This window comes from Phoenix dactylifera, chromosome 11, assembly GCF_051530095.1.
Source record: "Phoenix dactylifera cultivar Ajwa chromosome 11, Ajwa_hap1_PhDact_Kaust_v1.1, whole genome shotgun sequence".
Classification (NCBI taxonomy): domain Eukaryota; kingdom Viridiplantae; phylum Streptophyta; class Magnoliopsida; order Arecales; family Arecaceae; genus Phoenix; species Phoenix dactylifera.
Genome location: NC_143200.1, coordinates 28,378,056 through 28,662,395, shown reverse-complemented (window position 1 = coordinate 28,662,395; position 284,340 = coordinate 28,378,056). Strand labels below are relative to the sequence as shown.

General features: G+C 38.5%; 21 protein-coding genes, 1 long non-coding RNA gene and 1 other non-coding gene across 44 annotated transcripts; 11 read left to right on the top strand and 12 right to left on the bottom strand.

Annotated features, from left to right (window-relative positions):
- The first annotated feature begins 2,247 nt into the window (after nucleotides 1-2,247).
- Nucleotides 2,248-12,652, top strand: LOC103710468 (putative E3 ubiquitin-protein ligase XBOS32). Of its 4 annotated transcripts, none has more exons than XM_008796182.5 (11): nucleotides 2,248-2,524; nucleotides 2,832-3,030; nucleotides 3,182-3,241; nucleotides 3,466-3,537; nucleotides 3,637-3,812; nucleotides 3,911-4,071; nucleotides 6,064-6,122; nucleotides 6,199-6,245; nucleotides 7,761-7,901; nucleotides 11,063-11,154; nucleotides 11,836-12,652. In XM_008796182.5, exons 1-11 carry the CDS (start codon nucleotides 2,490-2,492, stop codon nucleotides 12,330-12,332), a joined length of 1,539 nt encoding a protein of 512 aa, XP_008794404.2. In that variant the 5' UTR covers nucleotides 2,248-2,489; the 3' UTR covers nucleotides 12,333-12,652. The 4 variants fall into 4 exon arrangements, with proteins under 4 accessions (XP_008794404.2, XP_008794403.2, XP_088563831.1 ...); XM_008796181.5 differs by having other exon boundaries at nucleotides 2,275-2,524; nucleotides 6,061-6,122; XM_088707705.1 differs by having other exon boundaries at nucleotides 2,275-2,524; nucleotides 2,759-3,030.
- Nucleotides 12,653-20,229: 7,577 nt separating this feature from the next.
- On the top strand, nucleotides 20,230-22,870 carry LOC103710466 (uncharacterized). The gene is made up of 2 exons (XR_604635.6): nucleotides 20,230-20,614; nucleotides 22,540-22,870. It is a non-coding gene; the product is annotated as an uncharacterized LOC103710466 (long non-coding RNA).
- A 3,609-nt stretch (nucleotides 22,871-26,479) lies between these two features.
- LOC103710465 (uncharacterized) lies at nucleotides 26,480-34,242 on the bottom strand. 4 transcript variants are annotated; one of them, XM_039127891.3, is made up of 10 exons: nucleotides 34,011-34,141; nucleotides 30,192-30,259; nucleotides 29,859-30,026; nucleotides 28,240-28,455; nucleotides 27,887-28,131; nucleotides 27,604-27,807; nucleotides 27,409-27,501; nucleotides 27,211-27,312; nucleotides 26,770-27,120; nucleotides 26,480-26,662 (listed from the first exon to the last, which is right to left on the bottom strand). In XM_039127891.3, exons 3-10 carry the CDS (start codon nucleotides 29,977-29,979, stop codon nucleotides 26,606-26,608), a joined length of 1,389 nt encoding a protein of 462 aa, XP_038983819.3. In that variant the 5' UTR covers nucleotides 29,980-30,026; nucleotides 30,192-30,259; nucleotides 34,011-34,141; the 3' UTR covers nucleotides 26,480-26,605. The 4 variants fall into 4 exon arrangements, with proteins under 4 accessions (XP_038983819.3, XP_026661747.4, XP_008794402.4 ...); XM_026805946.4 differs by lacking the exon at nucleotides 30,192-30,259 and having other exon boundaries at nucleotides 34,011-34,242; XM_008796180.6 differs by lacking the exons at nucleotides 29,859-30,026; nucleotides 30,192-30,259 and having other exon boundaries at nucleotides 34,011-34,239.
- A 4,595-nt stretch (nucleotides 34,243-38,837) lies between these two features.
- LOC103710464 (very-long-chain aldehyde decarbonylase GL1-1-like) lies at nucleotides 38,838-45,580 on the bottom strand. Its single transcript, XM_008796178.5, has 11 exons — nucleotides 45,074-45,580; nucleotides 44,740-44,960; nucleotides 44,410-44,642; nucleotides 44,042-44,261; nucleotides 43,094-43,215; nucleotides 41,674-41,930; nucleotides 41,459-41,566; nucleotides 39,864-40,070; nucleotides 39,610-39,720; nucleotides 39,334-39,507; nucleotides 38,838-39,158 (listed from the first exon to the last, which is right to left on the bottom strand). The coding sequence occupies exons 1-11, from the start codon at nucleotides 45,122-45,124 to the stop codon at nucleotides 39,003-39,005; spliced, it is 1,860 nt and encodes a 619-aa protein (XP_008794400.4). The 5' UTR covers nucleotides 45,125-45,580; the 3' UTR covers nucleotides 38,838-39,002.
- A 4,422-nt stretch (nucleotides 45,581-50,002) lies between these two features.
- On the bottom strand, nucleotides 50,003-56,229 carry LOC103710463 (cytochrome c oxidase subunit 6b-3-like). 2 transcript variants are annotated; one of them, XM_008796177.6, is made up of 4 exons: nucleotides 56,071-56,228; nucleotides 54,563-54,651; nucleotides 54,341-54,422; nucleotides 50,003-50,236 (listed from the first exon to the last, which is right to left on the bottom strand). In XM_008796177.6, the coding sequence occupies exons 1-4, from the start codon at nucleotides 56,077-56,079 to the stop codon at nucleotides 50,183-50,185; spliced, it is 234 nt and encodes a 77-aa protein (XP_008794399.1). In that variant the 5' UTR covers nucleotides 56,080-56,228; the 3' UTR covers nucleotides 50,003-50,182. The 2 variants fall into 2 exon arrangements, with proteins under 2 accessions (XP_008794399.1, XP_088563827.1); XM_088707701.2 differs by lacking the exon at nucleotides 50,003-50,236 and adding an exon at nucleotides 50,874-51,214 and having other exon boundaries at nucleotides 56,071-56,229.
- Nucleotides 56,230-70,698: 14,469 nt separating this feature from the next.
- GAE1 (UDP-D-glucuronate 4-epimerase 1) lies at nucleotides 70,699-72,656 on the bottom strand. Its single transcript, XM_008796176.5, has 2 exons — nucleotides 72,392-72,656; nucleotides 70,699-72,302 (listed from the first exon to the last, which is right to left on the bottom strand). The coding sequence occupies exon 2, from the start codon at nucleotides 72,204-72,206 to the stop codon at nucleotides 70,908-70,910; it is 1,299 nt and encodes a 432-aa protein (XP_008794398.1). The 5' UTR covers nucleotides 72,207-72,302; nucleotides 72,392-72,656; the 3' UTR covers nucleotides 70,699-70,907.
- A 5,586-nt stretch (nucleotides 72,657-78,242) lies between these two features.
- On the top strand, nucleotides 78,243-110,106 carry GEX2 (gamete expressed 2). Of its 5 annotated transcripts, none has more exons than XM_089926279.1 (17): nucleotides 78,243-78,488; nucleotides 81,089-81,632; nucleotides 82,247-82,585; nucleotides 85,173-85,499; nucleotides 86,837-87,043; nucleotides 87,142-87,233; nucleotides 87,305-87,446; nucleotides 88,916-89,224; nucleotides 93,788-93,912; nucleotides 96,261-96,478; nucleotides 97,442-97,669; nucleotides 99,649-99,884; nucleotides 100,685-100,923; nucleotides 104,955-105,111; nucleotides 105,299-105,459; nucleotides 105,792-105,883; nucleotides 109,890-110,106. In XM_089926279.1, the coding sequence occupies exons 2-17, from the start codon at nucleotides 81,608-81,610 to the stop codon at nucleotides 110,005-110,007; spliced, it is 3,015 nt and encodes a 1,004-aa protein (XP_089782405.1). In that variant the 5' UTR covers nucleotides 78,243-78,488; nucleotides 81,089-81,607; the 3' UTR covers nucleotides 110,008-110,106. The 5 variants fall into 5 exon arrangements, 4 of the variants coding, with proteins under 4 accessions (XP_089782405.1, XP_026661746.4, XP_038983820.3 ...); XR_015971548.2 differs by lacking the exon at nucleotides 109,890-110,106 and adding an exon at nucleotides 106,438-106,538 and having other exon boundaries at nucleotides 78,249-78,488; nucleotides 81,089-81,433; nucleotides 105,792-106,338; XM_026805945.4 differs by having other exon boundaries at nucleotides 78,249-78,488; nucleotides 81,089-81,433.
- A 1,085-nt stretch (nucleotides 110,107-111,191) lies between these two features.
- Nucleotides 111,192-116,775, bottom strand: LOC103710461 (uncharacterized). Its single transcript, XM_008796175.4, has 2 exons — nucleotides 116,455-116,775; nucleotides 111,192-111,491 (listed from the first exon to the last, which is right to left on the bottom strand). The coding sequence occupies exons 1-2, from the start codon at nucleotides 116,614-116,616 to the stop codon at nucleotides 111,327-111,329; spliced, it is 327 nt and encodes a 108-aa protein (XP_008794397.1). The 5' UTR covers nucleotides 116,617-116,775; the 3' UTR covers nucleotides 111,192-111,326.
- A 4,860-nt stretch (nucleotides 116,776-121,635) lies between these two features.
- Nucleotides 121,636-139,036, top strand: LOC103710483 (uncharacterized). Of its 2 annotated transcripts, none has more exons than XR_003386331.4 (20): nucleotides 121,636-122,123; nucleotides 123,617-123,871; nucleotides 125,548-125,672; nucleotides 125,755-125,799; nucleotides 125,906-125,987; nucleotides 126,273-126,341; nucleotides 126,423-126,593; nucleotides 126,680-126,745; nucleotides 128,310-128,378; nucleotides 128,456-128,599; nucleotides 128,679-128,749; nucleotides 129,043-129,279; nucleotides 130,208-130,325; nucleotides 130,445-130,542; nucleotides 130,627-130,668; nucleotides 131,305-131,424; nucleotides 131,499-131,624; nucleotides 138,141-138,202; nucleotides 138,289-138,340; nucleotides 138,430-139,036. XR_003386331.4 is itself a non-coding variant. In XM_008796199.6 (20 exons), the coding sequence occupies exons 1-19, from the start codon at nucleotides 121,962-121,964 to the stop codon at nucleotides 138,338-138,340; spliced, it is 2,106 nt and encodes a 701-aa protein (XP_008794421.4). In that variant the 5' UTR covers nucleotides 121,636-121,961; the 3' UTR covers nucleotides 138,430-139,036. The 2 variants fall into 2 exon arrangements, 1 of the variants encoding a protein (XP_008794421.4); XM_008796199.6 differs by having other exon boundaries at nucleotides 130,208-130,317.
- Nucleotides 139,037-140,148: 1,112 nt separating this feature from the next.
- On the bottom strand, nucleotides 140,149-152,308 carry ATG18B (autophagy 18 B-like protein). 3 transcript variants are annotated; one of them, XM_008796167.6, is made up of 11 exons: nucleotides 152,208-152,308; nucleotides 151,741-151,814; nucleotides 149,195-149,268; nucleotides 148,978-149,087; nucleotides 146,967-147,058; nucleotides 143,854-143,966; nucleotides 142,526-142,645; nucleotides 142,237-142,382; nucleotides 142,005-142,115; nucleotides 141,863-141,922; nucleotides 140,149-140,725 (listed from the first exon to the last, which is right to left on the bottom strand). In XM_008796167.6, exons 1-11 carry the CDS (start codon nucleotides 152,282-152,284, stop codon nucleotides 140,590-140,592), a joined length of 1,113 nt encoding a protein of 370 aa, XP_008794389.4. In that variant the 5' UTR covers nucleotides 152,285-152,308; the 3' UTR covers nucleotides 140,149-140,589. The 3 variants fall into 3 exon arrangements, with proteins under 3 accessions (XP_008794389.4, XP_026661744.1, XP_088563824.1); XM_026805943.4 differs by lacking the exons at nucleotides 151,741-151,814; nucleotides 152,208-152,308 and adding an exon at nucleotides 150,968-151,072; XM_088707698.2 differs by lacking the exons at nucleotides 151,741-151,814; nucleotides 152,208-152,308 and adding an exon at nucleotides 149,599-149,628.
- A 7,253-nt stretch (nucleotides 152,309-159,561) lies between these two features.
- TRNAD-GUC (transfer RNA aspartic acid (anticodon GUC)) lies at nucleotides 159,562-159,633 on the top strand. The gene has a single exon. It is a non-coding gene; the product is annotated as a tRNA-Asp (tRNA).
- Nucleotides 159,634-166,926: 7,293 nt separating this feature from the next.
- Nucleotides 166,927-170,347, top strand: LOC103710458 (S-adenosylmethionine decarboxylase proenzyme-like). The gene is made up of 3 exons (XM_008796166.6): nucleotides 166,927-167,217; nucleotides 168,409-168,563; nucleotides 168,652-170,347. Exon 3 carries the CDS (start codon nucleotides 168,858-168,860, stop codon nucleotides 170,046-170,048), a length of 1,191 nt encoding a protein of 396 aa, XP_008794388.4. The 5' UTR covers nucleotides 166,927-167,217; nucleotides 168,409-168,563; nucleotides 168,652-168,857; the 3' UTR covers nucleotides 170,049-170,347.
- A 4,076-nt stretch (nucleotides 170,348-174,423) lies between these two features.
- Nucleotides 174,424-177,127, bottom strand: LOC148700748 (uncharacterized). The gene is made up of 2 exons (XM_088707697.2): nucleotides 176,974-177,127; nucleotides 174,424-175,589 (listed from the first exon to the last, which is right to left on the bottom strand). The coding sequence occupies exon 2, from the start codon at nucleotides 175,565-175,567 to the stop codon at nucleotides 175,220-175,222; it is 348 nt and encodes a 115-aa protein (XP_088563823.2). The 5' UTR covers nucleotides 175,568-175,589; nucleotides 176,974-177,127; the 3' UTR covers nucleotides 174,424-175,219.
- Nucleotides 177,128-189,010: 11,883 nt separating this feature from the next.
- Nucleotides 189,011-208,179, top strand: LOC103710457 (ubiquitin receptor RAD23b-like). Of its 3 annotated transcripts, none has more exons than XM_008796164.6 (13): nucleotides 189,011-189,399; nucleotides 194,671-194,832; nucleotides 197,563-197,604; nucleotides 197,702-197,766; nucleotides 197,934-197,978; nucleotides 202,418-202,592; nucleotides 202,684-202,839; nucleotides 202,919-202,984; nucleotides 204,382-204,429; nucleotides 204,513-204,622; nucleotides 205,449-205,527; nucleotides 205,611-205,726; nucleotides 207,776-208,179. In XM_008796164.6, the coding sequence occupies exons 1-12, from the start codon at nucleotides 189,334-189,336 to the stop codon at nucleotides 205,722-205,724; spliced, it is 1,128 nt and encodes a 375-aa protein (XP_008794386.4). In that variant the 5' UTR covers nucleotides 189,011-189,333; the 3' UTR covers nucleotides 205,725-205,726; nucleotides 207,776-208,179. The 3 variants fall into 3 exon arrangements, with proteins under 3 accessions (XP_008794386.4, XP_088563822.2, XP_008794387.4); XM_088707696.2 differs by having other exon boundaries at nucleotides 189,155-190,884; XM_008796165.4 differs by having other exon boundaries at nucleotides 189,183-189,399; nucleotides 207,781-207,918.
- Nucleotides 208,180-209,523: 1,344 nt separating this feature from the next.
- LOC103710456 (histone-lysine N-methyltransferase ASHR3-like) lies at nucleotides 209,524-229,624 on the bottom strand. 3 transcript variants are annotated; one of them, XM_088707694.2, is made up of 11 exons: nucleotides 228,917-229,624; nucleotides 227,368-227,514; nucleotides 222,355-222,519; nucleotides 221,019-221,045; nucleotides 220,428-220,545; nucleotides 220,152-220,251; nucleotides 219,236-219,329; nucleotides 214,554-214,632; nucleotides 212,910-213,081; nucleotides 212,681-212,761; nucleotides 209,524-209,919 (listed from the first exon to the last, which is right to left on the bottom strand). In XM_088707694.2, the coding sequence occupies exons 1-11, from the start codon at nucleotides 229,268-229,270 to the stop codon at nucleotides 209,769-209,771; spliced, it is 1,488 nt and encodes a 495-aa protein (XP_088563820.2). In that variant the 5' UTR covers nucleotides 229,271-229,624; the 3' UTR covers nucleotides 209,524-209,768. The 3 variants fall into 3 exon arrangements, with proteins under 3 accessions (XP_088563820.2, XP_088563821.2, XP_089782404.1); XM_088707695.2 differs by lacking the exon at nucleotides 221,019-221,045 and having other exon boundaries at nucleotides 228,917-229,602; XM_089926278.1 differs by lacking the exon at nucleotides 227,368-227,514 and having other exon boundaries at nucleotides 228,917-229,416.
- A 972-nt stretch (nucleotides 229,625-230,596) lies between these two features.
- On the bottom strand, nucleotides 230,597-237,328 carry LOC103710454 (uncharacterized). The gene is made up of 6 exons (XM_008796158.6): nucleotides 236,865-237,328; nucleotides 236,539-236,778; nucleotides 233,962-234,073; nucleotides 233,665-233,839; nucleotides 231,234-231,474; nucleotides 230,597-231,127 (listed from the first exon to the last, which is right to left on the bottom strand). The coding sequence occupies exons 1-6, from the start codon at nucleotides 237,046-237,048 to the stop codon at nucleotides 230,832-230,834; spliced, it is 1,248 nt and encodes a 415-aa protein (XP_008794380.4). The 5' UTR covers nucleotides 237,049-237,328; the 3' UTR covers nucleotides 230,597-230,831.
- Nucleotides 237,329-238,381: 1,053 nt separating this feature from the next.
- On the bottom strand, nucleotides 238,382-241,496 carry LOC103710455 (spindle/kinetochore-associated protein). The gene is made up of 5 exons (XM_008796161.3): nucleotides 241,330-241,496; nucleotides 240,984-241,079; nucleotides 239,918-240,043; nucleotides 238,653-238,692; nucleotides 238,382-238,579 (listed from the first exon to the last, which is right to left on the bottom strand). The coding sequence occupies exons 1-5, from the start codon at nucleotides 241,450-241,452 to the stop codon at nucleotides 238,512-238,514; spliced, it is 453 nt and encodes a 150-aa protein (XP_008794383.1). The 5' UTR covers nucleotides 241,453-241,496; the 3' UTR covers nucleotides 238,382-238,511.
- Nucleotides 241,497-244,256: 2,760 nt separating this feature from the next.
- LOC103710482 (putative steroid-binding protein 3) lies at nucleotides 244,257-244,864 on the top strand. The gene has a single exon (XM_008796198.5). It carries the CDS (start codon nucleotides 244,342-244,344, stop codon nucleotides 244,642-244,644), a length of 303 nt encoding a protein of 100 aa, XP_008794420.2. The 5' UTR covers nucleotides 244,257-244,341; the 3' UTR covers nucleotides 244,645-244,864.
- A 7,030-nt stretch (nucleotides 244,865-251,894) lies between these two features.
- On the top strand, nucleotides 251,895-256,088 carry LOC103710453 (putative folate-biopterin transporter 2). Its single transcript, XM_008796157.6, has 5 exons — nucleotides 251,895-252,782; nucleotides 254,292-254,551; nucleotides 254,743-254,838; nucleotides 254,929-255,099; nucleotides 255,186-256,088. The coding sequence occupies exons 1-5, from the start codon at nucleotides 252,371-252,373 to the stop codon at nucleotides 255,780-255,782; spliced, it is 1,536 nt and encodes a 511-aa protein (XP_008794379.4). The 5' UTR covers nucleotides 251,895-252,370; the 3' UTR covers nucleotides 255,783-256,088.
- A 2,543-nt stretch (nucleotides 256,089-258,631) lies between these two features.
- LOC113462949 (uncharacterized) lies at nucleotides 258,632-260,910 on the top strand. The gene is made up of 5 exons (XM_089926275.1): nucleotides 258,632-258,878; nucleotides 259,272-259,502; nucleotides 259,954-260,127; nucleotides 260,217-260,313; nucleotides 260,624-260,910. The coding sequence occupies exons 1-5, from the start codon at nucleotides 258,732-258,734 to the stop codon at nucleotides 260,653-260,655; spliced, it is 681 nt and encodes a 226-aa protein (XP_089782401.1). The 5' UTR covers nucleotides 258,632-258,731; the 3' UTR covers nucleotides 260,656-260,910.
- A 591-nt stretch (nucleotides 260,911-261,501) lies between these two features.
- LOC103710451 (protein HEADING DATE REPRESSOR 1-like) lies at nucleotides 261,502-265,392 on the bottom strand. Of its 2 annotated transcripts, XM_089926277.1 has the most exons (5): nucleotides 265,196-265,392; nucleotides 265,010-265,124; nucleotides 263,219-263,574; nucleotides 262,867-263,110; nucleotides 261,502-262,160 (listed from the first exon to the last, which is right to left on the bottom strand). In XM_089926277.1, the coding sequence occupies exons 2-4, from the start codon at nucleotides 265,068-265,070 to the stop codon at nucleotides 262,898-262,900; spliced, it is 630 nt and encodes a 209-aa protein (XP_089782403.1). In that variant the 5' UTR covers nucleotides 265,071-265,124; nucleotides 265,196-265,392; the 3' UTR covers nucleotides 261,502-262,160; nucleotides 262,867-262,897. The 2 variants fall into 2 exon arrangements, with proteins under 2 accessions (XP_089782403.1, XP_089782402.1); XM_089926276.1 differs by lacking the exon at nucleotides 261,502-262,160 and having other exon boundaries at nucleotides 262,695-263,110.
- A 335-nt stretch (nucleotides 265,393-265,727) lies between these two features.
- Nucleotides 265,728-273,839, bottom strand: LOC103710450 (enhancer of rudimentary homolog). 3 transcript variants are annotated; one of them, XR_015971547.1, is made up of 6 exons: nucleotides 273,646-273,820; nucleotides 271,641-271,734; nucleotides 269,140-269,260; nucleotides 268,741-269,048; nucleotides 267,140-267,311; nucleotides 266,555-266,884 (listed from the first exon to the last, which is right to left on the bottom strand). XR_015971547.1 is itself a non-coding variant. In XM_026805941.3 (4 exons), the coding sequence occupies exons 1-4, from the start codon at nucleotides 273,646-273,648 to the stop codon at nucleotides 268,955-268,957; spliced, it is 312 nt and encodes a 103-aa protein (XP_026661742.2). In that variant the 5' UTR covers nucleotides 273,649-273,839; the 3' UTR covers nucleotides 268,651-268,954. The 3 variants fall into 3 exon arrangements, 1 of the variants encoding a protein (XP_026661742.2); XR_015971546.2 differs by having other exon boundaries at nucleotides 265,728-267,311; XM_026805941.3 differs by lacking the exons at nucleotides 266,555-266,884; nucleotides 267,140-267,311 and having other exon boundaries at nucleotides 268,651-269,048; nucleotides 273,646-273,839.
- Nucleotides 273,840-277,063: 3,224 nt separating this feature from the next.
- Nucleotides 277,064-281,625, top strand: LOC103710481 (uncharacterized). Its single transcript, XM_039128433.3, has 2 exons — nucleotides 277,064-280,657; nucleotides 280,934-281,625. Exons 1-2 carry the CDS (start codon nucleotides 277,288-277,290, stop codon nucleotides 281,371-281,373), a joined length of 3,810 nt encoding a protein of 1,269 aa, XP_038984361.3. The 5' UTR covers nucleotides 277,064-277,287; the 3' UTR covers nucleotides 281,374-281,625.
- Nucleotides 281,626-284,340: the final 2,715 nt, after the last annotated feature.

The window sequence follows — 284,340 nt, the reverse complement described above, 5'->3', positions numbered from 1 at the left end:
AAATGGGTGCCGGGCTGCCGGCACAGTTCCGGCAGCCGGCACATTCTGCCCAAAAAATAAATCCCCCGTTCCCCACTCCCCAGACGGCCAGACCCAGACTGCCAGACACCCAGGGGCGGAGCCGCGGAAACAAAGGGGAAAACGGAAAACAGGGGCGGAGCCGCAGAAACAGGGGCGGAGCCGCGGAACGGAAACAGGGGCGGAGCTGGACTGCTGGAGAAGCCAGAAGGAGAAGGAGAACTCACCTGAAATAGGGGCGGAGCCGCGGAACGGAAACAGGGGCGGAGCTGGACTGCGGAGCCGCGGAGGGCCGAGAACGAGAAGGAGACCTGGAGAAGAGACGCCGGCGTCAAGTCTCAAGAACCGATTTATCGAGATTCGAGGAACGGGAAGCCGGGAAGGAAGAGGAAGAACTGTTGAGTGACTTGAGGATTAGGGATTTAAGAACTCAAGGATGAAGAAGAAGACGCCGTCCACTTTAGTTATTTGGGATTTAAGAAGCAAGAAGACGGTGGCGTGCCAGGCGGATGGTTGGATGGAGAAGATGGGCTACCTAGTTGGCTACGCTAGGGCTTGGGCTAGTTGGCTACGCTAGGGCTTGTTGCCGTTGGCCTGGATGCCGGTTGCGGAGGACCGTTGGTCGCTGGCTCGCTGCCCGCTGGTCGCTGCCCGCTGATCGCTGGAGCCTGGAGGAGGAGCTCGCTGGGCGGAGGCCGGAGGCGGAGGCCTTCCTTTGGTCCGAGGCCCTAGGCGACCGCCTCGATCGCCTAGGGCTCGGGCCGGCACTGTCAATAGATACATCTCACATATTGTTGTCACAAACGGAAAAAGATGGGTTACCAAGTTCGAAAATAAAAAGCAAACATCTAAATATAAGTGGGAACTTATGTAAACCACCAGAAAATTTGCCAAGAAGCTAGTACAGAGGATTACCGAGAGCTTCTCTATTATCTTTTAATATAGTAGAAAAAAAAACTTGTACCAGTTTGTTGCTTGTACGGCAAATTCTCTGCAGCTTCTTCCTAGGATGAGTTTATTTTAGAAAAAAAAAATTAATGCATCATTGTTTATGATATTATTTTTTTTTTTTTTGGCTGAAGCAGATATTTCATACAGTACGTGTACAAATATATCCAATAAAATCAGAAATTTCTTTCTTATTTATCTCTCGTAAGGACAACGAACTGTCCAAGTTGTAGATATTTGATGAATTTTTTTCTTTTTTTTGATAGGATGGATGAATCATACAAATTTTATCTGAATAGATTCCCAGAAGTTAGAAAGGTGGCATGGTTGCATGGTTGCATGGTTAGCCCATAATATTTTGTCCAGTAATCAATAAATTCTACTGTAAGAATATGTTCTTCTTAGGATGAGTTAATTTAGAAAAAAAAAATTAATGCATCATTGTTTATGATATTATTATTTTTTTTTTTTGGCTGAAGCAGATATTTCATACAGTACGTGTACAAATATATCCAATAAAATCAGAAATTTCTTTCTTATTTATCTCTCGTAAGGACAACGAACTGTCCAAGTTGTAGATATTTGATGAATTTTTTTCTTTTTTTTGATAGGATGGATGAATCATACAAATTTTATCTGAATAGATTCCCAGAAGTTAGAAAGGTGGCATGGTTGCATGGTTGCATGGTTAGCCCATAATATTTTGTCCAGTAATCAATAAATTCTACTGTAAGAATATGTTCTCCCTGTTTCAACCTAGACTCTAATCCAAGCTTTATCACCTTCTATGTTTAGGGATATCTTAAAAAATTTCTAGTTCTCCGTGTTCTACTCCACTTGTGAAGGCTCGTGGCAGTTAAGACCTACACTCGAACAACCCTACAGCTAAAAGAAACGCAACCAAATTTTTCTTAAGGGTTAATGGCATGCGACCCTGTCCATGAATCAAAAGAACACACGGAATCAAATCAAAGACAGGAGCAAAAGCTTCGAACAGACCTCTTTTTTAATGCAAATGAATCACCCGTATCCATCTTGGATAAAATAAAAGAAGAAAACGCAAAAAAGAAGAAAACAAAGTAACGAAGAAACCCAACATCGGACACTTTAGACTGGTTGGTTGGTTGGTTCGGCGTGCCCTTTTTGCAAGCCTCTTCTGGCTTCTGTCCTTCAGTAAATAAATAAATTAACTAAATTATTCGTCCCTATTCAACCCTTTTTCTATTACCTTCTTTATCCCTCCCTGTTATTCTTATTCTCTATTCTATTCTTCTCGTTCTTATTCCAGTCTCTTCTATGTTATTTGTTGTTCTTCTTTTCTGATAAATGAATTGGGTTAAGATCGTCCCTTTCTCTTCTTGCAAGCGGGATTCCTCTTCTTCTTTTCTTTGTGTTCTTTTTGGTGGATTCTCTTGTCGTAAATTCGGAATGAGACGTGCGGCTAGGGCTGAAATTTGATACGGGCGCCGGCCGAAACGACAAAAGATGGCGACTTGGGAGATGGGGATTGGCGAGGTCGGTGGATGATGACAGATTTCGATGGGCTCTCGTTTGCCAGGTGAAAAATGGTTTTTTTTTTTCTTCCATTCTCGTGAAACAAAAAGGGATTCTTTTTTTTGATCTTTTTCGGGTTAGGTTTTTGATTCGTCTTGGGTTCCATCGAGATTGGTCTGGGTAATTGTCTTTTCGCTCGAAGGTTTCAAGGTAGATGTGTCTGAAGGGGATAGAGGAAATTTTGATAATCTTCTCTCATCTATTCTTCTCATATTATTTGGGTTTTGGGGGGAAGAAGGGTGTTTCGTGCAAAAAAACAAAAAGCAGGGATTTTCCCCCAAATTTCTTGGATTTTGGTCTTGTGTTTGAAGGTTAATGGGATTCTTGAGCATCATGGGCAATTCCTTTGGGTGCTCGGCATCCGGGGAGCGGCTGGTCTCGGCAGCAAGAGACGGCGACCTTCAAGAAGCCAAGGCTCTCTTGGAATACAATCCCCGGCTTGCCAGGTACTCCACCTTCGGTGTCCGGAATTCGCCACTCCATTACTCTGCAGCACAGGGCCACCATGAGGTAATCAGTTCATCAGTTAGTGTTCGGTTTGATATCTTGATCCCAATTTATTAGTCACTTTATGGTTGTTATTGAATTTGGAATCTTGATCCCGATTTATAGGTCAGTTTATGGTTGTTATTGAAGATTTATTTATGGTTTGTACATTCAGATTGTCTCTCTGTTGCTCGAATCTGGTGTTGATATTAATCTCCAGAATGTCCGAGGACAGGTGAACCTGAATACCCAGTCCCTATTTATGCTTAATTAGTGTTTTTATTACTTAATTGAGAATTTTGTTATGTTGCTATTCTTTTGCTGTAAGATCTTCCAGAATTATCGAATTCTCTCTTTATTTTTACCCTTCGATTGATTGTCTTGTGAAATTTTAGTAGGAAATTTGCTTTCACATGATTTATATGTTCTAAAATTAAACACTTCTATTATGGTTTCCAGACTGCTTTAATGCTAGCTAGTCAATATGGTCACTGGGAGGTTGTTCAGACTCTCCTGCTTTTTAATGCCAATGTGAGTTGTTTTCATCCCCTCTCAATTTGCTTGTGATCTTGTATACGTGGTGTTGTTTCTTGCTGTTGTTCTCAGACAATTTGTGGAATTGGGCTATAGATTCACAGAACGGATTATCTCAATGGTGGAACAGCTCTTCACTTTGCAGCTCTAAGTGGTCACACTCGATGCATTCGTCTTCTTCTTGCTGATTATGTGCCAAGCATATCTGACTTTTGGAATATGATGAGGAGGAAACCAACCCTAAAAGTTCCCATTGCAAATTTTGATGAGAGGTCATGACATTATTTTTAGTCCTCATTCATGTTTTCTATTTTTTCATATGACTGTAACATAAAATTTTCTTCTTCTTCTTGTTCTTCTGTTTTTCCAGTTCTCTGTGTAAGATAGTTAACAGAAAGGCAGATGGAGGCATTACAGCTCTTCATATGGCTGCACTAAATGGGCACGCAGAGAGTGTGCGGTTACTATTAGACTTGGGAGCTTCTGTTTCTGAGGTCACAGTGGGAGATGGGACGACAATTGAATTGATAGGTTTTCTTTTCTCATATTTCTCATTTCTATTCTTGTTTGCCTTTGTCCATGAACACATGTTTCATCACTTTGTTGTTCTGGGACTGAGGTTTCAAGGTTCTCTTTTCCCAGTCGACTTGGGGTGATGAACTATATATATGTGAATGACCTGTTTGCTGTCTTATACAAGCCTAAAATAACTTTCCAGGAGCCATATATATACAGTCTTGCTTCATGTTTACTTATTTATTATCCTTCAAAGAACTTATATGTCTACTGACATGCACTTCTCTAATTTTATTTTATTTTGTTTTATTTTATTTTATTTTTGGTTGGTGACTGCTTGCATATAGTTAAAAGTTAACTCCTTGATTTTCCATGTTAGATATCTAATCTTTGCATAGAAAGTTAGTTTATCCTTCCCCTTTTCATTTTCTTCAGTGTTGAATTGTGTAGGCCAAAATTTTCACACTAGACTGGTTTTATTTGAGAGTTCGATGATCTGTGTACTCTACCGTTGATTCATTTATTAAGTTGTCCAATTATAATCAAAGGGTTCGCTGATGTGGTGGTGGAATGATGAGTGGTACTTGTGAGTTTTTTCTTTTCTTTTTTCTCAATACAAAAACAAACTTAGAGGTTTCTTTTCAGTTTTTAGGATTTTCATAAGTTCTCATATATTAGAATGTTTCTAGAGCTTTGGTGAGTATTGTGTTTGCTTTTCTAATCATATTCTCTTTTCTTCAGTGGCACATGATAATGGGCCTCAACACTTTGTGTTTTTACTTACTTGGTTTGATGAGTATATTGATAAAGTTAAAGGAGCAGGAAATAATATATGTTAGTTGGAAGAGAGTTTTAATAAATATGTATAACAAGCAAACTGGCTGATAGCCCAGTGGTGGTATCCGTGCTCCAAACTGTAGGAGGTTTTTGGTTTGAATCCTGGTATGCTGTCAAGTATCTAAGTTAGGTGTTTCTAGTCAGTTGTGCTCCCACCATTATTTTCCGGAAAAAAGTAATGCATATAAGAAGAGGAAGCAGTAAAACTTGGATGATATTGTATACCGCCATCGGTTTTTATTGTCAAATGTTTTAACATACTAAAATCAGAAGATTAGTATCATCTTAGTGATATGATGAGAGAACTATTTGCTCATGAGCTTTTCTCATGTTTATAGACAGAGTTTTGCAGCTGTTGTTGCTTTTAAAAAGGAAAAAAAATTAAAACACGTGTTTATATGCATGATTTGTGAGCATTAAGACTTTTTGTTGTTCTAGATAATTGTCCTTTATCCCATGACATGAGGACTATGGGTGATAAAAGTCTTTCATGTTTTTAGTTGGACATAATTGTTACCAAAAATGGACCACAAATGAAAAATTAGGCAAAATTTGAAACTATGGTTCCTTTAAAATGGCCATCAGGCATGGCTACACCTTACTACTCCTCTATCAGAGTTTTCTCCTAGGACTGCATGCTCTGCAATTTTTCTCGCACCCTGCCTCTGCTTGCAAATGCTTCCACCCTTTCTTTTAAGTAGCTTTTACTAGTTCACTGTTTTATGAAAATGAATCCTAATGCAATCTGAATTTTGAAAAGTTCTATATTTCCCATATTTTGATTTTTCAAATCATGCAACTTTGATATAAAATAAAAAAAAGAGTATTGCCTATATTCTGGAGTACTTATGCTCATTTTGTGAGGATGCTTTTTAGGTGGTTTTGCATCTAATTTTTTAATTATTCTGATTCTGCACTTCCATGCTCTGCTCCACTTTAAGAGTCTTTAATTGGAAAGAGAAGGTTTGATTCATCGTTGCTATGATCGATTTGAATTTTTTTTATTGGTACATACATGACATGTTCTTCCCTTTTGCATTTTCCTTAAAAATTTAAGCATTTCGCATACTACAGTTAATTGTTGCATTATATTAGTTTTAGCATCCTGATGGTTGTTTTCATAGTGACACCCAGTTCTTATAAGAAAGTTGTCCTGTTCCCATTTAGCAGGTGCAGGAAGCACACCCCTTCACTATGCTGCTTGTGGTGGAAATGCTGCTTGTTGTCAGGTAAGTTAGTTTGATTTCCTTCTGTTTGCTGCCTCTGGAAAGCTGCGATACTTATTCGGTCCATGTGGATCTGCAGGTTCTTATTGCCAGAGGTGCCAGCTTAACTGCTGAAAATGCTAACAGGTATGTCTCTGACATATTAAACTAGTTATTTGTCATATGACTTGTTTCGATCCATATATAAATAATGCTCAAGAACACTGTGTGATGTGAGTTAGTTTGGTTTAGTGAAGTATTACTTGCTCACAGTCTCTCAAATAGACCTTTAGTGACATAGAAAAGCATTCACAATGAAGGTTTTTTTTATAGGATTTTTTGCATGAATATCCTTCAAAAAATTCAAATTTGCGTGAATTCCCCCTTAAATTTATATTTATTTCTGTACCCTTATAAAACACTATTTTTACACAAATGCCCCTAATATAACGGTTCTTCTATAATAAAAACCATATTTATTTTAATTAAAAATAAAATAAAGTATTGAAATTATTTTTTATCCTCCATCGCGATCGTCTTATAAATGTTTTTTTTTGCACATCTACCCATTAACAGTATTTTAGTCATTTTAATTTGAAACTGTTAATTTTTTAACGGCGTTAGATAGCATGGGTACATATGCAAAAACAAGGATAAAAAAAGGATAGAATAACAAAACAAGTGTTTTACGAGGGTATACATTCAAATATCAATTTTGGGAGGGTATTCATGCTAAATTTGATATTTAGGAGGGTATTCATGCGAAAAATCCTTTTTATAAAATAATATGAAGTTATAAACAAGGGTTCAAATTATTCAATTTTTACATATGGAGTCACTTGAAGGAAGATCAATGTTGCTAGGACTCCTAGAGCTATTCGTGGAAATATCTAGAAAGAAGTTGCATTGAGATTGGAAGCCAACTACCCAAACTATAAAGTTCCAAGGTTTTACTAGGTTCTGGGAAAAAATGTTTGTGAATGATAGCATGGATATTTGTGCCAATGCAGGAGAATCAGATGTTCCATTTGGGATCTCTTAATGCTCTGGTGCCTTGTGATGTCAAATTATTGAAGAATTTATATATTCCAAGAGAAAATGTCAAAAATTGGAACAACATATTTTGAGGATATATTCCAAAATGTCCACTTAGAATAGGCAGTGAACCTTTTTCATGGCATGATGTTAAAAATGGGCACATATCCATAAGCTTTCAATGCATACAAGTGTTACTGCAAGATTAGCCTTCTATCTGAGAAAAAGGTGTTCAAAATAGAAGTGACCCTCAATGGTAGCTGCACAGAAACTGTTATAACATGGTTGGAAGCAGAAGCTTATAATCCTACAAGAAATAAAACATGAAATCTTTGGCAATTCTTTCTTTATAATGTTTACTAAGTTTTCAGAAGTGGATTCAAAGAATGCCTTTGAGAGGCAATAAATGATGATGTCTTGTGCTAGTCTGAATCCTACATGGAAGGAGAGTTTGTCCTTGAATCCTGCGGACTATTTGTTATATAGCTGAGGATTCGTTGAGTATATCAATGATTCACTTGTTCTCAGTATGTTAACCCCAAGTGGCTTTTTTAGGTGCTTTATTCCTATATACTAATGGTCTCAATTGTCTGCTTAATCTCATATTTTTGCACATTGTTGTCACAGTTGGACTCCTTTGATGGTAGCTCGGTCATGGCATCGAAATTGGCTTGAGGGTATTCTAAGTAAACAAGTGGAAAGCCAAATACATATTCTTCCTTCACCATATCTCTGTCTTCCACTTATGAGCATCATGAGAATAGCCAGGTTAGTTAATTGTGCATGCTTTTGTTGTTTTTGATTCTCTTAACTGGATTAGAGCCAACATTGTTTTACTAACTTGGTATTTTTCTTAATTTGTGGTTAAGTCTATTTCATAGTTACTTCTTCATATGTTATGCTCATGGCTGCTACCCTGCATGAGATATTCACCACTGATAGTATACTTGCTTCTTGTCCTCTTACATTTGAAATATTCACCATTGGATAAGCATTGTTTATCTATTCATCTCTTCCTTATATCTTTGCTCTTTATTCCGTGGTGTATTTATGATTTATTTCTGTGATGCATATGCAATATTATAGTTGTTAATGATGATGTTTCATCTTCTTTAGTATGGGAACATCATCTAATAATTTAATATCCTTCTATCTAATCTGATGCTTTTGTACGTACACACGTATAAAATTTACATACATATGTACCATATATACATGTGCACATACATATAGACACGCACATGGTGGAGTGTGGCATATGTAATCACTTGTTTTTCTTTTTCATGAAATGGAAAAACAAAAGAGAGGATGAGATGCATTTGAATAAATAATAATAAGCACCAGAGGAAGGGCTTGAACCTTCAACCTTATGATTAACAGACACACTCTCTAACCAAGGTACTCTGCGTGCGTGTTCTTAAAAACACAGAAATTGGGATGGGAAAATGCAAATGAAGGGACAAATGGATGGTCAAACATGCTTCACGAACAAGCACATCAGGAGAGTTGGCGTTATATACTAAATTATACACACACACACACACACACATACATCTTTGCATGCATGCATGCAAGTATGTGGTGCTGAATAGTTGTAGCTCTTGGAATTTCAAGCGTGAAAATAACTTCAAACCTGCAATTTTTCCACTAGTTAAACAAAGCTCAAATTTGCTTCTTAGATGGGGCATCTTCCTTTCCAAATGTTGAATATCATTCTCACGATCTTCCGTGCAGTCTGCCTTAATACAGAAACGGGGATTGGATATGGAAGTTCTTCAATTGCCTTTGCATCTTGTTTGTCTGCAATTAGAAATAGATACTAACCCTCATATATGCAGGTGATGATTACTGTCACATGTTTATCTGCTGTGCTTCAAGCAACAAATGTATTTCATGCATTAGTGTCCCCGCATATTTGAGTTAGTTGTTGCTTTAGTATAAGCTATTTGTTCTTTGGTCAGTAATGAAGAATCACTTCTAAGATTTTAGAACAGGCACTGCTGTTTCCATGTGGTATGTCAAGGGTGTTGGTCACAATAAAAGGAAAAAATTCCTGAGCTTTGAAGATTTTGTTCCTTCCCCTTAAAGATCCCTTGTTATATCTACACTCTGCTAAGTAGGTTCTCATAAATGGAATATTTCTTAGACCATGAAGGAGTAGATTTACCCTGGTTTCTGATAAGACCGAGGGTTTGCAGGTTTCTTTTTGAAAGTCTTGCATTGGTCCCCATTGCTGTTATAGGTATAGGACCTAATTAAGAAGCTCGCCTAATTTCACCTTCTACAGTATGTTACACTAGAGAAAGTGAATAGCCTCAGATGACATCAAGCAGAGAAGTACTTGATTTTGACCCATCTCCCCGTAGAATATTGCTCTCTTCATTTACCTAAAGAGCTTTCCTCTCACCATATGAGTTACACAACCTCCATAATATGTCAGCCGCAAGACTCTTGATCAACTGATGCTAGTGAGCTGGTTCATGAAATGAGGCTCACCATCATCTAATCAAGCTTCAAATGAAGCATAATGGGCATATGAATGGTCCTAGAGAATATTGAAAGAACAAAATATTTTGCATTGTACTGTATATTAGTTTAGACAAGGTATACATGGATTTTGAGTATTGATTTTAATCTAGATGGACTAGGCACATAGCTGGTAGTCAATTGAGCTAAAGTCCTTTTTTAAACTTTTTTTTGCCTATGTCCTCCTTAAACTATGTTCTAAGCTGGTCACTGAGGAAATCAGAGATGTGTCTAGGATCAAACTCTAGAACTATGGACAAACAGGACAAACAGTTATGTGAAAAATAGCATAACAGAGAGAACATACATGTTGAGGTGGATGAATTTCTTAAAATCAAGCTAGTATGATGGAATAAATGAAGTACGGCCATGATAGCGGACAGTTGAAAAGTTGTCATCTTGGCATGCAAAGCAAAGAGTTTTTCTCACAATAAAACTATGATCTTAAGTAAAACTGTATGTCAGCAAATGAGATTTCTAGCACTCTATTTGACCATTTTAGCAGCTCTTCATTTCGTTAGTGTACTTGCATGTATCTTACCAAATGAGATTTCTAGCACTCTAATGGACCGATTAAAGTGGCTGTTCATTTTGTAACCGCACTTGTGTGTATCTTTTTTTTTATTTTTATTTTTTTGTGGGGTGGGGTGGGGAGGGGGGGGGGGACTAGTGTGATGCTTAGGTTGTTGAATTTAATTATGTTTCTTAGTGTTGTCCAGTAAAAATACAGGATGATGCATTAGCTAATGGGTAAGCTAAGCTTTGCCGCAATGTCTCAGTAATTGCAGAAGGCTTGGTAAGGGCTGCAATGTCATGTAATAACAAGAGCCAGAAAAGAAGCATGAGATGCATATAATCTACTAAAGAGGTAAATGGCTAATTATATGTACATAAGGTGGCGATGTCACTAAATAGTAAGTACAATAACAAACACAAGTTAAAACATACATAGTATGCATTATATCTTAAGCGATGGCGTATATGTCCAATGATTGTAGTTCATTGCCATTGCTTTATTCATGTACTTAATAATATTAATATACCACTGGAGTGCACCTTTCTTGACCCCTGTCGCAATACGTTTGAAGTACTATAACATAGGTCTTGTCCTATAGATGTATGATTTTCAAGTCTGATGTGACTATATTGAATGATACATACTTTTCATTTGTAGCCCTCTCAATTGCTTTTGTCCTGGTACTGATTATTATTTTCTCCTCCTCTTTTTAATGGCCGATAGCATGGAAGAATGAGATTAATTTATTTTTGCTTGCTTAGTTCTGATGGAAGAAACCTCATCTGAGTGCGTTTGTAGGGGTTTTGCCTTAGTTTTAAACAAGTGGACATTGTTGTTTACAGAAAACCTTTTTTGAGGGGTTGGTTACTTGTTTTATATATTGCAGAGAATGTGGATGGAGAAATAAAAACCAATCACCTGCATGCATTGATCCATGTGTTGTTTGCTTGGAAAGGAAATGCACGGTGGCTGCAGAAGGTACATAGTTTTGAAACCTTCAACTGTATCTTGCTTATTTAAATCTACAGGAACTGAAAACAAACCCTTCATTTATGAGCGCTTATGGAATTCAGGGTTTAGCCTTTCTTCTTTTTACCCATAAAAGCAAACTTTCTTCTTCTATTACTTTTTTTTTTCAGACATCACTTAAACTTCTTTAGTTTGTTTTATATACCAGTTCTATAGGTTAAAGATGCAAACTATCTGCATGTTGAGTTATGGATGCCTTGCCAGCTCATGATTTTAGATTCTAACAACTTCCCATGGTAAAAAAAAAAATTATGCTTGTTGCTCAATTTTATATCATAACCTTTCACCATTAAACTGGAAAGTCATTCGGAAAGTAGTAGTCTCTTTTCCAGATAACTTCTACGGATTCTTTGTACCCTGGAAACATGGATAGTTGCTTGTTAGTAATCAAGACATGATCCATCAAAATGTTTGACAATGTTTTGTAGCCTACTCTCGACCTGCTGTTATCCCTCGGAACTAGTGCGGGGGTCCTTAGTTTAAAGGCAATTGTGGACTCTGGATGGACTGCCATGAAATCTAAAAGGCTATCTGGTTTATGGGAAATCTACCTTCTTGGTTGCATGTTCAAGCATGCAACAGGGAGCAAGATCTTCAATTTTATAATCACGAGCATCGTTCATGTTGCAGGTTGCGATCATGAGTTCTGCACTAGGTGTGCTCTGTACCTGTGCTCCACCTATAGCACTTCAACCATTGTGGCAGGCCCACCTGGCTCTGTACCATGCCCTCTTTGCCGGCACGCAATTGTCTCATTTTTCAAACTCTCTGGCACGAGCCCAGTCAGAGAGTTGCCTAGGACGAGCCTATCCTTATCTCTGTGCACTACTTGCCCAGCTGTGGGCTCTGATTTAACCGCTTTGATGAGTACTCAGTCATGCAAGCCTGATTTCCACTGCACTCAGATCCCTCCTCTGGGTTCATCTTCTTTTCGGTCTCTCAGCTGCCAGAGGTTCCCATCAATGAAGCTGAATTCGACTCTTTGCATGGGAGCTCCAGAAACAAGCCCGTGCCTTGTAAGGTGCTCGAGATCAGGATCACTACGGCGGTCAGCTTCACAAGGGGAGAGCAACAGAAGATCATGGCTCTTTGCCCTTAACCAAATTGTTACTACTGGAAGCGGTTAGAATTCTCTGTGTACTTTGTTTGGGTTCCAATTCATCCCTATTCTTTGTTTATATCGTTCTCTTTTTATCCTTTTTTTTTTGTGCGCTTGCCTTCCAAATCCTTTTTATGAAAGTGCCAATTGACGTGCTGTTGATATTAGTGACGTATCCCATTGTTGTAAATAGAGGATTATGTGCTCTTGTTCTGTTGTATATGTGGGATCATCAAGCAGGCTATTGTTTTCATTTCTTCTTCTTCCTTTTTTTTTTTTCCGGGTTCTTTCAATTTGTAAGTGAAGAAGGATATTGGTGATGCTTTTCTAATGCACGTATTTTTTATCCTTTTTTTTCTTCTGCGTGCCTGCCTTCCAAATCCTTTTTATGAAAGTGCCAATTGACGTGCTGTTGATATTAGTGACTTATCCCGCTGTTGTAAATAGAGGATTATGTGCTCTTGTTCTGTTGTATATGTGGGATCATCAAGTAGGCTATTGTTTTCATTTCTTCTTTTTTTTTTCGGTTCTTTCATTTTGTAAGTGAAGAAGGATATTGGCGATGCTTTTCTGATGCAAGTACTGAAGGTGAGAAGGTGTTTGTTTGATACGTTGCTGTTTGTAATTGGAACCGCCATTTAGGTTTTGTACTAGTGTCAAAATATCGCAATGAAATCTTATAATCATTAGCATTACTGATAGGAAACAGAATGACCTGTCATTCTCTCTCTGACACACAACGCACGCATACACAATTCGTTTCAGACTAATGAGTATAAAGTTAAACTGAGCACATTGTTTTTAACTAATGCAAGACAAGTTCTCAAATGAACACTAGCTGGAAAATGTTAAGGTTGATATTCATAGACTTGGGTTAGAAACTCACAGCATGTGATATAAAAGAATTCTAGTTTTAACCATTAATTTCAGTTGAGATCCAGTTCATATCAGATGCATGGACTGAAATCCACGGTCGCAGTCATTGCATCCCACTGGTAGCTTGTGCTGATGAGGTAGTTTAGAAACACATTGGTATTTGTGAGGAAAGTGGAGAATTGGTTAAGATGAAATGGTTATAGGCAATAGCCATTTGAAGCGAACATGGTAAGCGTGTTTGAATTTTGTTTAGATGTAAGGAAGGCAAAGGGTGATGCAAATAGGACATTTATGGAAGATATGGGTCACAGAGAACATGGGGAAAAAGCTTGCATACTTGTCACTAGAATTAGAGGTGCAAATGAACCAAGCAGAATAGTAGATTGCTTAAGCTTGGCTTGTTATTTGTTACATAAAAAGGATAATTGAGCTTAAGCCTAGCATGCTCTTCTATCATACCAACAGAACTTGAATGAGATTTTAATCTAGCCAATCCATGCTCCTATTCAGTTTTTTCCAGGCTTAAGGTGCTTGTGCTCGGCTATCTGTGAGGTGAGCTTCAAAATACGTTCAAGCTTGACTCTTTTCCTAGCTGAATCATGCGCGAAAAAGTTCGTCGTCAAACCGAATCAAAGCTTTTTATGAGTAGCTCCGTTTGTTTTCAGGCTACTTTCAACAGAAACCGAGCAATATGGAAAGATCTATGGAATAGGTCCTAAGATAATTGGGACAAATTTGTAGATGTTCACAGATTATTTCGTTTACTTTTTTCCGAGTGATGTTACATAGGCTATTTCGTTTGAGGCAGCGCATCGTGCAATTAACAAGGGTTGATGTTATAAAACATCAACAATATCATGCCATGTGGCACCTAGCTCTGATAGGAAGCTGTTTGGTAACAGCGGTGGTTTTTTTTTTTTGGCCCACCAAACTTTAGTTTAGATGGAATTATGTCTACCTAGTCAGCATCGATCAGTGTCGACTCGGACTTTGGTACAACGAAGCTAATCAAATTGAACTCAGCCCGACCAAATTGAACTAAAACCAAGCATGCCATTCCAACTCGTTCCAGTAAGGCCCAATTTGATTCAACTCAGTTCAACTTCCTTTCTAAATTATATTTAAACTCATATGGAGTTATGGGAAATGCAGTTCGGCTTCAATAACATCCATCAGAACGCACTATAGTTTGATAGACCCTACCAATTCCGCATACACAACCAAGTTTATCTATGTAAATGAAATTGCTGAACTTTGGCTACAGTTTAGCTGAATCAGAGTTGGTGACAAAAGGGATTGATGCTGATGTAAGAATTGACCATCTCAAAAAAAAAAGGTTCGAAAGCCTAATCTGCTGCCTTGTTCTCGCTCCGACGATGTTTTTTATAAGGCCACAATTGTCAACCAATGAAATGGTTTTGATCCTGGACTTTGGCATGCCCACCTCTTTCCATTTGAGGTGTAACTTCTGTAGGAGTCCGTCAAAGAGTTGAAATAATGGCTGTCGGAAGGTCCGGCTGACCAGCGACCAGTTAATTGCAAGCACTGTTTCGGCCACAGTCAAATTAAGACCGTAGTCAAGCTGATCACGTACGTCATGTGGGTGGCAACAGTACAGATGTTATGCTGCAACCAGAGGTTTCGAAACTTGGGAATGGTTGGGACTTGGTGTCAAGCCATGCTGCTGCATGTTCCAAAGCTCCTACAACCCGATCATAGCCAGTGCAATTCTTGTACCATGTCCCCTTCAAGTGAGAGAAGTTTTGATCAACCATGCATGGCTCTTACAACCTGATCACAGCCGGTGCAATCCTTGTACCATGTCCCCTTCAAGTGAGAGAAGTTTTGATCAACCATGCATAGGTCTGAACGTAAGATGGAAGGACTTTTGGGAGTCCGTTTAGCATCACCCATGCAAATTATGCTAAAGCAGAGAGTTGCCAGCAACGGATGACACCGAGATAAATAGCCTCAGAATAGGGACCCTACTCATGACTTAAATAAGAATGCTTTCGGAACTCAACTGTGCTACATAATGAAGCGATGTGAATGGTGGAAGATAGTTGAGTGACTTTTCTGAGTTACCATAGCGTTGCTCCTCGCTCGAGTTCGTTCGCCTGTACAACAGCAGTCGAGAAGAGTCGGGTTCCTATGGGATCCTTTCATGGGCATCCATAGCTTTGCTCGTTGCTGAGGCTAACCGCACCATTGAGACTCGGGAGGATCCCTGCATTTGCGACCAGAAGAGCAACGTGGGACTCAGTAGTTTGATGGCAATTGTTAGATGCATGGAAGTGATCCTGCTCTCAGTAACCCCACAACACTCAGTTTTTTGTCTAGAGAGGGAGTACCGCAAGCGTACGTGAAAACTTGTTTCAAATTTATCCAGTTGTTTCAAATTAACCCCTCCATTGCAGATACACACATAAGAATTAATAGCAACAGCTCAATTCATTTACGAATGCAGCGATGATCATACGTTGAGTACGTAATCCTTGCAGCTACTGCTAAGCAAGACTTACAAAGTAAAAGAAAAAAAAAAGAAGAAAGAAAACAGATGCTAAATTGAAAACAAAACAAAGCATCAAAGTACATCACTTAGGAGTGAAACTTTATAGCAAAATCTTACTTAGACATTAAGCTTGAAACAATCCAATTACATAAGCAATTATGTTTCTATCACGATCAAACTAAGCTCAGGAGGGATAGACAAGAAAAGAAAAGATGGGAGGATTGACAAGAGTATAGATGATCATCATTGATCAAAACGGAGTAGAGAGCGGCCATGATTATCATCTATTTCTAAGAAAGTCTTGCAAGGTCAAGAAAAAACCTCACAAAAAAATATAATAGAAAAATATTTGAAAGAGAAAGAAAAGAGAGAAAAAAAAAAGAAGAAAGCTCAGCAAGGATAGCACCAACTATAGGTAACACTGCTGGTGGCGTAATCCTTCCACCTCTTCTTGTAACATCTAGAACCAGAAATCAGAGAGAAAGAAGCTCTCCATCTCAAGCAGTGCGAAGGAGTAGAATAAGGAGCAAACGGAAGAAACGCGCAAGAAGATGGAGCAAAAGGCATGATAGGTTTGGCTTGTGGGTCTCTCAGAGACAATGGGTATGGAAGCAGGTGGCAGTGTTGCATGTTGGAGGGCTAAAATGGCCTTATATAGAAAAAAGATACTGTTTGAGGTCAATGTTGACGAGATAGAAAGTGGTGCCCTGACAATTCCCGATCGCTTGTGTGTTTCTCGCACTGCTATCAGCTTAAAAACCAACCAAACCCAAGGCCAAGAGGGGCAAACATGATAACAATTGGTGAGGAATGGTGACTGTGGCTGGCCTTTTGAAGGGCTGGTGGAGTACCAGACAGAGTACAGTCTTGTGCAGCTGTGGTTTGTGTTACTTCCACATCACAAAATATCACATCTCTTATCTCCCATCTCACGCAACGGAGGAGATGGGAAGATCTCATGTATGAAAACCGAGTATAACCAGAGTAGGGAAAAAGAAATATAAAAAGGTTGGCTCTCTTTATGTCGACTTATACTTCTTTGGAAGCAGGAGCAACTGTTAATAAATAGGTTATGATGAAGGGCTTTTAAGTCTCAGAAAGCCACCACCCACTCCTCTGCATCCGCATGTTCTTTCACGAACTCTCTTGACGCTTCGTAGGGTATGACCTGTCTCCAAATGACAAGTGCTCGCTAGTCTGCTTCTACTTCAGATGAACAGTCTTGTATAATATCCATCCTTAGGGTGGTTTCGAGAGGGCAGGGGCTGCGGGTCTCTCAACACCATTCTGATTTCCGCACTACAGCGGTGGGCTCATGCAACGATCGGCCTGGACATTTTGATGTAACCCACCTTACAATAGCTACCTGAAATTTAGTTAATTAACCAGAGTAGTCTTAAATTTTGGAGTTACCCGAGGTAGGTGCAGTACAGGAGGAGCACTGGAACCAGTCCCAAAGACTCTGTGGTCAACGCCCGTGTGAAGACTGGAGGCCCTTTTTCTTCTTTTTTTTTTTCTTCTTTTTTTTGGTACAATTAAAACTGGAAGCTTTAGTCGATCCCCTCAATGCTGTGAAAGAATGAATCAAATTCTAAGACCCATGGAATAGCAATGAAAGATATACGGAATATAAGGCTGATCGATGCAGAGATTTTTCTTTTCTTTTTCTACGGTTTTTAGAATTATATACAATTTTTATTTTTAAATAATTTGGACAAAAGAGCTGTCTTACGACCAGACAAAAAGAGTTCTACGTATGCCCTAAAGCTTACTCCCTATAGATGATATATTTTAAAAGATATAAACCATCAGGTATCCACCAGACAAAAGTGTGCACCAATTCATATTGATAGAATTTTCAAATGCATCAACGATTAAAGAAATCACAGGCATCCATCAGGTACTTCTCCTGTAGCTAGTTTCTAGTCCACCCACCAGCTTAATTATCCCAGTACACAGACGAAAAAAGAAAAGGCCGAAGCATAATTGAAGAGGCAACATCGACAATAACAAATAGAATTAATTAATCAAAAACCACCGAGTATCTGTTTGAAGATATAATTATCAAAACCACCAAGCATTTGCCCGTATGGATAATAAGGCGAGGGTTCAGTTTACGTTGGAGACAACTTTCCGCGTATGAAATGGCCCCAAGAAGGCAAAAGATAAAGATTAATCTCTTCTCATCTTAAGAATAAATTAAAGAACTATAATTATTGAAAAATATTTAGAATTGCCTCAAAAAAAATGGATGGAATTATTTTATTTATAAACTCATGAACATTTTTTCAAGAAAAATTAGCTAATTAGCTGCAAACGAGATGTCCCCAAGGAACTTGAAAATTCTAGCGGTCTGAGGATTGGGTGGTGGTAACCCAAACTCGAGCTGCCCATAGTTCCAGAGAAACTTACGTAAGCAGCCCCCCCGCCGTGCATGTGCATGCATGCACACGTCCACACGCACGTACAAGCGCACAGGCACGCCCCGCACAACAGCCGAAGGCAAAGACCGCAGCGTGGTGTTCAAAGAGCCGACGTCCCCAGTGTCGGGCACCAAACCTCTCGAGTCTCGACCACCATATCTTTTACTTGGTTCTTAGCCTTAAAAGTTAAAAACCACGCCAAGGCTCTCTCCTGCGAGCCACTGCCCTGTTACAGGATTCTGGGGTTCATTTCCTCCCTTTTCCATTTTTAAATTTCTGTGCCCTAGGCTTCTCAGCTTAGCCCTAGGTTTCTGTAGGGTGTAATTATTCGAGTGCACAGAGAATCCCTGCAAAACATCACGACACCTCATCATCACTATTTTTCTCAGAAGTGACAACACATGAGCGGGCTTGCAAACGTTTTTTTTTTTTTTGCCCCCCTATTTCTTGAAGGAGCATTGTTTGCTTTTAATACCAGACTTATTCTACTGTCACTGCAAGCTCCAACCACCAACCCAAGAGATGGCTTCATTTGTACATGAAATGGGGGTGGGGAGAATTAATGGCGTTTTGACCCCTCACCATGTTAGGGACCTCCCTTTCCTTGGTCGTGGTGGTGTGTGCTCCTGGCCTGCAGCCTTTTACTTGTGGGGTGGGGTTTCCCGTATTCAATTCATACAGAATTGCGGATGGGATCTGTGCTAAGTTGTTAGCTTTTTTTTTATTATCTTACGTCGTAGGGTGGGCTTGGAATACTGGGAGGCGAATTGGTAGAGGTGCCGGCCGAGTGGTAGCTTGTAACGGCACTCAACACACAGAAAAGATTGTTTGTCGACATGTGAAATATCTTGTGCGTCGAATATCTAATACGAGGGCATGCCGTTAGCCCTTGGGTTTGGAGTCGCATTTGAAAGATGTGATTTGCCTTAAGATACTGTTGGGTAATAGAATGTACTGGTACTATTGTAGATGGCGCGCCCCATTCATTAATTCAAACTTTTCCGTTTTAGTTGATGTGTCTCTGACAGTAGTTTTCCCTTTCATTCGTATGCACAGTTTTCCTTTTTAAGAAAATATAGCAAGAACAGTCTCATTACTCAGGAGTGAGGTAATTGAGGTCCAACCTTGAATGAACTGCCATTCTGGAATTAATCCTTTGCTGACTGAAATATTTATATCTACTTCTTTATTTAATTGACTATTTTGTGTTTGACTCCTGATCTATTTGTAAGCGTGCACAAAACATAGGTCTTACTGTTTACAAAACACCAGCCTAAGAGTGTAAAAAGGAATAATAATAAGGTGCCAACCATGTACTACCTGGTTGAACATATTTGTCATGTAAAATTAATATTTATTTACAAGAAAAAAAAGTTTTTGCTGCTTTGCCTAATAGCCAAGCCAGTAAATTTCATTTTTACCTAAGAGTGTCGGCATCAGTAAAATTTACAGAGGACAGGCATAAGCGAACATGAATGGGCATTATGTTCCGCACTATTTCAAAACATGGCTTGTTTGATAACATGGCAACATATGGATGACACTATGCCTGATAAATCAAAAGGTTCACCTTCTTCTCTTTTATTTGTTTTATTCTTTTAGGGAAGCAAAGGAACAATTATATATAAATTTTTATCTCGAGTTTTTATTTGTATACCACCATTTCCTAGTTTAGATCTCATCCATCAATCGAATCATCACCTAATTTTTTTTTAGATAGAAAGATCCATTTGGCACTATAACCACAGTCGAGATGTTTAAAGATATAAGGTGATGATGAACTAATTATAGAATTTTTGCTTGCTAAGCGAAAAGCGTAACTAGTAGAGCAAGTCTCACTTGAGCTATATGCTAGATTTTGAGCATTCGTCTCTCTAGAGGGATCACATTTAAAGCCCTTACAGTGGTTTCAAGTGGCTCGGTCAAGTCCAACTCCACCTCGTAGACTTGAATCAAGTCCGGGTCAAAGTCCAGATTCCTTTTGGTTCAGTATGATAGGACTTGGTATCCTTTTGGGACCCGACGCTATCCATACCTTTGCGCGTGAACTTCGGGTACGGGCCCGATCCAAATTGGATACGTCACGCGGTGTGAACCTTGGGGTCCGCGACACACGTACCATAACACGGCAATACGTAGATCTCGTGTAACAAATCCACAGCAACAACGGACGGTCCTGATCGACCTAATTTCCTGAATCCCCTCGCCTTTCCTTCTGGTAATCACACCCCGGTGAGCATACCGCGTTCCCCAAGCGAGAAGAATCCAGGAGGTGGCGCCGCCGCCAAGCCTTGATCCCTCGGCGGGGCCGCGAGTGCTTCAAAACCCCAGCGTTTTGCGTCCAGGGGAGAGCTATGGCCTATCCGTCTTCGCTTCTTGGAAACGCCGGCATAGACTCCGGCCCACCTCGTCTGGTCTCTGCGAGAGAGAAGCCGTGACCTTGGATTTGGGATCCCAGCCATGGCGAAATCCTTTCTCTCTACGAGCTGCGGCATTGAGGTGAGCAACGTTGAGATCGAAAAATTCCTTCTTTCTCCTTGCCAGTGTCTCCGATTCTTTAAATTTTAGGTTTTTCTTATGCCCTTCGTTCGATTTTGTATTACGTCTGAAATTTTCTGACAACAGTATTGGAGGCCATCATTTAAAGATGGGACCTTGATTCAAGTCGTTACGGCAGCATAAGCTTTCAAGAACTTTAAAAACTTTTAATTTCTCGTTCTTGCTGGATCACGAATTGATAGAGCTGATGAAACTATCGGATATATTTCTTGGCTAATTGGTGTTTCTAAATCACATGACAAAGTATATATAAAGGAGAGGGAGAGATCTATTTGTACTTCTTTTTGTTATAAAACTCGTTGGAAGCATCCACAGAATCGTAAAAGAAATGTGAAGGATGGGCTTTCGAGAGGTAAGTGCTAAATTAATTAGAAAGAACTAATCCGAGATGATGATCTTGACTTAAGATGGCACGCAACCTTACGAGATTAACTCTTATCTCCCAAGATAATTCTAATTCGTTTTGGGCCCAACTGGCTTTAAGTAATACAAACTGAGTCACTCGATACTTGAAATATGCTTCCATAAGATGCCTTGGCCTGTGAATTAGAACTGATTTTCAAAAAATATGCTCATTAGATTATCTGTCATTTTGGCGCAGTGAGGTTTGCCATGCTCCATAGCTTACTGTATCATCCTTCTCTAGGTTAAAAAAAAAAGGCCTTCTTTTTGTATTCGTCATTGAAATAATCACCATAAGAACGAACGAAACTGCTTCTTGCAGTGCATGTTTTTATCTGATTGATCCATGTTCCCTCTCTATATGTATGTTGTCAACTGATTTCATACTTGTCTCTGGTCATATGACTTAGAAAGATCATTTTGCTTCTATGAATACCTAAAAGTATGAGGGTGTGCTGCTACCTACCCATTTGATTTTTGTATGGATGATTCAGTGGCATCTGTCGGCAAGAACGAAATACAGATGTCTGAGTACATGCATGGTGGTTGTAAAGAAATATTACAAGTTTAATTGTTTTCTTTCTTTTGATTTGTTTGGATCTTTGAATAATTACAGGAAGGAAAAGTTGAAAATTTTTATGCATGGTAGTTGGAAAACAGTTGCAGGAATATGAAGATTTTAAGATGATTGTATGTCTTTATAGTGAACCAATTAAGAATGGCCTTTTCATGCAGATGTTTGTGAATCCTATTTATTCGACGCATCTGTTAGGATAGAAGCCTAATTAATTACATAAAGATTAGTTGTGTGGCTTCACACTGTGCTGCCTGCAGCTAGTTTAGTCTGTATTCTGAAAATATTCGTTCAAGAGCTTTTTTCCATAGTCATATTGGTTAAAAAGCACCAAATTAGCTTGTGACCTTTAGGGCTTATTTGGTTGCCATATTTTACTAAAAACTGCTTCATAAAACATCCAAAATAACTAGGTTGTATGAAATTGCATGTTTGGCTTGCTTTCCATAGAATCTGTCCAGGAAAAAACAGACAGAACATAAAACCTTAAAAATGAGGTTTTAAATGCATGAAGTTTCCCCTTATTTTCTAGTCAACCTTCTTCTACAACAAATCAGGTTTTACGATCATCTGTTTTTATTATGATTTGTTGAGGACAAAATTGCTCCTTAATGTCAGTTATATGTACCTTGTATTGCATAGATGGTATTGAGGGTATTTGAGCAGTATACGGATTCACACAAACTGCTTCAGATTATAGTTTTAGTACTCTACCTCTCAAATCTGTTGAATAGCCAGTTAATTTATTGTGCATGGGGTAGTGCTTGTAGCATATAACTTGTGTTAAATTTAGGAAATTTGTTATTGGATCTTGATTTTTTGAACGAACAAAATAATGTTCATGTTACTTGCGATCGACATTTACTTGTATGCATAAGTTCTTTTCCAGGTGAATCCAACTGTTTGCTCTTTTGAAATCAGAGAAAGAAGCAGCACAAATTATATTACACAACAAGATCGACTGCTTTCATTATACAACATGAAGATTGAAGAACTTGCTTTGCAAGCCGAATATCTAGAATGGCTTAAGCAATATTGTATATCTACCCCATGCATTGTAAGTTAACATTGCTTGTTTGTTACAATCATTTATTGTTAATATTCTGGTGCGACATGTTGTTTTTATATCCTGGATATATATTGTATATCTACCCCATGCATTTGTATCCCTATGTTTACAATTCTAATCAATATCAATATATGTGCTTAACCTGCTTTTATGAAGAAAGTATTGGGGAACCAAGTATATTCACATGTCTCAGACTCATTATTTAATCTAACTTAGGAGTAATCAAGGATCATGGGCATTCATTTTTAACTTTAATCATACTTAGGCTCATTCCTCTAGCATTTAGCCATCTGATACATTGCTCAGGCAGAACTGTGCAGTTATATAAGCTGATCCATTGAAGGTTATTTGTCTCTTCTTGTAAGATGAACAATATGCTATGTTTGTACAATGTAAAAATAGGTAGAACTTGGAGACCAAAAATCTTTGATCCTTTCCGAAAGTCATCATTTTGCTCGGGAGAAAAATGGAAGTCAAACTCAGACATATGAGGTAGAATACATCGATCCAATTAGGCTACCGCTTCATTCACTTCTGTCCAACCAATGTATGTGGACATGAAAATAATTCGTAAAAGAAAATTTATTGATAAATATCTGCTGTATGGATAGCAGTGAAAACCACCGAGTACTATGAAATCAAAATGGTTATCGAAGAAAATAGTTGTGGCTGTCCTGGTAAACGAAAATGGATGAAGATCGAAAGGAGTACATTAGAGATGAGTAATAGGTTGCTTAAAAATGATGCTGATAGAGAATAAAACGAGGGACAATTGTTTGAGATGGTTTAAATGTCTGCAATGTAGGCTATAAATGGTGACAAACTCAAAATAAGCAGGAAGGCTCATTGCATGTGCTGAAACAAAATGTAGGGAATCCAAAATTTTCAAGGAAAAAAAGTCTAAAAAATGAATTTGAAATAAATAAAAGAAAAAATGCACGTTAGACTTAATTTAATAGAAATCAGAAGGTGGTGCCCTGTGAGTTCCTCCTCGAATCTTATTATAAATACGCATCAAATTCCCATTCTCTATTTGCTGTATGATGAACGTAAAAAAGAGAAGGGTAGAAGCTGCACAAACCATTCCCAACCTCTCTGTTTTGAGGGCCAATGGGATGCATAATCCTTGCCAAGATCGAGAGGCGCAAGGTAAGAGGGGAATTTGGGCCTGAAGGCATGAAGAAAACGGGCTGTGCTCGGCCTAGACCTGGTTGATTCAGAACACATTTTACCCAATAACTAAGGATGGTCCCTCTACTCTACTGTTCATACTTGATGGGGTACTAATTGGCGAGAGTCCAAAACCAGCTTTGTTCTGCTGTGCAATACCACGGAAGGTTGGAAAAGCCGCTGGTTTGCAGGAGGCGTCCCTGCGAGCATTCTAGCGAACACCTGGGGAATGAAGTGGTTGTGCCGTACGTGCGCAATTCCGTGTGCATGGAGGATAACTCGGGCCTGTCGGCCAGCTTGTGCTTGGACCACCATAATATGCCTGTTACTAAGGAAGGCTTATCACTTATCACATATCTCTCTCTCTCTCTCTCTCTCTTCTTCTTCTTCTTCTCTTTTTCTTTTTTTCTTTTCTTTTCTTTTCTTTTTTGGTCTTTGGTCAAAACGGCTTTTTCATTTCATAAAACTCTAATATAAGTACAATTTGCCTGATCAAGTGAAAGTAAATAGGGCAATAGGTGTGGAATACATGCTAAGCTTGTCCAAATAACCTCCCCAAAATGCCGAGCAACATAAGAGGCGACGTGTCTGTTGCACTGTTCGCCTCCCAATACACATGAGCTATTGACACGAGGCCAACTCCCTAACCAATCTGCGGGTGTCCCATATCAATCGGTAGTCATCCCCGTACTTGTCCGCTCTCCAAATCCAGTTAATCATCATGGAGGAGTCGCCATTTAGGAATAGTCTGTCGGCCCTCAACATCCGTTTCGCATATAGAATATCCTCCCCGGTTGCCCGTAGTTCCGCTCCCACTACCGTGAGACCTGGTGTGCTCCGACCTCTCTCTCTTCAAGATACCACATATAGATCCAAGATAAAGGAAATAGATGTTTGAAAACTGCCTCTTCTGCATCATCATTAATAAATACTTAGGACATTTCGAAAGAATATATATATATATATATATATATATATATATAAGCAAAAATTTTAACAAACTATCGTATAGAAACTAGAAGTTGGAACCTCTCCGGTTAATTTGGACATGGATCGGAGAAGTCCAATCTCCCATTCATGTATTATTATTAATGAGAATGGCCCTGCATGATAACACGGGTCATGCCGCCCAAGTAACATAAGGAGCCTATCAAATCACTGCCATCACACAATACATGGACGATCGTGATTTATATTGGGACTCTTCAGCTTATGTCTGCACTAGAGAGAACCTCAATTCCAAAATTTTTTGAAGCATTCGCATGAAAGCACTGCAGAAAATAAAGTCTGTGGCGACGAAATTTAATTAACACTCAGCAAAATCATGAGACCTTATAACGACTATAAGAAATTATATTTTATATTAATAATTTTAAAAACTTTCTTAAAAGAGCTATAATATTACAATAGTTATTTATGGATGTTGCTAAATTTTTTTCATATTATGATAGTACCCTGTAATGGTACAGAAGGCGTTATTTGCTACTATCTATTTAGAGAAAACTTTTCAGATATAAAAGAAAATTTTCTTAATAAACACTCTTTTGAGATCATCTTTGCTGGAATATGTAGATAAATGTTTTACATTTATGTACGAAACAATTTTTTTTATTTTTTTATAAGTCCTCTTCAGAGGAGGCCAACACATTCTCGGCTTAGTCCGAGGAAAATAGGAGCTGTGTACGGTTGAACCCAAAGAACAGGAGCACCAATAACAAGAGGATTGTGCACCTCCTTGCGCAGCTTAAAATATAGGAGGCCGCACGTCGCATTACATTCCACACGTGTTTACTTGACCATGCACCCCCTCTTGCCCAAGTCCAAGCATTTCTATTGTCTCAGTACATGGAACATAACGCCATGGGACACAACTTTGTCACGCAGAGTTTCGTTTGACCGATCCCATGACTCGTATGTAGCATGAGCAAATTACTGCAAGCCATGAGGTTGGTGCATGCCATTTATGACGGGTTCTTGATATGAAGTCGCAACACTGTAGTGCCACATGCACTACAGAAAAAGTTTTTTTTTCTGGCATTTTTTATATTTTTTTTACCGACGCTTATTAGCCGATAAATATTCGGCCGACGCTATCAAAAGGGTCGCAAAAGCATCAGTGATACCCGAGTGAAAATTTTTTTTTTCCGATGATTTCGCCGATGCAAAAAAACGTCGGCATAAACTATCACTTTGGCATGTTGGATTACTGTAGAGATTTTTTCCGACGCTTTAGGCATAAACTATCACTTGGGCGTGTCGAACTACTATAGAGGTTTTTTCCAACACTTTAAGCATAAACTATCACTTAGGCGTGTCGGACTATTGTGGAGGTTTTTTCTAACGCTTTAACGTGTCGGACTACTATGGAGGTTTTTTCCGACGCTTTTAAAGCGTCGGAAATAGCGTCCACCATAGGGTTTTAACCAGCGTCGACGAAAGCATGCCAGCCCCGTGCCACGGCAGTTTTTTAACACGCTTTAAAGCGTCAGGAGTTAATTTTTTTTTAAAAAAAATATGAGAAATACAAATGCATATCATAAATCACATTATAACAATATAAACCTGCATTACATTTACATTGACACAAACATTGAGATCATTCGAAACATTAATATTGTCATATATGATTAAATTTACATAATAAGTTTTTACAATATACTTCGAAAAATATAAAAAAGATTCATATTAAACTTCTTAAAAAACAGTCTAAAAAGTATCAAGGACCGGATTCAGCACCATCATCATTTCTACGAGCAGTTGAAGTATCATGAATCTAGCAAAAAAAAACAAAAGCTATAAAAGTTAGGAATACAAAAATTATTAACTAATGCAAAATAAGTGATAATTATATAAAATCATCAAATATATATAATTATTTACCTGAGGAGGGAGAAATCGCTGTAACATAGATGAAATATGCTCAAGCTGAGACTGCAAAGTTTGTTGGTTCTGCTTCAGTTCTGCCAACTCTACCTGATGGCTATTCTTCATATCTTCAATAGTTGCCCGAAGACTACTAACTTCTGCATTGCTACTACCTTCTCCAGCATTTCTTGTATACATGCCCACTGCAGATAATTGAGTGGGGGTAACTCCAACGCCATAACCCCTCACTCGACCATAACGCTCTGGGCCCAATAATTCAGCGAGCACCTGAGCTTCGACATGACTGGTCGCATCGGATGATGATGACTTCCCGACGCGCTCTGAAATAAGAGTTGTTGCCCTGTCCTATATCTCTCAAAAGAAAAAAATTATATTAATATATGGCAATAATAGAACTAATAAAAATATCGTTGCAGAAGTCAGATGAATACATACAACTATATCTCTTGACTCCTTCCGAACAAAGCTGCCATCTCGGTGGGTGTGAGTTATCTTATAAAACTCCACCTTGCCAGGCTTCCTTCCATTATCACTCATCTACAACAAAAAGTATATTGGTAAGCTATATATCATAAAACATGCTATATGATAGAACAGTTTCCGATAGTTTCAAAGAGTTTCCAAAAAACTTACGAATTCAGCTTTACGCCTCGCATAACTCATCGAGCCTGAAGTATGAGGAACAGTCTGAGATGCTCGTGCAGCTCTACCAATGTTGGAATATGTCTTCCCAAAAAAAGAGTAAACAATATAATATATTTAATGTATAAATTTGTAGTTAATATTTTTAGTAAATTTAATCTAAGGTATTGAAAAAATATACACAACCTGAGCTTTCTCGGAAAACCAGTAGTGGACAAGCTCCCTCCACTGATTAGGGATTACATCAGGAGGACAAACACGGCCAACCTCCTCTTCTGTCATACCATCGTGCTTCCAGTCCACCTTTAACTTCGCCCTATATTCTTTCCACTTGCGGTTAACAGACTTCAACACCCAATCATGGCTCTCTTTAGGGAGCAAAAACTTGTCCTACACCAAAATAAAGAATGCTATAACAATATTAAATCAAAAAATAAAATTGTGATAGTAAGCAAATTCAATTCTTTACCTCAATAACTCTAAGAAGCTCAACCTTATACGAAGGAAGCATTTCATTCCATTTCGTATAGTTGAGCGGACACAACTGACCCTTCCGCGCAACCGATCCTAGAAAAGTCGATAAGATGCTTGCAGCCCTCTTGATGGGTTGCCCCAGTTCATTGCATTGGACGACGATCTTCTCATCCTCACGTAGGCTCCACACGTCCCGTGCTCGAGTAGGTCCTCGTGTCTTCCTCACTCTCCCCAGTCCATCTATAAAAATAAAATAAAATATTTATTAATTAAAACATTAAAGGCAAATAATTTAAAATAATTAGATTGTAAAAAAAAAATTAATATATAAAATGTAAATCAAATTACCCTGGATGTGCATGTCATCGGTGTCTGGACAATCAGCAGGTGGCACGTGCTCAGACTGGGACTTGTGCTGAGTATGAGACTCGTGCTGAGTATGGGACTCGTGCTGTTGGAGCTCGTCGGGCTGCTGGGATTGCAAGGAATGGTCAGAAGAAGATTCCACTTGAGAGTGTTGAAACTCAATATCTTTAAATCGTTTTCCTCGCGGCATGTTGTTACCTATGAACAAAAAAGAATCAACATTAGTTAAATAAAGTTTAACTAATATTCCTTTAAGCGCATAAGAAACCTTCAACAATAAACTTTAATGCTCAATACCAACATCAAAAAGATAATATGATACACCCATATTAATAATAAATATGGACATTCGAGTTTAGAAAAATCACCTCTCAATAGGATATATCCATCGATAGTAAACCGATCCACCAAGTTTAGCTTTCGCAACCAAGTGAATGAATAGATGAATCATAATAGTAAAAAATCCAGGAGAAAAGATCTTCTCTATATAGCATAGTATAAATGCAACATTAGACTCCAATTGTTCAAGCTCCTTAGGATCAAGAACTTTGGAACATAATGCTTTAAAAAAGAATGATAATTGAGACACAATTGCAATAACATGTTTCTGAGATGACGATCTTAAAGCCAATGGAAAGATATCTTGTATCAAAATGTGACTATCGTGACTTTTAAGATTTGAAAGTTTTCGCTATTTAAGATTAACACAACTTGAAATATTCGATGCATACCCATCAGGAACCTTCATATTTTTTAGAATCGTTAGAAAAATATCTTTCTCTTGAATAGACATTGTGTAACATGCAGGAGATATAAAATATTTATCATTGGCAAGTTCTTTCAGATGAAGCTCTCGTCTTATGCCCATATCTTTCCAATCAAGACGTGTTTTTAAGTTGTCTTTGGTCTTTTCTTCAAGATTTAACAATGTTCAAGTTATCACAAACATTCTTTTCTATATGCATAACATCAAGATTATGTTAAAGAAGATTATACTCCCAATAAGGTAAATAAAAAAATACTATGTTTTTTCCATAACTGTTTCTGTGTAGATACCGAGTTTGTGCCATCATCATTTTTCTGTTCATAAACGTTGTCATCATTCTCGAAGTTATCAGCATCCTCAAAAACATGTTATTAACCCCGACTTTATTGAGCTGCCAACATCCCCCCTTCCCCTCTTCTTTGAACAGTTGGAGATCTTACCGGGTATATAGTTAGTGTCATGCATTTGTTTAAGAACTTCAGTTCCAGTTAGTAGAATAGGGGCAGATCGCAACTTTATAGTACCATCAAACATATTATTCTGAAATCGAAATGGATGGTTTGCTTCTAACCATCGACGATGACCCATATAACAGAACTTTCCTCCATGTTTTAACCAATATGAATAGGTTGAATCTCCACAAAAAGGGTATGCAATGCGCCCCTTAGTGCTCCAACAAGATAAATTACCATATGTAGAAAAATCATTGATTGTTTAGATAAGAGCTGCACGCAATTTGAATGTTCGGCCAGTGAAAGCATCAAATGCATCAATACCCTCCCATAATTTTTTCAATTCATCTATTAAAGGTGGCAAAAAACATCTAAATCATTACCTGGGCCCTTATCATCTGCAATAACCATTGACAGAATGAGTGAAGATTGTTTCATACACATCCATGGTGGCAAATTATATGGAACCAAAACAACTGGCCAAGTGCTGTATATAGAACTCATCGTTCGAAATGGATTAAATCCATCAGTAGCCAAACCCAGCCTTAACCCTGCAAACATCATAAGCAAATTCGTAATGTCTATCATCAAATGCTTTCCATGCTAAACTATCCGCTGGGTGTCTTAACATTCTATCCCTTATACAGCCTTCATCATGCCATCTCATCAAAGAAGCCGCATACATTCTTTTTAATCTAGATATGAGAGAAAAATACCTCAAAACTTTAGTCGGATTTTTTTTTAGCATGTGCAGCATCCACTTCATTCGACAAATTACACTCGTCTTCATTTTGTTTTTCCCATCGCGAAGATCCACATGTTCAGCACGAATCTTCATTAATATTTTCAACACGATATAAAATACAAGACAATTGTGTATTTTTTCAAATCCAAGATTCAAGTTTTTTACTAATTTTTTGGCTTCATAAGAAGATGATGGCAAAATAACACCTTCTGTAAATGCATCCTTTAATAATCGAAGAAGCATAGTAAAAGACTTGTTAGACCATCCATTCAAATATTTCAAATGGAATAAATGAACCAAAAAAAATTTCGTAAAATTCTTACAACCCGGATATAGTTCTTGATCACAATCTTTCAGCAAGTTATGATATCGAGTTGTGTTATCTTTAGAGTCTATAGGTTCCTCAACATGTATAGATTCAGTAACGGTATGCTCATAACCTATTGCAGCTGCTTCTTGCTCTCCACTGAAATTTGTTAAATTTCTAATATTATATTCAAGAGCATCTCTGAGTAAGCCCCTTATATCATCTTCTCCAACAAAATTTCTGCCCGTGTTACTAGATCCAATATTAGTAGTGTGTTCTATAATTAAGAGTTGGTTACATGAAGACGACAACTTAGACTTTCCATAAAATATCCATTCTTTATAACCCTTTAGAAAAACATTCCATACCAAATGTTCTTCAACAGTTTTTTGACTGAAAGCAAAATAATTTACATATTTTTGACATGGACAAAAAAAAATCTTTCCATTCATATCAAATTTCTCAAAAGCAAATTTAACGAAATTCTAAACTTCATTCAAATATTCAGCACTAGATCTCAATTTATTTATCCAACTTTTGTCCATTCTATTAAAATACTAATTGAACTGCAACTAATATAAAAAAATAAACAAAATTAAGATATGAATCACCAATAATAATTTAATTATTATTGGTGATCTTTTTTCTACCATAAAGTATATTTTACAAGCTGTTTTCCCTGCAACTCATCTATCATTCTTCGGTCTTTAAGATTTCGTTATTAACCAAAGAAGATTAGCTTACTCAAACTAAGATTTCCTTTTCATTGTTTTACATACTTCCAACTCATCTGCCTCTGATATCATTTATCAATTCACATGCTTTTGAATAAGACTTCATTCTTACATTATTTTGCCGGTTTTAAACATATTTCAACTTCTTGGACCTTTCTATTTCACTACCATTTTCTCTATGCACACCTTCAAATATAGAACATCGAAACATCTCTCCAACAACCAACTATATTTAGCACATATATGGACCATTGATATATCAAACATATTCAAAAATAGACCATCGATATATCAAGCATGCAATCACTTTCAGGTCCCAGTAAGGAACATTTAGCAGTTTCTATAGTTTGCATCCACCATAGGCATAATTAGCAAGCCTTGTTCTAACTTTTTAGGCTGGGCATTATTCTCTCTATAGAATAATAGATGCAAGCTCGTGCCTAGATTGGCACCAAGGCAGTACTTGGCCACCTAAGTCTCTGCATCAATTATTGAATAAACTGACATTATTCTGGCTTGTGAAAACTGACTCATCTGGTATGGTTTAAACCATGAAATCTTGATCTTTTATGTAAGAAAGACAATATAAACGAAGAAAAGCAAATGAGAGAAAGAGAGAAACGGAGAGTAAACTAAACAAACTGAATATCATTGATCAGACATAAACTAGGTCAAAAAGACTGGTAGGTGCGGCAGCAAAACATCCATTTCGAGTATTCTATTAATAATGTCACTTGATACTAGATATTTTAATACTCAAAAAATTTATAATCAATTTCTATTTGGGGTTTTAGCACTCAGATGTCTCATCCGTGTCAAGGGTTATTGATACAAGATCAAAAAATTTAAAATTTGCCTTAATTAAAGACTGAGATCACGTTGGTGCTATTAAAATAGCTTAGATCTCTTTTGAATTATCTCTTTCTCAGGTGGAGGGGGATGGGGTCGGCCAGTTGGCGCCGTAGAAGAGGGAGGAGGATAGGAGGATGCAGACGGTCGCTCGGCGCCTGAGAGAAGGGAGGAGTAGAGGAGCTTGGCGTCGAACGTTGCTCGGCGCCGGAGAGGACAAGGGTCGATCGCTCGTCGTCGGAGAAGAGGGAGGAGGAGAGGAGCTAGGACTTGATCGGGATGCAGAATGAGGAGGAGGGGGTGGCCGCTGATTTTGTTGTGAATTTGACTTTTGACAACGCTTATAAGCGTGGTCGTAGGCCAGTCAAAACGACGACGCTTATTAGCGTTATCTATTGGCGTCGGCAAATTTTGGCGCTAAACCAAAAATTACCGATGCTTGTAAAAAGCATAGGCAAAAAGCGTCGGTAAAGTCGACTTTTTCTATAGTGTACCCATCATCCTATAATTTTAAGAATACATAATAACTGCCGCAGAGAATCATATCAATGGCATTGCATTGAAACCCGTGAACTGAAACTCCTTTGTGACTCAAAAATTAAGAAACAAATCTAAAACACCAAGTTGCATGGCTGCTTTGCCATTGACTGAAAACCAATAAAGAGATGAAAAAAGAGAAAATGCAAAATAAAACATAGAAAAGCAAGCAAAACTTAAAGCAGAGAATAAATACAAATCAAGAAAAACAAAATAGGATCTAAAATTAAGACAAGAATGCAATATTCTTAAACAGAAAATAAAATATAAGCAAAATATTAAAAATATGAAACAGGAAATTAAAGCAATATCAGAAAAGAAATACAAGTAAATAAAAAAAATACAAACAGAAAGAAAAAATAAAATAGCAAAATAAGCCAGAAACCTAAAATACTAAAATAAAAAAGTAAAAATTCAGAAAGCTAAGACAATGTGAAGTAAACTAATACAGATGTTCCTACATAAACATTAGATATTGACATTAGGCAAGTCTAGTAGATTCATAGAGCAGATTGATGGCATAAATTGAGCTAGTATTGCCAGTCCAATTAAAATTTATGATTAATTGGAATGAGAGTTACATGGTGCAAGGCTTTTACAGACCACAATGCACAAGGAATAGAGAGGATATTCGACTGCCAACTGCTAAAGAAGGTACTGGAGTAGCAAAATATTATACAGACCACAAGAAGCCCTAGAAAACCTAAGCATCCGGTAAATCATACAAGCATGAACAGGACAATTGAAATCAGCTTTTCGTTTTCTCAGGTCAGATTAGTAGAACATTAGTTATGCTCTTGTATCTCATGTTTAAAGCTCCATAAGAGCTCACTGTGGTCCAATTAAAAATCTCCCTAATACTAAACAAGCTAATCAGGGGAAACCCAATAACAACAATTTCATCATTCCGCGATCCTTCACATGCTGACTTCATTTCCAAAACTTAAACAACTAAAGGGGAAAAGAAGAAAGAAAAACGATCAATTTCTTATTGTCTAGAGCTATGTCTCGACAATTCTGAAGAAACCTATTCAATGCAAGAACTCCAAGAAATCAAAAAAAAGGGGCCTGACCTTTTATATCTCATACTAGTTTCACATTTGACGCACCATAAGCTCTCTGGTCGTCATCCAACAACAAATCCCCCCAGCATCAGCTAATCAGGCAAAACAAGACAACCAAAAAAAAATTCTACATTTGCGACATCCATCAGATGCTGAAAATTTCTCTTATTGATCTCATTCGCATCCAATAATGTAAAGATTCAAGAAAACAAAAGAACCGAACATTGGAAACTGTACTCGGGGGAAACCTCAGGAAAACGGTGTCGAGATCATAAAGAAATCAAGAAAAGAGATCCGACCTGCGGTAGGAGGAAAGGCGATGGCAGTGGAAGGAGGAGAAGCCAGCGGCATGGAGGCATCGGAGACGAGGTAATCCGCCGCCGACTTCGCGAATCCTCTGATCCTCCTCCTCCGCTTTGTCGGCTTCCTTCGAACTCCCGGCCCTCGCTCCTCTTCCATCCGGCTCGAGCTCCGAAACCCTAGACGGCCCTTCTTGGGGTCCTTGGAGAGGAAGCGTGGAGTCCTGCGGGAGATTTATGGCATCTATTTTTTTTAAATATATTAAATATTTATTATATTTTTAATAAAAAAATTATTTATAGATCTGATGGCTTAAACATATATTTTTAAAAAATAACTTTTTTTATATCCTTTATAAATTTTGTTTCATAAAATATAAAAAATTTATTTTCATAAAATATAATTTTTTTAAAAAAATCTAACTAAATTAAAAAATTGTTTTTTATGGATTTTTTTTTTAATTTTCCCGTCAACCAAACGATTCCATGCTAGCTGTCGAGGCGGTGGAGCCTTAGAGGCCTTCTCCACCTGTGGGCTTACGGCCTACTCGCAAACTGGGCTGAAATGTAAGCACCCTCTTGCAGTTGTACATCTAAATCATTACACCATTTCAATTTTAGGACTCTTATGATCAAGGCCGGCCCAATTCTTAGGCGACCGCCTTAATCGCTAAAAGCTCCGGCCCAAAAAACGCCCACTGTAGAAAATTCCTCAAAGATATAATGGAAAGAAAAAAATGTCTTCTATAAGTTCGCCTTAGGCCGGCCCACTGCAGAAAAGGCCTCAAACATTAAACGGCCTTAAACCCTCAAATACATTGGGCCGTTCCTGCTTATGATGAGTGCCTCTCGTTTCAATACATGGAGAAAATTTCTGCTAAGAAAATCTCAGTTCGTCATTACATTCTAGAACTACAACACATTAAGCAACACTAAAGAAGGTATTAGCTTTTTTTTTTTTTTTTCCTTTTTTTTTAATACGCTCTCAGCTTAAACCATGCCCACAAGTACTCTTCTTTTTTTTTGGTTAAATGGCAAGTACTTATTTGAAGAATGCATTTGGATTAAAGATTATTTTCAGTAAAAGCTCAATTATATGTCTCAACATGGAGGATGAGGAAACAAATAGCATGGCCACCACAATGAATTATAAAAGAAATACCTAGCTTTCATTTATCTTAATCTTCTACTAAGCAACAGGAAAATTCCCAAGCAGCTATAGATGCCTCTTCTTGAAAAATTTGCCTCGAGACTTGCATCATGAAATGGGAGTCTTCTCTCTATCGGTGGCAAAATTATTTTGATCATGTGGTCCTAACTACTCTTCCATCCTATTATATATTTGTTTTCAGGCTTCCAACCTGGGGTTGCAAGAGAATTGATCCAACGAGGCAAGCATTTCTTTGGAAAGGGAAAGAAACTATCGGAGGCTTCCATTGCCTAGTTACTCTCTACAAGAAGAAGAAGGAAGGTGGATTGGGACTTCAAAGCATCAAAAATATAAATCTCTCCTACCTGCAAAGTAGACTTAGAAATTGACTAAAGGTTCTGATGCTCCATGGTGGAAGCAGATTAACAGCTTTTACTAATCCAGAAGGAAACTTGGAATAAGAGTCTTCTTGCAAGCTTTCATCAATTTGGAATGATATCCCCGAGGAGCTAGGTGCATTTTAAAATTGCACATTCTTTAAATTGGGAGATGGTAAAAGGATCCATTTTGGGAAGATTTTTGGATTGAATCGGTTCTTTTAGCTTCCATGTTCAAGGAGTTATATAAAAGAGTAACATAGGGAAATTCGACAATAGCATCTTAATGGAATTGGCGACAATTAAAGTGGAACATAAAAGTATGGGATCCCCTCACTCTTAACTGATTGATCTCCTATTGCCTGTAAGACCTCCTAGGAATGCAGATGAGCCGGTTTGGAAGCTCACTAAGATCAGAGTTTTTACAGCGAAATTCTATTACAAATTCATCAACAATGGAGGCATGCTATGTCCATTCTACAATCTTATTTGTAAACCCGGTGCATCGGAAAAGGCTAAAATCTTAATGCGGCTAGTTCTAAAATACAAGCTACACAAGAGAAATATTAGCAAGGAAGGGCTAGGTAGTAAGAATAGGATGCCCATTGTGTGGTGTTCCGCATGAACAGAGAATACAATCCATTTATTCCTCAAGTGTTCCTTCACAAAAAAAATATTTGGTGCTCTCTCAAACTCTTTCTGAAATTTAGAGGGTGTCCAACTAGTCTTCAATCACTTTGGTCATCACGGAGAAAGACGTAAGTGCAGCCAACAATCAGAAGAGCTTGAGATCAGTAAAATTTTGAGGTCATTTAGCTTCTTTTTCGAGCATTTGTTCCTCTTCTCTCTCGACAATGTAACTCATCTCTACCTCATCGCTGTTGTAAATATAATTAATTTTCAATAAAAGTCGGGTGGCTCCATTTTGCCTCCTTTTATATTAAAAAAAAAAAAAGCTTGAGATTAGTAGATGATTTTACTTTCTCAACAGGTTTAGCAAGAAAAAAATGCCCATATCTTCCTTTGAAAAAAAAAAAAAAAATCTATTCTTGCGGTTCAGACCTTTAAGTTTTGTGAAAACATATATCCAATCAAGTGGTTGGATGGCCACAAAAACCTTTTATCCACCCTCATGTCTCCAATGTTAGCATTTTAAAGACCATTACCATCTTGTTCTTCTCTTTTGCTGATCTCTATATTTTTTCTCTGCACGGACTTTTTTTATTAATAAATTTTAGAGGAAGCGTTTTTCACTTTTTTTTTTTTTTTTTTGTTGAAAGCGGGTTATCATACACAACGTATATGAATACACCCAATAAGGTCAAAATACACTAGCTCACGGAGTGCCAATGGCATCTCCGCCTCCCCCACCCAAAGGGTGTACCCTGAATGATGAACCGCAAAGGCAGCCACCCAATCAGCTGCCCCATTGGCTTCTCTGAATATATGTTTGGCCTCGACGGCCACCCCAACCCCACACATCATCCCAATGTCCCGAATCAAGGGGTGGTCTGTGCCCACACCCCTCAGTCCCTCCTGGATCCACCTGATGACTGTGGCCAAGTCGCTCTCCAGGACAATCGAGCCAGCCCGCAGTACCTGCCTCGCATATCGAAGACCCGCCCAAGCAGCTCGTAGCTCTGCCTCGAGGACCGAAATGCCGAACAACTGACAACCACCTGCTGCCACTACTCTGGAGTGCGGGCCCCGTATCACAAAACCCGCACCACCCCGCGCATCTCTATCCTGTACAGATCCGTCGAAGTTGATCTTGAGAAAATTCGAGGGTGGGAGCTCCCAAGCGTTTTTCACACTTCTCCATTACATCTCGAGAGAGAGAAAGATTGCAGTGCTTGGATGTGGGTATTAATTAAGCGGGTGGATATCATGCATCATTCTCAAAACCAAGTAGACAACGCACGTATTCTAACCCCAACTACTTCGAGGCTGACATCTGTCGACTTTAGTAGAGAAGGACTCGTCTGGGTATTCTCCTGCAACAAATGCGATGGTGAGCTCCAGCCGTTTCCCAACCATCTCTCCTTGGCCTCTAACCACCTTCTCGTATCTTTCTCTAGCCTACAAAGAGCAATGTTGCAAGGCACCATCCTTCTTCAACCCTCCCCTCGCCCCAGCCCATCAGAACAAAAGTTGCCGTATTACGATAAAATTCTTCCTACAAAATGAAGTTTGTCCATTCCGTGACTAAACAAAATAGTAGAAGACAGGATGATATACAGTATATGGCCAAATAATATACAAAATTATCATCTAGTATCTTAATACACATCTTTAAATAAATCAATATATAATTTTAAGAATATAGTGTCTACCAGTACACACTGTATTGCTATGTAATGCACACCTAGCAAAATAATCATCCAACATCCGAATACATACTTCTGGATAAATTGATACACAGTTTTAGAATATAGTATTCACCAAGAAAACAATATATAGCTTTCCGATACATATTATAAGCTTCTTTGATACACACCCAGCAGAGCTCAATACACACTTTTAGATGAATTAATATGCAGTTTATAAAACATGGTATTCATCAATACATATTTTATTGTCAGATGATACATATTTAGCAAAATAGTCATACAGCCTCCCAGTACATATCTCCAAATAAATTAATATACAATTTTTAAAATACGATATTTACTAATACACATTATATAGTCAAATGATACACACCAATAAAATAGTCATCAAGCATCCCAATACGTACTTCTATATAAATTGATACATGATTTTCAGAAAATAGTATTCAGCGACACATAGTACATGACTAGGTGATACACATTCATCGGTTTCTGATATACACTATAAGCTTATTTGATCCTACAAAAGAGAGAGATATGGAGAAGGAGAAAGAGACTCAGAGAGGAGAAGGAATGCCTCATGGAGGAGAGAGATAACTTGACGAGGAAGAAGATGGATGGAGACAGATGGCTTCTCTTTACGTACAATTTTATTATTTTTTTTGTTTATTTTTTTTTAAAATTATGAAATTAAGAGATTTTGTTAGTAGTAGGGCTCCAATCCCGATATAACTTTTAGCCCTGTCTCTTTTTAAAGTTGCAGAATTGACAGCCTTTGTTAGTAGTAGGGCTCCGATCCCGATATGACTTTCAGACCGTCTTTTTAAGGCTCTTTTTAAGATGGGGATCTTACCCCATGCAAGCACGAGAATATTTTTGTTCCATCCCATCCCAACATGATTGGGACACATACCAAGGTGTTGGTAAATCTTTTTATTAATTAGAGTATAAAAATAAGAGTCCTCACTTATGCTCAAATAAATCGCAATATGGCGCGAGCCACAATACTATTGGATTTCTTCAACACAAATCCCCATCCATGCGTGTCCATTACATATACAGGTAGGAGAGCTTAAAGAAAACAATGGCGAGATAAATGCAGGTGGGTGCGTTGGTTGGTTCGAATGGTTCTCCATCAAACGGGCGTCAGTCCGTGCTTCAGCGCGGCTCTCCACACGACATCAATTCGGTCGACGTCAATCGCACCAACCTCGTGATGAGTCCATCCTTCCAAGAGATGCACCACCCCTCCCGCATGACAGGCATGAACCACACCTCGTTCCAGTGTGTACTGTTCCATTGAATCCACATTTGCATCATCATGTATCAGAAATTCGAATCGATCCATGGATCCAAATAGTGCGAAAAATTCGTTCCTTATCCCAAGACACATTGGTTGAAGAATCTTCCAACCATTTGAACGAACTCAAGGAAGAGAGGTTTTGAATTGGTGATGAGAAAACTACCTCACACGATCCTAGTGCTTGCACATCCTGGGGAAGCCTCATGGCAGCCAGTTTTCCGTAGGTGCAGTCCCTCCTGAAGCCAATAATAGGAGGAACCACAAATTGGTGGAAGTGGGTTCCCGGCGGTGCCCACCGCTGCTCGCGAGGTGATGACCACTTACCGACGATCCATGTCTGTGGGAACCCAAAGCAATGAATCATATAATCAGGTTGTGGAATTAATCAAGCCACCAAGATTAGCAGGAGCCATAGAAATATCCAATCAACTAATTATACCTTACAATTCTGTGCTGCTTGGTATTTCGTGACTTGAACAAGATAGTGTTGGCATTCTGGTGGGGCTTCCTTCTGAATTTTCTGAAATCTTTCTGCTGATAGAGTTAGCATCTGTAAGACCAGCAAATTTTGATACGTGTCAATAAGCACATGACCCTCACTAAGAAAAAGCTTGGTTTGGAACCAATAGAGTCATTGCGAGCTCTTTTATAATCAGGAGATGGAGGGTTCTACCATGGGTACGTATAGCTTACCAAGACTCGGATTTTTTTCCGACTCAGGTATAATGCGATTGCCCGTCCTAGCTTGGATGTGGCACCCGTCAAGAAGACTTCCTCTACGTCCTTGGGAATCTCGTTGAGGATGACGGCCGCTGTTAAGGTGTTGCCATGGACAATTCGCACTTTAAGATCTGGGTGTTTGCTCACGAACAGCGTTCCACCACCATTGAGAGCTTCGTTCTGAAAAAGAATTGCTTAATTTGTTAATGATCATTATACATGGTTCATGCATGCTTGGATGAATTAATGACCAGAATACTTCACAGTTCACAGAGTTCAGCAATCTCTTTGGTGAGTCTGGCTATTTCAGAGTTTACAGCATCTAGTTCTTGTATTCGAATCTAGCTTATTTTCAAGTATGAGTAGTAGATAGAGTGGACCTAACCATGAAACAAATCTTACGAGTATTGAGCTTTATAAGTGTTTTTTCTTTTTCTTTTTTTGTGGGTCATTTGACATGTGGTGGAGAGGATGGGATGGGAACAGTGATGCAGACCCTCTCTTACAAGATGGGATTGTGGCATAGCCACCCCATTTTTATTATTAAAAAGAAAAAGAAAAAAAAGATATTGTAAACTCGAGCACACTCACTATGATGCATGGAAATCATTTTTTGATTTGATGGAAATCATCTTTTTCAGGTCACAAAAGGTTACAGTAATAGCTTGTATTTGTTTTAGTCTTGGTAACTCATGAGAGAGATTGGTTATGAGTGATGGACAGTTTTCTAAGACTGTCAAACAACCAGAATATCCAGCTCTGAACATGCAGCGAAGTAATGAACTGAAGTAATCAACGTAGGTGCATGGTTTATTCATTGTCTGTCCAAACTAAGATGGAATTAGAATCCCAGATGCCAAAGTTGTGGGTATGTCTCCCATGCAAGTACCATAAAGTACACGGAGCACAAGCTTTGGAGGAAATCCAACCACCCCACGAATCACGCTAAGTATATTAGTTTTCAGCTGCATTCTATATGGAATGTATTGCGTGGTACATGATAAATGCCACTAAAATGAGCAGCACTCCAAATTTGTTCGACATCCCAACATTGATACATCCTAATTCCATTGGTCTTCGCCAATTTCTCCTGAAACCGTAGGACAAGGATTGAATGTAAAGCTACAACTATATATCTAGTTCAAAAATAAAGTGCAAGATATAGATGAGAGATAAAAGGCAAAAGAAAATAGTGAGATTGCATAAATTGAATATCCTGCAATTCTAACTCCTTTTGTTCTCATTTAATTTCTAATGAAATTAAAGCCAGACCAGTCACAGGCAATAAATTCGAAATCAGTAGCTCATATATCAAAAAGGCATGCAGCATTTGGGATTTGGCAGAAAATTTGAATGCATGCATCAAAGCCCCATGTGGTGCCTTCCTCTGGGCTCCCACCCACACGTCTTCATGTGGACTTACGAACCTTTCAACCCCACCACCTATCCCAGTATTTATGAATCTCCAGAGGCACTTGTGCTCTCTCTCTCTCTCTCTCTCTCTCTCTCTCTCTCTCTCTCTCTCTCTCTCTAACATAGGAAACACAGGTAAGAAAAGGGAAGCTCACCTTATTCAATGCTGCAAGGCTGAGGACCTTCACGCCCATTTTATCAGCCCTTAGAATGGCCAGCTCAATCTGTTCATTGATGCCATCTTTAGCGAAGGGTAGGAAGTACTGCAAAAGAACATACCCATGCAATCCCAATTTAGCCTTAGCACTCAAAAATTTGGTGGAGAATTCGTAGCAGCAACAATGCTGCATGAGCTCGGATTGGTGCAAACCTGGAACCCGTACCGCGGGACTGCCCACATTTGATGCAAGCGACCCCGAAGCTTGTAGAAAGAGATCAAGAAAGTCTTGGACCAAGCCCACATCATGAGCATCACCATGAATGCACCTGGCCACAGCACCAACAAGTAGGGCTTCGTGGAGAGTGGCATCGACCCAAAGGTGCGAAAAACAAATGGTACATGCATGGAGGAGAACACATCCACTACATGGGCGAGGAAGACGAAGTCGGGAACTTCATCATTCTTACCTGCATCAATGGCATAATACATTAGACTGGACTTATCGACCTAACACACCTTTCTTTATGGCTCATAGTTATGATTCTATCGAGTGTTGCATCTCGTTCTATGCAAATTATTAGTGCATTTCATGAGCACTTCTGTTATCAGGCCGCATAAGCTCATGGCATAAAGGAGCTTCGAATTTGAAATGCTAAATGATTTAAGAGATTAAAGATGAGGTTGCCATTAGTTTGCAGTTAAATTGTCATCTAAATGCCATGCGACTTTGATGCCTTCTCTGTTACCAACTCCCAACAGTATCATGAATTCTGTCATGGTAATGACCAACTCATATTGATCAACATGGAACCATCAATCATAGGTAGTGTTTTAGAAAGAAAGACCAATTCCAGCTATCAATTTAATGGCCTTCATCTCCCAACCGTCCAGAAAGATATGGTCCAATTAATTGTGTACAAGGATTCTTATCTGGGCAATAATGGCTAGGCCTTGAGCTATCAGATCAATGAGGTTCTCTTTGCCATCCTATATATCCATGGGTCCATGCACCTTACCCTTCCTCACAGCCCATTCTGGGTTCAATACGTTTCACATCAGCCAACACTTGGAAAATGGGGTAGCAGGACTTCATTTTCATGTCGAACTCATGACATGGGTCACCAAGGAAGACATTAGATATCTACAGTACATATATGCATGAATAATTGCATGTACCAAATAACTGATTGTTGGCATTGGCTGAGAAAAATGAACAAAGATCCGGATGAGATATAAAGTTGAGGACAAAGATTACCAATTGTTGGCATTGTGTGAGAAAAATGGACAAAGATTTGGATGACATATTTCGGCTGTTCTTTTTTTTTTTCTTTTTTTATAACCATCTAACAATTTATTTATTTATTTATTTTAAATAGGAACAACTATTTCAATTTGAGTTTTTTTTTATGGAGCTAAAAACCATTTCTATTTAGATGTCTGAGATGCATCTATGCAGAAGACTTTTCAACCTAGACTTATGCTCTATAATTTGTTTTATTTGGATGGTAAAGGCCAGAAAGATCTTATAAATGAAGATAATCGGTTCATCTCGAAGCTTTGAAAATTTCCATTTATGATCTCCATCAAATTTATCTTTGTTATAGCATAATGAACAGAAATTAACGCATACCTAAGCTTATCTCCTTGTGCAACTCCCATGACTTGTCATTAATCGAACCTCCCAAGACATCAAAGAAAGGCATAAAAAGGCAAAAATTGGAGTTCTTCTCAGTATGATGGAGGCTATGGTACCTGCATGAACACCCTGTTAACGACATTTTCCTTGAGAAGAGGTAAAATTCATCGGAAATCAACTATAAGAACACCAGCTATGATATTATTATGTTATGCAATGAAATATGTAGCTAATAAAGTGTTTTGAGGTCCGAGCATTGTAATCTGGTTTAGGTCGAGTACGACTGTAGACGATAAATAGACCACTACGTATCGCATCAGATATACTTAAATTGCAGTAGGTGACTTGATAAGAATATATTAAGATCATGGAGCAACTAATTGTTGTAAACTACCTCGATCAAGGATCAAAAATCTAAAGATACCTACGTTAGGGTCCAAGGATTAACATGCTAAGAGTATCACAAAACTTCACTTTTCCGCTCTGACGGTGCTCAAAACTCAAAAGATATTGGGCGAACTCTCTTGGTGATTTTACCAAGGCCCTGGATCGAGTCCAGCCTCCTTAAAAGTTAAAGGATTTATGACAGCTACAGGAGGAATATCTCACGGCCCAAAACCGCCCACAGGTCTCGTCCGCATCAAAATAAATACAGCACCGACTGTGATCTAAGAGGAGAAGGTTTTGAGCTAACTTTTTGGCGTGATGGCTTAAAAGAGAGAGAGAGAGAGAGAGAGGCTGGCCCCTTCAAGTTCTCAAATCTCCCAAACTTGGAATCCCCCGACAAAAGCATGACCAGTGGAATACCAAAGGAGTAAACCTCCATCATATTTGCCCATGGAATTGAAGGACTCTGGAGACAGAGCCGAGTGGATGCTCATCAAAGTAATCAAGACATTGCATGAAAGAATACAGGTGAATGGATAGGCTATGATAACTTACGTTGGGGTGTAGATGAGGTATCTAAGGAAAGGGAGAGCCTGAAAGAGCCCATGGGGGAGCACCTCCACATTGCTGTGCCCCATGCACCTCAAGAAATCAAAGAGCAAGACATAGCCATAGACCAAGCCAGCAGAGCCAGTTCCCAAGAAGCAGGCGCCGAGGAGGGGCGCACCCATCACCACGCACAAGAAGAGGTGCTCCAGAGGCGTGGCAAATCCAGCTGCACCGCATGGGAAAGCCATCAGAGCAGACAAAAGCATGCAGCTCGGCACCATTTAATCCCATTTGGATGAGCAAAAGAGAGAGAGAAGAGCGTTGGGAAGAGGGGAAGAAAAAGTTAGGCCTCTTTACTAATAAAGTGTCTGTACCTGTGAAGGACTGGGGCACGGGAATGGAGTGGTGGAGGGAGTGGTAGCGGGCGAAGAGGTAGCCTCTGTGGAACGCCCTGTGCACCCAATAGAACAGGGGTTCTGAGACCCCCACATGGAGGAGCAAAGCTACGAGCGCCCCCCTTGGATCCCACCGAGGCAGATTTCTGATGGAAGAAAAGCTGTGACAAGCCAAGGCTCCAATGAAGGATTGAAGGATTAGGAAGTTGTCCCTGAAAGCAGACAGATCACAAGAGAACATGTCGCATGGCAATCAGCAAGCAGGAGTAAAACTTTATCGAGGATGGAGATCCATAGAAGAATATATACCAATCCCATTCCTTGTCGATCTGTTTGAAGTCGACTCCATCGCCCAGAACTCGGCGCCTTCGGGTGAGGAAGAGCATGTTACCGAAGGAGCACCACAGCTGGTGGACTTGCCCTCTGAGGACGCAGAGGATTAGTACGTGGAGGCACCATCGATCTGGTTGCCCTTGCTCCCATGCACTTGAGTAGATGACCTTGGCTATTAGAGGCCCATATAGGAGATACTGCGAGAATATTTAAGCCATAAGGCATAACCAGAAGTAAGAAAGAAGAAAGCTAAACGTAAGATTAAAAAATTGGATAGAATGGAGGAGTGGGATGGGATGGGAGTCCATGCCTTGTACACACCCAAGCTGTTCCAAGGCCAGGAAGACAGTAGAGCAACCATTTCTGTTCTTGGAAGACAAGGGAGAGGAGTTATGGTCTCTATGGGCTCTTCCCAGCTTCTCCTTACCCCTATTTATAAATTTATCCAAGGAGAGGGATCTCAGTGAAAGGAAAGCAGAACGAATAAATGAAACGCCTGACAGTGATGATGCATGAGGAATTAAAGACGACTTCTGCACGAGAGAGAGAGAGAGAGAATTAATGAAGGTGGTAAGTATTGCGACTTGGAGGATCTCCCCAACGCTAACTTCCACTTTATGTGTGCTCCTGCTCCTGCGCCTTAATCTTTGCCGGCTTCACCGCCCTTCGCCACCGTCGTAGTTGTTTTTTTTTTTTTTATAGCTGAACAGCCGCTGTTGTAGTTAGACCTCGAAATATTGCAGTTACAGGCTTACAGCAGTCTTGTTTTTTTTTTCCTGAATTATCTTTGAGCTCATCGGCTATAGAACGAGGGGGTGGGGCCTTTAATTTGGAGCTTTTCTTGTTATATAATAAAAATAGGGTTACTGTCGATCGTTCAACAAAAATAATTCAAAAATTGTTTGTATTAAATTTTATTCATATAATATATATATATATATATATATATATATATATATATATATAATGAGAAAAAAAATCTGAAATATGGTTTATTAATAAGTGAGGAGATCCTTAATTAGATTGTTGAGATGCGGATAAAAAATATAAAAATATATCTAACTTTGAGAATTCTGAATCCGAATTTTTCCCTACAAACACAAAGATGTTTTAGTGGCATGCATATCCACCGGAGCATGAACATATTCATGTTTGTTTCTTGTTTTAACATTTCTTGGAGTTTTAACAGGGTAACATTACTAGTTCATTCCGAGTCTCCATCTTTTACAGCTAGATTGATCTTTAGACGGGCCATGTTGTAGCTGAGTCAAGTTCTTAAACAAAAAATTGTATCAACAAAAATATGTGTCATGCATGATCATGCAATAGAAATCATCGATGGCTATTATTCATGTTTGTAAATGCGCTCCTACTTTTACTCACCGTGCTTCTCCTGTCTCTCTTCTGGGCAGCCGATTGGGTGGCTGCCTACACGGCCCATCACTCAAGATACACCTTCTGATTAGGAGAAAAGGAGCTGCCACAGGTACTCCGCGAGCTAGTATTTTTTGATTTTATTGGATGTATTCCTATGCGCACTGTATGAAGAATCCGCCACAGCGGAAAGAAAAAAAAAAAAGGTATGAGAAGCCACATTGCAACATGCATAAGGATTCAAAAACCATAAATTAAGTATCAAAATAAATTAGGTCTTAATGTTAAAATATTTACTGTAGAAAGGCAAAATAAGAAAAAACTAATTTTATTTCTCTCTTTCATCGTATTCAGTACACCTCAGAAATTATATATATTTGTGTATAGGCTCTGTGCAGGAAAAAAAAAAAAAAAAAGGTGAATTGGGCTCAATCCAGCGAAGTTGGAAATATCATACCAAGCGCGCTGCTTCCAGAAGCATGATCAGGAAATAAAAATGTTCTCTGGTTGGTCGTTGGCAGTACATACGTGGAGTAATGTTAGACAGGAAGCCATGATCGAGACCATAAAAAATTCCATTATTTTGAAGGCGTGGACGGTGGGAGATGGAGACAGCCTCGCCAATCCGAGCAGAATACTCCCCGTCGGAATTCGGCACAGGGTGCATTGGTTGGGCCGGCCCAAGTCCACATCGTAGCAGTCCACAATTGACGCGTTCCTCGCCTGCCATTGTGCCAGTCACCGGCCTCTGCCTCCTGCCTCCTGCCTTCTGCCTTAAAGTCTGGAGACTCGATTCTTGGTTAGAATCTATTCAAAGTTTTTGAATAGCATGGAAAGGGAGGGAGGCAAAAAAAAACAAGCAGTGATGGCTGGTGAGATTTTGTAGGCGGACGCTCTTTATCTATCAGTCTATCCATCAATCTCTATCTATCCAACAAGCTTCAATTCAGTTAGTTGGCAAAAAAAAATTTTATTCATAAAATATGTGGGAAAACTTTCTTTACAAAATCCATCTTCTCATTCTTAAATAGACCGTGAGCGTGAGCTGAACCTCAGTACCGATCTATTTAAAATTCGATATTTTCTGCACCTAGATTCAGCTAATGACCATCTCTAAATCAAATGGTTTCTAATATGTAAAAGGTATTATGAGTACTTCCCGAGCACCTAATCTCCTAACATATCAATAATTAGGTGAAGTTTGGTAAATTAACAAAGCTAGGGCCACATATGAATCGAGGGCGGCCCGATTAGTGGCAAAGTTCTGAGTTTAATCTTCGTTAGTGTGCTTCTGAAAATCTGAAATTAGATGACTATAACATTGAGAGGTCTCCCTCCACTTCTATCATTAAAAAAAAAAAAAAAAATACGGAAAAGTAATTGGGCTGCACGGAAAAGTAAAATGTCGGTAGGTACATGTGGTTTTCATGTGGAAGCAGACATAAGGACTCACATACCATCCTGCTGCATTTATGGCCCAGTGAGCGCTAAATTGGGCTTTTTAATTCCATGTACATGAAAAGCCGAATAAGGAAAAATATATTTTAAGAAAGACAACATTGTTGGGGGTCTAATTCCATAAGCTGTTCAATTGGTTGGCATCCTCTCTGATAGTGAAATGTCTAGGATTCAATCCTAGATGATGATTTTTTTATAATATATATACATTTTTAATAAAATAAATATAACTTTTTTTATGCTAAAATTAGCTCCTACTCTAGGCATATTTATTCAGTGAATAAAAGTTACACCAGAAGGACCAAAATCCTTCGGTGAGCCAGATCCATGCATGTACGTATTAGTTGGACCCTTTGTGTGTCCTGTGCTGTTTTTATTACATGAGAGGATAACTAAAGGCTAATTAGGTGTCTTTGATTTTGATTGCTGTCTTCTTCTTAGAAAGAGAAACTCGTCAGGGGGTTGCATGAGAATAATTATCCTTTAGCATCAATAGAGAGAAAAAAAAAGAGTCAAAGTAGCTCAACTCTCGCAACTCGGTCCGATCAAGTTAGATCAATCCAAGTCCAAATTTGCCAACTCTTTACCAAAGGATAGGTTCTAGAATTGAAAAGGTTTATTATTGCACTCGCATGTCTGGCCTAGTTTTGTTAAGATCCTATCCGAAAACTCAAGCATTTAGTTAGATGAGCCGTAGAGTATATAAGCCCATTCTGAACCTATCCAATGTGGAATTATTACTCCTATAACTCTTTCTCTCACGTGTAGAGCTTGTGGGACAGAATCCAAAATGAGAGATAACGTGTGAACTAATAAATGGAAGCGTGCAAGTTTAGATAGGTAAGATGCTGATCTTACATGAAAGTCCGGAATTCTAGTTGGGATTCAAGGCCGCCCAATTAATATCATTCATTTGACGGGATTCTCTGACAAATCCTTCGGGTCATAACGTTGGAAGAAATGTTTGAACTCCCAACTGGCTGAGTAAATAATGTTGAAGCTCACGCACATGGTTCCGAGGAGGAGGAGGGAAGCAGTCTCAAATAATGCGAGTGGTTAAACGGACCATGCACCGATAATGAAGCGTAGGCTTCCTTTCAGTCGGTTGAAATGGGTGGGGAGTTTGCGGTGGACATCAAACCCCCGAATTTCTTCGTGATAGTTGCATTTTTTTTATTGGACTGTAGAGGTGTCATTGAAAGCTGACGGAAATTCTTAACCGAAAAGCTGGCAGAAACCAATGCATCCTCGAACAAAAGCAAAATCCGACCATTATTTGTATTGCAAAAAGGTCTAGAAAGTTGGACAGATCTGGTTGGGTGCCGGATGGCCAGGGCCAACTGAGATGTTGTTCAGCTTTCTTTTTTTTCCTTTTGCTTGAAAGGAATGGATACCTAACTTGAACTTCATAATGCCATACCCAAGTCCTAGCAAAACTATGTATCACGCATGGATAAGTATTCATCTTTCTTTGCGTGAATTTGCTGTTAGATCATCCACCTCGGAGATCTCAACGTCTTTCGAACTCCATCATCCATCCGTCTGTTGCAGATTTGCCTATCATGCATTTGTCACAGTTGAATCAGGCCCATAATTTCTACATCCAAATCTATGATGTTGGTGAAGCACGTCCGAATTTAGGTTAAAAAAATAATGGAGATTTACTTTTTCCTATCTATACTTTAATTGCAGGCTTGTTACATTTAAACCACCACATCCAGTAGCCGTTACTCAATGGATGACACAAAAAATATAGCTCATGGTCGAGTGTGAAAGTCCAACGTCCGTATCACATGGATAAAGCTAGCCGACAGCCTCAGCTAATCCTTTCCTTTCGTTAGGTCCCATACTTCTCATTTCTAGATCACCACTGAATTATAGGCCAATGAGCACACTCTCTGCCACTGAGGTGATAGCTTAGTGGTACCATGATCTTACTTCCAACCAAGTGGTTCCGAGTTCGAAACACACGGACGTCGATTAAATTGCGAAGACCGGATGCTTCCTGCTTGAACACAAAGTCTGGAAAAGCGTGTTGATCTGCTGGTAGCCTCGGTGGTGCCAAGTATGACGTACTCACATGGAGGGTTTGTACCGGAGCCTGGAAGGGTAACCGAGCTGGGCCCACGAGTGGGGAGGATATGAGTAAAACCAGCCGGGATGTCCAACACACGGCCATTTCTGTCCGCATCAAACATTCTCCTGGCAAAATGGAGGCCCAATGAAGACTGCTACGCGGAGGTGGGCTTGTCCCTTCCTCTCTCCTTCCTCTTTTGCTTTAGCAAAAAAAAAAAAAAAATGGCGCATCCAAGCTGATGGTGATAAAAGGGTCAAGATACGACTTGCAAATTGGCACCTGTGAACATAGCTGATTTGCAGGCTATTGGGTTGGTGTACGAGGAAACTATTTGCAGACAACCTTATATCAATCTTATTCGAGCAGAATGTTCAAAGCATCGCAAATAAAAGCTGTCATGCAATCAGTGACAAGAATTCTGTAGCAGAAAAGCAAACCACAGGTCTGGACCAGCACTAGGAATCTAGGAAAACAGTGCTCAAGAGCAGAACAGTTCTATGAATTGGTCATTTAGAGGGGACCCGGAAAAGTGCCATTCTCCCTTTGTTCATTCCACCTCTCAACCTGGATCAGTGAAGCAAACAAAAAAGGGGTTAGTCGAAAGGGATAAGAGTCAAATCAAACATTATATTTAGGGATAAATAAAATGTGAAAAAGGCTGCAACTCGGATAAAAAAGGTTGACATCACCGCTAACAACTGAGAATTACGAAGAAAGGTTGGTTCCAAAAAGTATTAAGAAAGAGTTAAGTATGCAGAAAGAAGGATCAATTGCTGGCAGCAAAAGTTCCATCGACAATAAATGGCCTCTGCATTGTAATACAAGAGTGAAACCTGAGCAAAGGTAAGCTTCCTCCGACTCACCTTCCGGCCTCTGGTGTTGAACCTGTTTTAAATTTAAACACGATTTTTTCTTACATAACTTGCAAGGAACTTTGCTTCCTAGGTCTTGATGGTGGCTACTTAAAAGGCATAACGTCGTGAAGATTCTCCACGATCACATTGGCAACTCGGCTGGAACTCTGATGCATCAACTGAAGACACAAACTGACCACTAAAGACCACCAGATCAAAGCTCAAAACAGCCATCACGGACCGCTCTATTGCGGTACCACGCAGGCATCCACAGCCAAGGTTTTAAGTACCGGTTTGGTAAGCATACTAGCATCCAACAACTGACAAAATGCATCCGACAATGCAAGAGAAAAATAAGCAACATTTTGTGGCATTAACCTCACTTCTATTCAAGCATGTGAATTGTAAGATGCCAAGTTGCCAATCATATTGAGCTTCAACTTGTTCATAATCTCTTGAACAACAAGATTCTCCCAAATTATCAACATTAATCAAAATAATGTGCATATTCCAATGTAAGATGCTATGTCCATAAATATAGGAAAGACATTGATCGCTCTCTTCAACTGATATGGTGTCCACGGAGTTCATGCATCTAATAAGCAAGGCCTCTCCATGATGATTCCGTATTATATTATCCTTCAACATTTAAGGCCACGATCAAACTTAAATCCAGCACCTTCAATTCCTGACAGAATATATGATGATCATATTATTGAGAAACTGAGAGATGTGAGTATGGTGCAAATGCTCAAAGCCTAATCCTGATGGCATCCTCAGCATCAGACCAGCTTTAATATCCAACATTCATTTGGACCTTTATCAAGTTTGAGCAGTAGGCATAGTAACAATTTTTATAGATCAAGCAAGCTTCTTGTGGTTGACAATCCATTGGTTGAAGTATACAGTCACAAATTTGACCAGCAAATGTGGATGCTACCTCTCACATAACCAGTTGTTTTCTTCATATGCTTCTCTACCTCCAAAGGAAGCTTATGTAAAATTACAAGTAACTGGAATGCAATTGGCCAAAAGTAAACTCACACTCATAACATTCAAATATAACAAGCTACTATTTTTGCTCCTCTAGATCTTGTGCTCCACACTGCGTCAAGAGATTAAACTCTTCCATGTAGTCCTTAAATCTAATTTCTTGCTGGAGATTATACATTTGGAGAAGAGAAAAAAGAGAAGGTAATTGTCAGGTAGGAACAAAATTCACAAAATGCCCATCTTCTCCAGTCAAGATAAAATTTAAATTTTCTGATCCTCTCCCTATGTGTCTTTAGTTGCTCCCAGGTCCCAGCAAATCAAGCATGTTTGTCCTTATTTTGGAGCTCTTGAATCTGCGATGAACTGAGATGTTGACAGCTAGTTGTCATCAGATCTCTTTCACATAAATGGTATTAGATTCAATTTCCTCTTAACTGACCAATTCTCATCGAGCTTTCAATGCGAAAAAATGGACATAAAAGGCATAAAACATGGTCAGAAATAATGTGAAAGATATAATGTCCTTCAGCTCCTACATGTATCAGACATTTCTGCTCAATAGTTAGATTTGCCTTCTTGACTTTCTTATCCTAGATGTTAGAACATGAAATCATGTTGAAGGAACTTCATCACCTGATTGACATCTAAAACAAGAACTATGATAACTTTTCCAAGCCATAAAATATCTATGAAATAATGCAGATCTCATCCATATTTGACATGATCTCTCTTTCCTATAAAGGATAGACAAGCAAGATATTGTGATCTTACCTGGCCCACATCTAAAACAAAATCCAATTTCGCATGTAAAATCAATATAGGCCCGACCTTATCTCAACATAACAAGCATGGTCCAACATAATATTATGATTTAACAGAATTTCCTCCAAGCGCAGCTTATGAAGCTAAGCAACTATTTTTCAGCTTAAAACATGACAAAACAACCAAGGCTTGTCCAACACCAAGAGAATGCCAAACTGGACATCATGCCATGGACTGATCCAATAACCAAAATGACTCCAGATTAGACTGAAACTTTTACTAAGAATATGCTAATGCAAGAAAACTTATCAAAAATACATGATTAAGATGTATATTCAACATAAGATGCGAAAACAGAAAAAGAGAATGACCCAAAAGGAATGCAACAAGACCAAATGGAAAGTGAGAAAACCAGTTGTTTACTAAAGTATGTTAAAAATACAGTAAAACCTCATCTTTTTAATCAGTATTCGATAATGAAGAAATGACAAAAGACTAGCATGAATTGCCCATGTATACAATCGATAATGCCCATAAACAAGTTAACGGGAAATTCAAAACCAAGCACAGAAAGAAATTGGTCGAGACTGAAACTCGAAATTTTCGATTTCGCCTTCAGAGTTTCAACAAAATTCAAGTTATGTTTCCACTTATCTATTATTTAGTCAGGAAATACAACCATCAATCTCTCATCACAATCTTGTCTCCTAACCCATGCTAGCAAGGTTCTTTTTCATATTCTCAGCTATTATATATACACCGACGAGGTCTCCCCCTCCAGGTCACTTATTTCCCTCCAGAGTTTTCTACATAAATGCAGCAATCCAATACCCGCCCACTTACCAACATATGCTCCTACCCAACTCTTCAAAAAGAAAAGAGCTCACCAAAAAAAATCTTTGTTTACTCTTTCTAATGAAACACATTTATAATGCACCAACAGTGATAAGGTGGCATATCCTCAAGTTACATCAACTCATACGCTCTTTCCCCTATAACTCTCATGCATATCACAATGTTCACTTATCCACTGCCATGCAAGTGCTAGTTCTAATACTCTTTCCTGGGATTTTCCCGATGCATTGTGGTTCAATTCCAACACTACAAGTTTGCAAACCCCTTCTTTGGCATAATTTCAGCTGGCAATGATCGTCAAGTAATACTACTCTCTGCTCCCAAATATGCTTGCATTGTCTCTCCTTGATGTGCAATCCACTTTCTATTTTTCATCACTAAGCATTGTATTCACATCAATTTGCTATTAAGTTTTGATCATCTGACAAAAAATTGATATCCATGATGCAAAATGTAGTCTAACATAACCATCAAAATTCAACTCAACAAACATGAAACACGTGTAATTCATTTTAATCCAACCGGAAGAGATGAAGCTAAAGAAGCTTAATCCAGCTGATGGAGGAGAAGCTAAAGGAGCTTTAGACAGTATTCAATTGCTGAGAAAATAAATAAAACATATATATGAACAAAAGAAAAGGAAATAAAAGAAAATCAAGAACTTTCTTAAGTTTGATTGGGATAAGAAAATTGCAGCGGAAGTTGTAGGCAAAAAAGTTACTATATAATTGATAATATAATATTCTTAAGCTAGTCTACATTCCTATCCGTTATTTTCCCTTTAAAATAACTAGTTTGGGAGGAGAAAAATTCTAGGCTTATTAACGAAAATGTTAGGCCATTACTTTCTATGTATTCTCCAAAAATTCTATGTTTTCCTAGACAATGTTATAGACTGTTCTTCTTCTTTCTTCTCTTTTACTTTCTAAGCAAAAAAGAAATAGGGCCCTAGATGTCATATTAACCAAACAAGGGAATGGCTCCCAAGTTTAAATTCCATATTAAGTTGTATCAAAATTTCTCAAACTATAAGGAATTGAACTTAGAACAATAGAACAAACCCAGTATAACAGGATAAAGTTCAAGGGAAGCTCTCCTAAAACATGGAAATAATGGTTCTTTGAGACAGATAATAAATGTTAAGATATAAGCAAAAACTAGACTGGAAGATAAATGTGCTAAAACAAGAGGCATAAACACTTACCCATTCCACTGGGCATAGAGATCTATAGTATCTGGCAAATTTTTGACACTCAGCAGCATCTTCACCTTTAGCATTCAAACACCTGCATTTGCAGTTATATGTCTAGCTAATTACATTCACCATTTCAAATAGGCATTGTCAATAGCAGATACACTAGACAGGTTGTAACTAGTCAGCACGTTAATAATATATTAAACAGACAGAGATATAAAACAAACATACTTGTGATATTCAATGTAGCGAGTGAAACAGTGCCTCGTCTGATTTGTTGTGGGAAAGCGAAAATCAGCTGGTGCAGTTTTCAACTCAATCTAATAGACAAGCACACAGCAAAATAAAGATTAGCATAAAACATTCTCCACAGGCATTCTTATACCTAAGAGAAGAAAAAGGTGCAGATAAAAGCTTTCAAGAAACCAAAAAGTAAACTACTACTTAAGCGCATAAAATCAAATGAGAACTCAATGCAACAGAACTTTAGAACGACAAATTAGGCATGAGTTTTGTGACCATTCAAGATACTCAATAAGCATCTAAGGAAGAGAAACATTCAACTCAGAGCATATAACCAATAACTATAGTTATGCAATTCTGAGATTATATTCACAACTCTTGGGTTTTGCTGATCAACTTCATAAAAATATATGCAAATGGGGTTCAATCCTCTTTATGACCACTAGAACCATTGCGACTCATTGAATTAGACGGAACAGATTGGGTATTCGTAGATACTAGATTGTAATGTACTTATATAATCTAAATTCTTTAGTGTGCCGGTAGGGCCCATGCCACAACCCCCTTAGATATTCAATCAATAGAAAGACGTGTTAAATTAACTTTACAAATGTAAAAGACTTAGTTTATCGATAATTGCAAACACAGAATGATTGTTCATATATAACTGCCGAATAATTACTCATATTTCACATCAGTAGTCACTGCCCTATACATGCTGCATTACCCTAACATCAAGACTATGTTAAGGATATCATTATAGCATTTGATTTTAATCGTAAACCTACTCGTACCTCCAGCTCAAAATAGTTACTGAAACCATTTAAAACAAAAAGGTTAGTGAGTTCCATGATATTCAACCACCACATACTACACTCCCTCCTACCCAAGAACTCATTATGTCTCTGTCACTCAGATGATCTTCCAATGATCACGAAGCACAGTGCATAATGCCGCGGATATAGCATAGCATTTTTTTTCACCGGGAGGCAACAAGTGAAATTTATTACCAAAGCTTTCTGAAAAATCCAAAGGGGCTTTCTTTTATCGAGCAGGAAAAAGAAAAGGAAAAAAGAAAACACACGGAAAGAAGAGGAAAACAAATGAAGCTTCAAAAGCATGAAAATTATGTACTTAACCCATCAAGAAACCTCGTTATCACAATTATTTAGTTAAGACAAAGAAGAAAGCCACGCGGACTGAAATTATAAAACAAGATCAAGAAACCCTTGGTCCATGGGTTACCCCATATTTTATAGTAGAAAAAAAATCAAGAAATCCTAATATACGAGGTGCAAAGACTTTGTTTTAATATGAGATCGGAGAAAATTCTTGATATTATACCCTAACATATCAAATCTAAAGAAAGATTAACAGATTCGTAGACGATCTAATATATAAATAGAGGAGAAAAGAGACAAAGATCGGGAAAACTAGGGTCAAATCGAGCGATCGTGAGCCCAATTAATCAAGAGAAGGAGAAGGGGGGAAGTTACCTCCGCCATCAGGAGTTTCTTGGTCGCAAGAAATGCAGCTCTGGAATGCGCGTCGCCACGGGAGTGCGGTAACGAACGAGGTTGGACGCCCCTCTTGAAACAATTTGTGGTTGTTTTCGACCGTTGGATCAGAAGCCGATGGATCTCATCTTAGACTGCGAGTCGCGGGTCAAGATGAGGTGCAAGTTGGGCCAGGCCGTTGCTGCTTGGGCGCCTGCTAGTATGGCCCACCAAAATTCCCCCCTTCTCTCTCTCTCTCTCTCTCTCTCTCTCTCTCTCTCTCTCTCTCTCTTATTTTTTATTTTTTGATAAAAAATTCCCCGATCTAACATGGTCATTAACCCATTAGTGGCAAACACAAAGAAAATTTTCTCTTTTCTCTTTAATTGCAATCCACATTTTTTAATTAAAGCTCTATTAAACATTACAAGGGCTGTCATATGGGGATCTAAATCTAGGATGGAAAGAATATGTACACCAGAAACTAGATAAATATGCATAAGATGATTAGAGATTAATTTACAACAGCAATTAGATTGAAAGAATATCTACACAAGAAACTAGATAAATATGCATAAGATGATTAGCGATTCACTTACAACAACAATTATATTTACATATATGCTTGTAAATTACATGGTTCTTAATTATTATGATCTATTTTATTCGAGTGCGTGATTCGAGTTTGTTGATGCCAAAATCTTACCCGACAATGGTGGAGGCTTAGGGAGAGACTCTCTCGTGCTTAAGTTAGGTAGAACTTTTGAGGAATAATAGAAAAGAGAAAAGAGGAGCCGTGCAGAATAATTTGATATGCATACTTAGTGATTTGGGCCTCTTTTATAGTAGAGTCGTCCTTGTCCCACCTTAGAAGGACTCTTTAGAGTTTGAATTCTTGTTTCGGTCAACTCTTCGATCTACGAAAGATCAGCTCTTTAACTTGCAAGAGATCAACTCTTCGACGTATGGGAGGTTAACTTGTCGATCTACGGAAGATCAGTTTTTCAAGACTGTGGCCATCGATAAGGAGCTGAACAAACTCCAGAAGGTCGATTTCGTTTGTAAAGTCAATTAACTTAATTGACTAGCCAACATTGTCTGATGAAGAAGGCCAACAAAAAATAGAGGGTATACATCGACTATATCAACCTCAACAAGATTTGTTCCAAAGATAGCTTTCTGTTGCAAAGGATTAACCAGCTTGTGGATGCAACTTCGGAACATTGGATGCTGAGTTTCGTGAATGAGTTTTTGAGCTACAATCAAATTCAAATAGCCTCCAAAGACGAAGAAAATAATTCATTCATTACTCACAAGGATTTCTATTGCTACAAGATCATACCTAGCAATCTATCAACGACTGGTCGACAAACACAACATACTATAATTATCACTCGTTCATGCTTTTTCTTCACCTATATCACCGTTAGTTTAGTCTCCCGTTTCCGGCGTTCGTGACGATCAGGGCCATCCATCAACATGACGGTTGCCGAGCAAGCGACGGGAGCAGCGCAGCAAGAAACAAAACCGGAGGTGATCCCGCCTTCTATCCACATCGATAGACACGTGTACGACCAATATTTTCCCCCTCCCAAAATATAATCCGTTACCAACCCCGCCATGCGATCCGCTCCCAATGCTCTCGCGCGCATCCGAATAGATCTTGATTCTTGACTCTTTCTTAAGCCAAACAAGATCCGATCAAGATATTGGCTGAACAAATCCCCTCGATCCAACTTTTCACTCCCCCCGTTCTCTCGTCTCGCCGCACTCACTCCCTCGCTGCTGCTGCTGCGACTCTTGTTTCCTCTAACGAAGCTTTCACTCCTAAATGGCCTCCGAGGCTCCTGCACTCAAAGAAGCTTTCCCCTCACCCCTGACTCCTCCTCCCCGTTGTCCCCCCTCCGACAGGATGGAGAAAATCCTCGGCCCCCTCGCCATCAACGCTTACTTCCTCTCCCTCCCGGTCCTCGGCTACGGCATCTGGCTCCTCGCCACCCGGGAGTACGAGTGCGAGAATCTCCTGCGGATGCCGGCGATGCTGTTCCTCTTCGCCATCAGCAACGTTGTGGTGTACTACGGGCGACGGGTCCTGATGCCCGGGCACTCCATTCTCAGCATCGCACTTGTGGCGATGCTCACAGTGGGGCTGTCGCTGGTGGCCACGTACAAGATGCATGGAGTCCCGGGGAATGCCGGCGTCGCCAATGTGGCTACGGGAGAGGAATTCATAGAAACGGTCGGACAGTGCATTCAAAACTGTGACCTCGACGAACAAATTCATCCTCTGGCCGCCTCTTTCATTCATTCTTAATCTCCTTGGTATCTTCAGGAAAAGGCTGCAGGATTGGATCTAACACACATGCAATCTTCAGTGCAGTAGGAGAAACATCATTTTGCCCTTCCAACGAGTGAAGTTGGTTCCATCAAATTGATCCAATTTGACAAAGTCTTGATTCATGACCTTGAAAGTAGTACTCGACTCGGTAGCCATCAGAAATATCACCTTAAAAATTATTGGGAAAGAGTGGTTGAAATGGAGAAAATAGTAGAACAATTCACGGCTTTGAGGCACGTAAATTGCTATCTTTAAGATGATATTTGCCCCCACTGAATGATGTTTGCTAATAGGTTCGTGGCAAATCACCCCCATGATACAACAAAGCCATATGGAACTCTGCAGGTAGCAATTCTAAAAAAATTTCTCAAAAAATCTCTAGAAAATTGTTTAGATATTGTTTAGAAGCTGAAAAGAAGAATAAAGATTTTAAGATGGAAGGGAAGGGAGAAGATTATTACTATTTCTTATCACGAGACTCTATATTTGTTAGGTCTGAATAGGTGTAAAGAGACCTTTCCATGGTTACGTGATTTTTTCAATCCGTATAGATGTGCCTCTTCAATTCATAAATACATGACTCTTCAGTTTAAACTGAAGTATAATACCAATGGTTGTCCCATAATAGTGAACCAGTGCCAAGAACCTTGCCAAAATTGCAAAACTTTAATTTAAAATTAAAGTCTATTCCTGTAGAGACACCATGGCAAGAAGTTGCTTCGAAAAATAATTGTAAACATCTGTTGGCCAATTCCATCTCTCTTTTTATTCCTGAGAAGAGAAAGTACACATATACATGTTGTTCCTTTCTCTCCTTTTTCTTCCTTCCTCTTTTATTTCATTAAATATTACAATCTATGCAACATCCTCCAGTCTGACCCTCTCTTAATCTTGCCCGTCCTGCACTCCGTAACCTTAATCCTGCTCTCTTGCTTGTCCTGCCCTGCGCACCATAACCTGGATTTCAGAAGAAATAATGACCATTTTCTTACATAACTGACATTACAAATCTTCTCAGCATGGTTACCCCATTCAATTCTAACAATGCTAAGGATCAGAATTCTCGGAGATGGTGCAGTTCAGCAAAGTTCACAGGGAACTTTTGGAAGTCATTTTTCACCATTGAAGGTGAAGGTTTACTGTTAGCTGGCTTGTTTTCTTTAACAAAGTCATCTTCGCCAACCAGAGATCATGCAACCTACTCTCCCCTAAATGAAAACTACGTCCAAGTAACAAAAACAACAAATTACCGTTCCACTCGGTACAGCGCGCACCAGGGCCGAAGGGCGACGACGACGACGACATGGAACGCCTCAGGCCAATGGCAAAACGAATTGCTCCACTAAGGAACAAATACGATCCTGTCCACGCGATTTGCGGGGTCCGCCAACCCAAGATTTTCCGCAATCATCTCTCACCTTCCCCTCACTTCAAATGCAATGCTTCAACCCCCTTTTGGAGCCTGTAAGTAGCTAGCTGTCATCTCGATCACCAACTTCACTTCACAGCAGCTACTCTTGAGTGTTATTTTGTACGTTAGATTGTGGTCAGAGGAAAAGATGGTTAAGAGTGTCTTGACTCTGAACTCTCAAACTTTAAATAAAAGGATAAAATCAACGATTTGGGCATTAGAGTCAAAAAGTTCATTAAACAAAGTCTTGCATCCATGGTTCGGCATGAAAGAGGTGCGCTTACCAGATGGAAGAGGTGGTATGAAAGAAGGGTCCTTTCTTTTGGGTAGTTTGCTCTCACACGTTTACTCAAAAGAAAAAGAAAAAAAAAGAAAACATGTCGACAATGCACACAGCAAGGAAAGTTCAAGCATAGGCCAAGAAATATGCAATAGAAGAAAATAATGAAAATAAATTATTTTCTTTGAAGAATATTGTAGGATTAGTAAAATGATTTCCGGCAAGATGCTAAGCACAACTAGAGTCTCTTTGAAGATTGTAGGATTGGTAAAATGATTTCCGGCAAGAAGCTAAGCACAACTAGAGTCGAGAGCAGGCTTAATTGTGACCAAGAATCAAGTAGATCATATGACAAGGCTTCAAAAGAGGTCCTTTGAAGTATCTTAACAGTTGGCTTAGCAAGGGTACCTGAGTTTCCGAGAAACGCAGCTCTATGGCTACGAAACCGACATGCAAGGAAACTCGAATAAATTGTAAGATGGGATTGTGTAAGTGAAACTTAGAATTTTTTTTTAAAAAAAAAATTCATTGTACCTTAAAGATGTTTTCATGATAAATCCACACAAGGAGATAAAATTTTAGGACATAGCTGACATCCAACAATTAATAGATTCGTCCATGCAACAAAGGGGTCCATATTGAACAATATATGCTTCAAGTTAGCTCTATATATACATCATCTACATTGCATTCTAGACAAATTTTTCATGTTGTACATTCAAGCAACATCTTTTTCCTTGACATCGTGCCTTGCATGGTTGACAAGCTGGTGCTTTAATAGCAGGATGAATGTTAAGTAACCTTCTTGGCTCACCTCATTGCTCATTTCTCATTGTTCAATTGTATATATATGATTATAATTGGTATAGAAGATGAGTGCAATTTACGTCCATCATGAAGTAGGAACTGGCATTCCACTTCAAGCTTTACTGAAATATGCATCAAAAGATTTAAGATCTGCCGAGCTCTTGGCAACCTCCCTGGGTTGCGACGCTCCCATGGGCAAGTCGTATTCCACCAACTCTAGATAGCAATGGGTTCGGATCGATCTTTTTTCGCGATATCAACCATTGGATCACAAATCACAAAGCAGTATGATATTTCCATCAGCCTGTTTGCACAGATCTCGAAACGGTCATTGTGCGATCCAACGGTGAATAATTCTTTCGGCCTCCGCCAAAGATACAGCCTGAACCCGATAGCGCGCGATGCCCTCCCCGGGGCCCACGTGCGGAGCAGTCAAAAACCAGGGTCCCGACCACCATCCGCAGGAAGCCCATCTCAACCCGCGACCGCCGCCTTCCCACCCCTCACACTATCCACGTGGCACGGTCCTATTCGATACAAGAGCTAGTGAAGGTGTAGATATCCTATTCGCGACGGGATAATAGCTATATTAATTCCTCCAGCTCCTCTTCGTCGGAATACTTTGAACTACTACCACACACTGTATGTATACTTGAACAATTGGTCAACTTATGTGACCATCGAGAAACTTTTCTCATCTATATATACTTGGAAGTGCGAAAGAGAGACTGCACAATTACAAGCATAATTAAGTATGGGTTGCTTGAAAGCTCTCGTCCTTGCTGTTCTTGTTATCTCTTCCTTTGCTTTGGTTGCAGAGAGCAGGGTCTCCAGGATGGACCTCGACCTGGGCCTGGGTCTTGGACTTGGCGTTGGCATCGGAGCTGGTGTTGGTGCAGGAGGCTCTGGTTCCGGCTCCGGCTCTGGTTCCGGCTCCGGCTCCGGCTCCGGCTCTGGATCCGGCTCCGGCTCTGGATCCGGCTCTGGTTCTTCTGCAGGCTCCGGCGCCAGTTCTTCTGCAGGCTCCGGCGCCAGTTCTTCTGCAGGCTCCGGCGCCGGTTCGGGTTCCAACTCGGGATCTGGTGAAGGCTATGGCGAGGGTCACGGGTATGGTTCTGGTAGTGGAAATGGCAACTAAGGTTGTAAAATTACGTACTTGAGCTATACCAACTTAATGCTATCATATATATATATATATATATATATATATATACAAAGGAGGAGGTGAACGAGAATGCTTGTGTTTTGATCTATAATTTTCCCCTCCAGCTACTTTTCTGTAGTATTACCAAGACCCAGAAGAAATATATCATAAATGCATCTCTTATGAATATTTTGCATTCTATAAACAGAGAGAGAGAGAGGTTATTTGCTGCTCTGCTGCTGTTTCTCGCTGGTTCTAATTGCTTGAGATGCTCGCCCATGTTCATTTGTAACTTTAGGTGTGTTTGAATCCTCGGAAGGTCCCAATCTATTGTTCCTCGCTATAATAATATGGGACTTTTAGAACAGTGCATCAATCTTGGCACCCAAGACCTAATCATACCTGATACCCCTTCGATTAATCTTAAATGACACAAGTGGATAAGCTCGGGGTTGGCTTGTAGTCAAGCTTGGGCACTGCTTCATTATTATTACTAAATTTTCTAATGCCCCCTGTGGTAGTCAACCTCAATATGAAGCAGAAGAATGGATAATTTTGTGCGCAAGTCCATCGTGAGTGAACAATGCATTTTGTATTGCAACTAAGACGTCTTTTACTAATTAATTAAAAATTGCTTAATGTTAATGATGGTTAAAATTAATGCATCTCACAGCACCATATGTTGTAATTTTATAATCCAGCCCCAAAAACATGTCACCAAGTGAGTAACTTTTATGATGGTCGTCTCCTGGTAAAAGATGACCGACCATTGCAACTTTCAAAGGTTAACTATATGCAGAACGGCGTGCTATCCGTCCGAGTTCCATAACAAACATCAAACATAAAAAGAAATATTTATTGAGAAGGAAATAATAGCAAAAAAAAATTAGAAGAGAAAATAAATTTATTTTAAAAAAATAAAAACCAAAACAATATGTTCGGCTCCCTCTCACAAATATGCTCGCTAAAGATGCTTCGCTTACAAAAGAATTCTCTTCTAATTTCTTCGTTATACTCTCCCCCTATTTACGTAACCATATTTTTTCTCCCACTAAAAGATAAAAATATTACTTCATATATTAAGGCTCAACCTAACTAAAGGCTCAACCTAACTAAGCAGTATATTACTTCATATATTAAGCTTAAGGCTCAACCTAACTAAAGTGGATTACCACTAAAAGACAAACTATTCTAACTAGTATTGGAGTAGGAAACAATATTAAACTAGGAATACAATTCTAGCACGAGTAAGATAAGCAATGGACTTCCAATACTTCCCCGCTTGGATTTGTTAATATTGTAAAATGTCACAGCAGCTATTGCCATTGTTACAGCAATAACAACAGCTGTAATAATCTATCATGCTAATTAAAGAATAAAGCTCCTTTATGAGCTCGAATAATAACTCCTTTGTTAGCTCTTACTCTTCGATGCATGTCTTGGATTTAGCAATATCTTTCAATATTTCTCCTTAGCATTGACTCCACAATCACTATGTTGAGATTTTGAACATCCAGCTTATCCTAACGAATACCAAGTTACTGGTTGTAATCGTTTCTCGCCATAGTTTTAACTTTTACCTACACAAAAAAAATCAAAAACAAAACTTGGCCATATCCACATGTCTCTAGTTGAGCAACTTCATGTATCTACATACAACTGACTCCTATGAAATTAGCTCTTCATGCATAGAATCTTCTAACAACTTAAACTTTGGAGTAGCTTCAAAATTCTCTGATCAAATACCAAGGCCCAACATGTCATCCATATCAAGTATATTCTCTTGTTGCTTATTTTCTGAAACTACTTCAAAACTAAACAGCTCTTTATCCTCATTATTGACTATAGTTCCACAAGAAATATCCATATCTTGGAGAGCTTCGATAGATGACTCTTCTGCATTATTGGATTCTTCAATGCGGATCTCTATGGATGGATCAATTGTTGCATCCTTTCACTATTCTTGAACAATTTCAAAATCTATTTATTTTTAAATCAGGACCTCTTCTAAACGCGATACAACATCTACTTGATCAAGCTCCTCCTGCTCTAGATTCTCTTCTAGACTTGATTGATCCTTGAACTAATCAACTTCATTATACTCTGGAATTTCTTTTATACTCAATCCAGTCTCTAACTGTTCATGCTCCCCCCGCTTCATATATTCATCTTTAAAATATTTTTGTCATTCTTCTAGATTTTCTCAGACCAAAATCTACTCTCCAGACAACTTTTGTTTGTGATGTCTCACTTTGTTAAAACTTGAGTTGATGTCCGCAAGAATATCCTATACATTCTTCGGTTCCTTGACATCATGATAATTTTTTCTATATATGAACTGAAACTTGAACCCATCTTCTTAGATTTCAAATTTCTTTTTTTTTCACAACCTCATTATTGAGAGTATCTGTTGGCATCATGTCTAACTTATTCAAGATATTCCACAAATTTTGTCCTATCAAATAAGACTTAATAATAGATTTCCAAAATGAACAAGTGTCATTCAACTTATGGAAAGAAGAAGTAATAATAAAAGCAGCCATATTGATATTGGTGATGTCATGCATGTTGAACCGGTTGAGAGAGATAGAAGTAGCATCAACAATGATGATTCACCTCTTAAATCACCAAAATAAAAGTCTACATGCTTATACTACCGCACATCGAATAACTACAAGCTCTTCAACCTCGCGAGCTAGGAATACAGGAACCACCAACAATCAAGTCAACACTCCGAAAACTATGCTCCGAATGAATCTAACTAAAGCTGCAAACCACTATCTATCCTTCAACTTCGCTCTGATACTATGTAAAACGACATGATGGAGTAGATCGACTATGCCAACCCAAAATCTAGAAAAACACCAAACACAAAAACTAATATTTGTAGAGAATTGCCAAAACATCAAAATCACACTCTAATTAAAAAAACAAACTTAAATATATTAAACCTAAGGCTCAACCTAATTAAAGTAGCGAGCACTACAAAGACAAACTATTCCAATCAATATTGGAATAGGGAACAAAAATAAACTAGAAATATAATTCTAGTATAAGTAGGCAAATAATGAACTTGGAACAAAAATAAACTAGAAATATAATTCTAGTATAAGTAGGCAAATAATGAACTTTCAACATTATAGATTCAGTAATTCTAGTACTAGTTCCCTTTCTGCGTATCCCCAAGCCACAAGCTATTGTATCTTCTTTCTCATAATAAATGGAGCCTCTCCTTACTAACAAGTAGCCGAGAGCCGTCTCTAGAAAGTACCCCGAGGGTGCACCGGGGTGGTGGACTCGGCATCGGATTTGGGCCTGGCTTTGTCCTTGGTCTCGATTTGGCTCAACCTCTGGATCTCGGTGGGCTCAGGCCCTGGCTCTCGAGTGGCTTCATATGCGGGCCCAGAAGTTGGCCCGCATGCAGGTTCTGGACCAGGCCGAAGCCATTGCTTTGGGCTCGGGATCTTGCTCAGGCTCCGTACATGGTGAGGATGATGGTTCGGGCTATGGCTCAGGAAGAGGTCCCGGTGTCCGGATGTGGTGAGCCACACCCAAATATATACCAATTTTGGAAGTGCATGCATGAGATTATAAACTATACCTAGTGGGAATTTGAAAATTAACCCAGACCCAAATATATACCAATATTATTTCCTGCCAGCTTCTTTTTTTTGTTAATAAATTCAGTAATTATCAAGTAGGACATGAATGTTTTTATGTGCCATGATACGACATTAAATATGGAACAATTTAGAGCGCAATGCATTGCAACCATAATCTTCTCCTCGATGTCAAACATGCGAACGAGAAGGAAATTCAACTTCCAAAAGAAATAAAACTTTTGTCAGGCCTACATTTGAAGAAAGATTACTGCCCAACACAGAAAAGTTGCTATTGAGATTTGAGAGAGACTCCTAGGATTCTCACCATCTATCATGATATTCACTGTTCTGATTTGGTGGCAGCACCTTAGTTGCTTAATTTGGCAATTATGAATGCTTTTAGGCTTTAGCTGCCAATATTATATATATGGCTTGCATACATTTATTGCTGCATGCCCCAGGAAGAGAGTGGTACAGATACATGGAACTTAGTGTAGGAAATAGGAATAGAGAAGATTGTAGCTTTGGTCTATCAATACACTTATAGCAATGAATGCTATATATATATATAGCAATGGCATGGTATGTCATCTGCCTCAGTAGGGCTAAGGATCCGAGCCTTGTGATTAATAAAGTGGAATTTCAATTTACACTTTAAAAATATATAAACAAAACAAAATTTAACAAATACAAAAATAAAATATATTAATTGAACCAATGTGGTAAATAAAGGATGGATATATATAAATCAAAATATACTTTATCGATCACGATTTATTAGATTTTGGTCATTAAATCATACTAAAATATAGTATTATGTTGTTAAAATTGTCCATTTTGACACATGCTTGATAAATTTGAGTTTTTAGATATTCTTGGTATAGTAGATTATGTTCAACAATTTAGTTCTTGAATTTCTGATGTTGGATCACTAACTCCTTTTTCAAGGAGTTAATGTGTAGACCTAGTAAGAACGATTGAGATTTTGTTTCAAAAATGAATGGCACATCTGAATCAACTAATAGCAAGAATATTGGATATGGGTGTCTCGGTTTTGAAATTTATGGTAAGCCTTTTTCTTTATAAATGTTTTCGCCCTTAAATTATATTGACATGTTAAGCAATTATGTTAGTGAAATGTTGAAGGGAAGGGTTATCATAGCAAAGTGAAGTGCACAGTCAAGGCGCCCTTAATAAAAAGAACATTTGGGTCTAGTTCTTTGAACCGGAAACGATATCTAATTTGTAAATTTCCTCCACTTAATAAATTTGTAGCCATCCATCATATACTCTTCCCTCTTGAAAGTTGAAACAATCAAACACCTTGGACATGCTAAAGATTAGTTGGAAAGTTGCCAATCTCTCTTTTCAAACCGATCAGAACCAATTTGACAATGATATACGTGAAAACTTTTCAAAATCAACGGCATAAATTTGATTAGCCCAACCCATGACCTTCATAGTTTAATTGGCACTAAACAAGTCCTCTCTCTCTCTCCAATGTGTCCACATATAATAGCTGTTGTGATTCAAATTTGGCTCGAGGGTGACCATGCCAGTGGAGTCGAAAGAGCCATCGGTGGTTGGAAGGAGAAGATGGGAGCCACCCCCTGCGCGATGGCCGCGGACTTGCACAAAGTCTCACCGGTGTTTTTGGTGAGGGCCCTCCGACGATCAAATTAGAGTGGCGTAAATTTGGTCCAGCCAAAAATCCCTTAGAGGTTACGTGACTGGGCTATTTATAGTCCCGGTGGAGAGGCCCAGGTGGCAGAGGCACTATCCTTCCTTATCATGAGGGGGCGTGGCTCTGAGTCGAATGGTGCGCAGCTAAGGCTGGTTGGTAGCGTGTAGTACTGTTCGTTCTTGAGAAAGGTAAGTGTTGACAATCACAGCAGGGTATGGCCGAAGTAGTCTTGATGCCGTCCTTTGACTGTCGAGGGCTAGCTATCGAAGCATGGCACGGTGGTGTTATAATGTACGACCACGTAGAAGGGCGTACGTGCGTACATGGGTGCGGTTGTTGGCGAGGCCGAGCCCGTTGAGAGGTTGCATCATGCGTTTGACGAGATCGGTTTAACGGGTGCTGGGGGTAGCTCGGTTTTCCGAGTTCCGAGGTGTGCTCGGTGGAGCTCCCCGAGCTCGAGGATTGGGGCGTACTATTGAAGCAGGCACCTTGAGCTTGGTCGGAACAGATCGGCAAACATTGGAGGCACCCCGAACTCGGTCGGAGAAGTCGGCGAATATCTGAAGCCGAGCTAGTTCCGGGCCAGACTGAGGATTCGACCGAACTGTGTTGGCATTTATTGGGTTTCAACTGGGCAGTCTTTTGTTGTAGACTGGACGGTCCATTTCACCTCCCATCAATAGCAATCAACCATGTCTTCCTTTTTCTCTTCATATTCTTATGAAGTTCATGATATGCAATGAATCAACTAAATATTATTAAAATTTCTCTTGAGGTGGATTTCATGTGCTTTGCCGGTTGGTACGCTCTCTATTATTAGGAGGGCAGCACCCCTTCCCTCTGCTCTCTTCCATTGGACGTCAGTGCGCCGGAGTTTTGCTTTGCACTCCACGAAATCCTGATGTCGCCCACGTGGCACGACGTCGGCCCTTCGTTTCCTCGATCATCCCCGCCGACAGCCGTATGCCATTATGGTACGAGAGAGATGCTTTTTTTTGGATGGCAGCTGGGGCCCGAGAGAATATTAGTCAGGATTCTTTTGACCCACATCTGTCCATACGTTAGACCTTTCCTTTTCATTACCTGAACAAATTTGATCAATTCATGACCCATTCGACCTGATCGGCCTGACCCACCGTCGTCATGACCCAATGAGGCCATGACAGGGCCTCTAAATCCAGACCATAACTTTATGATTTGACTCAGGTAAAGCTTCGATCCGTTCCAATGCCCTGATCGATTGAAACCGTAACCATTTCGGTTTCACTGGGGTTAAAGATTTGATCCACTCTTGGCCAATTTATAATCTGTATCAAAATAAGACCAAACCGACCTCGACGAGAAAATGTAAAGGGCTGTCGAAGGGCTAACTATAAACGAATAAAATTGTTCATTTTTCAGTTAGGGGAAAGTGATGGATGGTAAAAAGTTACGGTAAGAAATGGGTACTAGAAATGAAGATGAAAGAAGAAATGGCTTTATTTCACTATCTTCTATGAAATAATATTATTTAAATTATTTTTTATTATTTAATAAAATAATGTTAGTCACTTTTTCTTGCTAGTATTTAGATAATTATGGCTGAATTTTATTTTTCTTTTTTTAACAACAAAATTAAGAAAATATATTCAAAAAAGAGGCAGAGGAGAAGGCAGCAGAGAAAAAGACATTTGGGAGGATGTAACTCGGCCTTAATGAAGCCGAAGAACCATTTGCATGGGGGCAATTTGAGAAGATGTGAAATAAGGGCAAAGGAGCAGGATAACGAGTGGGCAATAAACTTTGAGGTAAGAGTGGCGATGGAGGATAAAATAGAAATAAAAATGAAAAAAAAACAGACTTTATTTCACTATCTTCTATAAAATAATATTATTTAGTATATTTTTTTATTATTTAATAAAATAATTTTAGTCACTTTTTTTTGCTAGTATTTGGATAATTAAGGCTAAATTTTACTTGTCTCTTTTTTTTACAAAAAAATAAATAAAACATATTTAACGAATGAGGCAGAGGTGAAGGCGATAGAGAAAAAAAATACTTGAGGATGTGCTCAATCTTAATGAAGCCGATGACCATTTGCATAGAGATGATTTGAGAAGATGTGAACAACGACAAAGGAGCAGGATAACGAGCGGGCAATAAAAGTTGCGGTAGGTGCTGAATACAGAAAGGCTAACAATAGTGGAAGGTGGAACACAAAAAGTGGGAAGGTCGAAGATAAGGATGCGCGACAACAAAGAAGGTGGCAAATTGGCAATGGAGGAGTAGTTACCTGAGGAGGTAGGATGGAATGTTGTTGGGACGTAGGAAGGAGTTGAGAATGAAGCCGAATAAATATTGAGATGTGGGAGTGGAAGGGAAGGAGGAGTTGGCATGCAGCTAAACCGGAAAAGTTTTTACTTCTACCTTTTGCATAAATATAAATATGATAACTATTTTTTTTTTTTTTTGCATAGGACTCTATATTTCTGATTCGGAAAAAAAAATATCAGAACAATCAAGCCCTACATGGATAACTTTCTCTTCATGGCCTTTTAGTCGGTAACCAAACGTAGCATCAAAATTCTCTTGGCTTTGAGCACTGAGCGAGCGACAACGAAGATAATATCGCAATAGTACGGGCTCCTTTGATAGCTGTATGGATAAACCGTTGGATCACGATCAGGTGGCACGTCACATGGGTCCATTTCACACACTTCTCCCGTATCGTCATGTAACCAGCCTCCCAAACGAATCCACATCATATCGTCCACAATGTCGGGCCCACCCACATCGACCCGTCCAAAATGGGACAGGTTGTGGGCCCCATCCAAATAATGGCAACACGTAATCGACCCTTTTTACAGCTGGATATAATATCCGACGCGCTGCATCCTTCAATCGATGCGCCGTATCCTGGAAGCAAGCGGGAAGTAGAACGAGGGCCAGTACACGATCCCAGAAGAGGCGCGGCCCATCACCAGCCGTCAATCATGGTGCTCCCAATCCCAGCCGTCCCCACGTTAATTATTCCAGGTCCAGCTGGCGCCCATTGTATGTCATGCCCCAGACTTAATATATTATATCCCCTCCAGCTATAGCCAGAAGCAAGGCCACACAAAAAAGCAAAGAACAAAGGTAAGCTTCAGAAATAGGAAAAATTACGGGAGATGCCACTCTCAGCGAGCCGCTCTCACCGAACCACGCCTCCGCAGGCGATTCGAATCTCGAGCGCCAGCTGTCCGGGATCTCTAAATAAACTTAACGCCGTCAGGGAATGCGAAAGCAGTCTCCGGAGTCCGGATGCAGCGCACAGCGGTGATTCCAAATAAAAGAAAACAAAACTAAAAAACGAAACAGGAAAACAGACCAATAGTAATAGATTAAAAAATAAAGAAAAGTTCGTTAATTAAACACCAAACAGAAATTCGGATACTTTCTTTACAAGTCCAAGGCAGAGCTTTTTTTTTTCTCTCTTCCCTCTCTTCTCCTCCGAGAAAAGAATTTTAAGTATTTTTTTTCCCAAAACTTAAGAAAAAATCCTACGAAAAGAAAAAACCATTTAAAAAAAACCAAAAAATGGGGATTTTTTTTACAAGTTCTTACTTCCCCGGGGACTGTAGCCATAGTAACGGAGGTACCACTTGACGAACTTCTTGAGGCCTGTCTCGAGATTGGTGGTCGGCTTGTAGCGGAGCTCCGCTCGAGCCAAGCTGATGTTGGCGTGGGTGAACGGGACATCGCCGTTGCCCGGCATCTCCACCACATTCCGCTTCGCCTTCACCTTGAGGTGGCGCTCGAGGATCGAGACCAGCGTCGGCACAGTCACCGGCGAGGTGTTCCCCAAGTTGTAGATCCGGTACTGCGCCGGCCTTCGCTTCTTCCCGCCGCTGCCCGTGCTCTTCTCCGCCGTGTCCAGCGACCCCAAGCACCCTTTGACGATGTCATCGATGTAGGTGAAATCCCGAGCGAGATCGACGCGATTCTTGCCCCGGTAGATCGTGATCGGCTTCCCTTGAAGAATATTTCTCGTGAAGGAGAAGTAGGCCATGTCAGGGCGGCCCCACGGCCCGTAGACGGTGAAGAAGCGGAGGCCGGTGATGGAGAGGCCGTAGATGTGGTTGTAGGTGTGGGTGATCTCCTCGCCGGCCTTCTTCGTGGCGGCGTAGAGGGAGGCGGGGCGGTCGGTGCGGTCCGACTCCGAAAAGGGAACCTTCTCGTTGAGACCGTACACCGACGAGGAGGAGGCCCACACGATCGCCGGCTGGGGGTCCGCCGCCTTGCAAGCCTCCAGAAGGGTCACCAGGCCAGCAATGTTGCTGTGGACGTAGGACGCCGGGTTCTCGATCGCGTACCGCACCCCGGCCTGGGCCGCCAGATGCATCACATGGGTGAAGGGAACCACGTCGAAGAGCTTGGCGAGGAGGCGGCCGTCGTTAACGTCGCCCTCGACGACGAAGATGCCCTGCGAATCCAAAAGGGACTTCCTGGCCTTCTTCAACGAAGGATCATAGTAGGAATTGAAGTTGTCGAGGCCGACGACGCCGTCACCGCGCTTGTGGAGAGCGATGGAGACGTGGGAACCAACGAAGCCAGCGGCGCCGGTGACGAGGACGGAGATCCCCTGCGGCCTCCGGACCTCGGCGGATACCCTGATCTGCTTCTCCCAGTGGAGGCCGCCCCACGACGCCGAGAGATACTTGGACGAAGTGTCGACGAAGCTCTGGAAGCTCAGGTACGACGCCGTCAGGGCGATCAGGAAGAGCGCCCAAAGGAACATGGTGCTCGTCGACGCGAAGCACCGATTGAACTGCCGATTAATCGCGTGTGCCCGCTCGATCTTCACCTTCCCCGGCGTCGACGGGAACAACTCGTCCTCGAGAATCCTCATCTTCTTCTCCGTCGCCGTCTTCGTTCGTCTTCTTCGTTCCTATTCCTCCTATTCTTCTTCCCTTCTCTCTCCCCCCCTCCTTCCTCTCTCTAAATCCTGAGAATATAATAATAATAATAATAATAATAATAATAAAATCAAAGCAGCGGCGGAATAGTACAGGAATAGATGGATAGGTCGATTACTTGTACTGGATGCGTGGATCGGACTGGGAGGAGGAGAAAGGGGGGAATAGAGGAGAGGAGGCAGGGCAGAGCGGATTTTTTTTCAATTTTTTGAGAGAATTCCGCGCCTGCTAAGGAAAGGAGCGCGGAGAGGGGGAAATATAAATAGGGAGAAGCGGGCGAAGAAGGGACAGGGAAACGCGTGAATTCGCACAATGGACGGGCAGACGGCCAAATTAGATCGAACAAAATCCCTATTTCCTAAAATTTTAGGATTTGGTAATCCACTTTTTAGTTTTTTTAGTTTCTTAGTGTTAGTAAAGGGCGCCCCTTTTCTTTTTCCTAATTGTTCCCAAGGCGAGGATGCTGGACCCCGTTAAAATATTCACTATTGCATCGAATAAGATGTTGCCACGTCGATAGAGTGAATGCTGGGAAAGGAATGGTGGAGAACAGAGGTGAGGGGATAAACGGGAGAAGACTGCGGCGGTCGCGGTTTTAGATGCCGTTTCCGGTGAACGGTGGGAGGTGCTTCGGCTAATGGTCTCTCTCTCTCTCTCTCTCCCCCATGCCGTTGCCAGCTACACGTGGGCCCCGGGGAGGGTGTCGCTATTTGAAGGTGGTGGAATACGACGTACCCGTGAGATCATCGCAAAACCGAGGTCGGTGGTAGGAGCTAACTAGAGCCAGGGGGGACACTGTAGTGGTTGGGATGGATAGGCTATCCTCCGGATAAGGATGGCTGAGCCTTGGATACTTGCACTCCTTGATTGCGTAGCACCTTTCAAGTTGATGGATATATATCCACCGTTGATTGCGCAGTAGGTGTGATCAATTGTTCATGCTCCAAGGATACCATGTCCCTAATTATTTATCATCATGTGCTCTCTTGCAGAGGAGGCTACTTTAGTCTTGTACTTCAGTCCCCACCTTGCACAACATATTAGGAATTTTTTGTCCCGTCAGATGTTCATCAATGTAACGGCTTGTATAGTATGTACGCAATTTTAGCTCTTTATCATATATGTAAAATGATAATATTTGGATATGTCAGCTGATTGTGCGATGATATACTGATGAGATTTTTTGGAATATCAGTCCCTCATTTAGGAAATAATGTTTTTCTGATCAAGCATCGTAATTTTTTTCCTTAAAACTATCAGCCGTGACCACTAAATATCTAGTGACCCTTCCAAATTCTTCTACAGCCTTATACGCCAAGTAACATAAACTGGTATGTCGAATTATATATTTGCCATCTATGATACTAGATTTTATGACAAAATTCCCACTTCTAGACCGCATACCATCGTCATTATACTGCATAACATATTCATTCAAACCTCCCTTGCACTTTGGCTTCCTAGTTCCTAGCCGGAGTTACTGTTTCTCCAAAACTCTCGTTCCCTTGCTAAGCCAACTGTCAAAATACTTCAAAGGACAGCTTTTGAAGCCTTGTCTCTACTTTGATTCCTGGTCACAAGCCTGCTCACGAGCCTCCTAGAAGTGCTTAGCCTATTAGTGGAATTAGTTTATTGAACACAGCGTGCAGTTTGGAGCATTCGATGTACAGAAATTTGCTAATCCAACGATCTTCAAACAAATCAATTATTTTCATCATTTTCTTCTACTGCAAATTTCTTGCCATATGCTTGAGCTTTAGTCGCAGTTCTTTGCCCACATGTTTTACCATATCTTCTCAAAGAATATCACTTTCATGGTTTGTTTATCTTACGCTGATTGGCCTTCAAGTTGCCAACATTAATCAAACATGCTTTGCTAAATGGAAGATCTAAGATTTTGTACGGCATAGAACTGTACAACTCCTGAATAGCCACAATCGTGCATCTCGTGCGTGCTATATTCAGCATCGATCATGATTGTTCGAATTTTGGAAATGAGTAATAGATTCCGTCTCCTAAATGGATAACATGACGGCTATCCTAGGCTATAAATCCTCTGCGGTATAGAACCCTAGGTATCATAGATCATGGGATCCAACATAATGGGCATCCCCACATGATCCGATCTGATAAGTGCAAATCTTTGTTTAATGGACTTTTTGACTAGAATGCTGGAAATCCTTTAATGAATCCTTCCCGTTAGAGATTGGGAGTTTGAGGTATTTTCATTGGCTCTTCTCAAAACCCTAGCATGATGCCCTTGCGTCCTAATCTGTTCTCTTCCCATTTGTGGTAATTTTATATTGATAAGTGGGCCCTCCTAAAGCCCTGATTATGAACAGAAGCACATGACTTAAGTGACTGCTTGTTGTTAGTTCAAATTATTTAATGCATTAATGAAGATCGTCTCCGCGGGCGGTGCTGGTCACATGCTCATTCTAGACTTTGTACGACGAAACCAGTGGGATTTAAATTCTAGGGAAGGCAACCGGGCATAATGACGATTAAAAATAAAGCTTTAAGACTATGATGGTTTCCCCTCCCCTTCCTTAGCTTATAAAAAACATGGTTGGGCTTCTCTTATTTACAGAGTAAAAAAGAAAGGTTAAAAAAAAAAATTGTCCACTTAAAACTTTCGATATTGTTGTACTTTTTTTTCCTTTCTTCTTCCTTCTTCCGCTTCCTCTCAATTAACATCAATGTAAATCCTTGTAAATTTTTGTAATTTTCATGTCTTTAGTATTATTTTTTTTTTTTAGGGGGGTGGGGCTCCTTGCTTCCTCCATTACTCTTCAAAGAAAGATGATAAGCATGCGTGCTTATTGTTGTGGACCATGTGGCATAATATTTGTTCATGCAGTAGACTCGTAAACCATAGCCCATAATTAATACATCTTGTATTAAAAAGTTTAAGTCATAGTTTTTTAACCTTGAATAATGTTTAAATATAGACCAGAAAATTGCAATAGTTTTGGGAGAGGTCAATGGTGCCTTTTAAACTCCATTGCATGCTGTTTAGGAGAAAGATGGCCCTTGCCCTATAAACTCGGAAAACTAAAAAGCCAAAGCAATCTTCTTGACTTTTTGAAGGATACCTTAACCTTGGAGGAACCAAATCTAACTTGCAAGGAAAAGCATTTTTGCATTCCTAGCAGATGGGGGATGCTTGTTCGAGAGATCGCAGTCTCAGTGATCAATCACGACGTGCTTTTTATGAGAGTTTAGCAAGAAATAGATAATTATCCTTCGGAAATCTACAATATAAGAGCAGCAAAATTTTCTAACAATTAACATGAATAATGTTACAATCCAGAATCTCACCCAAAAATATTTTTTTTAGTTCCTTAGTCCTGTATAAGTATCCAAATTTTTTTCGACAAATAACAAATGTGAGATTATACATCCGTCTGTACGAGTCCTCACAAATAAAGAGAATGACCAATGTCTCCAAGTCTCTAGTGAAAAGAATTATTTAATTTTCACTGAGGAAATGTATCTAAAGGTCTTGGCATGCAATATTTTGCCTTTGCTGATCATTTCTTCGATCTTAAATTGGAACACCTTTACACACAGGACTCACCTAATGTAGCTCCACATATGACTTATTTTCTCATTGCAATCCTCAAGTTACATAATCATAAATTAGTGTTTGTGGAGTATAAATGGTCCTAATCTTGATGTGCACAAGGATTTGACACATTCCTCCTAAAATCAATCTTTAAGTGCATGGACCCACCTAGAATGTCCAAAAATTAGAACTTAACTCTGATCCTTTTGCTATGCTGATTTTTCCCGGATACACTTTGGCTACTTTTTATTACAGAAGCAACTTCCCTCACAATTTCAAATAGGCTAGCTTTTTGTCCATCCGGGCCAATGGATGCAGGTGGGGAGTGTTGAACTTTCCACCTAACTTGTTCTTCTCGGTTCCTGATGGCGCAATTGGATGCTTCCAACGAACACTACCTGGTAATGAAGGTTTTCTTTGAAGCCATGTGGTAGCAATCGATTCTAACGTTTAAAACTTGGGCTGATAAACACACGGGAAAGTTGAAGTTTTGGTCACGGGTTAACTTGGAATGCAAGCGAAAGCATCTTGGTCCTGTGACCAGTCTAATGGACGCTCACTCAAGAATTTCAGCAATTTGGTACCACCACCTTTCTAAAGATGAGATGCCACACGTCAGTGCCGGAGAGGCCTATATCAAAGTTGGAATGTTCTTGAATGGAGATGGCGAGGCCCCCAAAAGCCACCAGCTTATCACGACCAGCCAATTCCGACTGAATTCACATCAATTTGGTCAATTTTGAATATTATTATTCAATTCTATTTCAATGGTGATACGTCTTGGAACCAGCCGATTACAATCAAAGCCTTCCACAAAGCCTTTACCCTATCTTTCTTGGGTTGCCAACACTTTGGCTACGATCGCAGGCGGTTTTCCAAATTACGCCTACGAGATGCACATGATATGATATATGTGCGAAAAGACCGTGCGTAATCCTTGGAGCGTATGGTGGTTTATTAAAGACGACCTATATGTATAGCTCAATCTTTCAATGATGGGCACCGGCTCTCCCCTATACAATCCAATTTTCGAGAATCCTCTAAGTGCTCTCGAGTTCTCATATGCCTCCGTGCTCTTTCTACCATTCTCATAACCTCTAATGTTCTCTAAGAGTCTTTCTAACTTAGACATCAAAGGATCTCCATCAAGAAGAATTATTCGTCTTTGATGTTTTAGACCTGATGTTGGAGCGAAGGCCCATGTATGATCTCAGCTTTCTAGCGCTATCTCGAGCACTCCTTAACTTTCTGCCAATCTTTATACCTTGAACGATTGATTGCCGAGCCCTCTAGCAATTTCACCGGCTCGACACTTTGGTCATATTGATTCTCAATAGCAACAAATAAAAAAATATTCTTAAGTTAGGACATTTAATCAATAGTCCACCTCAAAGTTTAAATTTGTGATCTTAATTTACATGACTAGGAAATTGCAAGAGTAGGATACGAGGAAAGTAGTATTTTTTTATTGATAAATAGATAGAAGTTAATTTTTGATATTATCATTAATATTTTATTCGATGAGGTATCATCATCAATATAAAATAAAAATTTGGAGAGATTTTTCTTTAAAAAAAAATGTTTCGGCTAAATGATGAAAACCAGCTTTATGAATTAAGCTATGGAGGAATTTTCCTTTTTTTTTATTTGAGAATTAAATTATCAAGGAATTGGAAGGAGAAGAAAATGCAAAAGCATAACTTTAAAAGGAACAACCTAACTATCAAGTAAGGTTTTGCTAGGCTTGGCTTGGCTTAAATTGTACGCTTGCAAAAATAGTGGAAGCTTGGGCTAAAGCTTGATGGGACCCTTTCAAAAGGAACAACCTAAGCTTTAACATTTATAGGAAAGGCCAATTTGAGCAACACTCTCATATATAATGAGCCATCATGACCGTGAGATTTTTCTAATGAATGCATCACTGGCGGATCCTTTCAACGAGTGTTCGACTAAGTTTTAGTCCGCACAGGTGTACAGCATCATCCATCGATAGTCAGAAAAACCAATCACATCCGTTCGATTAATAGACCCTTTAATGATGATGCCAGGTGGCAGGATTATTTAGTATGTCCAATCCAATGGTCACCTACAAGGAGTAAGGACAGGGTTGTGTCCTTCGCAGGAAAGAATGATGTACCTTTGCTCGCGCATCCACCGTTGGATTGCGCTATGGTTACTTCGAGTTCTGTGCAGGCAGATGACCCAAGAATCGGAATGCTTTGAGAACTGTCCGGAGCGCCATCCGACGGTCCACATCGCTAAAGAAGATCAATCATTCCTTCGCGCGAAAGAGACAACCCGAACGCCACCTACAAGGGGTATTTGCAGTAAATAGCTCCAAAATGCGAGGACGGATTGCTCTAACTGTCTATGCGACGTGGATTTAGTGGACGACCAAGGGACCGTTATACCGAGACGTCCACTGTACCCTCTTTCCCTCCGTTTTCCCTCCTTCGAGTTCCCTCCCTCTCTTCAAACTTCTTCCCGATGCTTCTCCAAGAATCTCGAATCCTGAATCCTTTCGTTTTCTTCCCCGATTTCGACGATATGAGCCGCTGGATAAAGATCTCCTCCTCGATTTTATGTCTGTTTATATGGATTTTATCTTCAGATTCTTCGCTGGCTGAAGAGTCCTCGTCTCCAACAGGTACGAATTGGGCTTTCTTTTACCTTCTTGGGTTTAGATATGTTTTCTGGCATTGTTAACTTTTTTTTTTAATAAAAATCTTTGTGAACTGTGTTGGTAGTATATGTTCTTTTCATTACTTTCTTTGTCACAGAATAATTTATGATTTTTTCTTGGTTTTAGGGTTCCGAGATGTTCTTGTTTCGACCCTAGTTTTTCTTTTCTTTCTTTTTTGGTTAAGCTGAGATGTTTTCTGGCCTTGATAACTTCTTTTTTTCCATCAATCTTGGTTAACTGTTTCGTTAGTATATGTTCTTTCTAATATTTTTTGCCGCAGAACAATTTCATGGTATTTTCTTGGTTTTAGGGTTTTGAGCGGTTCTTGTTTCAACCTTAGTTTTTCTTTTCTTTCGTTTCTTTTTTTCTCGGTTAACTGTTTTGATCCTAGATTCTGTCTTCTAACTGATATGTTTATCTTTTTTCTTCCCTTTTGGCATGGAATAAACTTATGATACTTAGGGTTCTGAGGATTTCTTGTTTTGACCTAGTTATTGTCTTCTATTTTATGTGTTATCTTTGTGAGGTGTAATGGACGCGAGATGCTCGCGTGAGAAAGGTCACGTATGAGGGAAGCGTTCTTTATAACTTTTATTGTTTAAAAAGTTAGGAGCAGAGGATCTCTTCCTTGGTTCTTCTTAAAAGATAATGAAAATCTTCTCGGTAGACCAGTGGCGAAGATATAATCCAAATAGAGAAGTGCAGGTAAAGTGCTGACATCACTGCTGCTTCTGCCCTAGTCTGGAAGGGAAAAAGTCACTGATGATCTGGTAACATTCAGCTTAGGTGATATGCATTGGAAAGAAGATGATGAAGCTAAAAATTTTTAAGCTGAGATTTGAACTAATGCTTCTTGCTTTCTGGCAAATTAGTGGATGGATGATGGTTATATAGACAGGTATTTCTGCTACAGCTTTTGATGAATCTTCTAGGAGGTACTAGTGGAACGAGTGTCAGGAGAGAGACATGCATGTTCGTTAAACAGAGTCTTAAGGCCTGAAAGTTTTGTTATGGTCAGGATTCTTCATAATTTCATATCAAGACATGCCGGTGAGACATCAGCAGCATCGCCTATCACATCATCCATACAGTTTCGGTGATGCCACATGACTACTAAATGATGCTATACCGTAAGAGCACTTGGTGACTTAGATAATATGTAGAAAGAACTCCAGCTGTTTAGATTATGAACTTCGATTCATTTGGTTTTGCCTTTGCTATTTGGCTTTCTTCACAATTTTATCTTTTAGGTCCTACAGATGAATGTATATACTTCATTCCACCTTAATAGTTTAGTGTTAGCACGACTAGTGGATTAAGATGGATTAGAGGTTTACTTGTTATGCTAAAAACCACCATGAAAAGACATCAAAAGGTACATGACAAGAGCTGAATGACACAGCAACCCATGTGCATGTGTGCTTAGAAGTATGCTTAGAAGACCCCTTTACTGTAGTCCACTTTGTTTTCGAGTGACTAGTAGACTTGTTCAGAACTCTCCCATAAGAATTTGAATCTTCCAACCAAATTTGTGTCACAAGTCAAATCAAACCAGAGTCTTTTGTATATGAATCATAAGTCAAGTAAAACATGGGTAATTATTTGTATTTAAAAAACACAGAATGGCAGTACATCTGTACCCTGATCAAACCAACTTGAGAATTCAAATTTTAAAGTAACGACGAGGAGTTTTTATATCTTTGAGATACAAAGGTACAAACTCATACAATCAATAAATACACAATACAATAAAATATGGATAAAGGAAGCAACTTGTGCTCATCTCAGAATCAAATTTGAGCTTGTCTGGCTGCACGCATATTTGTTCAAGACCAGATGATAGATTTACAAGTGAGTAATAGATCCATGTCACATACTGATTTTCCACCCCAGTGCTAGCTAAACAATTGCACATACTTTCATTGATGTGAGTTAACACCAAACCACCAGCAATCACCTGTACCCTCTGTACCTTACTGCAGCATGCTATGAAGCCAAAGTTCCTCCTCTGTACCCTGTCATCTGACAGGGTATTCACTTGTGTTGACTTGTAACATCCGTATCCTATACCATGGTACATGCTGATAATTGATCGTTTCCCCTGGTACTTTCTTTGTAACTTCATGCAGATATACATGATCCAACATCATGCATGCTTAAATCCTTGGATAAAAATGAGGAAACACTATTTGAGATAGTTTGACAGTGTGTGGCATAGTAGTGAAGAGGGGGTCTTGGTTGCAAGCTGAAAGATGAGAAAAAAACAAAGGATACATCTAAATGGTGAAGTAAGATTCATAAATTCTGCCCTCTAATAGATGGGATAGGGATTTTTCTTTACATATATCTTGCTTTACCATTCATTTTATATCAATAAATGTACTCCTCTTTCCATTTGAAGATTAATGCAGTTTTACCTATCATGTCTGTAAGATTTAACTTTCGAAATTAAAACACTCAATGATTTCAAATATGTTGGTGGTTTAGAAATCAATAGATTTAATAAGTTCTTCTCTTCTATTCAGTTTCTACAATCCTTTTTTATGACATAAATGCTCTTTCAGGAGCTGGAGGTAAACCACCCTTACCAAGCTTTGCCTTTGGTTGGCTCGATGATAAGAATACATTTCAAGCAGGCGAGATAGCAACTATTAAGATTAAACTTTTGGACTACTCTTTCGGTGATAAAAGTTCTAATTTTAGCAGCTATCCTATGAATTTTTCCTTATCGGTAAGTGGGAAGAAGGGAAATAGTTCATATGTGTCTGGTGTATTTTCATATCTTGAGGGGGATCCTACTTTTTGGAATATTTCCTTTATTCCCATTTGGATAGGGGAGTTTACTGCACTTATCACTGAAGATTATCTTGGCATCAGTGATTCAACTCTTCATTTCTCTGTTACAGCTGGTATGATCTAAACTTTTATCTAAGACTTTTTAAAATTTTATTTTATGGGAAACAGATTTACTATAGAAGTTTCATGCAAATACATGTGAATCATTTCATATTTCCTCATGTTAATAGATAAGTTGGCAGGAGAAGTAGATGGAAGGGGGATATGGTTGAAGGGGTGGATGATAAATGGTGGCAAAGAAGCACTATGAAAGTAATCTTTAATACAATAAATCTTTAATACATAAGTACAATTTGGTTGATTAACACGTGTACTTATAATCTGATGGTTTACATAGTCTTTTATTATTTGAATGTTAAACTAGTGTAAATTAGTCTTGTTTTATGATATATTGATCAGCTCATTACATGGGAAGTTAGTAAAGTTGTACTTCAAGTTATTCTTTTTTGAGAGAATGCATTAAGTTACTTAAAACAGATGGATATGGCTTATTGGCTCTTTTTATGATTCTGTGTCCACTAATAGGTAAACAATAGTACCAGGTAATTGCTGCTAAACTAGGAGGGCCATGTATAGAACAGAGTGAGAGGGCAAATGATTAGAGTTACATATAAATGGTCAAGTTTGTTGTTTAATGTTTTATTTTGTTTTTTATTCTTTGATATGAAAATACATGCACTATTAATACATTTCTTTATGTTAGATGATGAGATTCTTCTTTATTTCATAGCAGAAAGTAAAAATTATCTATTTAAGCTATCATATTTGTTCGCATTTACCTAAAAAATTATCTATTTAAGCTATCATATTTGTTCGCATTTACCTAGTTTGATGTTTTAATCACCACATACTATTTGAATTTGAAGGGCATACATATCCATCTGCATGCGTGGCTTCTTGGGGGAATCTTTCGAATGAGTTTGTTGCTGGCACAAAAGCTTATTTGTTTGTACTCCAGAAAGATGCATTTGGCAATAGTATTTCTTCAGGAAATGATGGGCCAAACAAGGATTACTTTATGTTGTCTGCGTCTTATGAAAATGGGTCTACTGTAAATGTGCTTGATGTCAGAGATAATGGTTGGGATGATGCGGGTTATGTTGGTTTAGAATTTGTTCCTACAATTACTGGAAGTTTTTTATTACATGTATACGCTGATAATAGGACTTTAAGTGGTTCTCCTCTACCATTCATGGTAAAACCAGGTTAGTTGCCTTGTCTTATAAATGTTACATGCACACTATTTCGTATTGCATGTTTTTCTGCTAAATATGAATCTGTTAGATGTATTCAATAGTGTTTGGGTGTATATATACCATGCAGAAGCAGTACTTTGATGGTGAAACAACTTTTCTTTGTGCTACTACATGTATGTTGCAGGTTGTATGGACCATGAATGAACAGGCCACTGGAAATTTCTATGCTGATTATTTACAGTTTTACATTTTTACATGGTCAACGTGTTCTTTTTCCTGAACCTATGATGCCCTCTGAGCACGGGGTAGCAATAAAAATATGGAATATTTATATGCTCTTGAATTCAGATATTGTGATCATCATTTTTTTTCTTAATTTTTTATGGGGAGACTGCATCTCCTTGGCTTTTTCTAACAAAATGTTTTCTATTCTTGAGGTTCAATATGATGTGAGTCTCCGATGTTTCTGTTGTACGAAAAGATATCCCCTCTGTTTCATGTGTATAATGTATGAGCCTCCTATTACTGTCATTAGAGCAGATAATTCAAGATAATAAGACAACTTTTAGGAGGTTCATTTGGTACCTCCTTTCTTATTCACTTTACATTTCACATGTATGTTCTGCTTGATTTTCTAGTTCCTGCTATGAGCTGTTGTAGATATAATTTCATTACTAGCTTCATGTTATTGTTTTATTATAGTGGTTATTCAAGGCATCACTTGTTGTGGTTTTATATAATTTCAGATATAGATGTATATTTGTCACTTATGAATTGCTCTAATAATAATAATGATAATGTGACTTGTGCTGCCATGAGACTCATGACAGCATACCTACTAGGGTGTTGATGTTGGTGAAAACACGATAGTCATGTTACCTTGATCCTTTTACATGGCTTAGAATCTAAAGCCTTTAAGTCCCACTAGGGTCATATGACTCTTCTGTAACCTTGATTATTTTTGCCCCCTCTAACCTACTAATTAACTAAAGCATATATAGGCAATAGACAACACATTAAAGACAATGATGACACAGCCATGAGATAGTTCCCTTGACCTAGGGTTTGTTTTTAGTTTTGATGGATCAATTATGGTCACAAGTCATGATTTTGCCTTTATTTTTGGCACAATCAACTATCGATGCTTCATGGCATTAATATGATTTATTAAAGCCAAGTGAGATAATCTTTGATTACATGCAAATATCACATATATGTGTCTAAATGTTGCATCTATGTATATATGTATGCATGTATATACACACACATTCGTGCTTCATATTTGACTTTTTTTTGAGCTTAGAGAATTCAAACCTTTTGTTGAAAGTGATGTTCTCATTTGTTCTTTTTTTTTTTTCTGTGATCAAAAGGAAAAAGCCCCACAAGATTACAAAGCCCTGACACGACAATAGGCACTGGCATTGGCAGGAACTAAACACATGATCCCATGTGGATTCGAGGAAGTTCAGATCATCATGCCCTAATAGTTCATTCTAAAGCTGGCAAACCAACCAGCAAGGCTGTTTGCCTTCCTGAAAGTGTCGGAGGCATGGTAGTTATTATATAGCATAGAACTTTATTGTCCTTCACTATGAGATTAGAAAGACAAATTTTGGAGTCAAGAATAAGTAGAAGTGGCAAAATATCTTTCTGCTCACTTAGAATTGACCAGAGTCTCAGTTGCTATAGGTACAAAACATTACAGAAATATGGTTTATGTATATCTAGCATTCAAGCTGCAAAATCAACCAGAGTCTTAGCTGCAATATGCACAAGGCTTTACGGAAATATGATGCATGAACATTTAGCATGCAAGCTGTAAAACAAGATAAGTAACATCTGATATGGTCTAAGAAGCATTGATAACCAATGACTGATACTTGGGTTATTTTCGGGTACAAACATAATTATAACAACATGCAAAGGAAGGAAAACCTATAAGGCAACTTGTTACACATATAAGTGAAAAAAAAGGTACTGTAGAACAGCACCTAGAAGACATGTGCTTACAATCAAGGTTAAAAAATAGGTTTTACTTTCAGTTTCGCTAGCCAAATTGACTTTTGCTCCAACAGTTTTGGTTTGAGTTTCCAAGTCAAGAAAAATTTAGAACTTTATGTATTCTATTAAGATAATTTTTAGTGGTTTTAACTTGCATACAATTGAAACTGGAGCTGATATGCCATTTTGAATTGATAATGTGTTATTTCATAGCAAATTCAACCCAAAAAGAAGAAGGTAAGATAACAATGAGACTTATATAATAAGTTGATCTCAGCCTGAACTAGTTATTTTCAGATAAACAACTGAAATTGCAATGAACATGGGTAGTTTTAACTACTGACAAACCATACTATAAGCAAGATTTGAAGCATGAGACCGAAGATAATATATATTGATCATCAGTTCTGAAGTAGACTAGCTTTAGCCAAAACTTGCTAAAAATGTTTTGTTTCCTTTAATTCATACTCTTATGGAGGTTATATTAGCTTTTTTGATATATGGAGACATTTTCTATTGTTTATTTCAACTTCTTCTAGTTTTTTATAAATCTCTTCAAATATATCCTTGGTGCTCTATGGTTACCTTGTTACAGGACCCCTGGATATTGCCAAAAGTGTGGGCAAATGGAAATATGGAACAAATTACTTGCAAATTTTTTCCAAGCTAGAAATCTTTATACATCAGCAAGATTTGTTTGGAAACCTTGTTCCTGGTTTCTTTCCATTTGATGCTCGGGTGGTTCAAAAGGCTACCAATTTGTCAATCCCAGTGGCAGATTTGTTCTTTCAAGAGGTGGCACAGGGAATTCAATTGCTTTCTTTCATTGTTTCGGAACCTGGGGAATTTGTGCTCACCATTTTCGATTCCAAGCTAAATACAAGCATCTCTAATATGACTTACGACTTTACTGTCTTCATAGGTATGGCTAGTTTGAATTCTTGCAGAAGTTTTTGCTTATTTGCCTTTACATATTCCCTTAACTTTATGGTCATTAGATATTTCTTAACAATGGAAACTAAGGTTTATATTGCTGAGTGATCTCATAAGCATGCCTAATTTTAAATTTATACCTCTCAATGTTCATTGGTTGAGTCTGACACTTGCAAGCAGCTTGCTTAAAACATAAAACTGATGTATTGCTTGCTATCTTAGTATTGTCCTAATGAATAACTATACTTAACTGAGAATTTTCTATGTCATGAAACATTCTGTGAACTGTGAAGCTTAAAAATATCAGTTTTTTTAAGCCACTATCTATTTTTCCTTTTATGTTGAGCACAGCATATTTTACTACAACATATCTCACTAAATTCTTTAGTAATAATGAAACTACTACAAACTGTATTTCTTGTAAGAAGTATGATATAAGCATCTAACATGCTTGCTTGGTACCGATTATTTTTTTCGTGAATTTTGTATTGAATGAAGTCTCCTTCTGATTGAGACCTCTGATAATAAGGTAGTTATCCTTTAAAGTAGTAGTTTTGTCAATTAGCAATGGATCCTAAGCAGTCTCAAGTCTCAACTATAACTCATCTTTTCTAAAGGATGTATTGAATGATGATTTGTTGTCATATGCTTTTTCTGTGCTGTCTAGGTGCCTGCTCGGTGCTCTAAAGTCGAAAGTTCTATTGCAACTTTTGAAGTAAAATAAGTTATAACATTTAAAAAGTGCTCGTGCAAGTAGAGGTCAAAAAAGTGCTTTTATGAGAAGCTAGAAAAACTAACTTCTAGCTTCTTTTATGGAGATTGTTTTTTGTCTTTTTTATAAAGATTGTTTTTTGTCTTTCAACTATGACAAATTCATCTTTTACAATATGTGATCACCAAACACTAAAAATACTAAAAGGTAGTTTTTTTACTTTTAGTATTTTTAAGAACTTAGTTGAATGTACTTTGAGAATGATATTTTAAAAGCAGAAACAAAAGAAAACACAAGAGAATGATCTTCTTTCTCCTCCCCCTCCATGACCTCGGGTCTATACTGTTCCCCCGGTGAAGTCATTATTTGCAAAACCTGCTATCATGTTTCATGTAGGATAGTTGTCAAATGTTTGTTGTCTACTTCCGTTTTCAGTTGATTTAGTTGATTATATTCCACCTTTTTGCTTAGCTTAATTATCTTGTTTTGTAGCATTTAAAGAGGCATTCCAGCTTGAATTTTTGTATCTTCTATTCCTGCAACAGCTTTTCATCTTAATACTCAGGAGTTCTTTTTTTTTTTTTTTAATTTCTTTCTTTTTTTTTGGTGGTCAGGTTACTGCCATAGATCACATGGTTTTGCTAATGGATCTGGTTTAGCTGGCTCTCGTGCTGGTATACTGGCCGATTTCACAGTTTATTTGGAGGATATGTATCATAATCCATCTCCAATTGAGGCAGAAAAACTTCATGTACAAATCTTAAGTAAAAACGGAACTTTCAATGTGCGCCCAGTTATATTGCCTTTGAGGAATACCAGCGGTAAGAATAATTAAGTAAAATATTAAAATATTCATTTACACTGTCCTTTTAAATGGTTTATACAATTGTTGATATGCATTAAAATCTACGTGTAACAGAGCATGGCCCTGTTGCTGGACAAACTTTCTTTGTCAGTAGACCAGCGGGATCTCATCCTGCATTACCAGCAAATGAGGATTGGACTGTAAAGGTTTGGTACTTCTGTAATTCAGTTAAAATGAATATGAATGACACTGAAACTTGTTTGCCTTTTTTACTTAGATTATCGGGAAACCAACAACTCGAGCTAGTGAGTTTAATGTTTCCTATACTCCCAAAGTTTCTGGAGAGTACGAGATATGGGTGTTCTGTGGAAACATCCCATTGAACAATGGGCATCCTTATTTGATGAAGGTATCGCCAGGTAATTTTAGTTAATTATCCATGTTTTAACTTCAATTCTGCTTGTTTGCTACATACATGTAGTAAATCTAGTTCTCTTGATCTTGAGAATAGAATGCTTCAGCATTATGAATTCGCTCAAGTACCATTTATATTTGGCTACTAGTAACTCCAAGGTCAGCAAGCCTGAAACCGGCACCTGTGCCGGTAGGCCGATGGTACGGTACCATGCCGTGTCATTCCGGTGTGTACCGAGAAAGGAGAACTGCAAGGAAGGGGGAGGGAGAAGGAGAGGGAGGAAAAGAGAGAAGGAGAGGGAGGAAAAGAGAGGGCGGGAGGGAGAGGGAGGGAGGGAGAGAGACTGGAGAGGGAGAGGGAAGGAGGGAGAGAGCGGGAGCCGGGAGAGGGCAATGGAGAGGGGGAGAGGCGAAGGGAAGGGGAGAGAGAGAAAGAAAGAGAGGAAAAGAGGGAGAGGGAGGGAGGGAGGGAGAGGGAGAGGGAGAGGGAGGGAGGGAGCGAGTGGGAGAGGACAACAGAGAAAAGGAGAGGCAGAGGGAGGGGGGAGAGCAAAAGCCCTCTCTTATCCACAGCTTCGCAACGAGGGCGAAGCTCCTGTTTCAAAAGAAACTGGGGCTTCGGCCCCTTTTTTTTGAAATTTTAAATGAAGACGGTGGTCGCTGCAGACTTTACTTAAATAATTTCAGAAAATAACAAATAAAGTCGGCAATTGCTGCCCACTTTGCTTAAGAAATTTCAAAAAATAAAAAATAAAAATGAGATTGAGCCTCAGTTTCGAAACAAAATAGGGGTTTCGCCCCTATTCCGAAGCCGCAGAGGAATGAGGGCTTCGAAAGCCCTCTCTCCCCCCTCTCTCTGCCTCCTCGCTCTCCGCTGCCCTCTCCCCCCCTCTCTCTCTTCCTCTCTTTCATTCTTTTTCATCCTCCCTCAGCCTCTCTCTCTTCGCCGCCCTCTGCCACTCTCTCTCTCTCTCTCCTTCTCCCTCTTCGCTAAATAATCTATTTGATTAATAAATCAATGGCTTAACTAGAGGATATAAGTTCTAAGCTTTTCATAATTGATTTGTTTATTTCTCTTCTTCTAGTAAACTAAAGGAAAGTGAAATATTAATTTCTTTTATGCTTGCAACTTTGTTTGGAGCATTCTTGCAATTTTCAGTTATTTCTTGAAGTTTAACATTCGTGTGCTTTCCAGTTATTCTTTTAAATTTTATACTGATAATTCACATGACTTTGATTAATTTAATTATCTTTTTTAATACTAAGCCAAGATGAGAAATCATACTATATCTTTTTATAAATTAAAGATTCTAAAAAGAATCAGAACTCTGGAGTTCTAAAATGTAAGTCCTCTACCTTGAGATCCCCTTCTCATTCCCAATTCTCCTTCTAGCAACCACCTCTCACTTTCCTCCTCGCGTAGGCCCTTTGCCTCTACTGCATTACTTGACAAATCACTTTAACAATTTTTCAGGTTTGGTTGATACATCATTATCAAGTGTCTCAAGATTTACACCTACTGTAAAAAGCCTTGTGAAAAATGAAGTCTTGGTGCAGCTTGTGGATGCATTTTCAAATCCTATTTTATCACAACAAACAAAATTGGCCTTTCAGATAGATTCTGTAAATAATTCAAGCTTCAGGAGATGGGCCTTCATAGACAATGAAGATGGATCATATATTGGTTACTACCTAGCAAGTGATCTTGGTGCTTATAACATATGTATCTCATTTGAAGATAAGAATTTGCCTCCTTGTCCTTTTCAGATCCATGTGCATGAAAGTAAGTCTCAAAAGCAATATTTATATTATTTTATGCGTTATACAACACTTTTTTTTTTGTTCCCGGGGGGGCGGGGGGGGGGGGGGGGGGGGTGGAGGGGGAGAAAAGTTGTCATTCCATTTTTTATGAATACAAGAAGGCCATGGTGAACTATTACTTTTAACTATTTTTTTGTTAGGAGATCTTCATATTTGAAAATGCATGATGCAACTTGTTAATGTGTCCATACATTTTAATAGTTTTCACTTGCATATTATTCTCAAATATGAAATTTTGAGCCCATCCGGTATGTAAATATAGTGTAGAATTAGTTGCATGCAGTTTCTATATGAAAACCTTAAAACTAATGGAAAATCTTGCATATTGCATGGTAAACACTATGATGGGTTTTCATAGATGCTTTCATGAAATGCTTAACAGACTAGATTTTAATGAAGTGAGAGAGCTTGTATATTTAGTGATATATAAAGTAATCTATTTGTATATGTGAGAAAATTTAAACTAATATCTATCTTGATAGCACTCTGATATTCAAAATGAAAATAGGGGCACGAATGTGAAAGTCTTGTAAAACAAAGTTGTCAAGCCAACTAGGGAAAGCTGCCCTATAAATCTACGACAAATAACTTATCTAGAAGTATATATCACAAAGTTCGACCTAAGTTTCATAATACCGATGTGCACCACCCTGTACCAGGCTTACCATATTGTATTGGTACAAAGCCGATACTTTGGTATGTGGGCATACTGAGTGTCGGTATGCCGAGCCAACCTCTATGTACCGACTATACCAACAAGTATTGGTATAGGGTCTAGTACTGAGAATGCATGCCTTGGTTTGACCAATTAATCTTAAATATTTATTCGCATAACTTTATCTGTTAATTGTAGATGAATAAATGTAAGGATATTTTAGAAAGATATTACATTTTACAGGAATCTTTCTCTCTATTTTTGAAAGAGAACTAGGAAGCATCACCTAGTTTCCAAGTCTTGCACAATTCACCAGCAACCATATAAGTAGGTTTTGGTCACTGTACATGACTTTGGTATTACCCCAATAAAATGGTCTTGTTGCATGTAACTTTAACTACTCCAGGATCCCATGAAAGAGACATGTGCAACCTATTAATGACAACTCCCACTACCTAGAAACCAGCTCCAAAAAGACTACTGTTTTCGATTCTAGTGCCACTAATGTTGACCATCTACAGATCTTAGCACAGCTTTATTGTTTTTGCTTATAGAAGGTTTCATATGCCAAGCTTATGCCACTTTGTTGGCTGGCATGTACCATTTAGGGACAGTAATCGACACCCGACTTGGATAACAATCATTTTTAAAAGCATAATTAAAAATATTTAATCGTGTTTCAAAATTTTTTACTTTGGCACAGCATGGCATATGCTATGTCGGTCGATGGTTGCTAATACTTCAAATGTGAAACCTTTCTCTCCTGTCTAACTCTTATTCACATGCATGAAAGCTTATTTGAACTTTAAAATGGTGCTAACCTCTTTGATAAGAAGTGGAATTTTATTCTTGAAGTTTTTTCCAGCTATTACTGCATGATGTTGGGTTTCAACTTGGTTGAACCTCAATTTGCATTACCACTCCTTTATATCAACTGGATATGTTGCTTTGTCTTCTTTCCTTCAATGGTGACCTCTTCTGAGATAGTCCTGCATTATAACCTACTTGATGCATTTTTTTCATCTTTATTTTGGAGCACATTGCAGCCCTAAGGGCCTTGCACTTGGAGATTGACAACTATTCCTCCATGGGACTCTGAGTTGAATAAATTTCCAAGAAATATGTAAAATGCAATAGTAGAAAATCAGCAGTATAATTTGCCTGGGAGAAACTATAGAGCTTTGATAAGAATGAAGAAAGGGAGCATATGATGTTGTGATAAGGCTGCTGAGATGTATAGGAGATTTATGCAAGAACTAGGTGAGTAGCAAAAATTATGTCACTTAACATATGGGTGAACAATCTCTTATTTCTTTTAGCAATTGAAATTGTCACCAAGGAAAATGTAAAAGTCAATAATGATACAGAAACATATGTCATCACCAGCCTAAATAGCACAAAGCACAAAGATTTACCTAGGAGGAAAAGTGAGGGGTTAGTGATTGTGCCATGAAGGTATTGAAATGTGCAACAGAGAGTTACGTACTGAATTAACCAAGGAATACAAGTGAATTTGCTTATATGAAAAACAACAGACACCATTTTGTGATGAGATGATCTTCTAAACAAAGCCACTCACCATTGAATGAGAGATGGTGAATGAAGTCTTTAAAAAGCTCTACTGAAGATTAGCAGTGTGAGTACTAAAGATATGCACCTTGCCGAACTTGCTGAAGGCACAGAGTTAGCTACCCTTGGACGTAATAGCAACTGAGGACTTCCTATGTGGAGACAAGGCTAAAAATCCTTCATCTAAATCTGGCATTGGAGAAAGTACTTTTCAAATTTTGTTTTCTTTATGTAATCTTTTGAAAATACTTCTTCAGAAGAAAAGAAACAGCAAACAGGCTTGCGTGATAGGTTATGATCTTTCGCATGTATAACATGGTCATATGGTGTATTAGAGATATCTCTGATTTAATAGTATTTCACATTTCCTGTTGACAATGTATGTGAATTTTACATGTCCATTTAATGTGTAATCTATTTAGAACGGCGCTAGAGATAAATTGTAATTTCTGATCTTTCAGCTAGCAGTAAACTAGTGCATAGTTGATTTGTAAAAGCAGAAGAATAATTAACAAATCAAAAGCACGCCTCTTGGATGTGTCTCTGTTAGAAGGGCATATTTGAGATTTTCTAAGGTCGAACAATTACGGAGGTTGCTTCTATCAAGGTCATGATCGGCGAGTTTTAGGATCTTCTATTTGATATCGGGCATTCGTTTTCTTTTTTGTCAGAGTAGGGGTGGGGTAGGGGGGGTATGGAGAGGAAAGCCTCCTTTCTGACATCTATAATTCAAACAGCCACTTCTGGCATTAGTCTTAGCATAGTACAGTAAGTTCATCGGAAATTGCTGAAACCAATATATCCTTCAACTGATACATTCCCAGATTTGCCATCCATCAAGCAATCTGGTTTCCCTCCTGACATGTACAAGTCCTTGAAAGTTAGGGCTAACAGTCTTCAAATGCTTCAAACCAACAAGCAATAGTGTGCAGTAGAGGTGGAACCATTGATCCAATCAATGATCCATATCCTGTGGGATGGGGCCATCCCTATTTTTCTATGGGAGACGCTGCTGTCCCACCCTATCCCGACACTTGGGAAGGGGATGTCTTGGGATGCGCCAACTAGGATGCTGAGATGATGGTGGGACAGTCCTGTCCCGACCCTTGGGATGGTGCTCTATACTGACATTCCATGACGTCCTACTAGGACTAGAATGCTTGGATCCAATGAACAACATTTGCTGAGTCCTCCTTCCAGACACACTTTGATTATGTGCATTTCATTAATTGAGAAATGCATCATCTATGACTAGGCCAAAAAAATACACATGAATTTGTTGTTTTGGAAATGTCTGAAAAGCATAGGTTCTTCTGTTATGCCTCTTAAATTGACAAAAGTGAACTTTTTATTAATATTTTGAAATGAGAGATTTTTTGGTTCACGAAGAAGATTTCCTTGCTGTTGATCTGAGCAAAATTTATCGTACCAAACTGTTTGAATGGATAGGTGATTCTTGTTGTCAAATTTTTTTGAAGGTTCATGTAGACAGTCTTAGCTTGAATGGAAATGTAAGCTTTGGCAGGGTCTGTACTGAAGTGACAAATGTTCTCAATCTAATTAAATCGATTCAAGTATTTAATTGATTGCTCCAAAAAAGTCTCTTAATCAATCAAATGAAAACCTATTATTGTTTTCTGTCTACGGAGTTATCTATATATTCCTTTTTTTTTCTTATAATAATATGATAGTTCTTATTTGATTGCGGATGTTTTGATGTCTAGCATTTAAATGATCTCTTCATATTTTTGTGGCAAAAATTTGCCAAACTGAGTATCTGTTTTCTTGGCATTTTCTTTTGTTTGGTTACTAGGCATCGATAGCTTAACCTGTGCTTCTGAGATGTATGTGTAGGTATTATGTATTTATATTTTTTAAAAAGCAATCTCTGAATAAGATTTGTATGGGTATTTTCCCTAAAAGGCTGGAAAGCTTATTTGCCAGCTTACTAAGTGCAAAATTGCCAGCATTATGAATTAGATTATGGAATGGAGATAAGATAGCATGTAATTCAATAACTATGTTTATCATTTAAGATTATTAGAAATTATATTTGAACTTTCCATTGAGGATTTGCAACTTTCCTCGATATATTTAATCAGTAAACTGCTTTTTGGAAGCTGGAATTTTTGTTTATTATTTTTTATTATGAAAACCCTCATGGAGATTTTTTTTTCCCATTGTAGTTTTCTATATTCACAAGTTATATTTAAGAGAATTTGAGAGTATGCTATATTTAACTGACCTGCTTTTGGTAAGTTTTTCTTTCTTGATTGCTGATTGCAACAATATTTCTTGTAGGAGAGTATTTTTCTGAGGTCTGCAATGATAGCATTTCTGTTTGGGAGGACGAGTCAGTTGCTTTTGATGTCCTATTGAATGATTATGTCGCTGGAGGCATAGCTAGTATTATTGAATCATCAACAGTGAGACTTTTAATCAATACCTTCTATTCAATGCTATCAGTTAAAGTAATGTTACTGCTAGTTTTCTTATGAGTATATTCTTGTTCGCTTCATCCATGTAATTGCCATTATTATTTTATGAGATCCTTGACACAAACAACAGAACGGTTTTCATGCATAATATTCTCTCATACTTGATATGTATTCTTCCACAAGTTATACTACTTTGTCAAGCTCACCTAATAATTTGCATGATATCTTTAATGATGGCAACTCATCGTGTTTATCATTACCATTGTGCTAGTATATAGTTGATCCTAACCATCAAGAAATCTGGAATATGTAAGAAATTATCTCATTCTAACATGTCTTTCTATCTGGAGACTTCTTAAAAGCTTTGAAGGTTGAAAGGAGTATTACCGTGACCCTGCTTTGAACTTTTGTTACAAGAAAGGAATCTCAAGCTCTGAAACTGTTCATTGTTTAGCATAGCAAGACGTTAGTTATATCTTTTCTGGACATATTGCCAGTCATTCTAGCATGGATTTGTTTTTAACATTCATAAAATGGAGTCTCAGATTATATCCTTTTTGTAGTTTGATCAAGTTAAATGGGAGTCTAGATTCATGTGGTTTGGGAGCCTCTCTATGATATCTCATCTCATATTGGCTTGCTGTGAGACCACTGCCCCTCTGCTAGCTGTAGCCTAGTTAAATCTGTGAATATTTATAAAATGAATAGCAATTTACATGTAGGAAATGTTTGAATTACCGATTATTGTTTTCCTTTAATCACCCAACCTTGTTTGTTTCCATTGAAATAAACAGCTATTTCTCAGTTCAAGTCCATTTTGGTCACAGCCTCTGGATAATGGGTTTGGTCTTTCTAGAAGTTGGCTTTCCTCACCTCTGTCGTTTTAGTGGAGTTTCTATCACAAAATGTGCAAATCTGGTTGGAGGTAGGAGAAGTGAGAAATTCTGCTAAGAAAGAAAAATGAACTTAACTGATACTTTTTACAAGATAAAGGCCAGAATGAACCACCCGTTCATTGTCATACCTTATGCTAGAATACATTAGAGAAAGCCTAGCAATTATTTTTGTTGAAAATAAATTACTAAGATGGTTTTGGCTTATCCTGTGTTAGATCTAAGAGTTAAATAATTGGGTTGGTTGAAATTTGTTTGGTAAGTGACAATACAAAGAGAATGAGACTACGTAGATGGAAGCTGTGAACGTATAGTTTTTTTTGTTATGGTGGACATCAGTTTTAATTTAAATGAATGGAGAATAATTGCTGATTTGGACCTAAATAACTTGGATGAAAATTGCCAGTGTTACAGACATAATCTAAGTTGGAAATTTGAAGACTGAAGATACCATTATAGCATAAGACGGGCTTAACATACATGAGATTGTTAATGTGGATGTATGAAGTATAAAGGATAGATTTATCGAGGACTACAACAAAGGATGGTCCGGGGTAGTATAAAAGTGGAAAGCAAGTGGATACCATTTAAGATGGCTTGGCCATGTATACTGTAGGCTGGAGATGATTCTGAGGAAGGGGTAATAGATGCATGTTAAATAGGTAAGAAAGGTGATGTGTAGAAGTAGAACTGTAGAAGGGATTAAATGCTTATTTTGCGAGCATGACCTTAGATGGAAAAGTTGATATTGTAGGATCTGTAATGCTCAGCCTGAAAATAGTTGGGATAACGCTTTTGTTCATGTTTATGGGAGTTTTGTTAAGTTGGGATAATGATCTTTTTTTCTCCTTCAGCACTCTTATATTCCTATGCCTCATTTGTTCAATTCCTAAAGTGGATATAAGGATTCAATCTTGTCTTGTACAAATGAATATGAAGCCTTAAGAGTACTCTGTTGATTTGGTTGTACCTTCAGTATGTGGATACTTTATGACACCTGTAACAGGTAAAGCTTAGGTTTTAGTCACATGGCTAATTTATCTCATCTATGCAACAGAACAAGTTTACAACTCCTCGTACGGATGCTAATTCTGGAATTTGTTTGAGCCAATTTGTTGAGATATTAATTCTGGAATCCATGCAATATGTTTTACAATATGCTTTATTTTTTATTCAAGTACATGGCAAGCAAGCATGTTTTTTTCTTCTTCTATGGTTCGAGTGTTGCTTTCCTGGATTTTATCAATAGAAGTTACCTATCTTCATGTTATACGCCTTCCTTTTACTCAAACTTCCAAATTAAGTTGCATCTTCTTTTGATTACATTAAGGTATGTGTCACTTTTCTCATAGTCAATTATTAAAATTGGTGCATTGATTTGGAATTGCTGACTATGCCAGCATTTTGATTTGTGGAAAACTTACCATCTTCTTATATTGGAAGCCATTTCATGGCTCACTCCTGCAGTATGGACGACAATTTCGATACACTCCTTACAAAGGTTTTTATGGGAATGATTCATTTTCTTATACAATATCTGATATAAATAATAATGTGGCTACTGGCACAGCTTTCATTTCTGTTCTTTGCAAACCACCTCAATTTGTTTCTGTACCTGATCGGTTGCATGTAACTGAAGATGTCATAAGCCCGAAATTCGGGTAAGTCTCCTTATAAAAAGTTCAGTTCTCTATGGGATTATTATTATGTACACTTGCCTTGAGCACTTTTTTTTCTTTCTAACATTCACGCTGTATCTTTTTCCACTAAGTGGCTGTTTGTTTGCCTGCATTTGGGCCTCAGACACTGCAACCCAGTTGCAGGCGTGCATGTGTATGGTTGGCTGCAACTGGACTAGATATAGGCAACTAAGTTTGCACCCTAAGGTCCTTTTGCTGCATCCAAAGATGCAGCCAAAAATGTCCTCAAACTAAGATGCGGGCTCTACTTGCAGGCTTGAAGGTTACCACCATCTCCCTTTCCATCCAATAAACATATAATAATATTACTATATTATATAATTATAATATATTATAATAATAATAATTATCATATAAAGATATAGAAATATAGATAATTAATTATTAAAACAAATCAATATCAGAATTTTATGAATTGATATTTTATTTTAATATGAATTACATTATATATTATATTGTATGGTATCATATTTTATTATATTATGTTAAATTATATATTATATGATAATATTTTACTATATTATACTACACTATATCATATTATATTTTATTATATTATATTATGATAAGGTATTATTGTTTTTATAATACATTATATTTATTATAACCAAATATAATATATAATAATACCATAATATTTATAATAAAATATCTTAATAATTATATTATTATAATAATACATTATAATAATCTCAGTGGACATAATCTTACCATGTCAGTTGCAGGGTGATCACACCCTCTCCACATTTAACAATCAAAAATAGGAACTCCAGTTGCAGTGTCAGACAAGCAAGCCAAGTAAACACTTGCAATACAAATGCAGATTTTTAGTTGCAGCTGCAACTAGAAATGCAGGCAACCAGCAGTCCCTAAATGGGTTTCTTACACCTGTTTTTGGTGATCATAAACTCTGTTCTGTGGCAGTGGCTTTCCTGGGTTTGAAATTATGTACTCAGACATGAAGGAAAATATCTCTGTTACAATAAGAGCACAGTTTGGAACAGTCTTTCTTGCGCCAATGCCGATGCAACTTCACCAGCCATTGGAAAATATACTTTCAGTGTGTAAGGGTGGTAGAGCTGGGAAGGATTTAATATTAGCAGGCCATGTTGAAATACTTAACTATGCTCTACAACTGATCCAGTATCTTGGGTATTGTGCACAGAATTTTATTTTGTTTGAACTTATCTACATAGAAACGGAAAGATGTTTATATTTTTGGTTTAAATCCTAATTTCGACAATTGACTATTGCAATACCCAATTATAGAATTTTATATCCCTATTTATGAGTTTTTTTTCTTCAGATGCATGACACTGACCTATTTTATGAGGTACCAATGACTTTATGTGTTCAGAGAATTATTTTCTACTTTAGATGGTACCAATTATAGAATTTTATATCCCTATTTATGAGTTTTTTTCCTTGGGATGCATGGTACTGACCTATTTTGTGAGGACCCGTGTGGGCGTGTGTTTAGTCCCACATCGGTTATTCGCTGGGTAGATCTTGGTTACTTATACAGGATCAAGGAACCCAAACAATAACTTCCGGCTAACCATTTTGGATGAGGTTCTGGGTTGTTACAAATGGTATCAGAGCGGACTCGGCCCATAACTTATGTAGACTAGGGGACACTGCAGCACGGATCCATTGGGATTGACCACGGACCGATCGTGGTGTTTATGATTAGATTTGAATGGATTTGAACCCTTAGCCTGACGAGGACGTCAGGGCTTGAATGGGGGGAGTATGTGAGGATCCGTGCGGGCGTGTGTTTAGTCCCACATCGGTTATTCGCTGGGTAGATCCTGCGTACTTATACAGGATCAAGGAACCCAAACAATAACTTCCGGCTAGCCATTTTGGGTGAGGTCTTGGGTTGTTACATATTTTATGAGGTACAAATGAGTTTGTGTTCAGAGAATTATTTTCTACTTTAGATGGATTGCTCTTCTTTGACTAAGGTAAAGGATCTTCACAGCTGTTAAAGTTAAGAGTTTATAGTTCTTTCAAAAGCTCAAATATATGTTAATTTTACTAGAAACTTATAGAAATGTTCGTTAGTGATATATTTACATCTTCTATGCTTTGGAATTTGCCATACTCGAGCTGTGAAGAAAAAACCTTTTTATTGTCAATCAAATGACTTTCCTTTAATATTGAAGCTTAGTGGGGACGATAACAACACAATATTCTCTTTGTAAGCTTGTTTAATTTTCAGTTGCATGATCCAGAATGAAGAGAGATGTGAGTAGTCATGGATTTTATCCCCTCAATCTCATGGATTTTCACTGAGACGGGCTAATCACTCCTTTCTCCACTCCATTCAATAGTGCCAAACACATGATGTTTGTGAATTTTGGTTGAACATGCTTCTCAGTTTTTACTATAACTTGAAATATTATCTTAAGGCTCAGGTTATAACCACGTTGTGTCGCATCTAGGTATGACCTGTTAGATTATTTTCATATCCATGCTCCATTTCAAGGGAATGGTATGGTTCATGCTCCATTTCCAAGGAATTGGGCATGTTTTGGACTTGCTTACGGGATGTATGACCGTTAAATTTATTTAGTTTAAAACAAACACTAGTAGATGGCATTTGTCTTTTTATAATGCACTATTTTTCTAACCAGATTGAATTTTACATGGATCATCTTCCCTTACATTCCTATTCTCTATTCTTCTTTTCTCTTCCAGTTTGCTTTTCATCTTCCTCCTCTATTCTTTGGCTTTAACCATCCTCTAAGTGTTGTGTGACCAAGTAGAGCAATTTTGATTAAAATGATTGCATAGGGATCCAATCATGTTTCTTATAAGGATTTTGATTGCTCTGCTTAGAAACAAAAGGGTTTGGTGTATAGAGTAACATCACTAACTAAGTATGATTGGCAATGAACTTTCTTTCTCTCCTTTTGCATTGGGACACCCTTTTCATCATTACTCCTGATTAATCTTTAGGGTCAGAGGAGTACACTTTGTATGAGCTGCATAAAAATTGGTCCCTTTCTTAATAATGTAGCCACTGGTTAATCCTAGTGCATTTACAGCATGGTTGATTTCTTCTGGCTTCGTTACTTCCCTTTTCTGTTGATTTGTTGAAAAGTATCTATTTATTTTTTGTGCAGAAATGATAATTTCTATGGACATGATATCATAAATTTATATGCCATGAATAAAAATGGAATACAAGATGCTCATGTGCCAGTTTTTGTTGAGCCTGTCAATGATCCCCCAATTATAAATGCTCCAAAGTTTATATTTTTGGGGAAGAAAGAAGCAACGAATGGGTTACAGATTTTTGACAAGCAAAGAGATTTGTTTGAATTCTCAATTTCCGACTCGGATATTTTCAATTTCCCTGGTATGTTTCTGAATCTAAATGATTAAAAGGTTGTTAAGTTTCAACAGAAAAATCCCAATAATATTGAAATTAAAAAATCTTTTTGGCAAATTTTAGTTAATTGCTTGATGAATAAGTAAATTTTGTAAAAGTATTCCTTAAAATAGTACCTCACTAACTCCTAAATATATATGTCCTGGCTGAGGTTCCTATCAAATCCTACAGGATAACAACAGCATGGTTGATTTACTCTCATGTGCTGTTCCTTGCGTTCATCGATTAATGTTCTTGCAACATGATTTGTAACCATAGTTGGTTGTTAATTAATGATTATCATGTGACTGTATTTCATACAAGCAAATTATGGGTAAATGAATCAACAGTTCAAGACTTCAAATGTTAGTTATCCAACATACCTCAATCTTGTTATGAGGACATCATCTTAAGTTCCAGACTGAGGATCAATTGCATTTATGCTTACGCATGAAAATCTAGTCCATCACTATAGCCTTCACCTAGCTATTGTTCCAAGTTTCAACTACATTCTAATCAGCATTGTAGGTTCCCATGACCCCACTTCTACTTTCTATCTTCTGTGTGGCTTTTTTCATTCAGTCCGTCATATTTAACTTCCAAGATCTTGCTATTCTTATCTCAGAGAGCTTAAATTTTTGGGAGTAGGGACAACAATTCAGAATATAACTGTTGTGCTGCTGGTAAAATTATGTTTATTGACGTGATAGTAGAGCACTTACATGCTTGGCTTGTTTGTGACATTCAGAATATGAGAGCATATAATTTCATGTTGATCTGGATTTCAGGCAACAAGTCCCACTTTGTGTACACATTCTCCTTGGAAGTAAATGATGGAATTCTATCAACAAGTCTTCCAGTTAATCTGATTGATACTGCCGAACTGAAGACTACTAGCAGCAACCAGTGGGAGCCCCTTCAGACATTCGTGACTATTTCTAATCATTTTGTTCTTAAAGGAAAAGGAGTTAGATTTTGTGGTACTATGGGGAATTGCAATAATGCCATGCAGCATCTGTTTTATCAAGTAAGTTTACTGTCATTTTGTTGCCAAATTCTCATTTTCAGTAGCATATGATATCCACTTTTTGTTATTTGCAAACAATAGTCATATAGGTGAGATTTTTCTTGCAGTATTTGAACTTCAAACCATCATGTTGTGTTAAACAGCAAACTTTACATGTATGCGAAAAAGCTGACTTTAGTAGTGCCAAATCTAAACTGTCTTCCAAAATTGAACTTATTGTCCGCTGCGCCTTGCTTCTTTTATCAATTATATATATTGGTATGGCACTCCTTCAACCAATTCACTATTGGTGGGAGTGCTCACATGACACTAATTTGTTCATGATCATCGTCAAAGGTCTCTCTTTTAACTGTAGCCATTGGGTGGATAAAAATTAATAGACCCAAAAAAATGTGAAATCAACAGTCATGGAACACATTCGAAATCAAGATTGAGAAGTGGTATAATTTTTTTTGTTGTGAGTGTTTTTTGAAATAAACAGGTAATGGGACAAAAGGATATCTTGACTCCACCTGAAGACAAATTTATTGCACAACATGCTCAAATATCCTAGTGGAAGTGGGGAGTAGAGAAAATTCTGGAAACATCATGTATAGTGATGATCCAATGACTATGCTAGACAGCATAAGACTCACGAGAAAGCTAGTCATAAGGATAGCTTGACACAAGATCATTCCTAATCACATGCATATGTAGCATAGTCCTAGAGTCCTTTGTCATTGAATCTAGAAATGACATGTTTGACTAGCAACCTCAAACATATAGAGTAACCTTTTGAAGCAGAGGTAGTGGTGCTATAACTCCTGAAGATCTTTTTATTTGCGCCAACTATAGGTTTTAACATCAATAGAAGACTTCTCAAGTAATATCTTAAAAGTAGTTCTGCTTTAGCTAAGCATAATGCTTAGCTATTGGAGTCTCTGACCATAGGTATCCCACTTGCTCTATAATTTTTTGTTCCAGCTATCGCTGTGTTTTTGACTTTTCCCAGCCCCTCTTCCATCCGTTCCTATTTTTGTATAGTTTGTCAAAGTCAACCTTGAGTCATAGGTATATTTTTTACTGTTGTCAATTTTTGAGTTACTATACTATCAAACTTTTAATTTAAAGGGGCTAGATATTTTTTATTATTGTATTGTGATATCTTTTGTTGATGTATTACATTATACTTACACTTCAAAGGCATTCCATATCCTAAGTTCTTTTGGGCTTCACTTCCTCATTTTTGGGCTTCAATATTCTTCCACAATCTCCCAATTCAAAGACGAGGCATGCTAGGAAACCATGCTTACGCTCCCCATGGCCCTCTATCATGCCTCGGATAACCGATACACATCAATCACTGTGATTTCCACCCCCCCACCCCTTTTTTAGTATTATTATTTTGGCAGTAACATAGATCATCATGTTCTCCATCTCCATTTCTCCTTCATCCAAACAGAGCTGCAGCCTACAAGCGGTAGAAATTGGAGCCCAAATGCTTCAAATAGCTCCCACCCTCAATGTAGCTGGGCCATGTGAGCTGCCTCTCTGCATTAAGAGATGACATAGAAGCCGAGATGGCTTGGGAGAAGGCCAATGGCAGATCGAATAAGACAAAGTTACAAGAGGGACAACCATCCAAGAAACTTTGAGGAGTTTCTTCACATCTTAATTAACCTAACTATTTAGAACCAAAAAGCAACAAATTAATCCATAAAAGAAGAGAAAAATGTCTCCAGTGCTCATGGAAGGTTAAAACATAGCAAGTCAAAGTAGCATAAAACCAAAATAAATTACAAACCCACCAAGAATAACTAGAAAAAACTTGACAAATTAATTAAACAAAGATGGCAGTCCTTGAAAAATCACATTTAGCACAAATCTTGAAATTCTTCATCCTCTCAACTAGCTCTTAGTTCATCAAATTATTTAAAAAAAGAAGCTCCAAACAATGAGATTATGAGGCAAAATATCCTTTGATCGCACTCACACCGCACACATGTGAACACATTGGAGGGACAGGGCCTTCTTGTGCCTTTTTTTTTTGGTTTGCTGAGTATTGCGGCTGGATTAAAAGGGACACACAACTAAAGTGAGTCCAAGGTTGAAGAGTTTGGTGGAGGCATATTAGATCACTTTGCTTCTTTTTTTCTTTCCCTTTTTATTGTTGTAAAGGGGTCGCCACTACCGTTTGGAATACCTTAGGCCTCTCACTTATGGTTTATGTTGGTTCATTGGATGACGAATTTTGTGGGTCTACTAGAAAGAGACAGAAGAATGGGGAAGGAGATAAAGGGAAGAGAGAGGATGAGGAATGTGGTAATATGAATTGGGACAAGCAGAATGGGCCATCGGTAGAGGGATTAAAGTGGGCAAAGAAAGCAAGAAAGGATTCCAACAAGAGGGTCAGATTAGAGGTATATTGGGCCTATTTAATTGAGTAACCAGAAAAGGCCTATACTCTCTTTTATTCATGATTTTCTGGCTCATGGAAATCAATATTATGGCATGGGACTTGATTGTGAGAAAGTTGGATGTGGCAACCTTGTGAGGAACTATGTAGGCATGTGTTTGGTCCTACATTAGTTGTGTACTGGGGAGATCTTGGATACTTAAATAGGGCCAAGGACTCCAAATTATAATTTGTAGCTAGTCTTTTTGGGTGAAGTATCAAAGTGGGCCTAATCCACGAATGTGTGACTATGGGATATTCAAGCATAGGCATTAGGGCTGACCAAAAGTTGGTTGCGCGGTGTTTGTGATTGGACCCTTCTCCTAGCGAGGATGCTAAGGCTTAGACAATGAAAATATTTGAGGACCTGCACGAGCGTGTATTTAGACCCACACTAGTTGTGCACTAGGGAAGTCTTAGGTATTTAAGTAGACTAAAGACCCCAAGTAGTAACTTCTTGGCTAGCTTTTTTGGTAAGATCTTAGGTTGCTACAAATGGTATTAAAGTGGGCTCAATCCACAGCCTATTTGTCATTAAGGGATAATATAACCCAGGCCTTTTTGGAACTGACCAGGAGGTTATGGTGTTTGTGATTGATTAGACCCTTGCTGTGATGAGGGTTCTAGGACTTGATCGAGGGGAGTGTGTGCGGACCCCTGCATGCTGTGTTTAGTTCCAAATTGTTTGTGCATTAGGGAGACCATGGGTACTCAAATAGGGCCAAGGACCCCAAATTATAACTTCTTGCTAGCCTTTGTGGGTGGCGTCCTAGGTTGTTACAATTTCCTCTTCAATCCAATAAAAGTAAGTATGGTGCTTGTATGCTAAACTTTCTGCAAGGTTCTTATAAGGACACGCCCTTCTTATGTATGTAGATACATAATTCTGAGGTTTTAAATGCCATGTTCCAGTGCCATCCATGCTTGGCACTGACATCATACTTGATGCATCATGCTCGTGCTTGGCATGCACTAGTATACGTGGACATAGAGCTTTTCTCTAGCATGGTGCATGCCAGGTGGCATGGATCGAGATGGTTGTCACTTTATTCCTTGTATTTTCTTGTGAACATGCTTCAGTGAAAAGAATATGTATTAGGCATCTACCATATCTTGTTTCCTTTGATTCCAAGTATATAGGAAAGGCTTGTCATTATCGGTTATTTTATCTTGATTTACAGATTGGAATTTAACTTATGAAGACATAGAATATCTTCTTTTTTCAATTCCACATGTTAATGTCATGCTTAATCTTTCTCACGAAAAAGAGATTATGAGAGACCCATCTTTTTTCTCAAAAGGGGAAAACATTGGAATCATCATGTGAGTGATGTAGTGGCGATCTCTTATTGACTTAACCTTAAATTTCATGATTTTATTTTGTGATCACAGTCAGGCTTCAATATCCTATCTGAAAGCAGTTATGGCTCTATTGTCGTGGTAACTAAAGCCTTAGAGTACCGGGTTGTATTGGAAATGCCAAGATGTATTTTTGCTCACCATTTTGCTCCTTAGTTTTTCCATGTATATGGAAGTAAGCATATCATGTTTAACTCATTAAATCCACAAAAATTAAGAAGACTATTCTTCTATGCAGGGTGGGAACCATGATGACATATTGACTGTGACTGTAAATGATATGGGGAATTATGGGTGTTATCCAGATTGTACAGAGATGATGTCGTCGCCACTTTACAGCGAGGTTACAGTAAATCTTATTAGAAGAAGGCCAGTTAATTCAATGACAGCTCTTTGTAAGTCTTATTAATATTTGTGCTTATTGATTATTTAATTTCACATAATCTTTCTGCCAAAAACCTAGTTACCACGATGACTCCAGCTCTGAAACTCCACCAACCATCCCCTTCCTCATCCTCTCCTCCCTCCACATCCTTTTTTATTGCTTTTCTATGTACTAATCTTTCTTTTGATATGTCGCAGTGCTTAGATCAGCAATAATTATTGAGATTATTATGATGCTTCTCCTTGGTGGGGTGCTTCTGCTTTTTATCTGTAAATGTATGAAAGCTCTTTACAGGAAAAGAAGTGATTGTGTTGATGATGTAAGAACTACCAAAGAGGACAATATTGACCACCAAACTGTGAGTGTTCCTTGGTTTCCCATATCTACTTCGACTGAAGTCAACTGCCCTCATGGTGTGGACTTGTGTAATGACATGGATTTGTTATAATTCATTACAAAGTAAAGAATTTATCTGAGCTGTTATGTAAAAATTTACCTCCTACAATTTCTTTCTTTAAATTCTAGAGTACACTTTACTTGCCATAATTTTTTCCACATGTTTATCTCTTATTTTGATTTGTAGAACTAGTATTCTCTATGTTTAAATTTTATACCAGATTAGGAAATTTGGAAAGAGTGTAGCTCTTAGCTTCTATACCAGATTGTGATTAGTTTGTGAACATCATGCAGATGAATGTTGCATCATCCCAGAACGCAACGTGTTTTGAAGGACGTTCCAGCCCCTTCTCTCTCAAAAGCCAGCATTTGACTTTTCGTCAACGGTATTTGTTTCTTAGCATCAGCATTTTTATCTTGTTTAAGTTGAACCAAGTGAGCTTGAAATGTTGATCTAATGCCAATCTGTCATTGGGATCTGAAGTACCGGTGCCATGCCAATTTAGCTTATTAGGTCACATGGTCATCGAGATACAGCCTATGCACTGTAGCCCATAGCGTTTTGTGACTTACTGGCAAATCTACTTTTGATTCTCTATTAACCAATAATATGAGGCAATTAATATGGTTAAGTCAAAGTGTTATGAAGTCCAGGCAAAACATGGTACCCGTATAAAATTCTTTCCCTCCTTAGCAAGATGCGAATTTCTTGTTTTTTCTTTGGCGCATTATCATATGCTGCACGATCTCAGCATTCCTTTTCAAGACTCAGCATTTTTTATGTTGGCTGGAACTTCTTGCATGGAAAACTAACTGACATCAAGCACCAGAAATGGGCAAGGTAGTTCGAACATAATCCTCTTTAGATCGGCCGCTTCCTAAGGGGGCCTTGAATTGAACGCCTTGCCGCTTAAATGGTCCTTCGCTTTTTGGCATTCAGGAAGTTTTGGGCGATGCATCGTGACGTGTCAATTCAATTGAATGGACGGACTGACTAGCAAGTGCAGTTTTCATGGGAGATGCCTCCACGTAGCAGTGGATCTATTGTAGAGTTGGGCACTGGGCCGGGCCGCCCACGGCCCAGCACGAAGCGGGCCGTGCCTGGCACGGCCCGCCCGCTACAGTGCCGGGCCGTGCCTGGCACGGCCCATTTGAGAGGGCCATGCTGGGTCACAGGGTACTGGCCCGCGGGCCTGGGCCGGCACGGCCCGGTCTAGGCCCGCGGGCCAGCCCGGCACGGCCCATAAGGGCCTGGGCCGGGCTGGCCCGCGGGCCTGGCACGGTCCGGGCCTGGGCCCGGCCCGGCCCGATAAAAATTAATGCTTCATAAATTTTTTTAATAAATTAATAAATATTGAAAACTAAGGATTTATGAATATAAAGCCACCATTGGTGGGGGGTTTGGCATAGACCCCTACCAGTTTATTAATTTAAATCAAAATGGTACATGAAGGGAGGTTTGGACTTTGGTCTGACCTCCAGAATACAATAAGAAAGGGCCGAGGTTTGGACCTTGGTCTGACCTCCAGAATACAATAAAAATGTACAATTATAAAAAATTAAGAAATCTTACTAATCATCAGTGATTCAGTGAATCAGTATTCACTCTTCAGTCTTCAATCTTCAATCTTCAGTCTTCAGTAGTGTTTGTATCATCATCATCAGAGGATGTTGTATTATGTCCACCTTTATCTTGAAGTCTTGCCTCAGCATCCAACCAATTTTTGAAGTAGAGAAGCATCTCCACCGTTTCGCCCGTCATCCTACTTCTCTTTTCGTCAAGAACACGCCGACCTGCACTAAAAGCGGATTCCGATGCTACCGTGGACATCGGCACAGCTAAAATATCGCGTGCAATTGCAGACATAACAGGATATTGATTTCTAACACTCTTCCACCAAGATAATACATCTAGATTCTCTATTTGATTTTCATCATATGCAGAATGAAGATTATTTCGTAAATAAAATTCTAGTTCACTACTTAAAGATGAAGAAGATGAAGAGGAACTTGAAGCATGTGTGTGTCTTCTCTGTGCAATGAATGAAAAAATAGATGACGAACGAGAACTACTAGAAGAAGAAATAGAGGTTTGTATTTGTGTTCTAGATCCACGAATTTTTTCATTATATATAGCATAAATATCATAAAGAAGTTGTTTTACCTCATCTTTAGCAGATTCAGAATCTTGATTCATATTTTCAGAGTATGCATCAAGTAAAATTAGCACGCCATTTAATTTAACTCTAGGATCAAATACAGCAGCTAAGTTATGCATAGGACATATCTTGTCCCAATACTCATTCCATTTAGATTCCATTAGGTCAATAATAGGCATTAAAACATCATCATATCTATGTTCTGCAAATTTTTGACTAATTATATATGCTTGTTGTAAAAATGAACATGAAGTTGGATAATAAATACCAGAAAGAACATTGGTAGCATTATAAAAACTAAGCAAAAAATCTTCCAATCAGTTTCAGACAATGTAAAGCCTAATCCACGATCATTAATATATGCACTTAATAAGTTTTTATATGGGTATGCATCATGTATCATGCTATATGTGGAGTTCCAACGAGTAATTACATCAAGTTTAAATTTTTTAAAACGTTTACCATGATTTATGCATAATTCCTTAAATTCTTGAAGTCTTGATCTTGAAGCATGAATAAAAGAAACTGCATTTCTAATTTTTGAAATCACATCTTGAATCATGCCCATGCCAGCTTGAACAGAAAGATTTAAGATATGACATGCACATCTAATATGCAATAAATTTCCATCTAACATGGGATGCAATGAGTCTTTTAATAATGCAACAGCAGAATTATTATTAGATGCATTATCAAAAGTAATAGACATAATTTTATCATTAATATTATATGAACATGCAGTTTGATAAATGATATTTGAAATTTGTTGCCCAGAATGTGGAAAATCAAAAGCACGAAAAGCAAGAATACGTTTATTTAATTGCCAATCATTATCAATATAATGAGCAGTGATGGCAATAAAACAATTACTACCTACAGATGCTGACCAAATATCAGAAGTTAATGAAATTTTTACATTTAAAGTAGAAAGTGTTTCAATTAAATTTTGTTTCATTGCTAAAAAGTTAGTCATAGCTACTCTTCTAAATGTACGCCTACTAGTTCTTTTGTAAGCAGGTTGTAGGTTTAATTGAACATATTCTTCAAAATTAAAAGATTCACATAAACTAAAAGGTAATTCATCCTTAACTATCCATTTTACAAGTGCTTTTCTTTGATTTTCATGATTATATGCAAAATTACCTACAAGTAATCCCCCTTGTATATTAAGGGTACTTTGAGTTTGAGCATGAGAATCATGCATCCTATGACTCTCTTGATGTCTTTTTAAATGCCCTGTTCCCCCACTACTACTACAACTATAAAGTTTGGCACATTTTTTACATCTAGCTTTTCAGACTCCATCAACCATAACTCTATCAAATTCATTCCATACAGCACTAGTCCTCTTACGAGAAGAGGTTTGATCTTTACTCGGTTCACCAGTTCTAGAGGAACTAGGAACATGGGGTTGGGGATTAGTTTCTTCTCCCTCAGAAACAGGAGGAATGCCAAACTGACTTTCCTCAAAAGATGACATATCTATGATTAATTCAAAAAATAAAAACTAACCGCAAGGAGGAATTGAGTAGAGGGTCGGAGGGCAGAGGCAGAGCCAAGATTCCGAGCTTCCTCTTGTGCTCTCAACAGAAGCGACCTTCTCTTCTCAACAGGAACCTCCTCTTGTGTAGCACTTGAACAAACTAAAAATTAAATTGCTAGAAGAGCACTTTAGAAGAGAGAAATAATAGCAGTAGAGAAGGAGAGAATAGTTGGTTTGGTGTGGTGAGAATGAGGGAGGAATGGGCTATTTATAGAAGCCCAAAATTTTTTTTTCCAAAATACCCCTCAATTCAGCCGTTATTGGACTGTTGGGAGGGGTAAAAGGGTCTTTTTCCCGAAAATAGCCGTTGGAAACGGCTATTTTCCTCCCCCCTCTCCAGACGGGCCGTGCCAGGCACGGCCCGTCTGGAGCCGTTGCGGGCCGTGCCTGGCACAGCCCGTTTGCGCCCGTTACGGGCCGTGCCTGGCACGGCCCGTGGCGTGCCGTGCCCGGCCCGGCCCGCCAATAGACGGGCCTGGGGCCGGGCCGGGCTGGCGTTCCGTGCTGGACGGGCCGTGCCCGGCACGGCCCGTTTAGTCCTTGGGCCCGGGGGGCCTGGGCCGGGCCGGCCCGGCACGGCCCGTTGCCCAACACTAGATCTATTGGTTGATCCGCAAGGGTGTTCACAAATCTGCCTTGATCTATTCTGCATATACTGATTTCATGAGTTTATTTTTTGTGGACTTTCAGGTCTCACCGAGGATACGAAAGTGAGGAGTCTGGGAAGGATGAACTGTCGTCCTCGCAATCCATCGATGGTGGACGTCAGCCTATCCCTCTTCATATTGAGAGGCAGAAACTGGGATAGAGTGACTGAGATCATGTGGAGAGGCATCTGATGCTATGTGTACGTAAGCTATCTATAAAGATCGTAACATAATAATATTAAAATCCAATTTCTTTGAAATTTGTTGCTGCCGTCAAATGTCTCTGAAGGCTGTCGATTGATCTCCTTTCTGTTGATCCAATAACTGAATGTGTAAGTGCCTATTCTGCCCATTGTCGGCCTACCATTGTATTTCAGAACTTGGTGGATACACCGTCTTGCTCGGATTTACTGCAAGATTACGCAAACACACACACACACACACACACACATATATATATACACACAGCTGAGAGAATGGATGAAGGGCTTTATGGGCAGAATCAGGATGTCTAAATTTGAGCCCTGGGCTTTTGGCTTATCAGATGGGCTCTGAAGGTAAAATTTAACTAGTTATTTCCGTCTTTTAAACCGTGTCATCCATTCAAAACTTTTAAACCTGTATTTCCAACGGTGTGATCTGGAAAGACTGAAATTGATAAGTTTTTTTTTCATTTTTTTATATATAAAAGGAGGGAAAATGCCCAACATATCATGCAAGGGAATATTCATCTTTTCGTCCAAAAATGAAAAGGAAAGTTTTCATTACAAAATTCGTCCAAAAGAAAGAGAAGTGAAAATTCTATTTTCAGAACTCAAAACTCGGGTCGGGGGAGCCGAGCATCCTAACCATGCCGTTGAATGCTGGTTTTCGAGCAGAGCTCAACCACGTCATTTCAAACGTAAGGAAGAGAATGGGAAATCCGAAATCCGAGGATATTCAACTCAGCCGCCGTCAGCCCCTGCGGAAGAGAATGGGATATCCGAAATCTGAGGATATTCGTCAGCCTCTCCGGTGGTGGATCGTGATGGATGGTAATAGTATTCCAAATGCTGGAGATCTGCACAGTTCATTTTCATTCTGAACTTCTGATGCAGCTGAGAAAGAAGTTTAATTCTGTCCTGGTATGGATATCCGACCACCTCATCCTAATTCCAGTTTTTTAGTTTCCGCCATAATCACTCAGGCCGAAATGCTTGGGATTGCACCATCCAAGACTCAAACCTGGAACTTTTGCCTGGGGGAACGGGGGTGACCACCATGGTTTCAGCAACATATTTGACTGAAAAACAGTTAAAAAGGCAGAGGATCGGAAGCTAAAGAACAATATAACACACACACACCAAAAGAAAAAAGTTTCTGCTTCATGGTACATTTATCTGTGGTGACATACAAAAGAACAAGATTCCAGCCATTAGATGGGGACAAACATTTAGCCAATTGACAAAGTAACTGCAATACTCTTGCCATTTGTGAGGCATTAGGAGGATGAAGGAATAGTCTCAGCTGATTTGGGATCCTCTGCAGGTCTACCAGGAGCAGGAGCTGTTGGTGACGGAGGAACATAGATTTTAGCTCTTCGAAGTATCTCTGCAACAACCCAGTGCTTTCGTTTGCTCAGTGGCCTCGATGGATCCAGCCTAACCTGAAAAGAACAACAAAAGAAAACTAAAAGTTTCAAAAAAAGAAAAAGACAAGCAAAAAAATTGTTTTTTTTGTTTCCTAGGACCATTATACAAATAGATAAGTGCTACTTTCTAGCTTCACAGTTTCTCGCTTCGGTGACTCCATATCATTTTGCATATCCAAAAAGAAATTCTGCAAGGCTATGACAGCATATAGTCAAATGTAAACAAACAATGACCAAATTAAGATAAAAAGAAGAGTCCAATAAATCATATAGTAATCCCAACATCCAGGCTCATCTCGTTAGCAAAAGTTCCAGTCTTCCAGAAAAATCGCGAAGTATACTCACTCAAGGCTTGGTGATGGACCTGCAGAAAAGCCAAAGGTCAACATCGGAGGATAGATACTACGTTCTTCCCCCTTCCTCTTTTTAAGTTAAAACACTTTTCTCATTTTTCTATTGTTACATGGAAAGCAAACTCAATGATTGATAATATGGACCAAGAATGAGTATCATTATCATAATCATCAATCTTAATCTAGAAAACGGGGATGAAATCAATTAAATAAATGGCTGGTTGAGTGGATCTAGCCCTACTGATATTCACAAATAGTTTGACATGCAATAGAACTGACCAGGGACACTAAAGCCAGCTTTTGCCTAAATCAATATTCCTAATCTTCCAAAGGGGCAAGAACATGTTGACACTATGCAGGTCTTACTAGGATGTTAATGAATAAAGGAGAGCATCTCCTACCAACCAGGGAATTGCAAGTCCTTTTAATAGTAAAGCAATGCCTTCATGTCCATTTGAATTTGGTGAACTGCAGTTTGGTGAATTATATTTCTACAACAAATGTGTTGTTCAGTGCAAGTCACTGAGGCTGAAATTTAGTTTTGCTTCAAAATTGTGATAGTAGAGTCATGTCCATTTGCGCCAGGTCTAGTTGGACAAGGTCACTTGAATTGATGCCATCTAATTTGGAAGGATTCTCCTTGGTTGGGCCCAAATAGGTTGGGATGGGTCAAGTCAAGTTGGGCTTGGTTCGGACGAGTCCAGTTAGATTAGGTTAAACCAAGTTAGGTTGGATCTAGCAAAGTTAGCTTGGAGCATGGTCTGCTGTACCACCCTATATCAAAGTGTACCAACTTACACCTTGGCAAAACGAGATAAAAATTGCGAAAAATGGTTAGAGGGCTATTTTGGTACAGGATGCATACTATATCGTACTGGCCGTACCATATCGAACCGGTAAGGTACCAGTACGATATCTGATACCGAGATTATAGATCTTGATCTGGAGAATTGAGGCCTACTCCTACTCCATATGTTTAACTAGGGCAACCCCTAGGCCAAAGTCAAAATGCAAAGTGGAGGAGTTGAGGAACTCTAGTCTGCCGTATTGGACTAGTTAAATGCCTAGGTTGCTCGTTCCTTATGTGAACTCTAGTTTGAGGAACCACTTACACTAAACAAACGGTGCAGTATTATAAGCAGTGATCAGCTAAGTGGCTAAGATGTTGAGCAAGGAAATTGATAGAGAATGTGCTACCTGCCAGGGACAAGAAAACTGCTGACCAGATGTCTTAGCAAGCTAATAAAGTATATGACAGGAAATGAAGTAAAGTCAAATGAAGCCTTGGAAGCTGAGGTTATTTAGTAATGAGTCCTTTGTAAGACCAACAGCAGATTCAAAATTCTGAATGTGTAACCCAGTTAAAAACTTCTACCAAATTTTTTAGCAGTTGTGCGATAGTGTTGGATCATTTTTGTGCTAGATACATCGCTCTTTGCTATTGTAAATAATCACATTCATAAGTCGTAATTGTGAAAACTATAAACCTGGATGAACTTTTAATGTAGAAAAGTGCATACAACTTCTTGTTGCAGTTGATAGAAACTAGTACAGAAAAACCGAAATTAAGTTTTAACAATTTAGGTTCACAAACCTACTGCTAGCACTGAACCAAAATGCTTCAGCAAAGCGAGGCATAAGCAGATTTCCTGATTGTTTTTGTTTAATAATCCACTGGTAGTTTGGATTAGTTTCAGCCATACTGTTCAAATTCCAGTATTGCACAGTTTCAATTTCAAGAGAATATTGATCAGTTCTAAAACCAAGGACTCATCATATCCTAAACAAACTGAAACGCAGAATTACATTCTTGATCTATGCTTCAGATACATTCAAAAACAGAACAGTTTATCAATATGTTTAATTAGGATACAATTTAAAACACGGAAGAAATGGAAAAATTCAGAAAGTTGGAGTGAATAAGTTAATGGCAATGGCTAGATGAATTCTCCATGCTAATTGGATTAACAAGGAAAATTCTAAGAAAAAGTAGAGCAGCAACTGGGCTTCAATAGAATATATTTCAATTAAACATGAAAATGTAAGCAATAGCTCACTTTCATCATCAATTATGTGAGAAGTAACAAATATAGCATAACGGGACAACCAAGTTCTACACTGAGATCAAGATAACCATGCATCTACACAAGTATAACAAGCTTAAAGAGCTTACTTTAAGCCATAAAGTACCTTCTTCAACTTGTAAGCATATCCCCATGTTCTTTTATCCAGATATGCTGTAGATTGATCTATGTAGGCTTCTTATTATTGTTTTCAAAGATGCAATAAGAGAAGTGAACTTCAAATCCATCTGATAAGTCACTGATGTGTGGAGTTTTGCTATTCCAAATCGAAGAACTAGTGATAATCTATTTTGCACTTTTATATGTACCTTGTAAGCTTAACTGCAAGTATTGCTACATCTACATATACAGAAGAACCAAATAATGACGATATCCAACCAAAAAAAGCCTCCTCCCTCTTCTAGCATCCTCCACAACATTCTTCTTACATCATCCGTTCAACAACTTAGTCTACTAAGCAACAAGTCCATTCAAAAGATTCCAGGTGAACATTTTTGTTATGAGTATGCATCTTATCACTCTAACAATCTTCTTCGTCTTCCCCAACAAACCCATAAAACTCCTCTATCAAGTATTCAGATCATTAGATCTCAAAACTTTAACAAAAATTGAGACCTTTTGATGTGAAATTAAGGTTCACGATGGAAAACTTTGAATTGATCATATAATTTCATAGCCCTAAGATCAGATTAAATTAAACAAGAAAGGCCACGCATTTATCAACCCTACATAATAGGTTGGTTGAAACTCTTCTTACTCATGATTACAGGACAGGACCAATCAACATTTACAAGAAATTTTTGACTCGAAAAACTAGATCCCAATCCAAGTTAAATTTACTTACACCAAAATTATATTTTGCACGGCCTCAAGGAATGCTAGATTCCAATAATTATTTAACACAATGATTGAATTAGTGATAAACAGAAGAAAAAGAATGTTCAAGAATATGTTCTTCTCTGGCAAGCAAGCTTGCATGATCTTGAAGAAGCAAAACATTATGAGATCAGCAACCTAAGTAGAAAATTCATGGCATCACCTTGCATCACTCATTCCTTGTGGTTAATAAGACTACTTAACAAGTTTGTTCTTCGAATGGTTGCATAATACTTTGTTTTAGTAAACAACTCCGTGATATGTAGCAAAGAATTCAAAGTTTCACAGAAAATGTGATTATAGAAATTTGACAGCTCACTTTATTCAGGAGCTTGTCAAGAACTGTACCTTAGAGATGAAAATCAAATTGCAATGATGGGCCAAAAGGCAATAGAATCGATGAACATCAGAACAAGAGGAAGTAAGGAATCAACATGCTCAACTTGGAGCTGCCACACAGGAAAAAAAAAAACAGAAGAGGAATAAAAAGCAACAAAGCAAGTGAAGAGACAGGTGAGTTCCATAATGAAAATTATTAGAAGAAATTAATAGTTGACATGAAAATTATTGCACAAAATGTTCGACAATAACCAACTGTAAGTCTTGCTTAAAGGAGAAACTTCCCAGTTGAAGAATTAATACATATTATTAGAAGAATTTCATTATTAATATAGATGGGATAAAATGAGAGGCTGAGTAATAAGATAAAGCAGAGTTTACTTTTAAATTTTAAGTTGTAAGTTGAGAAGAAGTTATTGAATTTCAGTTAACGTCGTGGCCTATTTTCTATGTAAGTTATTGTGGTATGTTGAGCCATAGTTGACAAGAAAACCCACTGAACTAAATCTGTCTTCAAAGTCTCTTCACGATTCACGTCCTCTCTCATCAAATCATCACATCCCTCTTTTACATCCTACCTCTCCTCCCATCTTCACCACTACAATAGACCTCAGGTTCTATCAACCGGACAAGCATATTATCATTATGAATAACCACTATATTTACATCGGTGCTTTATAAGACATTTGGTGTAAATAGATATTCCTTAGATTGATAAAATGCCCATCTATTCCAGATAATTGACCCATGAATTTGGATTCTAACTTCACCTCCAAGCAGGCTTACAATCTTCAAACATTCAAAGGTAATATGTGAAGTGCAAAACTGTATACCAATAAATTCTTAAAACCATCAATTTATGGGATTACAAAATATCATTAGCATATCATCCCATTAACCATATAAAGATGGTCCTTTTGCTATTCCATTCATGAGATATGATGCAGACCCACACCTGTAAGTTTGTTATCGTATGAATATGCATTGGCCCATTCGCTATACAACGATGGTCATTTTTTCAAATTCACCCATCCAAAATGGGTCCCAGAGATCTCAAACTAACGAAAAAGCCTATGAGCTAAGCTGTGTGAAAGAACTCAAATACAATTTCATTTCGAGAGACAAACAAAGATGCGAATCTGAATTAGAGAAACAGACCCCAAATTCAGTATTATAAAAAAAAACCGACTTGTTCACAGACATAGAACAACAAGCAAAAGACAGAAACAAATCAGCTAAGGAATTGAGTACAAAAGAAAATTTTGTTAAAAGGGATCGATCCGCGAGGCGGATGAGAGAGAGAAAGAGCGCAACAGGGATTATTACTCGGTCGCCGATGTTGCAGTTGTTGTTCTCATCGTGGGCCATGAACTTGCTGGTGCGCTTCACGTAGCGGTTGTAGAGCTTGTGGTGGAACAGCCGATCCACCGCCACCACCACTGATTTCTGCATCTTATTCGACACCACAATCCCCACTACCGACTTCATCTCGCTCTCTCCTTCGATTGATCACGGACCAAGCCCTCAAAAAAGATTGGAGGATAAACCACTTCCCTCTCCCCCTCTCGTTCCTCTTCGATCCGAGAAGCTTTCGAATGGCAACGTCGGATTAGGGTTTAAAGGGTTTTGGTTCGAGTTTACGGTCCTACTTGGTTTAAAGGGTTTTATTTATTTATAGTTGGTATGATTTTTATTCATATTTTTTTTGACTTTATGTTACCTCATGTTTGCTATAATACATTCTTGGCATGCTTGTAACCTGTTTTTTAAATTTTTTCCTTCTTTTGTTGGAAGCCAATATTTTTCATTCTTTATCTATTTATTTCCATGATAATATTAGGTGAACCTTTTATTTTTTTGAAACTAGGATTTTAATTCTATTTCTGTAATTATATATTGCTTGGATTATAGATGAAAGAAGTATTTTTTAGATTAAAAATAATAGATGGCATATTTGAAAGCATCCTACTTTTAATGCAGCAGAGACAAGGATTTAATATTGATTTGTAATCTCTTTCTTCAAATGTGTATTACACGTATAAAATATATAAATATATTGTTGCGATTTAGAACTTCATCTTAAGAAGCCTAGCTGAAAAGTATTATTTGAGTTTTTTGATTTTGTATAAATACTCAAGATCTATCAAATATATAGAGCTAATATTGGACTAAACATACATCTATTTGGGGTTATCGTCTGCTCTCTCCATTTAAGCCCTAACATCTTCATCAAGCTAAGAGTCTGAATCCATTCAAATTCAATCAGAAGTACCAGAAATCCAATTATATATATACTCTGATTTACTCGCGGTCAGCCCAAATAGGCCCAAGCTATGGTATTCTCTAATTTATATAGGCTATGAACCGAGTTCGCTCTGATATTATTTGTTATTATCCAAAACCTCACCTAAAAAGCTAGTTTGAAAGTATTATTTGTATTTTTTATTTCCATATAAGTATCCAAGATCAATCCAATACATAGCCGATGTAGGGCTAAACACATGCTCGCGTGGATCCATATCCAAAGTTCACTCGGGCTCCTTCTATCCTGAAGAGGATGGAGACAAAGATGAAGCGCTCTTTTTTTCCATGAGTTCATGATACGTATCGTATACATATGAACCTCAATGGTGATCCTTTCCCTTCCCTCATTTTGATGGAGTTCTCTTTCCATTGTTTAATTTTTGGATAGATTCTACCTTGCCTCTATGAATATTTTTTTTAGGAAAGCTACATATGGATTTGCATATCCCAACCACGGTAGGAGATCTTTACCTTGGATAAGCGGAAGTGCCTAATTGGGTTTAGCAATTGGAATTTCTTGGATAAATAGTAGCATCTCGAACTCTAGTTCACCGGTGACAATTTATCAACGGGCAATCTAACATAACCCGCTCTCTACGAACATGTGTACGAACATTATGTGACTAACATCAAAATATGGAAGGTGGAAATTCCTTCGAGGCCACTTCCTATGCTAAGCTCAATAATATGACAATTCTACACTATAATCTCTTTACTATATCAAGCGCTCTATATAGCGGCATATCTTAGAGTTTAGGATTCGGCTCAAAAAACAGAACGGGTCCAAATTTAGGACCTGACCTGGCTTCGTGGGTCCTAAAATTCCAATCAGGTTGGGTCTTATGTAGGTCGGATCGGGTCATAGGTTGATCCAACCTATTTGCAGCCCTACCTATAGCGGCATATCTTAGAGTTTATTTTTGGCAATGTTAGAGACCCGCCTTTTGGAAGCCCTAAGATGCAACTAAACCTGTAGACCTTATAAGTATGATCAAAGTTCATCTTGTTGTAGCAAAGTGGTTCCCTTTTCCAATCCAAGAAGCATGAGTATGCCATGCGCACCCTACAAATATTTATTCAAGAGTCACATGCTGACAGTCATTCTTTATAAATACAAAACCATCATAGTTTGCAAAGCAAAAGTTGTGTCACGAGAAAGTTTCTTCATACTTGGACTCCTAATCAATGCCTTCTAAAGCAATTCCAAGCATCTACAGGGATTCTTCAAGATGGTTCTCTACACCCACAGCATATATTTTCTCTACAACTCAATTAAAATGAGAAGAACTTCCTCGGAATCAATTCTTTATGGATAATTTTATTTAGTTTCATGTGATGGCTGACTTTTATCCCTCAAATATAAATAAAGACATTATTTCACGTAATTTTAGCAACCAAAACCATTATAATTGAGATAGTGTGTTGTGGATTGTATTACATGTGCGATATATAGAAATAAGTATATACAACCAACTATTGACCGTATAAAACAGAGTAAAATCATGCAGCGGAGACAATAAATATGCGCAAAACTATACTAGATGCATGCAAAATGATTAGTAAGTGCATGCATATATCCATTTGATATGTGTTGCATGATAATGAATGTGTATGAGCAATCTTTAGCTCTGTACAAGAGAAAGCAAAAACAATAAGAGTATATAAAAGTTGATTAACAATATGTCACATGAGAATAAGTATATTCAAATATATGATGACATAGTTTAAGGGCCAAAAATGAGGGAACCCTAAGGCTTCTCTATAAAGGAAGAGCTCTCTCGCTCTCTCTCTAGAGCTCTCCGTCCCGAGCAAATCCTCCCCTTTCCCTCTCCTTCCTCTTTTTTCCATTGAGTATATAGCTGCCCATTTTTGTGCTCGCCAAAAATCGGGGCCGCCGGAGCCAAGGTAACGCCCTGTCTATCTTTCTCTTTTCTTCCTCTTCTTCTCACGACCGCCAGTCGAGGAATCGACCGAAAATTAGGCTCCCTGTATTTTTCCTATTTTTATTGGTCCTTCTCTCTTTTTTCGACCACTGCCGTTGTTGGCATTCGTCGTGAGGGCCTTAGCCCTTCCCTACATTGGCCCCTGGCCAATGCTGAAGTCCCAGCTGTTGGCGAGCGGATTGGGATCCAAGGATAATCAAGCCAAAAAATTTTTTGTTCGGCTCTATTTTGGGTTGAATTCACCCGAGCAGCTACCGCCATTAGCTGACCTCTGTTGGCCGTCACCACCGCCGGCTGCTACCTTGCCGGACTATCATGACCACAGCCACCAGCCGCCTCTTTCTTTCTTTATTTTGCCAAGAAAGAAGAGAGAAGAAAAGACGAAGAAGAAAGAAAGAAAGAAAGAAAAAGAGGAGAGAGAGAACCATCGCTCTCTTTCTCTCTCTTATTTTCTCTCTACTCTCCTCCCTCTACTTTCTCTCTAGAAGATCTAAGGAACTCAGTATCGGGTTCTATCGACCTAATCTACAAATCTGAGTTGACCCTATAAAAAGTTTTGATATGTCCTAGTGCCCGGGCTACCTACTATACCAATCACTCCAGCCCTGTTGAATATCCTTAAAATCTTAAGTGATGAACTATGTTGACTAACCTTGGCCTTGATCGAGTCCACGTCTTATGATTTATTAATCAAATCACTCAGGCCTGACCCATCCGAAATCGTCGAATGCTATCATCCGGTTAATTGTCCTTATTTCTTATTATTTTTCGATTGAATCGTCAAACATAAATTAATGGATACTAAATCGTCTAGCAAAGTCTGACAGTCCAAGACAAAAAAAGTAAGTAAATCTTATACTGCTTACTAGTTTTTGAAGTTGTAAGTAGATCTTTCACTTCTTATGATCATGTCTTCTGTGCATAAAATCTATTTACGGAAATATCATAGTTTTTCTTAAAATTATGGATCAGCATATATATTATGAAAATTGTGCTTTATTATGAAAAACAATTCTATGAATGTTTTAATGAAACTAGCTTTGAATCCGATCATGCCATTTAGTATTTTTTTATCTATTTATATATATCTTTTATGAAAAAGATATAAGCTTTCTAAAGGCTCTCAAATAGCTGTGTTTGATCTCCTTGAATTGGAAAAATTGATACCTGAAGCTAGCATCCATACGAATACTAGCCCCTAATGGATATAAAATTGGCATACGAACATAAATCTATGTCGATTACGAATACTGACCCTATCACGGGTATAAAGTAATCATAGTACGAATATCTGTGAGTAATATTAGAACTATGATATCACTAAATGGCAGAAGAATAATTTAAGTATTTATTAGCAAAAATGAACTTAGAACTATGTTTATGAAATATGAATCATTTATGCACGCATAATTTGCTTATGACTTATTTTATTAGAAAATGCTTATTTTAGAATATCTGTTATTTTTCTTAAATGATTCATTGGCATAGAAAAACTTATGTTTGATCGGATAAGGTAGTGAAAGATTTACTTACTGACCTATAAGATAGTGAAAGGCATACTTACTGAGCTGTGACGCTTATATACCTCTCTTTTTTCTCTCTCCGGATAAATAGGATCGATACAAATGAATAATGGTTCAAGCTTGGCATTAGCGCTAGCAAGCTTGGCGATGTATATAGCATAGCAGAATTTTAGTTCTTCAGTTGATTATGAATTTGTAATTAGTGATTTTCTGAATAATAAAGATTATGGGTTTGGTATTTAAGTTTGGATTTAGACGCTCCAAATTAATATTAATTTTTATTTAATAAATAATGAAATTAAAATTTTTTATTTATTTTATTATATTTGAGATGAAGTTGATAGCTAAATATAATATTTATTTTAGTATTATTTTGAGTTGTATCCACGGTAGCACAGCACGGCTATATTATGCTTTGAATCCGGGGGGTGACAAATATGGAAACTCCTTATGCGGGATCTCACCATACAACACCGCCTTCCCTTGCCGTCACGGAAAGGGTTGTTACCATCATACCTAAAAGTGCGATGCCATTCGTTGGATGGCTTCCAGCAGCTGGGCCGGGACGCGGCGTCACACGTGCCGTGCAACGGAATACCCGTCGCCAGCGGGCCCAGCAAGGCCAAACGGGTGCCGACTTGTCCCGTGTGGCGCGCTTTTTCCATGCAAACGTGAATAGCTCGACCCCTCCCCTCTCTCTCCAGTCTATTTATTTCCAGAGCGAGCCGGAGATCGGCGCCCCGAAACACGCTATCGCTCTCTCGCCTCCCCTTCCTCACGAGAAAGCCAGAGAGCCTCTTTCCACCCGTCTTCCACCCAATTCTCTCTCCCCTCCATCCGATTCCGAACCCCCCAGATCGCTCTCCGCTTCAGTTTGATCCCTCGGATCGAACGGCTTCTTGTGACCCCCAATCGCTTCTTTCTGCGAGAAAGATCGATCTTTGCTCGTTTCTTTTCTTTTAACCCCTTTCTTGGATTCATGGCTGTGGTGGGTCGATATCTGGGCTGGATTTAGGGTTTGGGGATTCTTGAGAGGAGCTGGGTGGTGGGTTCTTGGAGGGGTATGATGGAGCGGATGAAGTATCCGATCCGAACGGAGGATTACGAGCTGTATGAGTTGGTGGGGCAGGGAGTCAGTGCGTCCGTTTATCGAGCGCGTTGCATTCCCTTAGATGAGGTCGTGGCGATCAAGATTCTTGATTTTGAGAGGAACAACAGCGATCTGGTATCTTTGATCATTTAATTTTCATCTTGTTTCGTTTTCTTTCTTTTTTATGGTTGGGAAGAAGGGATTAATTGATCTGACTAGAAACTAAAACCTGCATGAAAGGAATTTTTATATAGAAGAATTTATTTATCATAGTAGAAAGAATCAATCCATCACAAAGTTTCTGGTTTTATTTGAATTTTTATATAGGTTATTGATGATTTGCTTGACTGATGAACGTGTTTCTAATGATTTATTGGAATCGTTTTGCTAATTGAAATCAAAGAAAGGATATCCTACTGGTCCTTATAGGTATATGTCTAATATTTGACCCTGAATTTTGTGTTTCTGAGGAAGTTATTTCCATAAAAATCGAGTTTTGGAAATCAGTACATTTCATTAAACTATTAAGTGTTAGACTGTTAGAAGAAAGATGATGAAATAACTGAAAGGGGGGTAAAATTGTTTAGTCGTGTTTCTATCTTGAACTAATCAAAGGGCACGTGTGAGATAAGCTTTATAAAGTTTTCTCGGGAAAAAAAAGATGCTATTTGATATTCTTTTCCAGATCTAGGGCATCAATCGGGCTGCATTAGATGGGAATTCGTGTGAGAAAACATTCTATCATTATTTTTTCTGTAAGTCTGCTACAGCCATTTTTACGCCTTTTTTCCTGCATTTGCTGCATGCCAATAAATGTGCCATCTTTAACTATAGTGACTATAATGCTGGTAAAAGCGGGTATCATCTTTTTCTTCTGTGTGATAAAAGCCAAGCGCCTACTCTTCTATTTATGGTTAGTGAATTTGTAACAAACCTTGGAAGTCCTATTACCTTGCTGATTTTAGTGACCTTTTTGTGCATGCAGCTGTATCAAGTTGCAAAATAGAAAGAAACGATGAAAGTGTTAGGACAAAAGGTGGAAATTATGGAACTAAAAATGCTTCATATATGTCATACTTGAGGGGCCATGGCCACTTGTCTGTGCATATTTTTTAACTTTTACTCTTTTATAGCAGATTCATTGTATTACCACAATTTTCGTTGGCTCGCTTCTCAAGTAAACGGTGCTTTATTATGATTAAACTCAATATTATACTTGTAGGCAACGGATTTGATCAAAAGCTACTAGCATCTGCTATGGCTTGTCAAATGTGTCTCTCCTCCATGTGATGTCTGTCACAAGTAGGCAGCTAAAGTAAATGAAATTCAACTTGCTTCCGTGAATTGCTGCTGTATGTGTCGCATGATAGTGACATCCTATTTCTTTAGATCTCTTTCCAGAACTGTTAATAAATTTTCATTTCAACTATGCCTCCTTAGCTTGCTTACCGGAATGGCTGAGATACTGTTCATTTGACATCAGATGGAAATAGTAATGATCTTATCTCAAATTTATGCGGAGCGCTATAATTGATTAGTGATTTTTCATAAATTATTTTGTTTGTTCTAGCTTATCAACTACCTTCCTTTCAATTATCAGAAAATTAATATCACTCTGTTTTACACAGAGTAGCATCTCCCGTGAAGCACAGACTATGATCTTGATTGACCATCCTAATGTTCTCAAGGCACATTGTTCATTTGTAAATGATCATGACTTATGGATTGTCATGCCTTATATGGCTGGAGGGTCTTGTCTTCATATAATGAAATCTGCCTATCCCGATGGCTTTGGGGAAGTCGTGATTGCAACTATATTACGTGAAGTGTTAAAAGGTTTAGATTATCTTCATCATCATGGTCATATACATCGAGATGTAAAGGTAACTTAATATTTGTATTCCAAATTTGTTGGTTTACTTGATGGGTATGATTAGCCATCTTCTTTCAGCATTGCCTATTTGTTTATTTTCATTACAAGGTTGCATGATCCATGCATTGCAAATTACATCTCTTGCACAATAACTAGGTAAATTGAGGCATTAGTAATTTATAATGGCGATTATGTTTTGAGGAATACATCTCTTAGATAATCTTGCGGTAAAGCAGGCTGACATGACATACTACTACTCTTTTGCTTCTTAGAATTCTTAATGAACTTCATCTTATTTACATATAAGCAACACTAAACTGATTATATTGGTTTTAAGCATCAAACTTAACAGGTTATATTATTTTTTAAAATAGCCTCATATAAAACATATAAATACTTTGTGGAGAGAAGGTTCACGTGGTTTGCTGATGGTGTTCCTCTTTTTCCTATAAATGTAAGCCCAACATTTATTTTAAATTTTGACAATGTAATCATCTTGCATGCCTGGTCATTGCTAGTTTTGATGTAACACTCAACTCATGCGCTATGTGATTATAATATCTGATAGGATAGTAGTATCTTGAAATCAATGAAAGCTAGTCTCCGCTGGTACATTTTTTAACATCTGCAAAAATCATTTCTTCTTGTTTGTCTTTATGTTAGTTGTAACTTGAGAAGAAGTTTTGGAAAGTTTTGGTAGTATGATGAGTTCGCCAATTGCTGTATGGATGCTTGGCTGTTGTATCCATATTGGTTGTATGGATGATTGGCTATTGTGTCCAAATCATATCTCATATATGGTTCAGCAAAAATAACAAGGATCACTGAAATCAGAGGAAGAGGAAGGAAGAAGATAAAGGCAATAGGTTGACATTGATCCTGCAATTCTTCGATAATACCACAAATAGTCAAATACAGCTTATTTTGGACAGAAAGAGGAACTTTTAATGCAGATATATCAACTTCTGCTTGAAGGATACAAAAGTCCAGTTAAGGCTGCATGAAGAGAAAGCCAGAGGAAGATAGGAGGATGACCATGTTATGAATCAGATTTGTTCATTAATAGAGGACTATCTTTTCAAAAAAGAAAAGAAAAAAGAAGCAGAGAACCATCCTTACATGTGTTCATTTAGCCACAATTCTCAAGCACATCAATTTTCCAAAATATCTAATTGATTCTGAATTCTTTATAAAAATTAATTTAATTTTTACTTTTTCATTTTGTCAAAATAAATGGGAAGAATGGTGCACGTTCTTCTTTCTTTTTTGATCCAAAAAGAATGTCACATGCAACACCCATGATGATAGAAGATAAATTATCTTAAAAACACCATATCGATAAAGCATTATCTTGGCTGCTAGTCATAATGTAGATAGTATGTAACGCACATTTTTAGTAAAATCTTGACTAGTAGATGTGTTAGTCAATGTATAATCTTAAGTAAGTTTGACTGATATTTAGAACACTTGGGAAGCCCAGGTTTGACAGTGAAGTTCAATTGTTACTGAAGATGTTGCTCTGTGGGTTTATCATTGATGTTGCAGTTAGTTTCTGGTGGTGCATTTCTCTAGAAAAATTTCTACATCATTAGTTGCACCTAGTAATATTTCAGTGTTCAGACCTTGTCTTAGTTTTCTGTTCCTATGAACTACTAATTCATCCAAGTATTGTGTTGCTTCATGTAGGCTGGTAATATCTTAGTTGATGCACGAGGTGGGATTAAGCTTGGGGATTTTGGGGTTTCTGCTTGCCTTTTTGATTCAGGTGACAGGCAACGCACGAGGAATACATTCGTGGGAACGCCTTGCTGGTGCATATTTAGAAACAACAAGCATCTTTGCATAAATTTATGTTTTGACATTAGTTCTTAACCTTAATATTCCTTTTGATAGGATGGCACCTGAAGTGATGGAGCACGTACATGGTTATGATTTCAAGTTGGCCTATCACCTTTTCTTTAGTCATCACTTAGTTATGTCTATGTCAAGTTTTTGTTTCATAATTATATCCTCATTGCAAATGCTTCTCATACATAATCAACAGGGCAGACATATGGTCTTTTGGAATTACTGCGTTGGAGCTTGCTCATGGTCATGCTCCTTTCTCAAAATACCCTCCAATGAAGGTAATTCATTCAATTAGATAAGAATTTAACATTTACAATTAAATTATTTGAAGAACCACTTTCATATCTGAAACTTATGTTGCACCACCATTTAGCTCTTCCGAGTATGGGTTATGAATGAACTATGTGTAGTTTGACACGATTAAGTGAAGTTCTCTTTGATGTGGGCTGCACTCTCATACCTGATATAAATAGCTTACAAGGGCTTTTGCAAGAAAGTTGCTGCATTGAAGTTTTTCGCTATATTGTTTTTAGAGGGAGTTTTAAAGTAAGTCCACATGGCAGGTCTTTCTAATGACTATGCAAAATGCCCCTCCAGGCCTTGACTATGAAAGAGACAGGAAGTTCTCAAGGGTATCCTCACATTACACGCAAAAAATATAGTTTTTCTGTTCGAAATTATTTTTTTCTCATAAATTCTGCTTTTGTTCTTAGTCTTTTAAGCAAATGATTGCTATGTGCTTGGTAAAAGATCCTTCGAGAAGGCCTTCTGCCAAAAAGCTGCTGAAGCAACCTTTCTTCAAACAAGCCCGTTCCCAAGATTACATTATGCGGAAGATATTGGAGGGGTTACCTACTCTTGGTGTTCGCCATCAAGCTTTGAAGGTAGCTAACTGTGTTTTTTGGGCCTGTGGTTGTAGCTTACTAATTATTATTTATGATAATAACATCACGGTTCTATTTGAGCACAGGACAAGGAAGAAGACTTGGTTGCACAAAAGAAAATGCCTGATGGAAAGAAGGAGGAGATATCTCAGGTTTGGGTTCTCATATCCTGGTACTAGTTTTTTCAATTTTTCTTTTCCTTTTGAGATGCTTAAAACTGTATAAATTGTACGTTGTAACAATCAGACACTACATATTACATGAAATTATTGAGTGTTATTAAGTCAATTATTTGTTCCCTTGCCTCCTGAGTCCTGACTCAAATATCCAACCCATTTTTCATTTTTCCTCCATCGGGTTAAAATATTAATTGAAGCTGAGTGCTGAAATTTATTAAGAATTTCAAGTCTAGAGAAAGTTAAGAGAGCCTTTTTTTGAGCAATTTAAAAGAGCCAGTTGATGACAAAAAATAGTTGAGTCTGTTACAAAAGGGAGAAGGAAGTTTGGTTTGCTTGCACCAGTGAGGGCCTTGGTCCATCAAAAAAAGAGAGCAAGGAAGTGATGATAGAAAAGTTAAAATCCGCTCTTGTAGTCATGGCAGCAGTTGCATTGTGCTCAGCAGTTTAACATTTAATCAGAAGGATAAAAATGAGGAATGGAATGTTTGGAGCAAGTGCTAAAGTTTACATGTAAGATTAAATGTATGCATGTAGAATAGACTCCTATACTAGTAAGCCGGCACACCTTCAAAGCTTAAGGTGGATTAAGCATTAGGGCATGGTACACCGTACCATACCGTACCAGGTAGTACGGAGCATACCGTACCATACCGATTCGGTACTGGACACAGTACAAGGGGGTGCGCCAACATTTGGTATGCCAAATCGGCCCCTGTATTGTACCATAGTCCGTAGTGACACAATGATAGCATGGCACCAGTATAAGGCCCGGTACCGAGATAGTGTACCTTGCACTAGGGTTTTGCCACAAGAAGATAGTTTAAACAAATATAGTGGCTAACAGGAGGGAGAGCATAGTAGAGGTAGGATGGCAATGAGTTATGACTGGGTAAGAAGCGGCCACGGTGCTTGAGACTGAAAATTGAGCTAAAATGATTCATAAGTATGCATGACTTTCAATGCGTACCAAAAACATTGATGTACACCATCACGAACAAGAAGCATTATTTGCAAAGGTACAACAGAATTAGTGAAGCAAGTTTAGGGTTGATGCAACTTGGTGGCAAGAGAAGGCACTTAGACCTTTATTTGTAAACATTGATTTTAGGTAAAGGTTACATGAGTCATGGCAAGAGGGATCTGACCCTGAAGGAAAGCCTCAAGCAGCAGTGCATATGGTTGAACAACAATAGGAATGGTAATCTTAGTTGCCAAGAACCTAAAGCTAACATGGAAAGTGATGTTTCCTACCTACACGGTGAAGTATGTGATGAAGTTAGCAGCAAAGTAGGCTTTCTAATGAAATGAACTGCAAGCATCATAGACTTGTTTCCCCAACCCAGCCACCTGCCGGCCCAAAAGAAAATACACATACTAAAGTGGCTTGAACGAACCATTTGGCATCAGTAGAATGTAATTAAAGTTGAGTGCCTATATTGCAGTGATTCATTTTTCCATATTTTATCTCCCACTATGTGATAGGCCCATTTGATGCTTACAAGAAGAACTGTTTTTTTTTTTTTCATTTTTTATGTAGAATGAATATAAAAAAGGAATCAGCAGTTGGAATTTTGACATTGAGGACTTGAAGGCTCAGGCTTCACTGGTACAGATTAATATTTTAATCCTCCTCTACCAATCCATTTGTTGGAATTTCTTGATGAACGCTTGCGTTTCTTTCAGATTCCAGATAACGAGGACACTGTTCTGGGAAAAGATCTGGATAGGTGTCAAGATTATTTATTTAAACTTGATACCTTGCAAGAGAAACTGCCAGAAGGGACCGATTTTTTTACAAGTTGCTCATTGAAGTATGAAGATGACATGGTAAGTTTGGTCTTTCACAGATTTCGGTTAATCATGGTCAGATCTGTGACAAGTTTCTAATAGCATATCAAATTGGCAGGAAAGTGATGGGATGGCACATGACAAATCAAGTCTCCTTTCATCATCTGATCAAACTGCATATCTTCGGAGGTAATCCTGAAGGACCTTCCTGAAATTAATATGTTTTGGTGGCCTTATTGTTCACATGTTTTCACCTTATTGATGACATGTTTTCAGAGGCTAAGTCTCCTTTCTTCTATGGTAGGGTAGTATCAGTTTACTCTATGGCTTTTCCAGAGTTAAAATATTATTGGGCCATTATAATTAAAAAAAAACACTAAGGCCAAATTTTGCTTACCATGTCAGAGATAAGTTCTTAATGACTTATAATATTGATCCACATCCCTTCTGATGATGGAAACTTGATTCTCCTTTATTTTCAGGGCCAGATCCAATGAATCTGAGAGTGAGTCTAAGGTTTCCGGAAAAAGTGACCAGAATGTTCTTCAGAATGGTTTGCAGTTCCATGGAAATGAGGTAGAACACTGCTCTAGTGGAAGTTATGAACCAGATAACGACGTAAAGCATGTGGACGATGTGCCTGTCCAGACTCATCATGAACGGAAGTCTTCTACGAGTTCATGCTCATCAGACATTCTTCCTTCAGCAAAAAGAGAGAGGTTCGATAAGCTCTACATGAAATATAATTAAAAATAGCAGCAAATGTGATAAAAAAATTGTTATTGCAATGCTGCTATTCTTGGTTGCGTGTGGATCGCTTGTGCAGTCATCAGTTGTCAGTGGTACCTTATTAATATTTCTCCTGTTTTCTTGATCCCTGATTGTTATTGCAATCATGCCTTCACTAAGAAAGGTTTTACCTTGCGCCACATTTTGATTGTTAAACATGTTTCTGTTCTTTATTCTTTGTCATTTGTTACGCAATGTTCCTTTTGTATTATTTGCTGGAGATTTACTTGAATGACAAGCTTTTCATGTTTCTTTACATACATGTATTTCTCCATCAAGATCACATATTAAAAAGTGTATCTTCAGCTTTATTCATACCTGCTTTATCCATTTTGTTATGGCTTAATTGGTCATCCCTGTAGAATTGTTTCAGCCCTTCCATGTAATGAATTGAAGTCCTGTGAGTTTTGATATCATTGCATCAATCATGTTTTGCATATGACGTTTTCATCTTTTGTGCAGCAATTGCAAAACAAAAAAGCAGCCATATAAGTTTTCCTAGGAGGCATAAAACTGATATTGAGATAGAATAAGAAGAAAAATCAAGGGAATAAGGAAGAGAAAGGAGAAATGGCATTCTCTTATCAGCATTCTTTCAAAGACAATAGGGTTTTCTATTGGGTGAAGCTCGTGTTTTCTTGTTAGGGATGTTTCTTCTAAGGAAACTGGTCACCTTTCATAGAATAGATGATTCTAAGGAGTCTTATCGTCCTTATGTATTACTTCTGGCTGTTGGTCACATATTCCATGATGGTTGTCCAGCTTTTATGTGTATCACATAAATATTCTACATTTACTGAGTTCTTTGTCATCATCTTTGTCTGCACTATCTAAATGTTGTTTGTTTTCTATTTTCAGTTTGAATCAACAAAGTCAACTCCTGAACTTGGGAAATTGCAATGGAGGGGTTTCTCGCACAGTTAATGACACATCTATTGAAGCAATGCCTAAAGCAACTAAGTCATCAGGCATGCATGTAAACCATTTCTCTTTGCATTTTACTGGCATGCTATACTTATTTCTAATTTATTGAAAAATTTTCATCAAAACTTTTCCCCTGAGTTTTGTTTTTATAACTGACATTTATGACTGCAGTATCAAGTGCTGATGATCTTGATGACAAATCAAAACCTCCACTTGTGCAGCAAAGGGGACGTTTTAAAGTGACATCTGAGAATGTTGACTTAGATAAGGTAAGCTATTAACTGTGGTCTCACCCTGGTTTCTTTTAGACTACAATTTTTATGTGATGGCTCCCCCCCCCAACCTGCTTTCAGGCTCTTCCACCTATTGGCCTTCAGAAGAGTCAGAGTTTGCAGGTATGTAGTTCTAAGGTGATTGGCTTTGGGCTGGATGGGACTACTAGCATTTAGTTATGTATAGTTTTTTTAGTGGTTATGTAAATCCCTTACCTTGCACAAACTGTTACTGGTTGTTTCAATCCTCTGATAGTCCCTGTTATCACATTTGACATTTGCCTTTACATATATGAAAAATGCAGAAAGCACAAGTTCCAAGTGGCCGAATAAAATACATTCAAACTTGTTTTTTGTTTATTTGTTCTGTTAAATGGGAGTCATGTATGAATCAGGTTATGTAAAACTTAAGACCTGGTCCTTTGTTTGACTGCCATTTGATGCTTAATTCTTGCACACTTAGTTTAGGTGTTTCTGTACACAGTTGCATCTGTTCTGCACCCACTTTCACTAAGGTGTGTGCAGGGCCAGGGGCTAAACATTAAGTGGCCATCAAATCAAGGAGCAAGAACAAAATTTCCAGTCAACAGGGACTAAACATCAAATGGCAGTCAAATAAGGAACCGGGTGTTGATTATCCCTTATGTTAACATAGATTGGCACATATCACATAACATCAAATTAGATTTCAAAGGAGCACGCACGATGTTTGAGTGTTTTCTTTTATTGAATGGCTTATCAAAGTCATGGATTTTGTAGGTTCTATCACAACTTTCTGTGACAAGTGCACCCTCATCAGTGGATGCTACTGCAAATCTTTCTGCCTATTCCATTTTTCCACAGCTGCATTCTATTTTGCAGGCAAATATTCTCGAAAGGGTATGAGGGATATACATTCTCCATTTCAGTCTAATTCGTTTAGTTTCTTATATGTTTTTCTCTTTCGTTTGCAGGATAATATCCTTAGTCTGATGAAGCAACTGAGTGCTGGTAACTCACCAATTTCGAATGCTTCATCTAATCATTCAATTGAGGAAGCTTCCCTACCATCGCCTAAGATTGTAACTGAGAAGTCCTTGGTAAGTGATTAAGATTCCCAATGGGAATCTCCGAAATATGACATGGTGGAAGATATAGCTGAATCTTAGACTACATACTCATGCAAATCACAGAATCCCTTAATGTGTTTGCCAAAATAGTTGTTAGTCATAGAATCAATCTTCCAAAATGCACAAGCAATATCATAGCAATGACATATTGGATCCTTATATCAACTTAGATAAGATAAAAACAATTGACAGCATAGTTTTACAACGGGAGTTCTGGGTGCTTTTTCAAATTGCAGCCCTTCTTATTTGATAAGGAATATTCTATTTTGCTTGAAACAATGAAGTAAAAAAAAAAAATCATAAAACAGTAGGACAAACTTTAGAGAAAGAAGAGATGAACCAAATGGAGGGACATAAGGATGATTCATATGGCCTTCAACATGCGACATTGAACTTATGTCCTAATTGCTTGTGCCATAAGAGAATCTTATGTGAAATAATGAAAGCATGCGAAAACAGAGTAGTCAGTCAAAATTGACAAACTTTATTCTAGTGAAGAAATTGGTTGGGCTAACCTTTCGGCCTTGACCTAACTATTTGTGGTTCACTTTATGAAAATCATTCACTAAAGTTTTCCAAGCTTTTCCATATCTCTTACAACCACCATCCATGCTACATCTTCTCCTCTTTTTCTTGCATCCTTCAACACCAGTTAAAGTATCTCTCCTTACTAGAATCTTCTTTGGTCTTCGTCTTACATGTCTCCATCATGTTGTCCTTATGCAACTCATACAGCTTTATTATACTAATTTCACATTTATCCTTATTTAATTTTACCACACATCTGTCTTAACATTATTGTTTATGCTACACTTGTTTTCTTGGACTATCTTTTTTGTCCAACGTTCCGAGCCATACAACATTGCATGCCTTATTGTTCGATAATTTTCCCTTTAAGTTGTCAAGGTATATATTGATTACATAATAATAGTCCAGAAGCATCTCTACATTAGCAACATGATTTGTGGCATCTCTTGTCCATCAGTCTTAATTGTGGCCTCATCTTAATTTCTATTTCAGTAAAATTACATTCCATGTACTCTTTGTTTGTTTCTGAATTTTAAGCCCTTGTCTTATAAAGCTCTCATCAATAAACTAACAAAAAGATTATAATAAAGTAGTTGGCCAAAATTAATAATCTTTATTCTCTTAAAGGTTTTTGTTGGGGCTCCTAGCCCTAATTTTCTACTGAAAAAAAGAGAAAAAAAGTCAGGCTAAATCAACTGGTCTGTTTTATTGTTGCTAATTTAAGTTATAGACAAAAGATGTTTGAAACATGTGGAAGTGTCAGTTGGCCATTGAAATTAAAAGGGGTGCTGGATTCATGTTGAATGACAACTAATGGTAGACTCATCCATGGTATGCATATCAGCATATGGCATGAGGGAGGCATGAGGTTCAAGTTGCATAATTGTTAGATGATGTGTTGTGTTTTGCACAATTAACTAGTATTTATGAGAACTAGAATCTGTTAAGGGATGAGACATGGGAAGAGGAACACCTTGAGCTACTGGCAACGTTTTGAGGTTTCCATTATTACCACAAGGTAGGAAACATCCTATGTTACATGTGCCACCTTGAGTTTCATGTTGTGATGCATAATCCAACATTGCAACTTGCATCCATGGTGCAAAAGAAGAATTTTTCAATTTGATTGGTTCAGATGATCATGACACTTAAATGTCCATCCTTAGGAGTTAGTCATCAACCAATCAAGTTGAGTGGGAAACCTTAAGGCTTATTAGGAATTTAGGGGCACTAGTGCAATATATTTAAGTCTTAGAAACTTTAAGTACAATGTGTTTGACACATGTTGAGCCTTAGGAACTCGGAATTATAGTCACTAAAAAACAGCCATAATGATTGCAAGGAGGACTGCAAGCCTATCCTACAAGGTTCAATAGGGTGTTAAGGATACAAGTAATGGAAGTCCTGAGTGGGCAAAATGAAACCACCCAGAGAGCTAAACATATATGACAAGCACCTTACAGTGCGAAAGAATTATAACGAACAACTTAAGTTCTACAAAATGAGTAGAATGGTTCAAAATGTCAAGGGTAATGCAACTACAGAAAGATGAAATGAACCTTAACCAAACAAGATATGTTGAAGTGAATTTTGATGGTGGATGGGAACTTTGAAAGTAGGAGCATTAGTTCTTTGGAATGTGGTTATTAGAAAGAAAATTCAGAATGACATTTAAGGTAACCAGAGAATGATGGTGGATAGGCCATTTACTGTTTACTAGTTACCAAAACTATGTTGATCAGGACAAGTCAAGCACAATCTATGCTTGTGTTAAAGTGCATGAGTGATTATAAGCCAAATTTCATATAAGTTTCTTGGATTTGAGAATTTTCAGACTATCAGTGGTATATATGGCATTTGATTTTGGTGGCCATTTGGTTAGTATTCAAAATTAAGTTACCATCTAGTAAGTCCATGGGACAGTATTATTCAATTGTGGGGATTGGCTAATGATGATCAAGTATTTCCAATACTTGTTGGATATATCACGACAAGATTAAGAAACAAAATCTCAAATTTGATAAAACATAACTCCAAAAGCAAAAAAAAATGTGCAATAACACAATGAGTATGGAGTTATTTGTAAAGACCCAAACCTTAACTAGAAAGGTTAGCTAGACGGTTGTTAGTTAAGGCCATCACCCTGCTTAATTATCCTAGATCTCTCCAATGCACAACCAATATGGGATGAAATACACTCCCACACGAGTCCTCACACACTCTACCTATTAAGTCTTGTCCTCACCAGGGAAGTGTCTAATTAGAAATAGAAACGCCACAACCAGCTCATGGTCAACCCCAAAAGAGCCCATGGTGCAGTATTCCCTAGCCACACATGGGCTATGAGCTGTGTCGGCTCTTATACCATTTGTAGTGACCCAGGACCTCATCCAAAAAGCCTAGCCCAAAAGGTTGTCAATTGAGGCCTTGGTCCTTGCTTTAAGTATCCAAGATCTCTCCAATGCACAATCAATGTATGATTAAACATGCCTATGCATGTCTTACACATTTGTAACGACCAAGGACCTCAGTCGAAAAGGCTAGCTAGAAGTTCTTAGGATCTTTAGCCCTACTGAAATACCCAAGACCTATGCAATGCACGGCCTGTATGAGAAACACACCCACATGGGTCCTCACAAACTCTGTCTATTTAACCGTTGGCATCGGAAAGGGTCCAGCCGCAAACAATCTAAACACAAACACCATGACTAGCTCATGGTCAACCCAAAAAGGACTCTTGCTACAGTTTTCCCTAGTCACACATGAGTCGTGGGTTGGGTTGGTTGTAAGACCATTTGCAATGATCCTAGAACTCACCCCAAAAAAGTTAACCTTGTTGGCACTCTGAGACTCTCCAAATGGTTATTAATTGGGGTCCTTAAAGTACCTAAGATCTCTCCAACTCACAACTATTGTGGGATGAACCACACATGCATGGGTCCTCAGACCAGTTGCCCAATATATGCATTTTATTTACACATTGAATGGCTAATGCTAGGCAATAAATTGATATATCCAATTATTACTGGCCATATCCCTCATGTATTACACCTTTTAATATTAGATGGACTCTGTTATACTTGTACTACATGCTTTCCAACATTCTTACACAAGCCTAATCCCATCTAATAGACCAGTCTTAAAAAATATTTGTTTCTTGTTTCTTCTAATCAAATTTTATCCTTGGTTAGCATAAGATCTGGTTTCTGTTTACTCATTTAAATTTTCGTTGACTTTCTTTTTTTCTTTTTTGTGGCCTATCCACAAAAATGAGTCCCTCTCTATACCATGGTCTTCTCTTTTCTTGGTTGGGGATGTTGTACAACTGTATTTTGTTTATCCATAACTTTGGCGTTGCAAGTCCTAAGCTTCTTCTATTACAAAAATGCTTATTTTTACCTCAAATCAACAAGAATATTCCTGATACAGCATACTTTTTGTAAGTGCTTCCATCATGCTTGATAGTTTTGATTCCCTGCTTGACAAGTTGGCGCCCACTATTTACAGTATTATCTTCCTTTTCCTTTCTGCGATAACTCCTATTCCACTGGGATAAATGTTTAGAACCATGACTCTTAACAGATTTATCATCTCAGAAACATGTAACAAATGACAACACTTCAAAACCATACATTCACATTATCTACCATGAGTTGGATCTGATGGGTATATTTTTATCTATCGCCTCATTTTGTAGCATGGCAGATCTTAGATAAAGAAAAGGAAAAAAAAAAAAAAATCCTGCCTGTTGATTTTGTAATAAGGACACATTTTTATCATGCTCCCACCAACTTGTGCAAAACCCATGTCATGATAATGTTGACCTTCAGACCCTTACCCTGTGAATCTTCACTTTATAAATCAAATGTAGTATCCTTTTCAATTGACTCTGTGAATTACGTTGCATGGTTCTCCTTGATTTTTAACGCTTAGTGCATCACTAACAAGTCTCGAATGATAATGACCTGTTGATGAATCTTGATGCAGGGGCCATTGCAATTGCTAACTTAATCATATCATGATATATACCTCTTGTATATTCTTGCTAGGCTATGCATAATTTAAATGCTTTCAACATAATATTTAATGGATGTATTTTTCTAAACATCCATCAAATTACCTCTTAATGCTTACCACCTTGAAAATGATAAAAAGTTCACTAAGATGTGTTCCCCTATCCTAGAAGCTTTTCGTGTAAAGTGGAGGTAAAGTACAACATCAAGAAATGAACTTTCCTGACATTTAAGTAAGTTTGGACACCAATGTCATTTCCTTATTTATTATTCTAGCACAATTTCTTGAAAGTGTACGCTATTGTGTGACTTTTATTTCCATATGCAAGATTAAGGTATTCTAAGTATTTTAATACTATGCTTTTTGAACTGAGTTCATCGATCTAGTATTGAGGATCCGTACCTTTATTGCGATGAATCTAACGTTCGCAATCTTGGTATTGGACCCCGTACCGGTACCAAGACACAATACCAAGATAGTACAGTGTCTAGCTTGAAGTACCGATACTCGGTACAACCCCCATACCACGTACTGATACGATATCAATATAGTACGGTATGCCTAGTTGCACCGGTACAAACCGGCATAGTCTACTTCTAGTATATGGCTAAATCAATGATATTAACTCATTCTGATATTTGGCCTACTTCAACATCTTTTTAGTTCAACAAGTGTGCTTTAATAAGGTTGGTATCCTCTACTCAAAAAGGGTATTTATGTGTCTCAATGCTCCTGTTTGCCATCTAGGTGCAAGATACATTTGCCATTTATAAAATAGATAGCCAAAGGGGTGTCATGGTCATTTAATAGCGATGAAACCTTGTATTGCAACCAGTTTATTAATAAAATGTTCTATATGAATCATTGTTTATGAGATCTCCAATTTCTTAGAATATAAATTGGAGATTTCACTTTTAAGCCTTTCTACACTTTTTTCTGTCCCCGCCTATCTTCCATGCTGAACTTCCCAGGTGGAGAAAATAATATTATGTTTGTGATCATTGTAACGCAAAGTGGAGAAATCATAACATGGGTGGGAATATAATTTAAAGTCTTTTAATCAACAAACAAGAGAGGAGAACAATCTAGAAGTCTAAAAAAGAGGGCATTCCACAATACCAAGATTTGTAGGATTACATGAAACATTTTTAAAATGCGTTATTATGACCTGTATGTGAATGTTATGGATGTAGTTGGTGAGTCATTCATGAACTTAAAAAGCATCTTACGTACGCTTGGTGTCGGGTCTCACTTCATTTTTCTAATCAGAATGGGGTGAAATTGTAAGGACCCATGCAAATGTGTGTTTTAGTCCCACAACGGCTATGCGTTGAGTAGTTCTTAGGTATTTACACAAGGTCAAGGAATCCAAGTAATACCTTTTGGTTTAGCCTTTTTCGGTGAGATCTTGGGTCATTGCAAATGATATTAGAGTAGACTCGACCCCATGGCCCATGTGGATTAGGAGACACTGCAACATTGGTCCATTAGAGTTGACTAGGGTTATCTTGGCATTTGTGATTGGATTTAACTGGATCTGGACCCTTGGGCTGGCAAGGTCGCCCAAGGCTTAAATAAGGAAAGTATGTGAGAATCCGTGTGTGTGTATTTAGCCTCATATTGGCTATGCATTGAAGAGATCTTGGGTACTTATATAGGGTCAAGGAACCCAAATAATACTTTCCAGTTAGTCTTTTTAAGATGAGGTCCGAGGTTATTATAGAAGTAGTCTAATAGCAACTAATAGAAAACACAAGCCTTCTATGTTGGTAATCTACAGGTACATTATTATCATACACTCTTGGATTGACTAATCTAGGTGGAGTATTGATATTTTTTAAGAGGCTGCTAATAAAAACTTGCAACCTCAATACTAAGCATAGTAATAGCATTTCTGAAGTTCTTATTTTCTTTATTTGTTTGGAAAAATTCTTGTATTTGCAGCTGGAGGTAGCCCATGAAAGGGAGAAGGAGCTGATACAAGATATCACTGACCTGCAGTGGAGGTAAACATAATCATCTCAAACCAAACACACACACACACACACACACACATCTTGATGCTGATGTGTGACAGTGTTTGTGATTGCAGGCTAGTATGCATGCAGGAGGAGCTACGAAGGCTTAAAGCAAGGAATGCTTAGGTCAGTATCTATACTTCTTACACCTAAACCTCATTAACTGCTTGGCAAGACAATACAACAGTGAGGTGTCAATTCGCATGTTATTGCAGATCTCTAGTATTCTACCTCAACTTTTCTGGCTGTTACACTGCCTCTGCAATATGGCGAACTTAAGGAAGGCATAAAGCAGGATAGCAAAGCAAAAGCAGGTGCTTTATCAGCCAAAGAAAGTTTTGGATGATGTGAAAGTCATGAGGTCGAAAAGTTGATGCATTGAGAAATTATACCTAAGGGTATTTTATGTTATATATTTCAAAATATGTCAATAGTGTTGGGTTTGAAAATAACTAGTGTTTGGGATGCTAGAAATTGCTCAGGTTAGAACATCTCTATGGCAAGGTGCTATTGCTTGTGCTGGTTCATTGATTGCAGATGACTTATAAGTTATAACCCAGCACGTACCGATATGGCTGACTGGCAAAGTAATATGTGAGATACCTGTTTGGGGCTCAAGTCTGTCTTAAAATATTTTCTTGGTCACGAGTTGAATGATCTTTAGAAACTACTATTCACTTCAGGATGGCGGGTTAACTATAAGCCGCAACTGCTCCACCTGAAGGCCTGTATATTTGATAGGTAGGAGGAAAGCAAATTGCTCGAGTTTCTTGCCTATCATATGACTATTTTTTTAAGGTGAAATTTGGTGTCTTTAATTTACTTGAGCGGTTTTTTTGACTCAAAAAATTCATCTGCCCGGTTTTTTGGAGCAATTGTTGATAGTGTGATGGCTATATGTAGAATTTGTTCCACTGTCATTCACACACGCACAAGCATGCACGCACAAAAAGGTTTTAAGTTTGCATGGTTATTTGAAAAACTTCACTCCTGTTTAATTCCGGCTAAGATTCAAACTATAACATGTAAGGATATCAGTAGCATGATACTCGTGAACTTTCTGGCGGTTTAACGTGCATATTATGGTATAGAGTTTCAAAAAGTTCCTTGTGATTTGAAAAAAATAGAGAGTTTGAAGAAGTCAATATCTATTTAGAATCTGCTGCTGGTTTCATACAATTTGATGGACGATTTCAGGGATTATCAAAATGCTGGGTTGCAGCATTACATTAAAGTTTATCTTTGGACCCAAAGAGATTAATGGTCTTTTAGGTGCGTTTACCCCCAAGAGGTCGGGCTGTTGTACGTTGTCAAGGTTAAACCATGTCTAATTTTAGACTTTGGTTAAACACGTCTAATGTTAAATTTGAACGATGAGAGTCAGATGTAATTGATTGAAAAGCCAACGCCCATGATAGCTGATTGTTGAATTATGGGACAGTGGAACGTAAGCAAAGGAACAAACCTTCGATCGATACCTGCCAAAGATGATTTCGTTAACTGCTTTCATATTTTTCGTGCATTAAAATTGCAACTACAACCTTAGAAAGAAAGGCTTATCCTGGCTACTTAGGATTTGACTTTTGAACCCTCATGATTCCTCTGTCATTCCAGCTATCTCCTCTGTCAATGGACACCTTTGAAAATCTTCTTACTTTTGCCCAACTGGTTATGGCCCTTATGGGTCTCCCTCGTGATCCAAAACCTTTGGTTAACCTTCCACAATTCTTGGGAAACAAGTACACTGATTCTACTCAAGAAATGTCTGTAGTCAGAGAAATGTTCGCTGAAAATTAAAGACTCGCCATACAATTTCATGTTTTGAAGGAACTAACCAGGTGCAACAGGCTCACCAACAATGGCCCTAGTTCTCTACCGACCAAAAAAAAGGGCCCCAATTGTGGACTGGAATAGTAAGGATTGCTTATACAATATGAAGGGAAGGGAATGAAAGGATATATATAATTGTAATCCTGTATTACAATTACATTGACAGAGAGTTATGATGATTTAGAAAAATATATCATGTTGCTTCAATATACAACTGACCCTAAAGGTGCAATCGACCGAAGAAAATCCTTATGTTCTTTGCCAAAGTGCCAAATGCGGATTTTTCTTATGATTACACCACGAAAATCAGTATGCTCTTTGCACCAGCGCTAACTGGCTGTCAGCCACACAAACCAGTGCATTGATCTTCAGCAACCAACCCAAGGAATGAAAGTGTTCGGTCATGTCTCCCAGAGAATCCATCACAGTCGAATCCGGTCCCTCCTTACAGCTTCGTGTTATTGTTCGATCGTGCAAATTTGCAGGACAAAAGCATATTTATCCCACGATTGACAGCTGAGTTTTGTTTCCTGCACGGTTCTTAGTCAGCAGGGGTTATCAGAAATCGTTTCTAGTGCGTTGAATTCACGCTCCAAGCTCCATGAAGATTCATTCAACTTAGTGACGTTTAAACTATACTCGCGGAAGTTCCCATCATAGGTTATGATGAAAATAGACGCCCTGCCAAGTTGGGAAAACAAAAGCAAATCTCAGTCAAGTTTTTTTCTTAAATGATGTATGTCCTCTGCTAAGTGCTAGACACTGACATTGTAAAGTAACAAACATGCACAAGAAACAAAAGAGGCAAGAGAACTGCAGGAGACCGGTTTTAGCAAACAGAATATAGATCATATTGATTCTTATAAAACTTATTGTAATTGCATAAAAACTTCTTTTATTCAACAATGTATAGTAGTGCCTGGATGGGTGCAGTTCAACATGATTGAGACTTGTAGCAAGAGGAATTTGAAATAATCTAAAAAATAACTGTTATGGTGTTTTTAACTTCTTTCAACAAATCCAATTAAATAAATATAACAATAGAGTAGCACCATAAGTGATAGATGTACCATCCTGTCGATTTGGCATCAACTCTCTGAACCCTTTGGTCATTCTCTCCTCAAAACTTATCCTCTATTAACCTAATTTTGGTCTGACTGATACCATACGGGACAAATTAGATGTCCCATCTATTTGGCATTGGCTTTATGAACCCTTCTGGTAAATTATTTCTTATCAAAGTTATATCCTCTATCGATCCCATCATTTTGCCTGAACGATACCATGTGAGATGTATATAAATGAATCACACAATATAGACCGAGAATCAATTGAGTTTCAATATGTGCTTTGTAGACTTGTGCACACTTGCATGCCGATATTTGCTCTATAAGTGTGGTACGGCTCATTACAAATACAATTACCATGTCTATTTGACTCACGACTTTATCTATCTAAACTTGGTGATTAAAATTATGCAAGGCTAAGAAAATACTACTCTTTCTATGAAATCATATAGGTAGACAAGATTCCAAGTTTCATTATAGTCCACACAAACATTTTCAGTCATGTATGAATACTTGCCTCAATAATTATACTGTAGTTACAATCAAGATTAATCTGAATGGCATGGTCATATGGCCATCATCCATTTTTATGTTCCATAGAAAAAGCAGAACAGATGCCAACGATGGCATCGCCATCATAGTGGATAGTCGTTCATCTTAAATAAAAATAATAAACAAGAACAGCTATAGAAACTACTAGATGAAGAAGAGGGCTTAGACTTATCACAGGATGGTTTTGCATAGAACTCACCGAAGAGCAGAAACCGTGGAAACACTTGGAACATTGTCTACGTTATAGATTGTCACATAGCTGTGCCAAAAGAATCGAAGATCAACAACTAATTAACCTTAAAAAATGAAACAATTAAAGAAAATCGAAATTGCAGCTTCACCTTTTCACACTGGCAGGAACAACATTGTGAAGAACATGATGATGAGCTTGTTCAAAGACATCATTGACCGAGTCAGGGATCATTGAACCAAGTAGCTTGTTGGGTCTTCTTCTAAATTATGTAGAAACCAGGAAGATGAGGATTAAAGCAAAGAAGTGCATATGTCAAGCCATACTACATTTCAACATCATGTGAAAGATGTGGTGTTCTGACAGATAAGATTATTTCCAACCTTTGGTTTATCAATTGTCCCAGGAAAAATACATGCAAAGAGCCTGATGAGCTTGTAGCAACAAGAATATCTGGAAGTTCAGCAGATGGTCCAAATGATAGGGAATAGATTGTTGATGGATATGATCCTCTTCTAAAACTATATGACTGCAACATAGAATGGTGCTTAAGTCATTGATAAATTTCTATTTTTAATGCATATTTCTAAATTTAACATCAATAGTAACATATAAAGAAATATTATAACGCAAAAACTCTAAAATTTAAGTATGAAATTACTCATTGTTCACCTTAGTTGCTTGTGAAACTAGATGCACTCTGATAATAGTTCCCTGTTCAGAAGCTGTTGCCAGATACATGCCATTGGAAGAGAAGACAATTGCAGCTAATGGTGAACGGTGGGCATCTATCTGTCACAATTGTTATATGGCAGTTAAAAACAAAAGGCAAATACACAAGTTATGTCACTTTACACATTTTCTTTGACTTGTCAAAGCAGGTCATCACAGATAAAAATGTTATGACATTTGTCCATGGATTATTATCCATTTTCTAGAAAGTGTAAAGATGCTTTCAGTGTTAGAGAAAGGTGTGGGTTATCGATGAAGCAAATGGAAAGAGAGTTTTCCCAGAGAACATCATGAGACTTTCAATTAGATTATTGTATGATAAGTATTATGTTTAATGCTAAAGCTGCAAATGAGCAGAACTGAGAATACGCTATTCTGGCCTGGCTTGAATCAGTCAAATAGTGTTTAGGAGCCAAACTTCAGTCATGGGTGTTCAAGCCTGGCTCAACCAACTTGAATGAGCCAAGATAAAGCCAGTAACTAGTTTTCACAACCAGAGAGTGTTCGGCTTGGCTTATAAGCCAGGATTCGAATTGCAGCTTGAGCTTTGCTCTTTTATAAAATAAATGAGCTTGAACAAGTCAGTGAGCTGAGCTTGATATGTTTGAAATATGGCTTAGTTTAATTGCAGCCCTACTAATACCCATAATGAAGTTCAGATGCGACCACAACTGGAAAAGAGTTTTGAGTTTGTCTTCAAAAAAAGAAGGGAAAGATAAAAGGCAATTGCACATAAATAATTTGAAGGAGCTTCCCTTGGTGGAGGATGCAGCTCTTCAAAGGAATTAATAATGAAGAAGATTTCAAATAGCCAATCATAAAAGTGTAAATTTCAAATATTAAAAAACAAAAGCAGATCAATGCCCACGGCTCCTACCACTATGGGGTCTGAGGAGGGTTAAATGTGCACAACCTTACCCTCATATGCGGAGAGGCCATTTTTGTATTTCGAACCCGTGACCTCCAAGTCACAATCGAGCAACCTTGTTGTTGCACCAAGGCTCGTCATCAAATTTCAAATATTAAAATATGAATTAAAAAAATAGATTAGGAATCAAGAGAGCTTTTTGATAAAGGAAAAAAGATTTGGATGGACTTGCGTAAGTCAATGACTAAGGTTTGAGCAAACTATTTCCCCTAAATGTGAAGAAGATTTGTACTAAAGAGTGTGACAAATGTCCTGATGCAAAAGCAAGAAAAACCTGCAAACACGATGGGTGAAACAACATGAAAGATCATGGTGAACACAAGTGCATATCTTTAACAACCTGACAAAGTGATTGCAGCTCCACTGTGTTGTACACTAAAACAGATCCTTTGGTTGTACTTGCTGGAAGAGCCAAATAGCAACCTTCTGAACTAGGAGAAAATGCACAGAGCCCTGAAACACCAGTAATAATTTTTTTTAAAAAAAAAAACTTCAAAGATATTAAGAAGCACAAAGTCTTCAGTTCAAAAACCAGTTTTCTGTCTCTATAAGCTTCTTTGAGTTAACTTTCCGCAAAAGAAATGCAGGTTGGAAATACCTTGATGAACGGCCATAAGATATGGATTTAGTACAAGATTGATCATGACAGCAGATAGTGAAAATGAAGCAGAAATAAGATATACAAGGGCATGAAATGCAAACAAGATTTATAATATAATTCAATATTGCACATACAACAATTCAGAAGCTAATGACATTTGCATTCTGGACATTGTTTTGATATCTTTTACCGATAATCATTTAAAGCTTTTTTTATTGTTTTCCACTCTTAGGTCTTCCCATCTATGTTTCAGACCCTCTAACCTTCAGCTTAAGTCTTCCCTTCTATGTTTCAGATCTTCCACCCAATATTGATGCAATCTCTAACTGAATCTCCTGATTTCTGTACATTAAATTGCGTCGTCACTATAATTTAGACTTTAGAGCATATAAAGGCCCTACCTGCACTTCTACCAGCATATACATTTTTTGGGTCCAGCATATCGCACATACAGCCAACAGCAGAGCCAGGGCGATTGATGGGATTGTAGAGTCGAACAAGAAATTTAGAGCAGAGCCTAATTGGTCAGTGTATAGCCATAATTTGTCCACCGCTTCCCTAGAATTCACACCCTCCCCCCCTCCCCAGTGTCCGTGGAATTTTGGCTTAAGAAAAGTATTGATGAGATTTGGAAATTTAGGTAAGGATGATCTCCTGTAATTGTGGGATCGTGGAGTGATTTGTGGATTCCAAATTGGGATGGATGTGAGTTTGTTATATTTGTTAAATAGTAATTTATGTCTTTAGGCAGTCATCACTGCACATAATTTTACAGAAAAATTTAACTAATCAAATATTCTCAGAGCTTTCTCTGGAAAATAAATGTTTTCAAATAATAAACTTCCCACAGGTTTTATTTAATAACAGCCGCTCCAAATTTCATGGACTTTAGGCATTCCATGTCCTTTGCTATTCATACAACCTTCTTTTCTAAAGATATAGCAAATGAAAATCTAGAGTTAAATAGTGATTGGAATGAAGAAAGAAAAAGATGAGGGAGGGAAGGGAGGAATTTATGTGAATGTTTTCAGACAAATGGAGGACGAAGAACAGATGAGAACAAGAAAATAAGTTCTTTTCCAATAGCTCAAGTACATATGTCATATATTTATATTTTTTAAAGTTTTTGTTTTAGCTTCTTGATCTCTTCTTGTTTTTGTAAGCACTCCGACTATACCTTCACAACATATCAATGCTTTATATTTGAAACTTCCTCCTATTCTCGTTCATATTTGCAAGGTTAACAACTAAGACCCAAGAAAGAATGCAACTGAATTCATAGATGTTGTATGAGATGATCTGTGTAAAATATTGATGTACGTTTTTGCCAAAAAAATTTATATATTTTACCTATATGAAAAAATATGAATAAAAAACCTATTTATAGAAGATTTTTTTATTGTTGCCTATTTTATAGAAGATTTTCTATTTTATCTTTTTTTTTATTGCTTTATATATTTATATTTTACCGATATGATAACTTACTAATAAAAAACCTATTTATATTACTACTAAACTTGGCATTTTACAGACTGTTCGTCGAAGAGGAAGATTTAAGATGTGTGCATGTGTGTTTAGAGAGAGAGAGAGAGAGAGTTTTCACCAACAGTTCACAAAGAACTTCAAAGACAGAAATAGATTTCAAATAACCAAAAGATAAAACAAATACTGCTATGCCTGTAAATCAGTTGTTGCAAGAACAAGCATGTCAGAGGCAGCAACAACACTACCATCAACAATAACATATAACACCATTAACATGTAATCCATGATAATCACATGAACTAAATCATAAATGATTCATGAACAGTTTTCAAATGTTTGTGACCAGTACTGACAGGTCAATAAACAATCAAAATGTTCAGGTATAGCCTAAGTATCATTCAGCCAATGAACAGATCATGAACTGGAACGTCAAATTGGTTTTGGGTCTATAATTTGCACTCAGATCTAACCCATTCATTTTATAGGTCAGGCTGGATCAGGGATCAATTTCAGGTCTGTCAGGAGAGATTTTAGGCCAGTTCTTGTTAGATCTAAATAAGAAAAAAAAAGAAAAGAAACATTGATGTAACAAAATATGAGAATAAATAGCTTATATCTTATAAACAGAAGATAAGTGCATGAGATATGTATCATAGATAATGTGGCCTTTTGATAGGAGGCGAGTAGCCTCTAAAAATCATAAATTTAGATACCCTGGGTTTGACCACGAGGGGAGATCTATATGTACTTTTCATTCCTAGGTTATGCATAAATCAAAGCATTCTACAATATTTTGCACAACATAGACAACCGAGTCTCTGAATATCCAAACAATAAAAGAAGAGAAAACTGCTAACATTTACAGCCTGTATAAATAGCGCATATTATACCAAGAAACATACAAGTAACAGAGTGAAGTGCACATATCCCGAACACGTACTTTGCTATATTGTTAAAATGAACATTAAGTTGATGAGCAGAATATAGAAAGCAAGGTCCGCCGTACCGGTACCGGTCGGCGTACCGGTGGCGGCCCGGACCGGTACGAAACTGGTCCCGTACCGGTCCGTACCGGTGGCGTACCGGTCCGAACCGGTGGCGTACCGGTCCGTACCGGTGGCGTACCGGTCCTTCAACAATAAATTACCGGTACCGGATTTTACGCTGATCCGGTACCGGTCCCAGGCTGGACCGGTACGTACCGGCCCGTACCGGCCGGTACGGACCGGTACAGCAGACCATGATAGAAAGTATGTAGTCCATGGATCCTGAACTTGTTCAAGTCCTTAATGACAGTGGGTGTGGCAGTTAGGAAAATCTCTCTCTAAAAAAAATAATACAAGCAGATGAAGATTTGTTGCCCTAACCTTTGTTGTTTGGCACAGTATCTATGGTGTCCAGAATGGCAAGGCTGTTCAAGTCATAAATATATGTTTTATCTTGCAATATGACAATAAGTCTGCACATGATGTGAATACAAACAATTAAAATAGTAAGCGAAGATCATAAAACTTGTCCTGTTCAATCAGATGTATACATCTAGTTAGACAGAGTGACTTCTTTGCATATGAAACCAAAACATTAATGCCAGCATATGCTTATGCAGTTTCACATAGGTAGAGACTTCTAAAGAAGCATAGTTTGCAAAATACAATGCATTTGTCTATGCACTAGAATTGAGCAACAAGAAGCATTCCAAATCTTACAAAACCTTATGATGCAAAATCATGCAAGTCAACATGTATTTGAACTCTCTGAACTCAGATGTGAGGTGTTATGGACTCGTCCCGTAGAATAAGTAGAATGTCTTGAATATACAGCTAAAACAAAGTATAAATTATACAGCGTGAAAAATTTTGCCTGAAAGAAAAAAGGGTGCCATACTGAATCGGCAAAAATGGTGATCAAATGTGACGATTCCCATATCTCCAAACACAAGAAATAAGATAGCAAAAGGTCATCTTAAACTGAACTATGTGCAAGCAAATTAATAAAGAGACACAGCACCAGTAATAAATCACAACTGTAGCTGAGGTAGTGCAATTATAATCTGGAGACCAAATGCATGATCATTTTGCATGTGTGGCATGATATACTATTAACAAACTACAGTATAACGATAAATGCACCAAAATTACAGTAAATCACAAATGTGGTTTGAGGGCCACCAAGTATTGCTTCAGACTGTGCTTGTCCATTGTGCAGTTTTGCAATTAACCCTCCATATTTGCAATATTATCAAGCTATGCAAGTTGCCAAAAAAATGTTAATATCCGAAAGACATATCCATTATGTCACCCTTCCAAACCTCAATAGTATTTTAGTGTATTAGGCCAGCAGTCGATATCTTCTTAGTCTTCAAAACACTTCACTTTCTTCAATTGTCCAAACAACTAAACTTGGATTTACACCACTAATACAGTTGATTCTTTTTAAGAGATCTGTCCTGCCTTCTTTACACTGATTTCTCAATATATTGGCCATTTGCAGATAAGGTTTATTATTTTGCGGATACTTGAGGAATAAAAAGAAGCCACAAAACATAGCAATATCTCAGAGGAATAAGTTTGTTCCCCCGCTTCTATGGTGCTGCAATTAATGGAATAAATATAACTATGTCATTGCTTAACTTTCATCCAAAGCAAGAGAACAAGATAATTTCTTTAAAAAAAGAAAAAAGAGAAAGGAATCAAGAACATCAAACAAATGTGAAGAATGAATTCCTCTGGAACTCATAACAAAAAGAGACTGGTCATCCAAAGATTGTTAGTTTACACCTTAAGTCATTGGCAAGAAAGATTATAGTCATTCTACTGCTAACAGGTTCATGATGATATAAACTTAACTTTCATAAAAGTTTGGAAGTCTTACAAAATAACATCAATACATATAAAAGATCAGGGATGAGACTGGGAAGATTAATGTCATGATATAGAATGAAAAGAGAGTCAGATGAAAAATCAAACATAAACAACCATTTTGAATTATCTTTAGAGATACACATTCACTGGTTAAATATACTCTGGTGATAGTAAGCATGGGCATAACAAGATACTGAAAAAAAATAAAAGATTCAGCAGACAAAGCAAGAATTCTAGGTAGTGAGGTGATAAAAAATGAGAGCCTTTGATCAAATTATTAATGAATAAAAAAATAAATAATACAAAACATTTGCATATTTAACACAAAAGACCAAAAAGTTTGCCAAACTAAACATGCTAATATTCACAAATTCAACCTTAATGTATATGTAATATACTGGGTTGTATCTATTAAAACGTTCAGACCTGTAATTTCGATTATCAGCTCCAATGTACATATATTACAAAAAATGTACAAATTAGCAAGCAATTTGTAATGGAAATGGCGACCAGATACCTTTTCCTATTAATACGAATGGCTAGGATTGATGTCAAATAATTTAGTTCTCTCAGTGCAGTTCCAGTAACAGTATTGAAAAGACAAAGCCGCCGAGGAGATAATGATGGCTGTTTTGAGTCAAATTGAAACACAGTAAGACGCTTTGGTTCTTCATATGCAAAATAGAATTGTCATATGAGAATAAAATTAGAAATGAAAAGAATGAATCAGATACCTGCTCCCCTGCTCCAACTATAGCAAGAAGACTTGAGCTAAATAGCATTTCTACAATGCTAAATGCACCAACAACTGCCAAAAATGTGATCAGAAAAACTTTACCCTTATGACTAGAAAGAGATGAAAGTATAATTCATAAAGATAAAAAAAGTATTATAACTAGGAAAATAGGATGTTAGTTTGATAATTAGAACACGGCATGTAATTTTGTCGAGAAGTCTATAATCGTAGTCTTTCTCCTGAAATTTGATATTTAGAAATAAACTCTTGAGCAGCAGCTATTTTCTTGCTAGATGTAATTATCGTAAGAGTAAGAGACTACACAATCACATTGAAGAACGCTAAAAATGAAACTCTAAACATACAGAGAGCGACTAGCAACATCATGGAAAGTGTCTTTACCTATCATGGACAATTAACAATGAAGTTTGCATTCTATGTTCCTTCAATGGATATCAATATGAGTTTATACCTAAGGGCAACCAAAATGGGATCCAATGAGAAGATTGCAAAAGTAAGGTGTTAGTTATCTTTCTTAGATATAGTGGCAAACTTGTGGAATTGTTTTAATTTATTTCATTATATGGTCAATACATACAAGGATGTTAAATGGTGACATGGTTAAAGATGGATGTACATTAAAGTACACATATCTAGATACATGGATGTACATATACGTATAACAGTCCATATCTCTAAAAACATTAAAGCATCCCAGTCTCACTATAAAGCCCAGAAACATGTCTTATATTGGTGACACAAATTGCAACACAGACACACTTGTCCATCAAATCTTAGCTTTTATTTTTGATTAATAGAAGTCATTGGCAATGGTAAATAACATTTAGGTTTTGGGAGTGGATACATGGTAAATATGGAAGTGGCTTTTGGTTCCATCGCTTACCTTTTCAAAGACATAACTTCATGTAGTAACATCCAGTTTAGGTTGCAAGTACCAATATAGAGGCCTAGTTTTCATTAAAATGGTCAGTGTGGTCTCTGAGAATTAGGTGAAAGTCAGCAAGCAAGTAAATATCTAAAGTCTGGCTCATACTATGATAAATTTTAGTGGTTTCTTAGTGGAATAGTAAGTCCTATTTGGATCAAATTACTTGGTAATTTTATCTGGAAATGTTAGAATTTGATTATTATAGTTTTAATAGCTTTATAAACAGGGCCAGATATACAGATGACTCTAAGAACAATTCATAAAACTATCAGTTTATTAAGTTTTCAATCAGTAGACTTCTTTTGATCCGAAGGAGGGCACTGTAATCTTCCATTTCTTCTTCCTTTCTTGATTCTGCCTTTCTTCCTTCTCCACTAAATGTTAATGCCCCCCTCCCTGCCCCTAGAATCTTGTATACCCTCTCGTTTTCTTCTAGCATGTTCCTTGAGTCATCAGAGCTTTCAATTTAAAATTTGCAATTATGATGGTACACAATGACTTCCAAACTCCTTTCTTGCTACATGAAAATTTACATTTACATTAGTTCATTAATAGATGTCCAAAATAGCTGGTGGAGATATCAAGAATGCAAGACATCATTTCCAGAGGATTCAACTCAGCCAAAAACTTCCATTAATGTAACAGTTATTCTTTATTTTGGGATCACATAACAAAGTTATATCTACAGTCTGCAGTTGGTGCTCAATTATATTTAGCAAATTTGAAGAAGAATCTAGAATTCTCATTTTTCACTTTCAGTATTCAAAGAGATATTTGATTCAATTTAATTTGTCATATATCATAATATCCTGGTATACCCACCTTTAGCCAAACCCTGGTGCTGGATCTTCCTCCAATAGTAAAACACTTTCTACTTTGCTGTCCAGAGCATGGGTTTCTAGCAAGGACTTAATTCATCTTCAAGCTTTCCAACCTTGATCAATCTCTAATTTCAAGTTCATATTTTGGCAATCAAATTTTCCTCACCTCAAACAATCTCCATCAGGTCCACCAGCTTATCTAGATATTTCCAGCCAATTCTAGTGAGTTGCAGCTGATTAATTGCACATCAGTCATAGCAGAAAACAAAAAAGCAGAAACATCTAGTCACTTCGCAATAGTCCCATAAAAACTCTATTGACACTAACAAAAACATAAGAAAAAAAAATTACTAGCAGTCCATAAATTTGTATATAGCAGCTGGACATAACCAAACTTATGAGAAAAAATCAACAATTTGGAGTTGAATTTGGTTATGACTAGACAAAACAGATATCTTATTATTTGGTGCAGACACTCTGTGAAAATTATAATACATGAATTAAAACCACAAATTTCCTCTATGGAAAGTTTTAACCTTTTTCTTAAATTAAATATTCCACAGCGACTTGTCATCAATAAAGGCCAATTGATCATGATATATTAACCAACTCATATTTAGTGGGACATGGTTCATTATTTAAGCATCAGCCAGAAGATTTGCATGATGATAGCGACTTTCTTGTCTGCAACTCCTAGTAAGTTTCACATAAATTAGTATCGCAATGCTCTATTAAAAAGAAGGGGAGAGCAAGTTTAGCTGTCATCAAACTCACCTCTCTTGTAGCATAATCTTCCACTCCGTGCATCAAATATCTTAAACCCATCCTTCGTTCCAATAGAAAAGCAACTGCCACCTCGAAAACATATCCATACCAATAAGCCAAGTCAATCCAAAACCTTCCAAATTATTTCCTATGCTACTGAGACTAAACAACGGACTCGAATTACACCAAACCATGAACTAAATCAACCCAGAAATCCGCAAATTTCATTCGGTCAAACCATACGAAAGACATGAATTGCAATGAAGTTCTCAGCTAAAGCAATCCAAAACCTTCCATTCGTCCTGCTATGATATTGAAACCAACGAATAGCCCCAAATTACATCCAAATCTTAAGCCGAGTCAAATCCAAAACCCTAAAATTAAATAACAAGCCCAAAGTCCCGATCGATTGGAATAAAGAGAGAAGAAGCCCGAAAATCTAGCCGAAATTGGGCACGGACTTTTCAGGAGGTCACCTGCTGTCTTGGTTAAAGGAGGCGCAGAGGATGGGAGAGGCGGAGGAGGGGGAGGACGAAGAGGTGGCGGTGGCCATCTCGGTGACGGAAAGGACTTCTTGATTCGATTTATAGAGGGAGAAGGGGGCGGAAGTGGGGGAAAAAAGAATTCCGAATCGGATGCCTCTTGAGTTGATCAGACGGCGATAAGAAAAGCACCTTTATTTGATGCATCGCAAGGGGATTTTAAGGGAATGGGCAAATGGACGGCCCTTGATTGGATCGATGAGACTAGAGTGGACAAGGCACTTTACCGTGTCCGGGGAAATCTATCTTCTGGGCTGGGTTTGCTTGACCTTTCTTTAAATAGCGTGCTATCTCCCCATAACGGGCCCCCACAAACACCAATCAAACAATGGCTGTAATAGCATTGTTTATCCCCAAAAAATTTCTTGACAAAAAAAATAATTATTAAAATAACAACTATTGTAATGGTGCTATAACCAAAAAAAATCTTGACAATAAAAATATTTATTAGAATAACAACTATTGTAATGGTGCTATAATAAAAAATAATAGTTAATGACAGAAAAAATAATAGCATTATCTTTCACTTCCATTTTTAGGATAGAAAAACATATTTTCTAGTCCATATAGTGACTTTTAAAGAGAATTTTGAAAAAACAAAAGGTCAAAGAAATATCATTTTATCTAAACTAAAGTATGACATGAAATGACAAGAATAATGAAAAGTAAAAATCATTATATTTTTCATTTTTTTAATCTTAATGATGTGATGACAGATGTTTGAAACTATTATGCTGGCAGCTGTAATTGTTATAACACTCTTGTTTACAACCATGCTCCATGATACTTATCTTTCTCTCATTCTTATTATAGATTTTAAAGGTAAGCAGTCATCAAACAAACAATATTTCTTCTCTCTTTATGATGCTTATCTCCTTGTCATAATTCTAAATGGCAGCCTTATAACCATTATAATGATTTCGGCCATCGCTCACATTTAGTTATTGTGGTAAATAATGTGAAAAAAAATATGACAGATATTATTTTCCATTATTTCCTGTTACTTGGAGTGCTATAATATTAACAATGACCATTATTTTTATTTATACTTTCCTTTGGATAACATAATATTTTTAAATTTATATTTTCTCTCAAAAGCCCCTCCAAAAATGATTATAAGGCCCGAAAATACATTATTTTATCTAATAAGAATCAAGAAAAAAGATAACGCAGTTATTTTTCCATTTCATCGTGACGCCACTATGATAGCTATTATTTTTGTGATTTTTAATATTAAATATGAGAATTTGTTTTTAGATAAATAATGGTAATGATCAAAATATTCTTAGTTAATCTTTTTTTTTGAGGTGAAGATTCTTGGATAATCCGCAGTGTTTGCAAGCGCATGCATAAATATAACATTGCTATTTTGCTGCATCAACACCCTCGACGGCCAAGTAAAACTTCAGTGTTCGTATGTTTTTGTAGCAAAGGAAACGCTTCTTAACCTCCCACCCGAAGGGATTCTGCACAGGGCAAAAGTTTAGGATAAAGAAAAAGAGAACGGCGAAGTTCAAGAATAAAGGAAAAGTTTAGGGATGAAGGCCACCTTCCACCCCTCCCGCTGCCCTACCTTTTCCTCCTGCCCGTTTGCCATTCTCCTTTGCGGCATCCATGAGGTTAAAAGGACAATTGTTTCAGCAAAAAAAAAAAAAAAAGGGACAATTGTGCCCAAAAAATAATAAAAATAAAAATAAAATTACATACATACCCTGCAAATATTAAAATTTACGTGAATATCCTTCCATAATATATATATATATATATATATATATATATATATATATATATATATATATATATATATATATATATATATATATATATATATATGTTGCTGGAAATTGGACCCGGGGGCGGCCGCGAACCGAGGAGGAGGAGCTCCGGCAAACATTGGCGGGCGGCGATCCGTCGGCGAGCGGCGTCCTCCGTGGGGGGCCTACAAAAAGCCGGTGGCCGGGGTTTCCGGCGCCGGCCCTCCGATGCTTAAGTCAGAGGGAGGCTTAATTTTGGAGAAGGAGAGGGACTGTATTTCCAAGTCCGAAGCCTCCCTTGGGAGGAAGAAGCCTCCTCTTTTTGGAGGGAGAAGCTCTCCTTTTATAGGGAGAGTGGCAGGGTTACCTGTGATGTGACTGGACGAATTAATGGGTTACCGTCACGATTGGACGTGGGCGTGTGAAGTAATGAGTTGCCGTGGATGGCCCGTTTCCATCATGGGAGGAGATGGCGTGTAGCCAGAGCTTGCTTGTGGCGCGCAGTGCAGTACATTCTTGGGAATGGTGAGGCGTTGACAGTCGTAGCAGGGTATGGTTCCTGATTAATATGTCGTGGCGTGGCCGGCAAGTAAAGCATGGTGCGGTGAGGCTGCTGCAGGGGATGGCCGCAGCATATAGACGACGAGGTCGGCCTTCTGAGGTCAGCTCAGCCTTTTGGTCTCGGCCTTCTGTGCTCGGCCTGCTGTGCTCGGCCTTCTGAGCTCGGCAGCCTTCTGGTTCGGCCTTCTGTGCTCGGCAACATGGATGAGCTCGGCTTGCATGAGCTCGGCTCGGCCTTCTGAGCTCGGCTCGGCCTGCTGTGCTCGGCCTTCTGGCCTTAGTCTTCTGAGCTCGGCTCGGCCTATGAGCTCGGCCTGCATGGTGAGCTCGGCTGCCTTCTGAGCTCGGCCTGCATGATGAGCTCGGCCTGCATGGTGAGCTCAGGCTTGTTGTCAGATTTGGCGCGCTTTAATTGTACGTGTGGGGTGGTCTATTTTTTCCCCCAACACTACCCCCCGACTTCCGAGTTCGAGCTGCTTTTTGGCTCGGACGAAGGAAGTAGTCCAGTCGTCGATCATCCTGTAATATAGCCAAATGTATATGGAGATGTGCGTGCCAAGTAGGGTATACCTCTCATGCAGTTGGAGTCAAGTGCTTCAGGTCGACTCAGCAGCCTTCTTTGGCTTGTGGTCGACTCAGCTCTCGAGAACGTCGAGACGACGCGACAGATCTTCCGCGTCGCACTTCTCCCAGCTGACAAGGTAAAAATTCAGGCCATGAGCCCTTTTTTTACTGTCGGAGTCGAGCGTCTCACGCCGAGGTCGGCAGCTTTGCTCCTCGACTAACTTTTGTGGATGCTCTTTTGTTCGGGGTCCGCTTTCTAAGGGACGCCGGCACAATAGGAGAAATAGTTGCCATTGGAGATCTGTGTGGGCGTTGTTTTGTTGTTATCCACGAACATTTTGGGGGTGCTTTGTTGTCAATCACGAACGTTTTGGGGGGGCGCGAAGGTACTACCCCGTCATTCCGAGGTCGAGGGAGCTCGGGCTCACTGTCGACTCGTCGGGGCATCTCGACCTTAGTCGAGGAGGCGCTACGGGGGGCCGCGAAGGTACTACCCCGTTGTTGGTGTTGAGCGCCACGGAGGGCCGCGAAGGTACTACCCCGTCTTTCCGAAGTGTCGAGGGGTCTGGGCACGCACTGTCGACACTCGAGGCATCTCGACCTTAGTCGAGGAGGCGCTACGGGGGCCGCGAAGGTACTACCCCGTTGTTGGTGTTGAGCGCCACGGAGGGCCGCGAAGGTACTACCCCGTCTTTCCGAAGTGTCGAGGGATCTGGGCACGCACTGTCGACACTCGAGGCATCTCGACTTTAGTCGAGGAGGCGCTACGGGGGGCCGCGAAGGTACTACCCCGTTGTTGGTGTTGAGCGCCACGGAGGGCCGCGAAGGTACTACCCCGTCTTCCCGAAGTGTCGAGGGGTCTGGGCACGCACTGTCGACACTCGGGGCATCTCGACCTTAGTCGAGGAGGCGCTACGGGGGGCCGCGAAGGTACTACCCCGTTGTTGGTGTTGAGCGCCACGGAGGGCCGCGAAGGTACTACCCCGTCTTCCCGAAGTGTCGAGGGGTCTGGGCACGCACTGTCGACACTCGGGGCATCCCGAACTTAGTCGGGGCATCATTGGAGATACATACAGGAGATGGATTCCGTTGGCGATTGTGCGCCCTTATTCGGAGCGGGGCGACGTTGGAGATAGGGATACCCGTAGGTCATTTTTTGGATTCTCCGACCTGAAAATAGATGAAATATTGAAATTATTTGAAGCCAAAGTGGCATCCTGTACCTTTTGGAGATATTTTGATGGCTCTCGAGCTTCGAAGTCCCTCAGGACTTGGCTCAGCACCGGCCTTCTTTGGCTCGATTTTCTGGGAGGGGTGTTCTGCGCTCGGGCTTCTGAGCTCGGGCTTATGAGCTCGGCAGCCTTCTGGTCTCGGCCTTCTGAGCTCGGCCTGCATGAGCTCGGCCTGGATGAGACTGCTGCAGGTCGTGGCTGCAGCATGTGGATGACAAGCTCGGCCTTCTGAGCTCGGCTCGGCCTGCATGAGCTCGGTTTTCGGAGCTCGGCAGCATAGATGAGCTTGGCAGCCTTCTGAGCTCGGCTTGCATGATGAGCTCGGCTCAGTCTTCTGAGCTCGGCTTGGCTCTCTGTGCACGGCCGGGGCTTCGGTGATGGCGACGCTCTGAAGGAGAGCAACGTCCCGAGCGCCGTCGTAAGGACTTACACCCATGAGGAGGGAGTACATAACTATCCTTCTCCAGACCTCAGTTTTTATTTCTCTTTCCCTCCAACTCGTTGATGTGAGACTTGGGCTACTACTTCTCACTAGTTGCCCCCACGTACGTCGTTGTAGCGGGAGCCATGCCTGATTCGAGATGGCTCGGGAGAAAGTTTCTTCCTCTGCTTAACATGAACCCGTGGAGGCGGCACAGGAGGAGCCTCCACTTGTTGCAGGCTTTGGGCTGCAATGGCTAGCGCTTGGACTTGCTGCACTAGCGCGTCGAAGTGCTCGGGTTGGACTTGTGGAGCTTGATCTGCCGGAGGTCTTGGTGGTGGATTCTGGACTGAGCGCCCGGGGCTTGGAGCATGATGCCGGGAGGTATCAGAGACTCCTCTGCTCCTTAGTTTCATGGCCACAACTCGGGCCCTTCCTCTAGCGCCAACTGTTGCTGGAAATTGGACCCGGAGGCGGCCGCGAACCGAGGAGGAGGAGCTCCGGCGAACATTGGTGGGCGGCGATCCGTCGGCGAGCGGCGTCCTCCGTGGGGGGCGGTTGCTGGAAATTGGACCCGGGGGCGGCCGCGAACCGAGGAGGAGGCGGGTGGTGATCCGTCGGCGAGCGGCGTCCTCCGTGGGGGGCCAGCAAAAAGCCGGTGGCCGGGGTTTCCGGCGCCGGCCCTCCGATGCTTAAGTCAGAGGGGGGCTTAATTTTGGAGAAGGAGAGGGACTGTATTTCCAAGTCCGAAGCCTCCCTTGGGAGGAAGAAGCCTCCTCTTTTTAGAGGGAGAAGCTCCCCTTTTATAGGTAGAGTGGCAGGGTTACCTGTGATGTGACTGGACGAATTAATGGGTTACCGTCACGATTGGACGTGGGCGTGTGAAGTAATGAGTTGCCGTGGATGGCCCGTTTCCATCATGGGAGGAGATGGCGTGTAGCCAGAGCTTGCTTGTGGCGCGCAGTGCAGTACATTCTTGGGAATGGTGAGGCGTTGACAGTCGTAGCAGGGAATGGTTCCTGATTAATATGTCGTGGCGTGGCCGGCAAGTAAAGCATGGTGCGGTGAGGCTGCTGCAGAGGATGGCCGCAGCATATAGACGACGAGGTCGGCCTTCTGAGGTCAGCTCAGCCTTTTGGTCTTGGCCTGCTGTGCTCGGCCTTCTGAGCTCGACAGCCTTCTGTGCTCGGCAGCCTTCTGGTTCGGCCTTCTGTGCTCGGCAACATGGATGAGCTCGGCTTGCATGACCTCGGCTTGCATGACCTCGGCTCGGCCTTCTGAGCTCGGCTCGGCCTGCTGTGCTTGGCCTTCTGGCCTTAGTCTTCTGAGCTCGGCAGCCTGGATGAGCTCGGCAGCCTTCTGAGCTCGGCTCGGCCTATGAGCTCGGCCTGCATGGTGAGCTCGGCTGCCTTCTGAGCTCGGCTTGCATGATGAGCTCGGCCTGCATGGTGAGCTCAGGCTTGTTGTCAGATTTGGCGCGCTTTAATTGTACGTGTGGGGTGGTCTATTTTTTCCCCCAACAAAAATCTAAATTTATTTTTGTCTATTTCAACTTGTTTTAATATTCGGATTAATTTACTACTTGCTCCTTATCTATGTGTACGGAGAGTATAGGGTATGATTTGTAGAGGCCTCTCGTTGGCAAGGTTGGCGAGTTTGTCCCATGCCAAAGCAAAGCTCGTCATAAATGGGAAGACCACCTCGTCCATGGCCTTCGGGGTGGTGACAACGACTTAGAAAGATTGATGCATGGCTTAGATGGCCATGGCCGCAAAAGTACCTGGACTTGATAATGACGACTTTTTCACTTCTCTTTGCCGTCCCTTGTTTCATCAGCGATGGTTCCTTTCCGCCACTTTGATCCTGGGCTGGCTGGCGAGTTCCATATGAAGATGATCACAGTTTTGTTTTCTCTCTTTCTTTTTTTTTCAGTGAGATTGCTCATTCTGCCCATGGCCATGGAAAAGCCATGGCCGCACAAAGTGGAATCACTTTTTTTTCCCCCTCATCGCCTAGGGTCGAATATAGCTTTTAGCAGGGCATTTCTTTTCTTCTTTTTCTCTTTGCCATGAGTGTGTGAGCACACCGTAGCTTCAAAGTTAATTACATGGATGTCATATTTGCTATGGAGGGGAAAAAAGAGTATCAAAGAATCAAGGGCAATGACGTATTTGCAATGATATTTTTAATAAAAATTATGAAATAATGAATTTGTCATTAATAACAAATAATATTAAGTAATATTAAATGACTAATATAAATATTATTTACATATAAAAATTATATTATTTTTGGTAATTTTTATTTTATTCATAATATTATTTATTATTTATCGTTAAAAATATTAGCATTCTATATTTTTAATAATTGATACTATTTACATTTTTAACTAACGATAAATAATAATTTGACTACTATTTATTAATTATTAATTATACTTATTATATATAATAAAATATAATTTTTTCATTTCTTATGAATAATTAGCGCTATCAATATGACTTCTGAAAAAAATACATCCTTGATGCAAACTAGATGATTCAGATGTTTTCTCGTTTTTCCAAAAAAGTTTACTAGTATTTCACAGAATACCATCATCGTCTTGCATTGCAGCAAATTCTTGTGATAATTCTAACGTTCTAAACCAGTAAGCATTTTGTTTTGCTTCCCTATAAAATTTTATTTTATGTATGTAGTTCTAATTCTTTCTGCTAATAGAGAACTTATATTACAGCGGGAACCTTTTTGTCATTCCTGTCGTTGTAGTATAGTGGTGAGTATTCCCGCCTGTCACGCGGGTGACCCGGGTTCGATCCCCGGCAACGGCGCAATTTTTATGATATTTTGAAATTTATATAAATTGCCTCCTCCTCCCACTTCCTTTTTTTTTTTTTTTTCTTTCTTTATTTATTTATTTATGGTCGAAAAATATAGAAAAAGAATCCCTTTCTATGCAAACAGGCAAAAGACCCCCACAACACAGGGGAGATAAAAAATAAAATTATAAAATATTACAAAAATATGGGAACATTAAGCCAATTTATTAAAAATATAATAAATAAATATTATTAAAATGAAACATATTAAATATTTTAGATAAAATATTGAAATGTGGTGGCTGGCCGTTTGGTTATACCCATTTTTTTACTTATGGAGAACCCATTGTCTCCACTTGAAGCTGCTCCCTCATATAATTATGGCATTGTGCCATCTCCTAGTTGGGATTGAAGAGTGATTTCCCAAGCCAACTGGAATCCATGCTTATAACATGTTATAATGCTTTTCAGCATAAGGATTTATTCCTATAGGGTATACATACACATACGTACATACATACATACATATATTTAATATATATATATATATTAAAAAATAAATATATATTGGAAAAACTATATTTACTTAAAAGTGGGAGTGAATGTTTGTTTGAATAGATAGTCAATTAAAAAGAGTTGGGCCACAACGCGGCATGCTCAATTTTTCTACAATTTTTTAGAATTTTTTTGTAAAATCTAAAGCAGTAGAGTTTTCTTCCTCCTATTTGTTTACTATGTATTAACAAAATACCCTTGCACTATGGAGAAAATTCTAATAAAGGCTTCAAACACTTAACTTATTGTTTTTTGCTATAGCTATTACTTGAGATTGAGTGAATGATGGCATAATTATAAAATTCTTTGATAATTTATATGAAAAATATAAAATAAGAAACATAAAGATATATTGACAAACAAGAGATATACAAATAAGAACAATGTACAAATATGTCAATAAATATTTAATAAAATAAGAAAATATGTAAATATATTGACAATTGAGAGATATACAAAAAGGAGAAAATATATATTAATATATCAACAAATAAAAAATATTACTTGATTTGGAGGCAAAGTTGTGACAAAGCTACTATTTGGCTACTACTATGATTACTATAGATATACAAATAAGAACAATGTATGAATATGTCAATAAATATTTAATAAAATAAGAAAACATGTAAATATATTGACAACTGATAGATATACAACATGAAAAAAATATATAAATATATCAGCAAATAAAAATTATCACTTGATTTGGAGGCAAAGATGTAGGAAAGCTACTATCTGCTACTACTATGAGTACTATAGGTAAGCTACTAATGTTAGGGACGGGTCATGTTTGGCAACTTCTTCGAAATGTTAGGGATGGAATCCGAGTAATGCGATGGCAGTGTCTGACTCCACTCACATTTAGATCGAATGACAACCACCCCATCCTTCTCTTCGATGACTTGCGCCATCCATGTCATTTTTCTCTACTCCTCCACTGCCTTCTCCTTCTCTAACTCCTCGTTGAACAACTAGTTGGAGATTTGCTGCGCTACATTTAAAAGCAAGTCTTAGTATAACTCAAGTAAAATGAAGAAAATAAAGAAGAGAAAAAAATTTAAGAAGGACTAACATTTTTTTCTTAATATTTTTAGAAGCAAAATTCCATCAATGCATCTAAAAATAATTCCTCGTATGTGGGAGGAAATCTATGCGCATATGAGATTAAATAATTCACACTCTTCACACTCGGCATGGGAGAAAATACTTAACCTGGCGTTTTCCTCCATCACTGTCGCCCTTTTCCAGACTCCACAATAAATTGCCCCATTTTATTGGAATACATAACTTTCTTGAAAATAATTTTTAGTTGGAAAGCAAACTATTATGAATAGTCGAATCAGTCTGAAATTCTGAAATTCAAATTTTAATGAAATATTTGTGGCCCTTTATGATATAGTATGGTTATTTTTTTTTAGATTTTTCTGGGATTTAGAAGGGTTAGAGCTTTTTCTCTCCTAGCAATTCTGTTTGCACAATGCACATATAAGAATTTTTGTGATAATTTTTTTTATTTTAAGAATACTATACATTAATCTATATTTTTAATTCATGAATCTCTTTGACTATAGAAGTTTATTTCTAATTAAAATGAGTTTAGATGAGAGAAACTTCCACTTAAAGGAGGTAAATTATAAAATTTTTACTCTAGTAGAAAAGACATGTGTCTTTTTCTTCTGTGGTGGAATTAGGGAAATAGGATAAAAATTAATTTAAAAGGTACAGTTAATTTAAAATTCATGATATGAGATGTTCAATTTTTTAGAATTTTTTCTGAATTTTGGAGGGGTAAATTTTTTGTCCCCTTATCATTTAATATGTATAGAAATAGAAAAGATAATGTTTATTAAAAAAAATAAATGAGAAATGAAGTTAAAGAAAGAAGTGCATCTATAAATGGCATGGGTTTATTGAGCAAATACCGATGAAATAGATTAAAAATTCGAAATACATAAATTATGAGTGCCTGCCAAATGTTCTTTGTTGAACCAATTAATCATGTGCATCCTTGATACGATATTTTAATACATGGTGACTTACAAGCAATTATATTGTTTTTTTTTTTTAGTATAACAGTTGCTCATATTATTTTTCATATCATTCTAGTATAAGGATTATTAACATAGACTCATTAGTAAGAGTCTAGATCTTCCCTCTACTTTATGTTTCCTCCAAAGCTGGTCCACTCAAATCACCTAGCATTTATAAGGTCGTTTCCTTGTGACTAAAGATAAACATGAATCGGAGAGGATGCGGACTCCACTGAAAAATATATCAGGGAATAAAGAAGAAAAAAAAGTGAAGACAAAGGTTCAATGTCCATAGTCATCAGATACGAGGTTCCGTTTGACAAAGTAGCGTTTGGATAGACGCAAAGATTTCTTTATAAACAATGGAGGATTCCCGTAGTGTTTCCTTATAAACAAATGGAGGATTCCCGTAGTGTGCTGCCCCTATCCTTAACGAGAGATAGAGACAAGAAGCTCCACTTTTTGGGGCGCCATGGAAGTAAAGGCATCTAGCTCTCCTCCGCGCGGGGTTCAAATGGATACATTAATTATTATTGCAGGACCAACCCATGGCTATTCAGAAGGCACCGATATAGAACTAAATATAATACAGGTTCGCATAAGTCCTCATATACCCTTTTCGTTTAAACTTTAATGTCCTCGTCCGGTTAAAGATCCAAATCTATTTTCTAATCTACATAAAAAAAAATAATGGGCAATCTTGGTTTGCGTGACATAAAGTTTTTTTATTAAAACAACCTATTGGAATCAGCACCAGAGTGCACGAATCAATAAATTTCTGCCACATGCTCTATAATTGCAAGAATTTCTGACTTCAAAGGATCTACGTCAAACCTAGGCATCTTGGCATTTGTTTATTTTTGCTTTAAATATTTTCATAAAAATTCTGACCTACTCTAGCTATCAAACTTGTCATGAAGTGGAAATACTAGTAGTTTTGAATAAAGATCTGGGATAAAAACTATTTGCATGGATAAGGCAGCACAAGAGCCATCTCAAACCAAATCCAACGGACCAATTTGAGTCCTGTATGTTGAAGTTAACTAAAGCGATCAAATAATTCTAATATGGGATGCAGTGTAGCTAGCAAACTAGCACATTAGGAATTCATCAACTCCTCGGAGGATCAGGATCGAGCTAACCCAACTTCTACCATTACCTCCCTATGTATGTGTTTGTAGTGAGAGATTGAGTGCACATCATCCATGTACCACAAGAATAAATAAATTAAGTAGATAAAAAAATGCTATTCCAAAAAGGGTTTGGTGACAATTCATTCCTCGAAACCGGGTTTTTATAAATCATTCATTAATTTGCAACTGTAATCAGGTGGAAAAAAAAAAGCTGTTGGATTATGCATGCAATGGAGAGAAGGAAGGGTGTTATGTGTGATATTGCGCCATAATTCTTAAATCCTAAAAGTCTTTAGCACTACTATCTTGTAGATGGAACTTTGTACCTAATACCTTTTCCTTTGAAGCTGCCGCTTCATAGATAGCAGAAAGTAAATGAGCCTAATCCTTATAATTTTTTCGAGGGATATGTTTTCAAGGACTGCAATGTCCACTGTTGGATCGTATAATGATTACTTCGAGATCAATGCAGGTGGATGAATGACACGGTTCCAAGCACTTTGAGATATGTACAAAATGCGATCAAATGGTCGATATTGTGAAAGAAGATCAATTATTCTTTCATGCGAAATAGACACCACAAACTCTCAAGTGTATTGATGAGTGGTGGAAACAACCTGCTCTAATAAATTTCGACATGCCAGTTGATGGCAAGTGGATTTTGTTAGCTCAGGTTTGTTTAATAGACCACTAGAAGATCAAATTTAACTGATTACTAGACGAAATCGCTCATGATGTACAGATCTTTATAAAGTAATATGAGGAAATTAATCGCTGCTTTATTTAAAAGAGATGGAATACAAGTTGTAGCATGCGAGGCAAGTAGAATAACGACCTTGCAACAGCTATGCTTAACCTCTTCAAACTAAGGAGAGAGGAATTGGGTATGGACGAGAATAAAATTCGAGCGTAGCGATGAAGACTAAGGAAAGCCTTGGCGACGAAGTTCTGCCACCAGTTTTAAAGTAACGTAGGCGGAGAATCGGATTCCTGAGGTGACGCGGCTGACGCCTTCCACCGCACGCGTTCCGCCTTTGTTTGATTGTTTCCTGCGAGTTGAGCGGCGTCACTTCCCCGGTGCTCTTACCGCACCCCAAATCTGATGATTCCGAGGCCCAGCTCTTTTACGTCTTCCCTCCCTCCTGTTCGCATCCACTCAACTGATCTCCGGCTGGGATCTCTTGTTCTCTTCCTCCAAAAGGCCTATGCGAAATTTAATAAAATTAGACTAAATTTTCTATGAAAAATCGATCTATTAATCTTGTTCGGCAGACTCATCATAATCTTAGCCTAAATCTTATTTATAAGCTCGGTGGACTGCATGAAGAAAGAAAAAAAACCATGAAAGCTCTTTTTTTTTTCCTTCTATAAAATTTGGGCGAGGAGGCATATGTTTATGCAGGCTCTATCTAAATAGACGGCCTACTCTATGGATCAAATATAAAATTCAATTTAATTCTATTGGATTTTCCACAAAGACCTTTTAGGTTGCATGGAAGTCCGGAGATAGCTATCTGCCTATCTCTTAGATCCTCATCTCATTTATCTTTATTTTTTATTATTTTTTTTATTTTTATTCTCTCTCCAGTACTTTAATGAGGTTTGAATCAGGTCATCTAAGGACAACATATAAAATTTTCATCCATATCACAACCAGCGCTAGTCCAGGTCAAGATTTTTCGGTCTATATCCACTTACAAATCATTTTGCATCACCTATTTGGCCTTGGTCCAACCAATTATACAAAACAACCCCCAATATATCTAGTCTAGCCTATCAAATCGAATTTCTTATAATTTTTACAAAATGATTTAAACAACTAGTAGTAAAAAACAACCACTCAAAAGATTATCATTCAAAATTATGACTCAACCTAACTTAAATTGTTTTGCTTGAAGTAGAATCTTAGTCTTATAGATCGAATCGGGTCAAAGTTTTGGCCCATATCTAATCCTTACTGAAAAAATTCTTGACTCAAACGTGATCAAATAGAGTCGACGTGGGTTAGATTTTCAAAATTAGGTTGATTCTTGCAGCTCTAGATACATTGGATTTGCTAATTAAAAAACTACAGTTATATTTTGTTTTATCTGGTTCATGTTATTTAAAATCACAGCCATGAAAAACCAATGTTTGATTTCCTTTTTTTCTCATTTGCATAAAAAACAGAATAGAAGAAGACTTTATTCCATATAAAGTTATTCCAGACATCATTTGATTCCTGAGTAGGACAGAATCAAGGCCTGAAAAAAGTTCTATGCATGCTAAATAGTTTTCATATCGGATATAAGCAGGGAATGGTGATGCTACTTCAACTTGCTCCTGGCATGACTGTTAAAAAAGATAAATTAATATAAAACCATCATTTATGCATATTTTTTTAATAGACAAAAACCATCCTCAATCAAAATTATTGCAATAAGAATAGCAAAAATAAAAAATAAAAATAAGTCATGGTGTACAACTATTTCTATTTTACCTTTTTTATTCTTGGACATGAGGCAGCCTTCATGAATTCATCAGAACGGATATATTTTCTTTATTTATGCTCTCTTAAACTTGTCTCTGCTGAGCAATAACAGGATTTATTCCTACTTTATTTTCAATTAAATGCTCTTTTAACTAAAAATACCATGGTAACAAATATGGTTACAAACAATTCTCACAACTAAACATGCGGTCATTCTGGAGGGAGACTCAGTGAAGATAGTATAGTGGATTCTACATGTGAGACTATTCGCTTCTAAAAGAGGTCAGACGGTTACTGGGGAAGTGTGCTGTTTTTAGATTGGCAATGTGTTCCGAAAAACGAACAGAACTGCTAACTGGATCGCCTTCTTTGCTGCTAATCATTAAGAAAAGATTCTTTGGACCTGCTATGTACCTATCCCTCCACTACTGTAAAGTATTTTATCTTTTGACTCTGCAGGGAATGCTCATGTGAGATTAGTATGAGCAGCTGGTTTATCAAAAAAAAAAAAAAAAACTAAACATGCAGTCTTTTTAATTAATTCTTTCATGGTAGAATTAGTGGTTTTAGTCTTTTTCCACGCCCCAGGTGTTATTTTGGAGATGGAGAACCTTTGAGACGCTTATTGTCCTTTTCACCCGCAGAACATCTTTAATATCGTGTCTGGCTGACCTCTCATTTTCACATCCGACTTTCTACGGTTGAGAATTGCCGCAGCCCTCCACCATCCGTTCCGCCTCGGCTGTTCACTTTAACTCGAACCGCGGACCATCGTAACCATGGCATCCAATCGGGCGCAGCGAATCGGACCCGGAAACTACGCGAAAAAAAGAGCGGCTCGGGAATGTTCAGCCGCGTATACCTGTACGCCACGTTTTAAGAGTCCTCTACTTTCACGTTTAAAGTGTACGCGTCAGAATCTCAATGGAGAGGTAGCAGTCCGCTGGCCAGGGAATCTCAGCGGAGCCAAACCGCACCCGATTCGAAGTGTCACGAGGAAAAATCCGTTTGCTAGCTTCAGCGCAGCCGGAGTGAAACGCGTTTCCCACTACCCGTTTCCAGGAGTTTACCTTTTTGTTGGGAATCTTTGTCACTTGAGCCGTTTCCCTGGTGAGTTAGGAGGAAAGCGGGCTAACCGGAACGGAGGAGAGGCTATAAATATGGGGGTCACAGCTGGCCAAATTCGCTCCCCTACGGCTTCGCGTTCCTCCAGAGGCCGGTCTCTGTTTTAAATCCCCTCTTCTTTTTCGCCTCAGAGCTCTCTCGCATCGATCCCTTGCTAGGTTCTGACTTCTTCTGGTGCTCTCTCTTTCTCATCTTATTCTCTCTTCTCTCTGGGCTTCAGAGGTTGTTGGGGTCTTCGGGTTCTTCGCCGCCGCCTTCGAGCAGAGCCTTTTCCGATTGAACAGTATGTTTCTTCTCCTATTCTATGTTTTTTTGATTGTTTTTTTCCGTTTTTCTGATGAGATATGCTAGACGTATCGTGGATTATCGATTTTATATGGGTTTTTCCGGTGATAATCGCATATGATTTAGATCTTGTTTGGTTTTATACTTATCGTTCTTATTTTTGATTCTTTTTTCTTTTTTCTTTTTTTTTGTGTGTTTGAATAAGAACAAGAACTGCGTTTGTTCTTGGGTTTCGATATGATTGCAGATCTGTTCTTTGATGGGTGTTTGTGTCTCTTTTCTGTGCTTTGTGATGGACTTAGATGTTGAATCGACAGCCATTGTTGATGGATGCGATGATTTTTCCTTTCATTCTTCAGGACGGTGAATATTGGGTTTCTTGTTGGTAGATTCTGATGGTTTTTTTTGCTAACTTTGTTTTTTTAACTGTTCATGGTTTTGTGATATATCTTTTTTTTCCCTTTGATGCATGTCTTTGTTTCTAGTTTTATTTTTCTTCAATTTTGTTTGATGGTAGATCTGGGTGTGGTGGTATACGGTCTTTATTCTTATTTGCTTCAACATATATCCGTGGGTATCGATTTGGTGTTCTCTCTGTGTTTCCTTGCTCTTACATCCTATGAATCCCTTCTTTTTTTCTTTTTTTGTTTTGTTTTTTGTTTTGTTTTTTTTTTTCTGTTTTATTTGTTTTTTGGGCAAGGCCTAATATTTATTCTTTTACGTTTTCCTTTATCTTCTGGTATTTTTCTTTTTTATGTTTTCATTTACACCGTAGGAAGGCCCCTGGTCTTCTGTTTCTATTTTTACTAATCTTGATTCTTATCTGCTTCAATATATGTTCTGTAAATTTCCATGTTCTATATGTTTTTCTCTAGCTTTGTTAATGTTTGATAGTTTTGATTCTGTTCCTCCTGTTGCTTTCTTTTTTTCCTCCTCTGTTGCTTCTATTCTTAGAAACATGATCTGGGCTACATGTATTCTGTTTCCTGTATGATTCTGTGACCCATGCTTATTTAATTTTATTTCTTTATTTTCGTGTTTATATCAACAGATATGTGTTGCTAAAATATTTTTTTTGCAATCGTTTCCTGCTTAGCGTTTGCTAGAATTAGATCTTCTGCCATTCTTCCCTTCTGAAAAGAATAAAACTGAAATCGGTGAAACTAACCTGTTTTTTCTGGTGTCACAGGAGGTGTGGATGTTTTAATGGAGTCCAAAGGTGGCAAGAAGAAGTCTAGCAGTAGTAGTAGTTCATTACAATACGAAGTTCCCCTTGGCTACAGCATTGAAGACGTTCGACCACACGGTGGAATCAAGAAGTTCCAATCTGCTGCATACTCCAACGTAAGCAGAAGAGAACTCATTTTTTTCCATCTGTTATCTTTTTTGTGTGTACTAGCTACTAATATGTTGTCATATTGATCTGTTGCAGTGCGTGAGAAAGCCATCTTGATATCCCTACTGATGACCTCTTTCATAGAGTAGGATTTCCCAAATTTTTAGTTTGATTTCTGCTTTAAACCAACTTCTCTGGCTAGCTGCTTTTCTGATAAGCAAACCTCACTCTCAATCTCCCTTCTCATCGCACTCTCTTCTCCTTCATCGACCACTCATATTCTCATACTTCATTCTGATTCGATGGCACATTTGTTGGTTGATTCACCAAACCCTTCTTTGGTCTCACCAATTGGGTTTGAGGGATATGAGAAACGCCTTGAGATCACTTTCTCTGAGGCGCCTGTCTTTGCAGATCCCCAAGGCCGAGGCCTACGTGCCCTCTCACGGGCCCAGATTGACTCAATTCTAGAACTGGCACAATGCACTATCGTGTCTCAGCTCTCAAACAAGGACTTTGATTCTTATGTCCTCTCGGAATCGAGTCTCTTTGTGTACCCGTATAAGATAATCCTGAAGACCTGTGGGACTACGAAGCTCCTTCTGTCCATTCCCAGAATCCTGGAGCTTGCCAAGGAGCTTTTGCTTTCTTCTCTGTCTGCAAAGTACTCTCGTGGAACCTTCATCTTCCCTGGTGCCCAGCCATCTCCCCACCGCAGCTTCTCGGAGGAGGTTTCCATCCTTAATCAGTTCTTTGGTGGCCTCAAGTCCGGTGGTAATGCTTATGTGATAGGTGATCCAACAGCGCCCAACCGTAACTGGCACATATATTATGCCACTCAGAAGCCTGAGCCACCTATGGTTACTCTTGAGATGTGCATGACTGGACTGAGCCCTAAGCGGGCATCAATCTTCTTCAAGAATTCAGCGGTTGGACATTCTTCTTCCTTTAAGGACATGACAATGCTCTCTGGGATTTCTGATATCATCCCCGAGATGGAGATATGCGACTTTGAATTCGATCCATGTGGGTACTCGATGAATGGGATCTGTGACGCTGCTCTCTCCACAATCCATGTGACCCCCGAGGAAGGTTTCAGCTATGCTAGTTATGAAGCCACAGGGTTCAACCCTGGCTCATTGGTATGCAGGGACTTGATCGAGAGGGTTCTCAGGTGCTTTGGCCCCTTGGAGTTCTCTGTCGCAGTTACTATCTTTGGTGGGCGTCGGCTAGCAGGCACGTGGGCGAAGAAGGCGGAAATAGATGGCTATGCCTGTAATGATCTGGTCGAGCAGGAGCTGCCGGGTGATGGTCTGTTGATGTATCAGAACTTTGCTGCTTCTGCTGTTACTGCTGTGTCGCCAAGATCCATCCTGCATTGCTGGGAAGGAGATGTTATGGAGAAAGCTGGCAATGATGAAAAGGCAGGATACAGCTGGGAAGGTGAGGAGGTGGTGGAGGAGAAAGATGGAAAAGATAAGAAGATGTTCTGAGAGGATGGTTATGGTAGTGAAAGCAAGTCTATTCGTATTTGCTTATCTTTTGGCTTAATTAGCGAAGCAGCCAGCCAGTCTATTAGTATTTGCTTATTATATATGGTATTCGAGTCTGTTCGTGGTATCTTACTTTCATTTGTTGGGGTCTGAATAAGAGCTCTGGGTGGCTTGCTGTGTCTGCCACAATGAGCAGTTTGTTTGGAATTTAAAGTCTTTGGTTTAGTGTTGTTTGATGTTGTACCATTTGAACCTTGATAAATTTATAGTGCTCGAATAAATCTTTGTGAGGTTGGTTATCTCTGGATTTCCATGCCACTTGTGTTAGCTGCCACTCTCATCCTTGTAGGAATATGATAACCTTCTTTATATTTCTGATGGTGGTGGTTGCATGGGAGGATCAGGTGAAACAATGATCGTGCTTGTGCTCTCTTATATTTTTGTGCTGGTGCTTGTGATGTGATTTGGACCTGATTGATCTTTTGATTGTTTGTTGGGACCTGCTATTCATTGGAAGTGTTCATGAAGAATGCTGCCGGTCTTTTTTTTCTTTCCAGGTGGTGCTCCTTTGAGTGTTTCTTCTATGTACCTTTTCTTGCTAGTTTTGGTTTAATTTTCATCAACTGATGTTTACCATGCTTCTTTGATTGCTGTGCTTTATTGGCTGGTTGATGTAAGCTGCAGGTTGTTGGAACATATTCTGTAGTTCTCGCAGAAGGCTGCTGTCAATGCTTCAGCTTTGGGTTCAGTTTAATGTGAATTGAACTCTATTTCCGTTTGGCTATGGAGCCACGCCCAAGGGAAACTCCTCTGCAATCCCATTCACCAGTTTCTTGCGGTATTAAGCTTCTGGTCTGGTACAAATGCTGTGAATTTTGAACCTAAGAAATGACAGGAAAATGCAATAATACTACGGCAAACACCTGGAAATCATGATGTAAACAACTTGTCAGTTTATGAATTTAAGCATCTTCTACGCAATTCTTCACCGTGTTTTCCCCAGAGAAGTTCATTTCCATTTCATCTGGAAAGCGAGCTGGCAAAGATGGAAGGGGAAGATCTGGGAAGGCTTGGAGCAGTCGACCATAAAGATATCTTTACTGGAGGGGGCTTTGACGACATCTGTTAGCGTGAATGGGGTGATATTTTGATGTCAGTAAAATGCCATTGTTTGTCTTTTTCTATGTTTCTATCTGTCACTTTGGTGGATTTTTTTAATGAAAGTTATCATTTTTTAATGTAACAAATTTGTTGTGATTCTGCAAAAGTTCGATGTAGGAGAACAAACAACGTGGTAAAGAAAAAAGACAAAGAAGATGACAGTACATGGATCTTAATTGTGAGTGGTGGATTTTATTGAACTAGAGCCAACTTGCCACTAATCACCCAACCTAGGGCTAATTTTGTCTTCTTGCCTTGTCCTCATTTTAAACTCTTCTTCGAGCCCAGAACCCTTGCCCCACTAGATAAAATCTATAGGTGGCAATCGGGTGGATCTGGTCAAAAATTTTGTAAATCTAAATTTGATCTATTTAATAAATAAGTAATCTAATTCGACTTACATAACTCGTTTATTAGATAGATTGTGCAAGATTAAACGAGTTAAATAGATTAAGTAGAATTTTTACGGATTAAATGGATATAAACAGATTAAAGTGGTTAGGTTAAACAGGACAGAAATGAGTTAAGTAGGTTTTAAATGGGTTAAATAGATTTTAAATGGATTAAATGGATCAGATCATCACCCAATCCAATTATTAGATAGGTCAAAATAGATTAAACAGATCGAAGGTCTAAATCCAAACCTGACCCATTTAATAGAAAAGTCTAGATAGGTTGAAGCCTTATCTAAATCCATTTATTTTAAATTTGAATCTACCTAAAGTGGATTAAGTCATAAATTATCATTCCCTAATATCATCGGGATACACATCTTGAAGAAGCCCTCAATCCTTTTTTTTTTTTCGGCTCTCTCCCACTTGCCAACATCAGGATAGGTTGAATCTTTTTTTTTTCTCGAGCAGTTCTTGTGAAAATTTGAAGAGAATTAGTTATATTTTCTAAACAAAGAACTTCCTATCATCCATTAATAAATCATAATCATAACCAACAAGTCTCGATAACTTTTTCTTTTGGATTTCTTTTTTCATTATTTATCCCTATTGAGACCGAATTCATTATTTATCCCTAAAAGCTAGCTCAGTGAGTTAAATGTTCTTTGTCCGGATTTACCAGATTTGATTATTAGAATGGATTGGTTCAAGAAGGCGCAGCTTGACAGTAGTTATTGCCTATGGACCTAGTTTGGGTGTTGCTTTAAGACTAAGGCTTAGAGTGCATATTTTGTTTCACATTATAATCTTTTCTTTGCTTGTATATCGTCTAGTTAAAAGTTTGAGCCTTTGTCCAATGCTTAAATATTATAATTGAATATATGCGCAGTGCATCCATCAGTGTCAATCTAAGGCCACCATTAGGGTCGACAGTCCAATTTGATTGCGTTTCAAGCATCTAGAAGCCTATAAAGTTGGGATCCTCGACTCAAGTTGGTCTCAGGAAAACCAGTGATTTCAGATGTAACTTAGAAACAACACAAATCGTGCAAAGATGACAGATTAGAAATTCTATGCATTTCGGAAGGGATGGTACCATACTTCAGGCTAGGTAATGCAGGACTAACATCTGATAGGAGAGGAAGGAATTGGAGACCTTGTTTTTGTTAAATTCTCTTATAGTCATTCACACACCTGCGTGATAAATTTCAGCTAAATGCTTAAGTGCAGACCTTGATGGTGGGACTTATGTTACTTGAACATCATTGCATGGTTTGATTTGATTCTTGGACCTTAGCAATGCAGCTAGATGCGGGCGTCACAATCTTTTTGGTTTAAGTTGATAGTTCCCAAATTAAATTGAGTGACACACAACATATAAACAAAACAATAATTGTCATATGTGTATGCTTCAAGCACATGTACGAATAATGCGAACGCTAGTTCATGTTCATGTATGGTTGCATGCTAGATCTGTTATTAGGCCCTAACCCTAGAAAGTTTTGTGCTTATGCCCTTTCAAACTCGTTCATCTTCCTAGGTCACAAGAAGATTATTCTTGGTTCATGGTAGGCATACATACATGCAACAAAACTAAAATTGGTTGCTTGATTATAACTTGTTGAGTTTACTCTTGTTATCTCATGCATAATGCATGGATTTCTGCACCATCTTTCTTTCCCCGGAAGAAACGATCCGCTGGGTTGCTGAGAGGTTCAAACTGATTCTAAGGTAAATGTTTCAGAGAGCTGCCTTCCATATCTTTTACTGCCAAAGCTCTGCAACAGTTGCATCCCTATGTAGGCTCTGTTTAGATGATCTTGTTTGCGATATAAGCGAGGGTATATATATACTAAAACAGGGCAGGTTTTCCTCAAAAAATTATTCACTAAGTTGGTATCGCCAATATATAAAGTTGGCGAGGATGGGCATGCATGCAATCCTTTGCCCCCTTCCCACTTCCCAGCCTTCAAACGTTAAATACATGGCTTGCTGCATCAAAGTTCGGAATAACCCTCCATTCTGGATTGGTGTTCCGAGTGTTATTATTAAGCTTTAGCTCGCTACGCAGCTCCTTGCTTAAGTGGAGGCCATGGGTTCGACGCGATCCTTGGTTGCTTTGAGCGGCATTCGAGGTGGTTGCGGAAGACGGTCGAACACGTCTTGGAGGTCGGTGTTTCCGTGGACAAGGTTGCAGGGAGAGTTAATGCAGTAGGCACGAGTACATGCGGACGAGTAGGTGGTTAGGCATGGCACGGTTCGATCGAAATGGGTCCACTTTGGACATCCCTTGAGTCATGTCACGCTAGCCAAGATAATAGGACCCCAACAGCGCTACAACATCGAAAAATGGCACAAGTTAGCTCTACTACGTGAAGGCATCGAGGCCTTCTAGCGTGGAGGCAAATGGCGCAGCAAATTGAATCATTTTAGAAATATTTTATCTTGATCTTTTTTTACGTTGCATCATTCATAGTTCATGAATCATACGCTTTTAGTATGTATATATATTCAAAAAAGTCAAAAAAATAATACATCAGTGTTGGAGACGGCTCTCTTCCTCCGACCCATCGAGTTTTTCCGGAGTGATCCGCCCAACCTAATAATATTTTATTTTGGTTTTCGTAGCTGTATTCATATAACATGCCGTCTGAGCGGAAAAAAGAAAAAACAAAGCATCAAGGCCTCCAAATTAATTGAAACATTCGCAGGAATTTCAGAGTCCAAACAATTGAGATGCGCATCAATGGACCTGCACCTCACTCACCTGATCACCTGGAATAACTGAAGTCGCAGGGGCTCTGCTCTCCCAACAACCCAAAGTTTTCCTCTCCTCTCATATGGATAACCAACCGGCCGGCCGGCCGATTCAGTTGTCCCTGCCTCCATGGAGGGGCAGGGAATGCTTGAAGGCCTAGGAACAGCCTTCCACGGTTTTAGCCAGCGGATATTACAAAGAAAGACAACCCAATGTATACTGCTACACAAGAAAGATACCCAACAGAGAAGATTTAGTCTGCTACATTAAACTCTCCTGCAGTCGCTCAGGACAAGAGGGTGGCAGATATGGTGGTGTTTGGGTGATATGGGATGGATAGCTCAGCATTCAGAAATGATCTGTAGCTAACTTACCGTCCGAATGAATATTTAAGAAATTTATAATTAATTTATCATCATATAATTATTTTGAACTCTATTGTCTGGTGTGGCGAGCATTGATGTAAGTCTGAACCAATCTCCAACAGACAAACGAGATAAAGAAAGAAAGAGAGATGACAAGCCAAAAAGAATATACAAAACGGAAAAAGAGAGAGGAGATGATGAAGCCAAGCCAAAGCCACTGATCCTACTTTCGCATTCCCACACACGATCTCCATTAACCATTTATATGGCAAAATGCCCACATCTCATTCACAGCGTAGGGTACAGAAGAAGAAGAAGAAGAAGACAAAGTAGAATTTTCAAACAAAACTACAACAAAAATATATGCATATACATATATAATATAGGCAAGAAAGCAAAATAATTTTTTTTGGAAAAAAAAAAGTGATTGAGCCTATTACGCCAATATCCCAGTTCGACAAGCGGACATACACCTCAAACAAGAAGAAAACCTCATCATCTTGCATCTGTAGCCTTCCACCACCACCACCACCACCACCACCAGCAGCAGCAGCCCAGCACCATCTCCTCCTCCGCCACCGCCGCCATTGCCGACGCCGCGGCGTCTTCTCCCATGCCGATAGAACCAGATGCTTTTGCCTCGGAGACCAATGCTCTCTTCCCCTCTTTCTTTAGCTTGGGCGTTGAGGCCTGCCACCCTTTTGAGGGAGGAGACCTCTTCTCTGCTCTCTTCTCCTTTTTCCCCCGCTTTGAGAACTGTTTGATGTTCTTCGACCCCAGATTAATCGCAGTCTTTCCAACTTCTTCCGCTCCTCTCCTCCCATTCCTCTCTGATCTCTCCATCCCACACGCAATAGCTTCCAACCTGAAATATTTGTACACAAACACCTCAAAATGACCGAAATGCCCCTTCTTATAGCTTCAACGAGAAGGTAGAATGGCAAGAAAAGAAGGTTTAAACCGGGGGTAACTCAGGGACGCGGAGTTCAAGAGCCGTACTCTCCCCGGATTTCGCGTATCGATGGTTAGAGCTTCCGGCCGCCCCTTCATGACTCGAGAACAGCACGCCGCTAGAACTACGAAAGAAACAAGCCCGCAAGGAGTTTAAAAGGTTTTTTTTTTTTTTTTTTTTCATGCAACGGTACCTCATCCTACACTACACATCGGTGCACCCACAAGAGTTGTAAAAACAAGAAGATGAAGGGAAAAAAAAAAAAAAAAAAAAAACTCAAAACTCTTCCATAAAAATTCTTCTAGATGATACATTATAAATAAGGCAATTCAGTCTACTATACTATTCATCTTCTGAAATACATGAATAGTCAGAAAAAAAAAAAAAAAGAGCAAGCTTCTGCACCAGCTCTTGTGCCGTTTGTGCCTGTCAGCACTTTACTGGGACCAGTTAAAAAAAATAAATAAATAAAAGGAACTTGGGATTTGTCCTCTCCTTTTCCTGTTTAAAATTAAATACGGTCGAGGGTAAGATGAAATGTGTGTGTATATATATATATATATATATATATATATATATATTTATAATGTATGCGGCAGGCGCTGCGGCAGGCGCTGCCGCTCCCATGTGCGTGGCCGCGGGCGACCGCAAACGAACAACGCTGCGACGAGATCTCCCAAACGGGACCATCGACACGTCACCCCTATTCACGATTACAAAATTAACCCAGGAGATTATGGCAGCCGGGCCGGTCGGGGAAGAAAAGGGCAATCTGGTCATTCGAGATGGGCCGTGGTTTCGTCGAGAAAGCCTACTGATAGGGGGTTGTCGTTTGAATTTAGATTTTAGAAGCCCAAGAAGCAACTTGGGACGGGATGGACGGAGACTAGCGCGAACAAGTGCTTTGAGGCTGAAGCTTGGAATCGAGCTTCGAGACCACCCCCATCGACCGGACATGGAATGTCTGAAGAAACGGCCAAGATTTTAAATCTTATATGTTTTTGGAAAAAATTAAATAAAAGCAAAAATATATTTTTTTAAAAAAAATCCAACGACTCTAGTTGTATCTTGACTAGAACCAAGGGACCAGCCATGACTGGACCTCATCTGAACGCTTCTTTTTATTTATCTGTTAAGTACTGAAGAGGGGATCTTTTAAGAGGGATAGCCATCTTTCGTGAGAGGAGGAGGAGGAAAAGTGCACAGAAATCCAGAAAAGCTGTGAAGAGGAAGGAAAGGGATGGGGGGCTTAAAGGAGTACTGATGGATAAGATAGATAGATAGACAGCTTTCTTACCTTTCATCCTTCTTATCCTCCTTTTTCTCTTCTCTGCTCCCTCTCTCGCCGCCCAGAATACACCAAATCCGCACCTGACGAGCACTTATCTTGGACCTCTCTTTGGACCCAAGCAGCGCTCTCAACCACCGATCAATCGCAGTCTCGCCGAAACCCTCGCATCCTCCTTAATTTGTGCCGTTGCTTTCTATCTCTCATGCAGGGAAGTAGAGAGATGTGAGGTGCTCTTCTTGGTGCTCTTTTTATTTTTTCAAGGAGATGAGTTCTGTTTAGCAAAAAAAAAAGGAGATGAGTTCTCGAAAAACGAGGATGCGCGGTCTCTTTCCCTGGGAGCGGTGTGACGGCTCTTACTGTGGAGCTAGACTGTGAGAGGACTGAGGACCAGTAAAAGAGTCGAAAACGACGACATCTTTTGATTTTTTTTTAAAAAAAACAATATCTTATCGCAAGAAACACAAATAGGTGCCGTTGAACGGTTTGAATTGGTTTAATTACGACTATGCCACTGAGACATGGATCTGCAACGGTATAATAACTGAACCGTCGCGGTCTTCGTTACTGTTGACCAGTTGACCAAGATCCCGTCACCTGCAGGTAGATACACCGGGACCTGGTAACCCGACTGGTGCACCGCCGTCCGCATTTTAATTAAGCATGTTGACATGCTTATGGTACAACAATAGCTCACACATAACAGATATAGATGCGGCTAACAAAATTTTAAAAAAAACTATATAAAGACTCCGGCATTAAGCCACATCTAATTAGATGAAATCTCTAGAATGATGTGCCTTAAAAAAAATAACCTAGTCGGCAGTCTGAAACATGGATCCGCAACGGTATAATAATTGAACCGCTGCGGTCTTCGTTACTGTTGACTAGTTGACCGAGATCCCATCACCTAGGGGTAGATTTACCTGGACCTAGTAACCCTACTGCTGCACCGCTGTTCGTGTATTAATCAAGCATGCTGACGTGCTTATGGTACAACAGCGGCTCACACACAACAAATATAGATGTAGTCAACAAAATAAAAATAAAAACACTATTCGGCATGAAGCCGCATTCTAATTAGATAAAGCCTCTAGTGTGATGCGCCTTAAAGAAAGTAATCTAGTCTTGTTTGTCTTCCTACAAACGGGCCTGGGGGGAATGCTTATTATTTCTTAGTTTCCGCCCGGCGCTCACGTAAGATCCATCTCCCTGCCGAACTGCGGCCTCAGCAGCGCGGCTCAGTTGCGACCGCCCGGTTCACTGTACAGACAAATACGGCCTTCCGATCTCAGCGGAATAAAAAAATATGTACACAGCCTTCCACCGCCGTGGCAGCCTGAAATTGGACTGTAGGAGGATAAAGTAGAATCCAGGGATAGACAGGGGATATTCACGGGCTCCACGGATATCCATGAAAATATAAAAAATAATAATAATATCTAAAAATTCAGTAGAAATATCTGTCAGAATTATCTCTAAGATAGATTCAATATAATTAATAGTTTATGTTGCCATCCAATCTATAGTGCTGTACGTAGAGTTGTCTCGATATTTCAGTAATTCTGTCGGAATGGATGGAAACTGATCTCGAAAGATGCTGATCTAGAAAATCATCTTAGCAACTATCAAAGAATCATTCTTTGAATTGCCTTCAGAATTATTGTTGTCTATGACACAACTTATGTAGCATGAAGTTTTTCGATCAAAACTGTAGTATCAACTGGGATTGGGCAGCCTAAAATAGAACTATTAAGAGGATAAAGTAGGTAGATGGAGGATATTCAGGTGCTCCGCTAGGATTGACCTCTTAATATGAATTCGACAACCCATGTCAAACCAACAAAAAATCCGCAACATCAGCTGATAAAATTGTGTCTTCTTGATGCATCCGGTTGAAACATGAGAGTAAGTGCTCGAGAGCAACTCGGTCCGCTTTGTTCAAAGGCATTTCCTAGTGCAAGTGATGCTTTAAAATCAGCAATTCATGTTCCACTTCCATGAATTTAAGAATACGCAGACTTCATTTTTGGTAGAACGCTATGTCCCCCGTGGACATGTCTTTCAAGTGAAAACAGTTGAACCATTTTTTAATGGACTAAATAAACATAATAGTTTGGAATAGATTGAGTGGCTAAGATCTAGCATAGATCATGTGGCTAAGATCATCCATGGTAGTATATGCGTATCCAAGTCGGCTACAACTTACCAAACGGACCAACTAATCAGAGTTTGCCACAACGCCAGCACATCGTTGATCAGGAACAGCTACCTAGCGAGTCAGGCGCCACATGGCCGAATTCACATATTATAAACTCTCCATGGTTGGCCGCATCCTAGCCAAGCCTTAGTGATCGCTGAAATTCTACTGATGTGATAGGCAAGACGTCATCCGCATGCGAGACGCATTCACTCTCGATGTCTAGGTCATACCCAGGCCAGTCATTTCTGGTCGCCCCACGTGCTCTGAATGGTAGGTAAGCTCCTCCACCCTTGCAATCAACAAAAGAAGGGAAACCCAAGAGGTAAGTGCTCAAGACGCTCTAAGAGACTATAAGAGAACCTTCTTCTATTCTTCGAGTATCATTCTGACTTAGGTATCGGAGGATTTCTCGCTGAATATGCTTCGGCCATAGAACTTCTTCATTTGTACTGTTTCAGGTCAAAGTGTGGCCACCCAATAAGAACCCCGATAGCGGTCGTACACTGCACGCTCTCTCCTATCCTAATTGGAGCAACCGATAGCCGAACTCTCCAAAATCGTTGTGTCTATCATCACGTTGCCTAGGACGGGCTAGTTCTCTGCGGCAACAATAATTTAATTGGAATCACGTTGATCAGACCCATGAGAGATTGATTCTCACCATCTTTTTTTTTAAAAAAAAAAAAAACTTTGATTGTAGTGTTTCCACCCTAAATTAATTGCAGTAATTTTTATTGACTAAAAGGTGCACTGTATTTTGTAATATAATCAATTAATCATGGATTCCCATATCTACCATCAAAACTAAGAATTCAGATACCGAGAAAAAGATTTCATTAGGAAAATGCATATGATGGTGGGGGGCGCCAAAGCTTAAAAAGAAAGCATAGCTAAATTTAAAACTATATTTGAATAAGCATGAAGAGCGGCATTCCGAGATCCGGGATAAGCTAAGATAGTGGGACGGAGCACACCCTGAAAGATCACTAAACTATTAAGCACTCCTTTAAAGAATGCAAGCAGTCAACTGACTCAATGATGTTTGGTGAGTTTAAATTTTAAAGTTCATCTTTAGCCATATTAAGAAAAGCAATTTGGTGCACATTACTCTGCAACGAAGCTTCATCAATATTATCACAGTTAAAACTTTTAGATGCAACTATATCCATGATGTCCAGCATTGAGTTAGCTTCCAACATATATTGAATTATTCAAAATGGAGGTCGGATAAGAAAGTTTATAAAAGATTTATTAAACTTGTATTAATTATAAAAAATTCTACAAAATCATGGAAATGACATTTCACAACCTATAATTTAAAGGATGATTTCTTTTATTTTTATTCAATTTTTATGTTTCCTTCTTATAGAAAATCATGTTAGATAAGTTAGAAATCCAATAAAAATTAGAAAAGTATTTTTTTCTTATTTATTCGATATGTATCTTTTTAAATATCTCCTATATAGTCTTAGAATTCGTTGAAATAATGATAAACTTCTTTTGAGATTATTCTCAATTTGTTTAACGGTAAAAGTCTGTTTAAGATCTTTTGGTGTAAGGCTATGATTTGGGAGGAGATTTTTGTGAGAGGTAGGAGTTATTTTACCAAGATTATGTGAGCTGTGAGGCTGAAAATCCAGCAAGAAGAGGTGGCAAGAGGCCTTTGGTTATATCCTTAGTTTAGGTCTAGACGTCTAGTTCTTAACTCAGCATTATTTACTTGATGTAGCTTGTAGTTAATTTTTGTGCTTCCAGTTTAAATTTTTACTATGCTTTTTAGTCTTAGATCTTGTGTAAGACAAGAAATTCTATAGAATTCCTCACCCCTATCATTTTGCCATTCACATTTCTCGCCACCCTATTTTTCTTATTCTAGAGTTTGATAAGGCTCTTTTAGGTGGACGAAGAGGAGATCCAATTTTCTTGAAAGATAAAAACCTTTGGAGAAAAGGTATGTGGGAGATTCCTTTAATATAATATGATCCTTTATCTAATTTCACATATTTTTCTAAAATATTAAAATATCAATATTTGGAGAAATAACATTATTTATAGTGTACAAAATTAACCAAAGATCTCACTTGATATTTCACAGCATATACCACATTGTACAGCATCGATTTTGCACATGGTGAAAATTTTGCATTGCCATTGGATTCAACTCAATCATTTTTTAATCCTGATATATCAGGCAATGCTTAAATGGTATGATCCCAGAAGCTGCTGCTTGCATGATAACGCCAAAAATGGACACATAGACTTTTTAGCTATTCGTGAAAAGTTGTGCGGGCATGTGTTTAGCTTCATATCGGGTATACATATACAGGACTAAGGAATTCAAATAATACCTTTCGGCTATTTTTTTGGATAAAATTCGAAGTTGCTACAAATGGTATCAGAGCAAACTTGATATGTTGCCAACGTGGATTAAAGAACACTATAGCATGGGTCCACTGGGGCTATCTACGGGCTAATTGCCTTATGATTGATTAGAATGGATTTGCATCCTTAACGTAGTAAGAATGCGGGGGCTTAAATAAGGGAGGTGTTGTGGTTCAAATTTGGCCCGAGGGCGACCACGCCGGAGGAGTCGAGGGAGCCGCCGAGGCGTCAAGGAAGAGGGCAAGATCTACCACCCGCGTGCCGGAGTACCTGCACAAAGTCTTATCAGTGTTTCTGGTGAGGACCCTCCGACGATCAAGTTAGGAAGGTATATATTTGGTTTTTCTCAAAAGGAGTTTCCCTTTGGGGTTATATAACGGGGCTGTTTATAGTCCCGGTGGAGAGGCCCAGGAGGCAGAGGCATTGCCCGCCTTCATCATGAGGAGGGATGTCTCTTAGCCGAATAACGCGCAGCTAGAGCTGGGCGGTGGCGTGCAGTGCCCCCCATTCCTGAGAACTGGCTGGAGTAGTCATGGAGCTGTCCTTTGACTGTCGTGGGCCAGCTAATGAAGCGTGGTGTAGTGGCATTGCAACATACGGCCACGTAGGAGGATGTGGGCGCACATGGGTACAGCCGTTGGCGAGGCCGAGCACGTTGAGAGATCGCATCACGCGTTCGATGGGGTCAGTTTGATATATAGTGTGGTTAGCCCAGCACCTCGGATTTCGAGGTGCGCCAGGCGGGGTACCCCGAGCTCAAGGATCGGGGTATATTACCGAAGAGGACGTCTTGGACTTAGTCGAGGGGTACAGGAGGGCGGGGGAGCTTTTGGCGGAGTTCAAGGTCGGGCTGATTCTAGGCCGGACCGAGGACACGTCTAGTAGGCGTCGGTGCTTATTGGGCTAAAATTGGGTGGTCCTTTTGTTGTGGGCTGGATGATCCATTTCGCCCCCCATTAGGAGGATATGTGAGAATCCGTACGAGTAGATATTTAATCCGATATTATCTATATATAAATATAGATACTTGTATAATCCCAAAAAAACTAAATAATATCTTTTAATTAGTTTTTTCTGGATGAGGTTCAGAGTTATTACACTCTTTATGGTGGTTGGCTCCAAAAGGAAGCAACAATAAAGAACAAAACAATAAGGAACGCGAGTCACCCCCGGCGTCTCCTTTCCCACCCACATAGTGAAAACAAGAAGTTACCACACTCTTTTAGTTCCAGTTACGACCGCATGAGAAATCAAAAAGCGAACGTGATCATGCCCTTCACATAATCGCATCTCCCACATCCACAATCCCCAAAGCTTTTGTTTCTTTGGCCAAATCCATCTCCAGTATGTTTCTTTATAGATATAGTTTTCCAATGGTACATACAAGAAGGGCTAGGACAAAGGTGGTGGGGGATATCTAGGTTGGAGATCTCTGTCAATATAACGGATAAAAAAGAAACCAGGTTAAAGCCTCCAAAGTTAAATGTCAATGAGCTCAATAATACTTCTTAACTGATTGCACTCATTCAGTAAACCAAAGAGAACAACACATAAAGCCCTAAAAGGTTAGTGTTGATACATTCACTGATAATTCTTGTGGCTGTCATCCCCTAAATTGGCTTCATTGGCATATGTAGTGTCCTTTCATGTCCAAAAGGAGACAAGCAAGCTGCTCCCTTCATCTGCAATTACCTTTTACTAAAACACAGAAATCCTTGTCAATTGGTGAAAGTAACAAGTTGTCATCTCATGTCCTTCTTATGCATGATTCACTTCCACGAAAATTATTAACAACACGTCATTGGCCATATAAAATTATTTTTAACTGAGTGCCCAAAATCATGATGGTTGCATCAACAAATATGTTGGGGTTCACACTAATCTTTTGGAAGGGCTCAATCACGCACACCATTAGCATTTTGCTATAGATTTTCAGGGAGATTAACGAAGAGAAATTTTCTAAAGTCAAAAAATAAGAATAATTTTAACCAGCAGATAGTGTGCAGCATGATGATTTCCATGAAATTTTGCTGCTATTGGAATGGTTCTGGGCAAATACTATGTAAACTACCATAGCTATCATGAGACTGAAGCAACTACACAAATAAAAATAGTTAAAGAGCGAGCGCTATCTCCTCTCTCAGATTAATTAAAACTAAGTAGTCACCAGGATTGCCCCTATCACTCATATTTGTATCCCAATCACCTTTTGACGAGGCCAAACCCGTTTATGTACGCTTTCCACCATCCAATTTAGGAACTTGGTGCCACTTACGAGCTCGAGCGGCTTCTTCCTCGAGCCTTGGACCCACCTAGTCCAACTGCTGATTATCTTGGGCACAAAAAAGAATAGCTTTTTTTGTGCTGGCAGTTCCAACTCGAATTCATACAAGGGGGCCCAATAAAATCAAAAAATGTAAAGAATAAAGGGGAATGCTTCACTGTCCATAGGAAAGAATCAAGATGTCTCTATTGTTGCCGACGAAGCCCGATTTGATGGTTGGAAGGCTTCTGATTGGTTGGCACTTCGATAGAATACCAATTTATGGTGCGCTTGATGCTGCTCCGAATTGGCTCCTATCAAATTCTCTGATGCTTAAATCAGAAAAAGTTTTAATGAATAGCAAATGAATGTAGCGAGAAGACTAGAGAGAGTTTGAAAGAAAAACCTAATATCTAGACTTCTTTTATAAACAAAAAATTCTTCTTCCTTTGGACTCGGACTTTAGATTTTTCAATTCGATGGAGCGATATTCGAGCTTTTCTTATTTGGATCAGCCCAAAATTTTAGATCCGAATAAAATTGAGTTCATATTGTGCCACATATCACCTCTCGACCCGTCGACCTATTTTGGCCACATCTTAGCACAAGTAAAAGCTAATGCCTCTTCCATCATGCGTAACCTAAAGTTTTCCTAGTGGCACCACCATGTGGTTGTCTTTGCGCAACTCTTGACCCATCTGAGAGGGCATTTTTGGCTTTGACTACAAGGCCAGCCACATGTGCAAAGCGTACGCCCACAAACAAAGTTACAAAAGCCCGGCTCTTTGGCGAATGGTCCCGTGTCGCTAGACATGGGCCTAATGGATCAAAGTTCCGTCGCCATCGGATTTGGAAGCTCAAATAAGGTCAGACCAGAACCAAAGTTGCACAAGTTTTATTCTCTGATGGGTCCATTTTCCCACTCAATAAAATCAAAAACAACAAATCATGAAATGTCCTAGATAACACTCCCTTTCTGGCCATAGGGTGCCTCCGAAATGGCAGGCTATATAAGCAGCCACCTAATCCGCGGCCATATTGGCTTCTCTGAACACATACTTGGTCTGAAAGATCACTTGTCTCTAACCATCATCCAAATGTCTCGAAGCACGAAATGACAAGTTGTTTTTCATCAGAGAATTATCACAAGTAGTAGCAGTAGCACTGCAGGGGACAACTTTGAGCACTTATCGGTGTCCCGTGATTGAAGCCGAATTCAGTGGATTGTGCATCCGATTTATGCTGGATCAATAGTGGCGGGAGGCCCGGACCACCACAATCCTTCAGGTGGATTTATCACGAGTGGATCTTAAGTTGTGGTCCTCCTCTTGGATGGAATCAGCATGCTTCACCTTCGTAGCTTCACACCATGGGGTGCATTGGTGGACCACTTGGTTATGCCCAATTAGTGTGCTTGCTTTAGAGATTATATTGTCAGCATGGGCGATAGCGAGGGTTTTTTTTTTTTTTATTTTCAATATGATCTTTTTCGCTTTTTGTTTTTCTTTCTGCCGACATCCGGGAGGACGGTAGTTGCTATAATTAATTTGCAATCTTAACCTTGAGTAACACCATACATGAAGATAAATAGAGGTTGCACCCATTTGAAAAGAGAAAGTTGCATGCTCGAAATCCTACGCAGAACTTGTATCAGTAGAAAAGGCCTCCTCTCATTAGAGAGTCCCGTAGACTAGTTCGGAAGATGGGCGGTCTACAGACAACACATGTTTTTCGGGAGGCGAACCAATCTGCAGACTAGGTTGCTTTTTTCGTCGCTCGGTACTATGAGGAGTTCTTTTGGAATACTCCTTATTTATTGTACTCTTTATTTTCTGTTGATTTGGCATGTTGTACTTACGTTAGAGCTATATAAATTACTGCTTTTACCAAAAAAAAGAAAAAAAAAAAAAAAAAAAAGGCCTCATCTGGTTCCATCCTTTCAAAATAAATAAATAAATTTCCTGTTATAAATATCCAATTGTAAACAATTTGATATTGTCAACCCTTTAATCAATTGAAGTACAATGATGACGAGCAGGCTACATTGGCACAACCCTTTCCATCCCTGTCGGCTACAATTTAGTGGCACCACCGTGTGATTCTAAGAGTCCAGCAACCATTTTTAATGGAGATGTGAGCTCCAATAACAAGAGCAGTTTAAATTTGTATCCGAGGACCGATAAAGGAGAGATGATCTACAATAAAACTGATCATGAATTGAAAATTTAGTTAATGACATTATAAGGAACTTAATCTTCGTAGTTGGACTGTATTGTTGCATTGCTCGAAAACAGTTGTGCCATATACACTTCAACAATTGAGGAATTAGTGAAGGTTGTTCGCTTAAACCGTAGTGGATGACATTGATCTTCTTTAAAATCAAGCCATCCCAGAAATTAAATGCTTGTTCATCTATTCCAACAGCAACACCTAAGATATTCCAATGTTCTGGAGGAAAATATGTTAAAAAACTTAAGAGATATTTATATTATGAAAAGAAGCTAAATTCAGTATCCTGGAATCATGCATTTGGTTTGGATTGCGGAAACACTCTAATTTCTAATGACAAGACATTACTTGCTGTTGCTCAAAAAATAAAATAAGAGAGAAGCTCTCCATCTATCTATCTTCCCTTGAGGAAGCCTTTGCTCGTGCCCTCCCAAACTTCCTATTAGGTGCAACCTTCTCCACACTGCTGCCTTGGTCTTACTCGCAAAAGTTTCTAAACTCGTTTGATCCATAGAAAGAATTTCTCCTCGCTGAAATATTTTTTAAAAAAATTCATGCTCAGATATATAATGCTCGAAAAAGTAGTTTTTGCATGTTCGGTTGAATATAAAAAAGTGGCATATTCCATAATGTCTTATTTTTGGATGAGCATATATTTTTCTAAGAAAATTATATTAAATAATTGTGATGCCCTTAATAAAAGAAAATATCTTACCCTATTCTATCTAAAAATTTAATAATTTTTTTGGAAAAAAATTACCAAAATTTTCAACTGGTGAGAATTGGACTTTTCCATATCTCATATAGATTTCTCTTTTCCATAAAATATGAGAATCTTATTCTTATAAAAAAATTACTTTTCTATTTTTTTTTTTTGAAAACTCTAACTAAATACGAAGTATTTCTCTATTTTTTCGTTGGTCATACTTTCTATCTTTTTCTCTTTTTTTTTGCAAAGTCCTTCATTTGATAGATTGAGACTTGAGAGCCACTCCTTCGTGGTATAAAGAGAGCATTTCAAATTGTTCAAAGAGAAGACGTAACATAGCTTACATCAATGGGGTCGCCGCAAACAAGAAGATCAATGAGATTACACAAGGTAGCTAAGGATGCCCTTCGAACACCCAATATTGACCGATCATCTTCAGGCCTATCTTCTTAGACATCAGAGAACTCACCTCCAGCAACTATTTGAGAAGCAAAATTTTCCGTAATCACACCATCACGAAGTGGTTAATAGCAGAACACCATAAAATCCCGGTGGTTTTATGCCTCCCTTCTATTTCAACAACAACAACAAAAAAAAGAAAAAACACTTGCACTAAGAATTCCATACCTAATCTTGGTGGCATTGGAAGACGGAAGCACATGGAGGAACATCGTAATACCCGGCCCACGAAAGTAGGCTCAACTCGGCCGGGCCCAGATCCCATCAAGAATCTAACCCAGTGCGAGCCCTCGCCGCACGCCCCACCGCCAGCCCCTCCCGTCCCTCCGCCTTCCGGCGACCGTCTTGCCGTCCTCCTCCCTCCTCTTCATCTCTTTCTTACTCTCTTCTCTCTCTTGCTCACCAAGAAAAGACTTACTTGGCGACACCATTGGAGAAAGATGACACCAAAGTGCTCCAATGGTTGGTTACTTGGTGGCCAAAGCAAACTCCTAGAACTCTCTTTTGCGTTGCACATTCCTTCCACCACCCTGAACAAACCCAGTTTTTACCTCCCTGTCGGAAGGCTTGTACAAAGACATTGGAGTAGCCTCTGTATACCTTCTCGACGTAGTCGGAGTACTTGGCGTCATGCTGACTGGAAGCCAAACGTGAGATGCTACAAGGCTTTACGCTTGGAAGGAAAGGAATGAGCTGCATCCTTCGAGCCAAAGTATAAATCCAAATGCGACGCGTATATCACTAGCAACAAAGCGTAATTTACTTTAATTAGTACGTGTTTTGCTTTTGTGACCCATCCGTGACTACTTTAGCCACCGTTCTTCTTTGTATTGGTCCGTCCATCTTGTGCTCGGTTAGGTCTCCCAATGTTACTGAGCTGGGCTCACAGGAGGGAAGGGTATGAGTAAAACCGGCCGGAGTGCCCAACACACGATCATTTCTGCCTGCATTGAACATTCTTCTGGTGAGGTAGGGACCCAGTGAAAGCTACAATGCGGGGGTGGACTTGTCCCGTCCTCCCTCCTTCCCCTTTTTTTTCAGCAAAAAAAAAAATGAAAAAAAAAGATCCCCCAATATAGTAACAGGGGAATAATCATTGTGATGCATGTCACACACCCACATGCATACGTCGTACATATTCACTTATCTGAAATGCCAAGCAACCAAAGTCACTTGTATGCATACTCGCAGTAAATAAAGAAGTTATTCTTGAAAGTGGTCAGTTACAATTTTGAAATAATTTTGATCAAAGACAGAGAAACGTAGAATGGGCGATACTAATAAGAGCAGTATGAATGCAATCCATATGAATTTGCTCGGCCGTCACACTTTGTGATCTTGGTACAGGATTTTGTCTGAATTTGTTGTGAGCTGATCCTTTTATGTGATGATATATTGACACATCACATATTTCTCTACTTATTTGTCATGTAACAAATGATATTGTTGTACCGAAATGTAAATAATTAGGTTTCAATTTTATTAGTTAAAATTTTTTGATTTCATTTGATTTCTAAAAATAAAATGATATATTAATAACTTTTTAATCTTTTGAGTCATCTTTCTTTCTTTCTTTGGATGAATATTGTGGATCATTTCCTCTCATGACAATGGAACCATACCAAACGTTAGAAACCAAAGAGCCATCTATCTCAAGCCAGATGAAGGGTCGCATGCATGTGGTGACTCTAGCTATTGAGTCTATAGGTTAACGTGCTAGCTTTTCATCTTGACCATTGACCAACAGGGTGACATCGGAGGGCAAAGTATTTCTATGCACACGCTGCATCCTACATGACATGACCTGAAGGCCCAGGCCATCAGCGTCCGTTGATTAAGCCGTCCCCTTGGACGCCATCAGCGTCGCCTCACCGGCACACCAATGTCACGATCACCGCACGTGCAACATATTTTCCCCACGCGGCAGCAGCAGGAAGGGCCCTATGGATGGCCTTCATTTTTCGTCTCGCCCCCTCCCGATATTCCGATCTAAAGGAAGTTCTCGCACTTGGCTCTCTCTCTCTCTCTCTGTCCTCTGTTTCTAGGGTTCGCCCTCTTCGCAGTGCTCTTCTCTGTTTCTAGGGTTGCGATCGGGGCTCGTTCCTCCTCTCGACGCATCCAAAGATGAAGCTCACTGTGAAAACGTTGAAGGGGAGCCACTTCGATATCCGGGTTCAGCCCGGCGATACGGTGAACTCGATCTCTTTTGCTCTCCGATTTCTTCGTCTACCTGACCTCTCTTGCTTGAAAATCTCTTATGTTCTCTGGTTGTATCATTGACGTCAGGGTTCTTGCAATGATTACTCGAAGGCCCTATTCTTTGGGAATTCTTTATTTTTGCGGGGTTTGCTTTGAGTTCTTGAGAGTATATTGGTTCTTTCTTGCATATATTTTTCTTGTTTATTTGATTGGATTATTGACGGTAGGAAGTATTGCTGAAAGCCACATTCTTTTTATTATTTTAAAAGAATTCAGTTTGCATCGAATTGTTGGGAAATTTTGGGACTCGCGAAAGTAAACAACTTTTCGGGGCAAAGGAGGCACATTTGGTCATTTAGTAGTCGATGGAATCCAATCATTTCCTTTTCTTGTTTTTTTTTCTTTGTTCTTTTCTTTTCATGTTTTTCTTTTTCTTTTTCGTTTTAGGACGTTGGTTTAGAACTTAATAGGGGTTTCATAGGAGGTTGTTTCTGTCTGTTGAAGGTTTTACAGGTGTATTTTGCGTTGATGTTATAGAGGGACATCGGAATTATGTTTACTGTTTAGGTTTCCGAGAATTTCTAGATGACTGAAGTGGATGCAAGAAGATGATTCGTATAAATAATTTTGTAGTAGTTTGTAAGCTGACAGGGATTTTGATGTAATTGCAAAACCAATCTTGATGTATCAGATTGATTCTGTGCTCACAATTCCTGATTCTTTGTTGACCGTTATAGTTGAAATTCTTCCAGTTATCCATGCTACATGGTTCCAAATTTCTCCATCCTCCCGAATCATCTCATGATCATCCCCATCAAACCCACCACTTATATAATTTCCCACCCCATGAAAAAAGAAAACTTTCTATTCCACATTGCATGCTTTTTGTGTACCTTCTGATTTATCCACAACATCTAGCTCATGATCCAAGTCACTTGACATCCTACACCCTGTGGTCCTCACCTTTTCTACCCATCCAGAATTTCCTTATTTACTTGCTAGCTTATTTGCACCTCCTAATCCCCTCTTCTTATTTCTTCTTACAACCTGAAGACTTCTATCAGTAACTGTAAATTCTTGCTGTCCTTTTCCTTTTATGAAAGATTCGCAAATCTGGCTTTTTTTGGTCTTCTATTTCCTCTTCCAAAGCTATGTGAAAATCAACTTGCAAATTCACGGCAATGATGTCCTACATCAATGGTTATGAACCATCTAATTTCGTAAATTCATTAACTTCTTTCACCTTGAATACCAGATACCTATAATAGGAGTAGATGTTGGAGCAGCTCTGGGTATGGGAGCAAGCATGCAAAGATCAATGAGAAATGAAGGGGTAACAAAATACCTAGCTAGAAGATCTCAAAAAGCAGATGTATTCTGCATACGGTCAAGGCATTTCATAGTGCCTAAGCGGTATGCGGCTGCTTAGATGGGTGCCTATGTGATTCCTGTTATGCTGTCTGTCTACATAGAAAGGTAACCTAGAACCTGTGTGGGGCTTCCAGGAGGTCCCATATGCATATGTGGCTTCATAGACCACTTTTTAAAATAGTGCTGAGCTCTTATGACTTTACATTCAACTTTGAAAAATTCAATCATAAATTGATTGTCTATAAAAACTATTATGGGACAACCAATACATTTCGCTGCTCTCTGATTAAAAGTAACTTGAATGCATTATCAGGATGTAACAACTTGAAAATGCTCAGACTGAACCTTCAAGCATTATGGGATAGTGAGATTCTGCTTTTCTTCAATCTATTATTTGTTGATCTCATGAATTGAATTCACAATATACATCCGTTAAATTTTAGAAAGTGCTTGCCTACCATTTTTGTAGCAATCCAAGTCTAAAGAATTTCATTTTTGCCATTGAATAAAATATCATGCAAGTAATTCATCCACATCATCTTTGTTTTCTATTTCAAAATCATTTGAGACAAATTAGAGGCTACTAGATGTCCGATAGCCAGTGCTGACTAGGAACTACTACGGGACTGACTTTGTGTCTGGGTTGACTCAGATTCGAATGTGCAAATTTGGATCAGGTTGGATTCAGGTACAAATTTAGATAGTTATAAATTCTTCCAGACAGTGATCTAGATTCAGATTTTAATACCCCCCTCCAAAATAAAAAGTTTTGATAGACAGTCCGAAGAGCCAACCTTTCAATTCTTGAGCATTGACTGTGGAACCCTAGTACCAACATCGCCAGCATTAATTTCAGTCCCAGGGGCATATTGTGGACAATCATGACCATCAATTTCTGCCCTGATTTGCATTCCTCTATGCCCTTCCTCTCCTTTCTTTTTTTTCTCTCAGTATCTCTTGATTTCTTCTGGTTTCTTTTTATCTATATAACTTGCCATTTTCGATTCTTGGTATTAAGACTAAACATTGAATATTTGTTGAATTGTTAATTAATAAATAATTAGTACTTAATACTACTTATTGCTTCACTTTTGAGCAATTTATATAACCAAACAATGATTGTCTCTTTAACTAGCATCCACAAATTGCATCAAGGTGGGGACACTTGAGCCATAACAAGCATTGTTTGGTTGTCTCTTTAACTACCTGTCTTTTTTCAAAATCTCATGAATCCTGATTATATGGCAAGTGCTGTTTGTCTGTTTCTTCAGCACGTCCCAAGCAACATCTCTTCTAAAATAAATATCAGCCAGAGTTGGTTCCGGCCACATCCAATCAAGTTCCGGCCTCCTAGGAGCCGGAACCGTTTTCGATTGCAGAACCGACCCGGTCGGAGAGCGGGTTGTCTCGGTTCGGGCCGAACCGGCTGGTACGGCTCGGTTCAGCAATCTTTGGTCCAGCCCTAATAAAACCTAAGGCGATTGCTATATAGATTGAAGGTTACAACATGTGTCTGGATGTTGATTTGGTCATTTGAAACCTATGAATGATGGGACTATGTCTAGATGCTAAGGAGGTTGTGGATGTTGTTCCCATCAAAATAGGAAAACAAAATTGCTCTTTTACACAACCAAGCAACAGTAATCAACCCAAGAATGTTAATTTCTTTTCTGTACTCATCCATTTGTAAGCAAGTGAAGCCTTTAGCTATATTTTTGGTTCTAGTTTCCTTTAATCCCTAGTAGGAAACTAATAAACTACTTTGTCATTGTTATTGACTTCAATTGCTGATGCAGAAATTGTGGTAGCACATTCTTTTACTTTCCTTTTCATTAGATTCTAGATAAAATCTCTTCTAGGATGTAAAGCAATCCCGACACTATCATTAATGAAACTAGAGCTGTTATTTCCACCTTGACATATCCATGTTGATCATTAACCCAATGTATGCCTTGGTTGTTGGTGACTTGGCTCCATGCTTAGTGCTCCTAGGTCTTTATAGTGGAAGGATAGATGGCTAAATACTTGATTGGTAATGATACATCCCGTCATCCTAAAAGTCATTGTATGTGATTAGTCTTCTTTCGTTTTTATTAAAAAGCAGTATGAATCTTAATCTAAAAAGAAAAAAATAATCTATAGTTCAAGCATTAAATGATATTTAACATAACATGATATAAATGGACTTGACTTTTTTTACTGTTGGAATAAATATTTTTTTACTTAAAAAGAGAATTATTTAATCAAATGCTTTAATAAAAAGAAGCATCTGCTCAAGACAAAGATGGTCCCTAGGCGCTTGGATGGTCATCCTGCCTAAAGGCCTAGAAACCTCTAGGTTCCTAGGCAGTTGGGTTGTCAAAGCATCTAGGCAGCCACCTATTACACCATTGTACTCAGCATATAGCCTTTCCAAATGCACTTCTTTTCCACTCTTTCCAAGTTCACACTATATTTTTTGAGGGGAGACAACTCTATTTGCTTGGTGGCTGGTTGGCCTTTTGATGAATGGCCACTTAAAACAACTGCAATTTGTGAAGGTAGATTTTTGTTTTTATAGTGGAATCTGATAGTTTTTTTTTGGGTTAGTTATATTTTACCGACAACGCCCCTACCCCAAACATGAAAGGCAAAAAAAAGCTTTGAGTATGCAATTCTCACCTGCTTGAATCACATTTTGTTAACTTGCTTTTTGAAAATGACTTGCAATTCTCAAAAGAGATTTCTAAGTTAAATTTTAAAGTTTGACTTTGATTTCTTTTAATTTCTAAAATGTAGTTGTTGTTTCATATGAAAAGATTTACACATACCTCAAAGGTTGTTAAGAATACATAAGATATTGCATTGAAGCTTTCTTAATTTTCACTGGTTGGCAACAGTATATGTCTATCTTCATTGAGGAAGACTAAAGTCGAAGTTCCTGGACTTGTAAAAGCAAAATTCTTGATTGAACTTCCTTTGAGACTATGAATTCTGTGCAGACATTCTGTGCATTTGAGTGAAGTATGAAAAATCCATAATAGTGTTTTTTTCATTCTAAGGATAGAATTTTCTAATGCATAGAACTAGGATTCCTCGTGATATGCTATCTTTCCAATGCTGTGCTTTGCTTTGATATAGCCAGCGTTGCATGGACACAGATATGAGAATTGGATTGGTTGCATATCCAAGTGTCTGACTCGACAAGGAGGGAAAAGGGTGATACAGGGGTGTGTAGGATAAAATATAATTTTAATACTGAAATATATATTTTTACCTTTAAATATTGTTTGTTTATACAGTAAAAGGAAAACATTAATCGTCATACATGTTTCTCATTCAAACTTTCCAATTAACTTAAGAATATATAAAAAAAAATATTTTACAAATTTTTTTAAATACTTAAATCTTCGATCAATCTCTAGGAGAACAACTACTGACTTCTAACCTCAAGATAGAGGGTCAAACTTATTTTTGGAAGAGTGCAACTCCACCAATCTTTAAAAGTGGCAATCAAAAGAAATTCATAAGTATTCAAGTGTTTAATATGTACCCAGCTCAGATACAATATACAACATGGATTTTTGTAGCTGGATTCAGTGTCCAAGTAGCACAGCATGTAGCTAAATAAGATTTTTCAGGCAGCTTGAATAGTTCATGTAGCATAGGCTCTAAAGGATAACCTATCTGGAATTCAGCCAAAGTACTGAATTGACCTTTGTAGGCCAATCCTTACACAGCTGATAGCCTCTTAGACCCATTTATTTTCCTGACTATTACTAGTGATAACTCATTTTCCAGTGCATTTAACAAATGGCTGAACAATGTGGTCATGTTGACACTGTTAAATTTTATTTACTATCTGTGTTACTTTCTGAAAGTTTTTAGCTAATTGTTTTTATCCATGTAAAGATAATGGCCGTGAAAAAGAATATTGAGGAGGTACAGGGAAAAGATAATTATCCATGGGGGCAGCAATTGTTGATTCACAATGGAAAGGTCTTGAAAGATGAGAGTACATTGGAAGAGAACAAAGTTAGTGAAGATGGATTTCTTGTCGTCATGCTTTCTAAGGTATTTGAATTTTCATTTATATATTTTTTCTGTAGAAAATCTATGATATTTCTGCAATCACTTATCATTGAATTGTTTTCCTTTGTATTTTAAGTTCTTAACATCACAAACTATGTTAAAGTTGCATGCTAGGACTGCAATGATTAGTGAAACAAACATTGACTTGGTGTTTTGCTTACAATAATTGAAAGGAATTGTACTCTAGAATGTTACTCTTTTATGATCTTTTAGTCAATTACCAGGAGGATCATTTACAGTTTCTGTCAAGCAACATGCTAATTTAAAAGATACAAAGTTATGCTAATATGCAAAAGGGCTACGACCAGTGGTGACACCTCTCCTCCATGTTGGAGGAGGTTACGGGTTCAAATTTTAATGGTGCTTTTGTCATGTAGTTGACCCACATGATTCTACTAGTAATCTATATGTGTGCTTACAATGAGTCTGCATCTTTTTTCTCCTTCCCTCCCTCACTCTTCATTGCATGCTGTAATACCTGTATTGTTGCTGCAGGCTATTTCCATCATTTCACAAAATTAATGCAAGCAATTGTTTGATATAATATTTATCCTCCGCACTGATTTTATCAGTTCACGAAACCTTTTCTTTAAGAAATACATTATTAGATGCGTCAAATTGTTATTTTTATTATCCATACAGAAATTATTCAGTGCTCTAATTATGAACGTACTACCAACAATTGGATCAAAGCCATCCTTTCTAAGGTTGGAAATGTCTATGCTTGTAGATTTAGTGAGTGCAAAAGGAGAATCATTAGCTGACATCATGAGGATGATGGATACTTTTTATTGGCACCATTGTAAAAGGTGGTACAGGCATCTGGCTTGATGAGTTTGTTGGTCTATTCTCATATTCAAAAACCTATTAAACTGCAATCTGCTAAGAAAATATTTAAAATTTCATCTTTCCATTTTGACAAAATACATCCCAAAACTTACTTTTTTGCATGGTATTACAAAAATAGCTTAGGAGGAACACTAATAGTTCATTTGTATTTACACTAAAACATTAAAATTTTCGTAAGGTCAAACTTGGTGGATCCTGAACCATGAAGCCTTTTTCTTTTGTAGGAAGAACAGAACTTTACTACCTACTATTTGATATATAGGCAAAGGTTAATAAAACCAAGGAGGAAAGTTAATGCTTGACCTAACTTAGAATCATATTTTGGCTTTTACAAGGAAAAAATGCAAATTTTGCTTGCAATGTGGAAATATAACGAGAAAAAGGATTGCAAAAAGAAAGAAATTGAAATAACCAAGATAGATGGTTACGTTAAGATTTCTTATTTTTTTTCAAGCATACCTTTGATTTTGTTACTCTCTGTATTTGAATTGACTCCTGTCAAAGTTGGTACTTGAGGGGGAGTGCCATGGCCTTTAAGAGGTTCATTTGTTCTGAAATATGGTTGGCATAATGTTTTTCTAATTAAGCTTAGATATTTGAAGGGCGAGTTTTTAATATATCAATCTTAGAGCCTGTAGCATGGACTCAGGTTCACCAGCAATGGAACCTAAAACAGATTAGTTTATTTATATCTGAAACAGTATCTGAAATTTTGCAGTTCCATTTTAAAAGGTAATGGTCATAAGTATTCAGGGGTAGGTTACCGCTCCATTGGGAAAATTCATTCCTAGGACCAGTGAGAAATCATGGAATATTACCTACAGAAAAGAAAAGAAAACTATATGTATTTTCCTGTCAATGCCCCTGTTCAAGAATTTTGCCCATTCTGGTTCCCTAAAGTTTTAATAATATGAAAAGTTAATATTAAAAGTTAAAACAAAAGGCTCCTTTTTTTTCTCAATCCTTCACAAATTTGAGCCCCTCTTATTATGTGGGCTTTCTCAATTTGTGACTTGCACATGCCATCTCAGTGCGTTTGAACTTTTGTCCTCAATCACTTCAACTTTTGGATTTCTTTTGTTGCACTTACAGTCCTATACTATGTTCCTGCTATAACCAAATTTCCAGCCATTCTTTGTCTGCAACTTGTACTTTTCATGATGTAGAGTATTATGCATGCGTACTTTATTGGTTGCTAAAGCATGCATGATAACACCTTGAGATGACTTCTCAGTTTAACTGTCCTTACGTTTATGATATATTTTTTGACCTCTCGAGGACATGATTGTTTTGACTTCTTCATGTACTGTAAGTGTTTGAGGGCGTAGATGCTTAGGGTTCTTAAGGATATTATGGTAGAAACCTTCATAACTCTACTTGTCCAGAAAATTAAAAGAAGGTGATTAGCCTTAAAAGAATTGAATTCCTTTAAAATAACATTAACAAGAATGCTGGGAATTATCTGGTGTGCTTGACACTAGGAGACCTTATGGGCATCCATCAGTTGGGTTCTTCACTCTTTGCAAAATAAGTGTTCTTTAGGACAAACAAATCTTCACAATTTTTTCGCACAATTCTTGCCTATATAGACATTGTAGTGTTCTTAGTTTCTGTACGATGCACTTCATTGTACTAAAACCTCCTTACACAAATTGAGAAATGTCTTCCACTTAATAGTTTATGTCAACCTTGTGTTTAGTTCATTACACATGGGTAGAACTGCTTATGAAAGATTTATAAATGGCAGACCCTTCTTTAATCCCTTCTAATATGGCATTGCTATCTTCTATCATTTTTGTTGTGAGCCTTTATTATGTGTTTATTCCTCAATTTTATTCACTTGTTGCGTTGGCATCACTTCAGAGCAAAACTTCAGGTTCAACTGGAGCCTCGTCTGCTGCTCAGGTGATATTCATCCCATCATCGTTGTTCTCCCTTGATTGTAAATTTCTATGCTGCAGTTTTTCATTAGTGTTAGTGATTCAAATATCTGTTCAAACAGCCTCCAGCTACAGCTCCAGCTCCAGCTCCTCATCCTGCTTCTAGCAACCCTCCTGCACAAGCTCCGTGAGTTGCTATATAGCATATGTGCTACTGCTGCATCTTGTCCTATCATTCTTTAATATTTTTCAATATTGTTCATCCCAAAGAATTCACAAAGCTGGCACCACTGATCGGGGTGGGGCTTATTGGTGTTTATCAATGTCCTTCATGTTTCTCTGCTTCTTTTACAGGGCCTCAACAAACCCTGCAACTAGCACCGAAAGAGCAACAACAGAGTATGGCTTCTCTTTTTTGTTAATAATCATTTGATTATTGTGGTTTTTTATGATTTTCTCCTCTTGCAAAAGAAGACATAATTACGCAAAAGATTGCTGGCATTAATTACAAAAAATATAGTCATTTAGTTTTCGTGTTTGTTCTCGTATTCAGTTCTTCCTTTACTTTATATCTAACTACTAAATTTTCTTTTGGAGATTATGCTTGTGATCATAATGAAGAGGAAATATTGCTATATCATTTTATTTGCTGATCAGCTGCACTTGCATGAGTCATGGTCCTCACTTTATTTATTTGTTGAGGATGTTGAACTTGAGTTCTTTATCCTAGTGTCTACTATTCTATGGCTTCCTATGGAGTTGACATTTCTCATTTCATTTTTTAGGTTTCATATTCTACTTAAGGACCTTCTAATGCATTAAAATCATTGCACTTAGTGTTGCATGTGTTGCATGTTCTTATCTTATATAGCAAAAACTATACATTTTGCTTTTGTCAAACTTAAGAGGGCTCAAACTACCAAGGAGATATTTCTCCTAAGCAAGCTTTGCAATCTTGATACCGAGTACCGTACTGGTAACATTACCGATTCGGTAATTTGTATGGTACGCACCCTATACTGAAATAGCCGTCGAACCTTTTTCTCACCTTTTACTTTGGTACACCTCGATACAGGTCAATATGCTTTAGTACGGGGCAGTATGGGACGGTATGGGACCTGAATTGGCCTGAACATGAGTTTCGAGCCTGAACATGAGTTTCGTACTGGTTTCGAGCCGATACAGCATGGTATGTCCCGTACCAGGTGGTTCAGGGCAGTATGACAGTCCATGCTCCTAAGTTTAGAAGCACTTAGGTTAAAGTAGCAATTGCAAGTTCTTTATTAATAAAAGAAAAAAAGAAACATGCTGGTGGGGACACAGACTACCGTTTCCAGCATGTGTATAGGCGTCGCCGGCGTGCATAGCACTTTGGCCGCCCTAGTTTTATTTTCTTGTGTATTTTCGTTTTTATTTATTATGTATTTTCGTCTTTTGTTAGTTACTGGCTTGTTATAACTGTATTTAGCTATTGTAGCGAACCATGATGTTGTTGGATTATGGGTAGTTACATGATCATTTGTGGGGATCATGGGTAATTGCATAGGGGGCTATATATGGAACCCCCATGTCTCCTGTTTTAGGGAGAGTATTTTAATGAAAAAAACGTTGCTTTGGCATCTGGTGGACTCTAGAACTCCTCTCTCCTCCTTTTCCTTCTTATTTTCTTCCCGAAATCACCTGTCCCGCATTAGTTTAGTTTCAGAGCCAGAGGTCTCGAATTCGAAACCCAGGCATCGCGTTGGGGGGGGGGGAATGTTGGACATATTCTGCCGCTGTGCGGGCCATACCTTGCTGGGTCCCTGAGCAGCACAGGGAGGGTCACCGTCAGCATGTCCTGCCGCCTGCCAATGGCGATGGCTTGGTTAGTAGGTGGGTTATACCCGAGGGTCCCTGAACCCATGGCGAGGTCAGGTCGGAGTCCGGGGTGGGCGAGGTCAGGTCGGAGTCCGGGGTGGGCGAGGCCTGGTCGGAGTCGACTCGTGGCGCTGCCTTTGGTGGGGTTTAAGGAAATAGAGTTGCGCCTTCACTAACACCGGTCGGTTTTGGTGTAATGGTAGCGCTTGATCCTGACAACTGGTATCAAACGGAAATATTCCACCTATGACAAAGAATTTTACGCAGTTGTCTAAGCGCTGCGTCACTGGCGTCATTATTTGTTACCTCAAGAGTTCGTATTATATTCCGATCATGAAGCTTTGAGGTACTTGAATTTCCAGAAACGATTGAGTTCACGACATGGAAAGTGGGCTGAATTTCTTCAAGAATACACCTTCGTGTTATGTCATAAAGCAGGAATTGACAACAAGGCAGCTGATGCCTTAAGCCGACGTGTAGCGTTACTTTTGTCAGTAAGCATAAAGGTTACTGGATTTGATCGTATGATTGCCGATTATGCAACTTGTCCAGATTTCGCTGAGATCTATGCTAGTGTGTTAGAAGGTCACACCAGGGACAATAGTGACTACCTTGTAGTTGATGCTTTCCTGTTCCGAGGAAACAAGCTGTGTATCCCTCAAACATCCCTTAGAGATTTTCTTGTTTGGGAACTCCATGCGGGAGGAATAGCTGGCCATTTTGGTAGAAATAAGACCATTGATATGATCGAACAAAGATTTTATTGGCCTAGTTTAAAACGGGATGTTGCGAAAATTGTTAGTCAGTGTCGTACTTGTCACTTATCCAAACAACGCAAACAAAACACTGGCTTATATACCCCCTTCCTGTCCCAGATCGTCCTTGGCAGGACATTAGTATGAATTTTGTGCTAGGATTGCCAAAGACTAGAAGTAAGCATGATTCCATTCTCGTGGTAGTGGATCGGTTCTCTAAGATGGCACATTTTCTGCCCGCTTCCAAAACTTCTGACGCCTCCAAAGTTGCGAGGATCATCTTTGATGAGGTCGTTAAGCTCCACGGGCTTCCAAAATCGATAGTGACTGATAGAGATGTCAAATTTGTTAGTTATTTTTGGAAGACCCTCTGGAATTTTAGGGGTACAAGGCTTAAATATTCCACAGCCTATCATCCTTAGATAGATGGACAAACTGAGGTGGTCAACTGCAGCCTAGGAAACCTTCTACGATGTTTAGTGGGTGACCACCCGGGTAATTGGGATCTCCTATCCACAGCTGAATTCGCATACAATAGCTCTGTGAATAGGACCTCTGGTTTGAGCCCTTTCGAAATTGTCTTAGGTTATGTTCCGCGAAAACCTGTTGATCTAATCCCAGTAGTACCTAACAATCGAATCTTTGAGACCGCTGAGTCCTTTGCGCAACATATGCAAAATTTACATAAAGAGATTAATAAGAAAATTGAAAACAATAATGCGAGATATAAAATGGTCGTTGACTTACGTCGACGTTATCAAGAATTTCGAGTGGGTGATGATGTAATGATCAGAATCAGACCTGAACGGTTTCGACCAGGAGCCGTTAGGAAATTGCACGCCCGAAGTATGGGTCCATACAAAATTCTGAAACGGGTTGGATTTAATGCATATGTGGTGGATATTCCAAGTGATTTTGGGATTAATCCAGTTTTTAATGTAGAAGATTTAGTTGCCTACCGAGGTCCGACAACTATTCCTGCAGACCCATTCAATGAGCCTGACACTGACCCCACATCCAATTTTGAGAACATATCTCCTGCTCCTGCCTTGCCTCCTGTACCTTTTTCTCCACAGATCACAGACACAGTGGAACAGATTTTGGACGATCAGATTGTTAGTACGCAGAACGGTGGTTATCAGCAATATCTAATCAGATGGCATGGTCGACCTCCGTCAGATGATATCTGGATCAGCAGAGATGAGCTTCAGCGACTTGCTTCAGACCTGTTGGAGCATTACCAGACATCCGTTTTGCCAGAGGCGAACTCTTCTCAGCTGAGGGGAGTTGGTGGGGACACAGACCACCGTTTCCAACATGTGTATAGGCGTCGCCGGCGTGCATAGCACTTTAGCCACCCTAGCTTTATTTTCTTGTGTATTTTCTTTTTTATTTTTTATGTATTTTCGTCTTTTGTTAGTTGCTGGCTTGTTATGACTGTATTTAGCTATTGTAGTGAACCATGATGTTGTTGGATCATGGGTAGTTACATGATCATTTGTGGGGATCATGGGTAGTTGCATAGGGGGCTATATATGGAACCCCCATGTCTCCTGTTTTAGGGAGAGTATTTTAATGAAAAAAACGTTGCTTTGGCATCTGGTGGACTCCAGAACTCCTCTCTCCTCCTTTCCCTTCTTATTTTCTTCCCTAAATCACCTGTCCTGCATCACATGCTTTCTTGCATTTCTCGAATTTTAAATATTTTAGCAATTGAAAATTGAGTTTATTTAATACATACTTGGTTGTCTAGGGAGACAATGGAGAGGTTACGGTAGAATGAAAGGAAATTTTTTGATATTTGAAATTATACTTTTAAAAAAGAGTTACCATTTACATGCTTTTGAAGATTTTTAATTTTTAAAGTGAATTAAGGCAACTTGGTTTTCAAGAACATGTAAAATCACATAATTATTGGATGCCATGATTTAAATGTTGACTGATTTAGAAGAGCAACTTATGGCGAAAACTCACTTTTCATTATTGTTATCTTATTTCTATTAGCACATTATCAGTTTTTGCCTTAAAAACATCCACTAATTGCTTTCTCTATAATATTACTCCACGAGGATATGCAATAATATCTACTGAAATTATAGCATTTATGATTGTTATTTTTTCCCTTTTTTGGGTAGGCTTTTATGATAACGGTCAATGTGTACATTATTAGATGCTGGTTGGATTTTTAGTTGTACAAATCCTAGAGTTTGTGCTTCTTCATTTCAGGACTGCTGATGCTTATGGTCAAGCTGCATCCAACTTAGTTGCAGGGACTGATATGGAGCCAGTGGTTCAGCAATTGATGGATATGGGTGGTGGGAGCTGGGACAAAAATACTGTTGTGCATGCACTTCGTGCTGCTTACAACAACCCAGAGCGTGCTGTGGAATATTTATATTCTGTGTGTAATAAAAATTCTTTTAGTACTTTTGGATGCGATTAGGGAACAATTGTAGGATGATAGAGATGATATTTTGCATCGCTTATGTCAGGGTATTCCTGCTACGGCAGAAGTTGCTGTTCCAGTTGGTAACATTTCGTCAGATCAAGCATCTGGTCAGGGGGCAAACACGACTGAGACAACTACAGCTCAGGCCTCACCACTATCTGCGATACCAAATTCTGCACCTTTAGATATGTTTCCGCAGGTCAATTTTTCGTGTATCATGTTTCCCTTGCCCTTCTCAAGCACTTAAACTTTTAGCTGAATGAATTCATATATAATAGGGGACTCCAAGTGTCGGTGCAGTTGCTGGGGATGGATCTTTGGATTTTCTGAGACATAATCGACAGGTATGCCATTCAAATCCCACATTATATCTTAATTATATTCTTGCTAAAAAACATAATCTGTTTCATTTGTATTTGCTAATCCATTCATATAGACAATTAGAATAGGTAATAATGCAAGATAATATGATAAATCATTTTCTACACGCACACATACGCATACATACCTGCACAAGTATATGTATTTGTATGAATTTGTCTCTTTCTCTCAGCAATCATCTTGAAGAAACAGAATAGCTAACATGTTTTGGCACTTAAATGTGATCCAAAACTATATTTTATTTATGTTATTCACAAGGAATCTTAAAAGTAGACTTAGGGCCTTTGACTTTTCAGTGGAATGGGCAGCTAAAGAGATGCATTATTATTTTTCGCCCAGCACTCGTTCATTTGTGGTGGTTTCTTTTATTCTCTTTCCAACATGACTTCCCTCTCATTCCAAAGAAGTTTGTCAGTCGTCTTGGACTGTCCACTAGCAGTAGCAATTCTAAGCATGCAGAACCTTATTATATTTGGATACATGTGATATTTGAGAATCACACTTCTGCTAGCTATGGCTGAATTAGTCTTTGGTTACATGATGATACCAAGCCTTTCAAGTTTGAACTATAACTCTTAGTGATAAAACAACAGTGAATTGAAATATAACTCTTAGTGAGATAAAACAATTAATTTGAAATATGATTAGTGATACAAAAACAATGAATCGACTGAATGCCAGTCCTGGGTTCACAGTATAATATTTGACAATTCTCTGGGTACTATTGAAGGATATACGCCTCGAGGATCCTTTTTTTTGAATGTGGACTCTATGAATTGCCGGTCCAGATGTGCTGTTTGTTTATCTTGAAGTTGTTATCAATGTTTGTGCATGTCATATTGTGCATATGCCTTTATTTATCTGGTTCATTTCTTTTCACCAACCAAGGGAGATTTTGGATGCCGGGCTACCCTATCTGTATGATATTATGTACATGAGTTGGAGTACTTAAGCTCCTCAGTTTCTTTTTGGATGTGAGGTAGAGGGAGAAGTTGGAGAGATCAGGGACAGCATAGAGGATGATGGAAATCCCATATATTTAGTGGAATTTGATATCATGTACTTGATATACTCAATAAAGATGCAGGTACCCTTTTAACATACATTCAGACATATCCAAAATACATGGATACCCCGTGCACATGGTAGCCATATGTATGAGCATCTCCTAAAGGTCGAGAACATTATTTGAGACCTGTTCTCTGAGTTTAAGCATATCTTTTAAATGTTTGCTTAATTTATTACTTTGTTCAGAAAGGTGAATCCAATACATTGTCATCCATATATAGTAGTTGATTTGTTTTGTACTGACTGTTGAAAACTGAGCTGCATGCAATCATATTTTTCCCTAATCTGCTAGTTCCAAGCATTGCGTGCGATGGTTCAAGCAAATCCACAAATATTACAGGTTAGTATTCTCTTTCTGTTGATGTATTAAGCTGCTTTTTCCTGTATCAGAAGCAGTACATTGAAGTGTTGTTCTTGTTGTAGCCCATGCTTCAAGAGCTCAGTAAGCAGAACCCTCAACTTCTAAGGTTAATCCAAGAGCATCATGCCGAGTTTCTCCAGTTAATAAATGAACCTGTTGAAGATATTGAGGGGTAAATTTTCCACATTCATCATTTGTGGGCTTGTTTGGAAAATTCAATAGTTTTATGTATTACTATTTTGAAAATCAAGTCATGTTTGGTCGTAATAAGAGTAATGGCTTGACCTAAGGTCATAAAAATTCAATGTTTACTCTTTGCGGTCAGCTTAATCGCACCAGTTTTGACTTGTGCATTCCTCTTTTCTTTTTATTGTGTGTGTGTGTGTGTGTTTGTGTGTGTGTGTGTGTGTGAGAGAGAGAGAGAGAGAGAGAGGTGCGGTAAAAATTCATCATATTTAATTTCCATGCCCAACTTCTTTGTTAATATCTTATACAAATTTAAATTTAAAAAAAACATGCCTTACCCGTTTCTTATGTCAATGTTCCATTTCTTTTTGTTAATTTAGAAGACATGTCCAAAGACCAACATGACTTCCAGATGTATTAGAACATAGTAGAGGCTATATATGAATCCCTTTGACATCTCTTCCTCTGACCATGGAATTAACTTCACCCTTGCTTTTTCTTTACTGATTTGTTTTTTTCCCTTTTATAATTAATCTATGTCGATTAAGATTTTGTACGAAATATTAATAATCTTATTTTATAACTTTCACTTGCACCCTGGGTTTTTATGGCTTGTGAATGTAACTGGTTTTTGCTTCTTTCATGTTCTGTTTTCTTGTGCTGTCTTGTCCAAACTAGGTTACTGAGTTTTGGATATATTCTTGTCCTAATGCAATTAAATTGTAGTGTTATCTGGCCATTTCCTTTCTTCCTTGGGATTCATCATATTTGGAAATATGTACAAAAATACATGATAATTGTAATTTTTCCAGGGATCTATTCGATCAGCCTGAGCAGGAGATGCCCCACACCATCAGCGTTACACCTGCTGAGCAAGAGGCAATTGCACGAGTATGTCTCTCTTTATCTTTTAATGTACCCTGACTCTCATTTTGATATTATATACTGAGTTTAATAAGCTGAAATTCTTATAGATTGAAGCAATGGGCTTCGATCGGGCACGTGTCATAGAAGCATTCTTAGCTTGTGACAGGAATGAGGAGTTGGCTGTAAATTATTTACTAGAACATGCAGGTGATGAAGAGTAAAGGTATCTCCTAGAGTATCACATTGTTGTTTCCATCCTATGATCAGTTTGCTTCATGTGACCAACCTATTTTCTGCTGTGCATGACTAATGTGCTCCTATATCTGAGCATTCTGCTTTATTGGACCACGAGAACTTCAATATAACTTCACATGTATAAAGAAACAAAGAATGAAGCAAGTGTCTAGGCTATATGTTTATTTATTTATTTTTAAGAACTAGCAAATCAATTCCTAAAATGACACACAGAAGGTATTCTTCTCTAAAACTCATGGGGCTGGGTTCTCTTTATGGTTTTTTCCTGATGGTAAGCTGGATTGATCTGAAGGACCTCTAGTTTGCTTCTAAGATAGCCATCCGAGCAGAACAACTATGTTTAAACCAAGATTGGGAAAACTTGGTTTGGTCTTGACTGAATAAATTGGATTTTGGTTTTGCTAATATTGGCGGTCTTGGTGGCTTTTTCCCCAATTTTAGCAGTTTCAATTCAAACTTATTCAAAAATTAAAAACCATAAAATTAGATGAAAAATAGAGAAAAATAAGTCAAAAAATAAATTAAAATACCATGGAAATTATATTTATATTGTTTTGGCATGAGACCTCACTCTGTTTTTTTTTTTTATAGAATCATCGTTTCTGTGTAACATGGATGGCAATGTAGAGTATGCGGAACTGTCCCGAACCACTTGGTTTGGGGCGTGCCGATCTATACCAGCAGCGAACTGGAACAATTCTGGCAAGCAAAACAGGAAACCAATGACAGAGAGGGAGGGGGAGAAGGAGAGGGGAAGGGAGAGAGAGGGGGGAGGGACATTTCTCTCTCCCTCCCTCCTTCCCTCCCCCCCTCTTTTCCTCTCTCTTTCTCCCTCTCCCCCTCTGGTTTTCCTCTTTCGCTTTGCAGTGGGCCGGACGGCACGATATCATACCATACTATACCACCGGCCTACTAGCACGAGTGCTAATTCCGGTACTGCGGATCTTGATACATTTAACACCTATAGAACCAAGTTTTATATAGTCGAACAGTGACCTATTTAAAAAATTACTTTTCTTTCAATCTTTTGGGAACATATTTTTCTAATGCTTCCAAATCTGTAACAAAGCTTAGAATTTTAAATTTAGTATAGAGAAAATTCTTTCTGATGTTTAAGGAAACGAAGTAATGATAAAGAAATTAGCATAAAAATGTATGTACAATGATTTGATACCATAAGCCAATCTTGGCCGAAACTCACCATAAGCCAATGGTTTGGATTGCCCCTGGCATGCGTTACCTTGAACCTGGCATGGGTGCAAGTGTCCGAGTGTCACACGGCAACCTACAAATGTCTAGGCATGCGGACACGGCATATGTATGTATCCATCATGTACATGTATCATGTATAAATGTATTTTGTGTTGTTCATTGAAGATGTCTTGAGATACTTAAAATCAAGGTTTCAAGTACCATGCATGGGGCCGTCTTGGTTTTTCCATGGAACGGATGCCCCACTTCCTGACACCCAAGATGGATGTTTCATCCCATCCTGATCTATTTCTTGGTTCTGGACGGTGCCCAATCTTGACACTCGGGATAATGGGATGCCCTGCAGTCCTGCTGGTGTTTAAAACCTTGCTTAAAATGATAACTTAAAATGTTCAAATAAAACTTTAGGGCTCTACATTGAAAGTGCCTGACATTTAAAACTAAGAGTTCCCAGCATGACACCTCATAAAAAGTGCCAAATGTCAGACATTTTTTTTGTTGACATCAGTATGGAGCATCCATCCATGTTGTGTCATGTCCTGCTGTGTCTAGAAATGCTGACAATCAAACGGCCAATTTGAACATGGAGTGTCTGGGTAACATAGCTTCTGGCTGAAACCAAAATATTCTGTTTTTGTAGTCTCGGGTGGAACTCAACACTGATTTAGACCTATTTTCACGGAGAATGCTGTCTATGTTAAAGACGCTTCAACATATTGTGTGGGCTGGCTAGACTTGAATGTTACCAATATTTATTGTCGTGAAAGATTTTCTGCATTGACAAATAACAGATGCTTTCTATCAGGTTAGCTGGAAGACCATCAATGGATTTGAACTATATTCCTGGAAGATTGGCATAACTTTGTTGCAGTACCTTGAAGATGGGTCATTATGCATTTCTGATGATGGCAATGGAGTCCGAGTTGTTTCCATGGGCCAACTATCCATCTCGTGAATGCCCAATGATTAAATGATAGCGGATGGGATTTAGCAACATTGCTTTTAAATAGTCTCTATATTGTTATCTCATAACTTCATAGTTGCAGCTTCTTTAATCCAATTGTCCGCCATTTTTCTCAGGTTATTTGATTTTCTATTCTGCAATTGGGATGTAACATGGGGAGCGTATAGATTGAGATCTGGGAGAAAAAGATTTATGTGGATTGTCTTTAATTGATACTTATTTATTAAAGGAGTTTTTTTTTGGTATAGTAAGGGAGTTTGTTGATATGCCTACGATGCTTGTAAGCTTGGGTATTGCAGATGTCCAAGTTAGAAATCCTTTGGGGAGTTGCAAAGGAGAGGAAGGAAAGAGAGAGACAAAGAAAAGCAATGCAACAAGGGCGGAGATAAGGCAGTATTGGGATGATTTGGTAACTTTTGGGTCCATGAATAAGTACTCGGAGCTCAGCTTTGTGTGTGGTAGAGGGCTGAAGGTTTTGTCAGTGAAGTGGTTTTGTGTATTTGGTTTCGGTGCATTTATTGTCTGACAGCGAGGCATTAAAACAAATTTCATGTTACGTAATATACTAACAAGTAGAGCCAATGTGTTGGTGTCCGTATAATAATCCAGATGGTCTGTTCTGACTGTATGACCAAGAGCTCGACGCTGATGATCCTGTAGAAGTGTGATTAGACAGGAAAATGATGGATAGAGAAGTTAAAAGAAGCATCGTAACAGGGTCTGGGTCGGCACTCGTTCTGACGATCCCGTCGGAATCATATTAAGAATCCATCAGCAGAGTGAAGCAGGTCGCATACCAGAAGAGCATGCTGAGCGCTTTATCGACAAGAAAACAGCCAGATAATTCCTAACACGTCTCATGATCTGCTGCCTGATTACCGCACATGATAGATGAAGACTCAGCATAATGCTCAAGTTCCCAAACCACGTAGTTGATAAGTTACCAGATTCCGATCTACTGTGTTCTTTCTAAGACAAACTATTGATGAAGGAAACAATCAAGGGCAGAGTAGCATGTCACAAGCATGGGCATGGTTTATGCAATTCTTGTTCGGCTCGGCTATTCAGCAGTGCGTTTCGAAGCTGCAAAGCAGTGCTCTACAGTTCCCAAAGTCCACAGTGAATTACAGACAGGCCCCTGGAAGCAAACTAATGTTTTGGCCCAGAGCGGGCCTAAACTGCAAGTCACGAGCTTACAGGTTTGATGTACATACGGCATCATAACCCCTTTCTGTATTTTTGACTTGCCATCTTAGAGAAAAAATAAAATAAAAATCACAAAAATATTCAATTTCTATGAGACTGGATGTTCTACACTTTACAATTACTTCCAAACATCCTCAATACAGGTATATGCTCATATCATATTCTCTTTGTGAGCTCACTCTGAATGGTATATAAATCAGCTTGAATACAACTATACACTGAAGAATTGAAATTTCAACAGGAAATTTGCACTTCCCAAAACAAAATACAACACCGCCAGGACCTGGGAAGACGTGGCAATGAGCATATTAAATGAAGCTAATGTTAATGACCGTCGTATCTGCCTAATAATACAAGACAAAATGGGAAACAGAGTGTTTCCCTTCTTTCTTTTTTTTTTTTTTTTTTTTTTTTGATCAAAACGGTATTTCATTCATATACCACTAACGTGAATACAACCAGACATATCAAAGAAAAGTAAACAAAATAAGGCGTGTGGAACGCCATCCAACCTAGCCCAGAAAACCTCCCCGGTATGCCGGAAACAGAGTGTTTCCCTTCCATTGCCTGCACTTTGCATTAAATAAATAAATAAATGACAAAATTGCACCTTCAAATAAATGTTTATTTACTTGATGAAAGAGGTTAGCATAGCAGATCTCTTCCTTTTGCATCCCCAGTTGGAGGCCACCTGGTTTGTCTTTCTCTTACTCCCCAGATAACCTTGGCAGTTGAAAGCTCCACAGTGACACGTGACCATGGGCCCAAAGTGCACGAATCTACATAAAATAAGGATATGGACGATCCTATTATCCTCCCCATATAACAGATTTGAATAGAATATCAGATGGAAAGTTGAACAAATTCTGTTGTCAAGCGACGCAGACGATACTAATAGGTAAAATACACTCTTAATGAGACTCTCAAAGCAAATAATATACCGAATAACTTCTTTGAAAGTTGAATGTTCCCATCTAATACAGAAGTATGTAAAATACTGCATCGTCTGATATAAATGTGCAATAGTTTTTGTTGAATGTTCAGTGTTATGTGCTTGCTTCTGATATCATTGAACATAAAATATTTTTTTTTTTTTTCGTTGAAAGAAAGGGGTAGGGGGGAGGAAGGGATCAGCCCATCCCCGCGTAGCAGCCCCCACGCACTGTGCCCCCGCCTCGCCAGGACGGGTGGACACCATTTTACTCACACCCTTCCCATCCGAAGGTGAAGCTACAGGTGGAAGGAAAGCATAACCGCCAACGAGCCAACCGGGCGTGGGGCATCCAGTCCCCGAATTTAATCGACGCCCGCGCGTTTCGAACCCAAGCAACTCGGGCGGAATTATCACTCTCTTACCACCAGGCTACCACCTTGGTGGCAACACAAAATAATTCAAAAATGAGAACACATTAAAATAATACAGGTACACACTGGCATATTAATGTAATTTTCTTATATACCTTTCAAAATATATGCATATCAATTTACAGCTTATCAGTGAGGCGCCTTATGGAAGTTGTATTTGATGCAAGTTAAAACACGCAAGAGTGTATCAACAAAAGGGATTTGCATGCATAAACCAACCAGCAAATCCATAATTACTGAAGTGAGGCATGATCAAAAAGACGCAATTACTCCAAGAACCTTATACAGCACTCCATTCATCACAACACATGGGGAATATGCGGCTAAGACACAAAATCCAGGCCATTCCTTGCACAGACCAGTTTGAAACTATATATGTCCAGGCCTGGCTCAGGCCAACTAGAAAATTGTGCTATGAAATTAGGCGCATGACAGCCAAATAGAGAGCATGGAACATAATGGGCTGCTATCGACACTGAAAAATGCTTGCTTCCTTGCAAAAACAAAGTGCAAACGGCAATAAAAAAAAAGAAGAGACATTCTGCTTAGATTATTTTCCAAACCTTCTAATTTTCATAACCAAACCAGAGTACCAGACTCATTCCAGTATGTGATATCCTTTTATTAACCAATGAACTTTTACCATGGGCTATAACTCACAGCATCAAATTGAAGCAGCAAGTAATATTATAGGACTCATGCTCACTTATGACCAATGATAAAACAAGGACAGCACCTGCTACAACTATCATTGCATTGATTTATTCACCAGAAATTCAGTATGCCATAGATTTCCTCTAGATATACAACAAAACCCTTAGTTTAACTGAAATTCTGGTGAATGTCTGCTTCACAAGTAGCGATTGCTATTGGCAATCTAACAGTTCATAACAACAAAACCAAGATATACTGCTACAACAAAAAGAACAAGATACATCTACAACCCTTGTGGAAAGTACATAGAGTTATATCTAATATTTTATAACAACAAAACCAAGATACTTCTACAACCCTTGTGACTGTCCACATCTACAGACAGTTAGATTGTTGGTTGGATTTCTTAATCAATAAGTGCAGAGCTCAGATGTGCAACTAAGACCACTCTGACACCACGTGCATATTGGGCTGAAGATGATAAATACTAAATACACTATCATCTAGTCTTATAAGCAAGTGCTCAGTATACTGCAATACAACAGCATAAGCAAACAGTTTGCATCTAATAAATTTACAATATGGATATGCACCTAGTCTTATACCATCTGACATTGTCAGCAAGTTGCAAAACAAAATTATCATCTCTCTCGCATGTCATACATGTCACCATGCAGAGTATAATACATAAACATGCAACATACAACTATATAAAATCCTATATACAATATGTCTGTTTCACAAAGCCACATGGCTCCACAAATACACATATTATCTGCACCACCTTAAGCTATGAAGAATTTGAAACTCATCATCCAGAACCAGAAGTAGACAAGCAATCATCCGTACATATCACCCAGAATAGGGATAGTATCTTTAGATGGTCATTAAAGTTCAATAGGCTAAGCACTGAAATATTTCAAATGATAAAAAATGTCTCTGGTAAAATCCTAAATAGCATTGAAGGTGCATGTCTGGTTTTATTTTCCCAACCACTGAGATATTCAGAATGAGCACAGGAGTAACACAAATGGACATAATGAAGAAACTATTTATAGTGGAACTATTAGTGTGCAATTAAGGCCGAAATGGCCATAAATAGATTGCAGTGTCAGGAAGAGGAAGAAAGACAAAACTAATGTCAGCAATAACAAGTGATTTGTTAGTAAACTCATTAATGGCTAAATGCAAACCAAATAGCCAAAAGGCCCAAGGTAAGAGATATAATTTGAGTTTATTTAACATCAATATTGTACTTTTTTCTGATTATTGTACACAGAATCAATAAAAGTGACAAACATGACCAACCAAGGATCATCAGCTAAAAAGCCGTGTAAGCCATTCAGTGCTTGTAGTGGCACATATAACCAGATGTTTTACAAGGCAATTGAGGAATATCTAACTGAAAGATATAATAACATCCAGAAATAATTTGAACTTTTACATAAACTGAAAGTTAAGCAGAAGAAACCAAGAAATCGAAATAACACAATGACCAAGAAACAATCATTCATCAGGTACCTGTAATCATATGTCAGAGGCTCCCCAACTTCTATGGAACAAGAAGCAAACACACCAACACGTGTCTCCCCATCAACTTGCCTTTTTAAAAAAAAATCAGTCATAGCATGATCTGGGGAAAAATAGTTTCCTACTATATATGAAAAGCCTAAATCAATATCTCCCAAGAACTGACTAGCTTTGGAAATATTGTTAAAAAACATAACGAGCAGAAATTTCAAAGACATACCACTTCTCTAGTTTGCAGTTGGGATCACAACTGTGGTTTAAAAAACGAGAAGCATTTCCTTTAAAAGTTGCATCAATCGTGAAATCTTTACGAATCTCACACATGTAAAAATTTCGATCGCCTCGGTGTTTCATGTCCCAAAGCCTTTGCTCACACAAAGCATCATCAATAACTGAAACAGAAGAAGGAAATGAAAATGTAAATCAAATGTTTCATAAAAAAAGATGGATGTGAGCATCTGGTCTTTGTGTGCTGAAGAAGCTGTAGTGTTCTATCACTCTAAATCCAAAATTTACAATGTGTACATACCATTTTAAAGAAGCTGGACTTCACCTAATATATACACAGTAATGCATGCATGAATGAACACTACTGCAAGGAATCAACGGAAGAAAAAACCTCAGAATATAGATAGAACAATGCAAATTTCCTTCTCAACTTACCTATCATAAAGATCAAAGGTTATTTGCCAAGTCATATTATTGTGATTAGGGAAGATCTAAGAATGCTAGGCCACATAAGTCTGCAGTTAACAGACTAGCCTTGTCTTTCATATATATTGATACCAGCATCCTGCATGTTCTATATACATGGCAGGATACATGGTCTGATTTTTTTTCATAAAATATTCATGGAAATAGAAGGTTGTAATTTTCTCGTTGGAGATAAAAAATAGAAGAGGGGTGATGGCCCTTGAACTACCACTTCTTTGCTTCCCTAGTATTAATGAACAGATATGTTGGGACTCTTGTTTATTTCTCCTCTGTCTCTTAACTGCATTATGATTTCATTGAAGGCATTATTATATTAGAAAAGTCCACTTACAAAGGACATCTGGTATACAAAAAAACACTAGCCACAAAGTTTCTGTATCATAACAGTAGAGAAACATTCACTTATCAGTGCTTGATTTAGGTTGCCTAAAAACCAGTTATTTAAGCTAATTTATATAAACCAGTAGTTCATTAGTTTATATAAGTGGTAGGCTAAATCAACATGCAACTGTATAGCATTACGATGGCATACTTAAATTGCAGAAGGAAAAAGGGAAAACAAGTAAACAACGTAACAATTCATTTGTCAAAGACATCCAGATAATTATATTATGTTACATGATGAGGTACCATTAACATCTAAATATCTATTTCTAATCTTTCAAGTGAATATCCAATTCTCTACCTCCACCAAATGGAAGCATATTAAGAGGCACGGACAGATACTTTCAATAGCCCATATGTAACTCATAAAAAACCGTATTTCATTTCACTGAAAGGAAACCAAACTTTTAGACTTTGAATAACTTCAGTATGGATCTAATGCTTCAGATCCAGTGAACTTAAAGTAATTCCGTGTTTCCGTTTTTCCCATAGTGTTATTTATAAACTACAGTAAGCAACACAGACTAGAAACAGTAGAAACTGGAATGTGAACTTTAGTTTCTACGGAGGTTGATCCTCTACATGCATAGTTGCAACAGTAATTCAGTCCCGAATAACTATTCAAGAGTCCAATAACAAGATATAGATTGCAAAAGGCATTATTTAAACACCACATGAAATTAGCATTACAGTTGAGGAATTAGCACCCTATGTTCCATATAAATGTTAAGCAAGCATAATAAACATGATAAGGATGTCCATCTACCTTCTCCAATATATTCGATGACAAAATCTCCCTTTTCCATTGACTCTAATGCCACTACTCCCCATCCACAATGTTTTGTCTACAAGAGAAGAAATATGAGATATATTGCACAAAATTAATTACATGGAACAGCGAAAAAAAAAGTACAATTCAAGAGAAATCACAAAATTATAATCAGCTTCCCAATAATTTATTTGTAATATGCCTTTTAAATGATAAAACTATAAAAACCTTTTTAAGAAAAATTTTAGCAATACTAGTGTCTTTTAGCACCTAAGATTTGAAAATAAACCAAGTTTAATGAAGCTGCCTCAATCTTCATAAGGATGGCCTTGAGCATATTTATAATTTTATATGAAGCATAGTGATATTACGTAAAACCCTAGGCAGGAATCTTCCACTTAGGGTGGCATATTCACTTTGGAATCTCCTCTGAAACCCATCTGTGCACCCACTTCCTAAGCATTACTTATTAAATATTTCTTTATTCTAGCTGCTTCCCCATATCCACGCTCCTGCACCTGCTTCTAGCAACTAAGCGTGAAACCTAGACTTGAGTCCAAGTTAGTTAAAATAACTAATCTCCAAATTTAACTATGGCATACAGAAACATATAAATGTTATTTACATCCCTGATCCCGTTGTCTAACTTTCAGGCCATAGCTTGGTCTAAACTTTAAACAATTCTTTGACGGAATTCTAACACATGAAATATTTTTTTTTCATGAGATACCTAAAATACCATATTGTATAAATATGATGAACAATCTAATCCAAATTATGGCACTTGAAATAAGCATGTAAAAAACTCCTGCGGTTAGTAAATCTAAAATCTAGTTACATCATTTAAATACAAAATTACTTGTTATAAATAAAAGCATTTTAAGGTACACCTGTACAGCCTTTGTCAAAAAAAACAAGCAGTGAGAAAAAAAAATGCAAAGCATAACCAAAATTGATGAACAAAGATTGTCTGTCATGAATATAATATATGTATGTTAAGTATTTGTTATCTTAATTAACATGAATAACATATGTGTTCTTATAAGTTGATAAAACCTGCAAGCACATCATCCTGCCCCTCCCTGGTTTTACTCCACTTGTCCTAGCGAAACAAAGGTAGAAGAAAACCTTGCCACAGCCATTCTCTCTCACTGCTGGACACAAGAGAGCATTGCCTCTTGTGCATCACTTGTCAGTTCTACAACAGTCAACAATTGATTTGTTTTCTATTCCTTTCAACTTTCATTTTCACCTCTTTCTGTTCTCATCAAACCTACACAAGTTTACGACATATTGTTCTATTTTACCTTATATTGTATCCTCATCTTCTGTCTCCCTCCATGTTGCTCCTCTTCCTTCCAGTTCCTCCTTTTTCTTCTACCTTCTCTGGTTCTCTTCATCATCTCTTCCATTCTCTTTCTTTAACCAGAGTAATTGGATTGCCTCAAATAAAATATTGCTCAAGCATTTTAGTTTATCAAAAACCTACAATTACAATAACACTTCGAAGGACAATATGGTATCTTTCTAGTAATTTAAAAAAAAAAGATGGAAAAACTAGGTTAAGTTAAAGTTGCAGTATCAGAAAAATGCCCATTCACAAAGTACATGAAGTCTTGAATTCTTTGCAAAGTGGATCATTAATGAATAGTTAAATACTAGGAAAAAAAGAAAATGCAGAAAAAATGACCGGAACCATCAAAGGCAAAAACAACATGATCAACCTTTTAAAGTGCAACTCAAAAGTAGAAGTGCAGTTCGTAGCAAGAATATTTGGATCAACTACAATGGAAGTATTACATGAGAGGACTATATTTCCATCCAACTTTCAAGTATGCTTATTCAAATCCTACAAAGTCTATTTCTAAATAGAGGTATATTAGACCTACTTGATAGTCTTTTGTAGTAGCTAGATGATTTGGTTGTTAATATTCCATGAGAACTTGATTGTTCAAACTATGAGATTATAGTTGTTGATGCCCAAAAGGCATACAATTTGGTTGTTGTCATAAATAAGCATCTCTTTTCTTCAACAAGGTCCATATCCTCCTTTACCCTCTGTTTGGTACGAAGGATGGATATGCGAGGAAGGATGAACGAGGAAGAGGAAGGATGGGTATTCCATCCATCCTCCCGTATGTTTGGTGAAACATGAAAAGATGGATAGGAATAATTCCCTCCTGTAAAGGGAGGATGGATGATATTTATATGATATTTTTACTAAACTATCATTTGATAAAAAAAGTATTATTATTATTAATTTATAACACTTATTTATACTAAAGAAGTAGAGTAATATATAAACTTATAATCTTTATAATTTATAATTACATAAAAATTATATAGATATTTAATTTTAATTTGGATTAATTAAATAAATGATTTTATAAATCATATATATATGAATTTATTTATATATATTAATTATATAAATAACTAATTAATTCATAATTTAATGTAAATAGTTAATTAATTTTATATAAATAGTTAACTAAAAATAGTGAATATAAATACAAAAATAGAAGACAATTCTAATTATTTATTTATAAGAGTAAATTACAAAAACCTTCCTAAGACTAGAGGTAAATTGTATTTACGCCTAATAGTATAAAAAACCTACGCTTACCCTCCTGAGATTTATTTTTGTCCAATACTTTAACTCATAACTTAACAAAACGTTAGTCAAACAATTAACTTTTAATGGGACCCAAATGTCATGTTAGAAATTTTTTTGAAAATGACCAAAATAACCTTAGATGACCATACCGACCACTTAAGGACAAAGAAATGTACCCTCCTCACTTAGGGGCAAATTTGACTTTTCATATGAGTAAATGGATTCACTAATGCCGTTAATTTAACTAGGTGGAAGTGTAGGTTTTACAAACTATAGATGTACGTGCAACAAACGTAAATCTTAGAAAATTTTTTGTAAATTACTCTACTTATAATTATGAAAATTATGAACTAAAATTAAAACAATTAGTAATAAAATATAATAGTATAACGTTAATAGTGTAGGTGAAATAAAATATATATAAATAAAATGAATGAAAAAGTGAAGAATTGTTAGCAGTTTGCCAATAATTAATAAGAGGTAATTTTGTCGACGTAGAAATCGACCCCTGAGGTGCTCCATCCATCCTTCCCTGCATCTTTCCAATTTGGGAGGATGCAAGTTGGTCTGCATCTCTCCTTTTCATCCATCCATCCTTCCTAAGATTTGAACCAAACAATGGATGGGGGCTATCCATATTTCCAACCCCATCCATCCTCCCTCATGACACCAACTATACACAGGATTAAAGAGGGAAGTGTGGAAGCCAACGTCGGCAAAACTATCCCGACCCGCTCGCTTCGGGGTGTATCCAGTTGTAGCAGCCGCAAACCGAGACAATTCCGGCCTTCACATCGAGAAACCAACTAGGGAGAGGGAGAGGGAGAGGAAGAAGGAAAGAGAGGAAATAAGAGAGAAGGGGGGGAGGGGGGAGAGAGAGAGGATGGCGAATGTTTGGTGGAGGGTCGGGCTGGGGCACGGATGGGAGAAGGAAGGGCTTTGTGCTTCGAATCCCCTGTTTTCCTCTCCCTTCCTCCCTCTCTCTCCTGTTCTCTCTCTCCCCGCCCTCTCTGCTCTGTCAGTATGAGCCCGACACAAAATGGGATGGAGGCATACCGAATCATGCCGCCAGAAAACTAGTACAGGCCCTAGTATCGGCACAACGATCCTTGGTGGAAGCTTTTTCTATGTCAAAGGAGAGCTTGACCTCTTTGTTATATCCAAGCAACAATCCATCCTCCCTTCACTTCAACTTAAAGCATTGAAGGTACCTAATAAAATAAAATAATCTAACTACACCCATCAATTTAATAATTCAACCACCAACACTTCTTCTTATAAGATGTGAGTAAAACATCCAAGTGACAAATGTATGTTTACACATATGCATGTATACATATGTAATATGCTTGTAACTATAGTTAATGCCAATGCCGAAAAAGTTTCAAGTTACTATCATACAACTAAACGAAATTGAAATGTTTGATCCAAACAATAATATTATGCAGTCTGTGATAATAGCTGTTTAAAACTAAAAGTTAATAATATAGCTTAATAAGTAGAACTTTGGCCTCAATTGCTAAATTAGCATGAGCAATATCTCCATAAATTATGGAAACTCCAATTAAATTACTTTGAAAAACCAAAAGGATTTATAAGCTTCAACAGTAAGGTAACAATAAATATCTGGAATAACATGACCAGATTGTGAAGATAAAAGCCGATCAATATGCTATCATTTCCAAGAAATAGATGAAACAATAAGTACAAGTAATGGTGATTGGTATCATGAAAGATCTAAGTAACAAAAAAACTAAGGGGAACACGAAACTAATGGCAAAGTACACTCTACTGAGGACACAATAAACATCAATCACCCAAGTCAAGGAAAATATATGGGCAAATCTAGTTATGTTTCAAAATAGCCATCAAACATCTACACCAGGGAGGAGACTAGAAAGTTAAGATAGTCACCACTCTTGATGATAGCAATTTTCTATAAGTACCAACCAAACATAATGCATATATAAGGCAAATGCATTATGTTGATATTAATATTAAGCACACAAGCACACAACAACTTAATTGCAAACCGCTATGAGCAACTGGAGCAAACTTTTACCTTAACAATTTTTATCTTTTTCTCTTTGCGGAAGGGTCTGTTTGTGCACATATCTGAGCAATGGCAGGCCTTGGAACAGCTGACTGAGAGACCCCTGTGGGAATAATGCATCCAATATATCATCATTTAATGCTTGTCAAACACCATTTATTATTTATACCAGGATTGTAGGGTATATGCCAATCATTGGCTCATGTCCCATGTACCAATATTTACATATACAATAATTTTGCAAAACTAATGTCAGTATATAGTAGCTCCAGCTACAAGCTTGACGACACCTATGAAAAAAATTTGCATATGGAGAGGGCAAAAGGATGGCACAGCAATATTGGAAAAACTAAGGAGACATGGCTCAACCATGTCACATCAGTATCACCTATACATGTCAATGTCCTATGTAATTCAGAAATAGGTTTAAATTAGAGGAGTAGGAAAAATAGTTAAAAGAGTTTTTCAGTTTTCACACGGTAACTTTATTTTTTATATCAACTCAAAAATTTAATAGTACCCAGTTACTTGATACTAAAAATACAGGCTTGCCAAGACTATCTGGAAAGGATTAAAAATCCATATTAGGTTTTATATCATGAATCGCTGTCTTCAACTAGCCCATTTGAGACAGATTATAAATTAAATGTTGAGTCCGGTCAAAAGCATATCAAACAGCACTTTGATCATTTTGTAACCTAAAATACTGAGGAAATAGAATCACATGGAAAATGATGCATCAAATAAAACAGCACTGCAGCAGTTTATCCATTACAAAAGACATGCAGATTTTGACTATCTAAAATAACAATAAAAAAACAGTTTAAAAGTGAAAAGTTTGTCAATGCTTAACAATAATATCAATGTTTTGCAATTAAATCAATAAATATGAACAACCAATCATGACCAAAGCAGATGCCAGTACCTGCATTCACAATTTTCCTTGCATGTGGAATCAGGATTGCAAATTGTGCACCCAACACCAGTTTCTGCACCATCACGCTTCTTCTTGACTAAATAAATATCTTTCTTTGTTAAGGACACAATATAAGATCAGAGGAGACCTGTCTTTAGTAAATAAATATTAAATATAGGTAATATGCAAAACAAACTTGTTTTATTTGTTATGTGTACAACCAATTTCTGCATTTTAGAAATTTTACAAAGTTCCAAGCAGTATTCAAGATGTTATGAAGGATACTACGCCTGATATGTATGTAAGGAGATGGCTCAGTTTTGTTCTCCATAACATCTTTCACAATGGAACCAATCTTAAACTCTTCATCAACATATGGAAGTGGCAGACGGCTAAAGACTTCCTGCAAGAAAAAAGAGAACATCTGTAACACCACCCGAAAAGGCAATATCAAATAGTAAAGAAACTCCTCGAAAAATCATTTCTTTGAACTAGCTCTTCCAGCAGCTTCTGAAACTTTTTTGAGCTCCAAACTTATTATTTTTTTAATTTTTCATTCCAAATTTCTAGATCTACAGAAAGAAATTTAGGGAATCCTTCTCAAGCATAAATTTCCAATTCTGTGTGATATAAGGAATTTTATGAATTTTCACAAGACATTCAAACACTTATTGCCCAAAAAAAGGCTGAATGCTCATATATTGAGAAAACATGCAAGATCACAATATACCATGATTTTTTACAGAATATTCAAATACATCCGAAGAAGAAATCTTTGATTTATAGGATATAACCAAGTAACTAGAGCCAAGGAACCAAATGAGGAAAGTCCTGGTAAGAAATCCAGAAGAGAAAATTGTGGATGATGGTCCTAACCTCTACATCACTCGTGGGATCTGCATGCTGTTATCCAATCAAATAAATCAACCCTGTCAGCCAACCTAATCAATAAAAATAAGAATAAAAAAGCATATTTCTAGAACAGGAAAATTAAAGAAGAACAGGAACAGAATGCAAGTCATACAGAGCAGCAATCATATGTGTTAGCCAAATTTTGTATATCATGAATTTTGTGATTCAAGTATTTCACTTGAATTTCTATCAAAAAATGAGGAAGCAGTGAAAACTCATAGCAACAGGAGACAGATAAATAAGGCAATCAATCAGCAATGAACTGAGAAATATTAACTCCCAATCTGTGGATTTTTCTGTGTAGACCATGAAGTGGAAAGTTCAAATCAGGTACTCAACTTATTAGCTACAAACATAGTGACATTAATTTTCTTCCTTTTAGGTGGAAGAGAGCTTAATAAGTAAATGCAAACCAATCAACATCGGCATGAAAGCCTGTATTTCATCATTCGATGTAACTACAAGAGAAAATTAAAAAAAAAAAAGATCTAATAGTAATGGTAAAGATAAATTGCAAACTATCAGACAAGAAGAAAATGTCACTTTAACCTACTTAATATCTGCCAATCTAAAAAGCAGTAAGAATAAAACAACATAGAAAAGAACTAAACATAATCATTATGAAATTTGACCTTGACCAACCGCTGACCCAGATTATTTTTATTATTTTCAAATTTTAACATTAGCAGTGACAATGTGTTCCTTTTTTAATTTTGCAAAACATGTGTTTTTTTGAAAAAAGAACTCAGCGACAGATGGTATACAAAAAAAATAGGATCAAGCAACAGAAATGGTGCAATCCCATAAGACCAACACATTACCAACGTAAGTGAAGGGTTTATCAGTTATCGGCATATAGCAATATAAATCATGGTACACCAGTACTGAACCACAAACCAAATCCAAAAATTGCAGAAGGTTCAAGGCACATTCCATTCCTAATCCGACCATTTTCATGAGGGTAGCAAACTTATTAATGAATGGGCTCTCCTATTATAGCAAAATGAACTTATCTAATTGTTGAGGACATCAACAACACCATCTTGTTTTACTATCTCATTTTCAAATTATATGTTCGGGCAGAATGCAGTAAATCCAATGCAAGGTCAAGATATAGCAAAATGAACTTATCTAATTGTCTAAAACAAGAAATTTTGAGCTGATTTGCATATATGAAACATCTGCTAAGAGATTCCATGATTCCGCTGAGGAATGTAACCAAGCATGATCAGCAAATTTTGGAGGAAAAAAAATTAAGAGAATAGCACATCTTGTCTAATGAAGAAAAGAAGAGATCGACCTCCTTCTCAAGTCGCCAATCAGAAGGATGCCTCCAACAAACCAATGGCCCTGGTCGATCTGTTAGATAGATGATATCTTCAGGCCATGGAGCACACTTCGGATGTAATGCTATTGAACATCGTATGCAACGCCAGTAAAATTTCTGCTTGCAAATGAAACAAGCCTGTAGGAAATTGAGAATAATGAATGAGTAGTACATGCTCCAGTTAAGTACAATCAAGATATGTTGTAAAGTCATACTTCCATCAGAGAAGATTTTGGGGGGAAATCCATGAGAACAAAAGGATTTGAAATAATAAATAAAATATAAGTATTTACACATAGAGTCATAGACATATAAGAAAAAAAGGTAAATAGAAGACTGGTAAGCATTTGTATTTTTTATAATGAAACTTATGTGAGTGAGCAATATCTAGGTACAAACAAGAAGAATGCACACACTTTCATGATACATGGATGTCCATCTATATCTATCTAAACATGTAAAATTTGATTATTTTGAATTGTAATAAAGGTAACCATCAAAGTTTGCATGCCGTCATATGAGGTATGGTAAGGTAAGAGTCTACTGCAAAAAATCTTTTAGGGTATTATATAAGATTAAACTACAAAAGCATAAAACAATGTGGGTTGCAGTTACATTTAATGGAAAGAATGGAGTTTCAAAGCAGGGAAATAGCTTTACTTAAAGGTATATCTAGACCCCAAATTGTAGTTCCACTGAACATATCATGACACATCCTTCACAGATTTCTTTTTCAAATTTAGATAACAAATTATGTATAAAATAACAAATGCTACTTCATATAAGCATAACAGTCCCTTCATAATTTAAGTCTGATAAGTAACAAAGACAAACTAAGATGATAAAAAAAGAACTCATATTGTAAAACTCTAACCAAGGAACCTTGGAAATTTAAGAAAAAGGAAGAAAAGGACCCAGCAGTTCAAAACTAGAACATCTGATAAAATGTGATCATGGACAGAGATAGCAATACTTTAGAAACAAGTGGAGCTCAACGATGCCATGACAATTAAAAAGAAGGTACAATGTGAAATATAAGATCAAAGACACAAGATGAGGAAATGAGATAGAACAACAGATTCATCAGAGTAATGATATCTTCTACTTAGGAGGCACTCATGTAGCCTACCATGCCTCAAAACAAAAAGAACAATCCTCAAGAAAACCCATACTTTAGTTCCAACACCTAAGGTTTAAAATTCCGTGGGACGGGGCTGTCCCAATTTTTCCATGGAACAGGATGTGCCACCATACTGGCCCGTTTGGACACTTAGGACAAAGGATGTCCCAAGATGCATCGGGATGCCAGGACAATGGCCCGACACTTGGGATGGTACCCCATCCTGGTGTCCCTCCGGGATTGGAGTCCTTGCCAACACCAACTGAGCAAGGGAGAAGAAAGAAGAGGAATGCAAAGAAGAGGGTATTAGGCATGTTGTCTTGATAACCTAAGCCAATACTCCCTTTTCCAGCCCATAGGATGTTTTCTATAGGACCTCGTCAGAGAAAAAAGTAAAAGAAAGAGTAAATAGGACAAGGCTGATCCAAAGGGGAGAGAAAAAGAAGACATAGGGGTTGATTGAAAAGAATAATAGAAAATGAGCGACACGAAGTCTTCCCGGTAATATAAGCGCATCTAGAAGAGAGCCACGTGAGCATGAGGGGGAAAAAGAGAAGATAGAGTGGCTGTCAGTAAGCATTAAGTACTTGACTTCGATCATCATCCTTTGTATGGATGAAGACCATAGAGACCTTAGTTTGACTTAAGAGCTATCTAGTAGCCTTCAATCTAGAGAATGGTATCATTTTATTTGGTGCACTGCTTGTACATCATAGATATCATCTCACTTAAATTATCATGTGACTGGCACATGATAAATGAAGTGAGTGAGACGTACACCGCACTATAGGGACAAATGCATCAACAAATCATAGAAGAATAGTGCTAATAATGTTGGCAGAATCGGTACCGGGCACCGTACCAATTGTCCGACGGGACCAGTCAGTACGGGCCCGCATCGTGCAACGTCGGGCCCGTACCGACATAGTAAGAGTGATGGGGGAGAGGGAGAATGAGAGAGGAAAAGAGAGAGAGAGCGGGGAAGGGAGGAAGAGGGAGAGGAAGGAAGAGAGAGGCCGGTCGGGGCCGGCCGATGGAAGCCGAGGAGCTTCCATGCAGAGGAGGCGGAGGCTGGGGAGACGCGGAGGTGGGGCTCCACCTCCGGTCCCCTGTTTCGTTCAAAACAGAGGCCCGAAGGGGGGCCCTTTTATTTTTGCCTTTTTTAAGTCCGGCATGCCCCGGCCGGCCTCTCTTCCTTCTTCTTCCTCTCCCTCCCTTCCCCTCTCTCTCTCTTTTCCTCTTTTTCTTCTCCCTTTCCCCTTCCGACGACGACAAGAGGCATCTCGGTTTCAATGGCGGAACCGTCCCGGTGCGCCGCCGGTACGGCCCTGGACGCCTCGAACCAGGCGATTCGGAACGGTTCCGCAAACCTTGAGTGCTAAGCTAGCATCATCTATTAGGATCCCACACCAAGATCATGATTGGATCCTCTTTTAAGACAAATAGTAGAGGAACCTTTAAAAGTAATAATGTAAATAAAGGAGAAATAGAGATCAACAACTAGAGTTTAATATAAATTTACGCGAATGAGATCTAGAGAAAGTAGTAAACTTGTGCGACGGAAGACATTGGCTAAAAATTCTCAATCACAAGAAAATCATGTTTTATCACCTAGGGTAGCTAAAGTCATGGAATTGAGAAATTCCTTTCAGCAATAAGAGAGAAAAGCCTCTGGTTTCCTTAAGTTTTGCATCCTAGTAGAAAGGATAGTCTCTGATAGAAACAAGGTTGCCACTTACACCAGAACCCATTTCCCAATCACTAAGTACAATGACTCTCCCAAGCATTAGCAAACAGTAACTTGAGTATCTAGCTAACAACTCACAGTAACATGACAAACCAGCCAACAGCTGAAAACCAATTAAAATGACAAAAACACATAAATTCGAGATTCCTTGGCTACTTTATTATTCCAAAACCATAAAACCTATTGCCTGAAATATCCATGCTCATATAAGTGGAAGCAATGCATGTCTTACTTGATCCAGAAATTGAAATGTGATCATCGCAAGATCAAATTATTGATACATTAAGTTGACATCCACATGGTGAAGAAAGCTATCCTTCCCAACTAATTTAGTACTAAGCAATCCAAGTTGGTCCATGGTTCTTTTGATCTAGTCCTAACTTATTGAACCAATCCACAAAATCTCTGATTCAAAAATGTCTTCATTCAATCCGTTCATTTTTCCAAGCGCATTCTCCTCCAATTAAAACAACTAAGTTGTTCAATTTCTAAGCTTGTTTTTGGGTTGGTTGAGGTTTTCTAAATCAAGAAGCACTTCCATGGAAGTTCTTAAGAGATAAGCATTTTACAAGTTCAATGTTTGGTGAACACATAAAGCACAAGCACTTTTACTAATGCCGATAGAACTTACATCTAAGATGAACAGGATAGAACCTAATTTGGAAATAAATCTAGGATTAGCATCAAGTTCACCCTTTTAATAAACTTCAAGTAAAAGTTGGAGCCCTAATAAAGCTGATTTTGGATCTAAGTGTTATATTTAAGTTATAATTCAAAGCAATATCAAGACCATTTTGGAGGTCCAGCCCAAACGTTCAATCTTTTAATTGAGCAGAATTAATGGTGAGGTGGATTGAATTATTAGGATTTAGTCAATCCACTTGCATCAATGATAAGTTTGCTTTTGTGCAAGGAAAAATAATTAATTATAAGAAACATAATAGCAGATTTGAATGGGCATAAGACATGCACTAGTTTTTTCTAGCTTCTCTAAAAAGCTGCATACAAATTTCTACTTATCTAAGAAAAAAAATTTATTGGATATCACCATACAAAAATGTGTTTTCCACCTATGTTACCTGGGCACTCGATCCAACTCCAAACGCCCATATCGGATACATATCCGAATTGGATATGTATCAGACGTTGGGATACTAATGAAGTTTCGTGGTTACCACCTTTAATGATTGGTAGAGAGCTGAATTCTCCCAGAAATGAGTTTGGCCCTCCCATTTTAACATTAGGAGTATTTGTTAGTTTTAGAAATTGGTTAAGGATGTAAGTACTAAAATAACTTCGCAAAATATTATGTTTCTTATATCCTTAAGTTAATTAAGAAGTTTGAATACCTCAGTAAACAATATATTGTTAATATATTTTTAATATTTAGACAAACAAAGTATTGAAAGAAAGATGATTTAGATAGTTTGGACATGTACAACATACGCTAAGGGATGCATCAGTATAAGGAATTATTTGATATATGTAGAAGAATGAAAAGGGGTTGAGTTATACCAAAAATCATATGAAATGAAGTAATAACGAATGACTTGATATTTCAACATCTTTTGGAAAGTATAGCCCTAAATCGACCCCCAACTAGTTTAGAATTAAGGCTTAGTCGAGTTGAGCCGAGACAAAGAATATTTAAAGATATAAAAATATATAATTTAGCTTAATTAAATTTTATCTTACATATCCCCATATCTCAATTTTCCCTCTTGTCGAGTTAGACACTCAGATACCTGTCAAAATTCATGCCCATGCAACACTGGAGCGCGCATGTGTGTATGAAACTATTTTTGCTTTCAAAGATGTAAAAGAATTTTCTGGAACAACACCAAATTTGTCTATGCATCATATATTTGCACTAAACCTTTGAAAGAAAATTAACAATACCAGCTTCCAATGTATGTGTGCTTGGGGTTGTGTGTGCAGTCAAGGCAAGAGTAAAGTATTATAGCATACACAATCAAGGAAAAATAAGGCCATGATACAAGGTCTGAAATATACTAGAACCAATATTCAACATGCAAGAACCTCCTCTCTAAAGATAAGTATGCTTAAATTCTTCACACTTGGAACACCAAAGCAAGTAATTATATTCTAAAAAAATTACATGCTGAGAGCACTTGAAAGGTTTATGGTTAGGGACTCCAATTTTTTGCTTAGCACATGTCCGATGGAAAGCTTGTCGACAACCTTTAACTGAGCACTGCACTTCTCCACCAGGGTGGATACATCTTTTGCACATCTGACAACCAACCTAAAAAGAAGACTAACCAAATATAAGAAGCAGAAATAATTTTAACAGAAAAGAATTCAACCGTTGTTTTAGCATCAGAATCATCAACTATCTAGTTTGATATCACATAAAATGAATGCAAGACTACAAGCCTAAAAAAATGACTCAAATTCCCTGGTCGCATCAATTGGTCCTTCATTCAATTTTACCAGTCATCATTTTCCTTTATTGTGTACAGAAAGAGGAAAACATGACCTAATTTCATTCTATTCTTACACATTTTTTAAATTTGATCAAATAAAATGAGCATAACAGAGTTATGAGAGTGACAGTGATGATTAAAGGGAAAGGGGGAAAGCAATAGATTCTTCTCTTGATTCTCTCTGATCAGAAGTTATAGACAAACTGCTGGAAATTGGATGTCACAAAAGGTTAAACTTGGAAAAGATACTCCAGTGGGCTCTCTCAATTGTGCAAGCAAGATTGATTAGATTGGTTATATATTCACTTAAGCAGCTTTCTTGATTGTCTCTACATTAAGAACATTTTTTTTTAATTTAGTTATTTCCAGATCTTGGAAAGGCTCCCATGCAAGCAGTACGCCTAGTGACTAACTAAATTGTGAAAAGGTTTCCAATATTGCTTTGATCAGTTGATGAATACAATATTTCCAGAATGACAACTAATAACGAATATTCTCCATTCGCCCTTATTGTTATAGACACAATCGCAACGATTTTCTTTTCCTTGATAATTTATTTAAAATCCCTAAATATTTGCGAAGTCTCACAAAATTTTCTTTGTTCCTTCTCAGCAATTATCCTAATGATAACCATTTTCTGATATTCTCCAAATTTTTCCTCATTTTTCCTTCTGAAATGAACTTTCCTATACTGGCAAAAATTGCGATAATCATATTACAGACATGATAAAAACTATTCCCCAACATTACAAAACTGAAAAACCAAGAAAAGAAAGAAGACGGTCCAAGAAGGGATTTAGAAACCTTAAGAGCCAAGAAATCAAAAGAAAGGCCTACTGATTTACCAAACTTCTGAAAAGTTTCCAATAATGTTTTGATCGGTTGATGGAGAACAATTCAAGAAGGACAACTGATAAAGTTGTACCAATATTCTCCACTGCCCTATTTGTTGTGGATGACATCAAAACAACTTGATAAATTTTCACAAGCCCCGAAAATTCTAAGTCTCACAAAATTCACTATGTTCCTCCTCAGAGATTTTCCTATTGATTACTATTTTTATCCTAGGAAAATCTAGGATAAGAAGAGAACCAAAACAACCGGAACGGTTCTCGAACACCAGAAAATAAGAAAACCAGGGAAGGAAAGAAGACGGCCCAAGAAAGCATACAGAAACCCTAGAAGCAAAGCAACTTAGAGAAGGAGACTTCAAGAACTCACCAATTTCGGGGCATGGGTGAGGAAAGGCAAGACGCAATCCCTCTCGGGCACCCCAGACGCCACCTTCTTCTCCACCCAAACCCTGACGTGCTCCGCAAGCAACTTCCCGCCGCTGGCCTTCTTGCCCCCCTTCCGCTCCCTCTTCAGCACCGAGCACGTCCCGCGCGTGGAGACGGGGAACCTGAGACGGCGGCTCCACCGGCAGTCCAGGGCGTCCCCATTTAGGGTTTCTTGGCGGGAGGAGCAGGACGGATCGCAGGGCTGGGGGACGGGAAGAAGAGCAGAAGAAGAGGAGGGGGCTGAGGACAAGGGAGGGGAAGGGGGAGGGAGGAGGAGGTTGCTGAGATCCGGCATGGCCGAGAGAGAAGACAGGGGTTAGGGCATCGAGGGAGAGAGAGGGGATAGGGAGCTTTCTTTCTTTCCTTCTTTCTCTTTTTGCAGGGGGATGGTGAGAAAGAGCAGAGAGGGGGAAGACAGAAACTGGAGGGGGAACTGAATTGTGACGCGGGCGGGAAAACAGGGATACTGTGGAGCATTCAAGAAGAGCCGGGCAGGGCTGGGGGTGGGCGAAATTACGGATGGATCGCCGTCGCGGTGAGTAAATTACCAGACGGCCATCGCCGCCGCTTGTGAAACCATCGCCGACTTCAGAGGACAGGAGCGCACGAAAACACACGGAGCGGTATGTGATGTAGTGATGCGAGCTGTGGTGGAGGGTTAGAAACTATTATCTTTTTCACGGGCAATTAATTGTAGAAATTTGCGTGGATTGCCGGATAAACGGAGGAGTGGGGACTCAGGAGGATGGTCTGCATGCTAACGTGTCTGGTGAGATGAAACTTTACTTTTTTTTGTGCAGTCTCCAGTTGTAAACTTGTAATGTGGTGCTCTTTTTTAAACTATTTCCGCCAGTCTGGAAGCATGAAGTTTGGTGCCTGCAATTGTTATTCACTTAAAATAGAAGAAAAAAAGTTCAAATTTCGCTGCCTATTCTTTGGGCATGTAAAATCTATACCTGCACGCGTTTTGTAGTATTTTATTTTTTATTCTTCTTTTGGCAATCCTCTCATGATTAATGAATGACTAAATAGCTGGTGCTAGTCACATAATCATTATATAGTTCTATACAATTGCTGTTGCTTATGCCTCGTTTTGTACTTACAGATGAGGATTGGCTGATCCATGAGAATATCTTAGCGGAAATTGGCTTAAAGGCGGACAAAGAATAGGCAATATCGGCCAACAAAACAAGAGAGAGGCTGTTCTAGAGTTGGAAGCGTGGTTTATGTAACGAAAATATTCAACAGGAAGAAAAGCAAGACTTTAGGCTTAAATGCCAGCAAAAGTCTTCCGTGCATGCTTTCTTGCGCAAGAGGCAGAACAAAGAAAAGTTTTCCATGGAACCAGGCTTGTTGATTGGGGGACCAACAAAGACGTGGACCACATGCATTACCCGATCATACTGCAACAACCGCCGCTGTTTTTTTAGTACCAATAGCCTGCCCAATATTTTCAATAACTGCGGCTCCCAGTCCAACATGGAAAGCAGAAGAAAGCGTACCTTCCTTCCGGCCGAGCAAACAGTAGGATTACCCAATACAAATTGTTCCCATTATCTAAAGTTTCACAGAATGAAATCAAAGTTTACCCAGCAAAGATTTGCATGTTGCCAGTGAATCATGCACAAGAAAGGATGACCATCTTACTGTTCAATTATGAAGCACCATGGTTACAATTCCAAACATTATAGCAACATCTCTATCATTCTTGAATCACACATAAGTTTAGCCTGCATCTATAATACAGATTCCTCCACAAATGCAGCATCGAGAGCTGTGTACAGAGACATGTACAGACTCAATGATACTGGACTTGCGTCCCAAATAATTATTGCATCCTTTTACATACTTGGGAGTCAGAACTCCCTATCTGGGAAGAGAATGGGAGCAATTAGAGACCAGATGTAGAGAGCTGCTGTGGCCCACCCAGTCACAATCCTGACCCACACAGAGGGCCACCCGACATCAACAAGCTTACCACTTTCACCAACGGACGTGGACCAGCCAGTAAGAAGCATAGCCGAGTACATGCTGGCAAGGGAAAAAATGAGGTGGAAGAAGGAATATGAATAGGAGACAGGCTTAGCCTCATCCTTCTTCCTGTCTTCCTGCTGCTCTACCTTGTCAAAGGGAAGCAAAGGCCTCTCAGAACCTACACCAGGTGGAACACAGGAAACATCGAGCACATGTCAAAGGCCATCTAGAAAACTAAAGTCAATCAGTGAAGTAGGTTTACAAATCAAAGATTGAATACAGACTGGCACGTGGTGAACTCGGGGGTGAGAGCAGAGTTGTTGAAGAACCAGCGCGAACAGCAGAATAGACAACAGAGAGGACAGTAGTCAGCAATCCCAGAGTAAGACTTCCAGTTGAGACAGCTTTTGAGTGACCATGGAGACCATTACACTCGTAATCCCTTGGTTCACTAGAGAGCCCACTGTAGCAGAGGTAAGTGCAGTAGAGCGAGATAACTGATGCTGGCAATAAGCTGCCATTTACCTGCATGCATCAGCAGAAAAAAAAAAAAGTGTCTCAAATATGGGAAACATGTGTATGTGAATGAAACATTAACTGCACACGCTTGTCCTATTATGCCACCACAAGGCAAGAACTACCAGCATTACAACAAGAGAACCACCATAACAAAGAGAATGGAAAGTCACTTAGCAGTGCACCCTTCATAAGCAGCTTCAAGAAGTAAAAACAGAATCTCACTGGAAACACCTAATTGTAGATGGCTGATAAACATATCATACCATAAGTCGTTTTGCTTCTTCAATCCACCTACTCCGGGCTACAAGAATACAGATTTTGTTCTACCAAACATGTAACAGCTGAGAATTGCTGTATTTCGGCCCTATTTCATGCAATCCAGCACCACCACCACCGTAAGATGAAGACAATGTTTACAAAAAAAAAAGGAGAGAAAAGAAAGATAGATATATGATTCTATTAGAAAAGGTCCATCTCATGTATCTGATTGAAGTATAGAGAAGTCTCACTATACTTTCAGGCATGGTGTGATTCTTAGATAATTATTATAGCTGGTACCTAAAATCAAGACCATTGGAGAACAAGACCATCCATCACTTGAAACCCATTAGAAAGCAACACCTTAATCAATTTAAACCCAAATTTCACCAGGCTACCTTTTCCAGCACTAGACACCTAATTGTCAAAGTTGACATGATAATATAACTATAATCGATTGAATCAGTCCAGACAATAACTTTAGGCTGGTGTAAAGTGGGACTGAAGCGGCCTGAAAGGAAGTTGGTATAAGTCACAGCAGATCTCAACCTGCGCAACACAAGGATAGAGGGAGATTCCACCTATTAATTTTGGTCAGCTGAAACAGTGTGGCCAGATAGCTGAAAAGGTGATTACATGATGAACACCAATTACCATAGTAGTGCTAAAGAGCCAACTATACTCATGTCACTCAGAATTCCATGAAAATATATCAGCAGCAACACAACTAGCAACAATAGGCAAGGCGATTAACTACCCATGAGTCAGAACATCAAATTTATTAGTTAAACTTTCAAAAGTGACAACTAAAACGCTTCTTTCTTCTTCTGGGAAGGCCCTGTTAACTAATGCCTACTGTTTTTATATTTACAAAGAAAAAAGAAATTGTTACTGAGCACAAAAACGAAAGAAAACATTGCATTATTAAGCAAACTAATATATGATGTCACTATTTTAAAAAGTTCATCAGTCATTAGCAGTAAAAACTTCATAATAGTTTGCCCTCCAACAGCCACTACATGAAAGAGACAGATACTGTCTTTTGACCTTTCAAATATTCCTCAGGCATCAGCACTGTGACATGTTGCTGGAGATTATAGAAGAATGTGTCCCTTGGTACTACTAGAGCATCAATATCACTATACTGTCAATTTCCGGGACAGATCAAGAAATTTCAAAAATGAAACTGAGACCCAGACTCGGAGAAGATGCTTTAGATGCCTGGTATAGCGAAGCAGACAAGAAAGTGCAGCCACTAAATCTGAAATTGGATGGTGTATGTATACATTGGTATTTGATAGAATAATAATATATCTCAGGCATTTCAGTTTGTTATCCTCGACATCTATTATCTCTGCCATGTTATAAAAGCACTTATGTTCTTCAGCTTTAGATGCCCAATCAACCCACCTAGCATATGTCAGTTATCCTTTTTCAGCCTGTCTCATTTAAGCTACACAAGTATGTACTTTCTGTTAGCCTGACAATTTACATTCTCTAAATCAAGCAACAGTTGCATAAACTTTTAAAAAATAAAATGCATAAATTATTGTCTTTGTAGAAGTAAGATGTCACCAAAGGAGTTAAATAGTAGCAAATTAAATTGACTGAGAACTAACTACTGTTTTAGAAGTTCTAGTCTGCTACAGAACTAAAGAATAAAGCATGGAGATACTGGTAAAATCTACTAAGAAACAACAAGAACTTCCAAATGTTTTTCATAAGTAAAATCAACTGTAGGATGGCGAGTCATGTTATTATCCCATTACAGGAGTCCTCACACCAAGTAAAAAATGTTAAGACAGGACAAGCATATACTACACAAAAGAACAACAATTTTCCCAAGTATTCTTAAATAATCAAACTACCATCATGGTGAAAATTTACATCATACTACACTCAATGGTTCTGGAAACTTAATAATTAAGATCATTATACCTTTGGATGCAATGCAACAACTGCAAAAACAAAGACAAGAATCAATGTCAAAACAATAAAAAAGGTATTGAGGCCACAATCATGTCCCGATGGAGTGAACCAGTGAAACAACAGTCCTGTAAATGAGAATGCGGCCACATAGCAAACAAGAGAGACAATGAACAATGCCATGTACCTGCAATTGAAGGATGGTGGTTAAGAAATTATTCAGCTATACAGGGACAACAATTATTATAAGCCCAGAATCTATTGCTACTAAAGAGCGATGTAAAGAAACATCTGGATAATTATACATACCAGAACTGCTCATCGTTTGAGACCCAACTGTCATTCCATCCATGTACAAAGTCCAACAAGAGAACAACCTGAACCAGAAGAAACAATCCCGACCCAAATTTTGATATTGTCTCTGCAATAAAAAAGTACCAATGTCACTGAGTGCCAAATCCATCAAGCAAAAAAGCTTTTGGTTCAAATTAATACATCATACAAGGGTTTTTTTTTTTCATATATGCATTTATAAATATCTAAAAGTTCATGTATATCCTCACAAATTTACTAATTTGCGTATATACCCTTACAAATTATTTCATTTTGCATGTCTACCCTAAGGTCAACAAGCGATCTAATGATGTGAAGAAACAAATTGTTTAAGTTGAAATAACCGAAATACCCTTGACTCAATAAAAGTAGATGTGCAAAATGAAATAATTTATGAGGGCACACATGTTAGCAAATTTGCAGGAGTATACATGCAATTTCAGATATCCATAAGGGTGCATATATGTTTGTGCCTTCTTCTCCTAAGATGGGATAGAGAGGGGGAACCCAAGTGTTGAATGATTGTGCGGGTGTGCCACTGGTGTCTGAACTAGAAAGACAAGTGCGTGGTAGTAGGCCCTACTGGCTTGAACTTCAAGGACTTACAATACTAAAGCGTTGCCTTATCGAAGAAGGGGAGAAATAACTATAGAGCTATAAAAGAAACTACAAACTAGGGGTAAACTAAGATGAGCAAAAGAAACTGAAAATAAGATAAAATAAAGAAATCAATAATCGTTTAATTGGTGAAGGACCTTCTCTTTGAGTCGCATTCTAATAATTATACATTTCATTACTAACTAGTAGACAATCGCTTGCTTCCCATGCTAATGTCAGTCACTGCCTGTCTTCCACTTTCCTCTGACGGTTACAACAATCAGTTCTTGTTGTTTTTCCCACTTTTTACATCCTATTTTCTTGGTAACCACCCACAATCCACATTCATATTGCGATCCTTCCACTAGGCCGATGGTTTAATCTCCACATATCAGAAAAATTCGATCGACCTAAAATCATGTACTTAGTGACTTGGATAGTCCACCTTTGCTCGACCTATACTCCTGATTTGCAATTCTGGCAATAATCTGGCCAATATTCTTTTAGATGCCATTCGGCCTATTCGTCGTCACATGGCAGTTTTGATCGTCTTTCACTATTTCCTTCAACTCATTTGGCCTATCTGCGTGGAGTAGTTTGAGTAGAACTCCGCCATAATTGTACTTCCAACATCTTAGTTATCGGCCTCTGAGCTCATCCTACATAATCAACTCCAGATGCTAGGTCCAAGAATCTTTAATTGTTACATTGCTTTGATACTGCCACATGGTTGCAAGCACACTAATCCTTGATAACCAATATTGGTAGGATGTGATGTAAGCAAATATACAAAAGAAAATAAATAAATGTTAGTTAAACTAACATCATCGAGCAAACTGTGACATTGAGGATAGACGTGCAATATAAAATAATCTGTAATGGCATACATAAAAATAGTAAATTTTTGAGGGTACAGTGAAATTTCAAATATTTTATAAGGGTATGGATGCGAAAAAAACTCTATCATATAATCATAATATGACACGAGCTAAGAAAAGATCAGCCTCTTGCTAGTTTGTCAGTTTAAGTTTCAAAATAATTGGCAACCCCAATGGTGCTGCAAGGACAGAAAATTAGCCATCATATAGAAAAAGAAAACAAGAGAAAGAGTGAAAGAAAAAAGAACAATTGCATGCCTTTAAAGACAATGAAAGAAAATCCCACCATCTTTATAACTTTTTCAAATGTATATGGAACAGTCACTCCAAAAAGTTCAGGAACTTAATATTCACTAACTAGGAATAATGAGAGTTAAAAATGTCTAAAATCCAGGTCAAAATATCACATAAGAACCAAAAGGCAAAGGATAAAATCTAAATTTCCAGTCTACTAAGTATATTTGGTCATCTTTTGAGTCGTTAAGGCAACAACAGCCATTAATAATTTTATATACTGCTACGAAAGACATCCATATCTACAAGTCTTATCTTCTGCAATGGGAGCGATCCAGGAATTTTGATCATGGTTTTGATTCCAACTCTATAAGGTTAACTCACACTTCCACCAAAATCTGAGCCCCCATCCTCACCTGCACCATCTCCATCCTTCATTTCACCATCTCAGACAACGACCCATCACCTATTACTTGTCCTCTACTTGTGTGACTTCTGAGCTTGACAAAATAAACCCATTCAGCCTTTTCTTGATCATCATTAAATCCATTCAGTCCTAATCAACTCACCAGATTGTGTAAAATTCGCATCTAAACATGTCCAGCACGACTGTTATCTTAATTGAAATCTTCCTTTTTCTAGCTGAAGAAATAATCAAAACAAAATTATCGCAGAATTTTCAATTTCTACATAACTGAAGTTAATTTCTCAAACCCCAATCAGGAGGTGCGATAATTAAATTACATGCAAAACCTCTATTTTTGCCTTTTCTTTTTGACAAGTTCTGAGGTACGTTGCCCATCAAAAGAATTCCACTATATTAAAATTCAGCGCAAAATCTCACCATAGAAGCTGACGAGGCCATTGGGAACGAAGAACATGAGAATCACCAGCACGCACCAGCACACGATCTTCGCCATCCATCCACCATGGTGCAGCCGATCGCGTGGATCCTTCTGATCCTTAATCCCCGCCATCAGAAGGGCCAGGATCGTAAAGAAGAGGAAATTCCCGAGGCTGACACGAAGCACGGCATCCGTCTCGAACCACTCCCTATCCGGCGTCCGATGGAAGTGATTGATCCCTACAAAAACCCCAAGAATTAGAAATCCACCACCCAAATTGGATCACCGAAGACGAATAAGGATGAACTGGGATTCTAGGGCTTACAGGGGAGTTTCTCCATGAGGGGGGCAGCAACCTCGCGGAGGATCCAGGAGACGATGAGGGAGAGAGCAAAGAGGCCGCAATAGGCGATGCGGGCGGAGCGGCGGCTGATCCCGCCGACAACCGACCGGCACGCCTCGCAGGCGCAGGCCGCGCAGCACGAAGCGAGGCACGACGCCGCCCACATCTCCCCTCGAACTCCTCTTCTTCTCCTTCTTCTCCTTCTTCGGGATGGCAAGAAACCCTAATGTCCTGATCTAAGAAACCCTAATATCCTGATCTGAGAAACCCTAGACCACAGGGAAGGAGAGGTGGGGAAAATCGCACTTTAGCTCCTTTTTAACCGGAGGAGGACGGGGAAAAACAATACGTCAAGAGGAGGAAGTCTCAAAAGAGCCGGGTCCGGGGTCCCGGGTTCGGGGTCCGGGGTCCGGGGTCCGTGGTCCGAGACCTAAAAGTCGGCGCTCATTCGCGACTACCGCTTATGTGGATTATGTAGAGTTGTAGACCTAATTGAATACTAATTTAAGTTCAAATAAAATTGTTATCCATTATTGAGCATTAAATTACTTATGAGGATAATTATTTAGAGGTTCCTAATTGAATACTAATTATTTGTAAGTTCAAATAAAATTGTTATCCATTAAATTACTTATGAGTAACTACTAAGTGTCATTAGTTTTAGTTATAATCGGTTCATTTGGGGCCATAAATGGAAAGAAATGGTATGTTTTACCCAGTTTCGACGGCATGTAGGAATGAAAATTATGCGGTCTTTCCTAATGAGAGCCAACTAATTGAAGTTTTTGAAGTATAATATTATGTGAAAATTTGTTAAAATTTTTATCATACGACTACATTTTGCTTTCTTAATTAGATTATTCGACCTTCTTCAACTTTTATTATTGGTCTGACTTCATAATTATATCTTATATTAACCTCCAACAAAAAAAAAAATATTCAGCAATGGTGGTCGAGTGGATTCGGAATAACGAGTAGAAGAACGATGGCCACCCATTGCTTAGAGACTGACTCATTTCAGATTGCTCATGTATATTGAAAAACGAATAGAACTGCAAACTGAGTCGTCTCCTTCATCACTTACCATTCGAAAAAAGATCCTTTGGATGTGTTTTGTAGCCGCCCTCTCATCCTTACGCCATCTCCTTTCCATCGACTCAATTGACTGCACTCACTCTATAGCAGTGTGAGCAGATACGGACTATGGAGTTATTACGTCAATATGCATTTTGTTGGCAATACGTGAAGTGTTGAGAGAATCAGATGAGAACTTCTAGGGGAGTTAATTTGATAGCCTTTAGCTTTCTACACACTGCCACATGTGGTAGGCTTAGCGCGTTGTGTAGGTTGTATCTATCCAACTCTTGCTTCAAATTTCATGGTATTTGATCCCAAGATCAATGTATTAGAGCCTTAATGAATGCTTCGAAGGAATAGGATGCAAGGATGGCTCAATATTTGCCAATTCCACTATTGGACAGTATCATCATAGATAATAATTTAAAATGAACTGAAAATCAAACCATTTTAAAATGCGAATCCAAATCCATACACATTTCACGCAGATTCACTCAATGCTGGCGACAATTTAACAACTTGCTTCCAACTGGCTGCATTTTGCTTGTGACCTCAGCTGTTCTGAACAATTGCTGAGAACAGCATCTGATTAATATCCTCATCAGTGTTTTTCTCATCTCCTGAAAAAAGGATATCTCCTTAGTCTTCCTAACAATATTTTGTGTCAACAGAAAAGCTTATAGGTGCCCTTACCTGTCTTTCCTCTCACTTGAGCTGTCCACTCATCAATAACCTGTGAAAATGAAAGTGTTAGTTGAGACAAGTTGCTGATTAACTGAAACTACATGAACCTATGAAATTATAGTCCCATAATTTTTTTTCCTTAATCCATTAGTCCTTTTCCCAACTATGTGGCATCGGCAACAACTAATAAAAACATTAATCTTAAAAGAAGAAGAAGAAGAAGAAGAAGAAGAAGAAGAAGAAGAAGAATTGTAATTTTTAGACAAAAATTGATATACAAACTGTTAGTGAGAAAACTTTTATTTGTCAGATAATATATGTGAAAAATTTTATTTGTGAGATAATAACCACAATTCTTCAGTACTGTAGAAGCATAAACAATTATAACTCAAATGCAATTTGGTCATCATGAGACACAAATAATGATTGCCTCAAATGACGAATAGTATGAATTGCCAGATGCCTCTATTTGCACAATTAGAATGCTTACAATTAATTATAGTGCAATAGGTGGTTCATGGAAGGAGCAGTGTCTAGATAATACACAGTTTATTGATCATAAGTTTCACCCAGAAAGTCCATGGATATGTGCAAGTTCTGCAGTCTTTGCTCCAACGAGTCCAATTCTAATGTGCAAGCAACTCCATTTTCATGGGGTTAGCTGAGTAAGTTTAACAGCAAAACAAACTAACGCATCAAAATATTCTCACATCCTATAAAAGTTGGTAGAATATTTGAATTAATGTAACTATAAATTCGAGCTCGTTAATTTGCATAAAAATGTTATAACAAGTCCTCATTTTACATTTATTATTGCAAGCTAACACTTTATCTGGTACTGACAAAACTCCTTGCTGTGGCATCTTTTCAAGACAATGCACTTGACTTTTAATTATGGCTGCATTCTAAATAAGCATGCATTTCTTAAGCACAACGTGGAAATGCAATGACAAAATGGTCAAGTGAAACTACAAGTCTTATGAACCATGGACTGAACCTTGGCACTTAACCAGCAAGATACAGCACAGAACAATATGGCACTATACTGTCCTCATCTGCACTAGACGTGTGGCAAATGGTGCTTTAATCCTTGCAAGGAAACAGTATGAACAGTTGAAAGTTTTTCATATAACTTTAAATCTTTAATCCTTGAAAGTCTTATGAACAATAAGCCATAGGGCCCTGGCTTTCATTTTAAGAATTAACTGATAGAAAAGAGAGCTATAAAAAGAGGAAGACCACTAAGGAGAAACAGTAAAGAAAAAGAGTACTACCTGATTTAAATTTGTGTATGCAATGTCGTCGGATTCAGTTAAAAGTGGCAGACCAGAAGATGCAAGCAAGCGCTGCAATGAACTCCTCTGCCCAACCAAAGTTGTCCTCGCTTTGTCTATAAGATCCTGCTAGTATGAACAGAGTTTGTTTCTGCTTGCAGAAATTCTTGCCAAAACATGTGCAGTATGACATAAATCACATTACATTTAGCAACAAAGCAAATATAGCAGTGATTACTTATTTGATTTAGACATTTTTTATGAGGATTGCAAAATGATGCATTTACAAACAGTTGTCTCACCTGGCCTAGTTCACAACATGAAAATGTTTTTCCTATTAATGTTTGTATATTAAATTATGTTCGTTAGTTTCCTTTTAATAAAGTTCATGACAACAGGTTCCCTGATACTTATCATTAGAGAAGATTCGTCCATCTTATATCTTCAGCATGAGATTTCCCGCTCAAGTCTAACCTGTATCTGTTCCCTGACAGTCTAAATAAAGACAAAGATAATCAAAATCAGCATTCTGGCTGATCATCTCTATTATAAAAGTCCTTTTCCATACATTTCCACATCAAAACATATCTATGCAAAGGTTTTATAAGGAATTTCCCAACAGAGATCATTTCAGATTTCGATACTTCTGCGTCTCTAAAAATTCATTTGTCCCTTTTGCATTGCTATCATCGAGCACCAATGACTTCTTGTGACTTTACATTCTTAATGCCCATTTGAACAGGTAGCTTTGCTGATCCAATGCTCCAAGAATTGATTTAGCCCCTTGAAATAACTTCACTCCTCACTGAACTCCCACCCATAGTTAATGGCCCAAACAATAACACTATCTTTTTCACTAAATGTAGCTTATCAGAATTAACCAAGAAAAAGATTCAGCAGTACCAGCAAGAGAGGAAGAAAGAGAGATTTTTTTTATTTAAAAAAAAAAAAGAAAAGGAGAAGACGAAGAAGAAGAATAGAAGCTTGCAATTCATCTTGACCTAATTTCCTTCCTTTCAAGGATTTAGATGGAGAAGTAGAGAAAGAAAGATAACCCCCCCCTTACCTGTTTTTCCGCGAGGAGCTCACGGCACAGCTCCTTGAGCGAGACCAGCTCCCCCTGGATCTTCTTGATCCGAGCGACAATCTTGCAAGGGTTCGCCTGCAGACCGACCGACGACATCCAGATCAAGAACCGCAACATCGCCAAAGAAAACCTAGATTTCTTTCTTTCAATTTTTTTTTTCTTTGGTTGAAGAATTAAGCAGCAAGGCTCCTCTGTCCTCCAAATCCATGGATCTGGTGGATTTGCGATCATAAGTCTCGCATAAACCCTCGACGGATGGACCGAGCGTACGGATCTTGGAATTAGTTAATCTAGGGTTTAAGTGAAAAAGCGAGAGAATACGTACGTGGTCGGGATAGGATCGCTGGAATTCGAGGTCGAGGTGGCGCTGGACGACGGCGAGGTCGCGGCTCGCTTTGCTCAACACCTTCAACACCTCGTCCACCGCTTGGTGGCGCCGCTCCCCCATCTCTCTCACTCTCTCTCTCCTCCCCCCTCCTTCTCTTGTTTTCCCTCCTCCCGCCTTGGGTCTCTTTTTGAAGTAGTTGAGTAGGCCGAAGCCCAACCCGACCCGTGATGCAACGAACCGACTCTTCGAATAAGCCGGGCCGAGCCGGGTTCAGTGGACGTAAGCGATTCCCGGATTGGCAATATAATAGTCCGAGTGGGTTATCATCTATGAAATAAAATGTGCATGAACCGTTATCCTGCTATACCGGTTATCTGTTGTATTTTTTTTTCCTTAAAAAAAAAAAATTTGAAACAGATTTCATGCATGCTACGTTTGGTATATGCTTATTCTTCTTAAAACCTTTGACAGATTCAGATTTGTCTTCTTAGAGCTTCTGCTAGATTTTCATTGTATGCAACTCAATTGTATGTCATGGACGGATTAATTTTGTTTTTCTGAGTAACAAAATGCTCTGGTTGCCACCGATGACCAATGGATGGCTGCGTGTGCACCGCACGTGAGTGGAAAGATTGTAACAATCTCTCGTCTTACATAGATTCCATCATTCCAATTGTTGGGTGATAATAAACTCCTAGATTAAAAAATTACTATACCATATCTTTGTTTTTAAGCAAAAAAAGAATTTTTTTTTGCTGCAACGGATGGCTTATATACGTCTAGTATGAATATATTGAAAAAAATCAAAATACAACAAATTTCAAATTGTTTTAGGCAACTTCTTCTCTCCAACCTATATGGCCTTTCAGAATGGTCGACTACAAATGAGGCTACCCAATCTACAGCCTTTTTGGCCTCTTTATATACATGTTTAGTCTAGAAAGCATTATACCCAGTTATCAAAGCCCGAATATTTCGAAGCAAAGTGTGGCACCCACCTATGCCACCAGTGCCCTGTTTCATTCATTGTTCGCCATCTATTTTATTACAAAATTTAGTATGTGCAGAAAAAATAATTTTAATTTATTATTTATTATAAAGATTTCATGTTTTCATTTGGCTAGAATATGATGGGAATGACATTTCTACGAAAATGAAAATTAAAATATTGAAAAGAATAAATATGACTCTTAGGGTATTAAGGTGACACTATTAAAACATTGATCCAAAAAAAAATTATGGAGAAAGACCATCTCATGGAACTACAAAAAATGGCAGAAAAAAGGTTCTATTCGATGATTGCACCCCTGGACATGTCTATTCGATGGTTAGAGAAGTTCTAGGCTTCGTCACAAGTCCCATTACTTACAATTTACGAAATATTTGTGGCGAAGGATTGAAGTTGACGGTAACTGTCGATCCTAAGCTAACCAACCTACCCGTGGAATCTTTGGCATCAAAGTAAATACAATTGATGGCACATGGGCAATGCTGTAAATTTCAAATCGTTTGTTGAATAGACTCGAAACCTAGGAGTTCAGTTTATGCCTTGCTTAGCTCAACATGTCGAGGGATCGGCATAAAATGAGGGAGATAAGTTAGGTGGCCAAGAGAGACATGGTGAATCCTTATGTCTAGTATTTGTTCTAGCAGCATTTTACCTAAAAGCTTTTATATATAATATTTTATTTTATTGAAATATTATTTTTAGAAAACTGATATTTAGAAAAATAAATTTTGTATGTTCGATTGATCATGTAAAAGTTGTACATTTTAAAATGACTTATGTTTAATTGAGCATCTAATTTTTTTAAAAAAATATAAAAATACATTATATGCTAAAAGAAAGGATCTTGCTCCATTTTAACTAAAAGTTTAAAAATACTTTTTTAAAAAAAAATAGCATAATTCCCGGCTGCTAGGACTTTGAGTTTTCTATATCTTACATGTTTTTAAAATATTAGAATTTTATTTTTATTAGAAAGCTTTTTTTTATTTTTTTGAAAATTCAAACGAAATATGAAGTATTTTTTTATTTTTTTGTTGGGAGAGAGAGAGGCGTCTAAAAATATCTGGCGTAAACTTTGGATAACTCTAGAAGATTTCATGGTCCTCCAACAATGCCACGTGTGGTGGTAGTTGAGCTTTAAGGCGGATTCAAGTAGCTAAGTGGTTGGACTCAAAATTTCACAACCAACTAGTGCAGCAACCATAATTGAGATTTTAATTTTTGAAACCATTTGTTTTAAAAGGTAGGTGATGGCAAGAATTGAAGCATAACAGCGTGTGCCCAATTTTAGGTTTGATGATGCATCTAAATTTTAAAATTGAAAAACTAACATGTGGATGGGTTAGTGGTGAACGCATGCACCAAAAAAAACGTGCGCGCCAAATGCGGATGGATCGCCTCTTTTGCTGTATACCATTCGAAAGAGTTTTTTTAGATCTAGCAACCTTTAGTTTTTTTTTTTTTTACTTAGGCGGATCCTTTATACTATGCATATACGAATACATCCAATAAAATCAAAATACACTACGTGCAGGCAGCCACTCAGTCGGCCGCCTCATTAGCTTCTCTGAATACATGCTTGGCCTGGAAGGTCACCCATCCTTCATCATTATCCCTATGTTCCGAATCAAAATCTTCATTTTTTTTGCTTTGTGTAGTTTGCTTGATTCTGATGTAGCTGGTTGTGCTCGTACTAGAGTTGTGTGAGCAGCCGATTCCTATATATAAAAATAAAAATTTTAAAAAAAATTTGGATAGGATTCTTTAGATTTCTTAAATATATAAAGATTTTAAATAACATTATATATATATATATATATATATATATATATATATATATATATATATATATATATATATATATATATATATATATATATGTGGTAGTTTCTTTTTTCGCCTATTTTACGACTCCAGCCTCCTAACCTCATATTTCCACTTATCCCACCCAAAACCCTGTCATTGTTTGTCTCTGTGCTGTGCCCCTGGTTTCGAAGCGGATGGAGCTAACGGCGCAGCAACTCAAGGGTTTCGACGGCTCGGACCCGAGCAAGCCCATCTACGTCGCGATCCGGGGGACGGTCTACGACGTCACCTCCGGCAAGGGCTTTTACGGCCCCGGCGGCCCCTACGCCGTCTTCGCCGGCCGGGAGGCGAGCCGGGCGCTGGCCAAGATGAGCAAGAGCGAGGAGGACGTCTGCGGCAACCTCGACGGCCTCTCCAACGAGGAGATGGGCGTCCTTCAGGACTGGGAGAAGAAGTTCCAGGCCAAATATCCCGTCGTCGGCCGCCTCGCCTCTTGAAATCCCTTTCGATCCCAGCATGAAAGATGCGAACTTTCTACTTATTGAGGTCTGATTTCATGTGCCTACTGTCGATTAATATTTTATCTTGTTTGATCATGAGGGGACGTCGGTTTGTGTATGCAATCGACTAAATAAGTGAAGACGCTGTGTGTGTGTGGATTCAGCAAGCTATTGCCTCCTTTATTGAAATCCGCTATAATTACCGATTCGATCTATACATCCAACAACAAAAAAAAAAATCTAATTGGGGCTTGATTTGCATAAGGAATTCGTGAATTGATGCTTCTTGACGGCTTTTTTTTTGTTCGATTCGGCATTTTGAGTATGTGTGGTTGCATCAAAATTAACAAAACAAGTGAGGGTTAACTTCGTGGATTTATGAAGTTAATAAACTACTTTTTGATTCATGATTTATATTGTTCTCTTTTCCACATCTGAGAGCATGTATCTGTTCGGTGGATTCCAAAAAATTGCCAAACTTTTTTGTTATCTAAAGGGATCAGTAATTTGATGCATGGACGATTGGTGGGTTCAAATCATAGACAGCTGGGAGGGTGTCTTGGTGGTTGCCAAGAACTTTGTATTCGTGGATGAATATGGGTTCAAATACTTCAAAGAAAAACCTTCATGGATAAACGATGAATTTTAAGTCATGGAATTGTTACCCCAGAGATCACCAATCAGCATTGAAACGTAATATTTCTTTTTTTTTTCTTTTGAAGGAAAAGATTAGGCTCTAAGAGCCTAATTAGGATCCACAGCAATGAAGTATTATTGTTTTACTCGAGCTGGATTTGTTTCATAAGCTCGCACAACTGTATCCCTGATTGAGATCTGATCTGATAATCTAAAGTTGGTCAGATGAATTGGTTATATTATTTGGAAAATCTTTTCTTATATGCAAATGATATATTGGAAGTCAAGTATCTGGAAATAAAGTATACAAGATGAGGAAGACAAGTAGGATGGATGAAATTGAGATATGCTTACTGGTTCTTATGTGATCATTACATGCCTTTTGAAACTTTTGAGGCAAAACAGTCTTGTGGATGGTCTTGTTTCTGAGAGAACAGAGGAATTTTGATTATTGGGCTTGCATTTTATACTAGAAGATTTATTTGAATCCAGTTTCAAAAGCATAACCTTTTTCATCTTCAACATTTTCTTCTCTACATTGAAGAAGACAGCTATAAAAAGCTTGTAGAACACTTGGACTACCAAATTGATCTCTAGCCTCCTTTTGTTGTCTTGGAACCTTCAGCTCTCACCATGAATCATCTGTTGGACAACCTGCTGATTCTCGTATTGAAAAGATCTGGATTTCATTGAAGGATAATAGTCTGCACTAACCAAAGATGCTTGCAGTATTGAAGGCTACTTCTCCCTTCCTCAACCTTCTCATAAATGCAGATCAATGCCTCAAGGAACATTCACAAACCAAAGAGAGGCACTGGTATCATACTTGAAGTGCTCCAAGAAGTTGAACTCATACTTTTCTTTCAAAGAAGTTGAACTCATACTTTGGTGAAATATACTTTTCGTTGGTACATGAACCCATCCTGTGGTGGAAGTATGGTTTTCTTTGTGCCACGGATCTAAAGCAGCAGGTAGGAGGGGTAGTGCAATTTTTGTTAGCCAAAATGAAAAAAAGATGCAACTTTATGAAGAAAAAAATCTGGATGGAGATGATGTCTTCGGAAATTCTATATCAAATATTCTTTTTCTCTTTTCAACTTTCCCAAAGTCCTAACCCCCCACTTTAAGCATCGGGCAAGATCACCGTCCATCTAACAGAGGAACCAGATTCTCGCAAAATAATAATAATAATAATTATGACAAATATCTTAAACTTCAAGAGAAGTTGATTTTATTTGATGAAACCTAGTGCATCCAAAATACTTGAGTGCTAGCAGGCTTAACAGCTGAAAAGTAGGAAAATCTGTCTATAAATAACATCTTTTGTTTACTTAGGTTAGAACAAGCAGACGACTCATTCGATACTTGGAAACAAGTTATATTATCTTAAAAAATAAATTTATAAAAAATAAAAACAAAATAAAACTGATTAGGTAAAATGAGTTGCAAATGGAATGGGTAATGTAGAATAAGCAAAATTACATCAATTTGAGCCTTATTTGATACCCATGGCTTTGGTTTGCTTTCAAAAAGTAGGTTTTGAATTGCTATTACCTTGGGTTTGGATCTACCATAGTTGAATCCATTAATCTTACACGCAATAATAATCCAACTTGAAAAGAAAATTTTTAAAAAAATATGGTACAAAAAATAACGAAATTTAATAAACTATGTATAGGATAGCAGAGAATGGTGAAACTTGAAATCCTGTTTTTGGTTAGAATGAACCGAATAGATATTTAAGTTTTCAAGTCATCCACCAAACTAATATATATGATCCCAATCCTGATGTAGAGTGGTAGTACGACTATGATGAACATCCTAATCATTGTAATATAATCGAGGATCGTTGTTAAAGACTCTTAATCTTATATGAAATCCAAGCTCTGCATAGACTTGAGGCAGACCGAGGCCTATAGATCAAGTATGGCTTCACAGATAGACTAATGTAATTAGTTGGGCCCAGAGAGTTTGTTAAAGTTGGAATCAATGCCAGTTGATCATATACTAAGTTAGGCATCAATTTGAATTTTATCAATCCAACCTATCGTGGACTTGATTTCGATCCGTGCCTGATCCAACTTTAACCTAATCTTCCATCCCTATGCGAACTTAGCAAGACAGACCTAATTTTGGATGGGTGGTTTTTGGATTCGAATTGAGCATGAAGCCCCCACTAAGTCCAATCTAGTTTGGAGGTACTCGACCTTGATGTGGTAACTTCTGAATCAACCCACCATCCCAACCTGTAATTGACCTGAGATAACCATAGGTTTAGTATTGAAGGGTTCAAGTATAAACGAGTTTGGTTGCTCAGTCAAGTGTTTTCTTGGATTGGGATTGAATTTCTTCAATGCAATCTAAAAACTTCCTCAAGAAAATTAAGTTATACCTTTAAATTTTCGTAGATGCATCATTTTATTCATGTTTGATGTCATGGTTCTATAATAGTTTCAAATCAATTACAGGATAAATCCATAAGGGCATAGATATACTTTACATAGTAAATGAATAATCTGTTTCGGGTGGAAATTGAAATCAAATCTTGATGCTTTCTTTAATATCTGCCACACCCTTTCATCATTGTTTGGCATAGTATCTGATCCTTATGTGACAACTAGAAGAAAAAGAACTAAAAATCTAAATGATTAAGAGCACTCACAATCACTAACTTTATCTGACAATCACTTTGCAAGTTGAATCCACCTATCAAAACTCTAGGACAAAGCCAAAAGCCAGTAACATCAAACTCAACATTTAGAAAAATAAATAATAAAATAATAGTGGTTTAAGTGATTAAGAGTCACCCATCATAATTTGGATTACCTTGATGTTAAAATCCTACTTGCAGGAATCTGGTAACAAAATAAAATACCCAAATAAAATCCAATATCTAGAAAACCCAAAAGTTATTCTATACAGAAAGGGAGAGATCCTACACACCTAGTCGACTGCAGGTGAAGCGCTACGGGCATCATGATATTTGAGATAAAGCAGGCATACTTTTTTTAAAAATAGAAGAGTATTTTTTTTGGGAATATTATACACCCCCCCTCAACTTAAGGACAATCTCGAGAATATCTTATCAATTTTAAAAAGTTTCAAATGGATGCTTCAACTTTCCAAATTGTTCCAAATTAGCCTTCTACGCCCCTAATTAGCGAACAACGTTAGTTTGCCATTTCAAATGATAAAAATGCCCTCTTCTTCTTTTTTTTGAGCATATTCAAATATCTTTTTGGGATTTGTGCAGGCAGATGAATAATCCAGATCATTCACATAGTTGCTTTGAGATCCGTGCAGATGGATGAATATTACTGATTATCCATAAATTACTTTGATATCTATGCAACGAATGAATAATCCAGATCATCTATGCGATTCCTTTGGGATCTCTGTTAGTGGATGAATAATCATGTTTATCCGTCGATCGCTTTGAGATTTATGTGGGCGGATGAGTAATCTAGATCATCTATTCGATCATCTACCGGTTGCTTTGAGATCTGTGCGGAGTGGATGGATGATCTGAATCATCCACATGACTGTTTTGAGATTTATGCAGACCGCATCCCTAACCATTTGGGAAGTAAGGCTCGAAGCGATTGAACAAGGAGATCTCTCCCTCTCCCCACTCTTCTCTTCTCCACATTTGTTCACCCATCGTGTTGACGTCGCAAATCAAGCGAATGTGATGAACGACCAGATAGATGTACTTGAATCTAGAGGACGATGGAGGAGAGGAAGGAGCGAACCATTCTCTCTCTATCCCTTTTTCTTTTTGGAGTGATCAAGATTGTCCTACCGACGATCTCATTGGAATTCCAGATCTAGATCTTTCCTCTTCGGTTAGACTCTTTGTGGGGCTATTTCTGGGAGGCCGTTGGTCATGCTTTGATCGGAGGAGTACCAGCTTATCGTCGCAGGCTGCAACATCAAGGAGAAGTCCTTCCCTATCTCCTGGCCGTCATCGTCGAGGGAGGGAGTGGATTCTTCACCCAGGCCCATATGGCCCTCTCTCATTGTGCCCTATATGGATGAATCCGAGTTATCCATACAGTTTTGAGATATGTGCAAGTGGATGAATAATTTAGATCATCCATATGGTCGCTTTGAGATCTATACAGAAATGAATAATCTGGATCATCCATGCAATCACTTTGAGATTTATGCATGCAGATGAATAATTCAGATTATCTACTGGTTGCTTTGAGATCAATGCAAGTGGATGGATAATCTTGACCATACATTGGTTGCTTTGAATACGTGCAGATGGACGAATGATCGTGGTCATTCACGGATCGCTTTGAGATCCATGCTTGTGGATGAATAAAAAAGTTTGGAGCACTTTGAGATCTGTGCATTGGGTGATCCAACTATTTCTTAAATTATGACTTTATTTGAAAAAATATCGATAAGAATGGTATTTTAGTGAAATACTAGATTTATGATAGGAAGATCAGTTAGGTTACAAGACAATTTTATGCTATCATATGATGGACATATGGCATCATTCTATTGATGAAGATAAATGGTAGAACTAGTTTGGAGCCAGTTGGAAATTAAATTTTTTTAAAATTAAGAAAGTATCTCTCCAATTGACCCTAATTTTAGAGAGGTGTCCCTATATATATATATATTGGAATCTAATCATTTATAGAAGGGCATGGCCTTTTTTTTTGAATGGAAATTAGAAGCACGTTAGTTGGGTCGGTGAGGAGTCCACATTTGAGATAGATGTGGCCGAGCAGCGTACATTTAAAAGAAATCGAAAAGAAGCAAGCAGTTTATTAACAAAGCTGACGAAGTACGTAGGACGCAGGATTCTTTTGTATAAAATTTTTCAAAATAAAAAAGAAAGGATTTCTTTACACCTTTCTCATTTCTCTGTACGCTTGACCTATAGTTATGTAGCATGGAGTCGGCGACAAGCGGTGTAACTGCCACCGTTGTTGGTAGGTAAAAGTATTGGTCGGACCATGCTGTTGGACCAGTTCAGCCAAAAACAAAAACACCCCATTACAAAAAAATAAATAATATAAAATATATTTTTTTTCGCACCAACTCAGCCCTAAACTTGGTCTAACTAAAAATTTCTTGGTTAGTAGAAGCCTTAAATTAGGGTTGAAATCAGATCAGATACTAGCATATTCATATCAATATTTATTTTATTTTACAAATATAGATATGGATACGGATGTTAGTTGGATACAAAAATTTATATCTATATTTATTTTAAACGAATATATATACAAATTAGATACCGAAAGTATGGATACCAATATGGATAAAAAATAGATGATTAAATTTTATGACCACAAAATCAAAGATATTATTAAGTGGATGATAAATTAAATTAATAGTATATTAATATAGTCATTTTTTAATGTTCACAAGTGTTATATAAAATTAAATAAGATTATAAATAAATTAAATATTGAGATGTAGATCAAATAATTATTTATCTATATTTATATTTATTTTTTATAAATATAAATATGAATATAAATATTAAACGGATGCTAAAATTTCTATCCCGATCCGCCTCCACCGTTATCTTACAATGTTACCCGGAGCTTTAATGCCCCGGATTGACACATGAGAGAATCTAGGATTCCCCTCCCAACTAGATGGACCACTGCCACGTGTCCGTAAGCTGTAGTAAAGTAAGACCGAACTAGCCAACTTGGGCCTGATCCCATGTAGTCCCCACATATCAATGGGTGGTTCTATATACACCCCCCCTATTGCTCAGGACACCCCCCAAAAATTAAAAAAAAATTAAATACTCTCTACACCCCCCCATTTGCTAAGGACACCCCTAAAAAATTAAAAATTCCTAAATTACCCCCCACCCTCCCCACCCCCTCACCTAAATTGCTCTCTACACCCCCCAAACCCCCCCCCACCCCGCTCTTCCCCTCCAAAACACCTCGCCAACGCCCAAAACCTCCCGTTCCCCCTTCTCCCTCTCGTCGCCGGCATTCTCCCGATCTCCGACCACCTCGCCGGCTTCTCCCGGAACCACCTCGCCGGCTTCTCCCGAAATTTTTTTTTTTCACGGTTCGTGCTCCGTTCGGCACTGGATCGCCGAACAAAAGGCTTCTGTTCGGCTGAACAGTGCCGGACAGAAGCCTTCTGTTCGGCACTGTGCAGCCGAACAGATCTGTTCGGTTGAGGGTTGCCGAACAGAAGGCTTCTGTTCGGCACTGTTCAGCCGAACAGAAGCCTTTTGTTCGGCGATCCAGTGCCGAACGGAGCACGAACCGTGAAAAAAAAAATTTTGGGAGAAGCCGGCGAGGTGGTTCCGGGAGAAGCCGGCGAGGTGGTCGGAGATCGGGAGAATGCCGGCGACGAGAGGGAGAAGGGGGAATGGGGGAGGAGGGGTTTAAGGGGGGTTTGAGGGGTGTTTTTTTTTTTTCTTTTCAAAACGAAACGGAGGAGGAGGAGGAGGAGGAGGAGGAGGAGGAGGAGGAGGGGGGGGGGGGTGTATGAGAAAATTTCAAGGGCAATATGGTAATTACACTAAAGGTTAGTTTGGGTTTTTTCTTTTTGGTTTTTGGGGGGTGTCCTGAGCAATAGGGGGGGTGTATATAGAACTACCCCATATCAATGGGTCGGTGGAATCTTGGGTGTTTTTAGGGGAGTGCGAAATAAGTAATTCTCATTCACTAGAGACAGTGCTCTGGTCAAATCTGTGGCTTAGTATACGGGATGTCAGGAGGCTTGCATCTTCTTCGAGCATTATTTTCAGAAGTTTGGACTCTTTTTATGCCAATTTTCTTTGAAGCTTCTAGTCTGTTTGCGTTCTTTTTGCCTGGTGGATGCGAGAAAGCTCACAGCTGAACTCCCCTTTTCATTTCCCTTGCTGAATCTCCAAGGTTTGCGAGTAGATTTGATCCAAATAGGAGGACCAATTCGAGGGGATATTGCTTCTTTAGTATCTGGATCCAAAGATGCCATCTTTTATCCATATTTCAAATACTTCTGGAAGATTTGAGCTAAGTTTCAACGAAAGATCTCCTTTTTCTGCATAGATTTCAAGTTCTTCGAGGAAATCCGGACAAAGAAGAGAAGCATTGGTTTTCAAATGGGTTCCCCAGGGGCTTCTCAGGTTTCTGAGGATAAGGAGGGTGTGGAGGAGACAACTGGACTCACCGCAGGGGCTCCAAAGGAAAAGGAAGCTATCGAAGTGGAGCAGCGGGGCCGGGCTTTGCGATGGTCCCCTTTCAGCTGGTTCAGAATGCTTGCCGACGAGATGCATTGGAGCTTTGTGTTCGGCGTCGTCACCGTGAATGGAATCAGCCAAGGCTTGGGCGGCGCCATTTGGAAAGTGGCCTCGGATTACTACTGGAAGGATGTTCAGAAAGTGCAGCCATCGGCTGCTCAGGTCTATCATGGGATAACTTCCCTCCCCTGGATTGTCAAGCCTCTGTGGGGTCTTCTCACTGATGTTCTTCCTCTAGCTGGGTATCGGAGGCGGCCATATCTTATTCTCGCAGGCAAGCAACTGAACCCCAGAATGATGTTTTCTTTCTTTTATACAATTAAGAGATTAGTTCATGTAAATTTAACAAGGAATAATTTCATGGCCTTCATCATCCTTCCGCTGCCTTAGTTCTTGTGCAAGAAGCTACTCATGTAATCTAAGTTCAGGAAAAATGATTAGGACTGCGCTCCTATCAAGAATCTAAGGAGGCTGCTCCTAGGGAAATCTGATTTGCTGAGATCATATCGGGTTCTAGGTTTGTGAGTAAACTCCCTTATCTTGTTGAGGAATAAAACACCTTCAAATTTCAGACCAAGAGCCTCTTCCCAAATAGAGGAGCTGAACTACAGTTCAGCTTACCGGAGTTTAGCAATGTTGGATTCAACTCTCTGTTTGTGCTTGATGAGTTCTTCAATGCATGTCTTATAATATCTGGAATTACAGAGCTAGTCCTTGCTTTTGTTGAAGTATATTTCTCTGCTTGTTTTTTGTCATCTTCGTTCACCACTCTGCTAGTCTTGTCATCTTGATTACCACCGTTACCATCTGTGTCCTCAGATCACTGTTATGGAGTTATTATCCTGCCATCCTTTTCTGATTGTTCGCAGTTGATTCTGAATTGTTATGTTGCTCCTTCCCTGCCCTTTTGGGTCTTAATTTGTGAATCCAATCTCAGTGCTTCATGTGTGCTTCCAACTGCTTTAAATGGGCCTTTAGGATTATGAGGAACAGCAACCTTGAGTGTGCTGGCAATGTATCAAAACATACTTGGCACAATGGGAGGTCAAATTTTCCCAATAGAATTCACCTAGTTGAGAACATATGAAGCATGTGGATTCAAATTTGCTCTTTGGAGAAGGTGGTGGTGAACATGCAGCATGAGTATAAATTTCCGCTATTTTCTCTCTTTGCTTGCAAATTATTAGAGGCTGGGGTTTGCATTTTGAGATTTCTCTTTTGCTAGTAGTGTGGGAAAGAAGCTTGCTAGATAAGTTAATCATTGATCTATAAACTTGTTAGTATAGATTTAATTCAATCTTAATATTATTCTAAAACTTGTTAGTATTGATCAGTAAACTTGAATGTAACAATTCATATTCTATTTTGGCTAAACTGATCTTTGTGTCCCATATGCACCTAAATGTAAATGATTTCGTATCTGATCTAAATTAACATCATGTGCAAATTCTTCGGTTCTTTAAGTTTTAATTCTTTTCATCATGTATAGGATATTTGTACTCCTCATGTTTAATGTACTAACTTGTAAATTAGCAAAATAGAAGAATGAGCTTGGCAGTTGTCACCCTTCTCCAATCTCTCTATATTGTTAGTATCTTTTCCCCTTTTCTTACATTTTGGGTCAATGTATTTTTTTTTTCCCGCGATCTTAGCATGATTTGGTGATTGTTCTTTAATTTCTTAGTTTCCATTACAATCGTAAAATTTGTTTTCGTTCAAAACATCTTCCTGCCTTTTATATGATATGGAATAATATGGACTGAATATCTCTTGGTGAATACAGGTCTTGTGGGAGCGATCTCTATGCTTACGCTTTCTCTGCACGACAATTTGCATGTTGTGTTTGCTTTGATGGCCATGACTGCAGGAAGTGCTGGGGTGGCAATAGCAGATGTGACTATAGATGCCTGTGTTGCACAAAACAGTATAAATCACCCTGCACTTGCTGCTGACATGCAAAGCTTATGTGAATTAAGTTTATCCATTGGAAGCCTTCTGGGGTTCTCTATCAGTGGCTTACTTGTTCATGCAATTAGTTCTCAGGTTTGCTCCTGATTTCATCCCTATTTAAACTGGTACTGAAATTTTATGGCTGCAATTGTAAGTGTCAGGTTAGGGCAATTTGATTACCATTGCCACTTTTCACTTATCTATTTCCAACCATGCATTACACATTCGAGGTCTTCCTATTGAGTTTATTTTTGCTGATTATACACCTCCTTTTTTTCCTAAAGGGGGTACTTGGCTTGATAAGTATCCCTTTTGCACTGGTATTTTCAGTTGGAATAGTGCTAAAGGAGATGCATACACCAAACATTCCTTACAGGCAGGTGAGATGAGTTTTTTAGCCTTGGATCTTATGATATAGTTCATTTTTGCATCTTGGCACAATTGAGAATTTAAGACCCTTCTGACTTCAGGTATACCAGAAATTTTTGCAAGCCAGCCAAACTATGTGGACAACTTTAAGATGCCCTGATGTATGGAGGCCATGTTTATACATGTACTTGTCACTTTCCCTAAGCTTAAACATCCAAGAAGGAATGTTCTATTGGTACACAGATTCAACTTCAGGACCATCTTTCTCTCAGGTATTTTCTAACATTTTGACTGTTGGAACATCCAGGGTTTAATTGAGGCAACTTCTTCCTCAAAATTTACAAAGCTCTCAATGCAGGGAACAATTGGCTTCATTTTTTCTGTTGGTTCGGCGGGTTCTATACTTGGGGTTTTGCTCTACCAAAATGTTCTGAAGGATTATCCATTCCGTGGCTTGCTTTTCTGGAGTCAGTTGCTTTCTAGTTTATCAGGAATGCTAGATTTGATTTTGGTACTTCGTCTAAACCTGAAGGTTGGGATGCCTGATTATTTATTTGTTGTGATTGATGAGTGTGTTTCTCAAATGGTTGGCCGGCTCAAGTGGATGCCGCTTCTAGTACTTAGCTCCAAACTCTGCCCCCTGGGAATTGAAGGCACTTTTTTTGCTTTGCTTATGTCTATTGATAATACTGGTTTGCTCACATCATCATGGGCCGGTGGCCTACTGCTTCACATGCTTAAGGTTACTCGAGCAGAATTCAGTAATCTCTGGGCTGCTATATTGATTAGGAGCATAATGAGAGCATTACCATTAGCTATTTTATGTCTAGTTCCTAAAAGTGATCCGAGTTCCACTAGTCTTCCTGCTGACATGCTTACTGGAAATGATAAGATGGAAGCTCATGAAGTAGAAGTAGATGATGTCGAGCTTGTCTCACTTGTTGACAAAAGCTGATGGCAGAGCAGAAGAATTACCCATCTATCATATTTGCAATATGCTTGATATTTTGATTCCATCAAAAGTTTTCCCCTATAGGCTATAGCACTCAATCGAGCTCAGTCGCAAATGACAAGGATGAGATGCTTCTTGTAGAATCGGTGGTGACATATAGTAAAGCAGAGTAAAGAAAGCCTGCTGGTATTCAACTTCCTTGTTTTTACTAAGATATTGTGCTTTTATTTTTGTATTCGATTCCTTTATATACTGTCGAGTTAAAAACACCCATGCTAGTTAATTCAAGGCATATTTTTTTCTACGGTATATATCATTCTACATATGCAGGTTGAATGTGATCATCAAACTACAGGTTATAAGGCTTCAAATATCTCACGTTGGTTGCTGTTTGGTCGTGCCTGAAATATTATACATTCCGGTAGGGAGATATATATATTCGTGCGGATCAGTATATCTCCAGGATATATATGGCCTGATTTAAACATAATTGGAAAGGCCAAAAAGTAATATAGAATACTGAAACAAAACTATAATTAAAAAAATCATGTGGTGCATGTTATAGTTCTACTTTATGGCCGGGCCTCTCTTCTTGATCATCATATTTAGAGGTTATCTTTGATACACTCTCTAATTTTTCTGCAAGGTTAAGGTAGTTTTCTAGCCAAAGATTTTGCCACCTTCTATAAATTCTTGTAGCCCAGAGAACATACATTAGGCCAAAAAAAAAAAGGGTTTGAACTACAAGGTTTGGATTTTATTTTCACACAAATTAGTGAGAGCTGCAGGATGACTGCTAAATGTGATATTCTTCTAAGCAACATGCTCATGGATATGCTGTATTTCTGCAGGTAAGATTATTTGGCGGAACTTAATTTTCTTCTGGGATCATTGAATGAAAAACATGAACTTGTGACACGCTCTGGAATCCCATTTTCTTGTCATCTTGTCAATGTTTCATGCCACGCAATACCGACATCCTTTTCTAGCTCGTATACATTCCTTTTCCCTTTATCTAATGCGATGGTTATACGAATATCAGTTTGTGTCTTTTGCTTTCAGCATGAGAAACTGCACTCCTGGTTGGTTTCATCTAATAATGTTTAAGTGGAGTTGTTGGTCATTTTAGCATGCTACTCATGGTTGCTTTAATCCTCTTACATCTCTCCTCTTTTCCTGTAGATAAGATTCCGATATTAGAAGAAAAGGATAAACCGGACGTGGGTACCAGAGTACATTGACTTCTTTTGGTTACAGTGCTACATAAACTAAAGTTACATAGTATTTACGATTAAATTTACTGATGCAGAAAATTGGAGACGTGTTGAGGTGCACTTATGGAATATATCTGTTAATATAATCTGCTTAAAAAATGCATGCAGTATGGAATATAGAACTTTAAATAAAGCGTACGTAGGAGGCTAAAGATGCAGATCAATCACATCGAAGCTTTGCATGCATTTCAGTAAAAAGAAGGGTCCCAACTCAGAAGGAAGGAGAAAGAACTATAAAAGCGTATACCATTAATTGCATGTAAAATATCCAATGTCAGATTAAACTACCCAATGGTTGCTTCATTAAAAGCTTGATCTCTGTGGCAAACATTTTCGATAAGTGCTGTTATTTTCTCACTGCAACTCTTGCAAAGCCAACAATCACCTTCTACAGCAGCGATAGTAAGAATAACAATAAGGTGGCCAAGTGAGCTGATCGATGAGGGATGTTGTGCTGCCTACCACCATTTTGGAGCTTCATGGATGAAGTACAGCTGAGACTTTAGGTACCACACAAAGCATATACTAATTAGATTATTAAGAGAAGGCAGTTGCTTTATTGCTACCGGAAACGCCTGGAATGTCTTTCTAATATATTTTTTCAAGTTGATCTGTGTTCGCTTTGGGTAGCAATCAAAGGGATATACATTTGACCAAAAAAAATCAAAGGGATATACATCGGATGGGTTAACAATATGTAAAGAACAAGAAACAAAACAAATACTGAAGGCATGTTTATCAGGCACGAGTAATGATTGCATTCTGTAGTTTTTTTTTTTTGATGAAAACGGCAATTCATGTAGCTCTAACGTGAGTTCTATAGTATTTCGAAGTAACCTTGATAGCATTTGACCAAAAATGTGAAACAAAGACTTAGTTTTATAAGCTTACATGCAAACTAATTAATATATGTTATGCTTGAGCATGAAGCACGATTAATTTGATTATTTTAGAAGAAGAACTGAAACATCAAAGGGGTGACACAATGATTTTTAGACCTTCATTTGCTAACCGATCACCAGCAAAATTAGCCTCATCAACTAGTTTTTCCGAAACATCACATAAATGAACTACATCAACGGCAAGCTAATTTCTTAATTCATTGCAAAGCACAAATCCAGCACCTGCTGCATAAAATCCATTCTTAATCAATCCATGTTAAATAATGCATAAAAAAGGCCGTATGAAAGTTGCCTTCAAATATCAAAGTCCGTCATGTATGGCAGGTCAGCACAAGATGAAAACTAAGTTTCTACAAATCATACTTAAAACGAGATTAGGAATTTATATCAACTACAGGACTAATGGAATTAGCTGAAATCCAACTTAAACTTTTTAGGTAAGTAATCAAGGATTGATCTATCTTACTTAATTTAAGTGCTAAATCCTTCTCGACAATCTATATATTTACCAAAAAAAATTGCACATATGTCATGATGCTTATCAAAATCAGATATATATGATGATCGTGTATTTTTTAGTTGAGCCAAAAAAAATCATGTATACTCAACATATTACCAAATTTGATATTTTTATTTAGATATTTAATTATATCTACCGCACAATCTTCTTCTATTTAAAGGCCTTTTATCTGTTTATTCTTCCCTCATCGCTTTCAACTCCGGTTTCTCCTTCTTGATTTTAGCTCTTTTGCGCTCAAAAGACGGCGACAGCAGTCATGTCGGAGAACGACGATTTCTTGGATCTTATGTTGGAGAGCGAGGATTTCTTGGATGAGGAGCATGGCCCGCTCCAACAGAGACCCAAGACCGACGCACCCTCGCAACACCTGGCACAAGACAACTCTGCCCTTGGGCAGCAACTGGTAGAATACTTTATTCAACGTTTTTTTTATTTCGAATAATCAGAATATTTGGCCGTGAGAGATTTTGAGATCTTGAATCATGTTATTAAATTACATGCTCTTTTTTCTCTCTCTCTCTCTCTCTCTGTTCAGAACATCTTTCTTAAAACAGGTGACATAACTTTTGAGCTAAGAATAAAAATTCTTCTCAGTTTCTTTTACAATTAAGGTTTTAATTTTTTTTTAAAAGAGAAATATCTAGGAAGGAGAAACCAATCATAGTTTCGGTTTTTGCTAAGTTTAATGGTATGATATTATAACCTTCTTGTTGATCTTTTGTTCATATTTTTTTGTTATATATATTTAGGGTTGGGATCCAATGGCTTGGAGTTGATATTGGTTGTTTTGTTGCAGGTTGGTGGACCTGGCCCGTTAGGTCTTCATCTTTCGACGACCAAATCTTTTGAGGAAATAGTTAACGTGACACTTTCTCAAGCGAACTCAAGCACCATGGGCATCTCAAGTAGAGAAACTGCTGACAGTGGGATAAAGAGAAATATGACGTCTGCCGATGTTTCTGGCGCTACTAGAAAGGAGAAAGCTTCAGAATTTCATGCTACCCGTTTAAGAATCGGGACTTGGGAGGTAAAAAAGAATTTGACTCTAAAGCTTAACGTATTGAATATTCAATGGAATTGATGCAATAAAACTGCTACTGAACCTTACTTTTTCTGAATTATAGTTTTTTTTTCTGTTATTGTGAGAAGTCTGCAATTGATTAGGTAGAGTAAAATACTAATCGTTCTAAATTGCCACCGGTTGGAGCATATGAAAGAATACAAACTCAAGATTTATGTAATAATATTGGAGATACCGGTAAGGATCGTGATATCGGATTCTCTCGGTCAAGATCAAAGAATTATTTTTTTAAAAAAAAAAACAAGATTACAGACATTCTGGCCAAGATGAGAGCATAACTAATTTTTCTCTTTGTCATTAGTTAAAACTTTTATGTACTTTGTATGTTTACAAGTAGTCCTTCATCAACGTGGATGAAGAGTTGTCATGCGGCTAACTAAAATGCACTTGTGAACAGCGTGTATCAAGATATGGAGGCGATTTAGTGGCGAAGTGCTACTTTCAAAAACAAAAACTTATTTGGGAGTTTCTTGAAGGTGGTCTGAAGAGCAAGATTGAAATCTCATGGTCATATATTAAAAGTCTGAAGGTAACTTACCCTGAAAATGGGGATGGATCTCTGGAAATAGAGGTAATGTTATATAAGCATCTAGAGAATATGGTTTTTAATAGCATAATGTTTCCGTTCCCTTAACCAAGCTTTTTGCTTGTTTTGTTCAGTTATCTAAGACACCTCTTTTCTACAAAGGGATTAATCCTCAGCCTAGAAAACATACCTTTCTATGGATTTTACTGGCTTGCAGACAAGCATACACAGGTAAAATTTAATGCTTCAAGTATCAACCATTTAATTAATGCATAAAGCTAATGATCTATCTTGAAATTGAAAATTTTAATATAAATTATTTATTAATATGTTTATGCATGTATTGGTGCATTATAATAGGGCATGGTGGCCATAGGTAAAGAACCTTTTAGAATTTGGTTGGTGCTAATTTGAATAAAGACAAGTAATATCTACTCTTAACACGCTTCATTTGTTCTCTCTTCCAATATTGTGTACTTCCAATAGGAAGTGAATGGCCTAATGTTTTGTATAACACGTATCAACTTTTTTCTTGCACCAGGCACTTTCTGGAGTATCCGCAAGGCTCATTAAGAAAGCATATGGACAAGATTTTCCGATGCGATCCACGTTTATATTTGGTGAGTCAACAACCAGAAGATGAATCGGAATCTGCATACTTTGAACCTCAATACTCTGTTTTTGCTGATCAACTTCAAGCTAAAGATCATGTCTTTGACAATATGAAGAATAGTTCTTGTTCGCCTTGTGCTACTTCATCATCGTCCATGAAGAGCAAAGTACCGGTTTCTCTTGCGAGTACTTCACAGGAAACTCCACCAAGCAGAGGTAAGACCATACCAGCAGCTCTTGGCATATATATATATGATGCTGAAACAGTATAAATTATCTGAACAGCTAGCCATGCTTTCTTGAATCCTTAAAAAGAAAACTCTGAATGCTTTTCCTTTCTATTATTCATTCATCTTGAATGGGTTATGACAATTGACTGGTCTGAGTCTCTTGGAATGCATATGCTGTCTGGTCATCTTAATCCAAGCTTAATTCTTGAATGAGTGGTGTTGTTATTGGGTCTGAATTTACCATAGCGTCACTGATACAGATGTTTATTAAGCTGTCAAGAATCAATTACTATACATGGGGCATTCTTGTTTATTTTATATAGGAACTTGATGAAGGACACTAATACATTTATCTTGCCTAGATATTGCACCAACATATTCAACGACCAACTATAACATGACATACCACCATTATCTACATTAGGTTTTAGTACAGGTGAACAGTTCGACGTCGATGATTCTTTTGCCTTTGCCCCTTTCATTTCTAGGCAACAATTCATGATCACAAGCAACAATTTGTCGACTCGTACCTGAATTTTGGACTCATGTACATGCACTCATTGCTTTTCGTATTGGATTTTGATACCCAAGTTATCATGCGATCTATATTTCGTCAATAACAGACAGTTATCTAAATATACTATCATTCGGACTACTGCATGTCAGGTTTGCTTGCAGTGTACCGCGTTACATACATATTCTGTAATCTAGATCATAGGGAGCTCCATATTGTTCTGGCAGTTCTTTCTTGTGTACTAGGCTTGCTTGCAGTATTTTTCATCAGGTTGCTTAATATGTAAAGTTTCTGCCTGTGATGTTATGCTGTTTCCTATTTCTTATTTATTTTTCAAAACATCAGTTGTTGCTTCAGGAATGGGATCTCAAGCATGGCAAGAACATACCATCAGTGCCGGTGCCGCTGAGGAGTTGAAGGAACCTAATTGGCGGGATCAGTTGGAAGTGCCTGGCCTTGAAGAAGATTCCATGTTCATGAGCGATTCGGCAAACGACAGAGAAAGTTGCATTTTTGAGAAGATGACTTCAGGCATTCCATCAACATCCGGTAACACTCAACTGGAGACTACATCCCAGCATCTTTTCATGGACTTTGGTGAACCTGGGGGCAGCATGGTAATGGAAGATGGACCTGCCACCATCTCGAGACACGATTCCCTTGATGAATTTCTGATGCAACTTAATTCCTCGCATTGCTTCGCTGCCAGACTTGCTCGATTCCTGGGAAGCTTAGTGTAAAAAATTAGTGTGTAGGCTGTGTAGCTGTTGGATAATAAATTTGATTTTTAAGGTGATGTGGCATCCAACTAGTATCTTAGTTAGAGAGTCAAAGTCAAGTCAAATCAAGGTCAAAAAGATGCAAGACCAAGGATCACAAAAGTCATCATGAGTTATAAAAGGTTAAGAGTCATAAATTGTAGAATGTGAACAAGAGTTATGAGTTATATAAGATTTTAGAGTTATAGGTCATGCATATATCAAGAGTCATGAGTTAGAAATATTAAGGGTCAAAAGTTATGAATTACATGTAAGAATTTTTAGAGTCACATGAAGTCATTATAAACATCCATTTGTAAGGGAGGAGTTGAATGAAAATTAGTCTTCTTTCAAACTTTGTTCTTGAGAGTTTCTATCACTTTTTTCTTGAATGTTCTTCCTCATTTTCCAACGATAGCTTCTTAGACGCCGTGGAAGTGTTGGATTTTAAATACATAATGAAATAGTTCATTTGATGACATCCAAATCTTTGTAGGGTTTACAAGAATCCATATACGCATTGAATTATTATTATACAGGTACAATCCGAAAGAATTACAGAATGAAGGGATGCAACCACTATCACATACGAGAGGAGATACCCATCTCCAAGCGATGCTAGGAAGTGAAACATACACAGAGACGTATACACATTAAATGGGAACAACACCTTGTATTTCGGGACGAAGGGTATGGGGGCATCAAGGATTGGCGGGAGCAGCCACTTCCTCTTCCACAGCTTGGGTCTCCTCTTCGAGCATGTTCATTAACATGGAAACTTGCTCCTGAAGCATGGCATTTTCCCTCTCCACCTCCATCCGTTTGCTCCGTTCCTGCAGGAGCTGAACTTGGAGGTGCTCGACGCATCGTGCATCCTCTTCCAACTGCTCGTTGAGCCCATCGATCTCCCTGTCCTGTTTCACCCATTTCGCCATCAGCAAGAGATGGGAGAACTGAGAGCTACTTCTGGTTAGCTCCCATTGCCAACCGAAAACAACAACAACAAAAAAAAGTCACCAAACCTTTCTGTTCATCTCTTGAACGGCGATCCTTCGCATGCTCTCGACGACATCAACATTCACGAGCTTCCGTTTCTTGCCAACCAACCATCCCTTGGGGTACGATGTGGAGTCGAAGTCCGGTGGGGGAAGCAGGACTTCCGCCGGGGTTCGGCGGCCGCCGAACCAACCCTTGGCGGGCTCCAGTGGCTCGAAGAGAGCTCTGCGGCGTCCGGATAACATGGCGTTCGTCGCCTCCTTTGGGCGATCATCTGATGTGGGTGGCGACGCAGCTTCCATCTTTGCCGGTTCCTCGGGTTGATTGGTGGGTGGTTTGAGGTTCTCTTCCTTGAGTGCATTTTCCAAGCTCCGGCCACCGGCTGGAAATAAGATTGACGATCATGCATGCGTATATATTCAAACCGATTCAATCTAATCCAATATTCCATATACGTCTATACATATAATTTTTTATTTTTTTAATTTTTTATATAAAATAGAATATCAATCCAATAAATCAAACCAAAATAGACTGATGTCAAAATTTTTTTTTTGTAGATGAACGATTTAATTCTGACTTCCATTTTAGAAAACCAGTTTAAACCGGTTCGGATTTAGATTTAGCACCAAACCAATTAGATCCAAATCATGCACATCCCTTCTTAAAATAATAATAATAATAATTTATATCCTATCCAACATGCACCATATGATTTATTATTATAAAAATAAATGGATATGATTAGTGAAGTGCATGGCCAGATGGTGCATCAGCTGTGATTCTTGACGTGCATGGCCACATAATGCATACAATATAGAATATAATTTCTCAAAGTTGATAAGATATTTTAGTCTTGATTTATTAAATTCAACAACTCTAAGGTGGGGGTTCACCTAAGGTTGTTGTTGGATGGGGCGAGGAATTAATGAGGGGATTAATTAATACGTCCTGGTGTAACTAGCTGGAAGGGCTGCAGCTTGAGGAGTCGGACCCGTTCACAAACCCTCGACTCCAATGATTCTGCGCCATTCATCTCATATCCACTTAACAACCATGGTCTTTACTCTTGAGCGTCAATAACAACTAAAAAATAATTAAAACATACTTACTTCTTACAACACCCAAAATGGCTAATTATTACCTTAATAATGCAATAGGCTTCTTTTTGGGCAATTAAACTTGAGGGCTAAATTATCGTACAAAGATGGATGAATAGCTGCTAGCTCTTCTTCGTCGTCTCCACCCATTATGATTCCACCAATAGTATCATGAATAAATAAATAAATAAATGAGAGCTGTCCATCTTTAAAATAGATGATTTGGCAACTGTACGTAATAGTACGGTACTGTATGGTGCAAAAGTTGCACGACAAGGGAAAGAAACTCGGTGAAATTTTGTTGACGTGCAACTTGTTTGACTTAAATTTACAAAGCAACAGGCAGAATTTCATTCAGAAATTCAAATTTCTCTTTGGCCGATTTGCGGAAAATAAATTATTAGAAAATAAGGAAACGGCAGAATGGAACCGACGAGCAAAAGAAGAAACCGAGCCGCTGCCGGTTAAGCAACCGTAAAGAAAACTGGCGTGGCGACGCACGGAAGCCACGGACCGGCATTTACCGGTCAGCAGCCTCAACACCTCGGATCCCAATTTTTCTCAACAATTTTCTCACCCAACCAAATCGAAGAAATAAAATAAAAAAATACCACGAGGAAGGAATCTTAATTCCGATGATTTGTGTATAGAGATTGGAATTGGAATTGGAATAGGAATTGGATTTGGATTTGGAACAGAGTGTCTGATGGCATATACCTGATCTCTTGCGGGAATTCCAGAAGATTCGCGGGGGAGAAGCCGGCGAGAAGCCTTCCATCCTCAGAGAGAGAGGGAGACCCACCGCTGCTCTGCTTCCCTGCTCCTCCTCGCCCTAGAACACAAGGAATAGAGAAGAAAAGAAGGGAAAAAAGAGAGAGAGCACAAGGAAGGGCCAAGGCAAACCTGAGCTTCAGGGATTTTGACGCAGAGATCTCTTTTCTTTCTCTTATCTTTGAGAATCTCTTACTCTCTCCCTCGAGTTCTTTTGGAAAAGGGAAACGGGGTGGGGAGGGAGAGAATTAAAGGAGCTCCTCCTGCTTCCTTTTTGGCTTTATTTTTATTTGGAGGTTTTGGACGCCACTGGTGTGTTTCGCGAGGACATCTTCTTATTCTTTCTTGGTTTTACTTTTATTTGGAGGTTTTGGACGCCACTGGTTGGTGTGTTTCGCGTGGACATCATCGCCGATTAGTTGGATGGAGGGTAAACGATGGAAACACCAAATAAATACGGAGCTTACTCTACCGTAAGTGATATGGTTACTGTTACTGTGGGACCCACTGAGAAATTTAGGACCGCTCAAGGCGAAGAATAACCACCGTGATGATGACCGGTGAAATTTCCAAGAGTTTTGTTAGGACCGGAGAAGGGGGACAAAAAAGAAAGAAAAAAATACATAAAATATCTGTTTAGTTATATAAAATTACAAAAGACCACTTTTTTTTTTTTTTTGGTTAGAAACGGTTTATTTAAATTCTATTGAACTATTTAACCTCTATCTGGTAATCTATCTGGTAAAATATTTAGTTCTTTGGAAACTCCCAACTCTTTATGATTTGTTCAGCATATAACATTAATAAGTGATGCAGTAGAATAAATGTATCCATGATTTGTTTAATTTGTATCTTCAATATTGAAAAAGAAACACCTCGAGGTAAAAATATTTCTTGAGTTTTAAGATTTTATTAAATGAATTAGAAAGCCAACTTAAAATGTCAGTTGGGTACTTCACTTGGTTCTGATACCTTTACCTTTTTGCATTCTTTTCATAACTATCCTCACTTTCTTTTTATAAATCTCACTTTTAATATATTTAACTTTATCAATAATTCTAGATTTCTGCTCTCTAGCTAGCTTTAGCTATATTGGGAGTGAAAAGATATTAGTTGGCTTCTTAAGTTTTTGAAATAGAATTATCAAAAATATAGAATGACATTCCAGAGTTCATCGAGAGTGAAAAGAAAAAACTTCAGTTCCTGCAAAACCAATTCAAGAAAATACTCCATCTACGCAAGTTTAAGGCCATGCAGCTTTTAAATTAGAACAATGGTAGAATCAATTCTACCCTGATATGCAAGCTGTTCGATGGTAAAAGAGTAGATATCATGACTAAGATAATCTTGTAATTAAATGCGAATTACATTCTGCGCCTACTTTACAATCTTATAAAACTACAAGCTCACCTAACGAGCATCCTACACCCTGAATGTGGTCATGAACTAAATTTTCATTAGAAAGTGGTATATTGGTATTAGTAGGTATTAGAAAAATTTGTAAAATTACTTGATATCCATAGGATGCATGCTACTGCAAAATGAAACAAAGTCTCAGAGCTTGATTCCGATCAGCACTTCGTCATACATTCCCTGCTAGGAATACAATAATAGCTTTTCTAGCTAAACATAAGCATGTAATGAACTTGGCTCTGAATTCGTGTAATAGAAGCTTATGCCTGGAGAAATATAGAAACTCCATGGTAACTCAAAACCTGCAGCTGCTTCTTAAGTGCTTTTTAGATATCGGCTTCCTTGCACGCTTTTGAGTCTAGCAACCAAGATCTAGAGCTACAGTTCTCTAAATCGGAATGAGCAACTCTTCCAAGAAAAATGAACAGCTACATTAGGAGATATTCAAGTAAAAGATACTGATGCTAATGAAATAAACCCAGATCATAGATCAAGTTAATACTGACATAAAAGAGGTACTAAATTAGCAGATCATAAAATCTCATTACCATTAACAAATGATGTCAATATAGATGAAGAAAAGCAACGAAAAATAGCAAGATGCATATCAAGCTACTACAGAGACATAGAGGAGGTGCTGATCCCGCAATTTGCTGTTCTTACCTGACAAGAGTAAAATGTTGAGCGCTTATGTTGCACATTATTTGCAGAAACCATTGGTAATTAAGAAGTGGCAATTCCATTGAAGTGCAGATCTACCCCAAGAATCAGTCCATTGATACTACTTCTAGGCTTCTAAGTGAGCGAAGAAGATCAGAGCAAGCGACAGACAATGCTAGAATCGAGACAAACTATAACAGAAGCAAATCAATCATCAAAATTTATAATCATCGAGCTGATATAATATAAATGCATGCTTTCCAAGCGTCATATTAAGCATTATTGGCTAAATTTTTAAGACATTCAGACTTCAAATATGCAACATCTTCAGCATGAAAATACAACAATTGTTCCATGAAGAAGCACTCAAATAACCTTATGTCTGAACTTTGGCACCAGAAAGGCACATGTCTTTAAGAAACAACGAACACACCTGAAGTAGGGGGGGGGAGTGTGCATGATAGGGAGGTGGAGGAGAAGCACAAATGGGCTGCAGGATACGGGAAGCGTTTAAATGCATAAATATATTTTTTTTTGGTGAAAAAATAGGAGGGGAGGGGCAGAACCCCACCCGCATAGCAGTCTTCATTGGGCCCCCCTTCCACCAGAGAATGTTCGATGCGGGTTGCAAGTTTCCGCATGCCCTCCCCAACCCATGGAAACCCCACTGGGCCATCCACGTGTGAGTACGTCACTCCAGCGCCACCTCAGTACTGATTAAAGGAAAGCATATCCACACAAAGCCATTCGGGCATGGAGCATGTGGTCTCCTAATTTAATCGACGCCTGCGCGTTTCGAATCCGAACAACTCAGATGGAATCCAAGTCCCCTTACCACTAGGCTACCACCTTGGTGGCATAAATATTTTTAGAGCATGCTTGATGGCTGACTCCCGAATTGCACCAATCCCATGAAACATTAAAAAATGCTTTGCTTTCTTTCTATATTCAGTTTCAATGTTTTACCTTCCGTTCCCTCTGGCTGGCAGGTGATTATGTGGAACAAAGCATTTCTCCATGATAACATAATCAGGATTAACTGGAATAAAAAACGATATGTAAGCCATCATACACATGCTGGTATATACTATGGATAAAACTTTTAAGACAGATTTCTGCTTGCCTCCGTTCTCACGTATCCTCCAAACGCTTTCACTTATCACTTCATCATATAATTCGAAAACCCATGCTCAAATATATCCTGCTCCTCCTATTTCTATTGTAGAAACACACTTTCCAAATGCCGCTGGTTTTGGTTTTTATTATTATTATGTATTTAGAAAGATACCTTCTTGCTTCTTGCACATTCAATTTTGCAGGGGTATTTTTCAACTATTATTTTATGTTTGATTTCAAGCAACCCAAATCTTTATCTCCCATAAAGAAACTAAACCTTTCCTCCACAATTATACTGCAAACTCCTGATTAAGGAACCAAAGCAAGAGACCTAACAGACCTAATCAGTGTTGCAGATGCTACAAGATGAAAGCATATAAGTTTGGGAATTGGGAAGATGGAGCATCAAAATAGGGTAACTTGAATAATAAATGGGAGAGCCATATGAAAACTGTTGAAACATCTGCCCACAAGAAGGGGTGACCTACCACGATACATTTCTAGTTGTGACATGTCAAACAGGCAATCCGAACCCAATGAGGGAACCTCTGATATCCACAGACTGACCAAGGGCAAGCACTTCAAATTAACAAGACTACACACAATAGAGAACTCTTCTTTTGTAGGATTCAGTAAACAACACTCTATAACATCCACACTTTCTTCAAGTTTTGTAGGTTCTACCATAGCCAACAACGATATTTAACGGGAGGCCAATTTCTTCAGGTGTTGAAATATCCTTTGTTTTATCCACTGCCGGTCATATGGCAGAAAAGCTTGAATTGAGTGATCATACCTGCAGTCAGAACCCACAATCATGTGTAAGTTGGAAAGATCGTGCATGATGATTACAACATGGTATATATTAAATGGTACATGATACATACACCAATGCACTAAGATCGGTCAGGCCATCTATGAAGTTGTAAAGATCAGCGATGTCATATGTGATATTTCCATTTGTGGGATTAAGATCCTTGAGTTTCCTCTCATACAAACCACAGATTCCTGTGCACATCAACAATAATGATCACCACGTAAAGTAATCATGGATCAATGAAGGAAGATCAACAGCTACCTCTTCAAGTATCAGTCAATAAATCATCAAAAATACTTACTCTTGTTTGCAATAATGGGAAGCTCTTAGTTTAAGTAGTTTCACATTTTCTAGTACTACCAACAGATAATTGCTGGTTTCCAAAGCTATGCTGCATGAGGTTTCCATGACACTGATAAATTGGCCACACAAAATCCTAAGTGCGATGCATATATGTTTTATCAACTATTGGCTTTAAAATCATGTCATTAGAAAACTAGTGTAATTGATGTGTTTTTCACTCTCTTGTCAGTCAAAATTATAGGAACAACAACAAATCACACATGGTAGAAATAGAAGGGCCATTCTTGGAGAAGCCACATTTCAAGCTTAGTTCATCTTCACCGAATGTTTAAATTGACGGCCTTTATAACAACAAAATGCCGTTATAACAGTTTCAAAGGCCTTCCATCACATTATACACATACATTATGGACTTTAAAATGATGACTGCTATTTAGCCAATATCCCATCATAACAGCTCATGCAAAGTGGGAATAATTGCTGCTATTTGCCATATTCACTGTTCATCTGCATTAAATAATGTTTTTTCAATTAATTTTTCTTGCCATCTGGAGGAATGATTTTTTATTTTAATGTTGTAAACAGTGACATTATTAAACAACATCTTTACTTTCCTTGTTGTTTCAGGTATTAATGCATTATGACAGCTAATAATCATTTCAAAAACAAATTCAGTTCAGGACACAATGGGCAAATGATGGCTGTCATCCATTATGACAAAATAATGGTTCCAGAGAGGATCTATATCAGCACAATTGGACCCCTTACTCATGCTTCAAGGCGCAATGTTAAAGGCTGCTCTGAGGTAATGCTACATAGGCTGATGACATGCAAGTGAGGTGCATATCTTAATGTCTTTTATTGGAGAAATACACATTCCCTTGATAGATGTCAACATAAATTAAAGGAAGGAAAACTTATCAAAAAAAAATTTAAAAAAAGGAATCTCTCTCTCTAATATACATACACATATGTATACATATATCAAGCCAACTTTCATGCATTTGCATTGAATTTGGGTATAAGTGAAGCTGAATCAAATCTAAGTATATCACCCATATAATTTACCATGATTCATTTTTCCAGCATGATTTGTCTTGCATACCCAATACTTCTAATGTAAGCTATGTAATGGAATATTTACTCTTTTTCTTTCACTATACAAAATTCTCCCCTGCAGACATGTCTTACCATTATATGGTTAAACCATAAACAGCCAGAACTTATCTCAAGGGGAAAGGGGGCAAAAATGTTAATCAATGATCTCTTTACACGGACATAATTCAAATTACCAAAAAAATTAATGGGCACACATCTCATCGGTCATCGGTGAACTGATTTGAGTCCAAAGCCTTGAAAATATAGGTTAAATGGTAAGAATAGTTAGATAATTAGATTCTTTCCCCACCACTTGGTGATTCCATAAGTGAACAAGGACCCCAGGAAAAAAGAAGATTGGAAGCTTTTTTTTTTTTTACCTCAAACAAGAAAGAGGACCCAAAGAACCATCATTAAGAAAGATATACATTCTATTCAAGGCTTTGGACAAAATACCTTCAACTATTTAAAGCACTGGAAACCAGAGTTTTGCTCAACCACTAAGGACACAGACTAGAGTTCACCATGCAGGACATAACCTACAGCATAGGGCTAAAAGCTGCCAAAGATGCAAAAAAATACATGTTTACTCAAAAGCACAATCTCAACCAGAACCATCAGGCCTTTGTGGAACAACAATAACTCAGCTTTATGAACCCTTGTTTGCCACAATAGAATTTGCTGTACAAAACTAAGTGCTACACATTATGTAATCAACTTTTGAGAATATCCAGCAGTCTCTATACACATCCACTCATATTTTTAAATCGCCTGCACAACTTTTCATTAACTGCGAATGAGCAAGGTATCGCTTACTTGCAAAAGGACTTGACCTATTCTGTATGTGATGTAAATTTTTGACATTGACAATGATGTTGAGAGTATAGGAGAACTACTTTTTGTACATCATACTAAATTTGAACCAAAACAAGCAAAAAAATGATGAAATACACAAAATCCATGGGAGCTTATAACAGAAAGTTATTTGTATCCAGACCTAGCATAGCATGCTGAGGGTCTTAGTGCTATTGTCCATAAAACAATTGAAAAAAAAAATCTGATGCAAAGCTTTGTCAGCAATCATAAGATCACAGTGTGAATAATTTATAACATAGCTTATTTATTGAAAATTAAAAACATGGTGTTATTTGAGATACTGATCATGAATACCATCCATAGCTTGACTAATTGAATTATAATCCATAAACGTTCTAGTTGCCCTGTTTTGAGATGTCTGCATTAGAATAATGGTGTGCCTGTTAGCCTGCACAAAGAAAAGCATTCACAATTAGAAAAATGTCATTGGATCAAAACAAAATGCTGAGAGACTCAAAACCAATGAAATAAGAAGCTCACTTAACAACTGTTAAGACTTGAGAAATATGATGCTTCAATCAGAAAAAGGCATGTAAAGGAGATTTTAAAATTATTCATTTGGTTATTTCATAGTAGCAAACCCATTAAGACCTTAATATAGTTAACTTTCAACAATATATGCTATGCACTAAACCAAGGTCTGACGAACCAGCCCTATCGGCCCATACTGGCCAGTTCGAACCGGTCCGGCTTGTAACCGGTATGCCGGAGTAGTGGAAACTGGTATGGGACGGTTCTGTACCAGAGACGAAGAAAACGAAGAGAAAGAGAGAGAGCGTGGGGAAGAGCAGGAGGGAGGAGATCCGTCGCCGCTATCGGAGAGCCGCGGAGGGACGGCGGAGCCTGTGGGGGGGCAGGAGAGCCCACGGGTCCCCTGTTCCCAAATTTAAAAGCTGCGGCCGCGTCCCCTGTTCTGTTTCGAAAGAAACAAGAGACACGGCCGCAGCCTCGGCCTCCGCCATGCCCCTGCAGGCTCCACCCCCCCCCCCCCGGCCTTCGCTGCCCCTCAGCGGCTCTCCGATGGTGGCGACAGATTTTCTCCCTCCCTCTCTTCCCCGCGCTCTCTCTCCTTCTCTTCTTCCCCGGCTCCGGCGGAGAAGAGCGAGCCGGTTCGTACCGGCCAGTTCCGGAACGAACCGGAACCGTACAAGTCCGGTAGACGACTAGTATGCCTACCGGACCCGGTATGGCGAACCTTGCACTAAACATTATATTAGCTTTCAATTACAGAAAAAATAATACTGAATCAAAAAAAATGATCTTTTTAATTATAATCAACACCACCTCCATGAATTTTTATTGACAAAGGGTTTCAATCAACACCACCACAGTCCAAACTACTAGCACATGAGGGCTTCCTATTACATATAGATTTGCTTCTTCGGTGCTTCTGTTTCATAATTTTCCAGAACCTCACTGCTCTGCCAATTCAAGTATCTAGGGGTGTAAGCTTTGCCTTCCGGGATAGACTAAGGTTTAGACTTCTTCTTTATGCTTGGATTAGACTAATGGCTTTAATGCACATGAAAGAATTTCCAGGCCTATTTAGGCATGTCATCAACCTTCAAGAAGGGAAATAAGAAGATAAAGGTGATCTTCTCACTACAAAAGCTTTCCTTTTTGGTGAGTGAACTATATCCGTTACCACAACCTCGAAATTGAATTTTCCAGCTCAAAGTCATTTCACCATCGTCGTATATCTCAAATACAAGCTTTCACATCAGAGAAGCCCATCAAAAAATCTTCTTGCACATGGTTGTCCAAATAACTACTTAATTCGTAAACCTCAAGCACACCTATCCCAAACCCAATACCCAAAATACACTCCAAGATCAAGAAAACCCACACCAGGCGAGTCTCTTATATGTTTATATATCTCTATGATTTCTGTGCTCCGTTCATGCATATGCAATAAACTACTGCAAGCATCCGGAAATCATCCATGATGCACCAACGAATGGACCGGTATCTGGATTTAATTCCCTAGTGCCCAATTTTTGCAATTCGGGCATCAAGATCTCTTCTTTTTACTTTCTTGATACCAAAATCACATTAACAAAACCAAAAATGAAAAAGAATATCTATACCATAAGCGAAAAAAACCTAATTTTCTTGAATTGAGACAAGAGCGAGCAGAGAACACGGAATAACAACACACACGCAAAAAAAAGTCAGAATCCAATCAAGAAAGCGAGAAAAAAAAAAAAGAAACCTAGATTTTTAAGCTAAGACGGCGGAGAATCTAGAGAGGCACGCGAGAGAGAAGAGGGCCGAAAAGGAGAAGGAGAACAGAGCTCACCATGCTTGGATCAGAATCTAATGGGCGAGCGATCGGAGTTGAAGGCGTGTTTGGCTGCAAGAATCCCCCCTCTCGAAGCGATGAAAGATCCTGGAATCGAAGTCGGAGAGAACGGCGTCGGCCGGTGAGAAAAGCGAGAACGGGGAGGGGGTATTTTTGTTATATCATTTAAGGTGGGGGACTCGCCTTGGCGCTGTGCCTTTACGGTGTTGAGCGTCCTGTGAACGCGACCGTGGACGGAACCTGAAGGATTTTTTTCTTTTTCCGTATATATGATTCTGGATTCTCTTGCATGCATCCTGAAAGATTTTTAGGGAAAAAAAAACTTTTACTTTGTATGGATTAGGGAACATGATTGATATAATGAAGTATAAATGAATTTATGCACAAAACTTATTTTGATGTGATGATACCTTTGAGTGTTGTTTGAAGGAAAAATGGATTTTGCCCTTTTGAGTCCCCTTTGTTGTCAGGTTTTTATATCTAAATATGGTAGTGTGTATTTAGCACTATATCTCACATATATTAGTACTTAAAACGCCCTAGGTTACACCACCTTACCGAAATAAAGCTACTATTAGAGGTCCAAACATCGATAAAAAAAAAAAATTGAGAAAAGAAGAGAGGTAGAAGGTTACCCAAAGTTTATTCAAAAAAAATATTAACAAATCAGCTACACAACTCATTGAAAATCGGATGCCCCACGTCCGGCTGGCTCGTTGGCTGTTATGCTTTCCTTCCACTTGTACCAAGATGGCGCTGGGGTGACGTACCCACACGTAAAGGCGATGATCCCACGGGTCGGGGAAGGCATGCGAAACCTGCTATCTGTATCAAACATTTCCTGGTGGAAGGGGGCCCAGTGGGGGCTGCTACGCGGGTGGGCTAGTCCCTCCCCTCCCCCTCCTATTTTTCACCAAAAAAAAAAAAAGCATAAAGCAATAAACTAGAATGATAAGATGTTATGCAATAGGGAGGCTAGAGGTTATCTTCCTAACTCTTAACCATTTTTTTCCAAAACCAGGCAGAAGGTTTGGGTCGCAAAAGATAGATTAATTATGGAACAAAAGCAATCCATCAGAAGCTACCGAGGCAATCGAACACCTCTTGTTGAGAAATAGCCTAGTGTTTCTCTCCTTCTAGTGCACCCATGTAAATGCAGCGAATTAGAAGTCGCACCTTTTTAGAAAAATTCTTATTGAGCCATTCCAAATAAAGAAAAGTAAAAGAAGCTTGAGGATGAAGTACTCCCAGAGCAAGGCATATAGTCTTCTAAATCGAAGAGAGTAAATGGCAGGAGAAGAATAAATGGCCGATTGTCTTCGGATCTTGGTTGCAAATCATGCACCCGTCAAGGTTCTTTTCGAGCTTTCTGCCAATTAGATCTTTCGTGTTCAATTTCTTTTTCCAACAGAGCCATAAGAAACACTTGATTTTAAGAAGAATAGGTAAGCACCAGAGTGAGGAAGCAAAGCTGCATTTCATCCATCTCGAGTTGAGGAATTGATATAGAGATGAGGAGAAAGAGGTCCCCCTGCTGTTGGCCTACCACAAAACATGATCCTCCTTCTGATTAAGAGTAACATATGCCAAAAGAGAGGATAGCTGAGTGAATTGAGCACGGACCACAGTAGGAACAGCTTCAGGCCATCCATTCTCCAAGTTGAAGTTCTGTAGTTAAAAAAAATGTTCATGTCGATGCAGAATTTATTTTTTGTCTCATTTTCCTTCAATGCGATATCAATCGCATAACAAGAAAACAAGCAATACCACTTTTACATTAATGTCAAATATAAGATTAGCATATTATACTACGTACGCAAGCATTGGAAGATAGTATGCTTCATTTTTTTTCTGAGATAAAGGACAAAGCCCCATTCCATTTTATCCCAATATGCTGGTGAGAAGGTGTGGTGGGACCATTGAAAACAGTTGACTTGTTAATATGGCTTTCATAGCTGTAGATGGTGGCAAACCAAAATTATTAAATGTTATTAATATTTTTACTATTGAATTTCCGATACATTCCTAATACGACCATTCAAAAATTATTATTTTTGCGTGGTCCTGTTGTATTGACGGTATTTCCTGCAGCTACAAATGGTTAGCTTTAACAAAGAGTTGATGGATATTAAGATCAGACCACCTTCCCAAGCAAGTATGGCCAGGTCCTCCAAACACCAAACCTGGCCGTTGTTCGATTCATGAAAGGCACTAATTTTGGAACAGCGCGCACAAACTTATCATACAAGCATATAAAATGAACTCGAGCATATATCCTCTGAATAATTAACAAGGTTCATATCTAAGTGATGAATGGACACGCATCAGCATCCATCTAATCCTCCCTGTAGTCAACACAAACACACCACACCTCACCTCAAGGATTACCAAGAAACAGTTAGGCATTCCAAGTTTAAGATTTGTTCCGGCGAAGAACAAATAAAGGTGAGGTCAATCGTTCCAGAGACGGCATAAAGAAGTTAGGCATAGAAGATCAGACTTCTGAACAAAAAATCCCGTGTGGGTGCATGTTTAGTCCCACATCGTTTATTCACCGAGGAAATTTTGGTACTTATATAGAACTAAGAATTCCAAAAATACCTTTTGGCTAGCTATTTTTGATGAGGTCTTAAGTTATTACAAATAGTATCAGAGCGGACCTGATCTATAACTTATATGGACTGAAAACACTACTCCATAGATTCATTGGAGCTGACCATAAGCCGATTGTGGTGCTTGTGATTAGATTTAAAGCAAATTCGGCCCATAGCCTACGTGGAATAGGAAACATTGCAATATGATTTCATGAAGGCTGACCACGGAATAATTCCACATCAGTTATTCGTTGAGGAGATCGGACCTGGCCTATAACCTATATAGATTAGGGGACACTGCAGCACGGATCCATTAGAGCTAACCACATGCCGATTGTGATGCTTGTGATTAGATTTGAATGGATCGGAACCCTTAACCTGATGAGAACGTCAGAGCTTAAACGGGGGAGTATGCGAGGACTCGTGCGAGCGTATTTTCTTAGTTCCACATTATTTGTTTGCTGGGTAGAATTTGAGTATAAGACCAAAAAATTCATATAATATCTTCCGATTAGCTATTTTAGATAAGATCGTTTATATATTTATATTAAAAAAATTTATGTGGAAATTTTTTATTTTTTATTTTTTTAATGAAAAAAGGGGAGGGCGCACATTTCCAACCGATGCAAGCCGATGGCACTGTCTTCATCCACTGCTGCCTTTTTTTCCCCAAAGCAGCAAAGCCACTGTTCTTCCATGAAATTAAACCGTCCCTTCCATCCATCCCTTTCAACACCTTCTTCTTCCTTTGCGGCCGCACTCAGTTGAGCACCCACTTTTACAAACTTCCATAAAAGAAGAACAATTTAGATAGCATAATCATACCCATCTGGAAGAAACGATGATAAATATCTCCCCCCAGCGTCATTCCCCCTCCCTCGCTCTTTATTTTATCATCCTTCCTCCCTCCCTTCCAAATTTCCCCACCCTCCTCCATCCAATCTAGTTTTTATCTTCCCATAGAGCCCCAAGCCATCAACCCCTCCCCCCAGACCACCCTCTTCCTCTTGAGTTTAGAGTAATCTAGCCACCTTCCTTCTCTCTAATGAATTATTTCTATTCTAGCGAAGGCATAGAAGAAAACCGTGTGAAGGGACGTATCATGGCCAAGGTGATAACCAAGCCTAGTTTAGTAACTTCTCCGCAAAAGTCGATAGCTTTCACGGGATTGAAGCATGCCATCTTCCTGCTCCTCCTCCTCCTCTTCCAGCACGTCGTCTCCGTAGATGATCACCCACTCTCGGATCCCCGAGACCGAGCAATCACTCTCCAAGAGAAGGCCACCCTCTTGTCCTTCAAGAACAGCATAACGTCTCAACCTCAAGCTGCTCTCGCAAATTGGAACGAGTCCACCGATGTTTGCGACTTCGAAGGTGTCGTCTGCGATCGATGGCGACTCCATGTTGTGCATCTCCTGCTCGGGAGCAGGCTTGCCTCCGGCCTCCTGTCCCCTGTCCTTGCCAACCTCACCAGCCTTCGCAAGCTAGACCTGTCCAATAATAGTCTCACGGGGCACATTCCACATGAATTCTCAAACCTACGGCACCTCATGTACCTGAACCTCTCAAAAAACTATCTCGATGGCCAGATTCCGCAATCTCTCGCCAGCCTCACCAGACTTCAAAGTCTGGATCTGTTCGACAACAATCTCCAGGGGCATATTCTGGTCGAATTCTGCAACCTACGGCACCTCACGTACCTGGACCTCTCGGAAAACCATCTCGATGGCCGGATTCCGCAATGTCTCGCCAGCCTCACCGGACTTCAACATCTAGACCTGGCCAACAACAGTCTCCAGGGGCACATTCCGGTCGAATTTTCCAACCTACGGGACCTCATGTATCTGAACCTCTCGGAAAGCAATCTCCATGGCCAGATTCCGCAATCTCTCGCCAACCTCACCGAACTTCAAAGTCTGGACCTGTTCGACAATAATCTCCAAGGGTACATTCCGGTCGAATTCTGCAACCTACGGCACCTCATATACCTGGACCTCTCGGAAAACCATCTCGATGGCCGGATTCCGCAATGTCTCGCCAGCCTCACTGGACTTCAACATCTAGACCTGGCCGACAACAGTCTCCAGGGGCACATTCCGATGGAATTTTCCAACCTACGGGACCTCATGTATCTGGACCTCTCGGAAAGCAATCTCGATGGCCAGATTCCGCAATCTCTCGCCAACCTCACCGAACTTCAACGTCTGGACCTATCCGACAACAATCTCCATGGGCACATTCCGGTCGAATTCTCCAACCTGCAGCACCTCCAGTTCCTAGAACTGTCGGGAAACCTTCTCGATGGTCCAATTCCACAATCTCTTGCCACCATCACCAACCTTGTCTATATCGACCTCGGCAACAACAGTCTAACAGGTCAGATTCCCGCCTCTATCTTTCGCAACTGCAGTAAATTACGTGCCGTGGACTTCTCGGCCAATGATCTATCCGGCGAGATCCCATCGGATGCCCGAATTTATCTGCCAAACTTGCACATCCTCAACCTTTACCAGGATAATTTGACTGGAAAATTACCATCATGGCTCTCAAATTCATCATTGCTACGTCAACTGGATGTGGGATATAACTTCCTCTCAGGCGAACTGCCGGTGGACATCGTCTCGAACAAGACAGACCTTCTATATCTTGATATGTCTTACAACAATTTTTCAAGCCATCATAACAACACCGACTTGAGACCATTTTTCTTAGCTATTTCCAACTGCTCAAAACTGCTGGAACTTGAAATGGAAGGACTAGGACTTGGTGGACCATTGCCTCAAATTGCAGGCAGTGTCGCCAAAACCTTGTCCATAATTCTGCTGGGCGACAACATGATCTCTGGACCCATTCCTCCTAGCATTGGCTCTCTCTTCAATATCACGCTATTGAATCTGTCGAATAACCTTCTACGTGGAACTATTCCCACTCAGATCGGCCAGCTTCTGAAGTTAGAGCGGCTAATCTTGTCCCATAACTTATTGACTGGTGCGGTTCCTGCGGAGATTGGAAACATCAGCAAAATGGGTCTGCTTGATCTATCCAACAATAGATTATCTGGTGAAATCCCAAGGAGTCTCGGAAATCTAAATCTTATCAGCGAGATTCATCTTCAGAAGAATCAGCTTTATGGAGAAATACCTGTCAGTCTTGGAAGGTGCATGAGATTAGATAAGCTAGACCTGTCATACAATAGATTAACAGGAAGGATACCCCTAGAAATGTCAAGCATTGCAAAGATTTCCTTTAACCTTTCACACAACCAGCTTCAAGGTCCTTTGCCGATAGAGCTTAGCAAGATGGATCACGTCCAAGAGATCGATCTGTCATCGAATAACCTCACCGGAGTAGTGATCTCTCAGCTGTCAGCATGTGCTGAACTGGAGCGCATCAACCTCTCACACAATTCTCTTCAAGGACAGCTTCCCAAATCATTTGGAGATCTCCGAAACCTCAAGGCTCTTGACGTTTCCTTCAATTACTTGGCTGGGGACATTCCGTCGAGCCTTAACAATTGCACCAGTCTCACCCAATTGAATCTTTCATACAACGACTTCAGTGGACCAATACCCATTGGTGGAGTCTTCTCGTCGTTCACCAATCTATCCTATCTTGGAAATCCACAGTTATGTGGCCCGGTCATCGCACGGGTTTGTTTCGAACGACGAAGATGGCTGCATTTGCATAAATTCTTGATCCTCATTTGTGTTGGTGCTTCAGTTTTAGCATTCTTACTGGCAGTATGCTGTGTGATTATTGGAATCAGAAAGACCCAAGGGAGGATTTTCAGGGGGAGAGGCGACGCTTGTGGTGGCTCCTCGCTGGTCCTAAGATCAAGTTTCCCACGAATCACCTACCGAGACCTCGTCAAGGCAACTGGAGAATTTGATCAGGATAGCTTAATTGGTTCTGGTAGCTATGGACGGGTCTACAAAGGAGTCTTAAGAGATGGGACCATTGTTGCAGTGAAAGTGTTGCACCTCCAAGCTGGCAATGCAGCCAAGATCTTCAACAGAGAATGCCAGGTTCTGAAGAGAATTAGACATCGGAACCTTATGAGAATCATCACAGCATGCAGCCGACCGGATTTCAAGGCTTTGGTCCTTCCTTTCATGGCAAACGGTAGCCTCGACAGCTTTCTGCATTCAGGATCTTCCGAACTAAGCTTGATCCAGAGGGTGAATATATGCAGTGATATAGCTGAAGCAGTAGCCTACTTGCATCACCACTCCCCTGTGAAGGTCATACACTGCGATCTGAAGCCCAGCAATGTGCTTCTCAATGATGATATGACTGCTTTGGTCGCTGATTTTGGGATTGCAAGTCTGGTGATGAATAGTGGAACGACGAGCACAACCGACCTGGGGACTTCGACTGCGAATATGCTCAGGGGTTCTGTTGGATACATAGCACCAGGTACGAACATTATGTTCATGCCTTGAAGTATTAACTGAGACTTTGATATGGAGAAGATATTCCTTTTGTTTTTTTTTATTCAACTTTCAGAACTTTATGCATGGATTGGGGTGGTCTCCGACAAATCTAGTTTACAAATTAATAGTGGTACCGCAGTATGACCACGTAAAGCATATAAACTTTGAGCTCTGCAGAAACCACTGATACATACGAATAGTACACGTACATATGAATGGATGCTTTCCATTTACTAATTATCCATGTGAATTTTTTCAGAGTATGGATTTGGCTCAGGTGCATCAACCAGGGGAGATGTTTACAGCTTCGGTGTTCTAGTCCTTGAAGTGGTCACAAGGAAGAGACCCACAGACGAAATGTTCGAAGGCGGTTTAAGCTTGCCCAAGTGGGTGAAGGGCCACTACAATGGAAGGGTGGAGAGGGTCATCGATGCCTCCTTGGTGACTGCTGCGAAGAACCAGACGTGTGAAGCGAGAAGAATGTGGGAGGTGGCAATTGGAGAGTTGGTAGATTTGGGTCTGCTCTGCACCCAGGAGAGCCCGTCGACGAGGCCGACGATGCTGGATGCTGCTGATGACTTGGGTCGCTTGAAGAGGCATCTTTCGGGCGACACATCCGCCAGTGTTCCCTCCTCTTTGGGAATGTCGTCTTCCACCACTGGAGAGGATCCAGGAGCAAGCATATCAAATCTTGATTGATAGGTTCCAACATCATGGATCGCATCGTTCTGATAGACGATGCTTTCAAAAGTTGTTCATGAGGGTCTTGCAGCTGCTGCTTTTCTCTCTCTCTCTCTCTCTCTCTGTGTGTGTGTGTGGGCGTGTGTTTGTTGAGGGTGATGCAGCTGTTTTTTTTTTTTTTTTCGAGGTTCTTCTGGAGGTTGGCTGATCTCAGTGCTTTGTCTTGACAGTCTTGTGACTTTGTTCAGTAATTGGATCCTGTTTGAACGTTATTTACTGAATTTGCTACCAGTTTAAAGTTTTCATTTGGATATTGGCTTTCTAAAAAATTGAAGTGACTAAATAGAAACACTACTGTATATATATAATATACTCGATCTTGGACCCACAAAAAATTTTGCTACACACCAACCTAACACTTGCATTTAATACATCAATCAAAGAGAGATTCAACTATCTCATTTTAGAGGAGACACGTACGACTTGATATGGTTTTTTTTTTTGATTTTTTGGGAGCAAAGAAAGCAGGAAGGGAAAAAGAACAAGTGCAGTCAGTCACTAAATGCTGGCTTTCTTTCCCTACTATATAGTTACAAGATGACTTTAATTACATATCCTGCTGCATTGATGTTTACAACTTTCTAAGAGATACATTTATATAAATCATAATTAATAAGCCTAAAAATACTAAAAGACATATTCAATATTAATAATATAAAATTAAAGTACGATAATCCCTATCTGTAATGGCATGGTCGACGCTAGATTTTGACCTCATGAATAAATTATAGGCCACTCCAAAATAAACTAAATCAAAGTAGGTTGACCCAAAATAGTTTGTCTATCGTCAAAGAAAGTGAGATTTTTTTTTTTGTGAGTGTGTGGGTGTGTGTGAAAGGATGAAAGTGGGGTGTTGAGTCAAAAGTTGTAACTTTTTATTTTGAGTAAATCAAAAGTTTGAAACTTGATAGGCAACGCATGCGCAGCCAAATATGATATATTAATGAAAGCTAAATTTATCGGCAGGCATGTAATGAATCTATATCTATGATGGTTCATTATTTTCTACCATGAGTCAATCCAATCGATTTAAGCAAAAGGGTTTAAGACTTGGATAAGCTTCTGCATCTTTGATTAAAGACTTTGACGGGGGTGGTCATACTCCTTTTTCTATAAAAAAAAGGGTCTTTGGTGAAAAATAGTGAGGATTTTTTTTTTGAAAATGATGACGAAAGTACTAAAATTAAAGATAGAAACTTGAGAAGAACTAACATAAATCTGTGAGAGATGAAACTAAAAGATTGTAGGGCAAAATTTTGCTATGAGATGGAAACAAATTATGTGTAATTTCTCAAAGATGGTTGGAAGCCAACATATAGCCAAGTAAATCCTTGTTGGAGCAACTTGGAAGCCCCCCCTGAGGTGCCAAAAAATTAAAAGTACCTAGGTAATTAATCCAATACACACTGATTAATATATTCAAAATGTTAGAGAAATCTAGCATGGTAATTTCTATAGTTGTTCTTGCTAAATTAATTGGAAATTTTAAATTCTAATATTCTTTTTTTCAGGTGTTTCTTTCTTTTCGAAGTTATTCTATCGTGATTAGGGTTTGTCATCCACTATTATTATTTTCTTTAATGGTTGCACTTGTTTTTGCAACACAGTAAGTGAGGGCACTATTAAAAAAAAAATGACCTGCCTTACGTGAGATCGGATGACGCTATATCTTGTTGCTCCTTAAGATCAAATAGATTAGTTTCAATCGGAAAAAAGATCAAATAGACTAGTAGGGTCCAGCCAAACCTAACAGCACTTACGGAGTAATATGCATCATTCACGGTTACTCACTTTTTGACACTTAAGTTCATAATAAATACAAATGCCTGCCTCTCCAATGAGAGATGATTGGAGTGCAAATTTGGTCATGATGAACATTTAAAGACTGATTAAATTGTGGCTGTGTCATGATTACGAATAAGGTGGCTCCATCCATATAATATGATCAAGTAATTAACCTTATCCCATCAAGCTCTGAACTTAACCAGCGGAAATGAAGAAAGAGATGGATCACTTACTAGTGTGTGAAGATTTGAACTAAAACTCTATTTTAGAGAGCACGTCTTTTAGTATTCCTCATTGGGATAGAGATGGATCACTTACATACTTTTAGTAGGGCCATGCCAAACCTCACGCTTACCAACGAGCAATAGATATCTCTCATGCTCAGGGAATCTTGGCACTAAAATAAGCTCTCAGTGACTGGAAAATGCCTCCCACTCCCCATGAGAGTTGATTTGGGTGCAATTTTTTTTTGTCATCGATAGATAGGAAGGGCAGATTCACACCATTTTAATACATAAAGAACCACATATATGCCTTATCCCACTGAGCTCGTGAACCATTGAATTGTCCTAGAAGGCAACAAAGAAATAGATGTGTCACTAGTTTTGCCTAACCAATAAAGGCCTGGAGGAGTAACAAAAGAGAGTTAAAATAAGGTTGTGTCAAAATAGTGGGAGGAGTTACAAGGACGGCCACATACAGGTTTATCTTCATTTTCCTATTTGCTCTCTAGAGGTGGGAGATGATAAAAAGATGGTGCTGATGTCCACAGGCTTTGCTCAGCCAGCACAAGCAAAGGATGCGTTCTAAGTGGGTGTTGATTTGGTGGGCCATTGTGCCCGTGATGCACAAAAAAATGCTAGCTAATTGGCATCTAACAAACCAATAATTACGTGTTATTAAGTATGGTGCAGCTCAGGGGTGACGCAAAGGCATAATTGGTTGCCGCTTTGGTGCAATCACTTGAATTTGTGGCTTCATGGTGATGCGAGAGAATGTTCCATTCAGCTTTTTTTGTTTTTCTGATGGCAATTCGAAGAAGTAAGATGCTTCTACCAAATTTTATTCAGCAAAGCATACCATGTACAAGAAAGCAAAAAAGAGATTTTTTGTCGTCCCGTGTGTTAGCATAATTTCAGG

What these genes read in the sequence shown, in the direction of transcription:
- GEX2 (XM_026805945.4), top strand. Translation starts at nt 78,329, where the DNA reads ATGCTTCTCCAAGAATCTCGAATCCTGAATCCTTTCGTTTTCTTCCCC. An exon ending in GCCTTTGAGGAATACCAGCG is followed by an intron (nt 87,044 to 87,141) that starts GTAAGAATAATT and finishes TACGTGTAACAG; the next exon opens with AGCATGGCCCTGTTGCTGGA. An exon ending in CATTTGACTTTTCGTCAACG is followed by an intron (nt 105,884 to 109,889) that starts GTATTTGTTTCT and finishes GTGGACTTTCAG; the next exon opens with GTCTCACCGAGGATACGAAA.
- LOC103710482 (XM_008796198.5), top strand. Translation starts at nt 244,342, where the DNA reads ATGGAGCTAACGGCGCAGCAACTCAAGGGTTTCGACGGCTCGGACCCG.
- LOC103710463 (XM_088707701.2), bottom strand. An exon ending in CGCTACATTGAATATCACAA is followed by an intron (nt 54,423 to 54,562) that starts GTATGTTTGTTT and finishes CTGCAAATGCAG; the next exon opens with GTGTTTGAATGCTAAAGGTG. An exon ending in CTCTATGCCCAGTGGAATGG is followed by an intron (nt 51,215 to 54,340) that starts GTAAGTGTTTAT and finishes ATATTCTGTCAG; the next exon opens with GAATTGAAGGTGCTGGATTT.
- ATG18B (XM_008796167.6), bottom strand. Translation starts at nt 152,284, where the DNA reads ATGGCCACCGCCACCTCTTCGTCCTCCCCCTCCTCCGCCTCTCCCATC. An exon ending in TAGTTGGAGCAGGGGAGCAG is followed by an intron (nt 149,088 to 149,194) that starts GTATCTGATTCA and finishes GACTCAAAACAG; the next exon opens with CCATCATTATCTCCTCGGCG. An exon ending in GGACAATTGATAAACCAAAG is followed by an intron (nt 142,116 to 142,236) that starts GTTGGAAATAAT and finishes TACATAATTTAG; the next exon opens with AAGAAGACCCAACAAGCTAC.
- LOC103710464 (XM_008796178.5), bottom strand. Translation starts at nt 45,124, where the DNA reads ATGGTTGCTCTACTGTCTTCCTGGCCTTGGAACAGCTTGGGTGTGTAC. An exon ending in ACAGCTTGGGTGTGTACAAG is followed by an intron (nt 44,961 to 45,073) that starts GCATGGACTCCC and finishes ATATTCTCGCAG; the next exon opens with TATCTCCTATATGGGCCTCT. An exon ending in TACCTCATCTACACCCCAAC is followed by an intron (nt 43,216 to 44,041) that starts GTAAGTTATCAT and finishes GTGTTCATGCAG; the next exon opens with GTACCATAGCCTCCATCATA.
- LOC103710455 (XM_008796161.3), bottom strand. Translation starts at nt 241,452, where the DNA reads ATGGGGGAGCGGCGCCACCAAGCGGTGGACGAGGTGTTGAAGGTGTTG. An exon ending in CATACACAAATTTAAATCAG is followed by an intron (nt 238,693 to 239,917) that starts GTAGTACTCTTT and finishes TCATTTTCACAG; the next exon opens with GTTATTGATGAGTGGACAGC. An exon ending in TCAAGTGAGAGGAAAGACAG is followed by an intron (nt 238,580 to 238,652) that starts GTAAGGGCACCT and finishes TCCTTTTTTCAG; the next exon opens with GAGATGAGAAAAACACTGAT.
- LOC103710458 (XM_008796166.6), top strand. Translation starts at nt 168,858, where the DNA reads ATGGCACATTTGTTGGTTGATTCACCAAACCCTTCTTTGGTCTCACCA.
- LOC103710461 (XM_008796175.4), bottom strand. Translation starts at nt 116,616, where the DNA reads ATGAAGTCGGTAGTGGGGATTGTGGTGTCGAATAAGATGCAGAAATCA. An exon ending in ACTGCAACATCGGCGACCGA is followed by an intron (nt 111,492 to 116,454) that starts GTAATAATCCCT and finishes TGTTCTTTTCAG; the next exon opens with GTTAGGCTGGATCCATCGAG.
- LOC148700748 (XM_088707697.2), bottom strand. Translation starts at nt 175,567, where the DNA reads ATGGAGAGATCAGAGAGGAATGGGAGGAGAGGAGCGGAAGAAGTTGGA.
- LOC103710468 (XM_008796181.5), top strand. Translation starts at nt 2,490, where the DNA reads ATGATGACAGATTTCGATGGGCTCTCGTTTGCCAG. An exon ending in ACTGCTGAAAATGCTAACAG is followed by an intron (nt 6,246 to 7,760) that starts GTATGTCTCTGA and finishes TTGTTGTCACAG; the next exon opens with TTGGACTCCTTTGATGGTAG. An exon ending in AGCATCATGAGAATAGCCAG is followed by an intron (nt 7,902 to 11,062) that starts GTTAGTTAATTG and finishes TATATATTGCAG; the next exon opens with AGAATGTGGATGGAGAAATA.
- LOC103710450 (XM_026805941.3), bottom strand. An exon ending in AATTAGTCAAGCTATGGATG is followed by an intron (nt 269,261 to 271,640) that starts GTATTCATGATC and finishes TGATGTGCACAG; the next exon opens with GAATCTGTGGTTTGTATGAG. An exon ending in ACCGATCTTAGTGCATTGGT is followed by an intron (nt 269,049 to 269,139) that starts GTATGTATCATG and finishes TTCTGACTGCAG; the next exon opens with GTATGATCACTCAATTCAAG.
- GAE1 (XM_008796176.5), bottom strand. Translation starts at nt 72,206, where the DNA reads ATGAGGATTCTCGAGGACGAGTTGTTCCCGTCGACGCCGGGGAAGGTG.
- LOC103710481 (XM_039128433.3), top strand. Translation starts at nt 277,288, where the DNA reads ATGAATTATTTCTATTCTAGCGAAGGCATAGAAGAAAACCGTGTGAAG. An exon ending in TGTTGGATACATAGCACCAG is followed by an intron (nt 280,658 to 280,933) that starts GTACGAACATTA and finishes GAATTTTTTCAG; the next exon opens with AGTATGGATTTGGCTCAGGT.
- LOC103710457 (XM_008796164.6), top strand. Translation starts at nt 189,334, where the DNA reads ATGAAGCTCACTGTGAAAACGTTGAAGGGGAGCCACTTCGATATCCGG. An exon ending in AACCCTCCTGCACAAGCTCC is followed by an intron (nt 197,767 to 197,933) that starts GTGAGTTGCTAT and finishes CTTCTTTTACAG; the next exon opens with GGCCTCAACAAACCCTGCAA. An exon ending in CCTGTTGAAGATATTGAGGG is followed by an intron (nt 204,623 to 205,448) that starts GTAAATTTTCCA and finishes TAATTTTTCCAG; the next exon opens with GGATCTATTCGATCAGCCTG.
- LOC103710451 (XM_089926277.1), bottom strand. Translation starts at nt 265,070, where the DNA reads ATGGAAGGCTTCTCGCCGGCTTCTCCCCCGCGAATCTTCTGGAATTCC. An exon ending in GAATTCCCGCAAGAGATCAG is followed by an intron (nt 263,575 to 265,009) that starts GTATATGCCATC and finishes TCTTATTTCCAG; the next exon opens with CCGGTGGCCGGAGCTTGGAA. An exon ending in TTCAAGAGATGAACAGAAAG is followed by an intron (nt 263,111 to 263,218) that starts GTTTGGTGACTT and finishes TGGGTGAAACAG; the next exon opens with GACAGGGAGATCGATGGGCT.
- LOC103710453 (XM_008796157.6), top strand. Translation starts at nt 252,371, where the DNA reads ATGGGTTCCCCAGGGGCTTCTCAGGTTTCTGAGGATAAGGAGGGTGTG. An exon ending in CAAACATTCCTTACAGGCAG is followed by an intron (nt 254,839 to 254,928) that starts GTGAGATGAGTT and finishes TTCTGACTTCAG; the next exon opens with GTATACCAGAAATTTTTGCA. An exon ending in CAGGACCATCTTTCTCTCAG is followed by an intron (nt 255,100 to 255,185) that starts GTATTTTCTAAC and finishes CTCTCAATGCAG; the next exon opens with GGAACAATTGGCTTCATTTT.
- LOC103710483 (XM_008796199.6), top strand. Translation starts at nt 121,962, where the DNA reads ATGATGGAGCGGATGAAGTATCCGATCCGAACGGAGGATTACGAGCTG. An exon ending in TAAAGCAACTAAGTCATCAG is followed by an intron (nt 130,318 to 130,444) that starts GCATGCATGTAA and finishes TTATGACTGCAG; the next exon opens with TATCAAGTGCTGATGATCTT. An exon ending in AGAAGAGTCAGAGTTTGCAG is followed by an intron (nt 130,669 to 131,304) that starts GTATGTAGTTCT and finishes TGGATTTTGTAG; the next exon opens with GTTCTATCACAACTTTCTGT.
- LOC103710456 (XM_088707694.2), bottom strand. Translation starts at nt 229,270, where the DNA reads ATGCCGGATCTCAGCAACCTCCTCCTCCCTCCCCCTTCCCCTCCCTTG. An exon ending in ATCCCACGAGTGATGTAGAG is followed by an intron (nt 220,546 to 221,018) that starts GTTAGGACCATC and finishes TTTTTCTTGCAG; the next exon opens with GAAGTCTTTAGCCGTCTGCC. An exon ending in TTACATACATATCAGGCGTA is followed by an intron (nt 220,252 to 220,427) that starts GTATCCTTCATA and finishes TAACAAAGAAAG; the next exon opens with ATATTTATTTAGTCAAGAAG.
- LOC113462949 (XM_089926275.1), top strand. Translation starts at nt 258,732, where the DNA reads ATGTCGGAGAACGACGATTTCTTGGATCTTATGTTGGAGAGCGAGGAT. An exon ending in ATGGATCTCTGGAAATAGAG is followed by an intron (nt 260,128 to 260,216) that starts GTAATGTTATAT and finishes TGTTTTGTTCAG; the next exon opens with TTATCTAAGACACCTCTTTT. An exon ending in TTGCAGACAAGCATACACAG is followed by an intron (nt 260,314 to 260,623) that starts GTAAAATTTAAT and finishes TTCTTGCACCAG; the next exon opens with GCACTTTCTGGAGTATCCGC.
- LOC103710454 (XM_008796158.6), bottom strand. Translation starts at nt 237,048, where the DNA reads ATGTGGGCGGCGTCGTGCCTCGCTTCGTGCTGCGCGGCCTGCGCCTGC. An exon ending in TCAAACGATGAGCAGTTCTG is followed by an intron (nt 233,840 to 233,961) that starts GTATGTATAATT and finishes CTTCAATTGCAG; the next exon opens with GTACATGGCATTGTTCATTG. An exon ending in CCCGAGTTCACCACGTGCCA is followed by an intron (nt 231,128 to 231,233) that starts GTCTGTATTCAA and finishes CACCTGGTGTAG; the next exon opens with GTTCTGAGAGGCCTTTGCTT.
- LOC103710465 (XM_026805946.4), bottom strand. Translation starts at nt 34,170, where the DNA reads ATGGAAGAGGAGCGAGGGCCGGGAGTTCGAAGGAAGCCGACAAAGCGG. An exon ending in CGATGACATGCACATCCAGG is followed by an intron (nt 28,132 to 28,239) that starts GTAATTTGATTT and finishes TTATTTTTATAG; the next exon opens with ATGGACTGGGGAGAGTGAGG. An exon ending in AGCGATTTCTCCCTCCTCAG is followed by an intron (nt 26,663 to 26,769) that starts GTAAATAATTAT and finishes TTTTTTTGCTAG; the next exon opens with ATTCATGATACTTCAACTGC.